This window comes from Pelodiscus sinensis, chromosome 27 (assembly GCF_052426305.1).
Source record: "Pelodiscus sinensis isolate ZL-2025 chromosome 27, ASM5242630v1, whole genome shotgun sequence".
Classification (NCBI taxonomy): Eukaryota; Metazoa; Chordata; order Testudines; family Trionychidae; genus Pelodiscus; species Pelodiscus sinensis.
Window position 1 is genome coordinate 15,398,236 of NC_143078.1, and position 280,521 is coordinate 15,678,756.

The 280,521-nt window shown below is 56.1% G+C and overlaps 4 protein-coding genes and 1 pseudogene across 15 annotated transcripts; 4 read left to right on the forward strand and 1 right to left on the reverse strand.

Annotated features, from left to right (window-relative positions):
- Window positions 1-46,649: 46,649 nt before the first annotated feature.
- On the forward strand, window positions 46,650-57,049 carry MYOG (myogenin). The gene is given in 3 exon segments (NM_001286919.1): window positions 46,650-47,129; window positions 53,835-53,916; window positions 56,928-57,049. Coding segments are annotated over 3 exon segments (684 nt in total).
- A 3,644-nt stretch (window positions 57,050-60,693) lies between these two features.
- On the reverse strand, window positions 60,694-209,510 carry PPFIA4 (PPFI scaffold protein A4). Of its 5 annotated transcripts, none has more exons than XM_075910022.2 (31): window positions 209,423-209,510; window positions 151,477-152,367; window positions 130,579-130,680; window positions 129,069-129,233; window positions 127,379-127,453; window positions 124,940-125,041; window positions 124,321-124,542; window positions 122,702-122,848; window positions 121,500-121,634; window positions 119,509-119,592; window positions 111,481-111,612; window positions 110,841-110,903; window positions 108,781-108,872; window positions 100,475-100,616; window positions 99,500-99,705; window positions 98,295-98,535; window positions 95,744-95,779; window positions 89,970-90,103; window positions 88,800-88,960; window positions 87,989-88,082; window positions 87,170-87,251; window positions 84,574-84,774; window positions 81,357-81,419; window positions 80,333-80,359; window positions 77,487-77,662; window positions 75,455-75,552; window positions 72,842-73,017; window positions 72,383-72,451; window positions 67,911-68,088; window positions 65,978-66,072; window positions 60,694-62,377 (listed from the first exon to the last, which is right to left on the reverse strand). In XM_075910022.2, the coding sequence occupies exons 2-30, from the start codon at window positions 151,711-151,713 to the stop codon at window positions 66,014-66,016; spliced, it is 3,699 nt and encodes a 1,232-aa protein (XP_075766137.2). In that variant the 5' UTR covers window positions 151,714-152,367; window positions 209,423-209,510; the 3' UTR covers window positions 60,694-62,377; window positions 65,978-66,013. The 5 variants fall into 5 exon arrangements, with proteins under 5 accessions (XP_075766137.2, XP_075766141.2, XP_075766139.2 ...); XM_075910024.2 differs by lacking the exon at window positions 60,694-62,377 and adding an exon at window positions 62,508-63,696; XM_075910026.2 differs by lacking the exon at window positions 80,333-80,359.
- Window positions 209,511-215,793: 6,283 nt separating this feature from the next.
- TMEM183A (transmembrane protein 183A) lies at window positions 215,794-236,021 on the forward strand. 2 transcript variants are annotated; one of them, XR_012897813.2, is made up of 9 exons: window positions 215,794-215,967; window positions 216,087-216,176; window positions 223,802-223,957; window positions 227,539-227,698; window positions 228,841-229,021; window positions 233,317-233,397; window positions 234,128-234,283; window positions 234,484-234,645; window positions 235,322-235,459. XR_012897813.2 is itself a non-coding variant. In XM_075909892.2 (8 exons), exons 1-8 carry the CDS (start codon window positions 215,853-215,855, stop codon window positions 235,505-235,507), a joined length of 1,125 nt encoding a protein of 374 aa, XP_075766007.2. In that variant the 5' UTR covers window positions 215,795-215,852; the 3' UTR covers window positions 235,508-236,021. The 2 variants fall into 2 exon arrangements, 1 of the variants encoding a protein (XP_075766007.2); XM_075909892.2 differs by lacking the exon at window positions 234,484-234,645 and having other exon boundaries at window positions 215,795-215,967; window positions 235,322-236,021.
- Window positions 236,022-244,314: 8,293 nt separating this feature from the next.
- On the forward strand, window positions 244,315-248,028 carry LOC142820904 (putative G protein-coupled receptor 139; annotated as a pseudogene).
- A 2,406-nt stretch (window positions 248,029-250,434) lies between these two features.
- LOC102462087 (alpha-1,6-mannosyl-glycoprotein 4-beta-N-acetylglucosaminyltransferase-like) lies at window positions 250,435-275,674 on the forward strand. Of its 7 annotated transcripts, none has more exons than XM_075909884.2 (5): window positions 252,842-252,978; window positions 258,114-258,291; window positions 265,919-266,079; window positions 266,598-266,745; window positions 273,711-275,674. In XM_075909884.2, the coding sequence occupies exons 3-5, from the start codon at window positions 265,939-265,941 to the stop codon at window positions 274,853-274,855; spliced, it is 1,434 nt and encodes a 477-aa protein (XP_075765999.2). In that variant the 5' UTR covers window positions 252,842-252,978; window positions 258,114-258,291; window positions 265,919-265,938; the 3' UTR covers window positions 274,856-275,674. The 7 variants fall into 7 exon arrangements, with proteins under 7 accessions (XP_075765998.2, XP_075765999.2, XP_075766001.2 ...); XM_075909886.2 differs by having other exon boundaries at window positions 265,926-266,079; XM_089773593.1 differs by lacking the exon at window positions 252,842-252,978 and adding an exon at window positions 253,004-253,853.
- The last annotated feature ends 4,847 nt before the right edge of the window (window positions 275,675-280,521 follow it).

Here is a 280,521-nt window from a genome sequence, read left to right on the forward strand (position 1 = left end):
TGAACCATTAATAACTACTCTCTGAGTACGGTTATCCAGCCAGTTATGCACCCACCTTATAGTAGTCCCATCTAAGTTGTATTTGCCTAGTTTATTGATAAGAATATCATGCGAGACCATATCATACGCCTTACTAAAGTCTAGGTATACCACATCCACCGCTTCTTCCTTATCCACAAGACTCGTTATCCTATCAAAGAAAGCTATCAGATTGGTTTGATATGATTTGATCTTTACAAATCCATGCTGGCTGTTCCCTATCACCTTGCCACCTTCCAAGTGTTTACAGATAATTTCCTTAATTACTTGCTCCATTATCTTCCCTGGTACAGAAGTTAAACAGACTGGTCTGTAATTTCCTGGGTTGATCTTATTTCCCTTTTTATAGATGGGCACTAGATTTGTCCTTTTCCAGTCTTCTGGAATCTTTCCTGTCTCCCATGATTTTCCAAAGATGATAGCTAGAGGCTCAGATACCTCCTCTATCAGCTCCGTGAGTAGTCTAGGATGCATTTCATCAGGCCCTGGTGACTTGCAGGCATCTAACTTTTCTAGGTGATTTTTAACTTGTTCTTTTTTTATTTTATCTTCTAAACCTACCCCCTTCCCACTAGCATTCACTATGTTAGGCATTCCTTCAGACTTCTCAGTGAAGACCGAAACAAAGAAGTCATTGAGCATCTCTGCCATTTCCAAGTTTCCTGTTACTGTTTCTCCTTCCTCACTGACCAGTGGGCCTACTCTGTCCTTGGTCTTCCTCTTGCTTCTAATGTATTTATTAAAGTCTTCTTGTTTCCCTTTATTCCTGTAGCTATTTTGAGCTCATTTTGTGCCTTTGCCTTTCTAATCTTGCCCCTGCATTTCTGTGTTGTTTGCCAGATCTCTTCCAGAAAAGCTTCTTCCAAAAGAAGCCTGCAGTCTAGACATAACCTGAGTGGCAGACCAGGGCTGTTGGATACAAACCTTGGCTGTGTCTAGACTGGCCAATTTTTCTGGAAAATCAGCCACTTTTCCGGAAAAACTTGCCAGCTGTCTACACTGGCCGCTTGAATTTCCGCAAAAGCACTAACGATCTCACGTAAGATTGTCAGCGTTCTTGCGGAAATACTACGCTGCTCCCGTTCGGGCAAAAGTTCCTTTTGCGCAAAACTTTTGCGCAAAAGGGCCAGTGTAGACAGCTCAGATTTGTTTTCCGCAAAAAAGCCCCGATCGCGAAAATGGCGATTGGGGCGTTTTTGCGGAAAAGTGCGTCTAGATTGGCATGGACACTTTTCCGCAAAAAAGTGCTTTTGTGGAAAAGCGTCCATGCCAATCTAGATGCTCTGTTCCGAAAATGCTTTTAACAGAAAACGTTTCCGTTAAAAGCATTTCCGGAAAATCATGCCAATGTAGATGCAGCCCTTGTGTTCAGCACGGCTTTGCTCCCTGGTTCCGAGGACAGTGGTTTATGGTAGGGAAGAGATGCGAGAGACCGCTTCCTTACACTTCCCTCCCCAGTGATTACACATGGCTAATTTGAAAGATGGTTGCAGTGTTGTAGCTATGTGGGCCCCAGGATATCAGATAAGGAGGGTGAGGGAGTATCTGTAATTGGGCCAACTTCTGCTGGTGAAAGAGAGACAAGCTTCTGAGACACACAGAGCTGCTGAAGAGCTTGGTCCTTTCCCCAGCAAAAGCTGGTCCAGTAGACGTCCCCTCACCGACCTTGTCTGTAGCTTGCAAACGACGGTACCCATCCTACAGCAAGCACAGACTCATGGACTCACAAAGATTTAAGCTCAGCTTGTAAAATCCAAGCCTCAGCCACCGTACCTGTGAGCCAGGAAAAACAGAAGGTGACGGGCACCTCCGAGGAGCTGTTCACGACGTACCCTGGAACGGCTGAAACATCACTCGATTGAATGGAAACTCCAGAAACGACATCTCTGCCAGCTTTGTCCTTGGCAGGCTCTGCAGCTGTACCAGGCACATTTTTACACCAGCTCATTTGCCTGACATAACAAATTCGTGACTCGCCCCAGAGCTGGGCACGTTCCATGTGAGTGGGGTACCCCCTCCAAAAAAACAGGCAAACATCAGCACTTTGTCATTAGGATCCAGCTATAGGGTTTGGGGGTAGGTTCCTTTTCATTCATGAACACTTTTCCCATGAACAGAGCTTACTTCAGTCCTCGGCCATTAATGTTATCAATCTGGGAACTAGTCCAAGAGCCATTTCTAATAACCATTTATAATGAAGTTCTGTTCAGAGCATTGCAAGAGCAGACCAAATGTTTCCATTGGGAAAAAAAATCAGCACCTTGGTAGTTCATAGAACAAATAAGTTTGGTTTCTCCCACTGCGTCCACTCTTTCAGAGGGAGTGAGCTACAGAAACACAGAACAACATAAAACCAGCTGCCCTTTGCGGCTGTTAGGTCTGTGGCATAAGACACAATGCCCCAGGGGAGGCAATTCTGTAAATGGAAGTACCGCGTGCGTGCGTGTCCGCTCTTAAAATGCTACAGCAGCACATGGAAACCGCTGCATTTGTACAGCTAGAAAGCATCAATGCAGATGCTTCCAGAGCGGTGTAGTTAAGCTGACCCATCCCCGAGGGAACAGGGCAGATCAGCTTAATTACGTCGATATTTCACACCTCCCGCCCCTCCAAGCAATGGCATTACCACCACTTAATTTTCTAGTGTAGCCCAAGCTGCTGAATCTTCTAGATTTTGACTTTCGAAAACAATGAATTTTCCTGGTGCACGCCACCCATGTGAGTCAATAACATCCAGAAAAATAAAACATGAAAAGAAAAAATAAAATCTCACCCAAGGCTTTGCATGAGAGCCAATGCGACGTGCTGCTTATTAGGAAAGATTCACAACATGGTAAAAACCTTTTTCCTTAATGGACCCAAGAGCCCGTTTAAGTGTTTTCAAGTAGGTCATTAAATAAGAGAGTGTGGAAAAGGAAGAAAGAGAGAAGCTAAATAGGAGCAAAACGCCAGTGGGAATTCCAGAGTGGGGAGGTTGCTTTGGGATGTGGGAGTGATGGAGGTGCGGATAAAACACAACCACTGCCTCCATGCATGGCAGTGTGGCCTAGTGGGCAGCGCGGCCCAGTGGGCAGCGCACTGGATTGAGGGTAGGTTTGCATTGGCTGAAAGGTGCAATGCCTGGCTTAGTTAGATGTGCCCAACGGCCAAGGGAACTAGCACAAGTAGTTTAGTTCCACTCGCCTCCAGTGTAAAAACACCCCGAGACTCCAGAGGGTGGGGCTCTGTTCCTTCCTTTGCCACTGCCCTGCAGTATGATCTTAGGGGCGTGAGCGCTGCCTCCCAACTCCCCTTTGCAGAGCGGCACAGGAGAAGTGCAAGGGAAGAGGAGAGTTTTGCTGGGCAAGGCGGAAAGCAGGGTGATGTGCAGAGGGGTTGCGGAAGGGAGGGAAGAGAACTGCAGCTGGAAACAGCAGAAGCAAAGGGAAGAAACCCTAAACAGTTAACACACAATCCAGACACAGGGCAGAATATTCAATCTATTGCAAGATTGTCTGGCATCTCGTGGGAGAGAGGCGCTCACATTTCCCAGAGATTAAGGGCAGGAGAGTACACCGAGAGTGTCTAGTTGGATCTCCTACATAACACAGGCCAGGGGGTGTCGAGTGACATACGCAGGACCCAGACAGACAGACTCATTTAAATCCCCCTGCTCGAGTGCCCTTTTCCAATTCCCATGCTGTGTTTTCAGAACTAACACACCAACCAGAACACCGGGGCTCCATGACCCCGCAGCGCTCAGATGAGCACGGCTATTGTCTAGAGAACAAAGGATCTTATAATATGGGTGACACCATTTTTTAGCTCATTGAAAGGACTGGTTGTGTTCCGGGCAATTGTCTAAGAGATGCGTGTGGGGTCAGGTAAAGCACTGGAGGCAGGATTCCTCCGTGAGCTGGTTTTCAAAGGGTCCGTTCTCCACTGGCACAGCCTCAGAGAGGACAAGGCCAGAAGGGACCGGGTGTGATCTCTTGTGTGCCACAGGCAACAAACCGCACCCAGCAAACCCAGCACTTGAAATAAGCCCCAAACATCACAACCTGAGATTATTATGTGCCATGAGCAGAGGGTAAAAGAAGCACCAGCGAGGATTTCGTGATGGTGGGGGAGAGATCCCAGATAATTCTAGCAAGTGACCCCCACACTGTACAGAAAAGCTAGAAAGACCCAATGCCCCTGTTAATTTGACCTGGAGGAAATTCCTTTCCAACCCCTCGCTCTGCCCACTAGCCCAGCTCAACCATGGCCATGTCTCAGGGTTCAGAGGACAGAGACCAAAAAACCCCCAAACAACCCAGAGTGCACAAGAGGGGGAAACACCCTGTCTGGCCCCTGCCAATGACCAGCTGAAACCCGGCAGCATAAACTTTTAGGAATGTATGAGACATAAACAGGAAGCAAACCCCACTCCCCACCATCACAAGCAGCCCTGGCCTACAGCCACACTCATAAATGTGTCCAGCAGCTTCCAGGGCAACTTGGTGTGGGGCCAGAGCTGTGAGTGGGGAAAATGGGTGCCCTCTTCAGGCTGAGAAATGTCTGTGTGGTCTTGTAATGGGGTGGCGCCTCACACAAACACGCCTGTCGGGTCGGGTGCGGGTTCCTGCACTGCCTGCTGCCGAAAGCCTCTTTGGCAACTCAGCCCTTCAGCCGAGTCACGCGCTGTGCAACCCAAACCCCTTTCAGGTACATCTCTAATGGGAGCCTATCCCAGTGCCCTCCGTTGATTGTCTCTCAGTTGGTTCCCCCGGTGCCTCCAGGGCCTCTCCTCCTTGAGACAAATTCTTGCCCCTAGCTCAGGGATTTGTCTCAGTTCAGCAGACTCTCACACTAGCCCCCCTGTAGTACTGGGGCTCCCTTAGCCAGCCACCCACTCCTCAGCTCTTTAGGGCTCCAGAGACACTGAACTGACTCTACTCCTGCAGCTCCTTTTATAAGGTCTTCCTGGCCCCTGATTGGCCAGTTCCTCCACAGCCACTCTAGCCTCCTGGAGTACTTGTCTATGGCCTTTTCTCTGGGGCAGGGTATAGCAGGACCACAGGGCCTCCAGCAGGGGGCTCCAGGGCCTGGTCCATCCCATCACAGCTCTATAGAGCTGGTCAGAGGGGAGTGCAGTGTAGTGAGAGTGGAAGCATGGTGCAGTGGGTAGGCACTAGCCTAGGACTTACAAGTCATGAGGTGAAGTCCCCATGCACCTACAGACTCCTTGGCTGTCTACATTGGCAAGATTTTGTGCAAAAACGGCTGCTTTTGTGCAAAATCTTGCTGCCTGTCTACACTGGCTGCGAGAATTTGCGCAAGAACACTGACTTTGTAATGTACAAAATGAGTGGTTCTTGCGCAAATACTCTGACGCTCCCGCTCAGGGATAAGCCCTCTTGCGCCCCCCGCTGGCTGCCCTGCGGAAGGTAGGCGCGAATAGGGAGAACGTGGGCAATTCCTTGTTACCATGGGAACCACCCCTTGCTCATCACCTCACTTCTCACATGATAGACATCCAGCTTCCGGTGCTTTTCACATCTAAAAATGTCCTGGAATCAAAGTTCCAAAAATAGTTGATTCCCGCCCCAAAAAGGGACTATCGCATTTCCCCTACAGAGGCAGCTTCTCCCGAGCTAGGGCTGAGGCCCCTGCTGCGGTGATGCAGCTTTGAGATTAGATCGATTCCAAGACGTGATATTTTTATGGCACAAAAGTCAGAGCCGCTCTCTGCTGAAGTTCCCACCGTACATTAACTCTGTCCCTTGCGCGGGTGCTCCTGGCTCCAGAACGTACCAGCAACGACATAAAACGCTACGTAGCGTAATGCGCTAGGGATGTGAAATATTGGTTCATTGAATAGGCCATTAACCTCATGAATTCTTATTGGTTACTCAACTATTCAATAGTCCCTGAGGGTGGGGCCGGCAGCCAGTGCGCTCTGGCCCCGCTCCCGAGGAGGCCCCTGTCATTCCATGCTGCTGCCTCTGATAAAGAGGCAGCAGTGTGGAGTGGCAGCAGCCCCGGTCCAGTGGGGCTCTGAGCTCTCAGACCCTGGAAGTGAGCTGGGCTGTCTGCCCATCCAGGTCCTAATACACTTCAAATGCAGAGCCACTGCAGGGGTAGGTCCCAGACCCGGCACAAGCCAGGACTGAGCCGGGCTGCTGGCCAACCTGCCTGTACTGGCAGGCGGGGGGGAATGCGTGTAGTCTATAGCTTTTGCTTATCAGTTCATGGGCTGTATTATTACATCCCTATAATGTGTCTGCTGGCTCCCGGCTGCGGCTAAGCTGCAGGGGAAGGATCTGGCCAGTAGAGGGGAGTGTACTGCCAAATTGGACATCTGCCTATAGCCCCTGGCGTATGGGAACAGGTGGTAGGATCGGAGGGGACCAGGCTGGGACAGAAGCTACATGAGCAGGAGCAGCAGGCTGGGGACTGGGAAGCAGCCCATTGCCTAGGGTAGCGACCTGCAGGCGGGATGGTTGTGGGGAGTTTCCCTTATGGCCCGGCATCGTTTTATGGAACAAAGCCTGCGAGTGGGGCATTCACAGCTGTTAGCGCCTGGTGCCCTGGAGAGGAGCCCTCTGTTACCCAGCATGCGGTGTCACTGCGGTGGCGCCTCCTGCTGGTAACGCCCGGGAATTTGTTTGCTCGTCAGCAGGGCACTTCCTCCTGGCTTGTTTCCCCATCCGCACTCCACGCTCGTATTCCGCATCCGGGTCGGTCTGAGACCGCAGCATCCTCTTCAGGATGTTGCCCTGCGGCAGTGCCCACGACAGTGGTCTCTTGTCTCCTTCCGGGGGGCGGCTGTATCAGCAGTCCCTGGTCTCTACTGCCTCTGTGGCCAGCCCCTCTGTCTCAGGGGCAAACCAGTCTGTAGGCCATGGCCTGGTGGAGGTGAGGAAGAACAGAGAGACCCAGGCCCACCCACTACTGTGGGTCCCAACCTGGTTGTAGCCTTGCCCTGCTCCCCTCTGTGACGTAGTGGGGGTACCTGGCTGGTTTCTATGCTGCTGGCTCTGGGGTAACCCCCACTGGCTGCCGTGGGTACCACGACCCAGCAAAACAGGATGAGTCACTGTGCAAACCAGTATGGCCAGACACCCCCCATGGAGAGGAACAAAGGAAGGTGGATGCTGCCCTGGCTGGGGGGCAGAGCTGGAAGAGAGTTAGTTAGTTGCTGGCTGGAAGCATGGAGGAGACAGCCTAGGGAAAGGGGCTGGAGTTTAGGGGCCCAGTCTCCCCCATCTCAAGGGGGCCTGAGGCATCCTAGCCCAGCTCTGTGACCAGATTCCATCTGTGCTGTGCTGTATCCTGGAGAGGCAATAAACTTCCTCTATTCCACCGGCTGGTGCAGTCTGTTTGTGCCATTTCGGGGTGCAGGAGACGGGGGACCCCCAACGCGCCGTCACACCCTCTGCTCCCCCTCACGGCCCCAGGACACTTCCCCTGGGACCCTGGCACCGACAGGGCCAACAGCCTGGCAGGTATCAAGCTGGAGCCTTTGTCTCTACTCCCCCTCCCAAGCCTGAGCTTCTTATGGAGCTGGTCCCACCCCCTCCCTGGTCAGGACCCAACTGTTCACGCGCTGCTGGGCAGTTCCTTATATACCAGGCTGCCTCAGCAAGCCATCCCCTGGTTGGCTCCTTAAAACCCCCTCCCTGATTGGCCATGGCTCTGTGCAGGCTCCCTCCAGCCTGCTTTGATCCCCTTCCCCGCCAGTGTGGGAGCAGCCACCCACCACAAGGCCCATGCACCCCAGTGATGGGAACACCTACTGCACTCTCCTCCAAGCACGTGGCCCAGAGCAGCTGCTGGATAGCCGGTGGGGACTGGTGTCCCCCTGCACCTCCTGCAGGGGCATCCGGAAGGATGAAAACTGGATCGCCTTTCTCCCAAAGCCGATCCCAGGAGAGCTGGCCCTAACGTCTGAACCTATTTCACAAGGGGGCAGCATTCAGCTGCTCTGGCTCCAACATGGGGAGCCAAGTCCTACCCCGTGTATCGGTGTTCTCAAGCCAGGCACTCAGGAGAGGCCAGAAAGGCAACTTAAAACTCCCTCTTCTCTCACAGCATTGCTACTCCCTGTGGCTCCAGCAGCCCCCGGCCACACAGCCAGCAGGAGTTTAGACAGCAGCTTCAGTTTGCTCTGTTTATTCCATTTCATCCCGTTGCCAGCACCCTGCACAGCCAGGTTCCCGGGGTGGAGTGGCTCTTTCACCCAGCTCAGCTCTGCCTCCCTTTCATGGGTGCTAGTAGTCTGGGCACACAACTCTCCTGTGCGAACTGTTCCTCTGCCTGGGCGTCCCTGAGTCAGGCACACAGACCTTGTGGGAGCCCCTGCGCTTAAGATCCCCACCCTCAGCCAATCGCAGTTTGAATTCATAGGCCAGACCGGGGATGGGGGGGGGGGGAGCGTCAGAAACCAGGCTCCGACCTAAGCAGGAACAGCTACAGGGCTTGTTTGGCCGCAGGAGCCTGAGTCAGTTAATTTGGGCTTCAAGACTTGCTGCCCTGGGAGTTTTTTTGCAATGTAGATGGGCCTTTAAGTGACTTGCCCATGGAGATGCAGCAGGGCAGTGGCAGAGTTACGAACTGAACAGAGTTCAGAGTTCATGCATCTGACGAAGTGGGTCTTTGCCCATGAAAGCTTATGCTCCTACACTTCAGTTAGTCTATGAGGTGCCACAGGACTCCTCGCCGCTTGAACTGAACAGAGGTTAGGGGAAAGCCAGGTCAATGCTTTAAGCAGAAGCCATCTTTCTTACAGTGCCCGTGGCCTAGCTGCTGCCCTGGGCTGCCGCCCCAGCATTGCTCTCTAGTTTAGCTTTGCAGTTAGCGCTGTGGATGAGGTAGGAAAGTGAAAGCTGAGAGGAAGGGATGTGGGTTGCCGTGCTCTGCAGGTGGAAGGCATCTTTGGGCTGTGTGGCCTGGGGCCAGGGCCATTGCACCAGGTTCTCAGTCTAAGGGGCAGTCACTCAACATGCATATTGGGAGGGTCTGAGGTGTACTTCAGAATGCTCCCTGTGTGTCTGCATGTACCACAACATGATCTGTGTGTATCTGCCTGCATGTACCACGACATGCTCCCTGTGTCTGCATGTACCACAACATGATCTGTGTGTATCTGCCTGCATGTACCATGACATGCTCCCTGTGTGTCTGCATGTACCACGACATGATCTGTGTGTATCTGCCTGCGTGTACCATGACATGCTCCCTGTGTGTCTGCATGTATCACAACATGATCTGTGTGTGTCCACTTGTAGCGCATGCTCTGTGTGTGTGTCTGCACATACCACGACATGCTCCCTGTGTGTCTGCATGTACCACAACATGATCTGTGTGTATCTGCCTGCATGTACCACGACATGCTCCCTGTGTGTCTGCATGTACCACGACATGATCTGTGTGTATCTGCCTGCATGTACCATGACATGATCTGTGTGTATCTGCCTGCATGTACCACGACATGCTCCCTGTGTGTCTGCATGTACCACAACATGATCTGTGTGTATCTGCCTGCATGTACCACGACATGCTCCCTGTGTGTCTGCATGTACCACAACATGATCTGTGTGTGTCCGCATGTATCGCATGCTCTGTGTGTGTGTCTGCACATACCACGACACGCTCCATGTGTGTCTGTGTACCACAACAAGCTTCGTGTACGTCTGCTTACATCTACCACAGCATGCTCTTGCCAGAGGAGGTGGTGAAGGCCAGGACTTTAACAGGGTTCAAAAAAGAGCGAGATAGTTGCATGCAGGTTCAGTCCATCAATGGCTGCTAGCTAGGATGGGCAGAGACTCATAGACTCATAGACTTTAAGGTCAGAAGGGACCATTATGATCATCTAGTCTGACCCCCTGCACAGTGCAGGCCACAGAATCTCGCCCACCCCTCTTAGAATAATCCTCTCACCTATGTCTCAGATATTGAAGCCTTCCAATACTTTGAAGGCCCCAACATGCAGAGAGTCCTTCAGCTGTGATCTGTGCCCAATGCTACAGAGGAAGGCGAAAAACCTCCAGGGCCTCTGCCAATCTACCCTGGAGGAAAATTCCTTCCTGACCCCAAATATGGCGATCAGCTAAACCCTGAGCATGTGGGCAAGACTCACCAGCCAGACACCCAGAAAGTTCCTCTGTGTCAGGGGCTGGGAATGGGCGACGGGAGGGATCATGTGACAATTCCCTGTTCTGTTCGCTTGCCCTGGGCATTGGCCGCTGTTGGCAGACAGGACACTGGGCTGACCCAGTCTGGCCCAGTGTTTGCTCTGCTGCTGACTACAGCCCAGGCGTGTTAGTCTCTACGGTGTCAATCCTGAACATCTCCCCACAGCCACGTTTGCTCAGAATAGCACCTGATCCCAAAGGACCAATAACAGAGCCACTCTCCTGCTTACCCCCGAGGTGCCTGTTTCATCCTGGCAGCTCTGAGGGACGGTCTCCACAGAATTAACATTGCTAAAAAAGGCAAAGCCAGATGCACTTTGGTGACTGCAGTAACGCCCAAGTCCTGTTTTATTCCAACAAAACAACCACCGGGGACTCAGATTCCCGGAGTTTGCTCTCCAAGGAACGATTCTCAATAGACCAGCTAATGAATCATGAGTTTCCGTCTTACTGGAAGAAGGTGGCTTGGAGGCCTTTACGGAAAGACACCCACGTTACTTACTTGTTTCCATTTGAATTGCTGCTTTGCAAAGGCTCCCGGTACATACTGAGCACAAGTTTCTGAACTCACCCAGAGATGTCTTGAGAGAGAGAGACTTTGGATGCCAAGAAATTCTGCCCCTCTCAGCAGTTTCTTCACACAAAACAATTAACTAAATGGCTCAAAAGTGACCAGCTGTGACACAGGCACTGGGCAAACATGTCTTGGGACTATACAGAGTTGACAAGGTTTCAGGAAACGAGCCCCTTCTATGCTCATGCTGAGAAACCGCCAGCTTGGAAGATAATTAGGGAAATTTTGGGCTGGAACAAAATCTTGGCACATTTCTGTGAGAAAGTCTCTGGCCTTTGTAACCAGGTGAAAACAGAAGTGCCCACAGGGGGAAGACGGGCACAGTACCCACTGTGATGCTCTTATCTTGACCACAGGAGGCTAAAGGCTCATATAATTGGGGGTAAGAATCTCTGTAGAATAGATTCATATCCCGCAGCTTGGGCTCCTGGAATACAGCAGTGCAAGGACGTAGGGGGCTGCTGTCCTTCTCATAAGCCATCTGACTGAGGCCCTGTCTCCAGGGCCCATCCAGCCTGAAAGTTCTCAGCCTCTTGGAGGACCGATGAGCAGAGAGGCTCAGTAATAGGACACATTGTCTATCATTTCTAGACCACTGGCTTCCATTCCATGGGATCTCAACCCACAATGACATTCACAGCAGGCAGGTTGAAGTTGGGTGGGCCATGGGTAGCCCCCACCCCCATGTGAGGAACTCAGGATGTTGACAGGTGGGATTGAACCTGGGGCCTTGGGGGCTAGAGCCACGTGCCTCTACCACCTCGGTCTCTTACCCACTTCTGCCTCCTTCCACATGTGTCTGCACTGGGCACGCCGTCCACGGCTCTCTTCCTAGCTGCCTGCTGACCACAGACGCTTCGCTATCCATCGCATGAGCAGAGCAGGATTTAGCAGAGATGAGCAGCATCTCAGGCTTCCTGTGCCTTCAGCAGCCTCTCTCCTCAGCTCTCCGCCCTCATCCTTCCTCTCATCCACTTTCTCTCTCCTCTGTCCTTTCTCTCTCCTTACTCTCCCTTCCACATCACAGGGGGAGCCGCGCTGGCTGGCTCTGGGCATCACGCCGGGGCTCCTGTTACACTCTGACCTGCCAGTGTTGGACAAGGAGCGGAGGTGGAGGCAGGGTCTGGAATGCCTTTCTCCCTGCCTCGTTTCCTGGTCCTCCCAAGGAACGTCTGACCAGGCAGCGGATGCTAAGCTAGTGCTGAGTCCCAACACCACACACGCGAGAGGGGGGGCCAGCTGCACGGAGGCTACTGGAGAGCCCAGTGCAGCCACTTACTCCAGGACCAAGAGGGGCTCCCTGAGATCTTGGTGAGAGAAGAGCCTGCTTCTCCCTGCCCTGCAGCTGGCGTGAGATGCCCCCAGTCCGGCAGAGTCTCACCTGCCTTGTCGCCAATGCCCTGGGACCAGCATGGACAGTCACAGCTACACCCTCTCCAGGAGGCAGGCTCTCCTGGGTGGTTGTACACTAGGCTGAAAGGTGGAGATACGGACCCATCGCTCTATACCTGGGCTGCTGGCGCTCTCTAGTGTTAGCACAGAATCACTGCCGGTGTTACCCATAGTCCAGGGCTGGCCCCTTTCTTGGGCCGAGGGCTGCTGACCCACAGAAAAATCAGCCGGGGGCCGCACAAAAGTGAGAAGGAAAAATCCACAAACCCTCTCTGAGGTGGCCCCCGACTGAGAAGCAGAAGGATGCTCCCCACGTTCCCTGCCCACGCCAGAGCCTACGGGGGCCCAGGCTTGTAGATTTCGTGTGCCCCAGTCCCGTGGGAGATGGTGGGGGAGGGGGGAGCTAGAGTGCCAGCGTGAGCTCCCCAGTGCTGGGGGGGAGGAGCCCCAAACCTCGGGGGCTGCATCCGGCCCCCAGGCCTGACGTTCCTCACCCCTGCCACAGTCCGAGGTTTTGGAGAAATCTGTTCCCAGAGCCTGGCAAAGACCTGATCCTATCCCTCTCCCCATACTGTGGCTCCCTTCCTGCACCCATCTGCCTCAGGCCCAGGAGGGGGAGATGGGGTAAGGGGGCAGGCAGGATCCATGCAGGAGGAGGGATCGGGGAAAACCAAACAGAGGAAGTGCAGAAGCCTTGGGCCTCCATGGGGTGGAGGGGCAGTGAGGGAGCCATGACTTAGCCCTTCCGTAAGCACCTCCCGCCTGTTGTCACATGGATTCGTGATGGGAAGGCCAGAAGGGACCAATGCGATCACCTGCTCTGATGGCCGGCGTATCACCGGCCAGCAGCCCTTCGCAGGAGTGTGACGTACCACACTGGGAACTATTCCTGAGGGGGATACCTGAGGAACACACCTTCGCCCCCTCCCCGCCTGAGGAACACACCCACCCTCGCCCCACCCCATCCCGCCTGAGGAACACACCTTCGCCCCCCCCACCTGAGGAACACACCCTCGTCCCACCCCCACCCCCCGAGGAACACACCTTTGCCCCACCCCACCCCATCTGAGGAACAGACACACCCTCACCCCACCCCATCCCACCTGAGGAACACACCCTCGCCCCACCCCACCCCGCCTGAAGAACACACCTTCGTCCCACCCCACCCCGCCTGAAGAACACACCCTCGTCCCACCCCACCCCGCCTGAGGAACAGACACACTCTTGCCCCACCCCGCCTGAGGAACAGACACACTCTCGCCCCGCCCCACCCCACCCCATTTGAGGAACAGACACATTCTCGCCCCACCCCACGCCACCCCACCTGAGGAACACCCTCGCCCCACCCTGCCTGAGGAACACACCCTCGCCCCACCCCACCCGAGGAACACACCCTCGCTCAACCACAACAATTGGCTAGGCCTTGCCCAGAGGTGCCAGGTTTCTGTAGCTAGCTCCTGCCCAACCGACCCAAACAAGACGGACCGCGGGGGCATGTCCAAACCACAGACACTCCAGGCTTGCCGTGCTGAGCAGGCCAGTGTCTCTGGCATAATGAGGCAGCCCGGCAGCCCTGAAAAGCCATTCTTCTGTCCCCTGGGATCCAGGCAGGAGCTGGTCTATTAGCCACTGGCTTCTTGGCAGCTCTGTCCCCTTCACTTCTGTTTCCCAGCAATGTGTGCTACCATCCTCCCGTTGTCCTCAGTCCTGTGGTGGCTGCTCCAGGGAGAGGAATGGGAGCGGGGGTACCGTGTGGCCACAGATGCAGGAGATAGGCCAAGTGGTGGCCAGGGAATGTGATGCCGTGGGCCCCGTGGCTGAGTCTGCCAGGGACCCACACCTGAAGGGAGGAAGGGGCACAAGCCCCGCCCTGGTGAAGGTGTGAAGACAGGGCTAGCGTGGGTGTGGAAGGGTGAGATGTGCAGGGGTGTGGTGCGAGGGGGGGAAAATGGCCGACTCTGAGGGAGCAGGGGTGGAGCCGGGAGTGACTGGGATTCCCCTGCACAGACACTGCCAAGGGGACCGGATTCTGCCCTGCACACACAGGCCACGGCACTGTCGCTATGACAGGGTCAGACACAGGTTGGCAGCCGCTTGACCGGGCCTGACACCACACGCCGAAACATGCAGCAGCTGAGCATTCAAACATGACTCAGTGTGTTGGCAACGCACTGTGCTGCGAGATACAGGGCCTGGCGCACGTCCAGGAGCTCTGCTCTCCCCGCGTGGACCCCGGGCTTGCAGCAAGGGCGGGGGACCTGGGGGAAGGAAGGAATTTCAACGTCTCAGGAAAGGGCGAAGCGGAGTGTGTGACTGCCATGCCCTGTGGGGAGAGGAGAGGGGGATAGAGGATGGGGCATGGCTGGTTGTGGGGAACACACTCTTAGCAGGTTCTCATGGCTACAGATGCTCAATGAGCCTCCACGGCTTTTCGTTCCCTCAGGGCTTGGGCCATGGAGATGTGGGCTCCAGTCAGGCTTGCTCAAGCTCCTGCTGATGTCCAAGGATGCTTGGCTGGGCTGCACACTTACCATGCCCCCTCCCCTACCCCGTTCCTTCACTAGCACCTCATGCCCTAGGGCAGCACTTCCATCTTAAACGCTTGCCGGCCACCTCTCTCCCAGTCCCCTGATGATAATCCCCAGGGTTCTTCCTTTAACCATAGCTCCCTGGCTCCCAGCTCTCTGGTGCCTGCTCCCATCTCCTCAGTCCCTCCAGAGAGCCCTGTGGGACACGTACGTCCCATCTCCCTCTTCTGGCCCTTATATTGGTGCCCAAACAGCTGTCTCCCCTCGGAATCTAACAGCCACCATGTGTCTGGGTTCATGAATCCCTCACATTCATGGCTCTTCCTCCCAACACCCACCTGTTGTCCTGTTCTGACAGCCAGACGCTCCAGATCCTCCCAACACTCGGAAAATGACCCATTGTTGACACTCAGAATCGCCGCGGCCTCCCTCTCCAACTGGCGTTGAAAAGGGTTTGGCTGTGAGTGGAGCTGGAGCTTTGGCTGTTTTCAACACCCATTTGGAGTGTTTGGGAGGGACGGGGTCCAGCCGTCTGTCGGCAAGAGGGGGCGTGGCCCAGAGAACACGGGCTCGTTTCTAACGGGCCGTTGCCACGTCTTGCTAGGTGGGGGGGTTTCTGCTGACAGGTGCATGTGGTTAGAATCATAGAACCATGGGATGGGGAGGGGCTACAAAGGTCAGCTCATCTAAATTCCTGCTGCCCGGCCCCTCAATACAGTGGCACTGGCCTAGAGAAGAAGAAACCCCAGCTGCTTCCACATCCACCGTTGCAGCAGCAGGAGCTCTGCTTCTAGCTCAAGGTCCCAGCACGGGTATGATTTGGGGAACCGTTACCCGGCTCTGCCAGGTTACCAGTGTGACATACCCAGGCACACTGGCCTACTTGCATCTTTGCTGAGATGCAATCTAAGTCTGCTCTGGTTTGAAGCCATCGCCTCTTGTCCTGCGCTCTGTGGCCAGAGAGAACCACTTTTCTTCATCTTTTTTATGGCAGCGTTTCAAGTATCTGAAGACCTCGGTCACGTCCCCCCCTTGATCTCTTCTTTTCCAAACTAAACGTAGCCAGCTCCTTCAGCCTTCACTCTGATGGCTTGCATCGCATCCCTGTGATCACCTTTGTAGCTTGCCTCTGGAGCCTTCGTACTCTCTCTACCTCCTGTCTATACGTTTGTGACCAGAACTGGACACAGTGCTTTAGCTGAGGGCTAACCAAAGCTGTGTTATGCCTCTGTCACGTTACCGAATTTGAGGGAAGCAGCCAGATCACTGCTGCACCCATAGGTGGGGATGTTGGCCCCAAAAATGGTATAAAAGGGGGCCATGTGGGGTGTTGACTAGAAGCTTACTGTCTGCTAATCCTATGGATGCTGTTCATGTGATTGTATAGTGCCTGTGTGTGAAATTATAAGCATGTACTTTATATGGATACTGAATATTTCCCTGCATGTGATTGAGCAATGGGCAGAGCCTGGCCTATCGACATGCTAATTAGCGAGGCCCTGTGGGACAATGGCCCTCAATGGGCCAAGGACACACCTAAAGAATGAGGCTGACACCTAAGGGCTGCCAGCAGGGAACACAGGGATAGGCCGCTGGCCAGGTGACCTGCTGCAGCCAAGAAGAGAGCAGGAAGGAGGGATAAAAGTCCATGTGGTCGACTCCATCTTGGTACTCAGCCCAGCACTTCATCCCAGAGGCAGCAGTGCAGGGATCGAAGAGCCAGAAAGAACTGTGGACCCATCCTGATCTAGGATGCGCAACAAGGACTCTTAAGCCAGCAGCTGTAACATCTCTGTTAGAGCCTGCACCGAGAACTGGGAGATTCGGTGCATGTAACGTATGATTCCTTAGCAACCTCACTCTCAGGCTTTTCTTTCTTGTGGTAATAAACCTTTAGTTATAGATTCTAAAGGATTGGCTCAGCGTGATTTGTGGGTAAGGTCCAGAGGGTAAATTGACCAGGGATCTGTGGCTGGTTTCTTGGAACCGGACAGAACTCATTCGGGGTAGGTGGGATTGGGTGCTAGTACCCCCCACCTGTGTATAGGCCCGGGGCCATCTGGGGCATGGCTATTGCTGGGGTGTCGGAGGGGTTTTGCTCGTGAGGCTTCAGGCAGGCTGCTGAAGCGCTCTCTGGGACTGGTTTGTGGCCTGTTTGGAGAGGTCACCAGTCTGGGGGCTGTAAGGAGCCCCGAAGTTGAGCAATTCGCCCTTAGCGGACGCCCTCAGCTGTGCCCAGACACGGCCCGGTCTGTCACAGCCTCTCTAGAGGTAACGTAGAATTGCATTTTTTTTAGGATCATCAATTTAAAACATTAATATCTATTAATCAGGTGATTAATCACACAATTATTTGCAGTTAATAATAGAAAACCATTTATTTAAAAAATTTTTTTTTTTTTACATTTTCAAATATTTTTATTTACAAACACAGAATTTGATGCGTACAGTGCTCACTTTATTTGTTACAACTATTTGCATGGCAAAAAACCCCAAAAGAAATAGTATTTCAATTCACCTAATGCAAGTACCACAGTACGATCTCTTTATCATGAAAGCGCAACTTACAATTGTAGAATTATGTACAAAAAATCCCTGCTTTCAAAAATAAATCAGTTCAACTCTAGAGCAGGAGTTGGGAACCCTTCTAGAGTCAGGGGCTACTGACCCACAGAAAAAAAAAATCGGTCTGGGGCCACACACAAGTGAGAAGCCCCCAACTGACAAGGAGAAAGACCCTCCCCATATTCCCCTTGGACACCAGAGTATTATGGTGCCCAGGCTAGGAGATTTTAACTGCTCCAGCTCTGCAGGTGAATGGCAGGGGTGGTAGGGCACCAGCACAGGCTCCCCAATACTGAGTCTCGGGGGCCAGATCCAGGCCTGAGGTTCCCCACCCTTACTCAAGAGCCTAGAAAATACACTCAGTCCTACTTCCTGTATCGCCAATTGCTCAGACAGACAAGCTTGTTTACATTTGCCTGCTCCTTGTTTACAATGTCACCTGAAAGCAACATGGTGCTGTTGCAGCTGGCATTGCATGATATTTCTGTGCCAGATGTGCTAAACATTTGCCTGTCCTTTCATCCTTCAACCACCATCCCAGAGGATATGCATCTGTGCTGATGGCAGGTTCTGCTAGATAGCACTCCAAAGCAGAGCAGATCTACGCATGTTTGTTTTCATCATCTGAGTCACATGCCAGCAGAAGGTTGATTTTCCTTTTGTGTTTCCACCTCAGAGTCCTGCACTTTTAAGACTTCTAAAGCCATGTCCCACATTTCATTCCTCTAAGATTTTGGAAGGCACTTTGGATTCTTAAACCTTGGATTGAGGGTTGTAGCTATCTATAGAAGCTCCACGTTGACACCTTCTTTGCATTTTATCACATCTGCTGTGAAAGTGTTCTTTAAATGAACATGTGGTGGGTCATCATCTGAGACTGCTGGAACCCAAAATAGATGGCAGAACGCCGGTAAAACAGCAGGAAACATACAGTTCTCCCAAAGAATTCAGTCATCAATTTAATTAATGCATTTTTTTAAACGAGCGTTGTCCTCTGGAATGGTGACCGAAGTATGAAGAGACATACAAATGTTTATCATATCTGGTATGCAAGTACCTTGCAATGCCAATTACAAAAGTGCCATAAAAAAGCCTTTCAGATTACATTGTAAATAAGAAGCCGGCAACATTATCTCCAGTAAATGAAAACAAACTTATTTCTCTTAGCGATTGGCTGGACAAGAAGTAGGACTGAGTGGATTTGTAGCCACTGAAGTTTTACATTGTTTCGTTTTCAAATGCAGTTATATAACAAAAATCTACAATTGTAAGCTGCATTTTCATGATAAAGAGATTGCACTACAGTACTTGTAGGAGGTGAACTGAAAAATGATATTTTTTTTCTGTTTACAGTGCATCTATTTATAATAAAAAATAACCAAGTGAGCGCTGAACACTTCATATTCTGTCATAACTGAAATTAACGTATTTGAAAATGTAGAGAAACATCCACACGTTTAATAAGTGTCCATTGGTATTCTATTGTTTAACATTGCAATTAAAACTGTGATTAATCACAATTAATTTTTTAAATCATGTTTCATTTTGAGGTAATTGTGAGAGTTAACTGCAATTCATTGACAGCCCTACGTTTTCCCCCGGAACAGCACTGCATTGCTGACTTATGTTGTGGTTGTGACTCTCCATAACTCCCAGATCCTTCATGTAGTGCTGCCTCCAGACCAGGTGTCCCCCTTCTGTATCGGTACATTTGGTTTTTCTGCTCTAAATGTAACACCTTACAACTGTCTTTGTTGAGTTTCGACAAGCTCAACTCTCCGGGTTTTCAAGCTCCCTCTGAATTTTAGCTGTATCTTCCAACGTGTTGGCAGCCATCCCACCAATCAATAAATCCCACAGTCACAATAGACATTATTGTCAGGCTAGTTTTTCTTACAGGCAGCCTACATCTCACATGGCAGGGTCAGCCCCCCTCCTGAGACCCTGACCCCCCTCAGCATAAAGGAGGGTGTATTGGGCTGAAGCCCTGGGCCAGTCACAGCTGACCAGGAAGCTCTCTTCTAGCCCTGTGGGGGTAGGGAGTCCTCCAACACTCCCTGCTCAACCCCTTACCTCCTCCTGTAGCCTTTAGCAGGGCTGGTGGTTCCTCCGCTCTGAGTCTCCTTATCACTGGGTCGTGGTCGTGGTCGTGGCCGTGGCCGTGGCCGTGGCCGTGGCCGTGGCCGTGGCCTCAGCCCCCTCTCTGTCCTAGGGAAGGCTTTTAAAGAGGCCCTGTGGCAGCCTGATTCAGCTCACCTGGCTCTTAATTAATTTGCAGCTGCCCTGTCTCAGCTGGCCCTTTTCCCTTTGAACAGGCCTTGTGACCTTCCCTGTCACACTCTCTTCATTACACTGCATCCCTATGTGACGGCACGTTGGGGGTTCCCCGTCTCCTGCACCCCGAAATGGCACAAACAGACTGCACCAGCCAGTGGAATTGAGGGTGGTTTATTGCTCCTCCAGCACAGCGCAGCACAGATGTAATCTGGTCACAGGAACTGGGCTAGGATGCCTCAGGCCCCCTTGAGATGGGGGAGACTGGGCCCCTAAACTCCAGCTCCTCTCCCTAGGCTGTCTCATCCATGCCCTCCGACAGCCAGCCACCAACTCCCTAACTTCCAGCCCTGCCCCCAAGCCAAGGCAGCATCCACCTTCCTTTGTTCCTCTCCATGGGGGGTGTCTGGCCACTGGTTTGCATAGTGACTCATCCTGTTTTGCTGGGTCGTGGTACCCACGGCAGCCAGTGGGGGTTCCCCCAGAGCCAGCAGCATAGAAACCAGCCAGGTACCCCCACTACGTCACAGTTCTCCCCCCTCCGAGAGCGAACTGAGCAGGGTCACTCCGCTCGTGACCTAGGGAAGTTCGGGTCCTCTGCGTGGGAACCCGCCCTGGGGACATGGGTGCTCCCCTTGACTCGGGCCGGCCGTGGCGAGGCCCCACATGAATTGGCTTCCCTCTGTCCACTCGCCGCCCCGCTCCAGGGCGACTGGCGCAGGCCTGTCCTCGGGGGTCACACCCACCCTTCCGCTGGCCTTGATCTCTGGCCGGGGTCTCTCGGGCCAGGGCCATGAGCCCAGCGAGCCTTCTCTGGACAGCCAGGGCGGCTTCCACCCCCGATGCTCCATCCAGGGAGGACTTCCCCTCCCATAACTCTCTCAGCAAGCCCAGAGGGTCCTCTATCTGGGGTAGAGACCCCCAAGCCGCTTTCCTCCTGTCTTGGGCCTTCCCGCCCCTCTGGCAGGAGTCACAGGACCGGCAGTACCGCTGCACGGCTGTAAAGATTCCCGGCCAATAGAAGTGCTGGAGCAGCTTCAGCCGGGTGCTCCGGATCCCCCGGTGGCCCCCAACGGGGACATCGTGGGCCAAATACAGCAGCTTGAGGCGATACTTTCGGGGGACGACCAGCTGCCGCTCTACCCTCCATGCCCTCACCTTCCTGGGGGGGAGCCACTCACGGAACAGGAGCCCACGCTCCCGCAGGAATCTCTCCTGGCCACCTCTCCCCCGGGGCTGAGCTGCACGGAGGCCAGCCTGGTCCCTCAGCCTCTGCAAGGAGGGGTCTGCCTGCACCTCAGCCTGGAATTCAGCTGCTGAGGCAGGGATCGGGGCCTGTCCCCCACCTCTGCCTAGGTCCGGAGTCCCAGCCTGGCTGGACCCCGTGTCCACTGGGATGGGACCCTGAGGACGCTGCCAGGAGTCCTTCCCTGGACCCACGTTGTCAGCCCCCCGCTGGCTCTGGCTCCGGGTAGTGACTAGAGCCCGCTGGGATTCATGGGGCCACTCCTCTAGGTCGTTCCCCATCAGCACCTCGGTGGGCAAGTGCGGGTGCACCCCCACTTCCTTGAGGCCTTCCTTCGCCCCCCATTTCAGATGCACCCTGGCTACAGGCACCTTAAACGGGGACCCGTCTATGCCCTTCAGGGTCAGCTGCGCGTGGGGTAGTATCCGCTCCGGGGCCACTATGTCGGATCGGGCCAGCGTCACCTCCGCCCCCGTGTCCCAGAAGCCCGTCACCTTCCTACCATCCACCTCCAGGGGTATGAGGCACTCGCTCCGCAGGGGCCGTCCTGCCCCCACCCGGTACACGGAGAAATCCGCCTCCTGAGAATCAGACCTCCCAGGGGAGGTGCACTGAGCATCCTTCCCCTCTCTCTGAGCTGAGGTTTGCCTGCCAGCCCCTGCCTCTGGGGCAGCCTGCCCTTCCTCCCGCCCCAGCCAGTTAACCCTGGAAAGTCCCCGGTCCTGGGACCTGGTGCACTGAGCCCTCTTGTGGCCTTTTTGCCCACAGCGATGGCAAGTTAGGCTTTGGGCTGTCTCTGTCCAGGCCCTGGCTGGTTCTCTGGGGCGCAGACGACCTGTTCCTTGGTCTCGCCCCGTAGTTGACTCCCTCCGTCGCTCAGCCGAGATCCGGTCTCTGCGCGGTTCCCTTTCTCTCCGGGACTCCCGTTCACACCCGGACCGGCTCTCCGTGAACTCATCCGCCAGTCTCCCGGCCTCCTGGGGGTTCTCTGGTCTCCGGTCCTTAAGCCACAGCCTCAGTTTGGGTGGGCACGCTTCATAGAACTGCTCCATCATGACCAGCTTGAGCAGCTCCTCTGCGGTCTGGGCTCCAACTCCAGACACCCACTTGCGGCAGTATTGCGCCAGGCGGGAGGCCAGGTCCACATAGGTCTCCCGTGGCCCTTTCTGTACCCCCCGGAACTTCTTCCTGTATATCTCGGGGGTCAGCCCGAACTTGTGCAGCAGGGCCTCCTTGACTCGGTTGTAATCCCCTGGCTGTAGGTCCTCCAGCTGACTGAGCACTCCGGCCGCCTCCTGGCTCAGTGCGGGGATGAGCTCCTGCAGCCAGTCAGCTGGGGGGACCCGTTGCAGTCCACAGGCCCTCTCAAAGGAGCTGAGGAACCCGTCTATGTCACCCATGTCCTTCAATTGGGCCACCACGAGCCTCTCCAAGTGGCTGGCAGCCCTGGGACCTTGGGGCCCATCCGCACTTGGCGCAGCCGGTGCCCCGCCGGTTCTCCGCTCTGCCATGGCCAGCTCATGCTGTCGCTGCCTCTCTCGATCTTGGCGCTCCCTCTCTCGATCTTGGCGCTCCCTCTCTCGATCTTGGCGCTCCTTCTCTCGGTCCTCTACTTCCAATTCCCTGATCCGCAGCTGGATCTCCAGCCGCCGCAGCTCCGCTGGGCTGGCCCCTGCCCTAGATGGGCTACGGCTTGCAGGCCTCCCGGGAGACGCTGTCTCATCTCTCCGTTGGGTTCCAGCGCTCCTCCCCCTCTCTGAGCCTGACACACTCTCAGGGGGGGTCTGGCTGCTTCCCCTGGGGACAAGATCCTGGCCCTGTGGCTGGTCATTCTCTTCCAGCTGGGTAATCAGCTGGGCCTTGGTTGCTTTCCGCACAGGCAAGCCCCTCTCTCTGCACAGCCCCACCAGCTCTGCCTTCAAGAGTCGGGCGTAGGCCATCTGCCCGCTGGGCCCCTCGGTGCAGACTCACCAGTCTAGTGCTGCAGCGCCCCACGATTCCCAGGAACCGCTTCGCTCTGTCTCCAGCACGCCTGGCTCCAGGGCTCTTGCTTCTACTGCGCCTTGTCGCTTGCCGCTGGGAGCTTCATCCACGGGGTGCAGTGCATCCCACTTCTGACACCAGTGTGACGGCACGTTGGGGGTTCCCCGTCTCCTGCACCCCGAAATGGCACAAACAGACTGCACCAGCCAGTGGAATTGAGGGTGGTTTATTGCTCCTCCAGCACAGCGCAGCACAGATGTAATCTGGTCACAGGAACTGGGCTAGGATGCCTCAGGCCCCCTTGAGATGGGGGAGACTGGGCCCCTAAACTCCAGCTCCTCTCCCTAGGCTGTCTCATCCATGCCCTCCGACAGCCAGCAACCAACTCCCTAACTTCCAGCCCTGCCCCCAAGCCAAGGCAGCATCCACCTTCCTTTGTTCCTCTCCATGGGGGGTGTCTGGCCACTGGTTTGCATAGTGACTCATCCTGTTTTGCTGGGTCGTGGTACCCACGGCAGCCAGTGGGGGTTCCCCCAGAGCCAGCAGCATAGAAACCAGCCAGGTACCCCCACTACGTCACAGTATCATGCCATCAGCATCTCCATTGGAGTCACTCCGGACTGGCTGTGGTGGAAACATTGTCTGAATGTGCATAGGCATCATTTGGTTTCTTGTACCAATATACAGGGACGCAAGGGCTGTGTCTAGACTGGCCAGTTTTTCCGGAAAATCAGCCGCTTTTCCGGAAAAACTTGCCAGCTGTCTACACTGGCCGCTTGAATTTCTGCAAAAGCACTGACGAACTCATGTAAGATCGTCAGTGCTTTTCCGGAAATACTATGCTGCTCCCGTTCGGGCAAAAGTCTTTTTCCGAAAGACTTTTGCGCAAAAGGGCCAGTGTAGACAGCACAGTACTGTGCTTTTGCGGAAAAGCATCCATGCCAATCTAGATGCACTTTTCCGAAAACGCTTTTAACGGAAAACTTTTCCGTTAAAAACATTTCCGGAAAATCATGCCAGTCTAGATGTAGCCGATGAGATTTGGTACCACACACGGTACAGGTGTTCTCATTTGCAGAGTCTCACTCCCGCATAGACTTGACTTCTGCATCCGGGACCGCCACTCGCTGTGTGACCTTGGGCATGTCCTTTTGCCTGGACGGCAATAACGGAGATAATACAATCCGCCATCAGCAGGACTTTGAGAGCCATGGTTGGTAATTACTATTTACATCCCAGTGTCTTTCTTACCCCGGCTGAGTATGCGTGAAGGGTCTCCTCTGCCCATGTTCTGGGGGACAGGTGCTGTTGGTTCCTCAGCTGTAGCTACTCATGGGGAAGGTCACTGGTTCAATACCCTTGTACAGCCATCCCAGCTGGACTCACTGCCGTGGGGTGTCACACCCCTACAGGCACAGCTGGAGTTTGTGGCACATTATTAGGATGGTCCTTTTTGACACAGTGTATGTGCTTTCCTGGCCTCTTCTGGCATCTCTGCTATCATTTTGGCCCTGCTGGGTGATTAATGGCAATGCTTTTGGCCGCCGTGGGAGGAGACACTGTTTGTATAATGGATGCATTCCCCAAGCCAGAACAACTCAAGTGGAATTGGTGTGTGGCGGATTTACAACAACGTGCCTCGCCTGTTGGCCCTGTGGAGTAGTGCGTTTCTGTTGGTTCGTCTGAGACAGAAATTGATGGTGACACACACACAACCAATTCTCCTTGGCCCAACAAGCTCAAGGAGGAATTGGCAAGGCCTTTACCCTACGGCTACCCTCGTCCATGCACGCGGGTGGGTCCCATGACTGGAACATGGCTGCTTAGCTGCCTGATGTTACTGACAGGCCCGTCAATGCGGGGGAAGGGGATTCAAAAGGGCCCAGAGTCTGGGGCCCTTTAAATCCCTGCTGGAGGCATTAGGGGCCGGGGGAGATGAGTACGCTGTGCTGTGGGCAGCGCTGAGGGTTGGCTGCCCCAGCCTGGCCCCTTCTGCGAGCATGGAGCCAGTCCCCCCATGGTGCCCAGGTGCCCGGCGAGGCTGTCGGCTCCCCTGCTTATGGACGTGTGTAAGGGGTTGGCAGCGTTGCTCCCCGGCTTGTTTGCTTCGAGCAGTGACCAGCAGAAGGCAACATGGCAGTTTCTTATTCCCTCTGCCCCACCCCCAAACCTTTCGAGCTCCAGTGGTGTCTGCCAGCCTCTCCCCCACAAAAACTAGGCTAAACCTAGTGATCATTGATACCCTGGACTCCCGAGCCACCGGCCTGGCAGGGGCCTCCTCACGTTTCCCAGCGGCCTCTCCGGTGGGTTGCGTGGGAGCCAGCGCTCCACAGGTTCCTTGTTGCCCTGACTACCCAGCAGCCCACCGGGCCGTCTCCTAGGCAGTCCGGCGCCTGCCAGCACCCCAAACCATTCTAGCCCCTCTTTCCAGGCCGGGAATGTTCTGGAAATCCCTTCCTAGCAGGAAGCCCGTCCCCTTTCTGACTGTCACAGTGCCGGACAAACACATTTCAAACCCACGGGCCCTGCTGCCGGGAGAGGTTTCCTGGCCAGCTCGCTGTTCCTGAGCCTCTGAATTCAGTGGTTTTCCGACCCTGCAGATGCTCCTTCTTATAAACCAGCTTCTTCCGCAGTGGCCAGTCAGCGTGTGGAGGTGGCTGCATCGCTTGGAGATTCTTCCTGCGCCGGTGTTTCAGGGCATCGTTGCTTCTCACTCCCGGCTCACAAATGCCACCAGTAGCATTGCGATCTGGCACCCTGCTGGGGTTTGCTTTGGTATCTCCTGGTGTGACTGGGATAGAAGCCCCTGGGGTGGAGATCAGACTGGCGGGTTGCTGGATTCGAACAGTCTCTCCCATTTGCAGGGCAGGGAGGGGGTAACTGCATGGCATCCTGGCCCATGCATTTCTTCTTGGTGCATAGTTCTCTGGTAACTCCCCTCCTGTCAGCCAGCAATTGTGTGGACCCCTTTGAGGGGCTGGTGAGACTTCTGCTGGAAGAGCCGGCAGTGCCTGGGGGAGGGACTTGGCCAGCATCGCAACTGACCACCTGTGACTGCCCATCCTGAGGAATCAGGTACCCAACTCGCGGCTGGTGGATCTGGAGGCACCTTTCAGCCTGAGGCTGTGTCTAGAATACATGGCTCCGTCGATGGAGCCATGTAGATTAGGGTTGTAGGCAAAGGGAAATGAAGCGGTGATTTAAATAATCGCGGCTTCATTTACATTTACATGGCTGCCGCGCTGAGCCGACAAACAGCTGATCAGCTGTTTGTCGGCTCAGCGCGCTAGTCTGGACGCTCCGCGGTCGACATCAAAGCCCTTTGTCGACCGCCCCGTTATTCCTTGTGGGATGAGGTTTACCGGCTTCATTTCCCTTTGCCCAGTAAACAAATCTACAAGGCTCCGTCGATGGAGCCATGTAGTGTAGACACACCCTGAGAGTGAGCAAGACGCAAAGCCACGGCCTTCAGGAGCGTGTCGAGCACATTAGCCACTTAGCCACCTCCCCTTCGTCCCCTGAGGTGGGCATTAGAGAAGAGGTAGGTTATTACCTCCCCCAGATCCTTCTGGGCTCCACAGGGCTTCTGGGATCCTCAATAGCCCCGGGAGTAAACACACCAACTTCCACCTGAGGATCACAGCCTGTCCCCATCTCCAACTCGGCGCCGGCAGGAGCTGCCAGACTGGAGCATCGTAACACACAGTACCCAGGACTGCTCCAACTCCAAACACAGCAACCCGCCCGCCCAGCAGCGCAGGCCACGGGGAGCACGTGACCCCAGTATCGGCTCCCTGCCCAGTTCTGAGGTCAGGGCAAGGCCTCTGCCCGGGTGTTCAAATTCCTGCAGAGGACAGGCCCTCACTTCATGAGACACCTCTCCCCTTACATCATCACCTCACATCAGCTACAGCCCTTGGAGCCAGGCCCCGGCCAACCCACTGGGGCGACGGGGGAGCGCCAGAGACAATTTCTGAGCGCCTGACAGCTACCTCCAGAACAACCCTGGGCCTTGCGCTCTGAGAAGTGTGGGCAACACGCACCTTCGGACACCAGCAGACAGACACACACGGACACATGACCATGAGCCACGCACAAAGCTCACGTATCAAGTCTCCTAGGCTGTGTCCAGACTCCATGCCTCCGTCGACGGAGGCATGTAGATTAGCGAGATCGGAAGAGGGAAATGAAGCCGCGATTAAAATAATCGCGGCTTCATTTAAATTTAAATGGCTGCCCCGATCTGCCGATCAGCTGTTTGTCGGCAGATCGGGGGAGTCTGGACGCGATGCCCCGACAAAGAAGCCTTTCTTCATCGACACAGGTAAACCTGGTTTCACGAGGCTTACCTGTGTCGATGAAGAAAGGCTTCTTTGTCGGGGCATCGCGTCCAGACTCTCCCGATCTGCCGACAAACAGCTGATCGGCAGATCGGGGCAGCCATTTAAATTTAAATGAAGCCGCGATTATTTTAATCGCGGCTTCATTTCCCTCTTCCGATCTCGCTAATCTACATGCCTCCGTCGACGGAGGCATGGAGTCTGGACACAGCCCTAGTGACACGCGGCTCCGAGCTGTGGGGAAGAACCCATGACAGCATCCCTGGTGCTGCCGTTTGGACAGGGGCCCGTGCAGTCCAAAAGCAGCACTGCACAAGAACCTGGCGAGAAAGACTGATCATTTCTGGTGGTGGGATTTTAACCAATGGCTCCCTGGGGCGCCCTCCAGCCCGGGTGCACACCAAGCCCCTGGGAGTCCTGGTTTCCAGTTCCTGCCTGCTTGGGCATTCCTTCTGTGGGGGGGCAAAGTGGTCTCAATGAGGGGCTCTGGTTCCTGCTGCAGCCCCCTCTCCACGGAGCAGCTGTTCCCATCACTACAGGCCGAAGCTCTATTGAGCTGGCATGTCGGAAATCCTGTTCCAGAGCTAGGGAGAGGGGCTGCTCCGCATTCCAGGGCAGGGGCGTGGGGGTGGGGGGAGCGGGCCAGGCATCTCGGCCCAAGGAGCAGCTGCTCCCAAATATGTTGCAACTTGTCATTGTCAGAGCAGCAGGAATAGATGCCGGGCAGCCTGGAAAGCAGAGGGGACTTGGGGGTTGGGGGCAGGCAGAGGCGTGGAGTCTCCGAAAGGAGTTAACTCTGGGGAGAAGGCCTGGGTCCCTGAGGGAAGCTGGAGAGAGCTGGTTATTGGGGGGGGGGGGGTTTACTGGGTCCCTGAGGAGTGTAGGAGGGGGCTGGTGTGTGAGGAGAGGGCTTGGGTCCCTGAGGGAAGCGGGAGAAAGCTGGTTATTGGGGGGGGGGTTACTGGTCCCTGAGGAGTGTAGGAGGGGGCTGGTGTCTGAGGAGAGGGCTTGGGTCCCTGAGGGAAGCGGGAGAAAGCTGGTTATTGGGGGGGGGGGGTTACTGGTCCCTGAGGAGTGTAGGAGGGGGCTGGTGTCTGAGGAGAGGGCTTGGGTCCCTGAGGGAAGCTGGAGGGGCCTGACTCCCTGGAGGGGCTGGATATCTGGAGAGGGGGCCTGGGTCCCTACACGGCAGTGGCTCCCTGCACTGTTCCTTAGAGCACCTTTCCTCGTGTCATTTTAACTGTCCCAAACTCACAGGCTTCTACTGAGGTGTTTCCCCCATTTAATTTGTCCCATGTCCAGAAGTTCATCCCCCACATTGCGTTTAACTGTCTCTTTTCATTAATCCCACCTTCCTCCTACTGGTTACAGCTCTAGTGCCACCTTCACCAACCCCCCTCCATGCACAGGGCTCACCCCCTTCAACTGCAACCCCCTTAGCCTCTAGACTCCTCACCCTGATGTGTGACGGTGTAGACAAGAGGCCCTTGCTGCACAGGAACAGTGTGCCAACATAACAGGTGCCAAGCTTACACCGGAAATGCTACAGCAGCACAGCGATGGTGCTGCAGCTGTGCGGCTGTGGCGTAGATGCTTACTGTAGTGAGGAAAGGGGTTCTTCCATCGGTGTAGGCAACTCACTGCGCTGAGAGGTAGTGACGGTGTCCACATGGTCAGCTTAACTCCATGGCACAGGGTGTGACATCGTCCCCAGCCCTAAGCAGCATAGTTAAGCTGATCTAAATGGGTGTAGACCAGCCCTTCAACATGGTTTTAGATGGATTTGTGTTAAAGTGTGCAAAGCCCCAAGTGGCACGTTGAGACCCGACACCACCGAAGGGGTGGGCTGGTTGGTACGCATCACACTGACACTCTGGACTGTTAGGCAAAGAGGAAAGGGTCTTTATTCTGCCTGTCCCCAGGCAGGAGGGAAAGGAGCACTACTACAAGAAACCTATAGCAGACAGCCATGTCGGCTCTTGTTGTTCTGTATTCGTACAGCGCCCGGCACAATGGGTCCTACGGCTTTTGCATGACACTGTAACACAAATACACACTAATAATGAGAGCTGCCCACAGTCGCAGCTAGGACAGGTGGGTCCCAGGCAGCAGTGACGAATTAGCCCTGCATCACCCCGTTTTCCCCAACACATACCAGTTTCCAGTTTTACCGCAGAGAGCAAATCTGCTGCATCTGAGGTTCCCCCAACCCCCTTTTGTAACTGGATCATGACAGTACCTTGTTCCCAAGCCTGCAGGCCCACAGTCCTGCTGGGAGACAGGAAAGGGCCAAATCGAAGCAGCTTCCAGAGCTTGGCACAGTGGCTTATTTTGGGTTAGTGTTGGCTGATTTCTAATTGCCTTACGCTGAATTGAAATAATCCTGGTGTTTCACATCCTGTGGGGTGCGCATACCTGGTGTCTGGCATCCTGTGGGATTGACGGGCTCAGCTGTCAAACCTTAGGTGACCTGCATCAGTCTGTCACCCTGACACAGTATGGCCCAACGGCCAGAGTCAGTAGAGTAGCGCTTGGGTTCAGGGCAGCAGATGGGGAAACTGAGGCACAGAAAAAGGGGGGGGTTGACTTCCCCAAGGTTACCCAGCAGGCCAGTGGCAGAGATGGGAATAGAATCCAGATCTCATGAGCCCTGGCCCGGTGTGCTGTCCATAGAGCCAGTGGCATAAGCAGTATTGGCAGGGAGTGTGGAGTTGGTGCACAACCAATCAGCCATGAATTTGCCATGTGATATAACTGCAGTGAATACACTGATAGAGGCCAGTGGCGTGCACCATGTGCACAGTGCTATCACATCACAGAGCAGAGAGCTGGCAGCTCTAGGTCACTCTGGACCCTATCCCTGCCCTCCAGGGTATCTACCTCTCTCCCTAGCTTAGTGTCATCTGCAAACTTGCTGAAGGACAATTCATCCCCTCATCCAGGTCATTCATAAAGGTTTTGAACTAAACCAGCCCTAGAGCTGATCTTTGGGGCACTTTGCTTGAAACCAGCCGCCAACCTGACATTGAGCCGTTGGACCCAACAGTCTAGCCAGCTTTCTACCCATCTTACAGTCCATTATCCAATCCGTACTCCCTTAACTTGCTGGCAGGAATACTGTGGGCGACCATATCAAAAGCTTTGCTAGAGCCAAGGTCTATTACATCCACTGCTGTCCCCATGTCCAGAGAGCCAGGTACCTTGTCTCAGAAGGCAATCCAGTTGGTCAGGCATGACTTGCCCTTGGTGAATCCATGTTGGCTGTCCCTGATCACTTTCCCCTCTTCCAAGCACTTCAGGAATTCCAAGCATTGTTACAGATTGAATGTCTAAGTAGCAGTTCAGCAGAAAAGGATTACAGTGGATGAGAAGCTGGATATGAATCAACAGGGTGCCCTTGTAGTCAAGAAGGCTAATGGCATATTACGGTGCATTAGGAGGAGCATTGCCAGCAGATCCAGAGATGTGATTATTCCCCTTTATTCGGCTCTGGTGAGGCCACATCTGTAGTATTGTGTCCAGTTCTGGGGCCCCCACTATAGAAAGGATGTGGACGCATTGGAGAGGGTCCAGCGGAAGGCGACCAAAATGATTAGGGGGCTGGAATGCATGACCTATGAGGAGAGGCTGAGGGACTTGGGTTTGTTTAGTCTGCAGAAGTGAAGAGTGAGGGGGGATTTGAGAGCAGCCTTCAACTTTGTGAAGGGAGGTTCCAAAGAGGATGGAGAGAGGCTGTTCTCAGTAGTGACAGATGCAGAACAAGGAGCAATGGGCTCAAGTTACAGTGGGGGAGGTCTAGGTTGGATATTAGGAAAAACTATTTCACTAGGCGGGTGGGAAGCCCTGGGCTGGGTTCCCTAGGGAGCGGGTGGAATCTCCATCCCTAGAGGTGTTTAAGTCTCAGCTTGACAAAGCCCTGGCTGGGTTGATTTAGTTGGGATTGGTCCTGCTTTGGGCTGGGGGCTGGACTTGATGACCTCCTGAGGTGTCTTCCAGCTCTATGAGTCTATGATTCTAAGACCGATCCCTTGAGGATCTACTCCATGATTTCCGGGGAAGCACTGGGGCCTGTGCTTTCCCATCAGTGGCCAGGTTGTCCCAGTGATTTTTGGTTATCAGCATAAGCAGCTGGAGATCTGACAGATGGGAGCCAATGGAACATCTGCACCTGCTCATGAAACAGATTGGAAACTGATTTTGTGATGCCAGCAATGCACCTCTGCCATGTATATTGGCCAAACTGGACAGTCTCTACGGGAAAGAATGAATGGACACAAATCAGAGATCCGAAAAGGCAACACACAGAAACCGGTTGGGGAACATTTTAACCTGCCAGACTAATGGATCTCAAATTCACTGTGTTGTTTCAGGCCAATTCCACAAGCCAACTCCACAGAGAGGCCTCAGAGCTCAACTTCATTTACAAGTTTGATTAGAATAATAGAATCCTAGAGCTGGAAGAGACCTCAGGGGTCATCGAGTCCAGCCCCCTGCCCAAGGCAGGACCAACCCCCACTAATCAACCCAACCAGGGCTTTGTCAAGCTGAGACTTAAACACCTCTAGGGATGGAGATTCCACTCCCTCCCTAGGGAACCCAGCCCAGGGAAATAGTTTTTCCTAATATCCAACCTAGACCCCTCCCACTGTAACTTGAGACCATTGCTCCTTGTTCTACCATCCATCACAACAGCCTCTCTCCATCCTCTTTGGAACCCCACTTCAGGTAGCTGAAGGCTGCTCTCAAAAGCTGAAGGCTGCCATTAAAGCCCTGATGGGCTGAATTGGATTTGGCTCAGGAATATCTCTCCTAGGCACAAGTTTGAGGTCTTTTTGGAAAATAATTCCCAGCAGAATTGGTCCCCGGCCATCAGAGGGAATGACTTGCACAGCAAGTGGGCAGGGGGCTGGATTTGACGCCTCCTGAGGTCTCGGCCAGCCCTGGGATTCTATGTTAACACAGCAGACTTTAGAAAATCTACTGCCCGCTTTGTCTTGCTCCATCGAAACGCAGACGCAACTTTGAATCCTGTTCTTGGAAGCAGCCTCAAAGGCTTGGGCCTCGGGTCCAGACCCTGGGGACCAAGGGCAAATGTTGATCTCTGTGGTTTTCTCAATGGACTGGTATTTTTAGACTGGGCTCAGCCCTGACTTGTCGCTAATTTTCCTCCCTGGCTGTGAAAGTGTGAGCCGCCCCTGCCAGGGCCTGCCAGCCTCCCTCTGCCTTTTAACACAGTAAGGTCACCCCGTGACAGATCAGAGCACGCTCGGCTCTTCCACAAGCACACAGCCTTGCCTTTGTGCTGCTCCCAGCAGTGACCATCCATCACATTCTAACCTGACAGCCAGCAGCCGAGCCCTAATCCCCCATCCAGCGCGGAACGACACCAACCGCTCCACACTCTCGCCCCGGCCTGCTGCCTGGCAGCCCAGCAGTGAGCCTCAACCCTCGTGTTGCAAAAGAGGCTACACAAGGAGTGCCGGGCGGGGAGGGGGCGGGCTTGTCCTGCTCAGATCTTGGCTTACCAGACACCAGAGTATCCTCATGACCACGTGGGCAAACCAGCCATAGTTAGAAAGCTGTGACCGCCCAGATGTGTGGCACTTCCCTGTCTTTGTGCCCCTCTGCTATGTCTCCTCTAATGGCAGCGTGTAGAGAGCAGGCGTCATGTGTAGCCACAAGCTGTCACGTTGCTGAATTGGAGGGAAGCAGCCAGATCGCTGCTGCACCCCTAGGTGGGGGTGTTGGCCCCAGAAATTGGTGTGGGGGGAGCCATGTGGGGTATTGAATGGGAGATTATTGTTTGTTGATCTTATGTACGCTATTTATGTGAGTGTATAATGTCTGTGTGTGTGTAGGTAGGAATCTGTAATCTGTGTGGAAGCTGAATATTTCTGTGAATGTGGTTAAGCATGGCTATGGACAGGCTGAGTAGCAAAGCCCTGTGGAACAATGGCTCTCAATAGGCTATGGACACACCCAAAGAATGGGATTTGTCACCTGAGGGCAGCCAGCAGGAAACATAGGGATTGGCCTCTGACCAGGTGACTTGCTGCACACAGGAAGAGGCCAGGAAGGAGTATAAAGAGGCCATGCGGTCGATGCCATTTGGTTCTCAGCTCAGCACTTCATCCCAGAGGCAGCATTGCAGGGATTGAAGAGCCCGGAAGACCTGTGAACCCATCCTGATTGCAGGATGTGCAATAAGAACTTTTAAACCAGCAGCTGCAACATCTCTGCTAGAGCCTGCATCGAGAACTGGGAGATTCGGTGCATGTAACGTATTGTACTTTAATAACCTTACTCTCATGCTTTTCTTTCCTGTAATAATAAACCTTTAGATATAGATTCTAAAGGATTGGCCCAGCGTGATTTGTGGGTAAGGTCCAGAGGGTAAATTGACCAGGGATCTGTGGCTGGTTTCTTGGAACCGGACAGAACTTGTTCGGGGTAGGTGGGATTGGGTGCTAGGACCCCCCACCTGTGTATAGGCCCGGGGCCATCTGGGGCACGGATATTGCTGGGGTGTCGGAGGGGTTTTGCTCGGGAGGCTTCAGGCAGGCTGCTGAAGCGCTCTGTGAGACTGGTTTGTGGCCTGTTTGGAGAGGTCGCCAGTCAGGGGGACTGTAAAGAGCCCCGGATTTGAGCAATTCGCCCTGAGCGGACGCCCTAAGCTGTGCCCAGACACGGCCCGGTTCGTCACAGTGGCGTAGTCGGCAGGATCCACAGATCTTGGTCAATTGAGCTTTGGGATCAGGACCCCACGCTGTCTAAATTTGATTTTTGGTGTTGAGAGTTTGGTTGATTAAAGAGCCGCTGCGATGATCCCGGAACTATATGAGAGTCTGAGCAAAAGTGCTCTGAAGGATTTGTGCTTGGGGAGAGGCATTGCCTTTAGGAAAAGGGCCTCTAAACTAGATCTGGTAGTTTTGTTACTAACCAGAGATGTGGATGAAAGGGATCAGAAGCAAGCCAAGGAGGCTGCTGAAAGAAGGCGGAAGGCAGATGAAGAAATTGCTAAGAGACAGAAGGAGATGGATCGGGAACTTGAGGAGAAAAAGGCAGAATATGCTGAGAGACAGAGGAGGGAAGAGGCAGAGCATGCAAAGAAGATGGCCCTAGCCAAGGAGGAAAATGCTAGACTTGACCTCCAGCTTAAGAGACTAAAAGAACAAGAGAGACTGTATCCTCCTGAAGGTTCAATGTATAACTCTGTGGGTATGGGGTATGCTTATGATATGGCAGACGTATTTTACCCAGCTGATGTGATGACCCAACCCCAAAGCATGTGTGAATGCAAACCTTCTGTGTTACCTGTAGCTAACAGGGAGGTTTGGGAAGGGGGTGCATGTGGGTATGGAAAGTTTCCTGGAGCTGGTCAGTCTCCCTGTAACCAAGGGGAAAGTGTCTCTATATGTGAGCCTGTGGGTGAGGGCCAGTCTGATGCCTCAGAGGTGAGGCTGGAATCAGAACCAGGGCAAGAAGAGCCCAGAAATCAGGGAAATGTTTCTCTGGGGCAGCCTGGAGTGGCTGGCCAGAGTGAAGTTTTAGTTGAGGAGCTGGTGGCTGGTGAGGTTTGTGGAATTGAACCTGCACAAGCTGAAAGTGATTTGTGTGAAGAAGCACAGTGTGTGCAAGCTGGCAACTTGGCTGGTGGAAGTAGCAGTGGGGCAGTAAAGGAAGCTGTCCCAGTGGCTAGCTGTATGACTGAGATTAGCCAGGGGTGTTGGGACAAGGGAGAAGCTGTCTCTGGTTGTCTGGCTGTGTGTGGGGAAGAGTTTCTTCCTTTGTCTGAGGAAGATGCCCCACAGCCTGTGTTGGCTGAGAGCAGTGTTGTTGTCCCAGAGTTAGGTCTGGATATGGCTAAGGCCCAGGAAGGGGGTGGCCCAAGGTTTGTGTCTGCTGGGGAGAGGGATGAGGTGACTCAGGTAGAGTCAGTCAGTGTTTTACCAGAACCCCAGAGACCGGACAGTGGTGACCCTGATATTGTGCCTGATGCTGCTGTGTTGCTGGCAGAGGGGGGAGACCCCTTAGCCCGGGCACAAGGAGAGAATGAGGGTGTGTTAACTCTGGTGCCTAATGATGGCGTGGACGTTTACAGCCATCTAGAGAGTTGCACAGGGAGTGAAGGTGCTTCCGACCCTGTCTCTTGTGGGTCTGTCTGTGTGCCTGAGAGGGGATTGTCTGTGAATCCACCAGAGGGGCCAGAGATAACTCAGGGAGTAAGGGAAGTGCAGGAGGAATTGGTTGGGGCTCAGCAGGGCAATGCTACTGCAGAGCCAGGGAAGGGTGAACTGCTGTTTAAGGGAGCTCATAGGGAGGAGAGTCCTGGCAGTGCTTGTAGCAAGCAGTTTGCAGTAACTGAGAGAGGTGACGATGCCTGGCTTGGAGAAGGCATTCAGGAGAAAGCTCTGCCTGTAAAAGGCAGCAGCTTGTTGTGTGAGGCACTTGTTGCAGTGCCTGGCAGACAGAACTTGTCTGTTGGCAGTGACTCCACTGACTTGGGTTTAGGGAAACCCAGGGTGGATGGTGGTGGAGAGGTCTCGGAGGGACTGAGGGTTGTTCCAGAGGAGGCAGGAACATCCAGAGAATTGGAGCAGGCGGTTAACCCAATGACTGTGTGTGACCAGCTTGCTGGGAAGTCAGTGTGTGTGGGACAGGATTGTTCCCAGGTGAAGGAGGAGAGTGGGAACTTAGTGTCTCAGATTCAGGAGAAGGGCTGGGTAGCTAAGTATGCAGAGCAGAACAGCTGTGTGGTCACTCTCCCTAGGATGCAGGAGATGGCAGTTACACTCCCATCTCTGGATACGGTGGACACTCATAGTCTATCAGGGAAGCTGATATCTGGTTCTATGGGAAAACAGAGGTTAGAGAGGGACAGAGGAGAGACTTGGGAGTCTACAGCTTACTGCTGTTACCCCACTGAGTGGGGGAAGGGGGAGAATTCCAGGGCCATTGTGAGCCAGGGAGTCACGCCCAGCCAGCCCTTTGTCTTGGTCAGGCCAGAGGTTTCAGGCCTGGAGCCCAGAGGACAAGGGGGAGGGGCAGGACTTGCTTTGGTCAAGAAGATTTGCAGTTTAAACCTGAGGGGCCAAAACTGCAATGGTGTGGGGCCAGAGAAGGGGCCTGACGAAGAATTTCAGTATACACCTGGTATAGGATTGTTCTTGTTACTGATGTTAATTCTTGTAACCAATGGATTATTGTTGCAGAGAATTGTAACGGTATACAGTGTGCATGAGTTTATGAAAATACCATGTAATCTGTCTGGAGATGTACCAAACGACAGACGGTATGTAAGGGGACATTGTGATGTTGCTATTTCGTGGTTAACACTTGTAACTGGTCTTGGAACTTCTTACAGGACAAAAAGGGTTCCAGCCAGAAGGTCCTATGTAAGAAGGGAAACTGAGGCACGCCACCATTTTGTTGGGGGAGGCCTGTGATGCCCTCAGTGATGTTACTGGCATCACTTCCTGCATCAATTTTGCGTTGGGGGTGTCACGTTGCTGAATTGGAGGGAAGCAGCCAGATCGCTGCTGCACCCCTAGGTGGGGGTGTTGGCCCCAGAAATTGGTGTGGGGGGAGCCATGTGGGGTATTGAATGGGAGATTATTGTTTGTTGATCTTATGTACGCTATTTATGTGAGTGTATAATGTCTGTGTGTGTGTAGGTAGGAATCTGTAATCTGTGTGGAAGCTGAATATTTCTGTGAATGTGGTTAAGCATGGCTATGGACAGGCTGAGTAGCAAAGCCCTGTGGAACAATGGCTCTCAATAGGCTATGGACACACCCAAAGAATGGGATTTGTCACCTGAGGGCAGCCAGCAGGAAACATAGGGATTGGCCTCTGACCAGGTGACTTGCTGCACACAGGAAGAGGCCAGGAAGGAGTATAAAGAGGCCATGCGGTCGATGCCATTTGGTTCTCAGCTCAGCACTTCATCCCAGAGGCAGCATTGCAGGGATTGAAGAGCCCGGAAGACCTGTGAACCCATCCTGATTGCAGGATGTGCAATAAGAACTTTTAAACCAGCAGCTGCAACATCTCTGCTAGAGCCTGCATCGAGAACTGGGAGATTCGGTGCATGTAACGTATTGTACTTTAATAACCTTACTCTCATGCTTTTCTTTCCTGTAATAATAAACCTTTAGATATAGATTCTAAAGGATTGGCCCAGCGTGATTTGTGGGTAAGGTCCAGAGGGTAAATTGACCAGGGATCTGTGGCTGGTTTCTTGGAACCGGACAGAACTTGTTCGGGGTAGGTGGGATTGGGTGCTAGGACCCCCCACCTGTGTATAGGCCCGGGGCCATCTGGGGCACGGATATTGCTGGGGTGTCGGAGGGGTTTTGCTCGGGAGGCTTCAGGCAGGCTGCTGAAGCGCTCTGTGAGACTGGTTTGTGGCCTGTTTGGAGAGGTCGCCAGTCAGGGGGACTGTAAAGAGCCCCGGATTTGAGCAATTCGACGCCCTAAGCTGTGCCCAGACACGGCCCGGTTCGTCACACAAGCCATGGCAGAAGGCTCTAGCAACAGGCCGGCAGCAAGACGGTGTAGGCGCGGGAAACACTGCTTGGGCCTGCAGAGAGCTGTGTAGGGTACATAACTGGGGGCTGCTTCCCTAAACTGCTCTGGATCCACCACGCTGCCCTGTATCCCCGCTAGCTGGGCGTGCCGTGTTTGCACTCTGTGCCACCACAAATGGAGACGGAGCTGATGACACACCAGTAAGTCGAGGGGCCAAACCGAAATATGCTGCTTCATTTGAACCCAAACAGATTGTTTTGGCTTGTTTTGCTCAAGCCTCTGAAAGACTGGGAAGTTTGGGATCACACAAAATATTTTGTTCAACCCCAAATGAATATGTTCTTGGTGTTTTCTGTTTTGGTTTCGGTTGTTTCCCGATGTGTGTGTGTCCGTGGCTATCTCTGAAGCTAGATTTCTAAATGAAACACCGTTCAAAAAAACTTCAAAATTGCCAAAACAAACCGTTTTGATTTTAGAAAAAAGTTTCCCCAGGATCACAGCTTTTCCTCCTGGACACAGGCATTTAAGGAGTCAGTTTTCCCTGTCGCTAGCATGATCGATGGTCTGTAGCAGACACCAACTAGTTCCTTGTCTTGGGCTTCAGTGGTTAGAACATTGATCCATAAGTATAACACTCACGTGTTTCAGTGACTTAGAAACAGATGATGCTGTTTTTCACAGAGCACCCTCCACTTTTGTGCACTCGACCCTTTCTAAAGGGGTTATAACCGTCGATTTTAACGCTCCCGTCGTGTCATCCCACCGCCTTCCAGTAACACCCGCCAGCCAACAAAGACGGACGTATGTCCACAAATAAATACGGTAATTCCAATTGCTCGTGTTTACTATTCAGGCTCCTAAAACTGGTGGCAATTCAAGAATTTCTGCTTTCTGTGTGCTTTTGTGTTCTTTGATTAATTTTGCTTCCAACATCTCAGCTTTGTGCTGAGTCACCCACGTTTTTCACCCTCCCCTTTTGAGGTTAGTTTAACACTGCCTCTCTCCCTCCATCAACTGCTCCAGCCAGCCTGGCCCTTCCCGAGTTTGGAGGCCATCCGCACTAGGCAGCTCCTTCCTTTCAGTGAAGGCAGACCAATGTTCCACAAAACCAAACCCCTCTTCCTTACCCTACGTAATTACCCAGTGGCTCATATCCAGACTCTTCTGCCCTCTGTTTTCCTTTGCTCCTGGGATCAAAGTGCTCTCTAAGAAGATCACTTGGACATATTCTCCTTCAGCTTCCTTTTGAGTTCCCCAAAGTAACCCACAGTCTGTGAGATGTCCCACAACACAGTGTAAATCTACATAATCACCAGTGGATCTTTGTGGACATCCAAAGCCTGTCCAGTCTTAGAGGGAAGCCGTCTGTCTAGGCTCTGGGAAAGCAGCACAATGTCAACTCGCAGAATGGCTTTTTTCCTATTCTTAGAGCAGACTCTCCGGTTCGGATCCTCCATCTTCCTTGGATGGCAAAATCTCTTTGTGGGAAAGCTTGACACAGGTCAGGCAGAAAAGCCAGCTGCAGGTGTGTCCCCAGGCACCTGTCCATTTCATCTGGCCACCTGGGTCTTCAAGATCTCTCTTGCAGTTTCCATACCAAGAAACTGGTACCGCCTGGAAATCTCCAGCTATGTGGAACACCCACCGGTCCTCTTCTCTCTGTTGGGCACAGGCTGTCCAGCCTCATCTCCTGCTAGCTGTGTAGAATGCCACCTCATCCCCTTCCCTCTTGCAGTTATGAACAACCACGCCTGCTCTCTGATCTCATCTCTCACAGATTCATAGACTCATAGACTTTAAGGACAGAAGGGACCATTATGATCATCTAGTCTGACCCCCTGCACAGTGCAGGCCACAGAATCTCATCCACCCCCTCCTAGAATAATCCTCTCACCTAGATCTCAGATATTGAAGCCTTCAAATACTTTGAAGATCTCAAAATGCAGAGAATCCTCCAGCAGTGATCTGTGCCCCATGCTACAGAGGAAGGCGAAAAACCTCCAGGGCCTCTGCCAATCTACCCTGGAGGAAAATTCCTTCCCGACCCCAAATATGGCGATCAGCTAAACCCTGAGCATGTGGGCAAGACTCACCAGCCAGACACCCAGAAAGTTCTCTATAGTAACTCCTATCATCCCTCCATTGACCTATTTCCCACTGATAATGAATGGCCAATTAGTTACCAAGATCATGTTATCTCATCAAACCATCCCCTTCATAAACCCATCTAGTTTAATCTTGAAGCCAGATAGGTCTTTTGCCCCCACTACTTCCCTTGGAAGGCCGTTCCAGAACCTCACTCCTCTAATGGTTAGAAGCCTTCGTCTAATCTCAAGTCTAAACTTCCTACTAGCCAGCTTATATCCATTTGTTCTTGTGTCCACATTGGTATTAAACTTAAATAATTCCTCTCCCTCCCTGGTATTTATCCCTCTAATATATTTAAAGAGAGCAATCATGCCCCCCCTCAGCCTTCTTTTGGTTAAGGTAAACAAGCCAAGCTCCTCGAGTCTCCTTTCATAAGACAGGTTTTCCATTCCTCGGATCATCCTAGTGGCACTTCTTTGTACCTGTTCCAGTTTGATTCCTTGTTGGCCCATTCAACTCTTGACTTGATGCTTCCCAAATCTGGTTGTCCAAGAAGTCTTCTCTGTTTTGTCATTGTCTGCTCTGGAAATCTTCTCCCTGTGTAAGCTCTTAGGATACGTCTACACTGCAATGCTATTTCGGGATACCGGAGTATCCCGAAATAGCTATCCCGCATCTTCACTGCAAGCCCGTTATTTCGGGCTCACTATTCTGATGTCCCTGTAACCCTCATTCTACTAGGAGTAAGGGACGTTTTGGAATAGCACTTTATTTCGAAATTTGGCGCCGCAAAGACAGCGCCAAATGATGAAATAAACTATTTCGGAACAGCGTCGAAATAAGCTACACAATTTGCTTAGCACAAATTGTGTAACTTATTTCATGTTATGGTGCAGTGGAGATACACCCTCAAGGAGCATAATCAAGTCACCTTTTAACCTTCCCTTTGATTGAGCTTCTTTAGTTTCTTATTAAAACCTCGAATCGTTCTTTCAAAATCTTTTCTGAAGCCTCTCCAATTTTTCACTATCCTTTTTAAAATGTGAACACCAGAACTGGACTGTGCTATATAACAGCCGCTGGAATACTGTATATAGTTAATACCATCTCTTTACTCCTGTTTCGTGTTCATCTGCTTATACACCCAAGGGTCACATTAGCTCGCTAAACCACAGCATCACCGTGGGAATTCATGTTCTGCTGGTTTCCACCTTGACCTTTTAAGTCTTTCTCAGAATCACTGCGTTCTAGGGAACAGAGTCCATCCTGATCTTAGGGGTGAAGCAGTTCCTAGATGTATAACCTTGCATTGGGCAGCATTTGGATGCATGCAGTTCAGATGAGCCCAAACTGCTCTGACTTGTCCTTGTCGTTATTTACTATGCCAGCTGTTTATCATTGGTTTTATATTTTCTTCCAGACCACTGATAGCGAATAGCATTGGGCCAAGAACAGATCCCACTGGAACACCTCTATTGACGGTTACTTTTTGCGGTCTATCAGTTAGCCAGTCAATTCAATATGCGCTACATTGATGGTGCATAGTGCTAATTCTTAAAATCAAAATGTTAGTAGGATGTTGTGTGGAACAAAGTCATCTGCCTTGCAGAAATCTAAGTATAGGAGGTCAGTGCAAATTTTCTTTATGAACAAAACTTGTAATCACATCAAAAAACCCAGGACCAAGCTAGACCTCGCTGCCACAAAACCATGCTGACTGGCATGAATTATGCTGCCATCCATTAATTCTTTTAGTGCTTGCATCTCACACCAGCCATTCCATGATTTGGCCTGGGCTCAGTGTCAGACTAACTTGGATGCTAATCCCCGGGAATTTCCCCAGTATTCCAAGATTTGTTAAAAATCCACCTCTGTGGTCCAAAGGGCTCTTGCCAACATCAAAGGCAGCGGTTCAGAGAACTCCAAGTTTGAAATCCCTCTCTGCATTTCCTTTGGCTGACTGCTACTTGGTTAGGTGCAGTTAACCCCTTAGTCCCCAGGCTGCTGCCCATCCCTCATGACCATGCCAGCAGGTACCTTGTCCACTGGAGGAGCCCTGCAGCCTTCCTGTAATTTGGGCCCCCCCTTGATTGCCAAGTCCATGTTGGTTGAGGGTAGAGCTTAAACCCTCGGCTTCAGGCTCTGGAAGCAGGTACCTTATCCACTGCACCACTGAAGGAGTCCCACATCTTTTTACACTCTGGGCTCTCCTTATCCATCTTATGTCCCAAGCGTGCCAGGTCTAGATTTGTCTATTAACTTGCACTCAAATGTATCTGGCCCTGCAGATTACAAATGTTTAACTTCAGTAGATACTGCTTGGTGGAGAATATTTCATTATCACTGTACGCTGTGAATATAGCACTAGCTTTTTTCCAAACATGGGACAGCAATATTTACAGAACATGTCTGCCTTTTCTTGTTTATTCCTGTCCATTGTATCATCCATATCCCATAAGGGACCTACCCAATGTTCCCTCTAAATTTTTTTTCACCCATGAGCGGAATAAATTTTGTTATGTGCACTGAGGCATTTGTGGGTGTGCACCAGCAATAGAAACACATGCTGATAGTTGTGGGCACTCTGCTAATCAGCTGGATGGCACTGAAATCTCTCCTGGACCTACATCAGAGCTAGGATCGCTTTTATTCCTCACATGTTTAAAGTGTTCCTGTCCTGAGCCTGAGCTGGCCGGTGATGCCGCCAGAGCTCATGGGGTATGAAGTCCATGCTTTGTGTCACTAGAGTTCTTCCAACAGTTTTATCATTTCTCTAAGTCTTCGCCATGAAATCTCAGATGCTGACCAAACCACGCTTCCTTCAGGCCGAGGGTTTGCCCTCACAGCAAGGGGGAATGGGTTATGAATTGCCCAGACATAGGGCCTGCAGTTTTTAGCACTTTATCTTTGGGCCTTTTTGTTTCTGCCAGTTCCCCAACCTGTTGTGAGCGAAGTTTTCAAGGTGCCCCCCAGGAGTCATGCTGACAGAGGACTTGGTCTGCTTCAGCCAGGACTCCAGTGGCCTGTCGCCACCATGGCAGGGGGCCTGCAAGAGGGAGAAATTGTTCAAGTCCTGCAGGCTGCTCGGAAGAGCCGGCACTTGGGATGGGTTGGGTAGGGGGCAAGTGGCAGCCAAAAGAAAACACTCATGGAGTTGGGAAAGTTGGACTTTACAGTCCAGGGGGGCCGTTGTACCCATCTGGTGATGGAAAAGCTCAGAGGCTGATGGGGAGTATCCGAATTGGGAAGAGCCCCAATCCCATGGGTATCTCGTCCTCCAGCTTGAGCCTCCTTTCAGAAGTTGGATGGGTGCCACTTTTCCAGTGGTCGCAGATCAGTGGGGGACGCTGGCAAGGGGCCAGTCCCTAGAGATTCGATTTCTGCCTCTCCCACCAGTATACTCGTGGTCTGCCTGGAGTCCTGAGTGTTAAGCATGGGGGTGAAGAAGTGAATGTTAAACTGGGGAGGCTGGGAGGGAGATGGGAGGAAGGAAAATATCACATTTTGCCCTTCCCTTTGCTGGCATTCCTTCCACTGACCAATCCCTCGGCTGGAATTTGGCCTGGAGCACGCGACTGGATCTCCCCAAATGGGAGGAGGAGGTTGGCAGTTACTTACGTTCCTAATGCAAGAATAATGAATTCTAAGCAGAAGACAAAGAGGGAGGGATGTGGCCTTGTGCCTGGGGCAGGTGGCTCGGAGCTAGGATAGAGGTTACAATCCCAGCACTGTTTGCACCCGGCGTAACCCTCCATGCCCCAGTGACGCAGCTGACCAATCTGCAAACTGGGGACACGTAAGGGCGTGGAGCAGCTCCACAAGGTGATGGCTGCCCTGTTTGAGATGGGAGAGGAGGGGAAGTGCTAGTCTCAAGAAGATGCTCGCCTCGGTGGGAGGCCATGGCTCATCCCACGGGGGATTATCCAGTGCATAATCTCTGACTTCCTTAGGCCAGCTTTCTGCTTTGCCTTTCATCCTTCCCAAGGGACACACGGAGCATCATGCCCGAGGTGTGGGGCAAGGCTTCCTCTAGTCTTTTCCATCCATGTGCGGAATAAATCGGTATGTGCACCAAGGCATGTCTGCATGTGCACCACCAGTAGAAACACAAAACCGAGCTGTGGGTGTTCTGTTAGTCAGCTGGGTGGCACTGGAATCTCATCTGAGTGGCCGCCCAAGTGCCCGGCTTACAGGGAACTCTGGTGTGGGGCCAGATTCCCAGAAGTCGTTTCTGGCCAGCATGCCAAGCTCTTTGGAAAACTGATCCGTAACGCTGGACTCCCGGCTGCTCTGCATGGGCACTGACCGGGACATGGCCATTGTTGATGATGGGTTTGGACAGCGCCTAGCACCGTAAGGCCCAGCTGGGTTGTGGCTTTTAGGTGCTACCACAATACAAATGATTGAGCTGCACAACGCTGAGTAAGCTACAGGCCTTTGGGGACTGGCCTGTTTCCTCGGGTTTCTGCTAGGAGCAATGTGGTGGAGAGTTTGGGGACCACGGGAGGAAGCACTGGGTGATTATGGGGATGAACGGATGGATGGGTGTGTATGGAAATGGAGAGATGGATGAGTATTGGCAGGGATGGGGTGTACAGAGGAAGCAGTATGGGCAGGGATGGATGTACGGAGCAAGGTGACAGAGAGGGGAGGAGAAGAAAGACGCCAGGGAGGGCAGCAGCCCGGCACCCTGAAAGGCAGTGCTCCGCGGGGGAGCCGGGACATAGGGAGCCCGGAGAGCGTGCAGTGTTTGGTACATGCCAAAGGCTTGATCCTACACACACATTCCTGCCACACCTCCGAGCGGCACTGGGTGCTCTGGGTGTGTGAGGAATGCAGGACCAGGCCCACAGTGAAGAGCCCAGCCAGGCCGCTGAGCGGGTGGGTGGAGTGTCAGAGAGAGAGCAGGCGAAAGGATGGGGTGACCGGAGGCGGGGGGAGACAGAGAGGTGGGACAGGCTGAGGGGCACAGGGACAGGCAGAGACCAGGGGCGCGCTGAGCAGTGTGTCAGTGTGGGCAATATGACAGCACACGGGCCAGGGCACGGGGAGAGTGCATGGGGGAGGGGGAGCAGAGCAGATGTGATGGGGGGGAGGATGGAGGGTGTGGTGGGGAGGTACAGAGCACAGAGAAGGGGCTGAGCAGGGTGTGAGGGCAGGCACAGGGTGTAGTGGGACCAGAGGGGTAGAGCAGGCAGGATGTGAGATGAAGGGCACAGAAGGGCGGGGGGGGGGGAAGGGGGCAGAGCAAGGCAGGCAGTGAGGGTCACAGCAGGGTGCGAGGGAAGGGGCAGAACGGGGCGGGCAGTGATGGGAGGGGCAGAGTGTGTGAGCCCCAGGCACGGCAGGGCAGGAGGAAAGGGAGAGAAGGGGTATGAACGGAGGGGGAGATTGGGGCAGGGTGTGGCAGGCAGTGAGGGAAGGGGCAGAGCACGGTGAGTGGGGCAGAGGGCTGGGTGGCTGGTGAGGGGAGGACAGTGTGGGAGGCTCCAGGCAGAGTGGGGCAGGGTCTGAGGGGAGGGGCAGGGCAGGCAGTGTGAGGGGGGACACTGAGGCAGAGCGGGTGCGAGGAATAGGGAGGGGTGGGGTAGGAAGGGAGGGGCAGGGCCTGTGAGGCCTGAGGCAGTGGGGCACGAGGGAAAGGGAGGGATGGTGTAGAATGGAGGGGCAGGGTGTGAGGGGAGGGGAGGGCGGGGCGGGGGGGGCAGTGAGAGGAAGGACACAGCGTGTGAGGCCCCAGGCAGAGCGGGGCGCGAGGGAAAGGGAGGGGAGGGCGGGGCGGGGGGGCAGTGTGAGGGAGGACACAGCGTGTGAGGCCCCAGGCAGAGCGGGGCGCGAGGGAAAGGGAGGGATGGCGTAGATGGAGGGGCAGAGGGTGAGGGGAGGGGAGGGCGGGGCGGGGCGGGGGGGGCAGTGAGAGGAAGGACACAGCGTGTGAGGCCCCAGGCAGAGCGGGGCGCGAGGGAAAGGGAGGGGAGGGCGGGGCGGGGGGGCAGTGTGAGGGAGGACACAGCGTGTGAGGCCCCAGGCAGAGCGGGGCGCGAGGGAAAGGAAGGGATGGCGTAGATGGAGGGGCAGTGTGAGGGAGGACACAGCGTGTGAGGCCCCAGGCAGAGCGGGGCGCGAGGGAAAGGAAGGGATGGCGTAGATGGAGGGGCAGGGGGTGAGGGGAGGGCGGGGCGGGGGGGCAGTGTGAGGGAGGACACAGCGTGTGAGGCCCCAGGCAGAGCGGGGCGCGAGGGAAAGGGAGGGATGGTGTAGATGGAGGGGCAGGGGGTGAGGGGAGGGGCAGAGGGGCTCCGGGCAGAGCACACGGGCTATTGGGGGCAGAGCAGGGCATGAGGGGAAGGGCAGCGTAAGGCACGTGGGGGGGGGGGGCAGTACAGGCAGGGCTCGCTGTGTGACGGGCACCCCAGGGGCCTGGCCCTGTCAGGCCTGGGAGCTGAGGTGGCCTTTCGCTCCTGCTCCTTCCTCGCCCTGGGCCCTGCTGTGAGGGCTGGCTGTAGCCGTGCCGCCCCGGGAGCAGTAACTGAAGGCAGCAGATGATGCAGGAATGCCAGCCCCGGGCGCAGCCGATCCTCAGTGTCGCTGCAAAGAGGAGCCGCGAGCCGGGCTCAAACAGGCCGTTGTTTGCGAGGTGGCCGAGCTGCTGTCCAACACATGCCAGCTCCCCCGTCCCCCCCAGACGCGGCGCAGCCCCGGGCCGCCTAATCCCCGCAGGGAGAGCACATCAAATCAGATGGACAAGTTTTGATGTGAGGCAGCAGCTTAGGGCCGGCTCAGGTTTCCTTTAAGTTTTTCTATATTTATCTCTGTGATTTAATGCCAGCGCCAGGGTTTAAATGCCACCACGCAGTTGGGGTTGGGAGACAGAGCAGCCGCTACTCCGCCGCACACGCCGAGGAGGCTGCTCCCGCCAGCCGCTTGCCCATGGAGCTCTTCGAGACCAACCCTTACTTCTTCCCAGACCAGAGGTTTTACGATGGCGAAAACTACTTGAGCTCCCGCTTGCAGGGCTACGAGCCGGGGGCATACCAGGAGCGGCCAGGCCTGGGGCTGTGTCCGGAGGGCAGGACGGGGCTGGAGGAGAAGGGCTCGCCCCTGCCTGAGCACTGTCCCGGACAGTGTCTGCCCTGGGCGTGCAAGATCTGCAAGAGGAAGACGGTCTCCATCGACCGGCGCCGCGCGGCCACCCTGCGAGAGAAGCGGAGGTTAAAAAAGGTGAACGAGGCCTTTGAGGCCCTGAAGCGGAGCACGCTGCTGAACCCCAACCAGCGGCTGCCCAAGGTGGAGATCCTGCGCAGCGCCATCCAGTACATCGAGCGCCTGCAGAGCCTGCTCAGCACCCTCAACCAGCAGGAGCGGGACCAGAGGGACATGCGTTACCGCAGCACCGCCTCCCAGCCGGGGGTAAGTGCCTGTCACCCCGCCCAGGCAGCTGCAGCTTTCAGAGCTGGCTCCCGCGCAGGGAGACCAAAACTGCCAGAGCCGGCCCCCACGCAGGGAGACCAAAACTGCCAGAGCCAGCTCCCCCGCCCAGGGAGACCAAAACTGCCAGAGCCGGCCCCCGCCCAGGGAGACCAAAACTGCCAGAGCCGGCCCCCGCGCAGGGAGACCAAAACTGCCACAGCCGGACCCCGCGCAGGGAGACCAAAACTGCCACAGCCGGCCCCCGCCCAGGGAGACCAAAACTGCCAGAGCCGGCCCCCACCCAGGGAGACCAAAACTGCCATAGCCGGCCCCCGCCCAGGGAGACCAAAACTGCCAGAGCCGGCCCCCACCCAGGGAGACCAAAACTGCCAGAGCCGGCCCCCACCCAGGGAGACCAAAACTGCCAGAGCCGGCCCCCGCCCAGGGAGACCAAAACTGCCACAGCCGGCCCCCGCCCAGGGAGACCAAAACTGCCAGAGCCAGCCCCCACCAGGGAGACCAAAACTGTCACAGCCGGCCCCCACCAGGGAGACCAAAACTGCCAGAGCCAGCCCCCACCAGGGAGACCAAAACTGCCACAGCCGGCCCCCGCGCAGGGAGACCAAAACTGCCACAGCCGGCCCCCCCGCAGGGAGACCAAAACTGCCAGAGCCGGCCCCCGCCCAGGGAGACCAAAACTGCCATAGCCGGCCCCCGCCCAGGGAGACCAAAACTGCCACAGCCGGCCCCCGCGCAGGGAGACCAAAACTGCCAGAGCCGGCCCCCGCCCAGGGAGACCAAAACTGCCACAGCCGGCCCCCGCCCAGGGAGACCAAAACTGTCACAGCCGGCCCCCGCCCAGGGAGACCAAAACTGCCACAGCCGGCCCCCGCCCAGGGAGACCAAAACTGTTACAGCCGGCCCCCGCCCAGGGAGACCAAAACTGCCATAGCCGGCCCCCGCCCAGGGAGACCAAAACTGCCACAGCCGGCCCCCGCCCAGGGAGACCAAAACTGCCACAGCCGGCCCCCGCCCAGGGAGACCAAAACTGCCATAGCCGGCCCCCGCCCAGGGAGACCAAAACTGCTATAGCCGGCCCCCGCCCAGGGAGACCAAAACTGTTATAGCCGGCCCCCGCCCAGGGAGACCAAAACTGCCACAGCCGGCCCCCGCCCAGGGAGACCAAAACTGCCACAGCCGGCCCCCGCCCAGGGAGACCAAAACTGCCATAGCCGGCCCCCGCCCAGGGAGACCAAAACTGCCACAGCCGGCCCCCGCCCAGGGAGACCAAAACTGCCACAGCCGGCCCCCGCCCAGGGAGACCAAAACTGCCATAGCCGGCCCCCGCCCAGGGAGACCAAAACTGCCAGAGCCGGCTCCCGCCCAGGGAGACCAAAACTGTCATAGCCGGCTCCCGCCCAGGGAGACCAAAACTGCCAGAGCCGGCCCCCGCGAAGGGAGACCAAAACTGTCACAGCCGGCCCCCGCCCAGGGAGACCAAAACTGTCACAGCCGGCCTCCACCCAGGGAGACCAAAACTGCTACAGCCGGCCCCCGCCCAGGGAGACCAAAACTGTTACAGCCGGCCTCCACCCAGGGAGACCAAAACTGCCACAGCCGGCCCCCACCCAGGGAGACCAAAACTGCCACAGCCGGCCCCCCCGCAGGGAGACCAAAACTGTCATAGCCGGCTCCCGCCCAGGGAGACCAAAACTGCCACAGCCGGCTCCCGCCCAGGGAGACCAAAACTGCCAGAGCCGGCCCCCCCGAAGGGAGACCAAAACTGTCACAGCCGGCCCCCGCCCAGGGAGACCAAAACTGTCACAGCCGGCCTCCACCCAGGGAGACCAAAACTGCCACAGCCGGCCCCCACCCAGGGAGACGAAAACTGCCAGAGCCGGCCCCCCCGCAGGGAGACCAAAACTGTCCCAGCCGGCCCCCCCGCAGGGAGACCAAAACTGTCACAGCCGGCCCCCGCGCAGGGAGACCAAAACTGTCACAGCCGGCCCCCGCCCAGGGAGACCAAAACTGCCACAGCCGGCCCCCGCCCAGGGAGACCAAAACTGTCTTAGCCGGCCCCCGCCCAGGGAGACCAAAACTGCCACAGCCGGCCCCCGCCCAGGGAGACCAAAACTGCCAGAGCCGGCCCCCGCCCAGGGAGACCGAAACTGCCAGAGCCAGCCCCCGCCCAGGGAGACCAAAACTGCCAGAGCCGGCCCCCGCCCAGGGAGACCAAAACTGTTATAGCCGGCCCCCGCCCAGGGAGACCAAAACTGTTATAGCCGGCCCCCGCCCAGGGAGACCAAAACTGTTACAGCCGGCCCCCGCCCAGGGAGACCAAAACTGTTATAGCCGGCCCCCACCCAGCCTCCACCTTAGGCCCTACTCGGGCACGACTCGCAGCTGCTGCTAATGCCAAGGAGCACAGCGAGGGGTGTGTGAAATGCCCCTCTCGGCACGGGCCTTCCTTCCGCCATGCACACAGGCCTAGCTGTAACAAGACTCACTGCCTGAAAATTAGCACTGCTCAGCAAAGAGCCAGCATATTGTGCAGGGGATGGCTCCTGCGGGTGGATGTGGCAGGGCAGATCTGCCCATACGTTCTCGCTGCTTCGCTCTGTTCTGGCAAAACAGCCTTGTGCCCAGACTGCCGGGTAATGGAGAACCCGGGACATGCTATATACACTGGATCATAACACTCAGGCAGCCAACGCGCTGGGCAATAAACAGAAAGTTAAACTCCCTGGGCTAGTTTCATAGAAAGGCCCCCGCGTCAGGCATGTGAAGAGCAGATGTCTGCCCATCGCGAGAGCAAGTGGGATGGGCACCTGTAATTAGCCGAGCATTAGATGGCACCTGAGCCACGCCCAGGCCGGTGCAAGGGAGAGGGCAAAAAGACGTGGGTGTGTTTGGGAGTAAGGCCGTCTGTTTAGCACATCCGTTTTATTCATTGTGCCCATCCAAGTGGTGCACATGGGCATCCGGGCCCAACCCAGAGTCTCAGAGCCAGACCTGCCAATCATACATGCTCAAAACGATTGAGCTGGGTCAGGTTTGTGTTTCACACTGGGGTTTTTTTGGTCTGTTTTTTTTATTCTCCTAAAAAAATGGTCTTAGATTCAACCAAGCCAGGGTTTTTATAATGTTTGGAATTGCCAGTCAGCTGAGAAATCTATTCTTTGCGCCGCTTTAGTCAGTACTCACTAAAGTTACAAGTCTGTCTTAAGAATGATGTGATTTTGGAAAGATAAATGTTGAGAGACATTGGGTTCTGGACATTTGCCCTCTGGATTCTCAGCCGTGAAGAGTTACACTCCAGTAAAACTTTTCCTCTGGAACACCCAGGGCTAGAAACTTACTTTAAAAAAAAAAAACAGCTGAGAAAACCATGTATCCTCCCTTCAGTTCAGGAGTTGCTGCTTTTCCGGAAAAACTTGCCAGCTGTCTACACTGGCCGCTTGAATTTCCACAAAAGCACTGACGATCTCATGTAAGATTGTCAGTGTTCTTGTGGAAATACTGTGCTACTCCCGTTCGGGCAAAAGTCCTTTTGTGCAAAACTTTTGCGCAAAAGGACCAGTGTAGACAGCTCAGCTTTGTTTTCTGCAAAAAAGCACCGATCACGAAAATGGTGATCAGGGCTTTTTTGCGGAAAAGCGTGTCTAGATTGTCACGGATGCTTTTCCGCAAAAATGCTTTTGTGGAAAAGCATCTGTGCCAATCTAGACGCTCTGTTCCGAAAATGCTTTTAACGGAAAACTTTTCTGTTAAAACCATTTCCGGAAAATCATGCCAGTCTAGAGGTAGCCACGGTGTCCAGGACTTCATTGGATGAGCTCTTTGTTTGCAATCTCTCGGTGCCATTGTCCTATGGGTCACAGTTCCCAAGGCGCAGATCTGGCTGTGAAATGTTTTCTTTCTTGTTTCATTACTTTTCTTTCATTATAATGGCCAGAACTGAGAAAAAGCTCCACACGGAAACAAAATGTAAAGCAAACAGTTTTGTGTTAATGTTATTTCCATTAATTTTTTCTAGTTTTGGAAAATTCAGTGTTTTGTTATGAATTGGCACTTTTCATTGTGTTTTGGGTTTTTCCTTTTTTCTCCCTTTTTCATGGGGATCAAACAAATGAAAAATGAGGACATGAAAAGCTCAAAACAGATATATTCTATGAATCACAAAACAGACCTGAGGAAAAGCTCTGTGTAGCTCAAAAGCTTCCCTTTTTTACCACCGTAAGTTGATCCAATAAAACCTATTACTTCACCCACCTTTTGTCTCTGAAATAAAACATTATAATTTCAATTCATATAGGGTATGTCTATACTAGCCCCCTAGTTTGAACTAGGGAAGCTAATGAGGGTGACCAAAATTGCTAATGAATTTAAATTTAAATATCCCGCGCTTCATTAGTATGTTCCCGGGCTACACGCGGCAGTGCAACGGGAGTTCAAAGTAACTTGAAGTAGCTATTATTCCTCCTGCAATGAGGTTTAACAGCTAATTCGAATTAAGGGCTTTACTTCAAACTCCCGTTTCACTGCCACATGTAGACGCGGGCAGTTAATCCGGGCTGGTCAATTTCCAAAATGGCGACTGCCCGGAACATGCTAATGAAATTTAATGATATTTAAATCCCGCGCTTCATTAGCAATTTCAGTCGTCCTCATTAGCCTCCCTAGTTCGAACTAGGGGGCTTGTGTAGACATACCCTAAAACATCCATGGAAAAGTTTGGATTTTTTCCTGGAAAATACTCAACCATTTTTCAACCAGATCATGGTTGTGCGTTACCTTACTGGATAATTGGAACATTGTAAATTGCTAGAGAAAAACAAAATGCAAGAGCAAGCGAATTCTGATTCATTTATCCCTTTAAACAACCATTTCTTTGCAAATGCAACAACGGTGACATCGTCACTGCAAAGAGTTGATGCATTTTAATTTCAAGATGGCTATGCTGATGTGTAACCATTGTGGAGTCAAGACAAAAGTAGCTTTAACCTCTCCCCTTCCTGGGGCTCACTACAACCTCCTTCCTCAAAGTTAGAACTCCTACGTACACCAGGATTTCACATCGAGATTGCGCTCTCACGTCCGTTGTCTTGACAGAAAGACACATCTTTTTGTAGCAAAGCCAGCATCTCACAATGCAGGAGGCCAGATCAGTAGGTATCAACCCCAGAGATTTTGCACACTTTAAGAGATGTCATGTCCTTGTTTAACGGCTGAGAAGAGACTGGGGTATGTCTTCACTAGCTATTTTTTACCTGAAGTTAAACAATTGCCGGTTAACTGAAGGCATGGGATCTATAAAGGGTGGTGTGGACACTTCCCGCATGTGTGCCAAGCTCCAGTTGACCTTCATCCTAGGCCAGTGTTTCTCCACCTTTCCAGGTAACCCCTTATTGGAAGTAAACTATTTGTGACCCCCTGAACATTTGCAGTGTGCGAGTAAACAATGCACCGATGCTATGCCCACGCCATGCATTTATGTGGGACTCTTCTGAGGGTGGCAGACCAGGCTTGACCTTGGAACAGCTGCGCCTGCTGGCAATGAGGGAGCAAGATTTCCTTTGCTTAGAGATTGTAATAGCACTTTCCAGCTCCCCCCCCTCCTGCCACCTGCTTGCCTTTTCTGACCCTCCCGGGGTCATGAGCCACCAGTTGGGAAACAGCTCCCGGCTGCTTCCTGTGGTCTTCGTAGCCTGGAGCGAACATGCATTCAGTCCCTAGCAGCCATTACCCCTGTTCCTTACTCCGAGTCAATTAGCACTCATGAACTCCCGGTAAAACACTCTAGGAACGGCAGCCCAAAGGGGGCTAAGGAACAGGGGTTGTAGTGCAACCTGACTGCAAGGTAGCTCCACACCAGTAGTCTCCAACCTTTCTGAGCACATCCTGCTCGTTCTGTGGAGAATAGGATGTAGGAGTGAGGAGGGGGACAGCCTGACGTCAGTGCTCCCCTCGTCTACAGCAAGCAGCTGGCTCCAGGGGGCAGAAGGCGCCAAGGCCAAGTGCAGGAGAAGCAGGGCAGTGGCAGGGGACAGCAGAAGTGCCGGCATTTGAGATCCTCCGCCTCGCTTCCCTCCATCTGCCGCCTCCCCAGGAGAGAAAGTCCCAGACCCAGGCTTGTTAGCATGTGACCCTACAGAGATGTGTAGAAAGACTCACTGGAGTCAAAGCCCCGGTTGTCCCTCACAGCCGATCCTGCCGGGGTCCAATGGATTGTCCCTTTCCTTCTGGAGCCCCAGGAATGGAGATTCTGCCCCAAGCACCTGGGGACACGAACAATCCCCAGGGCCGAGCTAGGCCGTCCTGGCACCTGGGAAGGTAGAACGACAAGACCCGAATCCTGCTCACGCACTCAGCTCCCATGAGCCCCAAACAGCCCCTGCTGGGAACTGGACGCACTCGCCAGGGCCTATGGGCCTGCACGGTGTTGGGAGCTCGGGGCTTGGATGTGTAGTCAGCCTGCAGGACGTCTCGCTCTGAGCAGGCTGGAGACAGTGGCAGGGCGCTTCCACGTGGCCGGAGCGTGGTTTGCTTTTCTCACTGGGATTGCGGCAGAGCAGAGCCTGGGCCAGCTGGGCCAACTGAAGGAGGATTTCAGAGCACACCTGGGGGAGGACCGGGGGCTGGCCCGGTGTGAGGGTAGAGCTCTCGGCATGAGTAACCCTCACGGTGACTGTCTCCTCATTACAGGTGGCCAGTGAGTGTGGGTCCAACAGCGCCTCCTGCAGCCCGGAGTGGAGCACCCAGCTGGCGTTCAGCAGTAACCCCCGGGGTAAGCAGAGCACATGTCCCACACTGGCCTCTTCGCCCCAGGGCTTCCGCTCAGAGAAGTATCCAGAGAACTGGGTGTTTATCCAAATTCTCTGAGCTCTGGGGACCCGGCTTCCTCCAAAAGGCCCTGCCCTCCCCCTTTCCTCTCCTCTCCTCCCCGCAGGCCCAGTCTCCCCTTTGCCTTGTCGTTGGGCGGCCCAGAGGCCTTCAGACCCGCTCTGGTGTTTTCAAGAGGTGTCCAGGTGGTCTTTCCAGATATCCAGGCAGAGGGCCGGCAGCTGCCCAGCCTACCCTACATCCCCAGTGCAGCATCTTCTGAGTCAGAGGCAGCAGGTGGCTACACCCCCTTTTGGCAGGCCCCAGACTGTCCCTTTAACAACCATTAGCTTGTGTGAGCCAACAGCTCATCTCCCCAGAGCCTCCTCCAGGTTCTACCACCCTGCCTGCCCCGGACTGTGGCACAGCCGGGGGCTGCCTGAAACCTCCCAGAACTGGTTGCTATGGGGACTGGAGGGAGGGATTGGGCCTGGCGCTGGACCACCTGCTGCAGAAGCCACAGCAGACAGGCAGGGAGGACCGGAGGAGAGTTGCGGGGAGAGGGGTGTCGAGGGGATGCAGCAACCAGGCGAGGCTGTTAGCCACGTTTTCCCAGAGCCCAGCAGAATTTTTCTGTAGACGAGGGTTTCTTGGCTCCTCTGTTCCCATCCTTCCTTATTCTGAGGGAAGGGACTCCACCCGCTCCGAAATGGACACGCTCCTTTCTCCGCGTTCAGGAGAGTCCAAGAGCTTTTCCCTGTTCTGGAGGGGTGTGGTCAGCCGGAGCGAGCCTGCTCCTCCGCTGTCTCTCCAGCTCTTGTAGAACCAGGGGCAGAGCCTTCCGCACGTGCCTCAGATGACGCCGGCCTTTCTTCTGCGCCACAGAAATTGCAAGCTCGTGTCAGTCCTGAGGCCTCCCCACCTCCCTAAGGCTTCGTTTACACACAAGCACAAACCCCCTGCGGGCGGCGGGGAGGCGCAGGGCCCAGGGCGACTCGGTCGAGCCTGCTCCCCCCTCGCTGGCTCTCAGCACCCAGGCCCCCCGCAGCCCAAATATCCACTCTGCTATTTTTAGCCCAGCAGCAGGAGCTGACGTCTAGCGAGCCAGGCTCTGAGGCGCGCTGCAGCAGGGGGTTTTTGCTGGGTGACCCTCTGCCTTGTTGGGCATCGCTGCGTCGCAGGGCACAGCAGGCTGTTTTCATCCCGGATGCGACACCTGCGCAGAGCCTCAGTCTTTCCCGGAAGGGGCTATAGCCTTCAAGGCCCACTCTGAGCTCCAACAGACGCAGCCCACGCCACTTCACCCAGACCCCTTTCCACTGAGACTCAACCCACGCGTGGCAGGTGTCATAGGCAAGGGGAGGCGTTGCCCTGTGGGGCGGGGCAGGAGATAGGGAGGTGGCTTGGCTCCTGTGGGAGCAGGACCTCAGCAGAAGGGAGGGGCTGGAGACAGGGCTAGCACTAGCCCTCATCCAGCCCTACCTCTACCCACTGCCCACGACTCAAGACTAGAACATTTCAGCAGTTAGGAGACTACAGGCAGCAAACAGGAGAGATCAGGCTGCCACCAGCACCTGAGGTCCTGGCATGGCCTAGAATTAATCAGATGGGAGATAGCCAGAGGATCCCTGTTCTGTGTCCATGGTGTTTCCTGTCTTGCCTTCACGCTGGGCTATTCTGGCTGCACTAATGCAGGGGGGAGAAGCAACACGGGCTTCAAACGCAGACTGGACAGTGGCGGATCCCACTTGCAGTCGACAAGGGAGAGAGCAGCTGCTCAGTTGTTTTTGATTCCTCCTCCTGTCCAGCTGCTAACTCAGATCATCTAAAAATACACCCAGTGCTGGAGCTGGCTGGGAAATGCGGGTGTCATTCCTGGGGAAACTTGGACTTTTTGTTAGGAAAAAAACCCCAACATTTCAAAAACTGAAGGAAGTTCAGCTAAAAACACGTGTTTTGTTGCTGCGACTGTTGGGCTTGGGATTTGGGTTTTGGTTTCTGGTTTTCCAACAAGAAATGGTAAAATTTCCACCTAAACCAGACACTGTCATTTAATCAAACCCACCATTTTCTGTAGGAGTTTTGAGGGGAAATTTTCAACCAGCCACGTTCCGGCTTCCCCAAGGGCATTTTCCCACGTCAGCAAATGCTGGTATTGCCACGGCATTGAGTGGGAAGAGAGATGGGGTGGAGTATTTGCTAATAAGAGGGAAGGAGTTCATGAGACAACGGGAGCTGCCGGTTTGAGCAGACCAGTTTCCAACTGCTCAGTGCCAGCTGTTTCAGAGCGATAACCCACCTTCATGGCCAGCTTCCTCCTGGTTATCCCATAGTTACAGGTCAGCTTCTGCTAGCCGTGTCCACTGTGTCAATGACTTATTCTCGTCTGAGTCCTGCCACTCTTTCGGAATCAAGAATCTGGTGGCGGGGAGTTCCGCAGGACACTCAGTGAGTGAGAGAAGGATTTCCATTTAGCAGTTTTGAATCTGCTGCCTTTTAGTTTCACTGAACACCTCCTTGTGTTCTCTCCCGCTACTGTGTCATTTTGGGAGGAGACGAATACGAGGGGACTGGAGGAAACAGCCCCAGTCTTTCCAGGTCTCTAAGCAGTCTCAGGACCCAGCTCTGTTAAGATGGGAAGCATGTGACCCACTGAGCGTTTTTTCCCATCTCTACCATCAACTGCCGGGCCCGTGCATGAAGGAACAGAAAGTGCTTGAAGTGCCCACAGAGTAGCACGTCTCTTTCCCTTCTGAACTGGTCAGGGCTCAGGCAGGGAACAGTTGTCACCTTTTCCCAGGCCCACGTGTCTGATGAGAGAGCCACATGCTAAGCATTGATCTTCCATGACCTGCCAGTGGTAGAACGGGGAGACTGGGCAGCCCTGCAGAGATTAGCACCTTCCCTTGCAGCTGCCAGTGGCAGGTCAGTCCCCGCAAGTCACCTTCATACGGTTTCCTCTCTTGCTCCCCATAGATCACCTGTTAACTGATGAGTCCTCTGAAGACCGCACCCTCCACTCCCTGTCTTCCATTGTTGAAAGCATCGCTGTGGAGGACGTGGCTGTCACGTTCCAAGAAGAGAGAGGTCAAAACTGAGCCTCCGGGGCTTTTCAGAGTCTTCCCTGGCTGGTAATGAGATGGGAATAAGGCACCAGGGCTCTTCAGTCCGAAGTCATAGACTATAACCAGCCAAGCCACTTACCCAATTTCCTAATCACTGCAGAGTGTTTCCACTGGGTTAGCTAAGAGACAAAGGAGAAACAGGCTTTTTGCAATGTACCCGACATTAATACGCAACCTAGGGACCTGATTTCCAGGAATGCTGAGTCCCCCCTTCAATAGGGTGCTCAGCCGCTCCCAAAAAACGGCTAGAAGCAACTGATCAAAGCATTTTGACATGATCTGTTGTAGCTGGTACTTAAGGGGAGAGGCAGAAGCGAGACAGCGTCCAGGTGAGCAGGAAGGATCCGGCGCGGGCTCAGTGTTCCGTTCCCTGCCAGTGGAAGTTTGTTTCTTTGGGGGCCAATGTTTGCGTGTGTGTGTGTTTTTTTTAAAAAGATGCTGTTTGACCAACTTCCTTTGCCAGCTGGCGTTCTGCAGGCGCGGGAGCCATGTAAATGCTGCCATCGGGGTCTTTTCTACTGAGCGCTGGGGGGAGTTGTCGGGGTGGTTTTTTAATTGTTATTTTTGCTAACTTATTTGGAATTTTTTAAAAATAAAGGCATTCTCGTTTGAAATGGTTGCTGGGTCTCTGTGTTACCTGCGGGCGGCTGTCCCTGTCTTAGGCATGGCGCTTCATGCCAGCCTTGTGGATCTGTAGAACCCTGCGTGGATACAGAATTGGTATCCACATCTGCAAAACTGATCTGCAGAGATCCACACCCACGCACTCAGAGAGCAAGTGGACTGCAGGGCTCTAGATACCACACAGGAGATGAGGATGCAAGTCAGCAGGAGTCCCAGTGCTAATTGCAATGAGAAATGGACGGGACACTACACAGAATATTCCCCTTATGGTCACTCACATAGTTCCCAGCATGTTCATATCATGAGCTTCCCTTACAACCAATTTTTCCATCCATGTGTGGAATAAATTTTGTTACATGTACTGAGACATGTAGATGTGCACCACCAGTAGAAATACATGCTGCTGGCTGTGGGAGACTGTGGGCACTCTGCTGATCAGCTGGGCAACATTTGAATCCCTCTTGGGTGGTTGCCCAAGAACTCATCTTACAGGGAACGCTGCACAACTGATCGTCACAAAACATCTGCAACGTGCTTTCCTAGTGTAAGCTCTTTGGGGCAGGGAATGGCTTTCTGTGCTGTGTTTGTACAGCTCCCAGCATGCAGTGGGGGCAAGGCCCATGGCTGGGGCAGGAGCTAGCGCAATACAAAAAGTAATAATAAAGTAACACTCCTGTGAGTTAGGTATGGTGCCGAGGGCCAGAGCTCAGCTTGGGGTTTGTAAGGAGAAATCCCTGGAGCCTCGTCCCATGCTCAGACAAATGGACCACACCCCTCCTTTGCTCTGCTTGGGCTTCATGCAGCTTGCCTGCAAGACCTCAGCTGCCAGATTCCCTGTGGTGGAAGAAAGATGAATGCCCCTTCTCCCAGCCCTTAGTACATGCATCTCGCTCCAGATGTGTCATCTGCACCAGTTCAAAGATTCCTACATCTGTAAGGCTAGAAAGGACTGGGATCTCCAGTCTGTCCTCTGGTATAGCGCAGGGCAGGGCATTTCACTCAGTGATTCCTGCTAGGAGACCCATAGGCTACGTTTACACTGGCGCATTCTCACGCCAAAACTCTTTTATGGAAGAGTTCTTGTGCAAAAACTCTTCCAGAAGAGAAGAGTGTGCTTCTGGCATGTGCTTTTGCGCAAGAGCATCCGTGCCAGTGTAGTCGCTCTCTTGTGCAAGAAAGCTCTGATGGCCATTTTAACCATCGGGCTTTCTTGCGCAAGAAATTCATGTTGCCTGTCTACACTGGCCTCTTGCACAAGAACGGTTGCACAAAAGGGCTTGTTCCTGAGCGGGAGCATCAGAATTCTGGTGCAAGAAGCCCTGATTTCATACAGTAGAACATCAGTTTACTTGCGCAAGAACACGCAGCCAGTGTAGACAGGCAGCAAGTTTTTGCGCAAGAGCGGCCGCTTTTGCGCGAGATCGCACCAGTGTAGACACAGCCATAGTGTTTGAACAAGAGCAAATCATTGCCAAGGTGGGAAAACCATCAGTCTCCACCCATCAGTAACTTGTTCCAACAGTTAGTTACTCTTGTTGCTAAAACATTGCACCTTATTCCTAAAGCCCTGCACGGGTATAAAATCTGTATCCATATCTACCTCGTATCCACAAAAACGAGCAGCAGATATCCACATCGATGCAGCTATAAGGCAGATATCCGGGGATTGGCAGGGCTCTACTTATTTCTAGTCTGAATTTATCTAGCTTCAATTGCCAGCTGTGGAATCGCAGCATAAACAAGCTCGGTCTGCTTTTTAAAAAGCGGTTTCTAGGCGCAGCCGTCTCCCCATGTGGGTACTTTGGGAAGCTGATCAGAGCATCTAAGAAGCCTCCTCTGGGAGGAATGTGTGCCAAGCTGTGAACTGGTACGTCGCTCTCTTCTGAACCCGCGCCTTGGCTCCCGTCCCACGGCACTCGAACCAGGCAACTCGGAAAGGAGAGTTCCCACGTTCCTTCTCGCACAGCCCTGCCTCAGCTCCGCCCCGGCTGGGACACAACGGGACCTGGTCCTTCCCTAACAAAAACAGCCTTTTCCTCTGTTTCTGCTGCCATACCAAATCCGGACTCCGCCTCACCCAGTCGTGCATCAATAGGAGCTGTCACTGTTGTTGGTTGACATAGCATGCTGTGCTGCCTTTTACCATTTGTCCAATCACAGTTCTTAGAATCCCAGGGCCGGCAGAGACCTCAGGGGGTCACCGAGTCCAGCCCCTTGCCCAAAGCAGGCCCAGCCGCAACTCAACCATCAATTAAATTGGCTAACCATGCATTGGAGGTGTTCCTACAGCAAGGCTCCAGCGGGTCCCTCTCGTACTGCCCACTCCCAAAAGCGCTCTACAATACGGAGTTGGCACCCGAAAGGGGACACCGTTGCTGTCTTGTGAGTGACGCTCTATGACCACAGCCCTGCAAAATGTCCAGGTTTATGGATTGTTGGATCTTGTCCCCCTAATACGTCTTGCGGGAGAGGCGGCTTGGCTCTACATTTCCTGGTTTGCTAATGTCCAAGTCTGGGGCTGTGAAGCCGCAAGTCCCAGAAGGGCATACAGAAACAGGGGACCCTGTCACGTAGCAATGACCAATCATTTTGGGGAGTTGTTTCCCGAGGGTGACATCAGCATGGCAGAGAACCAAGAACAGGGCAGAGAAGATGCTGGTGAGGACGAGGTATGAAGCCACCCTGCAGAACAAGGGACAACGACACAAGGGAGCTCGTCTCTTGCAAGCAGAACAAGCTCTATGCGCCCAAGAGCCCCGCTGGGATGTTTTCAGTCCAAGACATACCCGTCAGCCTCCAATTGCCCAAAGACACCTACCAATGGCGTTCGAGCCCCCGCCTTTATTTAGTGGCGCTGCTCAACGGCACCCGGGGAAGCTGAGGTTGAGCTTGGGCGCGGGTCCAGAGGAGAAGAAAGCACAAGCCGGCGTTGCTTTAAAATCCTGTTTATTGGAACACACGTACATCCTTCCCCAGCCCGGGAGGGCGTGGAATCCATGCAGTACCAATAACATGACCAAAAAAAGAGGGCATCGATATAAAGGGGTCACTGACTCTTCAAATTAAAAAAATATTTAATACTGTAGTAGAGAAGTAATACACCAAAAGACGTTGCGACTGTACAGTCTCTCTGATATTGCACTTCCAGACAGCACATTAGAGTATAGGGCATTTCAGCCATCTATAAATACCACACCAGAAACAGGGGCCACACAAGGCAAAAGTGGCGGGAGGAGACACAGAGATCCTAGCCTACGAGGAAGAAACGGAAAGAGTGGAGCCTCCTGCATCCATCGCTCCCTACCTTCAAGAGGGGCGGGTGGGGGGGGGGGGGCTCCCAGGGCACCCACCCACGGGGCAGGAGGGGTCAGTTCCTGGGCACCCAAGGGAGGGGGGGGATCATCCACTGTTTGAACTTCTAACGTGTCAAGTTCAGCTGTATTTCTAGAGCTTACGTGGCTGGAGGGGGAGGCGTGGGAGGGGCAGCTCCTGGCCTCCTCCTCACAGCCTGTTGGGGAGGGGCTGGGTGCCTCGAAATCTCAGGGTGCTCTTAGTCCTGGCTCAGGTCACACACACACAGACACTGCTCAGTGCACATGAGGCGCCCGAAAACACTCACTTTTCCGCAGGGCAGCCCCCTCCTTGTGCCAACACGGCCCCCCTCAATCCCTGAGGGGCAGCCCCCTCCTGGCGCCAACACGGCCCCCCTCAGCCCCTGAGGAGCAGCCCCCTCCTGGCACCAACACGGCCCCCCATAGCCCCTGAGGGGCAGCTCCCTCCTGGCGCCAACACGGCCCCCCATAGCCCCTGAGGGGCAGCTCCCTCCTGATGCCAACATGGCCCCCCATAGCCCCTGAGGGGCAGCCCCCTCCTGGCGCCAACATGGCCCCCCTCAGCCCCTGAGGGGCAGCCCCCTCCTGGCGCCAACACGGCCCCCCTCAGCACTGGAGGGGCAGCCCCCTCTATAGCAGCACAAATCCCTCCCTATCCCCCTTAGAAGCCCCCACCTCTGTCCCTTCACAGACCCCTCTGGCCCCTCATGGGGCAGCCTCCTTTGGCATCACGGCTGATCGCCTGCCCTCCAGGCAGCACGATGGCTTGGTGCTGTGCTCCTCCCCAGCCACAGCCTGTCCTGGCAGAAGCTCGCAGCCACGAGGCCCGGCACCACGGCTCGTGTTTCACAGAAAAGGGAGATTCGCGGTCGTCCTCTGGGCGGAGGCCTCCTTGGCTCCCCGGTGCCTGTGGCGAGGAGACGGAGGCGCAGGTCCCTCGGACAGATCGGCAAAACGAACCAGACACGGAAACAAAGTGGACGAATCTTGTCGACCAGCCTCACGGCGTCTCCGCCCTGCGCACCGGGCCAGGCCCTGCTGTCAGAAACGTGGCGTGGCCGACTGACCGTGCCTGCAGCACACTGGTGCCCTGTACGGCTCCTGAAGGAGTCTGTGTCCGTGCAGAGGGAGGGTGGCTGCAAAGCCAGTGAGGTTACTGGACGGAGGGGCACCCAGGAGGCGGGGGAGAGGGTGGGGCTGTGTACAAGCAGAAGGGGAGAACACCCTTCTCGGTCCACGTGGCCTGTAGCGCCTGGTCTTTGGAGCAGAGGGGCAGGCGTGGTCTGGATTCCGGCCTAGTCCCGGAAGGCAGCCAGCGTGTAGCCGTACAGGTAGTGGGAATGTGCTGCAAGAGAAAGGACGAGAGGCCGTGTGAGCATGATGGGATGTGACAGGGGGCTGCGGCAGCCTCTGGATGCCTTCCTCCAGCGACTCGAGCAGCCGTGGCTGGCCTTGGAGCAGGTGTAAGCAACCCCGCCGGCTTATCCAGCTCAGGGAGCTCCCGTTGCCATACGGTCTGAGCGGCTCTACCATTGCTGCCGGGGGCAGGGCAGGGCTATTGCCCCATTGCACAGATGGACCCGAGGCCCAGAGAGACTAAGTAACTTGCCCAAGATCACACAGGGAGCCTGTGGCAGAGTGAGGAATCAAACCTGGGTCTCTGGCTATTGCTCTAATCACTAGGCTGCTCATCCTCCATTCCAGTGCCACCCTCCCAAATCAGGAGGCGGTGGCAGCTCCAGGAGAGAGACCAGGCCAGGTGTTTGTGCAGCATCAAAGGGTTGGGCTTGTCAGGGAGTGTCCAGGGGACAGGGACTGGATCTGCCTGGGTCTCCGGACAGCGCCAGGCAGAGAAGGCCCCTGGTCTGTATGCCCCACTGCAGTACGGACAGTGACAAGGCTTATGGGAGATGCTCTAGAGGCTCAGCATTTCATCAGTCGGCGCTTGGAGCATGCTCCGGGAGAGTCCAGTTCCTGACAGAAAGCATGTTCTGTTCAGAAAGCAGCAACACATTAAAACTGACCGCAAAGTACTGGTTCCTCCTCATAGCCAGTGTCCTCCCTTTTTGTCTATTTATTCCTTGTTGCACACTGTCTAACCACTAGGCTAGGACAAGATGGGCGAGGGAATATCTTCTCTCGGATCACCTTCTGTAGGTAGAAGGAAAAAGCTTCCCTGAGCTCTCTCTCAGGTCTGGAGTTATCCAGTGAGGAATGTCGAAGGGAGGCCAGGTCAGGAAACCTGCCACATGCAACCTCACTAATAAGCAAGAGACAGCACTTTGTGATACAGTGACAGTCTGTACCCTCTCACCCTTTTTGTAAGTCTATAATCCATTTTGTACAAAATATGCCTTGTGAGGTTTTACCTGAAAACTCATAATCTGCTGAACATCAGTGTCCTGGTAAAATCTATGTGGTGCCATTGTATAGCGAGTTATAAAACTCTACTGTATAAAGCATGTTCCAAGTTTGGGGAAACAGCCTCAGGCCAGTTCCGCAAAGACAAAAAGCTAGCCAATACTTCAGCCAGGTGTCAACATAATCAAATGAACTATCACCTGGTTAAATGGCCTCTTGTTGACAAGAAGGCGGCAAGCAAAAAAATTACATCTTGGCAAAGGAACAGACTTGCTGTTGCCTGAACCCCAACTGGAAAGGATTCTGAGAGGAAAAGACAAAAATGAGGATCAGAAACCCCAAATAATTTCTTTCCCCTCATCTGATCCTCTCGTGGCATCAACCGTGTTTGAAAGACAAAGGAAACATCACTGAACTGGGGGAGTGGTCTTGCTGAAGGAATCCAGTCAGACTGCTCTGAGCATGTGCTGAGAAAACTTTTTGTTTTGAGAATACACTTAGCTTGTTATTGGTTTGTATTTTAGCTTTTATGTCATTGTAATCAAATCTGCCTCCTCACGCGAAATTACTTGGAATCTATCCTTCTGCACTTAAGACACTTGCTTTATTGCATTACGTAAAACCGCGTGAGTTTGGATTGAAGTGTTTGGGAATCTCCACTTGAGTGCATGCAAATTGTTTTCTCTTACCAAGTGACAGCCTTTCTGTGAGCTTGCCTTGGCCAGAAGGAAAAAGCTGGCAATAGAAGACACACATTTCTGGGGGTAAGTCTGCGACTAGGAATTTGCTTCTGCAACATAATGCAGGGCTGCCTAGAAGTGCCGGTATCAGTCACTGGGAACAACCTTGCAGGCTGGGGGAGCAGACCAAGAGCGACAGCTCTCACAGACTACATCTAGACTGCAGGCTTCTTGCGCAAGAAGCTTTTATCAGAAGAGATCTTCCATAAACACTTCTTGTGCAAGAGCATGTGCACACTGCCAAAGCACATCGGAAAAGCGATGCGTTTTTGCAAAAGAGAGCGTCCAGACTGCATGGATGCTCTCTCGAAAGTAAGCTCTGATTGGTATGCACAGAATGGCCGCCAGGGCATCTGTGCTTTTTCCTCTTCTTGAGCAAAAAACGCCTCTTCCCCGTCCACACACAATTCTTCCTCGTAGAATGAGGAATACCTACGCCGGAAAACCCCCTCTGTTCTTTCCATCTTTTTGCGCAAAAATGCGCTTGAGGTGTAGATGCTCTGCGAGTCTTTTTGGAAAAACTCTGTAGTGTAGACTGAGCCACAGTGAAGCCGTGCACAAGGAAACGCGGTTGGAGAGCGAAGGGGACGCAGCTGTACAACAGCCCAGACTGTACCCTGGGAATGTCACAGCGCTGCTCTCCGACGGGCACTGGCAACCGAACCGACAGACCTCCTGACCCGGAGACGCGCTTGTGTCACTCACACACGTGGGTCCAAGGAAAGGTACTTTCTCGCCCACCCTGTCTGTGCTCTGTGAACACTCAACTCCCGGCTCTCTGCCTTTGCAGCATTTTGTTATAGGAGGCCTAGTGCAGCGAGGCGGCCCCAACCAGGGTCTCTACGTCCTGCAGTAATAATGAGAATCTGTTTACTTCTGCCACGCCAAAGGAAAGTCCTCAGGAAACGCTAATGACCTGGTCCCGCCTGGAACCTCGGCAGGGGAGCTGACTCCAAGCTCCTTCACAGGAGAAAGGGCAGAGGCAGAGAGGAGTCAGGGAGAGGAGACCAGCCATAGCAGACTGAAATGGGTCCTTCCTTGGGCTCGTCTACGAGCTCTCCCCGGCCACTGCTTGCAGCTTTTGCCATTTCAGCTACTATACCTCTAGGCTACATCTAGATTGCATCCCTTTTTCGTAAAAGGGATGCAAATTAGACATATCGCTTTTTTTCGGATTGGAGCTTTGCCGGAAAAAAGCGCCAGTCTAGACGCGGATCTTTCGGAAAATAAAGCCTTATTTTAAGAGGAATAAGGGATCTTTCAGAAAAGGCTTTATTTTCCGAAAGATCCGCGTCTAGACTGGCGCTTTTTTCCGGCAAAGCTCCGAGCCAAAACAAAGCGGCAGCCATGTTTATGCTAATGAAGCGGGGGAGATTTAACTCCCCGCTTCATTAGCAATTGCAATACGGAATTTACGAAAAAGGGATGAAATCTAGACAGAGCCTAAGGGTTGCCAGGTGTCCAGTATTGAACCGGACAGCCCATTATTTTCACCTCCTGTTCAGTAAAAATTTCAGAAAATACTGGACACCTAAAATGTTCAGAATTTTCTGATTTTTTCCCGGCCAGGAGGCGAAAATCCAGGCTGTCCGGTTCAATACGGCAGCAGCCTGGTAACCCTAGTGCTTACCAGGGAGCTGTCCAGCCCAGCACAGGGAAGCCACCAGTAGTCTGTTAGGGCTAAAAAGCCTCACCGCATGGTTTTTAAAGGGGCCACGGTGAAGGGTTTTTTTTTTTGGTTTTTGCTCAACAAACCTTTTCCCGGTGTGCTTTGCTGTCGTTGTTCGCTATTTTTTCTGAAACCATCTAACAACCCTATATACCTTGGTCTTGCTTAAACTTACCCCCAGCTAGGGCTGATTCCCCTTCAAGACTGGTCCTCAGCAGGAATACGTTCGGACTGTGGAGGTCTCCAGTCTCTGTGGCCCAGACGTGGCAACTGCAAGCCGGTCGGAGTAAAACACAAAGCATGCGATTAGCGCCCTCGCTCCACGTTAGCCTTTAGCTGCCCACGGAGTGGGCTCCGGCTGGGCGGTTACTTGGAAGGGCCAGGAGTTAGCGAGTCGGACTGCAAAGGGCTGCCCCATTCCGGTTAATAAGTCTGGATGAGTGGCTGGGATGGTAAAGCGGGTCTGCGCATTGCTGTCTCAGGGAGGCCAGGCTAACTTGGTGTAACCTGTATTTGGAAGGGGGTTCGGGGAAGGATCCCCACAAATTCCACTAGGCTTATTTAGACTCTTCCCTGAATCTGACCCAAGATGTCTGAAATATTCCACTTCCTGGAACGTCTCCTACTGCTCTCCTTTGTGCGGCCTGCCCCTGCAGGCCTCTTCTCCTGGGCTTCATTGCCCCTGCCGTGTGCACCCCCATGTCACCAACTCCCTCGATCTTATTCAGAGTCTCCCACAATGAGGAGACTTTCTGAAAGTCCCAGCTCCTGTGAATGTGTGTGTGTGTGTGTGTGAGAGAGAGAGAGCTAGAGTGTGTGTGTGTGTGTGAGAGTGAGTGTGAGAGAGAGAGCGAGAGAGAGAGAGAGAGAGAGTGTGTGTGTGTGTGTGTGTGTGTGTGAGAGAGAGAGAATGTGTGTGTGTGTGTGTGTGTGTGCGCGCGCGCACACACACTTTGAATGGCCCTTTCTATGGCCCGAGGAAACCCTGCGGATGCGGGCTGTGGGAACCGCTGCTGCCTACAGCCCATGGCCCTTGATGCCATCCAGTGCGGGAGCGTGCGCAGCAGGAAGGTGGGTCTGAACGGCAAGCTAGTAAAGAGCAGCAGAGTGGCAACGCATGAAGGAGAGGAGCCGCACCGTCTCCCTCTGCCCTGGGACAGCAGCTCGGCTGCTCCAGCTGTACCTCTTTACTTTGCTCTGTAGCTCGCCCAGGCTCCCTGGGACGCTGCAGCCCTGGGGACTTACGTTGGGACATTAACGGAGAGAGGCCTGTGACAGACACGCAGCCAAGGAGCTCGCTGTCCCACCACCTCGCTGCCCTTTCCGCAAGGGGCTCAGGGAGGACCCCCAGGCACTGCCCGGGAGGTGTCCCACGGCGGGTCCAGGTGGGGCAGTCATTTAGCTTCTCTGCAATTTCCTCCTCGACTGCCCCCTTCCTCCCAATAGGTGCCGCAGGCCCCTGGCTTCTCACAGGCCTGAATCTTTCTGCATCTCAATCCCCGGATGCAGCCCTACGGCCTCCCGCTCCCTCTCCAGGCCCCTCTCTCAGGCTCCTGGGGGCTAGATGTCCCGTTGGCGGAGGGCTGCGTTCACCCAGGGGAATCGCTGGGCCTATCACTTCCAGCTGACTGCGTTCCTCCCTTGCCTGTCTTGGGCGCAGGACCCCTGTGCACCTCAGCAGGCCGCGGAGACGCCGTGGCGCCGGCGGATCCCAATGCCCTCACCGCTGCTCCAGACGCTTGCACTCGGCTTCTGTCTTTGCCGCCTAAGACCCCCCCCCCCTCCCAACTCCTCCTGCGACAAAGGAATCAGGGGACCAGTTTGGTCTCAGGGCTTCTGCTCCTGGCAGCTCACAGACTAAAGGACCAATGGGAACTCGCTTTGTCTGCCCAGGAGAGAACCCGACGCCCTTGGGCCAGAGACCGGAGGGACAGGATGGCCGGACTCAATGTCCCCTGTAGATAGATTTTGAAAATGCTTCAATAATTCATCTCTAGCTGGGACTCTGCCCCTTCCTCTCCTTGGGCTCAAGGGGGCGGGGCGCTGCACACGCTGCCCTGGAGAGAAGCCCCTGGCACGCCGGGACTGGAGGCTAACCCGTGTCCTACCTTCCGGGGGTATTTTCTTCAGCGGGGCCGAGGGGGGTGGCAAGGGCACCAGGGCGGTCGCGCGGAACCCAGCGGGGAGCGTCTCGGCGGAGCTGCTGAGCATGTTGATGCTGTGCACGTCCCGAGGGCGGAAGCGCTTTCTCCAGGACGGGGTGCGCCGGAAGGCCTTGTCCTCGCCCTGCAAGGGAAGGGCGCTGGTTACGCCTTTCGCAGCCAGATGTGCAGCGCCGTGCGCAGCCTGCTGCATGGGTGGGGTAGGGAGAGCGAACCTGCCTGCCACACAGTACAGGTGTGGGGAAGAGGCTCAGATGCCTGCAGTACAGTGCAGGGGCAGGGCTGGGCTCAGCCACACGGCTAGCGGTGTCCTTCCCCCCCCCCCCCCGCTGGGAGGTTCTCTGGCCGCTCGCACTCCTGGCCCTTCCTTGGTTATCTCACTCTGAACGGCAGCTGAACCATCGCTGTGGGCTGAGCCACGCAGGAGGGAAGGGATACAAACAGCCCCAGGGCAGCGTTCCACATCAACACGGCCCAGCTCTCCGAAAGTGGCTTTCAGGCTTGTCCATGCAAACAGGGCCTCTCAGGAACCCTAGTCCCAATGAACTTTTAGAAGTGCATTTGTTAAACCTCGGTGTGGCCTTGGGCCTGAATTAAACTAAAAGCACTTTAACCCTTATGCCGATATGCTCATTCAGAATTAATGTGATTTAACTAATCCAGTTTAAAAATGAAATCACATTCGTTTTCCATGTAGACAAGCCTTTAATTCACTTTGATTCAATGTACTTCCGCAGTGGGATAATTATTCTGCAATAAAATCCCTTTTATTCCAAACCAGAGCATCTGGAATTCTGGCGCTGTTCCAGAATGACTCTTTTAGCCAATTTTCCCATGTAGACACTCTTACTCCGTAGCACACTAGAGTTTGACTTTCACCACACACTTAGCTTTTTCTCTCAGGTCTCGTTGCTCTAGGAGGTTTGTCCAGCCTATGCTGGGATTGTCACCAAGATTTAAGGAGCTTGGAATAGCTGAGATTTAGGCGGGATCAGAACTTTGACGCGAGAAGTGTTTTTTATGGGAAAACGGAGTGGTTGGTTTTTTTGCAACAAGTGTTTGCTTTCCACGGAAACATTCGATTTTTAATTGAGACACCGAACGCCCCCAAATTGAAACAATTCCTCTGAAAATGGAAATATTTTTATTTGGCACTGGTGCTGCAATGCCTTATGGGAACTGTAGTTCAGTAGCCTCATGTCTCCATTCGGCTCTATGGTGCCAGGCTGTCCGGCAGACTACATCTCCCGAAATGCACCGCAGCCAGGGACTCCCATAATGCACCACTTCTTGCTAGGAGACGAGACCATGGTGCACCATATCCGACACAGCTACACGCCATGACTTTGAGGAGAATGCAGGAAGTCCCCAAGCTCTAACTCTCAGGGGCATGACGGCATTTCCAATCCAAATATGCCGTGAGGGCAGGGGGCTGGCTTTGGTGCCCTCTCGAGGTCCCTTCCAGTTCTAGTGTTCTAGGATTCCATTTCAATATTCTAATTTTCACCAAAAACCTGAAATTTTCCAGGGGAGGGGGGGAAATCATTTTCTGGCTGGCTCTGATTTAATTATCCTAACCGCCGGTTGACCTGTTTGTATCATGTTGGTCCCTTGCACGCTCCCACCGGCGGTCATGCTTGGTGTAGAAAGGGGGCTGGGATACGGCTGCAAAGGACTCTGGGAAATGGGATGGCGCCATGAGGTGTGAGGGGAAAGCTGAGGAACCCTGTTTTAGAGGGGTTGCTCAGGCCCCTGGCACCACCGAACTGTTGGAGGGCGTCCTGACATACGGGGCAGGCTGGTCCCTCCCAGCTTAGCGAGGTAGAACATGGGACCTACGTGTCTGAAATCAGACCCACCTCTGGTCTGTCAGGGCAGTGGTGGCCGAAAGCCCAGACAGGCCCATGCCCATCGCTAGGCAGGGCTGTGCAGGCGAGTTCCCAGAATGAACCAAGTCCCCTGAGCATGGGGCACCATCCCGGCCTGCATGCCTTGGTGCGAACGTCAATCGCGGCTTGGGGAACGGAGCACAGCAGGCCTGAGCCGGTGCCTTTTCCCGAGCATGGGAAACGGAGGGGCGTGTGCGGGTGGCGAGTTGCTGGAGAGGGAGGCTTGTTCCAAGTCTCAGTGTGCCGGTGGCAGGGTGGAACGGCTGCCGTTTATTTACCACAGAGCGGGCTTTTCTGCCAGGTGTTTTTAGCCACATCCTGGTCACCTGGGGGTTGATTTTCAAAAGCACAAATTGCACCCGACTCCCCTCGACTTGAAGAGTTAAGCACGTAACTGCCCCCTAGGCCTCTGGAAATCTTCCCTGGTCGGGGGCCTGGCTGCTCTTTTTATTCTGTATCAAGTGACATAAATGCACGGAATTATCTCCCTTTGTCCCTTGGCTGCCTCTCAGCCTGGCCGCCTTGGAAGTCATCTGACAAACAGGAGCAGTGCAAAACGGCTTTGACTTATTCGACTGCCAGCTCTGTGGGGCAGAGACTGCCTTTTGTTCAGTGTCTGTGCAGCGCCTAGCACAAAGGAGCCCTGGCTCCCAGGTGCCACCATAATACACATTAAAGATGCTACATTCTGGGTGACTGACTAATCGAACAGTCGATGCATTTTGGAGGTGCAGAGATCTTTGGAAAATCAGGCCCTGAGTGCCAAGGCGAGCCAGGGCTGCCTACCTGCCATAGAAAAAGTGATTCGCCCGCCCCGCTCAAAGGCTCTGAGCCGCAATGAACGTCCGTTCTGTGCCTGGGATATCTAAAGTGCCGGTGGCTTGCAAAGCGTTAATACACATCACCCTCCCTCCACCCCCCCGCCCACAGTGGGCTGGTGGCTGCCACGCTTCGTGGGATTCAGTCTTACTGACGTAACATTCTCCGCTCAGGAATGCCCCACACGGTCACCAGGCTCAGGTCCCAGCCCGGCCTGGAGAACGCAGTCAGCTCGGTAAAGGCACCCACTAGCCCGGAGAGCAGCTGGCACAGCAGGAAGGAAAATCCCTGGCACTGGGCTGCTGATGTCCACGTAGCTCTTGTCCATCCCTCCCCCCAGGAGAAACGGGGGGCAGGTTTTATCTTCTGCATTAGAAACATCTTCAGGGCAGCTGCCGCCCACCTGGACCATCACCAGAGTTACAGTGTGGAGAGACCCTGCACACCCCTCGCACACAGGCTGGTGTTTGCGGATACTGACTGTGGTACATGAACCCAGTGGGAGAGAGACCCACCACATGTACAAAGTTACACGGCAGGGAGCAAACTGGCAGACTCAGCATGGAAACCCGTTCAAATTACAGGCACAGGAGAACACCCAACACACACGCATAGCTGTGTGTTAGCCAGCCTCCACAACACACACACACACAGCTGTGTGTTAGCCAGCCACTACAACACACACACACACACGCATAGCTGTATGTTAGCCAGCTTCCATGACACACACACATGCACGCACAGCTGTGTGTTAGCCATCCGCCACAACACACACACATGCACGCACAGCTGTGTGTTAGCCATCCGCCACAACACACACACACACACACAGAGCTGTGTGTTAGCCATCCGCCACAACACACACACACACACACACACAGCTGTGTGTTAGCCATCCGCCACAACACACACACACGCACAGCTGTGTGTTAGCCAGCCACCACAACACACACAGACAGACAGAGCTGTGTGTTAGCCAGCCTCCACGACACACACACGCACAGCTGAAGTGGCCCGAGTCTCCTGTTCGCCAGCCTTTGCAGCCTCTGTTCCCATGACCCTCAGATGGCTGTAAAAGATAACCCCAAAGCGAGCTCTAAAATCAGAGGCGAGCCAGCGCAGTCACCGGGAGCCGCCCAGTCCCCCTGTGGGATCAGGCCCACAAAAAATGAGGGTAGAAAAGACCCATTAGATTCCACCAAGTCCATTCCCGAAGGCAGGACGGTCCCCGAGGGCTCATTCCACAGGGCTCTGGCTAGTCCAGGGTGACACCGGCTCCCACCCCTTCCCTAGGGGTTGACACGACAACCGGTACGCTCGCGAGCCTCTTCCCGCTAACAACGAGGAAAATGGAGAACCAAGGACTGGCACTGACACCCGCACCCACAGGAACAATACGAGGGCCTCTGTAGCTTGAAAATCGAGCCCTTTTTCCTCTCTCAGACTCTGCTTGTCAATGCCCATGGCTCGGAACAGCCATTCCTCAACCAGCAACCCGCCCCGAGCACAACCAGGGCGATTCGGGCTCGGCAGGGCTTTCTGAGCCTCGTGAGCCTCTTCCAAAGGGGGAGACAAAACTCAGTATTTACTACAAGGCCACCCTGGCGGCCGTGTCCCCTCCAGCCCTCCGTCTGGTTCTCCTCTGATAGACTGAAGCCCCGTCCCTTCACTGGCCCAGCGAGACAGCACGAGACAGCACTTGGCACTCACATCGTCCAGCCGCCGGTCCGTGCCCAGGGCGAGCAGATTGTTGAATTCTCTCTCCATCACCTGCCGTGCCTGGAAAGAGTCAGGAATGAGTGACAGGAGCCGGCCGGCCCCGGGGAACGACTGACGCTACCCCAGGATGCCCAGGTGCTCGGACAGACCGAGGAGTCCGACTGTCAGTGCCGACAGCTGCAAGGACAGGACAGGTCCCTCCAGAAGCCGCTGTGCTGCCGTAGGACACGGAGTTGAAGGAGGCTCTAAAGGAGATTCCTGGCACCAAGCCCTGCAGCAGTGAGGAGCGATCGCTGCCTTGTTCAGCCGACTCTCCCTTCGTGTTCTGTGACACCCCACAGAGCACACCCTGAGGTGACGGGTGCCTCAAAGACGCGAGCAGGCGAGAGGACGGAGAGGCAGACAGGCGGACGGATAACCAGCAGTGAGCTCTGGCAGGCCTTTCCTTACCTGGGTGTTCTGAGTGGGTATCTGCAGGACAAGTGACAGACTGTTATGGTCAAAGTTTTCATCCAAAGCAAGGAGAGCTCCATGGACTCCACTCTCGCCGAGGTTATTTGCATACTCCCGAAGCCCAATGGACTGGATCCAGTGGATGACCTGATCGTTGGTCCAGACCAGAACATCTGCAAGACAGCAGGGCCAGACGTTCAGCACCCTCCAAGCCTCCAGCGAGCTCGGTTTTCACCTGTCAGAGGGGCAGCCTCACTCTGTATCCCCCAAAACCAACAGGGAGGCCTGTGGCACCAGGGACACTAGCAGATTTACTGGGGCGTGAGCTTTCGTGGGCAAAACTCACCTGGTCAGATGCTTCGGACACTTCCTGATCCCTGCTGAGCCTTGAGCCCTGCCTGGCCCTGTGGCAGGTGACCATAGGACAGAGCAATTAAGGGGTTTGGCTAGGCGTGGCAGTGCGGCCATTGTCCCTCCGGCTCTTTGAGGAGCAGCAGCAGTAACTGCTCAGGTGCTGGCACGGTATCCGCCAGCACCTCCCACCCGCTGGCGGCCACGCCAATCAACTCTTCCGCCTGCCTCCCGCCCACTGCTATCAGCTGCTCCATGGTGTGCAGTGAGGGGCGAGACGGGAGGTCTCGGGGGAAGGGGTGCAGTAGGGGTGAGGCCTGGGGAGGAGCTGGGGTTCAGCACCCACATAGAAAGGAGGAAGCTGGTGCCCATGTGTGACGGCGCATTGGGGTTTTCCCGTCTCCTGCACCCCCGTAATGGCACGGACACTCCACCAGCCAGTAGACTAGAGGGAGTTTGTTGCTTCTCCAGGATACAGCACAGAACAGATGTAATCTGGTTCCAGGGCAGGCCTAGGATGCCTCAGCCCCCCTTGAGATGGGGGAGCCTGGGCCCCTAAATTCCAGCCCCTTTCCCTAGGCTGTCTCCTCCATGCTCCCAGACAGAAACTAACTCCCTCACTTCCAGCCCTGCCCCCAGCCAGGGCTCCACTCCCCTTCTTCCCATTGTTCCACTCCCTGGGAGATAACTGGTCAGACAGGTTTGAAGCCCCCTTGCATAATGACTCATCCGCTGCCCTGCTGGGCTGTGCTGCATCCAGCAGCCAGTGGAGGTCACTCACAAGCCCCTGCCCAGCATCCAACCAGCAAGGAACCCCCACTACGTCACACCATGGCAACAGAGAAATCTGCCCACCCTGTAGGTTTGGTTGCCAACCCTCCAGAATTGCCCTGGGAGTCGCCAGGAATTCAAGAGTAATGAAAGAGGATGTCATGTGATGAAACCTCCAGGAAAACTGTGACGTAGTGGGGGTACTTGCTGGGCTGTGGTGACCTCTGCTGTCTGGAGCAAGACCCAGCAGGGAAAACCTCACTAGGCCAAGGTGATGCCAAACTTGTTGAACCAGACACCCCCCATGGAGAGGAACAAAGGAAGGTGGAGGCTGCCCTGGCTGGGGGGCAGGGCTGGAAGAGGGTTAGTTAGTGGCTGTCTGTGAGCATGGAGGAGACAGCCTAGGTAGAGGGGCTGGAGTTTAGGGGCCCAGTCTCCCCCCAACTCAAGGGGGCCTGAGGCATCCTAGCCCAGCTCTGTGACCAGATTCCATCTGTGCTGTGCTGTATCCTGGAGAGGCAATAAACTTCCTCAATTCCACCGGCTGGTGCAGTCTGTTTGTGCCATTTCGGGGTGCAGGAGACAGGGGACCCCCAACGCGCCATCACAAAAACGTCCAACCAAACCGGCAGCCCTATGTGAAGGGACTGCCCCGATCTCACTCCGTGCCCCCTGGAGGAGTGGCCCGGACACTGTCTCTCTGCATCTTGCCCATTTCCTGACCCCCTTGACTCCCCATACACTTGTGCTAGGCGCACAAGCAGGCTGAGTGTGTCTGTGGGCCCCTCGCCACGATCCGACGGGCAGGCCGGCTGCTGACACCAAAAGGCTGCTTCTGACATTTCAAGCAGAGAGGTGCAGATGCTTGGGGAGGAACTGGGACCCTGCCGTGGTTTAGAAACAATTGTACTCAGAGAGACGAGGTCTCTGGTTGAAATCTTCCCTCCTCCCCAGCAAGGCCAGACCTCCTCTCTTTTTTTATTTCCTGGTTTCAATGGTTCCCGCCCCTTGCCAAGCGAGGCTAGCAATCTGTATGCCTGCATATCCCCGCTAATGCAGGGAGGAATACAGGTGCCACAGACTGTCCTTGTACATTATCTGCTTGAGCACTCAGAATAGTGATCACAAATAGTTTAGTTCCCCCAGTTCTGTTCAAGAGGGTTGAAAATCCCAACCCACTTGACAGAGAAAACTCCCATTCCCCGTGGAAACTAAACTGGGGCAGAAATTCTTGATTCCTCCAGAGGGCTCGCCAGTCAAGTCCGACCGATTTGTCATCTGAGCGGCTGGCAGAGGCTCTTTTAATCCTCAAGGCTTTTAATCCTCTGTTCTTGCCATTCATCTCCCACCTAAAGTTGGACTTCCGGGTTTGTTCCAACGAATGCGATTGGACAAACAGCCTTCGCAATGCAAAACAGGAAAGGAGCCAGAAAAAGGCGGGATCACTTCCGCTGTCACTTCCTGTGGGACACAGGCAAAAGGACTGACCTTTGATTTCGTGCTGGCTCTCTTCTCGCCGCCGCTGCAGCTCCTTGCGGTCATAGCTTAACCTCTTGAGGCACATGATGCCGTACTGCAGGCTGGTGCTGGGGAAACACAACGCATCGCTCAATGTAGTGATTAGCAGTTCACAGTCATGCTGGAAGGGCAGGACAAGTGGGGCTCTGCAGGGGTCTGTTTTGGGGCCACTTCTGTTCACTGTCTTCATCCACAATTTAGATATTGCATAGAGAGGACGCTTATTAAGTTTGCAGATGATACCAAGCAGGGAGGGGCTGCAACTAAGAGTACGTCTACACTAGCCCCCTAGATCGATCCAGGGAAGCTAATGAGGGTGACCGGAATTGCAAATCAAACCTAGGATTTAAATATCCCGCGCTTGATTTGCATGTTCCCGGCCTGTTGCCATTTTAGAAATTGACTAGCCAGAAGTAACTACACGCGGCAGTGAAATGGGCCTCCGATTTAAAGCCCCTAATTCGAATTAGGTGGTAAACCTCATTGCAGGAGGAATACCACCTAATTCGATTTAGGGCTTTAAATTGGAAGCCCGCTTCACTGCAGTGTGTAGACACGGGCAGTTACTTCAGGCTAGTCAATTTCTAAAATGGCGACCGGCCGGGAACTTGCAAATCAAGTGCAGAATATTTAAATCCCGGGCTTGATTTGGAATTCCGGTCATCCTCATTAGCCTCCCTAGATTGATCTACGGGGCTAGTGTAGACGTACCCTAAGGCTGCCAGGTGTCCGGTTTTGAACCAGACAGTCCAGTATTTGAGCTTTCTGTTCGGGAAACAAATTGAGAAAAAATGAATGAGAAAATATAAATGTTCGGTATTTTCTAAATAAGATGTAATGTTGATTGTGATGTAATGTCAAGTGTGTCTGGTATTTTTGTTGAAATCATCTGGCAATCCTAGTTGCAAGTGCTTTGGAGGATGGGTCAAAATTCAAAATAATTTGGACAAGCTAGAGAAAAGGTCTGAGGTAAATAGGACAAAGTTTAATAAGGACAAATGCAAAGTGCTCCATTTAGGAAGGAACAATCAGTTTCACACATATAGAATGGGAAGTGGTTGTCTAGGAAGGAGTACGGCAGAAAGGGATCTAGAGGCCATAGTGGATCACAAGCTAAATATGAGTCAATAGTGTGACACTGTTGCAAAAAAAGCACAGTGGGCTGCATTAGCAGGTGTGTTGTGAGCAAGACACGAGGAGTCATTCTTCCGCTCTACTCTGTGCTGATTAGGCCTCAGTTGGAGGATTGTGTCCAGTTCTGGGCACCACATTTCAGGAAAGATGTGGAGAAATTGGAGAAGGTCCAGAAGAAGAGCAACAAGAATGATTAAAGGTCTAGAAAACGTGACTGATGAGGGAAGACTGAAAGAATTGGGCTTGTTAAGTTTGGAAAGAAGACTGAGAGGGGACAGGATAGAAGTTTTCAAGTATTTAATAGGGTGTCACACAGAAGAGGGAGACAAATTGTTCTCCTTGGCCTCCAAGGACAGGACAAGAAGCAATGGGCTTCAACTGCAGCAAGGGAGGCTGAGGTTGGACTTTAGGAAAAACTTCCTACCTGCCCGGGTGTTTAAACACTGGAATAAGTTGCCTAGGGAGGTTGTGGAATCTCCATCACTGGGATATTTAAGAGCAGATTGGACAGACACCTGTCAGGGATGGTCTATATGGTGCTGGGTCCTGCCGTGGAGGCAAAGGACTGGACTATGATGACCTCTCAAGGTTCCTTCTAGTTCTATGATTTTGGGTCAGAAATTGGTTGACCTGGACTGAGTGGTTCTGTGCCACACAACCACCCACACTGGAGGTCTGCACGGGGAATTTCATGAAGGAGAACATCAGCTTTTCTACGTTGTTCCAGACTAAGAACAACCCTTCCTCCAAAGCCTGTGTGTGAGAAAGTTCAGCCACACCAACTGCATCTGGCTAAACCCCCCCAGGCCTCCTCCTTCACTGCTCAGGAAGGGACGCTCTAGAGACCTTCCCAGGAAGACCAGCTCACCGGTGGAAGCTGTCAACCATCTTCAGGTGCACTCTGAGATCTTTCTTACTCAGGTGGTCCAGCATCCGAGCATCCACGAGACACTCCATGAAGTAGCTGCGATACTGTGGGAGCCCAAGACTTGGCAGCCATTCATTCCCAATCCACTCATGGTTCATGTCCCCGTAGGCCAGCGTCTGCGAAAGCAAAGGGAAACACATGGCTCCAGACAGTGCTCCAGACACAACCTTCCAGGGGTACTACAGTACGTTTGGTGCAAGATGTTTTTTCAGAGCTTCTGCATTTAGAAGCGGCCTGATTTTTAGCTGAATAGGTTTGACTTTCGGGAATTTCGCTTTTGGAAATGTCTGTCCAATTATTAAGAAAATGCATTTGGATAAGTTAATAACTTGTGTCAGTGCTTCTCTCTCGGCGTGGACATCTTGAAAAGCCTATATAAAAGGCGAGGTGTTCTTTTTGTAATGCTCTGACACTGATGGAAGACAGGTCCCTAGGCACCTGAAACCTGACGCTTCTCAGTCTAAGCCAAGGGACCTAGTTCTGTTAGTCAAGGCTGCAGCTAGAGATGGGCAAGAAATGGTTTGCCCATGAGACTGAAAATTCTCCCTCTCAAATCGGGACAACAAAAGTCTTGAAAATTTTCACAAACGTAGAAATCAAAACCTGTTTTCAGATCAAGTCAACTTGATGTTTTGTTCTGATAAGCTCAAAACATTTTGTTTCAGTTTTGACCTGCTGATTTTTTTAAATAACTGATGATTTTTAAATAAACCTAAATGTCTGAAAAAAACGTCATTTGAAACAAAATGTTTTGAGCTTATCAGAACAAAATATCCAGTTGACTTGGTCTGAAAATAGGTTTTGATTTCTCAGCTTGTGAAAATTTTCAAGACTTTTGTTGTCCCGATTTGGGAGGGAGAATTTTCAGTCTCACGGGCAAACCATTTCTTGCCCATCTCTAGCTGCAGCCTTGACTAACAGAACTAGGTCTCTTGGCTTAGAAAAAAAAAAGTGCTACATAGTCCTGTTTTTTGTTTCAGCTACACCAGACTAACACGGCTACATTTCTATCACAAAAACCCCCCCAAAAAAACGGTTCTTGTTTATCTCAAAACGAGAGTAACCGCCATTTCCAAACTTTTTTTGTCGAAAAATGTTCCAAAGCAGGAAAGACCTTGACCTCCCCCCTTTCTTGCAAACACTTAATGGTATTTTTGGTTACAAAAAAAAGCTGAAAAATTCTTGACTAATTCTAGCTGCAGCAACCTCTTCAGCCCCTATATATGTCCCAGCCACCACTAGAGAAGGACAGAGCACCATGCTGCGGAGGCATGGCCTATATTGTTGTTCTGAAGTGTAACAAGTTTAATAATTGCTGCAGTAGCAGAGAGATGTTCTGAGGTTTAATTCGTTGTGAATTGCGCACAGGGAAGTGTAAATCAGGCAGGAGGAGAGACAGGGCCTCGCACGCCACCGCCTGCCCGTGCGGTTCTGACACCAGTCTCACGTGAGTTCAAAATGCCACCCCATTCACAGGGCAGTTCGGCGCTCGCTTTGCATCAGGGGCGGGGCAGTCGAGGATCAGGCCCAAACGATGCCATCGTTAACTCACGCGGGCCTTGGGAGGGCTCCCTGTGGCACATCAGCCCCCATTACTCTAGCCCTGGCAGGAAACTCTGTCCCACCTCTGTGCAGCCCTAAAGCAGCCCGTTCCGATACCGGGAGTGGGGGGCCATGTGGGTTCCCATCCGGGAAGGCAACTGGCTGGGTGTCACTTCAAGGTTTCTGTATGCTCCCCCCTCTATAAAAGGCGACTTCCTCCCCTCCCGGGGAAGGCGGCGGCTAGCCAGCGCGCCAGATGTGCAGCACAGCAGCTGTGCGCAGGATCTAAATGACTGTTGCTAATGGAGGGCTTTCGCCTCTTCTCATGGACAGGACAGTCACGCGCCCAACAGAACAGAGGCATCTTGTCTCTGGCTACAAAGCCCGTGAAGCAGGTGACAGGCAATGGCTGATCAAATGGAACAGGGGAGGGGCTGAGGCTACAACGGCTGGGGGGGGGGGGGACGTTGCATCCTTGTTTTTACAGAATCCGTGGATGGAAAGTCCTGGCTAATACGCTCTAGAGGCGGCCAATCAGAATCAGGATCTAGATCTGAGCTCAAATCAAAGCAGCCGCTGGGGGAGGGGGAAATGGCTTGGGACCAACCAGCTCATTCTATCGTCCAGCTGTTTGCCAGCTTTATTACCCGCCCTCCCCGTGGAAGGGCTGGATCAGGACCGGTGAGCCAGGACAGGCTACACATGGGGAGATGAGATCACAAGCCTTTTTACGAGAAACGGGCCCCCAATTTTACACAGCAGGGAACCCGGGACTGAGAGTTACCAAAACCACACGGGGCTTTTAGCCATGTATCTTCCAGGCCTCCGAAATGGCTAAGTCCCCTGGACATCTAAAACAGGAGTCAAAAGAACCATGGAACTCCACCCCAGCCCACAGCGAAAGAGCCATGTTCCTGGTGCGGGAGTGGACCGGCTAATCCATGTGATGGGCGGGCGAGAGAGGACGCGCCAGCTGTGTGAAAATTATCCCGGCTATCCAATGCGACAAAGGGGGAGCCTTCCCCGACCTTCCAGGGACGTGCCTTTGGGGGCAGGGCTTAAAGGAACACCCGGTGAAAAGAGCAGGGCCAAATGCGGAGTGGCCGGCGTGGAAATGGAGCGATGCGATCGGACACAGGCAGTGTCACTGGGATCGGTCTGCAAGAGGGCTGTGAGACTGGCTGGGTGCTGGCCCCGGCTCGCCTACCTGGCAGACATGGAAAGAGAGGACATGGAGGTCTCACCTGTGCCCAGCTGCCCTCCTCTGTGTCCTGATTGTAACATGTGTAGCATGTCAACAAAAACAACAGGGAAAGTCAGTACCTCTGCAACCGGGGGCTGGCCCTTGGAGCACAAACAGAGCAGAAGACACATTGGAAAGACGATACGGTGCGGTCCGAGGAAAGGCACTAGCCCGGCAGGGAGCGGGAACACCCACTTCACATGCAAGTCAGGCGCCTGCGTCTCTCAGCGCGAGTGAGCCCTGGCGCATGCCGATCCCCGGGCGTTTTGCCTTGGACGGGGCCAGGTTTCCACCCCAGGCGGCATGCACGAGGCTGCGATGACACTGGACAGTCCTGCTCTCCCCAGCACACGGAGCGTCTGGCGTGGAGTCTGGCACAGACCCCCCAGAGCACATGCCTGCTGGGTAAGCAAGCGCTGCACGGGGCAGAGATGCCTGTGCCCGAAGAACAGACACAAGTGGGGAAAGGGCAGTGCAAGTTTCCCCTGCATTGCCCTACCAGTGTGCTCCACCCCAGACTGGACGCCAGGCCAGTGACCCACACTCAACGGCTGCAGGGCCAACGTGGGCTGACTGCACGAGGGCAGCTTGGGGTCCACTAAAAGAGACGGACCCCTCAGATCCAGAAATGGATGTTGGGTCAGCGACTCCAGGAGTGGAGTCGGGCTTTCACGTTCTGGGTTAGTTTCTCTGCATCAATGGGTCTTTTCCTGTATTTATTTTACTAGAGGTGGACAGAGGCACAGTCCTCATGGGCTCAGCAAAACCAACAAGCTTTTGAAAAAGGAAAACTCGCTTGGGGGAGTGGAAAAACAGCTGTAGAAACGGCCCAGCTATTAAAGGCTGAGAAGCAGCTCTTCAGCATGCCCAACCCACTGGGCACGGCGTCTCCCTCCGACTGCATGAGCCCCCTTCCCATCCAATGGGTCGCCGTGGGCTGAATTTCAGCACTAGCAGCCCACAGGGCTACGCCTGCGAACTGGCATGCTCTCCAGATGGGAGACGGGGTTAGACAGGAGACTGACCGTTTTCGTGGAAGTTGCCATGTTCTCCATCTCCTCGTGCGTGACCCAGACATTTCCCGAGGACTACAGGGAAAAGGGGAGACAAAGATCAAGCACACGTTACAACCAGAGCACAACTATCTGCTCAAAAGTCCAAGCGACGCAAGCTCCATTACAGACAGGACGTCAGGTTCTACTGCGGATCGCAAGGAGACATATACAGACTTAACGGTTGGCCTCTTCTCTTCCATTGGACTCACACCAGGAATTACTGCTCCCTCCTACCAGGCGGAGATGAGAATCGGGTTCTGTTTATCAAACTCTAAAGAACACTGGAGGATTTCTCACATGCTTGTAGAGAAACCCACTTCCAGCTTCCATGAAACTTACCGGGGGCTCCTTTCCTTGGTGAAAGAGACAAGACATGTGACAGGGGAGAATGCTGAGAAGGGTTTTCTGAGCTACCCCGTTCCAAGAACAAAGCACGTTTAAAATGGATACCATGCAGCGATAGTTCCCACAAATACTCAGTTAGTGAAAGTTGCTCTGGAATTCCGACGAGGAGGAAAAACGGTTATCTTCATAGAATCATAAACGGAAGGGAGCTCGAGAGGGCATCAAGTCCAGTTCCCTGCCCTCATGGACCGTCTAGATCATCCCTGACAGGTGTTTGTCCAACCTGATCTTAAAAATCTCTAATGATGGAGATTCCACAACCCCTCTATGCAATTTATTCCAGTGCTTAACCACCCTGACATTGCTTTTCTTCTCCTATCATTAGAGGTTACGGAAAATCATTTTTCTCCCTCCACCTTGTAACAGCCTTTTAGATACCTGAAAGCTGTAATCATGTCCCCTCTCAGTCTTCTCCTTTCTAGACTAAACACTTCCCTCAGAGCTCCTGTTTTCTAGACCTTTCATCATTTTTGTTGCTCATCTCTGGGCCTTCTCCAGATTGTCCACATCTCTCCTGGAATGTGGTACCCAGAACGGGACACGGTACTCCAGCTGAGGCCTGATCAGTATGGAAGAATGACTTCGTTCTTACAGCACTCCCGCTAATGCGTCCGAGAATGGATGTTTGCGTGTTCTAACGGTTGGTGGTGCAGAGGTGTGCGCTAGATGCATGCATGCTCAGGGCACCCGTGGGACACCGTTCAGCCCCTCCCCTGGCACACAAAGCCCAGGGCAAAGGGGTCAGAGGGTGAGCCGTAGAAGAACAGCAGGAACAGGAAAGTGACTGCATTTACATGTCGGAGTTGATGACATTTTTATGGGACGTTCCTATGTTGGACATTTGCAGGGCTACCACTTGGGTCTCCATGCATGCTTCTGCCCCTCCCCGCACCATCTCCACATTGATCAGACACAGACTTTGGAAAGGCCCTTGTTTAAATAGCTCCAAGCTCCACCATCCATGCATGCCCTGGAGAGTCGCTTGGGAACATGTGGCAGCTGCAGCTCCTGACTCCTTCCGCGGCATTTCCTCATGGCGGAGCACACACTCCCATAGCAGGTAAAGTGTGCAGGAGGTTAAAAGAGCGCAGGGTTTTGTCTGAAAATAAAACCTGCCCTTTGGACAGCAGCACGTGTGCATTCTCCTGAAGGAAGACTGCCTGGACGCCCGGGGTAGCACCCATATCTCTGCCTCTAGAGCAGGGGTTCCCAACCTTTTTTATACCGGGGACCGGCAAACCCATTGACAAACTTTTGGTGGACCGGTAGCATTTTATTTGCATGTTTGCATATTCATTATGCAGATAATGAATATGCAAATGCAATATTACTGGTCCACCAAAAGTCCCGGCCCCCAGAGCCCCCAGCCCTAACCCCTAGAGACCCCCACCCCTCCACTACACCCCTGCTGCCACTGACCCAGCATCCCCTGTACCCAACCCCCCAGTGACAGCCCCCCCTTAGAGCCTCCCACAACCAGACCCCCAGTGTGAGCCTGCTGTTTCCAGAGCCTCACTGCACCCAACCCCCTCAGAGGCTTCCCCAGCGCCAGCCCCTAGTCCCCAATATTAGCCCCATCCTCAGAGCCTCCCAGTGCCAGTCCTGCCCCCAGAGCCTCCTCACTACTAGCCCCAGTGCCCCCCCACATCAGCCGTCTGCCTCTTAGTGCCCCACCCCCACAGTCCCGCCCTGCCCCACCTCACCTAGCCCTGCGCTGCTTCCCAGCCACCAGCTGAGCACCACTGCTCAGGTCGCAGCTGCTCTAAGGCTGCCGTGCCCGGCGCCGCGTGTCCCTCCCGTTTTGCAGCAAAGCGCTCGCCTGTGTCCGGGAAGAGACCCGCCCCTGCCTGGTGCTGGTTGGCTGAGAGGCGGGACAGGATACGCCTCTCCCAACAGCCATGGTGGGAGCACAGTACCCCAGCCCCGCCCCCAGAGCTGCCGTGGCCCAGTGGCCGGACGTCTGCGGTGCGGCCCGGCGGGTGGGAACTGCTGTTCTCGAGGTCCTGATACATCTTAGAGTCCTCACGGATGAAGGAGGGGAAGACTCCAGCAGGCAGAGTCATCCGGGGGGGGGCAGTTTACTGCTTCAGTGACAGGCTCTGCTCTTGCACCCCAGGATCTGGTCAGAATAACCTCAGTGCTGAGGTCAGCATTCACCTGCTCTTAAGTATCCCTTGGGACCTGACTGGTGCCGAAACAGAGAATTTTCCAGACCACGGGAGGTCAAGATTGTCTAGCAGCATCACCCACGGCTTACTGGGCTCTTAGAAGACATGGAGGGGTAAATTAGAACTAAATAACAGCACAGAGCACTGAGAGCCAGGACTGGGGGCTGTAAAACTTTATGGGACAGCAGGAAACTTGGCCACACCCATGACAAGTGGACATCCGGCTCACTGAAATCATGCCGGACTATGGAGGTTGCTGGATCAGAGAATTCTGGACTAGAGAGGTTCAAACTTTAGTCCTTTATCTTTCCAGAAGCTGGATGAAATCCAAGCAGTTAGGACCAGTTCGAAGGTGACACTCACTCAAACCACTTTCTCGGTAGCTGTGAGGAAGCAAGCTGCTATCCCCACCGCCACCGTCAGCCTCAAGGCAAATGAAACTCTGGCCCCTTCCCAGCCAGCTCCACTGGACAATCGCTGGTATCAAGTAGGACTGAAAAGCTGTCAGGGAGTCCCGTGGTGCCCGGCCCCCCAAGTCTCCTCTCTCTGACCCCCCCAAACAGGGTCAGGGTCTGTGCCACGTTGCGCACCAGCTGCGGCTGTGAGGCACTTACCGTCCTGGAGGTGGGTGGGGCCGAAGGACTCGTGAGCGACACCATTTCCTGAATGGCCAGGCGCAATTTCAGCCGGTGCAGGGGGTTGCTGATGCCGATCTCGCGCTGGATCTCTGTATCGGACAAGGCAGACATGATGGCGCCGCTCTTCACATTGGCTCTGCAGGCTGCAACATACCAGGCGGGCATGCCCACCCACAGCTGGCAACACAGGAAAGCAGAGGGTTTCAGGTGCCCGTCTCCACCCAGACAAGGGGAACAACCGCCATTCCCGAGGCCGAGAGCTCAGACAGTTCCAGGGTGCGTGGCTCCGTCAGCAAAGAGCTCGAGTTGTTCTATGCACTGGCTACTCTAGGGCAGGGGTCTCAGTCACAGGTCCACATGCCCCTGGATGCAGAGGTCTTCCAGGGGCTATATCAACTTATCTAGTCACTTAGCAAGCAGGTGCTAAGTGAGGTGAAATTTAGGGGTGCACAAGACAAATCAGGCTCCGGAGAGGGGTCCATTAAGAGACACTGGTCACAGGTCGGGGATGCGGGTGGGGCTGAGACACAAGGACAGCCCCTTGGATGCTCCACTTTCAAATGGGGGGTGGTAGTTTCCAGGGAAGCTCGCCAGTTTGCTAAATGGGAGGCGTTTCGGTTCCTAACTCACTTACATGCATCTGAGAACTCTGCCCTGTGTGTACAACGAATGAATGATTTCGTTTCCCACTAGCGGAGTCCTAGACTCCCCGGCCAGAGGAGCCTCTGTGATCACAATCCAATCCCCAGTGCAGAGCTCTTAGAGAAACACCCCCGCTGGATCTTAACAGATGGTTGGCGCTAGAGCATCCCCCTGGACCCGTGGACAGCTGTTCTAACGGTTAATTACCCTCCTTGCTAACAATTTACACCGTCTGAATTTAGCTTCATCTTCCACCACTGGATCGTGTTCGACTTTTCCCTGCTAGATCGAGGAGCCTGTCACCAAATTTCTCTCTCGTCACGTACATCTTCTAGACGGTAGGCAACTCATCCCTTAAGCCGCCTCTACATAGTCAACTCACCCTTCTAACTGTCTCTCCTCCAGTCCAGCATTATCAAGCCTGATTTCTAATCATGGGTCATCAGTGAAGGCAGCAAGCCCTGAGCCCCATCCCCAGCTCTGTCCCTTCTGCTGAGGCCCTGCCCCACACGGTAGGCAAGCCGCCTCTCCCCTTCCTCCCCCACAAGCAGGCAGAGCAGTGCAACACACACACGCCCTCCCACCCAACCCCAGCACATGTGTGGCCCCAGCCTCCTCAGCCCCAGAGCATGGAGTAGGGAGGAATGACAGCACCCCACAATCCTAGAGCAAAGGAAGGGAAGGCAGTGAGTGCGTGTCCACAGCCTCCCCGGCCCCGGAGTACGGGGAGGGTAGGCACTGGGGCGCAACACCACTGTATGGGCAGGCCCAGGCTGGCGGTTTGGGAAGGCAAAACCTTCCCCCACCTAGGATACTGGCCGCCCATGTTTCTAACCCTTCACTCCATCTCATGGCTCTTCTATGATCCCTCTTCATGCAATTTTAAACCCCAGCAGAGGACAAAGAACTTGCAGGTGTCATTCCAACAGCTGGAATCCACGTGCTTTCTCCTTACACGCCTTACTACCCACCTGAGTACACAAAGGAACTGACCGGTGTGCACAGAACAGGGAGCCCCACAGTACAAATACAAGACCCTGCCCGAGTCACACATGTGACGTAGTGGGGGTACTTGCTGGGCTGTGGTGACCCCTGCTGTCTGGAGCAAGACCCAGCAGGGAAAACCTCACGAGGCAGAGGTAATGCCAAACTTGTTGAACCAGTGGCCAGACACCCCCCATGGAGAGGAACAAAGGAAGGTGGATGCTGCCCTGACTGGGGGGCAGGGCTGCAAGGGAATTTAGTTAGTTACTGTGGGAGAGCATGGAGGAGAGCCTAGGAGAAGGGGCTGGAGTTTAGGGGCCCAGTCTCCCCCATCTCAAGGGGGCCTGAGGCATCCTAGCCCAGCTCTGGGACCAGACTACATCTGTGCTGTGCTGTATCCTGGAGAGGCAATAAACTTCCTCTATTCCACTGGCTGGTGAAGTCTGTTTGTGCCATTTTGGGGTGCAGGAGACGGGGGACCCCCAACGCGCCGTCACAACACACAACGGCTGTGTTCCTGTCTCACGCTGAGCGCATAAACGGGGTTTCAGGTTGCGAAGAAATGACAAACAAAAACCAAACCGAAAAAATCATCTGGGGTCAAACAAAACATTTGCTTCAGCCTGGAATGAATTTGTGGGTGGGTTGTTTTGTTTTCAGGGTTGGCTTTGGGGTTGTTGGGGGGTTTTTTTACCCCTTTTTAGGTTATTTTCAACAAATCTAGAGACATTTCTAAACAAAATGAAGCTGTTCCTGTAGACAGCATCAAAACAAAAGGTTTCAATGTTTTCATGTCAAAACTATTCATCAAATGCAACCCACATTTGCAAATTTTTTTTGGTTGACTGAAAACTGCCCTTTTCAGCAAGTAAATGATACCTCCCAACACTTTCACCCGGCTCTATTCATGTCAGTGTTAATTTCTCCACCGACTGCCCAGCCTCACCTCCAGCCAAGAGACCACGGTCGGGCCGTCCCACTGAGCAAAGGGCATGCCTTTCCTCCGCGCATCTTCCAAAAGCTCATGTCTGGAAGGAAAAGAGAGAGAGGAGTCAGGCCAGGCTCTCCCCACGCACACCGTATCCACAAAGTCCTGCCGGATCGCTACCCCCCACACCTGCAGGCAGCATGGTGGGAGCCAAGAATGGGACGCTGAAGACAGAGTTATCTGTAAGGCTCAGGTACATGCAGGCAAGCCCAACAGGAGTAAAATGAGCACAGTAGGGACCTGTACTTAGCAAAGCAAAACAGCATCTACCACCCTCAACGGGACTCTCTGGTCCAGCAACATCCATAGTCTGGCAGGATCACACATGTCCCTGGAGCAGAGAGCCCTGGAGCAAGACTAGGGGGCAGTGGGCAGCGCCAGCAGTGTGCCCGCAGCAGCAGGGTCGGGCATCTGCGGCAGCCCCAACTGAGCTGGCAGTAGGAGTCCAGGGTCTGGCCTGGCCAGCCGTTCAGGGGTGCCTGGCCTGGAGCGGAGCCAGCAGCAGGAAAGGGCAGCGGTCTGACGGGCTGGTGACAGGGGACCTCCCCAGTCTGGCAATTTCCCTTGTTCGTGACAGTTCAGTTCCCGAGGGTGCCGGACCAGGGAGGTCCAACCGGAGTAGAGGGAAGGATGGCTCAGGAAAGGAAGTGGCCAGACAGCTCAGCTCAGCAGGAAGCGGGTGGAGAGGGAGACACTTGGCATTCAGCGGCCGTGAAGGATTTCTAGCAGCCTTAGCCAAGCTGCCATCTTGTAGGGCGCCCTGTCCCCGCCACTTACTTCTTCCGCAGCCGTCGGTCCTTCTCCGCCTGGGCGCCCAGCTTGCCAAGCCCTAGCACGTCCTGTAGGCTGAGCTCAGGATCGGTCAGCAGAACTGGGAAAAGAGCACACACGTTTCCAAGTGTGGACCGGCCCTCCTCTGGGCCCCCGCGCCTGCCCCCGAGCGCTCACGGCCACCTGCCCGGTGCTGCGTTGCATGGGCATGCAGCAGAGACGGCAGGTCCCCCGCCCGCGGGGGGGGACTCCAGACGCTAGCGCCCCGTGGGCTCTGGACCCTGCAGTGAGGCCAGCAAAGGGCTTTTCTCATCACGTCACACTGAACTCACGCGGCGCGGAGCACTCCCGGCCCGCTCTGCATTTCAGAGGCCGGTCACAGTGAAACTAGCCCAGCAGCAGTGGAAGGCTTCAGGAAAGCAAGTCCCAGGGCACGAGGGGATCGAATGAGTGGGAGCGGTGGGGGGCAGCATTAAGCTCGCACCTACCCACAACTCGTGCCCCCCCCCGGTTAGACCTGCACACACGGGGACTGCAAGCCCCCCCCACCCCCGGTTAGACCTGCACACACGGGGATTGCAAGGCCCCCCCTCCCCCGGTTAGACCTGCACACACGGGGACTGCAAGGGCCCGTCCATCTTCAGAGCAGGGTGAGCCATTTAACAGAGCCCTGACCCCGCCCAGAATCAGGCTCAGTCCCCCCCCTTCTTGCCATGGCAGCACCTCCCCACCTCTCTCGTGCCAGACACAGCTGCTCAGACGGCACCCCCCAGGCCTGGCACCCTGCCCTTCCGTAAGCGGGAGGAGGGCCACGCACCGTGCCCGGTGGCTCCGTCTCGGCTCAGCTCAATCAGCCGGCCTTTCTCTTTCTTGCCAAACAGGCGCCCGATGGACGATTTGATTCCTTTTCTCTTGGCGCCTTTGTGCAGGGAGTCCTGGCTGCTGCTGCTCAGGTTGCTTGTCTGCTCCTCCAAAGAGCTAGGAAAGGGGAAGGGAGAACCGGTAAAACCTTCCCATTGGTCGGTATTTGGAGCAGCACCATGCAGCAGCGCCCGGGACATTGAGCAGGGAAACCCAGAGGCCTCCCTGTAGTAAAAACTAAGTGTGCTTCTTCCTCTCCATTGCTTAAGCTAGAAACAGCCTGTATCATTTAGCTGATTGCGCATGTCTTAGAAGCTGCTAAACTTTCTGCCAGGGAACTGAGTAAACTTGCAGTGACCAACCACGTTGCGACACGCTGACCAGAAGGAATGTGAAATCTATAAAAGTTTCAGCTCAGGCGATGCTCAAGGTCGACCCTGCTTTGAGCACTGAGCTCCTCGGCCGAACTTGTTTGCAAACAATAAAATAGAGTTGGACCCAGCCTGAAAGTGTGACTCTCTTCTTGAGGCAAATTGAACTAGCCTCCAGGGGATGAAACTAGCAATTTATGCAACATCCCAGAGCCCAGACTGCCCCCAGGGAGCAGCCAACCCCCTTTGTGTTCACACCCCACACACTCCAGACCACATGCAGAGCTGGGCAGTGCCCCCGTGCTGGACGAGCAGCATGGCACTGCTGGGGCGTGGGGGGATGCACACAGCATGGGACCCGGGGGCTGCCCTGAGGGAAGGCAAAGGGTCTTTGGTTCCCCTTGAGTCATGCCTAGCACTCGGCCACTGACCATGCGCCCACATCCTCGCAGTTCACCTCTGTTCTGGGCTAACTCTATGGAGGCGGTGGACTGACAGCCCTGCTCCGAGCCCCATAGGCCATGCACCGCAGCCCTAGCCGGGCAGAGCCCTGCCCACCTACGGCACCACGTCTGGCGTTTAAAGCAGCCGGTGCCTTTATTACTCCCATCCCCCGAGCGCAAGGCGAGGCAAAGGGCCCGTCTGCTGCTCTACGCCCGGCCCTCTCTCGCCCCCATGGCTTGTGGGAGAGCTTCCCGGCTCCAGCACACGCCATGCACCGAGTCTCCGACCGCCCGCCAGGCCTCGCCGGGTACCTCTTGCCATCCTCCAGACTGAGCGCAGGGTGCCCCAGCTTCTCCAGCCGCAGCGTCCTGGGTGAGGAAGGGGGGGAAGTCTCACATTTTATGGTGGTTTTATCTTCTCGGTTCTCATCCCGAGCAGCTGGTGACTGGACAAACAGCGGAGCAGTGAGCGTCAATGGCAAAGATTCCTGCCTCCAGCGCTAGCCCACCACCACCCAGGGCCTTCCCAAGCGACGTGAGAACAGGCGTCTGTGGGTCTTATGCCCCGTACTGGTATCTTCTCACAGCCAGAGTCCCAGGCCAGCATGGAGCGATGCGGCCACACAGGCAGCGAAAGGGGATGCCCCTTGGGGTCTCACCATGCTGGCTGGGATCAGCCGTCTCCCTACCTCCAAAGGAAACATGCCCAGGGTTCAGCAGGGAGTTAGGGGGTGGGCCAGATTTCGGGGTGTCGGCCCCACCTTTTCGCAGCTCCCCACGGGGCTCAGGCAGTACCTCGCGTTGGCACAGCCGCCTTCCCGGCCCTAATCCACAAGCGGTTTGGGCTCCCAACTTGCACTGAAATCAGTGGAGCCCAGATACCGGCTTGGTGCCTGTCCTCCCGGGGGAGTCAGGGTGTTGTGCGGGAGGGGAGCTCACGCCCTCCTTGACTGGCTGACCCACCTGCACGGCCCCTGGCCAGCGCTTGCGAAATTCTCCTGCAGCCGCTTCTAAGAGGCATTTGCAAGGACTCGGCCTTGCCCGCCCCATGTTCCCGGGGCACGTCAAGAGGAAAACGTGGCGTCCGGAGCCCCCCAGGCATGCCAGGAGCAGTGCCCTCCCTGGCTCAGTTTCCTGACATGACTGAGCCTGACACGAGTCACCTCACGTGCCAGGGCAGAGACACAAACACGCTTCCATGCCAAACACAAAAGATTCGGGTCTGGAGCAGAGAGCTGGCCGTGGTAATGGCTCATATGGGAGCCCCAGGCGGGCACACAGAGCGCAGGCGGCTGCAGCCTCCCAGACGAAGCAGGCAGGTCTGGCGGGCATACGCGCAGCCTGCACAAACAGCAGCAGGGCTGTCCTGGGTGTGCGCTGCCACAGCAGGACAGGGCAGGCAGGCAGGGACGCTGCCGGGACGAATGCAGGAGCAGCCGCAGGGCCGTAGATGCCAGGGCTAGGAAAGAATTCCTGTGCCTTGCTCCCATTCCCCGCCCCGGGGCAGGACTGTTCTCGGATGGGCTTTTTCCGTCTTCTCTCCAGTGACACTAGTCCTGGCTGGGGGCCTCACTTCCCTCAGCAAGACGATGCACTGTCCAGGTGTCCAAGTTGCCGAGCATGTCTGTCAGAGCTGCTGGCTGCGTGTCACATTACTGAATTTTAGGGAAGTAGCCAGGTCCCTGCTACACCCATGGGGGGGGGATGTTGGCCCCAAAAGTGGTACAAAGGGGGCCACGTGAGGGGTCAAACAAAAGCCGACTTTCTTCTGATTCTGTATCTGCTCTTCATAGATCTGTAGAATGTCTGTGTGTGGAGTTAGGGATCTGTTCTCGGTATGGAGACTAGTAGTCTCTCTGAATGTGCTTGAGTATTGGGCGAGGAATGTGTGCCCATGGACATGCTAATGAGCAAAGCTCCAGGGAACAATGGGCCTCTGGAGGCCAAAGACACACCTGGCCACTGGCCATGTGACTCCCTCCAGCTTGGAAGAAGCCAGGAGGGGGTATAAATAGGCCATGTGGCCGACTCCATCTTGGTACTCAGATCTGCTCCTAACCGCAGATGCGGCCTCGCAGGGAATCACGAGCCAGGAAGAACTGTGGACCCATCCTGATCTAGGATGTGCAATACGGACCTTTAAGCCAGCAGCTGTCACATCTCTGCTGGAGCCGGCGTCGAGAACTGGGAGATTCGATGCATGGAATGTATGATTCTTTAACAATCTCACTCTCATGCTTTTCTTTCTTGCCGTAATAAACCTTTAGATGTTAGATGTTGAAGGATTGGCCCAGCGTGGTTTGTGGGTAAGGTCCGGAGGGTAAATTGACCAGGGATCTGTGGCTGGTTTCTTGGAACCGGACAGAACTTGTTCAAGGTAGGTGAGATTGGGTTCTAAAACCCCCCACCTGTGTATGAGGCCCGGGGCCATCTGGGGTTTTGGAGGGGTTTTGCTCGTGAGACTTCAGGCAGGTGGGACCGGATGTGGCCTATTTGGGAAGGTCTCCAGTCTGGGGGCTGTAAGGATCCCCAAAGTTGAGCAATTCGTCCTGAGCGGACGCCCTCAGCTGTGCCCAGACATGGCCTGGTCCGTCACACTGCTCCTCGGCACTCTCTGTAACTAACACCTTCCCGTCTCGTGGCGAACCGCCCCCCCTCCGTGGGTCTCCATGCCCTGAGCCATGCGTGGCCTCCTCGGCCAGGCTCTCCCCACAAGTCAGGCCTGCTCTGGCTCTTCCCAGGCCAGATCTGGTGGCTTGATGGGCCGAACTGCGCCCACTCCTGCTCTACACAGAGCCAGGGGATTTGCGGCACGCGGGGTCCAGCAGTTATGTCCGTGCACAGTAGCCAGGTGTCTGTCCAGAGAGCAGGACGGGGTGGCACAGCAAGCACAGGCTAGAAGTGGCAGGGCAGCGCGATTCTGCACAGCATGTAGACAGAGGAAGCTCTGCCTTAGAATCATAGAACCATAGAGCTGGAAGAGACCTCCAGAGGTCATCAAGTCCAGCCCCCTGCTCTAGGCAGGACCAATCCCAACTAAATCAACCCAGCCAGGGCTTTGTCAAGCACGCCTGGGCCTCGCCTCTGCTGGCCACGCTCCTGCTGTTCTTCGGGGCAGGGGGCCTTGTCCCTAGGGGGGTGTGTTCTCTGCAGATCACGGGCATACTGGTCGAGCCAGCCCTGGTACAGGAGCAGCGGCCTGGGCTAGCCCGTGGGTTCCAGGCAGGCCCCTGGCTCTCGCACGCTCAGAGTTCCCCCGAGCTGCCTGCACCCAGATCCAGTGCCCTCGTCCTCCACGCTGCCCTCTGGGGAACCTGCGGGGCAGCTGGCAGCACAAGGCCCATCAGCAAAGCCAGCGAGGGAGGGTCTGAGACAGGCAGGTGCCCCGGTCCATGTACGAGGGGAACTCGAACACAGCGCCAGCCTGGGCCGTACACGCTGTTTTGTGCACAGCAGCAGAGCTGTTAGCGGAGTACCCGCACTGCTGTGCTTTGCCCCGCAAGCCCTACCCTAGGGATGCGCTGGGAAGGGCGGGTCATCGCCACACTGCTATGTTTGACCACAGCCTGGAGCTGGCTCTACGCCTGCAGCGCCCAGCCACGTCCCACACACGCCAGCCGGCTCCTGAGGGGAGTCCCTGCGACCGAAGAGCTGCTGCTCGTTATGCCAGCTGCCAGCCTTCCAGGACTGGCCGGGAGTCCCCAGGTGCCGATGGAGAGCGATCCGGGAGATGGTCATCCGTGGTTTTCAGACCATGCCATGACGTCATGTTGGAAGGGCATCACCGGGAACAGCTTCCAGGAGAGTTGGCAGCCCTGTCCCAGACCAGCCAAGCACACAGACCCCCCAACTCAGCAGGACTGGGTGTGGCTGCAAGTGAGCCCAGGGAGATGGTCTGTCACGTTACTGGATTTTAAAGGGAGCAGCCAGATCACTGCTGCGCCCACGGGGGGTGTTTGCCCCAAAGTCTGTACAAAGGGGGCCGTGTGAGGTGTCAAATGAACGCTTATACTCTACTGATTCCATGTGTGATACTCATGTACTTCTATGATGTTTGTATGTGAAGTTATGAATACGGGCTCTGTTCTTGTCCTGGGAATGTTCTCGTCTGGGAATGTTCTCTCTTGTGAGGAAGGATTGCTCAGTGAATGGCTGCGCTCACTAGCACGGCTGATGGACAACCGCTCTCGGAGTGGCCAATACACCCCTGAGGAATGCGTCTGGAAACTGCAGACGGGCCAGTGCATAATGACTACTGGCATGTGAACAGAGACAAGTCACTTGAGCATGTGACCAGCTCCCGTTTGGGAGACACCAGAGATATAAAGGTGCCATGAGCCGGTCTCCATTTTGTCTTCAATCGTGCTACTGATCCCAGATGCAGCCTTGCAAGGGACGGGGAGCTGGGAAGGATTGCTGACCCATCCTGACATAGGATGTACTCCCGAGACTTCTAAGCTAGCAGTTTGTATTCTCCTTAACAATCTCACTCTCAACCTTTTCTTTCTTTTATTAATACACCTTGGCTACGTCTACACTGGCATGATTTTCCGAAAATGCTTTTAACGGAAAAGTTTTCCGTTAAAAGCATTTTTGGAAAAATCGCATCTAGATTGGCAGGATGCTTTTCTGCAAAAAAGCTTTTTGCAGAAAAGCGTCCGTGGCCAATCTAGACGCGGTTTTCCGCAAAAAAGCCCCGATTGCCATTTTCGCGATCGGGGCTTTTTTACGGAAAACAGTACTATGCTGTCTATACTGGCCCTTTTGCGCAAAAGTCTTTCGGAAAAAGACTTTTGCCCAAACGGGAGCAGCATAGTATTTCCGGAAAAGCACTGATGATTTTACAGGAGATTGTCAGTGCTTTTCCGGAAATTCAAGTGGCTAGTGTAGACAGCTGGCAAGTTTTTCCGCAAAATCATCAGCCACAGTCCTTTAGATTTTAGATTCTAAAGGATGGCTCAGCGTGCTCTTGTGGGTGAGATCTAAAGTATAAATTGACCGGGGACTGTGGCTGGTTCTTTGGGATCGGGAGAACCCGTTCAGAGTAGGTGGGATTGGGGTCTAGAACCCCTCACCTGTGTTAAGCCTGTGGCTGATTATGGCACAGGGAGAGCTGGGGTGTCTGAGGGGTTTTGCTCGTGAGGCTTCCTGCTGGCTGGATTGGCAGCTGAAGTGCTCGCTGTGACTGGTGTGTGGCCTGTGTGGGAAGGTCTCCAGTCGGGGGCTGTAAGCAGCCCTGGTTTTGAGCAATTCACCCTGAGCGGATGCCCTGAGCAGTGCCCAGACCTGGCCCGGTCCGTCACAGAGCCTGGGGAGACGGCCCCGGGGAGACAGCCCACTCCTCGGTGTAGCACGAGAGCTGCACGCACGTGGTGAAAATTGGTGCAGAAACCTATCTGAGGCCAGTTGCCACCAGTCTTGGGAGGGCCTGAGACAGCAACCTAGACCCCCTGTGGGGATTTCTGCTGGGAAAGCGGGAAGGCCTGGGACTCATGCACCTTCCCCCTCTTCCTGCCCTGTCTCTGTGCATGATGAGCGACACTGCCCTCTGCTCACCTCCCAGGCAGCTCCTGCCCCCTTTCTCTCCACGCACCTGGGCTGCCCACAGGAGACTACGTTTCTGTGCCGCAGCGACATGCGGCGTGAAAGGGGAAGCGCGCTCGGAGCTGCAGGGAAGCCGCGCTGCTGTCCCGTCGGACGTGCCTGAGAACAGCAGCGTGTCCCTCAGACCGGCCCTGGCCCCGGCCTGACGGGGTTTGGGCCGTTCCGTCAGCTGCTGCGGGCTGGAACCCCTGGGGAGGTGGAGAGGGGGCTCCACACACACCTCTGGACGCTGCACAGACCCTGCAGCAGCACCCAGGGCTCCCCGCCAGGGTCAGAGCCCGTTGCGCCAGATGCTGCATGGACACGGTTCTCCCCCAGACCGCTCACAGGCCAAGCCTCCTTCAGCAGCCGAGCTCTCGCTCCTCGGGGTACGACAGCACAGGAGCCTGGAGCACTTCAACAAGTCTACGGGCACGGCAGCAGGGCCCGGGCCAGGGACCGGAGAGCAAGGCAAAGAGCAGGGGGACTGACCAGTCACTCACCAGCAGTTTCCTCCGGTGCTTCCGCAAGTCACTGGGCTGGCGGCAAGAGGAAAACAGAAAGGGACAAAACGGAGAGTTAGCTGAGAGGTCCCAAGCGGCAAGCCAGAGCCACAGAGAGCTGGCGGCTGCAGAGCGCTCACCCCACACAGCCGCCCCATGCCCAGCTTCCCTAGGGCCGCGCATCAACGCAGGGCAAGGCAACAAACCTACTTTTCAACCCGCGCAGCCCTGTCCTCATACCCACCCACCCAGCTCATACACCCTCCCGTCCACACACAGCTCGCACGCCCACCCGGCTCCAACACCCCCATACGCCCCGTCGTCCACACACAGCTCGCACACCCACCCGGCTCCAACACCCCCATACGCCCCGTCGTCCACACACAGCTCGCACGCCCACCCGGCTCCAACACCCCCATACGCCCCCTCGTCCACACACAGCTCGCACGCCCACCCGGCTCCAACACCCCCATACGCCCCATCGTCCACACACAGCTCGCACGCCCACCCGGCTCCAACACCCCCATACTCCCCGTCATCCACACACAGCTCGCACGCCCACCCGGCTCCAACACCCCCATACTCCCCGTCGTCCACATACAGCTCGCACGCCCACCCGGCTCCAACACCTCCATACGCCCCATCGTCCACACACAGCTCGCACGCCCACCCGGCTCCAACACCCCCATACGCCCCATCGTCCACACACAGCTCGCACGCCCACCCGGCTCCTACACCCCCATACGCCCCGTCGTCCACACAGCTCGCACGCCCACCCGGCTCCAACACCCCCATACGCCCCGTCGTCCACACACAGCTCGCACGCCCACCCGGCTCCAACACCCCCATACGCCCCATCGTCCACACACAGCTTGCACGCCCACCCGGCTCCTACACCCCCATACGCTCCGTCGTCCACACACAGCTCACACACCCACCCGGCTCCTACACCCCCATACTCCCCGTCGTCCACACACAGCTCACACACCCACCTGGCTCCTACACCCCCATACGCCCCGTCGTCCACACACAGCTCACACACCCACCCGGCTCCTACACCCCCATATGCCCCCTCGTCCACACACAGCTCGCACGCCCACCCGGCTCCAACACCCCCATACGCCCCATCGTCCACACACAGCTCGCACGCCCACCCGGCTCCAACACCCCCATACTCCCCGTCATCCACACACAGCTCGCACGCCCACCCGGCTCCAACACCCCCATACTCCCCGTCGTCCACATACAGCTCGCACGCCCACCCGGCTCCAACACCTCCATACGCCCCATCGTCCACACACAGCTCGCACGCCCACCCGGCTCCAACACCCCCATACGCCCCATCGTCCACACACAGCTCGCACGCCCACCCGGCTCCTACACCCCCATACGCCCCGTCGTCCACACAGCTCGCACGCCCACCCGGCTCCAACACCCCCATACGCCCCATCGTCCACACACAGCTCGCACGCCCACCCGGCTCCAACACCCCCATACGCCCCATCGTCCACACACAGCTCGCACGCCCACCCGGCTCCTACACCCCCATACGCTCCGTCGTCCACACACAGCTCACACACCCACCCGGCTCCTACACCCCCATACTCCCCGTCGTCCACACACAGCTCACACACCCACCTGGCTCCTACACCCCCATACGCCCCGTCGTCCACACACAGCTCACACACCCACCCGGCTCCTACACCCCCATATGCCCCCTCGTCCACACACAGCTCGCACGCCCACCCGGCTCCAACACCCCCATATGCCCCCTTGTCCACACACAGCTCACACACCCACCCGGCTCCAACACCCCCATATGCCCCGTCGTCCACACACAGCTCTCACACCCACCCGGCTCCAACACCCCCATACGCCCCGTCGTCCACACACAGCTCGCACGCCCACCCGGCTCCTACACCCTCCATACACCCCCTCGTCCACACACGGCTCACACACACACCCAGCTCCTACACCCTCCGTACAACCCCTCATCCCCACACAGCTCGCACATCCACACCCTCCCTTGCATACCCACACCCTCCTCCACACCCCTGCCTGGTTCTACACACAACTCGACTCACCCACCCACCACCTGCACGCACCCCCCCGGGTACTTACCTATCCACCCGCCCTCAGATCCCTCAATCCACACCCCTCACACATCCCCCCATCCACACGCCCACGCTTGGTACAGCCATCTCCCCCCCACACCTCCACCCCACCCCACTTCATTCAGATGCTAGTTTCAGGCCCCCCTACCCACCCTGCATTCGCCCGTCTCAGCCCCTGCCTCCCTCTGTCCTCACAAACACCCTCGTGCCCTCTTCCCCAGGCAACGGGACAGCAGGGTCGCGCTGGCGGGAGCAGGCGTGCCAATGAGCATGCCGCAAGTCGTGAATATCTAGTGAGCAGCACCCAGCGGTGCCATCTCTGCACGGCCCCGGTGCTGCTGCAGGGTCAGTCTGCGATGCCCTCCCCCGGGCGGGCGCTGCGGGGGGCCCAGAGCAGCACCCTCGGAGCCCGTCAGCTCTGCGGCCCCCCGGCTCACCAGCGTCATGATCCCCATGCGGTCCAGGTCCTGCGCAGCGCTGCGGGAGGACAGCTTCGGGGTGGAGCGCCCGCTGACCGGGGGCGAGGAGCTGGCCAGGGACAGGGCTGTCAGGGAGGTGGGGATGGATGCCCGCTTGCGCAGCTGCATCAGATTGAGGCCCTCCATGCTGCCGCTCGTGACGCGGGTCTCCAGCTCCTCGGCGCGCAGCTCCGTGGATTCCTTCTCCTCCTGAATCATCCTGAGCGATTGCAGGCGGGGTGAGGCAGGGCACAACTCCTGCTTCCCGCTGGGGGGCCTGGCTCCCAGGGATCCCCCGGCCCACCTTCCGCCTCTCCAGCGGCCAGGCACCACAGGGCTCCCCCCTCATCATGGGCTTCTCCCTCTTGCAATGCCAGGAGGCCCTGTCCCCTCTTAGGGAGACAACAGCACGGGGCCCCTCCTCCACTCCGGCTGGGCCCCATCGCTTAGAGGCAAGAGGGGTGGCACCAGGGACCTCCCCACGCCTGGGTGGAGCGAAGGTTATTTGGGGTCCCCCTAAGTCTGCGTACCTCAGCACGGCTGGGGTTCGCTCCCCGCTCCCCTCGCTAGCCTGGTGTGAAAGGGGCAGGCAGGCCTGCGGGGCATTTCGACTTCACCCCCTCCCCCCAAAGCTCCAGGCACGGAGCCTCACCTGGGCTTTTCCTAGTCGCCTGGTCCCAGCACATGGCCACTGACCAAGGAGCCCCGAGAGAGAGGGGTTCTCAACCTGCCGCCCAATCAGCACACGGCTGTAGCCCCCGGGACGTCCTCTGGGCCACGCCGGTTGCAGACAGATTGTGTGGGTGCAGCCCACGTAACACACGCCAGCCGCAGGGGCAGCCCACAATGCCCACCGCCCTACAGGACGCTGCCCCGCAAGGCTCCCGCTCTGCAAACCTTGCCCGATCTCTGCCTTCCATCCTTCCCCCAGGCCCCAGTGCACGTCCCTGAGCTGAGCGACCCCCTCCACTGCATCGGCAGCTGCTCCCTCCCCACCGGAGTGCAGGGTACAGCCAACGTCCTACCCCAACCTCCAAATTCCTCCTCTCCTCATTCCCTTGCAGGTCCCCCCAATCTCCCTTCCCTTCCAACACCCCCCCAGTTTCCCCCTCCCCATCTGCCCCTGCCCCCCTGCCCCACACAGAACCAGACTCTCCACACAGCGGCCCAGGCGTGCCCGTTACCTGATCTCCTCGTTGATGGCGTCCAGCTGCTCCTGCAGCATGATGGCCAGGGTCTGGGCGTCGGAGTGCCCGCTGGGGGACAGCACGTCCATGGAGCTGAAGAGCGCCTCGCCGTCGTCCTCCTCCACGTCCGAGATGTCCGGGTCGCTGTCGAAGGCGTGCGACACGGTGGCCAGCACGCCGCCGGGCGGGGCCGGCTCCCAGTCCTGAGGGACCGCAAGCCCCACGCAAGTCACGGAAGGCAGGGTAGAGCCTCCCCAACCGCCGGCAGACGCCAGGGCCCAGCCGGGAGCGGGGACCAAGTCCCCAAGGTGAAGCAGCCAGCGCCAGCTCCCCGTAAGCAAGGCCTGCTCCCTGGCGAGGCGCTGCCAAGCGACAGCTCGCTCCTGTGTGAAGCCCCAGGCCTCATCCTCTGTCCTGGGGCCGGGGTCCCCACTCCCAAATCCCAGGTCGAGGGGCCCCCACACATCCGAGCCAAAGGGGAGCCCTGCCCCAGGGAATGGAGCCTCGGCGTGCCTCAGGACGGAGCGGCGCTCGGGCTCCCCGGAGAGGCAACCCCTGAGCAGCGCGTCCCCCCCAGACTGCTCAGAGCACCGCTCTCTATTCACGCAGGCCGGCTCCGCTGCCGCTCAAGCCACCCGCCAGCCCCGGGCCACGTGCCGGCAGCGTGGTCTAATCGCACCGTGAACCCACTTCACCCCGCCCGGCAAACCAGGCCTGGCCACGCTCCAGTCCCTTCCCCACACAACAAGGAACCTCTTGACTGAGGAGGGGGTGTAGGGCCAAGGCCCTGCAGCTGTCTCTGCCCACTGAGCCCGCAAAGCCCCCTGGTTCGAAAGGACGCAGGCAGCTGCCGCAGCTGTTCCGGTTCCAACCGATCTGTAACACGCTCCAAGCCGCAGGCGTAACCGGAGCCCACACGCAGGCCGGGCGCGGCTGGAATCCAGCCACGAGCTGCATTGGGGGCACTTTTACCTTGGGGGGCTCTTCCCGCAGAGCCGCAAACCGACTCTTCTGCGGCCGGTGCAGTCCAGGAGGCGTCCCGAAGGCCTCAGCTGGGGCATGAACCACCGCGCTCAGGGGGTACCTCAGATCCGTGGCACTGCCCATGTGGGATCTGGGAGAGCCAGAGAGAAGAGCCACAGAAGGAAACGTCGCCGTTATGACAGCGCTGGCGCATCCCCGTCCTGCCCGGGGTGAGCAGGCTCCTGCGGCAGGCTGCTCACCCCGTCTCCCCCCACAGCCCGAGCCAGCGCACTCCAGGTCCTGTCCGGACTTGAACTGAGGGGAAAGAGATGGAGCCGGGGAAGCCTGAGCTTCTGGCGCTGCAGCCGCCTGACCTGAGAGCACCAGAGGAAGATGAAACCCCTGCTCACGGTCTAGATCCCAGGGGAACTGGTCCCGACCCCGGGCTCTGGAGAGGCAGGTCCAGCGGGTGGTGTGTGAGCAAGAATGGCTGCGAGTAACCGGCCTGTCCCATCCATACCTGAGACACAAGTGTCACTCAAGGCCCTGCTCCCCAAAGATATTTGGGTGTCTAACTCCCACCCCGCTCCAGATCTAGTAGCCGCCCCTGTGCTCTCGCTAGTCAGTGCACTGGTGCCTGCCTCCTGCCTCAGAGCTCTCGACCGAATGAGACAACACTGAGGTGCACTTACCCATTTCTCCCCAACCCCCCGATCCTCCTGACTCCCCAGATCCCCTGCAGCCTTCCCTTCTCCATCGTCCGCCTCTCCCAAAGATCTGCCACTAGAGCTGGCCAGGAAGTGACCCGCCCCGCCCGCAACACAACCCAGAAGCGAGGGCTACACGCACACAGCACTTTAAGGGGAGAGTTCCTGCAGGGCAGGTGCGCTGGGGAAGCCGCCAGCCATGTTCATCTGGGGAGGCGGCTGGACCGGCTGCTTGTGGCCCATGCTTCCCAGGCTGACGCACAGAGAATCTGGAAAGTGCCACTTGGATGAAGACGGGGGAGCTTGGGGGCTGGAAGGGGGATTTGCCATGGAAGCTTGAATCTGGGAGGCTTTAATGCAGCCACTGCCCCTCTTCCCCGCCCAGCTGCCCTGTGTGGAGGATGCTGCTCATGGGACGGGCAGCGGGGTGGAGACATCTCTCGTTGGGCTGGATGTTGATGAAGGCTGGTCGGCTTTGATGGACAATCGGGCTTTGCCCCACAAATCGTATCTGTTGTCCACGTTTTGTCAAAGAAAACAAACGTTTTGTCTGTTGGCCTCTGAGCAGCTGCACTAGGGCAGCGTGTCAGTGCCAAAATCTTAAGCACATCAAGGCTGGGTCAGACCAACGGTCCATCCCGCCCAGTGCCCTGTCTGCCTACAGTGGCTGATGCCAGGTGCCCCAGAGGGAGTGAATAGACCAGGGACTCACCACGTGATCCCTCCTCTGTCGCCCGTTCCCAATCAAAGCCCTTGTCTCCATCCCATCTCGGTGCTGCAAACAGGACCCGAGTAAGACGGTTCGGTGCCAAAGTCAACTTTCATCACAAAGCAAAACCAGCAGCAAGGCTCCAGCTGCACAGATGTAATCTGGTTCCAGGGCAGGCCTAGGATGCCTCAGCCCCCCTTGAGATGAGGGAGACTGGGCCCCTAAATCCCAGCCCCTTGCTTAAGCTGCTTCCTCCATGATACCAGACAGAAACTAAACCCCTCTTCCAACCCTGCCCCCCAGCCAGGTGCTGGTCTCCGCCCCCCTCCCTTTGTCTCTCTCCCTGGGGGGCTGAGCCGGGGTGTCTGGGTTAATCCACATTTGGGAGAGTCCATGAGAATCTCCCATCCCAGCGCAGGGGGACCCCGGGTCACAGAGCAGACAGCCCCCCACTGCGCCACACCTAGGGAGGTAAGCGACTAGGCGAGAGGTTACTTGACACCTGCCCCTCCTCCCCCGCTGCCTCAGCATCAGAGGCAGCAATGGGAGCTGGTGCTGGAAAGAGAAACCCACTGCATTTGGGACACCCCATGAGGACGCCCACCTCCTGGGAGAGACCCTCACAGACAGGGCAAGGAGAATTTTCAGCAAGCCAGGCGCAGGAAGTCCTGCCTGAAGAGGAAGCTGCGTGCGCCAGTAACACCGCTCTCCGGAGACACGGCATCAGGCAGGAGCGCTGCTGCCAGTGCCGGGCAGGCAGGAGCCAGGGTCCCCGCGGCGCCAGTGCTGGCACTCAAAGCGGCTGGGCTTTCTGCACTGTCCTACTCGCTCCACGACAGGGCCAGACATGGGGGGCGGGCTGAGGCCCGGGCTCGGTTGCCTTGCCATTGGTTTCCAACAGTTCTAGGCATTTACGGTGTCTGGACATCGGGGCCGATGCGCCAGCTGTCCCGGTCCAGCAGAGCAATGGCCAGCGGCCTCCTTGGGTAAGCCACTAGCAGTGTCACGGCGTGGCACTGGCCCTGTCACTCCTCAGCTGCCTCCCTGGGGTGGAAAGAAAAGCACCTGGGCCATAGACATGGGGCAGAGAGGGTCAGCCAGGAGAGAGCTGCTGGAGACCCGGAGACAGTCCCTGAGAGAAGCTGAAAGAGGGGCCTAGGAGAAGCCTGAAGGCAGGAGAAGTTTGTTGGCTGGCGTCCCTGTGCCAGGGCTAAAGGAACCCCCAGCAACAGCGACCCGCCCGCCCACGGTCCCAACCCCCAGCAGCAACAGCGACCCGCCCGCCCACGGTCCCAACCCCCAGCAACAACAGCGACCCGCCCGCCCACGGTCCCAACCCCCAGCAACAGCGACCCGCCCGCCCACGGTCCCAACCCCCAGCAGCAACAGCGACCCGCCCGCCCACGGTCCCAACCCCCAGCAGCAACAGCGACCCGCCCGCCCACGGTCCCAACCCCCAGCAGCAACAGCGACCCGCCCGCCCACGGTCCCAACCCCCAGCAGCAACAGCGACCCGCCCGCCCACGGTCCCAACCCCCAGCAACAACAGCGACCCGCCCGCCCACGGTCCCAACCCCCAGCAGCAACAGCGACCCGCCCGCCCACGGTCCCAACCCCCAGCAGCAACAGCGACCCGCCCGCCCACGGTCCCAACCCCCAGCAGCAACAGCGACCCACCTGCCCACGGTCCCAACCCCCAGCAGCAACAGCGACCCGCCCGCCCACGGTCCCAACCCCCAGCAGCAACAGCGACCCACCCGCCCACGGTCCCAACCCCCAGCAGCAACAGCGACCCGCCCGCCCACGGTCCCAACCCCCAGCAGCAACAGCGACCCGCCCGCCCACGGTCCCAACCCCCAGCAGCAACAGCGACCCGCCCGCCCACGGTCCCAACCCCCAGCAGCAACAGCGACCCGCCCGCCCACGGTCCCAACCCCCAGCAGCAACAGCGACCCGCCCGCCCACGGTCCCAACCCCCAGCAGCAACAGCGACCCACCCGCCCACGGTCCCAACCCCCAGCAGCAACAGCGACCCGCCCGCCCACGGTCCCAACCCCCAGCAGCAACAGCGACCCGCCCGCCCACGGTCCCAACCCCCAGCAACAACAGCGACCCACCCACCCACAGCAGCAACCCTCTGGCCCCGGCTGGCTGGAGCAGCCACCTGCCCACCACATGGCTCCTTGGGCCCCAGCTGGCTGGAGCAGCCGTCTGCCTCCCCCCACGCTGCTGCATGGCTCTGCTTAGGAGGTGGGCAGAGTAGACATTTTCTCTCTGCGTGCGCACAAGCACACACCTTAGAGGAAACCATGGTCACAAATAACTCCGGGCTGCATTCACAGGAGTGTGGTGAGCAAGACACGAGGAGTCATTCTTCCGCTCTACTCTGCACTGATGAGGCCTCAGCTGGAGTCTTGTGTCCAGTTCTGGGCGCCACATTTCAGGAAAGATGTGGAGACATTGGAGAGGGTCCAGAGAAGAGCAACAAGAATGATGAAGTATCAGAGGGGTCGCCGTGTTAGCCTGAATCTGCAAAAGCGGCGAGGAGTCCTGAGGCACCTCATAGACTAACTGAAGTGTTGGAGCATAAGCTTTCGTGGGCAAAGACCCACTTCGTCAGATGCACGTGATGAAGGGTCTAGAGAACATGAGCTAGGAGGGAAGGCTGAAGGAATTGGGCTTGTTTAGTTTGGAAAGGAGAAGACTGAGAGGGGACATGAGAGCAGTTTTCAAGTATCTAAAAGGGTGTCACAAGGAGGAGGGAGAAAACTTGCTCTCCTTTGCTTCTTGTCCTATCATCAGAGGCCATGGGCTTAAATTGCAGCAGGGGAGGTTTCGGTTGGACATTAGGAAAAACTTCCTGCCTGTCCGGGTGGTGAAACACTGGGATAAGTTGCCTAGAGGGGTTGTGGAATCTCCATCCCTGGAGATATTTAAGAGCATCTATCTGGGATGGCGAAGACGGTGCTTGGTCCTGCCATGAGGGCAGGGGACTGGATTCGATGACCTCTCGAGGTCCCATCCAGTTCTAATAGTCTACGATTCTAGCTGGAAGGGCTGTAGTGACTCTCCTGGCAAAATGACAGGAGAGGACGGACGAAGAGGCCAGACACGGGGATTTTCAAGGGACTCTCTCCTGGAATGTTAAGGCCTAGTTGTGCTGGGGGTAACTCTATGTTGCGACTTGCTTTGGACTCTGCCCTATGGTTTGGTAATAAACCAGCCCAAGGAGGGTACTATTGAGAGAGCGCGAGCCTGGTGCAGTTATTGGGGACTCAGAAGAAGGGAAACTGAGGCAGGCACTCTCGTCATGCGGCAGCCTGTCATGGGAGAGGCTGCCGGTGGGGAGGTTGCCACTACTGAGAGGCAGCCCTGGGCAGCAGGTGTTGCTAGGCTGTCCCGCGCTCTTTTTCCAAGGCATCCGGTGGCGTCACGCTGCCCTCTACTGCACAGATGCTTTAGTGGAACATAAAGCTGCAGGCCACCAAGGCCTCATTTAGCCAAGGCCACTTTGGGTGCAGAGCACCCCGGGGCCTGGGCAGTGACCTGGCTGGCCTCCTCCCTACCAATAGGAAGCTGCACAAGAGGCTTTAAAATCCACGTGCCTGGTGTCTGCCTGGTCACATTGGTACAAAAATGGGCGTGGCCAGGAAAGGCCCCGTGATTCGGGGAAACGGGACAAGTCCCGGCGGAGACCCTCCATCAGTGAGTCTGCCATTCCAAATGCAGCACCGAAGCCCCCGCCACCGCTGTGCACCTGGCAAATCCAGGGCATGGAGGAAGCGGCTGGTGCAGCAAATAGTCCAGCACCGTCCTGCACCAGGGGAGTCGGGAGCAGGCCCTGTCCTGTCTCTCTGCCGCCCTTTGCTGTGAGCACAAGTGCAGTCCCTAAGGGCAGGACACAATTTGCAGAGCAGCAGATGCAGTACCGGCTCCAGCAGCCACACGGCCCACACGCCTGGGCCTAGCCCCGGAGGCTAACCTGCTGGCAAGGGATGGGTAAAGGGGGCAGAGGGAGCAGTGGCAGGGTCTAGGACTAGGCCGTGAGACACCTTTAGCTCTGCTCTGCCTGCTAGGGTGGCCAGGTGTTTGCTTTTTGCCCGTTGTGACCACAGAAAATAAAGACGCAGCGATTCTTTTTTTTTTTTTTGCTCAACAACTTTGCTCCCCTGTTTCTTTTTTTGCTCAACCAATTTTTTTCCCCGCCATGTTCGGGATTTGTTGCGAGAGCATCTGGCAGCCCTACTGTCTGCGCTGCCCAGCAGTGGATTCTAAGGGCCCAAGGTGGCCTGGAGAGGACAGAGGAGTTCTCCAAGCCCCCAGGCGGCTCGCAGGAGGATGCAGGGCCTGGGGTGACAGGCCCCAGAGGGGACACAAGTGCCCTTCACCCCCCACCGCAAGCAACGAGCTGCCCCTCTCAGGCGGGCTGGGCTGCCCCTGCAAAGCCCTGGGGGAGCAGGAGGAAGGGGCGTGCTCAGAACCGACGGCCTGGCAGCCTCTGGCCCGCCGCTCTCCAGTTGCGGGCTGGGGGCAGAAGCGACGGAGCCAGGGCCTCAGGCTCTGGATGCCACAGAACATGGGAAGGGGCCGCCCGCTGGAGGGGGAACAGCAGCACTGGGCAGTTGCCGCCTCAGGGAGGCCAGTGGCCCAGGCCGGGCGCAGTCTGAGCCATGGCCGAAAGGCAGGCAGGGCTCTGGCGCCAGGTGCTCAGACTACCTGGTGGGGCGAATGCCCTGACTGTCCCTGGACCCCCATCGGCCAGAGCAGCGGACTGGGCCCTAGGCCCGCCATGCCACACCGGGAGCAGGAAAGGAGAGCAGCCCCCAGCGTGGGGAAGGGAGCATGCCCACTAGGAACCAAGAGGCTGGTGCTGCCAGCTCCCCCTCTCCTGGGTCTGTGGGCGAGGAAGGGCAGGAGCAGGGCTCTGGCCAGCAGATGGGTCCTGGGCACCGGGGCGCCTGGCAGCACCCTGCAAACGGTGGCACAGCAGCAGAGCTCCAGGCCAGCAGGAGCAGGGGACTCAGCCCGGCCGTTGGGCGCGGTGGGATGCCCAGCAGCTCCGGTTCTGGGCTTGGGATGTGCTGGGAGTGGGGGGCGGGCGGGGAGCAATGATTATTGCAAACTCCACTCCTCCCCGCCCATTCCTCCTACCCCTCCGCCTGCTCAGTGCCTCTGTCCGCTGCTCCGGCCTGCTGGAGTTCTGTGACCAAAGACCTATCCTGCAGGGGCCCAGGAGCACTCGGGCACCCCACTGGCTCCTCACCAACTGGGCCAAGACGCTGAGGTGCAGGGGCCAGGAAGCTCAGTGGGTCTGAGAAAAGGCTCCAGACAGAAGCCCCGCATGGCTCCTCCTCCATCCCCCGTCTGCCCTGCTGCAAAAGCCTGGAGGACACGCTGGCAAAGGCCTGGGTGGCCACCCTTGGAGGATGGAGGCCTGCAGGGTGACACCATCTTTCGTATCGACCTCCGAGTGCCTGGAGACGGACACACCCACGGTGGTCAGCTCCCCCAAAAGGCAGGCACAATCTGCCCCTCCATCAGCCTCTCACCAGGCACCGCTGCCCCTCCCCGCACCTCCATTTCCTGCCTGCAAGTCACAGGTTCTCCAGCCCAGGTTGAACCGGGGAGGGAGCGGGCAAGTGGGCCTTAGAAGGAGAAATAAAAGGAGGTGGAAATTTCCGATTCCTCTGCCTGGGCATTGCCTACATGAGCCAACCAAGCCAAGGTCTTGCATGAGATGGCGTGTGGCTGGCTCAGGGCCAGGAAGCGGCTCTACTGAATAAAACCCCAGCCTGCCCCACACAGGGGTACGTTTCGGAAACGCCCGCCTGCCACTGCAGTCCCCCCCTTACTGCTACTGCCACGGAAAGGGAATCAAAATCCCATTGGTCCTGCTCAGAACAGCAACACCCCGGCTTCCCTGCTCCCCCGGCCCAGTGCTCATCCCGCCCCGGACCACCCCAGTACGGCTCCTGGGCCGGCGCTCCCGGTGCGGGACGAGAACCGGAGGGAACAGCCCTTGGTCCCAGGGCTACGGCCCAGCGTGGCAGGTGAGGCTGCTCTGCAGTGCCCCCTAGGGGACCACGCTGGGATCGCAGGTGTTCCGCCCACCCGCGTGGAGCAGCGTGTCCCGTGGCCTAAGCGCCGCATGGCTCTCTCAACAGTTAAACCAGCAGACAAACTCAGAGTGTGGCTGCCTGTGGAAGTGCAGGGGAACCGCCTCCCAAATGCAAGCACCTGGCCCGGCCTTGGGGTTCTAGGCCAGCACTCCGGAGACCCTCTTCTTCCCAGTCCTCCCCAGCTCTGCCCCCGAGAAGAAACCAGCAAGCCTGGCTGGCTCATAGGCAACCTGGCCTGGGCGGGTTTTCCACAGATGCCTCCTGCCAGGGCAGAGAAGGCCTGGTAGGGCCCACCGCCCCTAGGGAGCTGGCATGTGTGACGTAGTGGGGGTACTTGCTGGGCTGTGGTGACCTCTGCTGTCTGGAGCAAGACCCAGCAGGGAAAACCTTATTATGCAAAGGTACCATACCGGTTGAACCAGCCAACCCCGCATGGGGAGAAACAAAGGAAGGTGGATGCTGCCCTGGCTGGGGGCATGGCTGGGAGAGGGGGAGTTAGTTCCTGGCTGGAAAGCAGGGAAGAAGGAACTGGGGAGGGGGCTGGGATCCCCCCATCTCAAGGGGGCGCTGAGGCCTCTTAGCTCCAGTTCCTGTAACCAGATGACATCTGTGCTGTGCGGTATCCTGGAGGAGCAATAAACCACCCTCAATTCTACTGGCTGGTGGAGTCTGTTTGTGCCATTTCGGGGTGCAGGAGACGGGGGACCCCCAACGCGCCGTCACAGCTTGCAATGCACACGGGGCAGCAATACAGTCCGTGGCCAAGCCCGCGGTCCATACCTTGGGTGTAGGCCGTCCACAAACGTCCCACTTCTGGTCCGCAGCTGGTCCACCTCCGACCGCAGCTTGTCAATCTCGTCGGACAACCTCCTCTGCTCAACAGGGACCAGAGAGAGGAGGGGAGGTTAGCGTGTCTGGAGAGGACCCTAGTTTCAGGTTGATTCTACTTATTTAAAAAAGTAACACCTATCCCACACCTTTGCGGGGCCTGTGAAGCCCCGGAGGAGCAGGCAGTGGTAAATGAGGATGCTCGGGCCCGTGCAGGGAGAGTTAGGAGCCTTGTAGTGGGGACAGACAGACACAAGCACGGGGCAGGGCTGGACACAAAGGAGAATAGGTCGCACTTGGATCCCTTGCCGTGTCAATGTTTGCACCTCGCCAGCAAAAGGGCTGACAGCCAGGAATCCCCTCTGCCCCAGCCAAAGCTGTCTCTAGCACAGCTCCTCCTACGGCCAGCTGGCCAGCAGCTCTCTCCTAACCAGAGACTTGCCTCCGCGCTGTTCACGCCTCCCTCCCCTGCCCGTTATAATTCAGGAGCTGCCAAGGGAGAGGCCACCGCCCCCACGGAGGCAGCACGGCCTGGATGGGAGCCAGGGAGCCATCCTCCCCGCATGGCACACTCCTGCCTTCCCAGACGGTTGCAGCCACATCCCATCGAGTCACGGCTAAGGAGGCCAGATGCAGCTGCAAGGCCTAGACGGGGGGCTGGTGTAACTGGAGGGGGACCAATGACCCAGTCGCACCAGGCTCTGGTGCTGTGGGCAAACGGATCAAAACATGGTAAGGCCACGGCAGTGCCCGGCCCGGAGCAGCCGCAGCCCTTCGGGGTGAATTGCTGCCTGCACGAGACAGCGACAGGCAGGTGCAGCCCGCGGGGAAGGGCACAGCAGACAGCACAAGAGAGGAAGAGCCGCGAGCGAGGCCAGAGCACGAGAGCAGGGCTGCTTAGCTGGCCCCCGGCTTCTCATCCCACCGCAGGGCAGAGGCAAACTGCTCCCGATCTTCCAGGCCTGCAGGTGGGAGCGAGATCCATTCTCACGGAGACAGAGCGAGCTCCTCGGGACGAGACAAGCCGCCGGGGAACAGGGGTGTGGCAGGCAGCCCTGGGCTTCGGAGCCCCCTTCGCAAGTGCCAAGATAGTCCAGGGACCTCACCCTGTGGAAAGCAGGGCTTTCCCCGGAGCCGGCAAGTCACTCTGGAAACCAGGGGTGGGGAACCTAAGGGCCAGGGGCTGGATGCGGCTCCCAGCTTGCCTAGATCCGGCCCCTGAGGCGCAAGGCTCCTCGCCCTGCGTTGGGAGCCTGCTCTGGTGCTGCAACACCCCCTCCCCCACTGCCTCCCCCAGGCTCTGGTGTGCAGGGGGATGTGGGGAGGGTTTTCTCCTCAGTCGGGGGCCCCGCCAGTGAGGGTGGTTGGTTTGCTTTTGCTTTTGCTTCTCACTTGCGTGCCGCCCTCGACTGATTTTTCTCTGGGTCAGCGGCCCCTGAACCAAAAAAGGTTCCCCGGCCCTTAAACTCACCCCTCTATAAACCAGGGCCCAACCCGCGCCACTAGCCATAGGGGGCTGTGTGGCCGGTTGAGGGTGGCTAGCTGGCTCTCAGAATGATTTACAGTGTCAGAATCACGCGGCCAGATGGCTGGAGCAGCAGCCACCATCATGGCTTCTGCGTCAGAAGCGGTGGGACAGCGCGGCACTAGGGCTACGGGCAGAGAGCCAAGCTGGCCAACTGTGTGCTGCCTTTGGGAGGGGCTCGGCTACGCCTGGGAGGAGGGCAGGGCCGCCCTTTAGATAGCTCAGCCTGGAGACCACGTGCCTGGAAAGCAGTGGGGTAGGTCCCTGCATGGCCTAGGGGATAGGGCACTTACCTGGGGAAGGCAGCATTGTGGGTTCAAGTCCCACGACAGCCGAAAGCCAGGTAGGAGGCCAGCTAGTCAGGTTGCAGCTTTCATGCAAGCCACAGCCTTGCTGGGCAGTGGGGACCCCAGCGTGTGCCCCCTCCTGAGGGCACTGTGGCGGCACCAGCCTGGGAGCAAGGCACAGCTGCCCCGAGCGCATATACCTTGTCGTGTTGCTGCTCCTCGATCTGCTTTTGGGTGCCCTCCAGCTCTTGCAACAAGGCGTTCTTGAAAAGAACAATAAGAGAGAGGGTGGGCATGAGCCATGCAGCGGGCACGTGCCCCAGCACGGAGGCTGAGTCTGGGAGGGGGCTGGGCTGACGGACGCCCGCCAGAAGAGGAGGTGACGTTTTCAGCACCGACAGAGCCACCTTGTCACCCCCAATCTGCTTTGAAATCTCTCCCCCGGGGACCCATGGCTGATCCAAAGGGGAGCGTGAATAAAGCGCATCTGCAACTTGGCACCCGACCCAGGCCTGCCCGGGGCCTGTCCTGGGCATACCCCGTGTCTCATCCCCGCCCCCACGCTGGGGGAGTCTCACTCGCCGGCCTGGGAGCAGCGTGGGGCAGGGACCTTCTGCTCCCTGGCAGGGTGCAGCACAGGAGCCTCCGAGGGTCACCGCGATACCGAGAAAAGCGAACCCCACCGAGCCGGATTTGCCGAGCTGCCTGATCCCCAGGAGAAAGGGGCGACCAATCCCGGAGGAGGTTTGCAAACCCCAGGTCCTCCCTGCATCCCTGCCCTGTGCAGCGGCTACAAGCTGTGCCCTCCGCAGAGAAGTCCCCCGGCCCGCCGCCTGGTACCTTCTCCTCCAAGGCTGCCATCCGCTCCTTCAGGTGAAGCTGCAGCCGCTCGTTGGACTCGCTCAGCAGCCGATCCACCGTGTCAGAGAGCCGCTTGTTGTGCTCCTCATTCATCTTCTCCCGCTGCCGGGCCTGCAACGGCAAACGGCAATCAGCCGCCCGAGCCCCAGAGCGGGCGCGCTGGGGGATGCGTTTCACGGCGTTCGGTCAGTTACTCTCATCGGGGTCGGGACGGGCCCAGCCCGTGTCCGGGCCCACACAGACCCCGCCCCAGCTCCGGGGCAGCGCTGCGGTGCCTGGAGGAGATAGCGAAGAAAACTGTCGCAACAGGAACCTGGCCAAAGCTGCTCCCCGAGCTGGCTGGGAACCTGCCCAGGTGTGAGCTGCCCTGCTGCTTCCAGTGGGCGCTGACTCTGAAACCTACTGATGGCGAGTCACACGGCACGTCAACGCCGCCAGCACTTCCGGCACGCGCCCAGCCTCCCCACTGGTCCTGGATGCAAAGGTGGATATAGGGGCAGCTGGCTGCTGCTAAGCAGTGCTGAGGTGGGGAACGAGGTGCTCAAGACACCCCCAAAATGTGTAATGACCCCCAGCCTTACTCATGAGGGAATGAAAGAGGAGATGCAGGGAGAGCCCCCTTAGCTCCTGCCTCCAGAACGCCCCGGCTGCCTTCTGCCCAAACCGCCTGCCTCTCCCGAGCAGCAGTGAAAACAGAAGGGGAAGTCCTCAGGCCCCAGACAACAAGACTGCTCCCCCATGCCGTGGCTTGCAGGGGAACCTCTCCCTCTGCTGTTTGCTGCCCCGATGGTAACCCCAGCCCCCTGCCACGCCGGCAGCGCACACCATCCGCACAGAGCCCTCCAGCACACGGGCAGGAGGAACAGAAACCGCAGCCTAGGGCAGGGGCGAGGCGGGCACTGCGGTGGCCAGGCGCAAGGCAAGAAGAGCAGGTGGGGGGACATCCAGCCCGCTCTGGCTCAGAAGACAGCAGCAAGTGCCCGGCGCCCCATGCTCCCGCCACGCCCCTGCCTCTGGGGCCAGCTCCCCTCCCAGAGAGCGCTGTGGGAAGCCGGGTTAGAGTGCGGGGCACTGCTCAGCTGGGGCACATTCACATGGTCATTCCGAGCCTCTATGGTCAGACTAGGCATGTAAAACCCCCTTAATGTAATCAGTTAACTAATTAAAGGGGGAGAGCAAGGAGTTAACCGAACATATGGGGGCTGCTCTGGCCAGACTGGAGCGCCCCTACCCACGGTGGGCCCCATGGAGTGGGAGCAGCCCCTACCCATGGTTAACCCATTAAATGTAGAATCATAGAATCACAGAATCCTAGATTTGGAAGGGACTCGCGAGGTCATCAAGTCCAGTCCCCTGCCCTCACGGCAGGACCAAGCACCATCTAGATCAGGGCTACTCAATTTTGGAAGCCCCGGGGGCCAAAATGATCCTCACAGCACATGCAACTGGGTTGCATCTACATGCAAATATATGCAAATATATGCAAATAGCTTCCTCCATACTGATGGGCATGAATACAAAGATTAAGGCAAGACTCCACAATATGCGGGCCCCATTTAAGTTAGTTCTGCTGATATTAATAAAATGCAGTATTTCCCCAATTTCTACCCATATGACAGCACTTTTAATGAGAAATGACAGTCCAGGAATTTAATTACTAAAACACACAGCAACAGAAGAGTATTATATTGACTCCTCTTTTGTTTTGGCTTCAAAATTTTTACAAATCAAACAAAAACTGCCAATACAGTACTGGAATTTACTGGAGTAGAAGTACAATCAATGTGAAGATTGTGTCTACAAACTTTTCACCAGCTGTTTCACATCAGGGTTGTATTCCATTGTAGCAGCACAGAGACAGTCGGTCAGATGTCTGTCAGCAAGGGTGTGTCTACACTACAGAGTTTTTTTGTAAAAAATGGCCGTTTTTTCAAAAAAACGTCAATTCCGTCCACATTGCAATCACATTCTTCTGAAAGAAAATTGAAAGAACAGAGGGGTTTTTCCAACACTGGTAATCCTCATTCTACGAGGAAGAAGCTTTTTTTCCAAAAGAGCTCTTATTGGAAAAAGGCATGTGTGGACGAGGTAGAGGGAGTTCTTTCAATAGAAGTTAAAAGAGTTTGCACGGGCACCCTGGTGGCCACTCTGTCCATAGTAATCGAGACAGCGTCCATTCAGTGTGGATGCTATCTTTCGAAAAAGCAGATCGCTTTTTCAATGCACTTTTGCAGTGTGAACACTCTCTTTTGGAAGAAGTTTTTCTGGAAGATCTCTCCCAGAAAAGCTTCTTCTGAAAGAAGCCTGCAGTCTAGACGTAGGCTAGCCGCAGTTTTGACTTGACGATTCCCATGGAGGAGAATGAACTTTCACAGACATATGTAGATCCCAAGCAAGTTAGCACTTTTTTGGCACATTTCAGTAATGCAGGATACATGTCTTTCTGTACATAGGTCATCCAAAATGTTTCAGTGTCCTCTTCCTTATGCGGAGTTTTTCGAAAACTATTGTTTTGCAGTTCTATCATCTCTTCTCCCTCTCAACACCAAATCTCATGGCTGAAGATGACACTGCCTTCACCTCTACTGAAAATAGATTTTCAGTAAATTCAAGAACTGTCTTCAGGGATTTGACATCTAGAAACCGAGAAGAAAAATTGGTTTTCAGCTCTGAGATGTACTCCATAAAAAAATCAGGCAAAAAAGACGCATGTTCACTCCGCTGTGTCACGTGCGAGTTGAGGATGGGAAAATAAGTTAAGTCCTTCTCACAAAGCTGATTTGCAAAAAGGGCCAGTCTTGTTTCAAATGCAGAAACATCGCACATCAGAGAAGGCAGGTTTTTTTCTTTGCCTTGAAGTTTAAAATTGAGTGCATTTAAGTAGCGTGTCATTTAAAGTGCAGCAGGGGAGGTTTTAGATTGGACATTAGGAAAAAATTCCTAACTGTCAGGGTGGTCAAATATTGGAATAAATTGCCAAGGGAGGTGGTGGAATCTCCCTCTCTGGAGATATTTAAGAACAGGTTAGATAGACATCTGTCAGGGATGGTGTAGACGGAGCTTGGTCCTGCCTTGAGGGCGGGGGGCTGGACTCGATGACCTCTCGAGGTCCCTTCCAGTCCTATTAGTCTATGATTCTATGATATCAGCGAGAAAAGCCACGTTTAGCAGGAACGTCTCTCTGTCTAAACACAACAGTAAATCCTGAGATCCTTTGCCTTCAAAAACACGTGTGCAGCAGGCAGTAGATCCATAAACCGATCTAACACTTTGCCTTGACTCAGCCATCTAACTTCTGTGAGCATTGCCAACTCCCCATACTGTGTTTCGTACTCCTCCACGAAAGCTCGAAATTGTCTGTTTCAAGGCATTTGCAACAATGAAGTTGACAAATTTTGTGACACTTTCCATTGTGCTCTTGAGAAATCCTCTCTTCAGTTTGCTGCATAACTGTTCTTGGTGTGGAATGCAATGGGATGAAAAGAAATCTGGAAACTGTGGATTTTTCTTCAGCAAAGAAATTAGCTCTGGGTACGTCTACACTACAGCGCTAATTCGAACTAACTTAGTTCGAATTAGTTAATTCGAACTAAGCTAATTCGAACTAACGCGTCTAGAACTAAAAACTAGTTCGAATTAGTGTTTTGCTAATTCGAACTAGCGCGTCCACATTAAGTGGACCCTGAACCAGGCTTAAGGATGGCCGGAAGCAGTGCCAGCAGGGAATCAGAGGAGGACTTAGAGCGTGGAGCTGCTGTCTCAGGCTAGCCGAGGGCTGTGCTTAAAGGGTCCTGACCCCCACCCCAGACAGACAGTTCTCAGGGTGCCCCGCTTGCAAAGCAGTCCTGGCTTGGATTGCCCGGAGTGCCCACACTGGGCACATCACAGCACTCAGCCATCAGCCCAGCTGCACTTGCCGCAGGCTGCCATCTGGGGAGAGGGGGCAATTGGGGGGCTGCAAGAGAGCTTCCACCCCCAGAAGCCCGCAGAGCCAGCCCAGTCCTCCCCATCGGGGGCGCGTACCCCATTCCTCCCTCACCTCCTTCCACTTACCCTTCCCTAGCCCCTTTTCTTGATGTACAAAATAAAGGACAATTGTGTTCAAAAATGGAATCTGTCTTTATTGAACAAAACTGGGGGAGACAGGGAAAAGGAGGTGGGAGAGGGGAAGAGAGAGGCTGGGAGAGGGGAGGGTAACTAAAATGATCAGGGGTTGGGAACAGGTCCAATATGAAGAGAGACTAAAGAGACTGGGACTTTTCAGCTTAGAAAAGAGGAGACGGAGGGGGGACAGGATAGAGGTCTCTAAAAGCAGGAGTTGGGTGGAGAGGGTGCATACAGAAAAGTTCTTCCTGAGTTCCCATAAAGAAGGACTAGAGAACACCAAAGGAAAGGAATGGGTAGCAGGCTTCAAACTAGTAACAGAAAGTTGTTCTTCACAAAGCAAAGAGTCAACCTGTGGAACTCCTTGCTGCAGGAGGCTGTGAAGGCTAGAACTAGAACAGAATTTAAAGGGACGTGAGATCAAGTCATGGAGGTTGGGTCCATGGAGTGGTCTTAGCCAGGGGGTAGGAGTGGTGTCCCTGCCCAAGGTTTGTGGAAGGCTGGAGAGGGATGGCACGAGACAAATGGCTTGGTCACTGTCTTCGCTCCATCCCCTCCAGGGTCCCTAGGGTTGGCCGCTGTCGGCAGACAGGCTACTGGGCTAGATGGACCTTTGGTCTGACCCAGTACAGCCATTGTAAGCTCAGGGCTCAGGGTCGGGGGTCTCAGTGGACCACCTTGATTTTCATGCACACCTGCTCCTGGGTGGCCAGGCTGGCAGCTCTCCTGCCCTAGCCGGCCACTTTCCTGTGCCTAGTGTGGAGATCATGGACGAGGTCCACGATGTCCGCACTAGCCCAGGCAGGTGCCCGCCTCTTGCGGTCCCGGGCAAGCTCCTGGGAGCCGCCAGCCTGGTCCCGGGAAGAGGAGAGGGCTGGGGGGCATCGGGTGGGTGGCTCGATCCATGCCAGGTGCAGGGTCTGCTGGCTGGGTGCTGGCAGGCTTGCACCTGGCACGGGCACCGTAGCCAGCCCGTGCCCCTTTAAGGGGTCCGGGGCCGGGAGGGGGGCAGACGAGTTTCCCTGGTGTTGGCCAGAGTGGCCACCAGGGAAACCTGGGGAGGGCTAGCCTCCCACTAGTTCGAATTAAGGGGCTACACAGCCCTTAATTCGAACTAGTAAGTTCGAACTAGGCTTAATCCTCGTGGAATGAGGATTACCTAGTTCGAACTAAGTGCTCCGTTAGTTCGAATTAAATTCGAACTAGCGGAGCGCTAGTGTAGCGCCTATGAAAGTTAGTACGAACTAACGTCTGTTAGTTCGAACTAACTTTGTAGTGTAGACATACCCTCCTTCTCTTTTCCAACTATCTGGGGGGGGGGGCGGGGGAGAAGCACCATCTGTTGTTACCAAAGTAAGCTTCTTCAAATCAATGCATTTTCCTGGTCCTTCAAAAATTTCCACCAGCTCAGAATAGACATCCTCTCCCCTAGTTTGACCGCTCAAAGTTAGCAGTGTAAGCATTTCTTCAACATACTTTTTGACATTGAAAAAACACACCCAGATTATGAGCCAAGATACGTCTGAATGATCAGTAGATTCGTCCATTGCCAGACTGAAATACTCAGTGCTTTCAATGTCTTTTAGCAATTTAGAAAACAGATCGCCTGAAATGCTTTCAATTCGTGTTACTGCAGTTGAATCAGACACTTGCAGTTTTGATATTTGTTTAACTATATCCTCATTGTTTTTTAATACTGCAAAAAGTGATTCGCTGCAGTCCAAGAAGCACTGCTTCATCAATTCACCTTAGCTAAATCAAAAAGACCTTTTACCTATGTGCCAAGACATTTTGAAGGAGGCTTCTTTAACGGCATCGCTGTCTTTAACTTACGAACAGAACAGATCTTGTTGAGTACGGTAACCTTTCAGTAAGGAATGTATCTTAGTTTTTCTTAAATTGCTGTCAGGTTGACACATCTTTGAACTCGAGGTGACAAGATTCACAGTGTCGTTGCAGGTTTGTTTTCTTTAATGCAGCGATAGTCTTTTGACAAAGAAGATACATTGGTTTTCCATTTCTCTCTGCAAAAGCCAATTCCATCTCCCAAACAGGGTTGAAAACCCTGTATTCATCCCACAAGCGCCCCTTCTTTGTTGCCATTTTTAATGCTTCTTATTAAACAGAAAATTGTAGACCAGTGTTTTCGGTGTTTAGCTTGAAGTTTCAGGTTGTGCGTTTCTTGGAGTGATTTCACTGTAAAAAGGAAAGTTTCCAAGCCAGACAGCTCCAACCTGGGCGGGGTGGAGGTGCACGAGACAGGCCGGACACGAGAGGCAAAACGGGACAGGTGTCCGGGAGCCCCATCCTGGATTCCCAGCAGGGCTGACGTCCCCATGCGGGAGTCTGTTGCTCCCTGCGGGACGGAGGCAGGGCCGCCCGGCCACGGCGCTGGACCCAAACGTGGCCAGTGTGAGCCGGTCAGCACCTCTCAGGCGCTGCCCGCAAGGCTAAGCAGCCAGCACATCCCACAAAGCCCCAGTGCTCCCGGCACCTCCTCCCTGGGGGCTAGAAACGCCAACACCCTGAACCCGTCTATTCCCGCCAGCCCGTCCGCTTGCGTCTTTCAGTGCTCACCCCGCCTGGGAGACACCTCGCCGGTGTGGAGCCTATTCCCAGTCAGAGCCGGATGGAGGCATGGGCGAGCCAGCAGGTGCCCAAGGCGCCAACCAATGGGGGGCGCCTGATGGCAGCTGTAAGGGCTGCCCGCCGGCCCCAGATCACTGTGTGCATAGCACAAGTTCGCTTCTGGGGCTGGATCCCGGGAAGCAGAGCCCATGTACTAGCTTAGTGCCTGACCCTGTCCGGTCCGTACAAGCTCCACTCAAGGAGCTTTGTAGGCCAGTGAGGGGGGATTTGAGAGCAGCCTTCAACTTCCTGAAGGGGGGTTCCAAAGAGGCTGGCGAGAGGCTGTTCTCAGTGGTGACGGATGCAGAACAAGGAGCAATGGGCTCAAGTTGCAGTGGGGAAGGTCTAAGTTGGAGATTAGGAAAAACTCTTTCCCTAGGAGGGTGGGGAAGCCCTGGGCTGGGTTCCCTAGGGAGGAGTGGAATCTCCAGCCCTAGAGGTGTTTAAGTCCCGGCTTGCCCAAGGCCTGGCTGGGCTGATTGCGTTGGGATTGGTCCTGCCTTGGGCAGGGGGCTGGATTCAATGACTCCGGAGGTCTCTTCCAGCCTTAATCTTCTATGATTCTCGGGATTATCTATTATTATGGGAGGCATCTCCTTCTGAGTGCTCAAGCACAGGAGATCTGGGTCATATTCCCAGTTGTCCAAGTGGCCCAGTGCTGGCCCTCGGGCAAACCGTTTCCTCTCGGCCGGCTCCGGTTTTCTCTCGGAATTCCTCCCGACCTCACAGGGCTGCGGGGAGGGCGACGTGTCCATGCAGGAAGGACGCTGGCTAGAGCTGTGCCAAGGCACGGAGAATATGGCAGCGCCCACCCCCTTTCAGTCCTCCAGGAGCACGGGTCAGAGCTCGTCGCGCACCCGGCCCCTGGCCCAGGCAGGGGAAACTCATGATCCAACCAGCCGACCGAATTCCGGCTGGTCACGGCATGTGCCACCTACGACGTGTCGCACACGCTACAAGGAGGACAGTCCTCCGGAGAGAGGCCTTGTGCAGACTCGGAAAAAAGGGGTGTGGGGGGAGAGAGGGCTCCAGAGTCTCTGAAATCCTGAGCACCAGGGGTAGGTGCAGGCCCATGCAGGTGAGTAACCCCCGTGGGGACCCAGAGAAAGCCAGAGCTAAGGCAAACAAGACAATGGAGACCTGCCCCCTCCCCTTGCTCAGACCTCCAGGAGCAGCTCCTGCCCCGGCCTGGCCCACAGCCTCTGTCGCTGCGCAGGCCCAGGCAGAGATGTCACAGTAGAAGTGGAGGAGCCGCCATGGGGGGGGGGGGCTTACCCTGGCCAGCTCCTGGTTCTTCTCCTCCAGCTGACTCTCCAGCTGCCGCAGATGCTCCTCGATGCTCCCGTGCCGCTCCTCTGCCTAGGAAAACCCAAGCAAGCGTCTAGGAGAAGCCAGCACACGAGGCTTCAGAGAGCCGGCTCCCGGCCCGAGAACCGCACCCTGCTGCACCCGGGCGCCGCGGTGGCTGGGAGGCCGGGGGTGTCCCCAGGCGCATCCGCGGGGCCTGCTCACTCAGCAGCTCTCCACCGGGCTTGGGGGCTGGGGGGCCCTCGCCGGGGGTCCGATGGGCCTTGTGCACTGGGCCTGGCTCTCGGGTGCTGAGAGACTTGTTCAAACACACGACAGGCGTTCGTGGCTCACTCACAGTGTGATGAGGCTGGGCAGCGAACTGCCTATCTTGGTGTCCCCCGGCCCCTGCCCCCGCCCCTCACATTTCCACTTAACTGCGCTGCAACCAGCAGGGGAATCCTTCTCCCCGCTTGGCAGGGGCTTCCCCTCTTGGGGGTCAATCCCTTCTGCAGGAGCCGGCAGACACCCACACACGGCGCCCCCAGCCTCTGTCACCCTTCGCGGGCAGGATCCTGGGAGGCAAGGGGTAGCCATGGCTGGGCACAGCCTACTGAGCACCCAGCAAAGGCCAGCAGGAGCAGGGCCACGGAGGAGGCTGATGCCAAAGGCCCCAGCAGCTGCTGCACCGCCCCTGTCCCCGGGGCTCTCGTGGGCTGTCAGAGACGCTCCTCGGCCGAGGTGCCGGCTGGGTGTCTGGGCTCCCTGGCGGGCAGCAGATGGCAGAATTACTCCGGGGTGGGGCACTGGAATGGAGGCGCCAATGAGGGACCCAGACGCCTCCACCTCCCAGAGCCGCAGACAGCAGGAAGGGTGGGCGTGGCCTTGGCTGCCTAAGCCACGCCTCCTCGCCGCCTGCACTCCTCTCTCCCATCCCCAACAACCCCCATTGGTTCAGGCCACCGCGCTGCTGGCAACCGCCTGCCCCGCTTGCGAGGGCACGCCCAGCTCTCTCCCCATGCCCCCTCTTCCTACAGCCTCTCCACGGAGCAAGCCCCCAGCCAGGGGCCTCTGCTCCTCTCCCTAAGGCAGGGAAGTGGGAGGCAGGTCAGGCGAGGACACGGGGGGCAGGGAAGGGAAATGGTCCCCAGAAGCCGGCGCCGGTGCAGGGGGGGGCGGCAGCCATAAAAAGGGAAGACGAGGAGGACAAAGGGGGGGGAGGCAGGGATCGTGGAGGGAGGATCGAGGATAAACGGGCAGAAGGCGCGGCGGACGGAGAACTGCCTGTGGGCTGACGCGTTGAGGCGGTTAGCCCCGTCAGCCAGGTGGGTGGCGTCCTGAGGGAGCACCCCCACCTGAGGGCCCTGAGCTGGGGCCTGGAGAGAGGGTGGGCCCAGGCCCCCTCAACTCCCGAGTGGGGTATTTGTGCAAAAAAAAAAAAAAAAAAAGCATTCCCGGCCATGCAGACGGAGGGAGCGCGGTCGGGAGGTCTGAGACAAGGACCGAGAAGGAAGGGGGCCCCCACGGACCCTTTCACACCCACCCAGCGACGGCTCTGGGTGAGGTGCCCTCTGCCCATCCGTGCCGACACGGGGAAGGCGCGTGTGGCACCCCCAGGCGCAGGCTCACCCAGCCCCGGGGCTGCAAGCTGAAGCGAGGTGGAGTCAGACTAGGGAACAGCTCTCACCGGGATGGGGGGGGTCACCGACCCCAGGCACAACTTACCAAGGGCGGGGGGTGGACTCTCCAGCACCGGCCGTTTGAAACCCGGAGGGAGGGGCTGTTTCCCTTGACAAGCTGCTCCAGCTGAGAGAGGAATTAACTCGGGGCGGTTCTGGGGGCCGTGCTATGCAAACCGGGGGGTTCCAGGGCCTCAGAATGGCTGAGCAACGGGGATGGGGTGGGGTGGGGGGTGTTCTCTGGGGAAGGTCTCCCCAGGGCCTGGGTAGGAGGTCACCCCGTCTCCCCAGCCCACGTACCTTGGTAAGGGCTGCTATCCGCTGGGCGAGCTCTGCCTCCACCTCCGGCAGCGTCTCCGCCTTCCTCATCGTCTGCTGCAGCTTCTGCTCCGCCAGCTCCAGCAGCTCCTGGAGGTGCCGAGCCTTCTCCTCGCACTGCCGGGCAAGGCAGAGGAGACGCTCTTAGCTGCGAGTCGCTGGGCCCTGCGTCCCCCCATCTGACAAGCAAAGAGGGAGGGCCAGGGAACCCTGCCCCCATGGGTGGGGTGAATTCCAGGGCCCCTCCCAGAGACTGGGGTCCAATGAAAGCCCCACGCTTGGCTAATCTCCCCTGACAGATATTGCCAGCAAGAAAGTTTTGACTCCTTATTAATTGTTTGTTTCCCCTCTTAACACGGCTGTGAATGTTCTCACTAGGCATAGAGGGGACAAGTCATTCCGGAATCCTGCTAACTTCTTCACATCAGTCATGTCTTGTGGCGGTGAGTTCCACAGGTTAATTGTGCAGGATGGAAAAAAGCACCCCCCCCCCACACAGTAACTTTTGGCTGGCTCTAGGGCTGGCAGTTGGATCTAGGCCTGCAACTCTGCCGGGACACTCCTGCTGAGATTCAGTGGAGGTGTCTACCAGGGGTTGAGTCCAGCCCAGCACCCGCACCTGCCGAGGGACGGCAGGACAGGTGTGGGGACGCCTGTGCTGGTTTAGGAATATTACAGATTCCGTCTCTTTGGCCTGTGTTGCGTGTGACGTGGTTACCAGCGGTTCGCTGACGCAGGGGTCACTCAGAAGCAAGACAAGCACTGTAGACGGCCAAAGCTTTGGAAACCGCAGCTCTAACCATGGGATCTAGGCAGGAAAAATGGGAGCAAAGACCTTTGGGGGGATACGAGGCAAGTCCATGAAGGACGGAGCAGAGAGCTGCAGCCCCCCAAGGCTGGAGAGTCTGGGAGCAGTGAGGTCCAGCGGAGCGACCCAGGCAGGTTCCCAAGGTGCAGCGCGCTGGCCGGGGAGCAGAACTGTGGCCTTGCACCCCGAGAGAGGGGAAACGCAGCTGGCCCTGGAGCCGGGACAAGGGGCTGCTGATGGGCAGGGGCGGGGGGATCTCCCCGGGGCAGGATGGCAGCTCCAGACAGGACGCTGGGCGGCCGGGACGGCCGGGGGCCCCTGCCGAGCCTTTCCCCCTGCCCAGGCTGCTGCTGCCACGCCCGGCAGGGCCCAGCACCTGGCGATGCAGAGACTCCTTGTTGGCCAGCTCGCTCTCCAGCTTGTCGTTGAGGTCGTGGATGGAGGTGGCTTCCCTCTGGGCTGCCAGGTAGCGCTTCTCCAGCGTGGTGATCCTCTCCTCCATGTCGTCCTTCTGGGCCAGAGCCTGCCGGGACAGGGCGCGAGCGTCACCCCCCGAGCCTGGCCCTGCCCGAGGGGGGCGCGGAGCAGCAGGCGCCCATGGGACACGGCTGGACAGCCAGCGGGGCCCCGGCATGGCCCAGACGCGCCCGAAAGCCCCGATCCAAGTGTCAGGCCCTGCAGAGGGGCCACCCCACTGCCAGCAGTAACGCCCCGGCCCCGCCCCCCACGTCACACGGCCGTGGGCCAGCGGCAGCGTGGGGGCTGCACGTGCAAGGGGGCAGCGCAGACCATCAGCGGGCGTGGCAGCAGCTCGGCACCTCGCGCTGGCCCTCCCGGCTGCCCAAAGCAGTGGCCTCTTTCCAAAACAAGGGGGGGGCCTTTAACAGCGACGTCGCCTTTCCCCCGGCGTAAAACAGGGGCGGGAGGGCGAGAGACGCGTCCCCCAGGGGAGCCCTGCACCCTTCGCGCCTCTCCTGCCCGCGGCGCCGCCCTGCCCCGCCCCCGCTCTGCCCTGGCCCCGCTGCTGCTCGGTTTCCCCCACCACTGCGCCCCATGGACTTCTCTCCCCGTGGCCCTTCCCTCCTCCCCCCACCTCTCCCCGCGGCCCTTCCCTCCTCCCCCCGCCTCTCCCCGCGGCCCTTCCCTCCTCCCCCCGCCTCTCCCCGTGGCCCTTCCCTCCTCCCCCCACCTCTCCCCGCGGCCCTTCCCTCCTCCCCCCACCTCTCCCCGCGGCCCTTCCCTCCTCCCCCCGCCGCTCCCCATGGCCCTTCCCTCCTCCCCCCACCTCTCCCCGTGGCCCTTCCCGCCTCCCCCCGACTCTCCCCGTGGCCCTTCCCTCCTCCCCCCGCCGCTCCCCGTGGCCCTTCCCTCCTCCCCCCGCCGCTCCCCGTGGCCCTTCCCTCCTCCCCTCCACCTCTCCCCGTGGCCCTTCCCTCCTCCCCTCCACCTCTCCCCGTGGCCCTTCCCGCCTCCCCCCGACTCTCCCCGTGGCCCTTCCCGCCTCCCCCCGACTCTCCCCGTGCTCCTTCCCGCCTCCCCCCGACTCTCCCCGTGCCCCTTCCCTCCCCCTGCCTCTCCCCGTGGCCCTTGCCGCCTCCCCCCGCCTCTCCCCGTGGCCCTTGCTGCCTCCCCCCGCCTCTCCCCGTGGCCCTTGCCGCCTCATCTTTCCCCACAAGGGCCCCACCTCCTGCCACCTCCCTCCCCCACCTCAGGGATGCACGGGTGGCGGGGGCCTCGCGGGGGGCAGGAGAGCAGGGCTCAGCCAGGCAGCGGGGGCCTCCTCGGGGAAGGGGCTCAGGGAGGGCAAGAGGAGGCCCCCAGAGTCTGGCAGCGGGTCAGTGGCGGCTTAGCCAGTGATTCCTGCCGCCCGTGCAACAAGGATGCTGCCTGCAGGCCTGGAGGCCAGATGGGCCTGTCTCCGCCCGGCGGCCGGACGCTGCCCGTGCTGCTCAGCGCGCAGGGACTGGGCGCGCGGCCGGAGCCCCCGCCCCTGACCTCGCGCAGATCCCGCTGGCACTTGGTGCTCATCTCTTCCGATTTGATGAGATCCTTCCGGGCCGTGCCTAGATCCTCCTCCAGCTCGGCCACGCTGGCCACCAGCGCCGCCAGCCGCTCCTTGGCCTGCGCCAGCTCCGAGTTCTGCTTCTCCAGCAGCTCCTGCAGCTCCACCACCAGGCTGGCCTCGTCGCCGGGGTGCATGGACCCGTTGGGCAGCCTCTGCAAAGCCCAAGGCAGAAGGCTGCAGCGCCAAGGGGCAGCCGCAGCTCCGGGAGCTCGGGCGTGTCCCCGACCTCCCGGCTGGCGCCTTACGGAGGGCCCAGAGGAGGGATATGGAGCCTTCCGTGTGTGTGGGGCGGGAGCGGGCCCAAGCCTCGGCTCTCACCACGGCCTCACGCCACTTCCCTCCCCCAGAAGCGGGGCACCCTGACTGGCATGTCCTGAGAGCAGGAGGCGAGGAGAAGGATCGCGGCGCGTCAGGGAACCAGCTCTGTGCCCAGGCACGGGGGGAAAGAGGAAAACAAGCCACCCCGGAAGCCCCCACGCCGCCGGGTTCCCGCCCCGCTGCAGGCCTGGGACAGCGCAGGCCACCCCGCTCCCCTGAAAAGCCCCTCACCTTCCGCAGACTCTTCTGCCCTGGCTCCTTGTCCTCCACCCTTTTCTCATCCTCTCCGACCGGGGCCTCCCTCTGCGCCGGGCCCTGCTGCAGGGTCGTCACCTGCGAAAGCCGCCACGGTCAGGCTGGCGCCCCCAGCCCTAACTCGAATGCCCCACCCCTCTCCCAGCCGGGGCTGTGGGCACGAACCGACATCGCGGTTCACAGCCATCGACTTGAGGGACCCTTGGCCTGGGTGGCACCGGCCAGAGAACCGTCCCAGGGACTCCAGCCCCTCGCTTCTGGCCGAGCTAGAGCCAAGCCGGGCCCGGGGCCTGCAACGCCCAGCCTTAGCCGCACACAAGGGACTAGCCACCCGGGCCCTGGAGAACGCACTAAGTCGGTACCACGGAGCAGATCCTGCGCCAGTGGAAACTGGGGCTCTCATGCCACCCCAATGCAGCGACGCCCGGTCACGGCGAGGCGCTGGCCTGGGTCCCTACCCACCCCGCCCCCAACGTGCAGACGCCCAGGAGGGGGCGGAATCGGGCACCCCGGGGCCTGGCTCGGAGAAACGGGATGGAACCGAGGCAAGAAAATCAGGCTGAAGAGGAGGAAAACTCCTGGAAAGCGAGGTCGGCCGTGCCCCCAGCTGTGCCCTGCCACGGACATGCACCGTCGCCCTGCCCTGGCATAGGGCCCCCAGCAGGGCCAGGCTGCTGCATAGGGAGGGAGGACAGGCAGTGGGGCGAGAGGCCAAAGAGAGGAAAATCAGAACCCGCCGGTCCCTGGCCTCGGCTCCCATTCGCCTCCCCACGCTGCAGCCCAGCCAGCTCCAGGTGCCCCACGCAGCTCAGCCGCCTTGTCAAAAGCTGCCCCATTGATGGGAGGAGTCAGCAGCCCAGCAGCTGCCCACAGCATTGCCCCATGGCTGTGAGAACTCCTGCTCCTGCCCCGCCCCACTTTGCCTCCCTCCATCTGCTCTGACCCGCTGACTGTGGCTCTAACCACTGGGCACAACGCCCCACATCCCGCTCGGCCCCGCCCCAGGCAGGACCCCCGCAGACTCTGCCTTTCTGCTTGCACGCGGTTCAGGAGCCTGGGCTGTGCTGCCCACGCCCCCTGGTGCGCGCCCGGCGTGCGATGCACAAGAAGGCTGGTGCACATGGTTCTAGCCAGAGCCCAAGCCGGCCCCGCGCAGCAGCAGCCCTGCTCATACGCCAGCAGGGCACACACGGCAGAGGCCTGCTCCTGTCGGGGGTGGGGGGGCGGCTGGACACCAGTCCTGGGAATGGCTCTTCCCCCAGGGCCAGTGGGCAAGGGGGGGGCGTCCACAGGGCTGGGAGCAGCAAGTCCGGAGGCGGGGGGTTCAAGGATCAAACGGGCTTAAGGCAGGAGCCGCCCAATCAGGTGCCTGCTGCTCCGGGCCATACAAAGGGGGGCGGGATGCAGCATTTCTTTCAGCTGCAACCTAAGTTCCCTCCGCGCTGCGCCGCCGCCTATGGGCCCCATGCAGGGGCTTAGGCCTCCGCATGCATGTGATGCAGTGGGGGGGCGCCTTTCCCCACAGGCCCGGCACAGATCTCCCCCCGACTTTCTGCAGCCAGTGGAGAGACACCCCTCCCTCCCCCGCCCAGCCCTGGCGCGGACTCCTCGACTAGCCAATCAGCAGAAGCTTATCGGACAGTCCAGTCCAGTCGTGACTCGGCTAGTCGCTGCCCCCCACCCCCGTCGCTGCCGTGGGGAGCTTAAGCCGGTTCCCCCCCAGCACCGTCTGCGCAGGGGGCAAGGGGACCACGTACGAGTCGGGAATCAGCCGATTCCCAGCTCGCACCTGGTCCCCCCGCGGCGCTTCACCCTTTTAAATGCAGGAAGAGCCTGCTGGCTCTTCGTACGTTTAAAGGGCAGAGCCGCAGCGGGGTCAGCGGTGGAGCCAGGAGCTTATCAACTAGTCGGTGGAAATTCCCTCGACTAGTCAGTGAGTTGATGAAACCCAATTTAACATCCCTAATGCCACGGCCAGGGGAGAGGTACCTCCCCCCCCAGCCCAGGAGCTGCTGCAGGCAGAGAGAGTGGGGGGGGGGGCCCTGTCTCTTGGCTGTAGCTCCCAGGTAGCCTGTACCCCTCATCTCCAGGCCCACCCAAAGCCCACACCTGCAGCCAGTCTCCCCCCGCCCCATGCGCTCCAACTCCCAGCCCTGAAAGCCCCTCGGTACCTCCCCGACCAAATGCATTTTGTCATGAGCAACAGCAAGGGTGTGACGGATGTGTGACCCTTCACCGCCATACGGGTGCACATAATAAAATTCATTCCGCACATGCGTGGGGGAAAACTAGAGGCTGCCCAGGCTGCACCAAGGGGTTCCAGCTCCTCAGGAAGCCCGTGGCTGCCCAGCTCAATGTCAGTAGCAGACGAGTCCCCCCCAGACTCCGAGGTGGGATCCCAAAGCCCCCTCTTACCTGCTGACGGGCGCTTGCCAGCTGCTCTTCTAGGGTCGTCACGCGCTCTAAGGCCGCTCGCAAGCGCTCTCTCACCTGCGGGCATTGGAAACAAGGGGACAGGCTGGTCCTAGTGTCGGCAGGGCCCCAGCACGTTCTCCTACCGGGAGGGGCAGGGACTCGGGAGCAAACGTGTGTACGTTCCCCGCATCCCGGCCGGGGGAAGCTGTCCCTTCGCTAGCAGCAAGGCCAGGGGAAGGGCCGGTAGAAGAGATTTCCAAGGAGCGTTTGCTGTGCTAAGAGCCTAGCTGGCTTGGGACGGGGCAGAGTTCCTGCCCAGCCTGCAAAGAGCCGACAATCGCTAGGCCGGCCGGCCTGCCGAGCTCCCAGCAGAGAAGCCGGGACAGCGGATGGTGACAGTCAGCAGCTAAGCGAGTGGCTGCCCAGGCTGGGGGCTGTGGGGCCGGGCGGCTGGCAGGGGGCCAGAGGGACGTGAGACTGGCAGGGCGACCAGGCTGCAAGCAATCGCTGCTGGCGGAGGAGCCAGCCACAGCACGTCTCACGTGGCCGAGCAAGCCTGGGGCCCTCGTCCCCCGCAGGGAGGTGAACCCGCAGAGGCACCTCTGAACCCTGGCTCCTCTGGGCCCAGGGACAGCGCCTGGGGTGCGGGGTGGTGAGGGAGCAGAGGGGGGCCACAGAACAGGATCACTGGGCTGCCCCTGCGCTCCGGGCTGGGGGCCCTGCTCACGGCTTTATGTTCCCGTTTTCTCCTCCTTCACGTGGCCGGAGGGGCTTCCCTCCCGCCGTTCTCTGCTGCACTCGGACGCTGGGCTCGCGAGCGGGGAAGCATTGCCTCTCCGAGCCGAGCCGCCCGGCCTGGCCAAGAGGCCACCTGGGCGGCAGCGTGCCTCTCGGACAGGTGAGGTGGCACAGGAGGGGGCAGGGGGTCGGGTAGGACACCAGAGACACAGTCAGGAGAAACAGGCCGATACCGAGAAACAGACCCGGGCCCAGCTGCTGTGGATGGGCCTCCCATGGGGCAGGGCGCATGGGTGGTAGGTGAAGGTAGGGCTGGGAAGGCAAACCCCGAATCCCACCCCTTCTGCTCAGGCCCCGCCCCCACACACCACGGGGAGGGAGGGTGGCGTGCGGCCCCCCAGCACCAAGGGAAGGGAGGAGAGCACATGGCCCCAACTTCCCAGAACCTGAAGCACCCGTGGGTGGGCGCTAGGGCAGCAACACTCCGTCCCCCGTACTCCTGCCGTCGGTGTGCTGGGGGCGGGGCCATGCCTGGCGGATAGGGAAGGCAAGGCCTTCCCCTGCCTATGACACCGGCCGCCCCGACAGGGTGGAAGCCCCAGGGCCCCGGAGGTTTGAAGCTAGACAGGACAGAGCCCCGCAGGGAGGCTCTGCCGGCCCGTCCGCCCCTCGCGCCAGCAGCCGGCAGGGGAGACGGGAGCCGGCGGCACAGAGCAAGCGGCTCTGAAGCGCGGTGTCGACCAGCCAGCACTCCCTCCCGGAGAGGTCTCGCGAGGGGGGTGATCGCCTGCGGGTTCCCTCTGGGAGCTGCCTGCCCCTAGGCCCTCACAAAGACGGAGGGGGCTGGGCGCCAGCCAGAGCCAGCCCGGGGGGCCATGTCCCAGGTGCGGGGCAGCTGGCGATGGCCGGGGGCCGCCCCAGCTGGCTCCAGCCCCGCTGCGGCCCAGCTCACCTTTTCATCCAGCGCCTTGTGATGTTCGAACAGCGACTTGAGCGCTTTGAGGACTTCCACCTCGCTGGAGACGCCGGACGGGGACTGGGCCTGTCGCTTCACCACCGTCATCCTGAGCGAGCGCTCGTGCCGCGACACCAGGCACTCCAGGTGCTCCAGCAAGAGCTGCGAGAGGGAGGGAGAGGCCGTCGCCGCCTGCCGGGCCCTGCTCTCTGGCATCCGGACAGGCCGTTTCTTTCCTTTCCAGTTCCAGAACAGGCTCACGGCAGCCCCCCATGCGGGCGACGGAGCAGGGCACGTGCTCCACCTCCTGCCCACTGCGCTGTGTGCGGGGGGATCCGGAGACCCCTCCTCACCCAGCTGCAAAGCCCAAAGCGATGCCCGGAGTAGCCACCCTACCCTACGCCCAGCCCCGGGGAAAGCGGACAATGAGCAGCCTGCAAACCCAGCCCCCAGCCCCGTCGCTCGCGGGCCTCGCCTGGCCCTGAGCACAAACACCCTGCGGTGACACGGACAGGCCAAGCTACACCGATCCCTGCTGAGCCGCCTCGCGGCTCCCCCGACCGGCACACCGCCCAGGCTGGCAGTGGGGGGAGGGGAAGGGCAGTTTGGCCTAGGGGTTGCTGCGGGTGAGGTTCTTTAGCAAAGCTGGGGGCAGGGCGGGGCCAGGAGGGGTTTCTATAGAGTAGGACTGAGGCGTCCACAGACTGTGACGGAGCGAGTGTGATCTCCAGGGGCTCTGGAGAGGGGGGCTCAGTTCCCAAGCAGACAGGACTCGGGGCAGAACGAGACCCCGCCTCAGCCTGCCAACGCTGCACACGCAAAACCAAACCCCTTTGCCCTACCCCCGCCCCTCCTCTAAGGCACTGTCCCTGCCCCCACTCACTCCATCTTCCTCCCCCCCGCCCCCCGCTTCCCTCAGCAGACTCAGAGGCTAGGTGGGGGAGGGGGAGGACTGGCTGGGGGTGCAGGCGCTGGGCCGGAGCCGGAAACGGCAAGTTCAGGGTATGCAGGAGGGGGCTCCGGGCTGGGGCAGAGGGTTGGGGTGCAGGAGGGGATGAGGGCTCTGGCTGGGGGTGCAGACTCGGGGAGGGCTGGGTTGCAGGAGCATGCACCAGGCTGGGAATGAGGGATTTGGAGGGCAGGAGGGGGCTCCGGGCTGGGGCAGAGGGTTGGGGTGCAGGAGGGGATGAGGGCTCTGGCTGGGGGTGTGGGCTCTAGGGGGCCAGGAATGAGGCATGTGGGGTGCAGGAGGTTGCTCTGGGATGGGGGGGTGGAGCCCAAGAGTTCAGGGTGCGGAAGGGGAATCTGGTTCTGAGGCAGGTTGGGGGTGCAGGCACTGGGGGGGGGGGTAGGATGAGGGGGCTGGGGTGCAGGATGGTGCTCAGGGCTGGGGCCGAGGGAAGCTCCAGGCGGTTCTTTTTCTCTGTGGCCCGGCAGGGAGGGAACGTGCCAGTCCCGAAGGTGGGTGCCTTAAGCAGCCAGGGCGCAGGGCCAGGCCGGGACTCACCCTCGTGTTGTTCCGCTCGGCTTTCAGCTCCGAAATCTCCTCTTCCCTCTCCAGCAGCTGCTCGCGACAGGTACCGAGCTCTCTCGTGAGGGTGGCAAACTCCTGCAAAAGGCCACAATGCTCCAGCCTGCGGACAGGGCAGAGCGGCTGGGCGCGGCCCTGAGAGCTGGATTCGCCTCACCCTGCAGCTTCCTCCTCTCCCCACACCCTTCTCCTGAGCCAGCGTGGCCCCGCCGGCCGCCCGGGGCAGGGAGCTGGCCCGGCCTGCTCAGCAGAGCCAAGGGGAGGGGGCCACCCCAGAGGGACCTGCAGCCAGAGCGGTGCTGGCTGGAAAACCGGCCTTGGCAGCAATTTCAGGGGGCTGTTACTGCCCCCACCTCCATCAAACCCAGGGACCCCCAGAACTCCACCCCGCTCATCACGGCTGCAGCAGGACAACTCAGGGAAGGAGGACAGCTATCGACCCCGACCAAGTGCTGCTTTTTAAGCTGAAGCCCCCACCTTCAATAAGACCTACTGACCAGCCACACCCGTGTCAGGCAGAATGACTTTGCCATCACATAAGAACGGTGTGATGGGGTGGACAACGCCTGACATTCCAGCTGGAGGCCTTTCAGCACCCTGGCCAGCAACAGGAGGAGTAGAGAGGTCCTCCAAGCAGAACAGAGGGGCAGCTTCCACTGCAGCCAATCAGGGTGCAGCAGGCTGCTATAAAAGGAGCTGTTAGGCCAAGCCTGTCACTTTCTTCCTGGAGCTTGATCCAGGTAGATCTCAGGGCTGAGTGGGGAATACCAGCACTCTGGACCGCTCCGGGTGAGAGCCGGGCATCCTATCTGGTGGGAGCCAGGTCCTGTGGCTGAAGGCTAGCCAAGAAACCAGACAACCCTGGAGAAGGGGAAGGCAACCACAAAGCCCTAGAGAAGGGCTGCATGGAACAGCATCCCGGGGAAGTGGCCCAGGGATGTGACAGCAACTAATTACTTGAAACTCAGCAGGTAACTGCTACTTGCAGGGTCTCTGGGCTGGGACTCAGAGGAGTGGGTGGGCCTGGGTCCCTCCTCTACCCCCAAACTCTCCTACAAACTGTACCCAGGGGTTGTAAAAGAAGATGCCTGACCTCAGACCACTTATTGGATGCTATCTTGCCCACAGACAGGTGAGTAGAGACTGAAAGACTCCCCTCAGCCACCAAGGGCCACCCACACGAAGGGCAGAACCCTTTGCAAATGGCCATAGTGGGTCAGACCAAAGGTCCATCTAGTCCAATATCCCGTCTGCTGACAGTGGCCAATGCCAGGTGCCCCAGAGGGAGGGAACACAACAGGTAATCCTCACATGGTCCCTCTCCTGTCATCCATTTCCAGACACACAGAGGTAGGGGACATCATCCCTGCCACCTTGGCTAATAACCACTGATGGACTTAGCCTCCATGAATCTATCTAGCTGTCTTTTGAATCCTGTTTAAGTCGTGGTCGTCACCACATCCTCTGGCAAGGAGTTCCGCAGGTTCACTGTGCGCTGAGTGAAGAAAAAACTTCCTTTTGTTTGTTTTAAAATCTGCTGCCTGTTCATTTCATTTGGTGACCCCTAGTTCTTGTATTGTGGGAATAAGTAAATAACTTTTCCTTATTCACTTTTCCTATACCAGTCAGGATTTTAGAGACCTCTATCCTATCCCCCCTTAGTCTCCTCTCTTCTAAGCTGAAAAGTCCAAGTCTTTTTAAAACAGCCACTCAGTGTGCAGCAGACAGAATGGAAATCAAGAAAGGGATAGAGACTAGAACAGAGAATATCTTATCCCCTCTGTATAAAGCCATGCGAGACCCCCAGCTCGAATACTCTGTAGAGATGTTGTCACCTTATGCCAAAAAAGATCTCTTGGCATTGGAAAAGGTTCAGAAAAGGGCAACAAAAATGATGAGGCATATGGAACAGCTGCCGTATGAGGAGAGATTAAGACTGGGATTTTTCAGCTTGGATAAGAAATGACGGAGGGGGAATGATCGAGGTCTATAAAATCATGACTGATTGGGAGAAAGCAAATAAAGAAGCGTTATTTTCTCCTTCCCATCACATAAGAACTAAGTCACCAAATGAAACAAATAGGTAGCAGGTTGAAAACAAACAAAAGGAAGTATTCCTTCATGCAGAACAGTTAACCTGTGGAACTCCTTGCCAGAGGAAGTTGTGAAGTCCAAAGACTACAATAGATTTTAAAAAAGAACTAGCTAAATTCATGGGGAAGTGCATTGATAGCTATTGGCCAGGATAAGCCGGGACGGTGGCCTTGGACTCTGTTTGTCAGAAGCTGGGAACCGGCAAGAGGATGATCACAGGATTCTCCGTTCTGTTCACTCCCTCTGGGGCACCTGGCATTGGCCACTGTCAAAGACAAGACACTGGGCTGGGTGGTCCTATCGTCTAACCCAGCTTGGCTGTTCTGATGATCTTATGTCCCTCCCCCGACCCCACTCCCCACCCAGGACACTGCAGAAGCCACCGTCCAATTCTTAGTCCTTATTTGCAGCAGTAACGTGCTCCCCGGAGCTGCGCAGCTGAAAAGGCCAGCACAGCCGGCGCGCCCCGCCGAGGGGCAGCAAGGGCTGATGTCAGCTCTCCAGAGACAGCACTGCTCCCCAGGCTGGGAAAGGATAACCCCCCTTCGGAGGTTTAATCCGGGCCTGTCGCAGCACTTGCTGGCTCCCAGTTTGGGCGCTGCTCCTCACCAGAGCGGGCCTAGGAACCAGCCAGAGCAGGAATGGGCTGCAGTCTTCACATCCGCTGTTCAGCTGGAGGCGGGTCTATTCCCAGCATCTCCCCTACCGCCCCATCCCGTCCGTCAGCCCTTGGCCTCCCCTACCCAGCACGTTCACCCATGCTCTCTTCTCCCACCCACCCCCCGCTGGAGTGGCCTCTTCTGCAGAGAGAGGCTGACCCCACCTGCTGGGTCCCTCTGTCACTCCCCTGGCATGGAGGCTGTTGGAAACGCACCCCGCAGCATCTCCCCAGAGACAGGTGCATCTTTGGAAAGCCGTGGGCCAGACTCAGTGGCGGGACTAAACTAGAGTCACTCACAGCTTCCTCCAGAGTGTAAAGGGCACCAGTGAGACACTTGTCGCCTCTGGGGCAGGGACTGCCTCAGTTTACCTGTGCTCACTGGAGTCCCTTGCCAACGCCGGCACCCCTTACTAGCAGGGCCGCCGACAGTGTGAGAAGTGGGAAATCAGAATAGCATAGGGGCTACTTTACCTCACCCCCATTTACACCTTCCCACCAGCCCTTTACTTGCTGTGGTCCTCTCCTGGCACCTTGGCAGGCGAGTTACACCCATGGAGACTCGGGGGGAAAAATTCAGAGGGGACTGGCAAGGGGGGCCACCAGCATTACGGACGGGACCTTCTCGGAGCCAGAGTCCGCTGTGATCTTGACCCTTAGTGCCCAGCCTGTGACTTGACTCTTGGGAGCAGCGACAAGGGGGCCAAGTGGCAGTATAGATTCCCGGCATCGTTCCTTTCTCATTGGCTTTCCTTGAGGCGGGAGCAAAGGGAAAGTGTCTCCTCCCTCTGTCACCCACCGGGAGCCCTTGCAGAACCGCGCCCCACGTCCTGCTCCGACTGTAGATCTTTGCTCGGGCAGCGACGGCTGCATGTCATAAGCTCCCCACTCTAAACAGGGATACTTGTAAGTGGATTAGAAAGTGAAAGAGGGAGGCCTAATTGTGGCTCAAATTAAGAACACTTAACAACACAGCTTGGAAATTGACCAAAAGGGCCCACGGAGACCTGCCGGAGACCCCCCAAAAAAGCAGCCCAGGGCATTCCAGATCCTCATGGCTCGTAGTCAAACCCAGAGTTCAGCTAAGTTTAACCAATCAGCCAGACACACGCTACCTGCTCCGTGGCTCATTGTTTGCCCCTCTGCCGGGCAGGACTGAAGCTAAAGGGCAGCATTGGCACAGAACAAATGGAGGTAAACCAAAGACGAATCTAGAACTCAGAAGAGGATTTCTAACCTGCAGTGCAGGGAGGCTCTGGAACACAAGCAGCGTGGGCAAAACAGAACCGGTTATAAAAGATGGCGCTCGATGTGTTTCTGAATAGGGTGATATGATGGGATCACCTGAAAAACGTCCCTTCCAGCTCTATGGCCTTAACGTTCCATCTAGAAGAGCATTACCAAAGCACAGCGAAGGTACTCCCAAGTCAAGGAACGGCAACGTTGAGGCTGCCCGCATAACCTTAACTCTGCCCTGCTGGGCATGCACTGTCTGAGAGATCCGCAGCTGGAGATGCTGTAAATCTCTATACTTCTGCTGCAGTTACTGGGGAGGGTCTGGCCCAACAGTACTTAGCTACACAAGCATCGTCCATCTTTCCCACCGCTCCCTTGCCTCATCCCGGGGCTCGCAGTGGCTGAATTAGCCTACTCCAGCTCAGTTCCCTGCATTCCCAGTGAGCACAGCCCTGGCTCTGCTACACGCCTACCACAGTAACTCCCAGGGGTGCAAAGGTCCAACACTCCCACACCGTCTGTCACTAGCACCCGTGCAAAGTGCACCCACGCTGCCCAAGCATCAGTAACCAGGCACAGGGCCAGCTGCGAATCCCCCAGGCACCAGTTCTCCAGCCAGCCCCCAAACACTGCAGCACAGACCCGTCCTCGTGGCAATCATCTCGTGGACACTTTCCACCTACGGTCCTGTTACGTTATTGGAGTGTGAGGAGAGCAGCGGGGTCACTGCTGCACCCATGGGGGGGTGTTTGCCCCAAAAGTGGTACAAAGGGGGCTGTGTGAGGGGTCAAACAAAAGCTGACTTCTTCTGATTCTGTATCTGCTCTTCATAGATCTGTAGAATGGCTGGGTGTGGAGTTAGGGATCTGTTCTCGCTATGGAGACTGGAAGTCTCTCTGAATGTGATTGAGCATTGGGCAGAGCCCGGCCTATAGACATGCTAATTAGCGAGGTCCTGTGGGACAATGGCACTCAGTAGGCCAAGGACACACCGAAGGGCTACAAGCAGGGAACACAGCGATAGGCCGCTGGCCAGGTGACCTGCTGCAGCCAAGAAGAGAGCAGGAAGGAGGTATAAAGATGCCATGTGGCTGACTCCATCTTGGTACTCAGCTCAGCACTTCATCCCAGAGGCAGCAGTGCAGGGATCGAAGAGCCGGAAAGACCTGTGGACCCATCCTGATCTAGGATGCGCAACAAGAACTTTTAAACCAGCAGCTGTAACATCTCTGCTAGAGCCTGCATCGAGAACTGGGAGATTCGATGCATGTAATGTATGATTCCTTAGCAACCTCACTCTCATGCTTTTCTTTATTGTAATAATAAACCTTTAGTTGTTAGATGCTAAAGGATTGGCCCAGCGTGATTTGTGGGTAAGGTCCAGAGGGTAAATTGACCAGGGATCTGTGGCTGGTTTCTTGGAACCGGACAGAACTTGTTCGGGGTAGGTGGGATTGGGTGCTAGGACCCCTCACCCGTGCATGAGGCCCGGGGCCATCTGGGGCACAGATATTGCTGAGGTGTCGGAGGGGTTTTGCCCGTGAGGCTTCAGGCAGGCAGCTGAAGCGCTCTGTGGGACTGGTTTGTGGCCTGTTTGGAGAGGTCACCAGTCTGGGGGCTGTAAGGAGCCCCGAAGTTGAGCAATTCGCCCTGAGCGGACGCCCTCAGCTGTGCCCAGACACGGCCCGGTCTGTCACAGGTCCCAACTGGTGGCACCCTCGGCAAGCGATGGGGCAGGGACGTGATGGTGGGCAAGCCCCGGGGGTCTTGCTTGCTGCCTCCAAAGCAGTATCTGTGTTGTCCCTTTGAATAAAATGAATTGCATTCCCCTCGCACCCAGCTCCTCTGCATAAACTCCCAGAGTTTCCTCCCCCCTCGCGGCCTATGCTCCCTCCTGCATGCTCCTTCTCATCCCTTTCTCCAGACACCAGGTCTCCACGGGTCCTCTGTCACTGGGCAGCAGCCAGCTGGTGTCCGGCCCCTCCAGGCCTCCTGCTGGCTCCATTCCTGTTGTCTCCAGTCCCCGAAGGCAGCTTTTCTCAGAGGCCAGGGGGCCAGCAGCGCTCCTCTGGCCCCCCCAAGATCTTCGTTTGCAAGGCCAGGGCCCAGAGAAAGGGGGTTCGTCCCTCAGCGGCCGGTGCCCGCGGGTGTGGAAAGCTGGGGCTGAGGGTTTGCCGGTCTCAGGGGAGGCCTTGCACAGAGAACACAGGAGCGGGTACGGCGCGCCCATTCGGAAGACACAAGGCAGGAGGCCTCGTCGCCGTCTCCGGGCGCCGCCCGCGGGCTGGTGCGTGGGAAGCAACGCTAGACCCCGTCACGGCTTCGTGGCAGGGCGCCCCAGCGGCGTGGTTCATCTCATTTCCAGCCCCTAATCGGCATGATTGGGGCTGACAGGCCTGCTCTGTGGAGAGGAGGAGAGCGGGGGCTGGATGCGCCGGGAAATCAGTGCTATTGCCTTGACGTTACAGAGGAGAATGGAGCGTTTACAAAGGGCATCTGTCCAAAGCCGCCTGTCCCGGGGCCTGCAAGCCCCCCTCATTCCTCCACTGTCACCCTGAGGGCAACACATTCACCCTCCCATGAGGCAGGGCGGAGGAGCAGGGAGGGGACCCCAGAGCCAGGCTTTAGCAAAGGAGAGGCTGTCTCTGGTGCTCTCTATCATCATGGATGTCTAACCCCGACAAATGCTGAGACAACTCCACATTCAGGGACAGCACCACCTTAGGCTACGTGCAAACAGGGGATTCCGAAGAGTCAATATTGCCAGATGAGCCAGGAGAGCAGAGCTCTCTTTCTGGCTCTGCCACTGACTTGAGCAGAGCCTTCCGCTGTGCCTCAGTTTCCCCTCCCACCACTATGTGTCTTTTTGAGCACACACAGCGGTATAGGACAGGCACTGTCTTTTGCTCTGCCTAGCACAGTGGGGGTCTGCTCCCAGCTGGCGCTGCCGCCCTACAAGAGTGGCAGCAATAGCGACAGCTGAAGGAGGTGTGGGAGACACAGAAGATGTATTGCCGGTGCCCAGAGCACCAGCCATGCCAGCTCCCGACAGACCCAGGACATAGTCCCCGGCCGCCAGGCACTGCCCCATCCAGAGAACAGGACAGGTCGGTATTGTCCGGCTCAAGGACGGGAGCCGGTCCATCTCCTGGGCTGGAAGGGGCCTTCTGCCGTGCTCAGATGAGAGGCCACACCCTGCAGCCCCAGCTCCTCGCGAGGAGTGGGTGGCACCGCTGTGTGGGTGCCAGTGTCCTGGCCTCTAGGGAGCTGCTGTTTCCTCGTGCCCTTGGCTGAGTCCTGGGCAGCAACCCGGCCGGACCTGTGTCCTTCAAGCCCAACCCTCTGCTGCCACAGCCGGAGCCTCGGCCTGTACATGGCCCAGCCACCACTGGAGGCAGCCTGAGGGGGCCGGCTACACTCCCACGCTGGGCCGCAGCAAGGCCCCAGGTCTCTCCTCCCCCCGCTGTCCCGCAGGCCCCTCGCTGCCCCACGCGCTCAAGGGGCCCGGCTGCCGGCAGAGGCAAGGCGGTGCTTGCGCTCCCCGCTGGCACGGGGAGCACGACTGAGCCCATCCCGGCGTGCCCAGAATCCCGCCTTGCTTGAGGCAGCCGTGCTGGGACAGCGGCCAGGAGCACAGCTGGGCTGGGCGTGGCCCCCAGTTCCTCGTGTCTCCGAGGTGGCAGTGAGGAGTGGCCACTGGTGGAGAGGGCATGGCTCTGAGCCATCGGCTCCCTGCCCATGGGGCTCTCCGGAGCCAGAGCTTCCCCACATACTCGGCTGAGTGGGGCCAGCCATGGGTCAGGCCTGCTATGACTGTTCACTGGGGCCAAGGGACGGGGCAGGGCTGGGGAACCGTTTTTGGGTCGGGGGCCGCACAGAAGGCTCCCAACTGAGGAGAAAGACATGCCAGAGCCTGGGGGGGGCAGCCTAGTAGATTTTGTGTGCTCCAGTCCTGCCATGGGGCAGTGGGGAGGCTGGAGAGCCAGCGTTGCCTCCCCAATCCTGGGGGGGGGGGGCTGGATCCAGGCAAGCTAGGGACTGCAGCCGGCCCCCCCCCCCCCCCCCCTCCCAGACTGGAGGCTCAGGCCCATGCCCCCAAAGGTTTTTAGGCACCTAACCCTCACCAAAATCAATAGGCTGTTAAAGAGATTTAGGCACCGGAGGCCCAGTGCCTCAGGGCTTGGGTGGCTTGCTCCTAGTTCTCGGAGAGCCAGACCAAGGGGAGCTGCGCTTTTGTACAGGGCTGTAGGTTCCTTCTGCAGGCTGGCAGGAGCTGAAATCCAGCAGGCCAGAGACGAGGCCCGAGACGAGGCCGTCTCCCACCACGCAGCGGACCCTCGGAGAGCGGAACACCCATTACGCACGGGCCGGCCAACCACACACGGCATTTGGAACCAAGGTGCTCAATCAGCCGAGAACCCCCCTACAAATACAGGGCAGTGCTGTGTCAGACGCAAACTCCGACAGAGACACAGGCAAAGCACAGAAAAAGATTTGACAAGGTAGGGAAACGTTCTGTGATGGCTGCATGGACACTAAGATGGTTCAAACAGCATTTTTCTTCTGCATGATAAAGTTTCAACGCTGTCTTAAGTCAATGTCCAACTTCAAAGCTTTGAAACCAGTTTTGAAACCTAATATTTTGTTCAGCGTTAGGGACGGTCTCTGCTCCCCAGCTGTTCCTACGGCTGAGGTTCTGCTGTTTGGTATTTTTAATTCAAGCCCCAACTCTTGCAGTCAGGGTGGACACGAATGTCTTCGCGTCGTTCTTTCCAGCTCTGATGACAGAGAAAAGCTTGAAACGTGACCTGAACGCGCCCTGGACGCTCACAAGCCGGATGGCAAAGAAAGAGAGCAAAAGTGGGGATTTTTTTTTTTAATGGCAGGCTTTGCGAGCCAATCGCATGATCGATCGGTGGGGTCTGACTCATGATGTCCGAACGCTTGAGGCTGGGGATGTTGCAACCGGGCAGCAACATGAAAAGTCGGGAGGAAACGAGGAAGAAGTTTGGATTTGGGTTCACGGCCTGTAGGACGCTGGAAAGTTTAAAACATTCCCAAGCTCCCCTGCTCAGGTGACACTCGGACACAGGAGAAATACCCCGCAACTTCAGCTCGGTAACGCAACCCGGCTTGAAACGAGCCTGAGCAGCATCCCGGAAATGCACCAACACCAGAACAAGCTTCATACCCAACTAAGGATGTTAACTAGCGGTTAATCGAGTAGTCGATGGAATTTCCATTGACTTCTCGACTAGTCGATAGGCACTTCCGCCTTCCTCCTTTGAAATGTACAAGAGCCCCCGCTGGACTCCACACACACAGCGCTGCACAGCTGAGCCCGGGTTCAGCTGAGTGGTGCTCCCACTTTCAAGTACCTCCTCTTCCCCCTTCCCCACCTCTGTCTGATGGAGGCAGCAAGCGGAGGAAGGGGAGGAGGGGAAATCGACTAGTCCCCATACCCAACCTCCAAACTTCTCCCAGTGGCTTTAAAAACAAGCAGAGACGACACACTGCATTTTACACCAGCTCCCAGCCCTTAGAAGGGGAGATCGTGAGCCATTTCACGCACTTGCATAAAATCCTAGGCGTATGGGGCTGAAAGGGAAGCCATCAAGTCCAGCCCCTGTGCTGAGACACGCCCGAGAAATGCCCGCCCAGCCCTGGGAGCCGTCTGACAATCCCCCCCATGATGAGATCCCACAGCCTCCCTTGGACTCGAGAAGTTAGAAAGTTTCCCCTGCTGCCTAACCTCAGTCTCCCTGGCCGCACACGCAGCCCATTGCATCGTGTCCAACCTTCAGTGGACACCAAGAACTGCCCCCGTCCTGTTTCTAACAGCCTTGAGCATACTGGGAGCTTCCCTCCCCCCCCCCCCCCCCCCCCCCGCCCGTCTTCTCAGCACTCAGCGGGTTTTAATTAACCTTTATCCGTAGGTCACGTTTTCTTCAACCTTTGGCCGTTTTTGTGGCTCTCCACTGGACGCCAGCGTGTCCACATCTTCCCTAGCATGCAACCCCAGAACTGGACACGGGACCCCTGGCGAGGCCTCAGCAGAGCCAAGCCGATCAAGCCAAGCGCCTCCTGCGTCTTACATCCAACGCGGCGCGCGACCGAGCTTTCAGCCAGCCCTAATGAAGCGTTTTCAGGGCACTGGGAATCTACCACAAAACACCTGCAGCCTGAGACGCGTCACTGATCAGGGTTCTGGGGCCTTTGAACTGAGCAGCCCAGGTCTAGACACGGGCCTCGCTGCGCATGGGGCTGTACAAACACAGAACAGAGCGACAGCCGACGCAGGTTTTTCACCAAGGCTGGGGGCTGTGTGGGGTCTTTGTGGGAGCACAGGCCCCTTCCAGATGGCAGATCTGCCCCAGGAATAAACTCGAGACCCAACCAGGGTCCAGGTACAGCACCAGAGCTAGCGGGGGAGCAGGCTCAGCTCGGGCAGCACCTCCCACGTGGTGCCCAGATGTCACTGCTTGCGGGGAGGAGACTCTGGCTGGAAGCTGAAAGTGTATGCAGCAACCGGGCTCGACCGGCGGCCCACGGGGCAAGCGGGCTCGACCGGCGGCCCACGGGGCAAGCAGGCTCGACCGGCGGCCACTAATATGTGCTGGGCCCTGCTGCAGACGCGGGCCTGGAGCCAGTCTCCCAGTGCAAAGGTCAGCAGGGGACACCTCCGGCAGGAAGCCAGGGGCTGGGAGCAGCCCGATGCCGGGCGAGGGCCTTGGGCAGAGGCGGACAGAGAGCAGAGCTGCCTGGGAGCCAGAGGGGCGGCTGCCGGGGAAAGCCGCTGGGCAGAGCCATGCACGGGAAGGCAGGCCAGGATGGAGATTGCAAACCAGCCTTTTCAGCCCTCCCCTGTGCATAAGTCAGTCGTGTGAGACGCATTAGGGCAGCTTAATCTCCCCGCCCGGCAACTCTGCCTTGGGGGCCCGGCGTGCCAGCCGGGATTAGCAGAACGGCTCCAGCGCTCCGGCGGCGGAGCTCCCCGCCTGGGCGCCGACACGTGGCATCTGGGAGCTCCGTGCCCCGGAGCCCAGCAAGGGGGGAGGCGCTCAGTCAGGGACAACTGCAGACACCCTGCTGCAGCGCAGGGGGACCCAGCCATTGACATGGGGCCCCACAACCTCTAATGCAGGCCTCTCACTCCCCATCCCAACCCTGTGTGCACCAGGTGCATCCTCCTCCCTTAACCCCCATGCACCGAGCACAGCTCCCCCCGCGTGCAAAGAACACCCCCGGCCCCAAACAAGCAGTCCAGCCCCAGGGATGAATGCCCAGCGCCTGGGTTCCTGCACGGGAAGGCAGGGGGCTCGCTCCTTGCCGAGCAGGCAGAAAGGCCAGCTGTGTCCCCAGCCCGCCCTGCACCCCCTGCTGCTGGAGGAGCAGCCCGGCAGGTCGGCATCTCCGACGTGACTGCTGCAGCCCCGGGGCAGGCGAGCGCCTGACGCTGTTTGTTGGCTGCCTGCAGCTGAGCCCCAGAGCTGCTGCTGGGGGCAGCGGGTCCCAGATCAGCAGTCCCTGGCGGGAGGATCGCCCTTATTTTCCACCCCTGCGGTGTGGCACGTGGGCAGCCGGGGCAGCGCGCCCGCCTGTAGAGAGTCCGGGGGTTTGGCGTATCTGGGATCCTCCTGACTTGGCCACAGCCTTCATGAGCCCCCACAAATGCAGACTCCCCGGCCCCATGGGTCAGTTCAAACAGCCACCCTGCCCCTCTCCGACCCCCGCCTGGCCACAGAGCAGGACAGAGCCACCCCCGCGTCAAGCCACGGCCACCCCCTCCCACCCTGCATGAGCCACGAGCTCCCACTCCTCCGCCCCATGCAGGACAGAGCCTCCCCTCTCCGGACTGCACCTTGAGCTGCATGTGCCCCCAGCTGCATGGGGCAAGAGCCAAGGGGCCCCCGACCTACACGCAGAGCCAGACGAGGGCGCCACCCCCAAACATGGCACCAGCCAAGGGCGCTGTAAGCCTGCCAGGAGTCAAGGCCTCACTCCGGCGCTCTCCGGGGGTGGGGGGTCTGTTGCAGCCTGGCAGAGGGGGCACTCGGCTTCCCCAGTAGAACTGATGCCCGCGGATGGGGCACAGATGGGGCATCAGCCTCAAAAGCCCAGCTGGGGAGGAAGCTCTCGAGGCACCTTTCCCGGGGGGAGCCCTCTTACCTGGTACATGTACATGCTGAAATTAGTCCCATTGGGCGGAGGAAGCGGGGTGGATTTGCTCCCTGTATTCATGCCGGGGCATCATCTCGTCCGGGAGCTGGAAATGGGCGGCGCTGCAGCCGGGCGCCGGCCCCCAGGGGCGAAGGCCAGCGAGACCCGGGGCGCTGGGATTCCAGCCGGGAGGAAGCGCTCCGCTGCCGGCGAGCCCGCCTGCCTGCGCAGGGTTGGAGCGCCGAGAAGGGATCAGCCACGCACTCGGCAGGAGGCGGCATTTGGAGCGCACAGAAACTCCCCATCTGCTGCCTGCGCTAATCAGCGCCCTTGCCGGGGTGCGCGGGAGCCAGCCCCATGCCTGGCCGGGGAGCCGGGAGCGGACGGACCCAGAGGAGCGCACAGATGCACGGAGGCCCTTTGCGGTGACCTAGTTTGCTCTGCTTCGCTTGCATGTTCCCTGTGCAGAGACCCGGCGGAGTCGCAATTGGAGCAAGAACGGCGAGGAAATCCGCACAGCCCCTTAATCCGCCCGCGGGGTGGGCAGCCCTCGCCAGCAGGGCGACCCGGGGCTCCGGCTCCCGCTGCCCACGCTGGACGGGCCCCTGGCCCAGCTGGGGGAGAGGGCCTGGAGCCCAGGAGGCGTTTGCAGGCAGCATTTTGTTCAGTGGAGGAGGGGGATGCGGCCGAGTGGGCATATCTGGGATGGGCCCTGCAGGCCTGACGGGTGAGGGCACCAAGGACCGGGAGTCTGTGGGGCTGTGGGCAGCTAGTCCTGCTCTCGCCCCCTGGCCAGGCCCCGGGGGGGGCCAGGAGCAGTGCATGGAGCATGTCCCTGTTTCTTCTGGGCATGCAGTGCCCCCTGACGGGTGAGGTCCCTCTGCTCCCATATGCTGGGAGCCAGCTGCCAGCCCCCCGCCCAGCCTGGGGGCCAGCATGGCCCTGCCGTTAGCACACCGGGCTCAGCCGAGTCGCCGCCCCAGGAGCTCAGGCCTTTGCCAAATTCTGGGCGCCAGGATGTGAGGGGCAGGAGGGGGAGGTCAGCGAGGGGCCAGAATGTCTCAAGGCCTCCATGCTCCCTGGCAGAGCCCTGTTCTCCCTGCCCTGGGGCTACAGGGTGGGAAAGGTCCCCAGGCCCCGAGCACTGATGGAGCAGGACCCACGGGCGCCGCCCAGGGGAGATTCGGGGCCAAAGCCTGCCCCCCCGACAGGCTGGCAGCCCTGCTCTGTGCACTAGGATCCCTGGGAGCATCAACATCTCTCCCGGCAGGCGGGTCAGAGCCAGCCCGCCACCCCCAGACCTTCATAAGTGGGGCTGCTCCCGCACCCTACAGAGAGCAAGTCCCCTACCCAACAGTGCAGCAAGCCCAGATTCTCCGCTGCACCCGCCACTGACCCGTGGGCTGGAGCCGGTCCCAGGCCGCCAGCCCCGTCCCTGCGCTGCCCGGCTGCTCCAGCCCAGACAGCAGACGGGCCCAGGACAACACCCTGCTCCGTAACCCAGACAGCCCAGCCCTCGGGGCAGGAGGGAACAGCGCACGGAGTCAAAGGGGAGGCTCCACCCGACAGACGGCTCTGAGATCTCACAGCGGCGGGCAGACCCCTCCCTCACCTGGGCATGGCTGGGCAGGGTGCAGCCAGTGCTCCTGAGAGCACGGCCCCACAGCCCCAAGGCACCCACCTTGCAGCACCCCCCTGGGGCTTTCAGTGCCATGCACGTCCCTGGGGCTGAGCACACACAGGGCTGGGCTGGCCGGGGCGCGGGAGGGAGGCGGAGAGCCATGAGCTATCAGGCCTGCGTCGCACACAGCAGGCTGGACCGTTGTTCACGCCTGGCCTGGCCTGTGCATAAGGCTGGAGGAACAGGGGCCTTGGGCACCTCCGGGGGTAACTCGGCAGGTGGCTCAGTCCCCTCACGCCTCTGGAAACACCTGAACTCCGCCCCGCCATGGGTGGGAAGTGACACACGGTCCCCTGGAATCCTAGGGCGGGAAGAGACCTCAGGAGACATCGAGTCCAGCCCCCTGCCCAAAGCAGGACCAACCCAACTCAATCAACCCAGCCAGGGCTTGGTCAAGCTGGGACTTAAACACCTCTAGGGATGGAGATTCTCCCCCCCTCCCCGCCCCCGGGAACCCAGCCCAGGGCTTCCCCACCCTCCTAGGGAAATTACTTTTCCTAATATCCAACCTAGATCTCCCCCGCTGCAACTTGAGCCCATTGCTCCTTGTTCTGCATCTGCCCCCACTGAGAACAGCCTCTCTCCAGCCTCTTTGGAACCCCCCTCAGGTAGCTGAAGGCTGCTCTCCCCTCCCCCCCCCCGACTTCTCTTCTGCAGACTAAGCCCAAATCCCAGCTCCGCCCAGGCTCCCCCAGCCTGCGAGCTGTGTACCAGGCGCATGCCAGGAGCCCTTGCCAGCTGTGCCCCCCAGTCTCACACCAACAGCGCTTGCTTGGGGGGTTCCCCAGCCCCCACCAGTAACTCTCGTCCTGCCCTGGGACTCTGGCATGTCCCATGTGGCTCCCCGCTCTGCCTGAGGCATGTTCCAATCCCAGGCTGTCTGTGGCCCAAGATGCCCCATGCCCGGCCCAATAGCGCCCTCCCGGTTTGCTGGCAGAGCGTGGCCAGCATGAGAGCCACTCTGCCGAGGCTCTGCAGGGTCACCTGCCTCAACGCATCCCGCAGCAACCAGCCCTGGGTGCTGTCCTACGCCCAGCACCTCCCAGCAGAGCCAGCCTGCCACACAGCGCCCAGCACCTCCCAGCAGAGCCGGCCTGCCACACGGCGCCCAGCACCTCCCAGCAGAGCCGGCCTGCCACACGGCGCCCAGCACCTCCCAGCAGAGCCGGCCTGCCACACGGCGCAGGGCAGCAGCTGATCTTGGGCACAGCTCTAAGCACATGCAGCTCGCCCACATGTACCAGGGGTCTGGGCACGAGCCTTCTCGGCGTTCATGTCAGTGAAATAACAGTGGGCAAGGGCAGCCCAGCTGGGACGTGGGCAGCAGGAGGGGCCTGGCTCAGAGGGGGGAGCAGCCGGCCCACAGCCAGCCAAGGGGTGAGCTGGGACGTGGGCAGCAGGGGGGGCCCGGCTCGGAGGGGGGAGCAGCCGGCCCACAGCCAGCCAAGGGGTGAGCTGGGACGTGGGCAGCAGGGGGGGCCCGGCTCGGAGGGGGGAGCAGCCGGCCCACAGCCAGCCAAGGGGTCAGCTGGGACGTGGGCAGCGGGGGGGGCCCGGCTCGGAGGGGGGAGCAGCCGACCCACAGCCAGCGAAGGGGTCAGCTGGGACGTGGGCAGCGGGGGGGGCCCGGCTCGGAGGGGGGAGCAGCCGGCCCACAGCCAGCCAAGGGGTCAGCTGGGACGTGGGCAGCGGGGGGGCCCAGCGGGGGGGGCCCGGCTCGGAGGGGGGAGCAGCCGACCCACAGCCAGCCAAGGGGTCAGCTGGGACGTGGGCAGCGGGGGGCCCGGCTCGGAGGGGGGAGCAGCCGACCCACAGCCAGCGAAGGGGTCAGCTGGGACGTGGGCAGCGGGGGGGGCCCGGCTCAGAGGGGGGAGCAGCCGGCCCACAGCCAGCGAAGGGGTCAGCTGGGACGTGGGCAGCGGGGGGGGCCCGGCTCGGAGGGGGAGCAGCCGGCCCACAGCCAGCCAAGGGGTGAGCTGGGACGTGGGCAGCAGGGGGGGCCCGGCTCGGAGGGGGGAGCAGCCGGCCCACAGCCAGCCAAGGGGTCAGCTGGGACGTGGGCAGCGGGGGGGGGGCCCAGGGGCAGCGGGGGGGGCCCGGCTCGGAGGGGGGAGCAGCCGACCCACAGCCAGCGAAGGGGTCAGCTGGGACGTGGGCAGCGGGGGGCCCGGCTCGGAGGGGGAGCAGCCGACCCACAGCCAGCGAAGGGGTCAGCTGGGACGTGGGCAGCGGGGGGCCCGGCTCGGAGGGGGGAGCAGCCGGCCCACAGCCAGCGAAGGGGTCAGCTGGGACGTGGGCAGCGGGGGGGGCCCGGCTCGGAGGGGGGAGCAGCCGGCCCACAGCCAGCGAAGGGGTCAGCTGGGACGTGGGCAGCGGGGGGCCCGGCTCGGAGGGGGGAGCAGCCGGCCCACAGCCAGCGAAGGGGTCAGCTGGGACGTGGGCAGCGGGGGGCCCGGCTCGGAGGGGGGAGCAGCCGGCCCACAGCCAGCGAAGGGGTCAGCTGGGACGTGGGCAGCGGGGGGCCCGGCTCGGAGGGGGAGCAGCCGACCCACAGCCAGCGAAGGGGTCAGCTGGGATGTGGGCAGCGGGGGGGGGCCGGCTCGGCGGGGGGAGCAGCCGGCCCACAGCCAGCCAAGGGGTCAGCTGGGACGTGGGCAGCGGGGGGGGCCGGCTCGGAGGGGGAGCAGCCGGCCCACAGCCAGCCAAGGGGTCAGCTGGGACGTGGGCAGCGGGGGGGGCCCGGCTCGGAGGGGGAGCAGCCGACCCACAGCCAGCGAAGGGGTCAGCTGGGATGTGGGCAGCGGGGGGGGCCGGCTCGGAGGGGGAGCAGCCGACCCACAGCCAGCCAAGGGGTCAGCTGGGACGTGGGCAGCGGGGGGGCCCGGCTCGGAGGGGGAGCAGCCGGCCCACAGCCAGCCAAGGGGTCAGCTGGGACGTGGGCAGCGGGGGGGGCCGGCTCGGAGGGGGAGCAGCCGGCCCACAGCCAGCCAAGGGGTCAGCTGGGACGTGGGCAGCGGGGGGGGCCGGCTCGGAGGGGGAGCAGCCGGCCCACAGCCAGCCAAGGGGTCAGCTGGGACGTGGGCAGCGGGGGGGGCCGGCTCGGAGGCGGAGCAGCCGGCCCACAGCCAGCCAAGGGGTCAGACAAACTGAGCAGCTCGGACTCCGGCGAGGCCGAGCGCCTGCCACACCTGGGGACCTGCACAAGCCTGGGGCGCCACCTACTGGCATCAACCCCCCACTGCAGTGACCCCCTCCAGCCACGGCCACGTGGCTTTTCCAGGCACTCCAAGACCATCCTCACCTCCGTGCCTGAGCAGCGGCCACCACGCCTCAGAGATGGAGCCTGGGCAGCCAGTGCCCAGCCCCCCAGGAAGGGCAGAGCCCCGAGATCGGGACAGGCCGGCCTTTCCATGAGGCAAACTGAGGCGGCCGCCTCAGGTGCCAGACTGTGGGGGGCACCCCTAGGACCCAGCGTGTGGATGTGTCTGCGCTGGTGCGGATGGATTCTCTCTGCTCTAGATGCACAGAGACGGGGGGGGGGGGGTGCAGTGCTGGAGGAAGGAGGGCACAGGAGACACAACGCCTTAGGTGCCAAAACGTTGTGGGCCGGCCCGGGGTCAGGGGTCAGAGCGGGATGCTTTGGAGGGGTGGGGGAGCCCTGCTAGGCTGGGGGGGCAGTTTCCAGCGTATGCACTGGGCCTTGCTGCTTCAGGGCCAGCTCTGCAAGGAAGGAAGGAGGCTTGAGGTGGTTAAAATGGCGTTGGCCGGTAATCAGCAAGGCTCTCCTTCCCTCCCAGGCCTCTGTGGGTTCATGCAGTGATCCAGGGTGCAGGAGGGGCCACTGGGGGGCAGGGGATTGAGGTGTGGGAGGGAGTACAAGCTCTGGACTGGGGATATGCGCTGGGGGTAGACCCAGAAGTGAGGGGTTCAGGGTGCTGGAGGGGGCTCTCAGCTGGGGTAGGGGTTTGGGGTGTGGAGGGGTATGGGCTCTGTGGCTGGGGATACAGGCTCAAGGGTGGGACCAGAAATGAGGGGTTCAGGGGGCTGGGGTAGGGGGTGGGGTGTGGAGGGGTATGGGCTCTGTGGCTGGGGATACAGGCTCAAGGGTGGGACCAGAAATGAGGGGGTCAGGGGGCTGGGGTAAGGGGTGGGGTGTGGAGGGGTATGGGCTCTGTGGCTGGGGATACAGGCTCAAGGGTGGGACCAGAAATGAGGGGTTCAGGGGGCTGGGGTAGGGGGTGGGGTGTGGAGGGGTATGGGCTCTGTGGCTGGGGATACAGGCTCAAGGGTGGGACCAGAAATGAGGGGGTCAGGGGGCTGGGGTAAGGGGTGGGGTGTGGAGGGGTATGGGCTCTGTGGCTGGGGATGCAGGCTCAAGGGTGGGACCAGAAATGAGGGGGTCAGGGGGCTGGGGTAAGGGGTGGGGTGTGGAGGGGTATGGGCTCTGTGGCTGGGGATACAGGCTCAAGGGTGGGACCAGAAATGAGGGGTTCAGGGGGCTGGGGTAGAGGGTGGGGGGTGGAGGGGTATGGGCTCTGTGGCTGGGGCTACAGGCTCAAGGGTGGGACCAGAAATGAGGGGTTCAGGGGGCTGGGGTAGAGGGTGGGGGGTGGAGGGGTATGGGCTCTGGGGCTGGGGCTACAGGCTCAAGGGTGGGACCAGAAATGAGGGGTTCAGGGGGCTGGAGGGAGCTCCGGGGCAGGACAGGGATTGTGGGCTCTGGGAGGGATTTTGGGTGCAGAAGGGGGTGCACAGCTGGAGCAAAGAGTTGCGGGCCATGCTCTGGCATCAAAACCCACTGCCTCGGAGGCCAGTCCTGCACCCAGGGCCAGGAGAGGGGCCTGGCCCCACAGGCCATGCAGCGTTCTCCAAACTGCGCTCCCCGGAGCACCCTAAGCATCCCCAGCTGTTCCCCGTCAAGGGCGCCATGTTCCTCGCCCAGCCCAAAGGCCCCGGTTCGCCCCCTGCCAGACGCGCCGTCCGACAGCAGCGCGCCGGCCAGCACCACCCCAGCAGCCTGGGAGAAGGGCGAGCAAAGACGCAAGCTTCTTTCCTCCTCCTCAGACCTGCAGGGAACCCCCCTTCTCCCCTGCTCACATTTTGCTTCCTCCGCTCATTTCTCCAGCCCCGGCTCTGCAGCAGGACTCTGCACCACACACCTCCCGACGCGCCCGTCTCCAGTCAGTGGTGGCAAGCGGCCAATTTCTGTCACCTCCAGCAGCCGCCTCCCGGTCGTAAGGCTGGGGGCTGAACTGGGAAACAGGAGACCCGGGTTCTCTTCCTAGCCGTGTCCTGGGCTCGCCGGGTGGCCTTGGGCAAGTCACGTCACTACTCCGTGACTCGGTTTCCCCCACTTGCAGAATGGAGATAATAAAGTGCTTGGATAGCCCCTCAGGGAGAGGGCTAGCACAGTGCTGGGCGTTGGTACTCACTTCATCTTTGGGGCCTGCGAAAATATCCACTAACCAGATTTTGACCCTGGCCCCACCCTGCTTTTTAGTGAGATGCTTGCCTTTTAACCAGCCCTGTTAACGAACGAAGTGGCACCAGCCAGGAGGAAATCTGTCCGAGGCTCGGGGGGAATTTGGTTAGAACCCTTTGAATTAGGCACTTAGATCCCATCACCTTGGAGGCAGCATGGCCTAGTGGATAGAGCACCGGGCTAGAATTCAGAAAACTGGTTCTCTCCCTGGCTTGGCTTGCTGGGTGACCCTGGACAAGTCACCGTCCTGTGTGGTGCCTCAGTTTCCCCATCGGTACAAAGGACATAATGGCCCTGGCCAAGCCCTGCAACACCGGACCCCTTCTGGCCGTGCTCAGTGCCCGCCAGCCCATAGGCTGTTTTACATCCATCTGGAACAATTGATTCAAACAGGGAAAACTGCCAAATGGCAAAACCTTCCCCAACGGGAAGGGCAAAGCTGGATATTACAGCAGCCAAGTGTTCAGGTTTGGGAGCTCAGCTGCCCGCCCTCCGCACCCCACCCGGCCCTGTCCTGAGAGCCCGGCTGGGTGATGGCCCACGCGCCCCACATGCACCAGCTACCAATGTGCTTCTATGGAGACCATGACTGTAGTATATGAGCACTCACAATCTCTACCGTATTTACCGTCACACGCCCTCTGCGGAAGGCAGGGCATTTATCCCCATTGTACAGATGGGAACTCAGGCCAGAGAGACTAAGGCAGTGGTCCTCAACGTGGTGCCCGTGGGCGCCATGGCACCTGCTGGGGCATTTCTCTGCCCCATTCTTGCACCTTGGGCGCGCGGTGCGTGCATGGCCCCCGGCGCATGTGCGGGCTGTGCCCCGAGCATGCGGCACACGCGCGGTCCCCGCCCCCGGGTGCCCAGCAGCCCCAAAAGGTTGGGGACCACTGGACTAAGGGATTCACCCAAGGGCACATAGGGAGTCGGTGGCAGAGGAGGGATTTCAACCCAGTTCTGCCACGTAGCGCCCTAATCACCGGGCCATCCTGCCTGGGGACAGGAAAGGCTGTGAGCAGGGAGAGCATGAATGTTTGCTCTCCAGACCTCAGTAGCTCCAATTCAGGGGGACATGACCCACCCTGGGTATCTGACCTTCCCACCCACGGAGTCTCCAAGCAGGCAGCTGGCCTTCAAGGCTGCCTCCTGGCCTCCCTTAAGACTTGCACTTCCAAAAGAGGCCTGGATGCCCATCCTCACCCCCGCCCCCAACACTTGCTTTGCAGGGGTGTTGAGCTGCCATCGCTGCAACTGCAGCCAGAGGGGGCGGCAGGCGCTCGGCCCCTCAGAAGTACCAGGCCCAAGGCGCGGGAAGCCAGGCACCCAAAGCGAGAGGCCGCGTCTGGGAATGCTGCCCACGGGCCGTGCCCCGTTCCCAACGCACCACGGCAACGCTGCATCTCCGGGCTCCGTCCCGGCCCTCCGGTTTGCAGCAGCCCACCTTGGCTAGCTGGGATGCTCTCTGCAAAGCCGGGCGAGCAAGGATCCTGGAGAAACCCCCCGTTCCCACGGCTCTGCCTCCGCCCACGGCCTGGCCGGGCGCCGGAGCCGCTCTCTTACCTGCGGAAGGGCCGAGCTGAGCTGCCTCTGCAGCTGGTCTCGCTCGTGCAGCGTCTCCTGTAGCCGGCCCTGGGTCAGGGCCAGCGTCTCCCGCGTCTCCCGCAGCGTCTCCAGCAGCTTGTCTCGCTCGTCCAGCATGTTCACCATGAGCTGCTCGAAGTTGGCCTCCGCATCGGGGCCCTGCTGGGACCCCAGGGGGTCGCCCTCAGTGATGGTGGGCATCACCTCGCACATCATGCCGGTGGCCTGGCCCAGCCACGTGCCGGGCTCCAGAGAGGCCAACGAGCCTCGCCGAGGGGTTTGCTCTGGCGGCCTTCCCGCGGGCTCTCTCGGGCCGTAGCTCCGTGGGCCGGCAGATCACATCCCTACAGCCGCCCGCGGCCCATCGGGGCAAGCGCCAGAGACAGGCAGCGTGGGACAGGCTGCGGCTCCCCCATGCTGCTCTACGCTCCCAGGCGCTGGTTACACTGAAGCTGGCCTGGCTGAGGTCTGCCTTCCCCGCTCCATGGGCTACACGGTGTCCTCAAGCCAATACAGGCCCCCGAGAGACCCCCGCCTCTGGCTGGCTGCGGTTCATGGCGTAGGGCCGTGGCTCCGTAGCCCACAGGTGAGCAGATCCCTTGCAAAGCAGCACCAGGGGGCCAGAGAGCAGCAAAGCCATGGGCTCAGAGAGGATCGCGCTGCCCTTCCAGCGCACGCCCCGTCAGGGACTGGATGCGGCCAGCCACGCGCGGGGGCCCTGAGGACGGCTTCCCAGCCTGGACATTGTGAACGAGAATCAGTCCGTTGGAATAAAGGAGCCACCTTCCACGAGGCCGAGCGATGCACTTTGCAGTGAGCGAGTTACTGCCCCGGCCCGGACAGGCCTCTGCCCCACGATCCAAGTCGGACCTAGGGGAAGGAGACGGAGACACAGTGAAACACGCCCCACCTGCTCCTGCCCCACCCCGGCCAGCCCCCAGCCAGCAGGGCAGCCAAATTCCATTCCCACATATTACTGGAGCACCTCAGTGCCCCAGCCCCAGATCAAAGCCCCAGCGCGCTCGGTGCTGTACATTTAGCTCCTCCACTTCCCTGGGCGGCTGCTAGTGAACCGCCCTCCCCACAGCTTCCCTCCCAGGCCCCTCACCTGCGTCCTTATCTACCGCGGGATCTCGGCATGTGCCTTGCGGGGCAGAGCAGGACCCAGGAACCTGCTGGCTCGACGCTCTCCCGTGCCGGCCCCAGGCAGGATCACCTGCCCGCTGGGCCCCACAGCAGCCGTATTCGGCAGCAAGTCTATGCACACAGGCATCCCAGGGTCACCCAGCATGCTGCCCCCCCCCCCCTGCAGCACTCCCCAAAGTAACAGGCGGAGGGGTGAGACCAGGCCACAAAGGGAGAAAATCTCCCCAGAGAAACGCCCCCCAGACGACGCCCAGCAGAGGAAAATGGATCCCAGGGAGGAGTGGGCAGGCAGGTGCTGCAGACCCCACCTTCACACTGCAGCACGGACCTTTCCCGTCTCTGCCTGCGCTCCAGGGCGCTGGCCAGCCCTTCGGGTCAGCGAGGGCTCTGGGCAGGGCCAGCTCGCTGCCCGGGCCGCTCCAATGCGGCTGTGTCTGGCTCCCGCGGCAGGCCCTGCTCACGCTCCGTGCCACCGGGAAGCCCAGGCTCCTGGCCCAGCCATCAGCCGGATAATTCCCTCTATTATCAGGACTCTCCCCATCCTCGCCTGCCCCCGCCTCTCCCAGCCGCTGTCAGAAGTGCCCTGGCCGGGGCTCGCAGCCACATGGCGGCCAGGCCAAATATAGCACGGCTTCACGACGGGCCGCTGCGAGCGGCATCCCCCGCCCTGCTCCGCGCAGGTGCCTCCCACAGCTGGACACGAGCCTGGCAGCTCCAGGGGAGCCCACGGGAGCAGCAGGCCTGCTGTCAGGCTCCCGGGAGAGCTGGGGCAGGGCACACGCCCGGGGACTCCTGGGAGCTGCAGATCTGAGACCTGACTCCCCGCTTCTCTGTAAAGCAGGGTGCAGGGGGCCCTGTGGCCACCCTCTCTGAAGCGACCCCCAGGCATTGCTGACACCACCCTGGTTCCTGGCTCGCCGGCCACGTTACAGCCAGGGCTGTTAGATCTCGGTTAACGGAACAGTCGACTAACCTCGTGAGTTCCTATCGGTTGCTCGACTATTCGATAGTCCCCAGGGGCAGGGCTGGCAGCCAGTGCGCTCCGGCCCCACTCCCAGGGAGCCCCCTGCCACCCCACACTGCTGCCTCTATTGGAGGATGCCAGGCGGGAGCTGGTCCACGAGAGGAGTCAGTTTAAAAACCTGCTCCCTTTGCGCACCGGCTGCCTGTCACCCTGCACAGAGGCAGCAGTGTGGAGGGGCCCTGTCTGCCCCTGTCTGGGGCGGTCTGAGCTCCCGGACCTGGCGCAAGCTGGAACTGAGCCGGGCTGCCTGTCCGCCTGGCTTCTAATACACTTTAAATGCAGAGCCGCAGCAGGGGTAGGTCCCGGACCCTGCGTGAGCCAGGACTGAGCCAGCCTGCTAAAAAATGCACTGGCAGGGGTGGGGAGGGAAATGCGGGCAGTCGATAGCATTAACCAATAAGCTTTTCTTACGGGTTAATCGGTTAATCGGGGGCTGGACTCGATGATTCCTGAGGTCTCTTCCGGCCCTAGGATTCTGATTCTAGGATTCACTATTCCATCCCTAGGTACAGCCAGGGCTTTGCTACTGAGACCTGGGGACTGCCCGGAGGGGGAGCTCAGGGTCCGGCCTGGCTCAAAGAGAAGTCGGAGCCGCTCCTTCCTTACAGCCCTTGGAGCCAGGGCAGAGCAGTCAGCGGAGGAGAGAGCTGCACCTGCCAGCTGATGCCACCATGTGTCACCTGGCTCACACCGGTGGCATTTTCCCGGCCCCTGCCGATGGCTGCAGGGTGCTGGGGAAGACGAACACCCCCCCCCCCCCGCCCCGGGGCGTCTGCACTTGCTCCATGTGCAGTAGGTCACGGAGCCAGGGGGGCTGTGGACTGGCCAGTGGGAAGCAGCGGCCCAGCTGCCTGCTTGTAACCACCCTGCAATCTGACCGGGCGTGCTTCCATCCAGACCCAGGGCCGCACCGCGGTGAGTGCTTTGCGACCCCCTCCTGAGAGCTGGCCAGAGGGACAGGCAGGCCGAAAGGCGCGGCCAGCCAGCGCACCGTGAATCTCCTCCTGGATCCGCTGTCGGCCAAGACCTCGACGCCCGGCAGCATGGTCTTGTGCTCTGGGGGACTCTCGGAAGAGCTGAGCAGGGACCAGAAGAGGGTCCTGGTTGGAGTTGTAGGGGGCAGAACTTACCCCCGCTCCCAAGAAATGTCTTAACTGACAGGCTGACTCAGAGCTTGCAGAAAGCCTCTCACGCTGCTATAAAGTTACCTCCACTGCTGTGTGCTGCAGCGCAGGGCTCAAATTCCCTGCTGGCCCCCAGGACCACCCAAAGCCTGGATTTTCAGTCACTCGGCTCCTGCACAGTGGTCCTCCGCTTTCAGCCAAGAGAAATCAACAGGACACGAGAGCGGCCTGGCAGGGTGAGCGCAGAGCTGAGGCCTGCTGCTTTGTCTCTGAGCACGGCCAAGGGAAAGGGGCGTGGAACCCCCTCCCGGAGAACGATGGAATAACCTGCCTCTAGGGAGAATTTCTAGCAGTTCACAGACGGCTCGTGCCCTCATGCAGGAGGGTTATAATCCTTCTGACGCGTGTACCCGGCCTAGCACAGCTTGGGCGTTCTCGTTCCCCACAGAGACATCAAATCTCCTCGCTGGACCTCGTGAAGCTCTTTGCTTCTGCGATACCTTGTGGCCAGGAGTTCCACAGCTTAGCAACGTGCTCCGTGAAAAAGGGCTTCCCTTGATCTTGTCTGAAGAGAGGGTGCAAAGCCACTGCACTCAGCCCCCCGCTGCACTGGGCCCTGTGCTAACCAAAGGCCGTTTGGTGCCCTGACCTTGCCGTGGCTGTGCAGCGCCTGATACCGCTCGCTGCTCTGCCGTGTCAGTTTCCTCCAGGGCGCCCGTTCGCAACAAACTGATTGCAAGGGAAAAAGAAAGTTCATAATCCTGGCCCAGCCTCACTCTCTCTGCAGAGCCCGGGGGCTTCAATGAGGCAGGGTGCCTGAAACGCCCTGTGACAGCAGGTGTTCGGCACGTCTCGGCGCTTAGCCCCGAGGAATATCTGGGCTGGGTCCTGGAGCCCAAATCGACAGCTCCCGCGCCTTAGCCAACAGGGGAGGCAGCTGGAGACAGGAGGCCCTGCCTGTTGCAATCAACAGTGACTCTCCCTCTGGCTTTGCTCTCCGCCTCCTCCATCTACAGCAGGGCTGGGCATGATGCAGCCCAGGGGCCGGATCCGGCCCACCTCCCTGCATCTGGCCACCTTCTGGTTATAGCCTGCTGCCCAGGCCACCGAATTTCCAGGCAGTAGCTCAGGCAGCAAGATCCCATTGAAATGGGTCCCGGTTGTGGTGCTACCCCGACAGGGGCCGGAGCCGTGCGCCCTTTCAATAGCAGCCATTTAACGGACTCGGCTCGCAGCCCTGCCACTACCACGTTGCCTGGGGTTGCTGTGGCTAGTTAAAGGGCTGCCAGTCGCGGCGCTAGCCTAGAGGGGCCAGAGCTGTGGACCTTGTAAATAGCCGCAGCCACCCCGGGGGGCAGCCAGGCAATGCAACGGCAGTGGGGCCAGGAGCTGCGAGCCCTTTGCTGTCTTTTTAATTCAAAGCCTCCAGTCCCGGAGAACTCGGGGGGGAGGCTAGTCCCCAGCCCCGCCCCTTCCTCCGCAGGCCCCGCCCATTCCAGGGGTTGGTGCCAACCTGCGACCATGTCCCAAAGTTCATTAAGTGGCCCCCCTGCAAAAATTATTGTCCATCCCTGATCTACAGCCTCCCTCCCTGTTCTACCCACTGGCCTCTTCCACGCTGAACCTACAACGGCATCCCTACACCCTCTGCCAGCAGCACAGTCCGCAGCCTGACGGGTGTCAGGAGCAAAGAGGCTGTTAGGTTGACTGACCAGTGTCCCCCACAAACTAACCTGGCTTGTGGAAAGACACGTGACTCTTGTCTTTTCACATCCTATCGAAACACTTCAAACGAGAAACCAAGGCAACCCAGCACCAAAGTGAAGCTGCAATTAATACCTAGAGCCCTGCAAAGCCGCGGAGAATGATGCAGATAGCTTGTGACGGCGCGTTGGGGTTCCCCCGACTCCTGCACCCCCGTAATAGCACGAACAGACTCCACCAGCCAGTAGAACAGAGGGAGTTTATTGCTTCTCCAGGATACAGCACAGCACAGATGTCATCTGGTTCCAGGGCAGGCCTAGGATGCCTCAGCCCCCCTTGAGATGAGAGAGACTGGGCCCCTAAATCCCAGCCCCTTTCCCTAGGCTGCTTCCTCCATGATACCAACCAGAAACTGCCCCATTTCTAGCCCTGCCCCCCAGACAGGGGTTGGTCTTCGCCTTCCTCCCTTTGTCTCTCTCCCTGGGAGGCGACCTGTCGGACAGGTTGTGAGCCCCTTGCCTAGTGACTCATCCGCTGTCCTACAAATAGCCGCCAGTGGAGGTCACCCACTACCCAAGCCCAGCAACCAGCAAGGCCCCACCATAGCACACTGGGTTATAGAGCAGACAGCACCCCCCCACTACATCCCATAGCTGCAGCTCATTTTTGTGGACACTGATCTGGGGACACATTTTATACCGAGGGCCCTGCAAATTTGTGACGATCTGCTCTCTCTGCGAGGATCCGCATCTGCAGATGTGCTTGCAGCTAGCATTTTTGCCAATGCGGGGCTCTATTAATAATGTTCAACCAAACTGCCAGTCAGCAATACAACCAGCAAACCAAGGGCAAGTCAACAAGCCCGTCTCAGCGCTGGATGGGCGTTAATTCATCAAATTAGTGAAATCAAACGAAGACTAAAAATAGCCAACCCTTGAAAACCCCAAAGCAGATTCGAAGAGGGTGGCTTTCCATTTAATTTTAATTCCAGCTAAAGAACTCCATCCCTTCTATCGCGTGAATCCAGCTCCGTAGTTTAATACAGAAACCACATTTTGATCAAGTGCCTGGTGCCAGTTATAAAGCTTCCGTCACAGATTTCAGCTCCAAAGGCAGCTAACCTTTTCCTCCTCCAACAGAGAGATTGCAATACAGGCAGGAAAAGAACGCCTGTCATAAGCAGAAATGCGACCGCTTTTGTGAAGCAGGAACGGCAGGTGACAATTTCAAATCTCTCAGAATGTGCAAACACAGAACTCAGTGATTCATGCACAGTATAGCCTGCAAACCGATATACTTTCCGATCTTATCCCTTGCATTATATTTTGGCAGTACTGCAAGGCCTGCGGGAATATCGGCCAGGATGACGTTGGCTTTAGCAGTAGCGTAGCATGGTAGGAAAGGGTTAATATCTTTTTAGAAATTAAACTGAATGTCCTTAATCTCTCTTTCGAAATTGCGAAAGGCTTTTGTGGCAAATTTTTCAGTTGGGTCAGAACACAGATAGGTAAGAGACGTGACTCCGCGAGACCTAAAAGAGGCCTTGCACCTAACCACAGGTTCCTGCTTTTCCCACGTCAAGGGGAAATCATAGAATCATAGAATCATAGAACTGAAGAGACCTCAGAAGGTCATCAAGTCCAGCCCCCTGCTCTAGGCAGGACCAATTCCAACCTCTAGGCAGGTCCAAGAGGGGCATCAAACGATCTTATTCATGCATAGTCAACAGATGTCCCGATCTCACCACTCAATCGGGTACGTGTTCCATGCCCGGGTCTTCTGGGAGAGGGTGTGTAAGTACGGTACTATACTAGGTAACTAACTCTGCATTCTTAGATAAGCACAATTATAACCAAACTTCGTTAATGTTGCCCTCCGGGGTGATAGACTCAGTCTGCGTGACCAGTGCTGTGTGCTTTGTATTGTTTGCCATCTTAATACCAGTCATAATACAAAATGTTTTAATTTGGTCCTATCCTCACCGAGAGCGTGGCCGCTGTGGTGGCTCCACCTCCAGAAACAGAGCTTTACAGCCGTCAACCTTTGTGACCTGGGGAAGGAGGACGAACCTGGAACCTTCTAGTCAGATCTGGCGAGCCGTATAACCCCCCATAAATGATACTATTCTTCAACCCCAGGCTTCAGCAACACACGCCCAGAGAAATCCGATTCTAAAACAAATACCGTTGCTGGAAGACCACAAGGGAGCACGGCTTTAATAAAGAATAAAAGAAAGTTCTTCTTCACACAGCGTGTAGTCAACCTGTGGAACTCCTTGCCAGAGGAGGCTGTGAAGGCTAGGACTATAACAGAGTTTAAAGAGAAGCTAGATAATTTCATGGAGGTTAGGACCATAAAAGGCTATTAGCCAGGGGATAAAATGGTGTCCGTGGCCTCTGTTTGTCAGAGGCTGGAGAGGGATGGCAGGAGACAAATCGCTTGATCATTGTCTTCGGTCCACCCTCTCTGGGGCACCTGGTGTTGGCCGCTGTCGGCAGACAGGACACTTGGCTAGATGGACCTTTGGTCTGACCCAGTACGGCCGTTCTTATGTTCATAGGCTACGTCCCCATTTGAAACATTAAACGTGGCCGCAGCAGCGCTGTGAAGGTCAAGTACGGCCCGGCACTGTGTAAGCCATCGAAAGAAGGGGGATGGGAGCCCGTTTACGTGGGCGCTTTGCAGCACGGTGACTTCCTACACGCCGGAGGGGGTTTTTTCACACCCCTGTAGACACGGCTTTCGGCTCCAGCGCCCCAACACACAAGAACCTCACAACAGAGCGAGGCAAAGCAGGCTGCTCCCTCAGTTCTCCCTTTCTAGACTGGCTGCTGAGCTCAGAGGCAATTTCCCTACAGCGCCCCCTAGTGTGAGCTGACATTTCAAGTGACAACGATTGCACAGCTTTAACCGTTTCCGATGCAGCACACGCAGAACACACTCGGAGTAGTTTGATGGGGCAGTATTTAGGGCTTTTTAAACATCTTCGCTGGAGAGCCTTAATTAAGGCAGACTAAAGAGGCGGTTTAACTTTCAGCTTCCCCGTGTAGGCAGAAATGACTTGTCAGACTGACAGTCAAACAGGGCAAACTGCCTGTTACCCAAAACGTCCGAAACCACTTTGCCTTCTCCCCAAATTGTAGATCTGTTTGCCTGGGGACTCTGACTCACACCTCTCTCTATGTGAAGCGTGTCTTTGGTTGCACTGTAAGCCCTAAATAACGTGACATCCTCATACCCTGCCAAAGAATGAACAGAACCTGTCATTAGACATGGAAAATGACAAAGGATTTTGCTGTTTTCACTGTAAATAACTGTTACATTCTAGAACTAATAGGAAGGAGTTTGGAAAGTTATAAACCAGGGTGCATCTTTGAATTATGAAAAGGAAATGCTTTAAAGGTCTGGGGGGGAGGGGGGATCCTAATTAATAAAGGGAGTTGACACTGCAATGAATCAAACATAAAAAGCCTCTGACACCCGGACCAGCCATGTGGAAAGGAATCGCCCTTAGACCAGAGTTAACCGAATAAGAAGTGGTGAGGTTTCTTTTCAAAAAGCGTATTTCCTTAGGGTTGCCGGATGGTTTCAACAAAAATACCGGACGCACTTGACATGACATGACATCACATCACATCACCAGGACTCGACAAATCGCTGTATCTACTCACCCGTCATGAGTAGATTTCAGCCGGTCGCCCCGTGCACCGGCGCTGCGCGCATGCACAGTGCCGGTCTGGCGCATGCGCGGTGCGGGGCTGGCGAGTAGATCTCGCCGCGGTTCGTCGAGCCCTGTACATTCCATCTTATTTAGAAAATACTGGACATTTCTAGTTTCTCAATTTGTTTCCCAAACAGAAAGCTCAAATACTGGACTGTTCGGTTCAAAACCGGACACCTGGGAACCCTACCTTTTGTTCCTTAACAAAAATAACTGATAGTTACCATGCTGTGTCTGCACCCAGTAGGGAGACCTCCAGTAACCACACTTCAGATTCTACCTAACGATATACACATGCTCTCCTTTATAAGCCAAGCAAATTGGCCTCCGCGCGATTTAAAAAAACAACAACTGAAGCAGTAACTTCTTATAGTCTAATCTTAACCCTTCCACACCCAACTATTCACATAGTAAGGACGACACTCTCAAAGGCTCCTTACAATCTAATGCTTCCTACCTGAAGAAACATTGGAAGTGTGATATATACGCTGGGTACTAAAGAACTGACCCATAAATCCCAAGGCTAGCAGGCACTGTGTGGTCCTGCTTAGCACAGGCCAGAAACCTGCCCCAGAACCATTCCTACAGCAGAGTTTTTAGAAAAACATCCAGCCTCGATTTAGAAATTGTCAGTGATGGAGAACCCACCATGACCCTTGGTGAATTGTTCCAGTGATTCATTACCCTAACTATTAAGCTGTACGCTCATTTCCAGTCTGAGTGTGTCTAGTTTCAACTTCCAGTCACTGGATCACGTGAGACCTTCCTCCGCTAGGCTGAATTGCTCATTATCTTACTATACATTTTAGAAACGCGTGTCTGTCTGTTGGTGAGTCTGTCTGATCGAGAGCTCCTAAACAGTAAGAGCCAGGACAACCTTTGATCACAACTTAAAGCAAGGTCAGAGTTAAGGATATACGCTCATCGGGCAGTCGAGTCAACTGCTCGCTTCCCTCTGTGACGTAGTGGGGGTACTTGCTGGGCTGTGGTGACCCCTGCTGTCTGGAACAAGACCCAGCATGGAAAACCTCACTAGGCAGAGGTAAGGCCAAACCTGTTGAACCAGTGGCCAGACACCCCCCATGGAGAGGAACAAAGGAAGGTGGAATGCGGCCCTGACTGGGGGGGCAGGGCTGCAAGGGAATGGGGTTAGTTACTGTGGGAGAGCATGGAGGAGAGCCTAGGAGAAGGGGCTGGAGTTTAGGGGCCCAGTCTCCCCCATCTCAAGGGGGCCTGAGGCATCCTAGCCCAGCTCTGTGGCCAGACTACATCTGTGCTGTGCTGTATCCTGGAGAGGCAATAAACTCCCTCTATTCCACCGGCTGGTGCAGTCTGTTTGTGCCATTTCGGGGTGCAGGAGACGGGGAACCCCCAACGCGCCGTCACACTGGTGTCAGGAGTGGGATGCACTGCACCCCGTGGATGAAGCTCCCAGCGGCAAGCGACAAGGCGCAGTAGAAGCAAGAGCCCTGGAGCCAGGCGTGCTGGAGACAGAGCGAAGCGGTTCCTGGGAATCGTGGGGCGCTGCAGCACTAGACTGGTGAGTCTGCACCGAGGGGCCCAGCGGGCAGATGGCCTACGCCCGACTCTTGAAGGCAGAGCTGGTGGAGCTGTGCAGAGAGAGGGGCTTGCCTGTGCGGAAAGCAACCAAGGCCCAGCTGATTACCCAGCTGGAAGAGAATGACCAGCCACAGGGCCAGGATCTTGTCCCCAGGGGAAGCAGCCAGACCCCCCCCTGAGAGTGTGTCAGGCTCAGAGAGGGGGAGGAGCGCTGGAACCCACCGGAGAGATGAGACAGCGTCTCCCGGGAGGCCTGCAAGCCGTAGCCCATCTAGGGCAGGGGCCAGCCCAGCGGAGCTGCGGCGGCTGGAGATCCAGCTGCGGATCAGGGAATTGGAAGTAGAGGACCGAGAGAAGGACCGCCAGGACCGAGAGAGGGAGCGCCAAGATCGAGAGAAGGAGCGCCAAAATCGAGAGAGGCAGCGACAGCATGAGCTGGCCATGGCAGAGCGGAGAACCGGCGGGGCACCGGCTGCGCCAAGTGCGGATGGGCCCCAGGGTCCCAGGACTGCCAGACGCTTGGAGAGGCTCGTGGTGGCCCAACTGAAGGACATGGGTGACATAGACGGGTTCCTCAGTGCCTTTGAGAGGGCCTGTGGACTGCAACGGGTCCCCCCAGCTGACTGGCTGCAGGAGCTCATCCCCGCACTGAACCAGGAGGCGGCCGGAGTGCTCAGTCAGCTGGAGGACCTACAGCCAGGGGATTACAACCGAGTCAAGGAGGCCCTGCTGCACAAGTTCGGGCTGACCCCCGAGATGTACAGGAAGAAGTTCCGGGGGGTACAGAAAGGGCCACGGGAGACCTATGTGGACCTGGCCTCCCGCCTGGCGCAATACTGCCGCAAGTGGGTGTCTGGAGTCGGAGCCCAGACCGCAGAGGAGCTGCTCAAGCTGGTCATGATGGAGCAGTTCTATGAAGCGTGCCCACCCAAACTGAGGCTGTGGCTCAAGGACCGGAGACCAGAGAACCCCCAGGAGGCCGGGAGACTGGCGGATGAGTTCACGGAGAGCCGGTCCGGGTGTGAACGGGAGTCCCGGAGAGAGAGGGAACCGCGCAGAGACCGGATCTCGGCTGAGCGACGGAGGGAGTCAACTACGGGGCGAGACCAAGGAACAGGTCGTCTGCGCCCCAGAGAACCAGCCAGGGCCTGGACAGAGACAGCCCAAAGCCTAACTTGCCATCGCTGTGGGCAAAAAGGCCACAAGAGGGCTCAGTGCACCAGGTCCCAGGACCGGGGACTTTCCAGGGTTAACTGGCTGGGGCGGGAGGAAGGGCAGGCTGCCCCAGAGGCAGGGGCTGGCAGGCAAACCTCAGCTCAGAGAGAGGGGAAGGATGCTCAGTGCACCTCCCCTGGGAGGTCTGATTCTCAGGAGGCGGATTTCTCCGTGTACCGGGTGGGGGCAGGACGGCCCCTGCGGAGCGAGTGCCTCATACCCCTGGAGGTGGATGGTAGGAAGGTGACGGGCTTCTGGGACACGGGGGCGGAGGTGACTCTGGCCCGATCCGACATAGTGGCCCCGGAGCGGATACTACCCCACGCGCAGCTGACCCTGAAGGGCATAGACGGGTCCCCGTTTAAGGTGCCTGTAGCCAGGGTGCATCTGAAATGGGGGGCCAAGGAGGGCCTCAAGGAAGTGGGGGTGCACCCACACTTGCCCACCGAGGTGCTGATGGGGAATGACCTAGAGGAGTGGCCCCATGAATCCCAGCGGGCTCTAGTCACTACCCGGAGCCAGAGCCAGCGGGGGGCTGACAACGTGGGTCCAGGGAAGGACTCCTGGCAGCGTCCTCAGGGTCCCATCCCAGTGGACACGGGGTCCAGCCAGGCTGGGACTCCGGACCTAGGCAGAGGTGGGGAACAGGTCCCGATCCCTGCCTCAGCAGCTGAATTCCAGGCTGAGGTGCAGGCAGACCCCTCCTTGCAGAGGCTGAGGGACCAGGCTGGCCTCCATGCAGCTCAGCCCCGGGGGAGAGGTGGCCAGGAGAGATTCCTGCGGGAGCGTGGGCTCCTGTTCCGTGAGTGGCTCCCCCCCAGGAAGGCGAGGGCATGGGGGGTCCAGCGGCAGCTGGTCGTCCCCCGAAAGTATCGCCTCAAGCTGCTGTATTTGGCCCACGATTCCCCCGTTGGGGGCCACCGGGGGATCCGGAGCACCCGGCTGAAGCTGCTCCAGCACTTCTATTGGCCGGGAATCTTTACAGCCGTGCAGCGGTACTGCCGGTCCTGTGACTCCTGCCAGAGGGGCGGGAAGGCCCAAGACAGGAGGAAAGCGGCTTGGGGGTCTCTACCCCAGATAGACCCTCTGGGCTTGCTGAGAGAGTTATGGGAGGGGAAGACCTCCCTGGATGGAGCTTCGGGGGTGGAAGCCGCCCTGGTTATCCAGAGAAGGCTCGCTGGGCTCATGGCCCCAGCCCGAGAGACCCTGGCCAGAGATCAAGGCCAGCGGAAGGGTGGGTGTGACCCCCGAGGACAGGCCTGCGCCAGTCGCCCTGGAGCGGGGCGGCGAGTGGACAGAGGGAAGCCAGCTCATGTGGGGCTTTGCCACGGCCGGCCTGAGTCAAGGGGAGCACCCATGTCCCCAGGGCGGGTTCCCACGCAGAGGACCCGAACTTCCCTAGGTCACGAGCGGAGTGACCCTGCTCAGTTCGCTCTCGGAGGGGGGAGAACTGTGACGTAGTGGGGGTACCTGGCTGGTTTCTATGCTGCTGGCTCTGGGGTAACCCCCACTGGCTGCCGTGGGTACCACGACCCAGCAAAACAGGATGAGTCACTATGCAAACCAGTGGCCAGACACCCCCCATGGAGAGGAACAAAGGAAGGTGGAATGCGGCCCTGACTGGGGGGGCAGGGCTGCAAGGGAATGGGGTTAGTTACTGTGGGAGAGCATGGAGGAGAGCCTAGGAGAAGGGGCTGGAGTTTAGGGGCCCAGTCTCCCCCATCTCAAGGGGGCCTGAGGCATCCTAGCCCAGCTCTGTGGCCAGACTACATCTGTGCTGTGCTGTATCCTGGAGAGGCAATAAACTCCCTCTATTCCACCGGCTGGTGCAGTCTGTTTGTGCCATTTCGGGGTGCAGGAGACGGGGAACCCCCAACGCGCCGTCACACCCTCCCCCTCGCTGCCTCTGTATCGGGGCAGCAAGGGGGGTACAAAAGCCAGTCTCTGCAGTGACACCTTCCCTCTCCCTTCCCCTCAACACTGCTGCCATCATGTCAGTACAGCCTGCAGTCTCTTTCTTGGTGAGACATTTACCGGGAGCTGTATTAAAACACAGTTTGCTTGCACATGGTTTACCAAGCAATCCAGATCCCTCTGAATCAGTAACCCGGCCTCTTCATTATTTACCACTCCCCCAATTTGTGTCCGCTGCAAACTTCAGCAGTGATGATTTTATGTTTTCTTCCAGATCACCGATAAAAAGAAATTAATAGCATAGGGCCAAGAACGGATCCGGCAGGCGGGCTGGCGAGTAAAAGACTGAGCCTGCTTACAATTGCATGTTGAGACCCATCCGTTGGCCGGTTTTTAATCAAGTGACGATTGAGGTTACAAGTAAACGTAACGAGAAATCTCGGTGATTTGCATTGTTCCTTGGTGTAACTGCTGAGCCTCACCCATACCGCATGCCAAATGCTTGCAGGACTGTAGTGGTGTATTCAGTACATGCCTAGAAGTGTCTTGGCTCTGTCTACACATGACTGATGAACTGCTGATTGAATACTGACTTGGCCCTGGGTGATTGGTTGAGAAGCTTGAGAAATACTGTCCAAGATCGTTGTAAAAACTGACGGGAAATGAATGTCGCATTCACTTGGCAAGCAAACGCTCCCGCAAAGAGGGGGTCTCCTATTCCGTTCCATTCTAATATTGGTGAGAACACTTCTCCAGTCGCAAATCTAGTTTGTCAGATTTCAGCTTGAAAATGTATCTTGTCCCAGGGAGAATTAATTAAACTGACCCCTCCCTGCCTTTCACACTTACAAAGTTTGACGCAAAAAGCCGACAGAAATAGCTGGTTGGGAAAAACCAGCCACTCCACATTCAGGAGCAAAATTAAAAATAAACCTGGGTTCAGTTCCACCGTGTGCACTTCCTGCTGAGAAATGAGGCATGTTACAGTCGCTTTCCTATTTTGGAACTAGCTCACTGGTCACACAGCTTAGTTCCTGTCATCTTCGTCTTCCCAGAGAAAAGGGACTTCAGCGCTTAGGGAGATGAAACCCACTTAAGAAACAGACTCAAAGACTTTAAGATCAGAAGAGACCATTCGATCGTCTACTCCAGGGGTAGGCAATCACTTTGGATGAGGGGCCCCTCCAAGATATGGTAAGTGGTCAAGGACCACACTTATCTATGGAGGAGGTGCGGGATCTGGGGCAAAGGGTGGGTGCAGAAGGGAGCTTGGGGTAGGGGACTGGAGCAAGCCCCACCCCAAGCCTCGCCCATGCAGAAAGGAGGTGGGGTGGTGCAGGGCCGGAGCCTTCCTGGCCCCAGACAACAGGGAGGGAAGTGGGAGGGTGGCTTGAGGGGCAGGGCGGATGCTTGGGGGCAGCGACACGCAGCCCCCAGTACACCTTGAGCAGGTGTTTTGGGGGCGGAGTGTGGGCGGGGCCAGGCTGGCGGTTTGGGAAGGCATCGAGGCTGACCGACCAGCACAGCCGTGGAAAGAGGGTACATCTGGCCTAGCAAGTGAGCATTTCGGGGGTGGCTCTGGCCTTTGTGTGTGCACCCTGGCTCATACAGTGCACTGCACACATCACAGTGTGTTCTGCATCACTCGAGGGAAGGGGGTGAAAAAAATCCACCGCTACCCCCTGGGGTGTTGTCAAGCCCCCCACCCGGTTGATGGAAGAATTCTCCTGCCAACCCAGCTACCATGTTTTGGGGAGGTGGATTAACTTCAGAGCCAGGAGAACCCTCCTGCTGGCGTAGGTAGCATCAATACCAACTCCATGAGCACCAACTCAGGGCTGGAGCACCCATGGGAAAAAATCAGTGTGCTTAGCGCCCACTGGCAGCTGGCTTCCCCCCCCCCCCCAGCGCCTCCCACCCACCAACAACCCTGCCGATCAACTCCTCCCCCCCTCCCAGTGCCTCCCATCAGCCGCAAACAGCTGTCCCCGCCTGCAGGTGGTGCTGGGGGGAGGAGGAGGACGAGAGGTGGGGCACAGGAGGTGTGGGGGACAGAACTGTGCAGGAAGAGGAGGGGTGGGGGGGTTAAGTGAGGGCCTGGAAGACAAGGAAGCTGGTGCCTGTGGTGAGTGGGCTCTGCCCGGAGGTGCTACAGCTGTGCCGTGGGAACACTGAGCATGCAGGCAAGCCCCAAATCACACTCCCGTTGACAGAAAGGAAGCAAAGGGCTGGATCCCTGCCTATGACTCAGCCTGCGCTGGGCCTTGCTGCCCTATTCCAGCTGGCTTGACTCTCAAACAGTTGTGATGTGCTTTGATTCTGTAACGTGACCTTTGCAAATGGCAAATCGCACCGTTAGCGCCAAGTGCAGGTTGCCTGGTGACTGCTCGTGGCCTTTCCCTTGAGCTCTGCCCACTCCAGCTTCCGAATCGCAGAGAGCGCAGCGTGAAGGCAAACGCCCACATCACCTTAACTCTGCCCCCTGGACCTGGCAACAGCCACTGGGAATTAGCCCCATGCAGCCAGCTGCATTCAGTGGGCTAGGTGTCGCTGTACTGGATGGTGGAGGAACAGGTGGGGGCCACCGTTGTGATTGCGGGGTGAAGAGCTCCAGGGATTAGCCAGAGCCACATCAGATCTCTGGTACCAAGAGAAGGGTGTGGCTCTGGGTCGGAGCAGAGGACAGAGGCGCAAGAGGACTTTGAACTTCCAATCGGCATCATTTCAATGGCCACTTGTGGGGGCCGAGCCCGGGCCCTGGGGGTATCTTGCCCTGGGCATGGGCAGTGGCTATGCTAGCAGGCTGTGGCTTTAAAGATGGGGAAGGGAGACTTGCTTCCAGACCCCCCTGCCCTTCCGTTTCTGCCCCGGCTGGGTTTGCAATTGCAAAGATGCCAGGATCTGAGTGTAGGGAGGCCATGGTTTGTCATGGGCGCTGTCCCTTTAACGCCCCTTGCTCCAGTGACCCCATATGGATCTGGTCTACGCGCCAATGAACGCCAGCGAAGTTCAAGACAATGTGGCGGCTGGAGAGCCCTTAGACGAGCTGGAGCAGACAACAGGGTATGAAATTGGGGAGGGGGGAGGTCTCTACACATCAACCAGCAGCATGGTGGTCTCACAGAAGGGTGAGTGGCCCATTTGTCACCAGGACATGCAACACAGGCGGAATCAACGGCTCCGAGACCTGGGATCAGCTCCATTCATGTCAGTGGTGGTCTCCTCTGCTCCCCGCTGCGGGACTTTCTGCGGTGGGGGGTGCGTGCCCGCTCTCCGCGCCTCACCCCAGGCTCTGTAAAGGCAGGGGACTGGACTCAATGACCTTTCAAGGTCCGTTCCAGCTCTAGGAGATAGGCATCTCCATTCGTATCCTATCTCTTTCCCTAGGAGACAAAGTCTCTGTCCTTTCAACAGGAATGCACATTTTCTAGGGGTGACTATACAAGGGAGGAGCAAAAACACCCTGGTTATCAAATCATCTCTCCCAGCCCCTTCACCCCAAGGCTACGTCTAGACTGCAAGCCTTTTTCGAAAGATACTTTCGAAAAAACCTCTTTCGAAAAAGAGCATCTAGACTGCAAGCAGTACTTTCAAAAAAGCAAGCCGCTTTTTCCAAAGAAAGCACCCAAGCAGTCTGGATGCTCTCTTCCGAAAAAGCCCTGCTTGCATTCAAGAACGCCTTTTTTCGAAAGAGCACTTTCGAAAAAAGGCATTCTTCCTCGTGAAATGAGGAGTACCGCCGTCGAAAGAAAAGCTGCATTCTTTCGATTTAATTTCGAAAGAACGTGGCTGTAGTCTAGACGCAGGTGAAGTTATTTCGAAAAAAACAGCAGTCTAGACACAGCCCAAGACAAAGGAACCAGGCCCTTGACTTCGGGGGGATCCTGACCAGCAAATCAGACAGAGAATCAGCGATGTTGCTGGGAACATGTGCTAAGGATTTTACCTTGAACCAAGACTTGCTTGTTATTTTTAGCTACTAGAGTTTTATCTGTCTCTTTAACCATTCCTGACTTTAATACCTTGTACTTAAATTCGTTTGATTTTTAATGGATGGATTGCACCCTCAGGGTGTGTCCTGCATGCTGGCAGGCTGTGACCAGCCTCGGTTGGGAGCCATGTGCGAAAGCATTGTGAGGCACACAGGCAGCGACCCAGCCCCACGCTGGTCTGGATTGCACCCCACAACTCCAAAGACGTTTGCCTCAAGATATCAGACTCTTCCAAGTTAACAAGACACTTGCTGACTTTACTGAGAGCTGCCTCAGACCCTAAATCAGTCAACTCCATTAGGTGGTGAAGACACGCCAGTCGGCCTCTCTCATAATTAACAGGCTTCATTTTGTTGCCTACTCTGGCCCTTACAATGTGATATGGTAGCACTGCGTAAAGGATCATGCCTGGCTTTAAAGGGCCTTACTGATCCGATAATAGCTGGGTAGGGGAGTTAGAATGCAAGGAAACAGCTGGTAATCAGGGAAAACAGACATCATGCGGCTCTAACCCTTCGCAGGGTATTTTTAGTTCTGCAGGGCTGCGAGGAGCAGCGTTGGGGAAGCAGGTTTGTTTCTGGAGAAAAAGCTTCCCCGTTTTACTATTTCAAAAATAAAATGAAAACTCTCCCCCACGGGAGACGAAAACTCCTGACGCTGCCCCAGGGTGTCGAGAGGGCAGTGTGCAGCCGGTAGCTCCCCTTGCAGCCCGGGTCTGAGCAGCTGGTTCACACCAGATTTGCTTTGGATCCCTGAAGAGCAGCATAGCTCTGGAGCTGAATGATCAGAGAACGCTGCTCCTGGGCCGGATGGCAGAGGCTGAATCCATCTTTTCCTGAGAATCAGCCTCTTCCCAAAACCTACCCCCCAAACCAGGACACAAGCTGTTCTTACTTCCCAGAACCTGTTCTAAGGGTACCGCCGCCTGCCATTATGGCTCGCCCTGCCTTCCACGGTCTCCCCGCTTCCTACAAGCTTCTTGTCCTCTCAACTTTAAGGTCCTTCATGAGGTAGGCCCGGTCTTCTCCCCCCCCACGCCCCTTGAGCCCTCAAACACGTCAGCCCCAGCCCAGAACATCCTCCGACATCACACTTTGAGACCAAAAGCTCCAGCCCACTCCTCCGGTCCGACCCGTACGTCGCAGGCCACCATCATCACCTGGGTCCCAAGCCCAACAGTGTCAACCCACAAAGCCACCACCCTGTCCTCCCGAAGGCCCGTTTCCACCACAATGGCCCTGGCTACTCTGCTCACATCCCACCAGGTGTTTGGACCGGTCATCAGGGCCTGAACCGGAAAGCGGGGGAGCACCCAGCGCCATCGGCATCCTGGCCCCACAGTTCACAGGTACGAGGGCACTGGACAGACCACTGCACACCACAAACCAGATCAAAATACACCCCCAGCTCCATGGGTAGTGTGGCTAGTCACTGGCCTCTCCCTGTCGGAGGACATCCTCAACAGAAAGAGTAAGGGCACACCGGGCAATAGAAACCAAAGAGTCCTGGGGCTTCTCTCTCTGCTTGATAACGACCATAAACTCATCACACTAATCGCAGCATTTAAATCAAGTGCCAGCACTAGAATTTCACCCCAATCTATATATAGCTATGTTTAGAATGCATCTGGCTGTGGGTCCAGCCGGCTGTCTGTGAGTCTGTTTGTTGAAGAATTCCTAGGACCATCAAATTCGGTAGGCTGCTTTCTCTTATCCTAACTTAAAGCAAGATCAGGGTTTGGTTGTACCAGGAAAATGGGACGTAGCTAGAATGGGACTGTTTTCCATACCATGGAAAAGAAGGAGGCTGATTGGAGGGGAGTGATCCTGCACAGTTACCACTAGGGGCAGCGAGCGCAGGGGAGAGCTATATTGCAGAGTGATCTAGGACCACCAAATTCGGTAGGAGGCTTCCTCTTCACCTAACTAAAAGCAAGGTCAGGGCTTGGCTGTGCCAGGGAAACTGGAAGCCTTAGGAAACGGACTGTTTTCCATAACAGGCAACAGGAGGGCCTGCTGTTCCGAGGGACGCAGTTTGAGTGTGGCCACTAGGGGGCAGCGAGCGCACAGGAGAGAGCTATCCTGCGGAGTGACCCCCAGGGGAGGGGCCAGCAGGGTTGGGGCTCCACCATCTTGTCTCCCTGCCCCAACTGCCCTCCCCCCGTCCCTTGGCCATAGCACTGGGAGGTGAGGGGGAAAGGCCCCGGCAGTTGGGGGGGAAGGTCCCTGATGGATGGGGGGGGACAGAGAAAAAGTCTGTGCCAGATAGGGACCCCCCCAAATCACTCCTCACCCCCCAGCCTCCTACACTCGCCCCCACATATCCCCAAGGCCCTACTCTGTGTCCTGCACCCCCCACGCTGCCAGCCCCCTGCCCTGAAGGACCCGGGCAACACCCGATACGTCTGCTAGTATTTCTATAACATTATAAACCAACTAGAGTGCCGAGGAATGGGAGATCATGGTGTTCCCTGCACAGCTCCAATCTGCAAGGTCCTTCCTCACCTTAAGAGTCTGCATCCGCCCACAATGAATTCACGGCTCCTGCCGGGAGCTCATGACCAAGGCAGGCAGCTGGCAAAGAGGGTTTCATACATACACCAGCGACAAGGGGTAACAGATCTATTGTATGAAAATGCCCGTGTCATTTTCTCCGCTCAGAGATTTTCCTTTTCAAAGGCTCAGCACGGCGCCGAGAGGGAAACTGACAGGCTATGATTCATCCTAAGCCTCTCCGGCAGATACCGCTGCCAACACAGACATGATAGTTACCAGCATTAGCCTCTGTCCCAACTCCACGATCGCCACATGGCCCCGCTGCGGGCTCAGAGGATAGCATCCCTAGCATCCTTGCTGCCCAAGTGACCTTGAACAAGCTGCAGAAATAGGAGACTTCATGCCAGACCAAAGCAAAGCCCCTTCACTGTGCTGCATTGGCAAATGAAATTGAATGTTGGTAAATGTAAAGTAATGCACATTGGAAAAAATAATCCCAACTATATATACAATAAGACGGGACTAATTTAGCTACAACTACTCAAGAGAGACCTTGGAGTCATTGTGGAGAGTTCTCTGAAAACATCCACTCAGTGTGTAGTGGCAGTGTGTAGTGGCAGTCAAAAAAGCAACAGAAAATGAGGAATCATTAAAAAAGAGATAGAGGATAAGACAGAGAATATTTTATTGCCTTTATATAAAACTATGGTACGCCCACATCTTGAATACGGAGTACAGATGGGGTCGCCTCATCTCAAAATGATATATTGGCATTGGAAAAGGTTTAGAAAAGGGCAACAAAAATGACTGGGGGTTTGGAACGGGTCCCATAGGAAGAGAGATTAAAAAGACTTGGACTTTTCAGCTTGGAAAAGAGGAGACTAAGAGGGAATATGATTGAGGTCTATAAAATCCTGACTGGTGTAGGAAAAATGAATAAGGAAAAGTTATTTACTTATTCCCACAATATAAGAACTAGGGGTCACCAAAAGAAATGACTAAGTAGCAGGTTTAAAACAAACACAAGGACGTTTTTCTTCACACAGCGCACAGTTAACCTGTGGAACTCCTTGCCAGAGTATGTGGTGAAGGCTAGGACTTTAACGGGGTTCAAAAAAGAGCTAGATAGATTCATGGAGGTTAGGTCTGTCATGGCTCCTTCCCCACTCTGGCATGATAAATGCAGAAGTGGGGGCCAGCAGGTGTATCCTAAAGCCTTATCTACCAGGCTTTGGTATAAAACTTCCCCCAAAATCTTAAAAACCTAGATCTTGGGAATAAAACTTCCGCTGCCACCACCCAAATGTTGATAAAGAAATCAGGGGAAAGATCATTTGGGAAATCTCACCCCTAAAATAAAAATCAGGGCACACAATTAACCAATGCCAGGTTAATAAAAACAAAAGAAAGAACTTTTATTATTACAACAATATTCCTGTTGCAAGCATAATGACTAGATAGGGAGGTAACAAAATATACTCCTGGAGAAACTCCATGGGCCTAGAACTTAGTTACAAAGAAAAGCCAAAACATCTTTTAAACCGTGCCAGATCTCAGATCCCATACCCAACCCTTAAAACAATAAAGCCTAATGAAACTACCTAAACTTTACCCTACTTACAGAAAATGAAGAATGGTGTCTTGGAGAGAGAGAGACATGCTTGTCCCTCTCTGTAGCTGCAGAGAACTCACCCAGAGAGACAAAAGGGAGAAAGGAAAAAACCCAAATTCCTTTGTCCCAGTTTAAAAGTCCCACCTACATTCCTATTGGTCACTCCACCTGGCGAGGTGTAGTTAACCCCTTAATCCCCAGGCTGCTGGCTAACCCTCATCATCATGACAAGGTCCATCAATGGCTATTAGCCAGGATGGGTAGGAATGGTGTCCCTAGCCTCTGTGTGTCTGGAAATGGGTGACAGTGGAGGGATCCCGTGAGGATTCCCTGTTGTGTTCCCCTCTCTGGACAAGTGGCGTCGGCCACTGTGGGCAGACAGGACGCTGAGCTAGATGGACCATGGGTCTGACCCAGGCTGGCCGTTGGTATGTTCCTTCTCAGCTCTGACTCACGCACTGTGCTTGCCCCGTGCTGCCTGCTCTGGGAGTATTGCTGGGCCCATGGTCAGAGCCTCCTGCCCGGCTAGGGGCACTGAGCACAGGCGGCCCGGCTGGACCCAGAGCTGGGGGAAGGGGCAGGGAAGCCACCCGCTTGGGCTCCAGGCTTTCTTCCTCACTCACTGGGGATGTTCCCCTGGGCTCTTCCTCCTTTCTACAGGGCCCTTCACGTGGGCTACCTCTGGCTGCCCAACACAGCCATTCCACCACCCCCACCCCCTCACACAGCCCCCCAGCTGCCGCCTGATCCTGACAGCCACTGTGGCTGCCCCCGAGTTGGCCTGATAGGCTGGGAGAGGGGAGAAAGTTCCCTGCCGCATCCCCTCAGCTGCAGGAGGTCTGAGCGAGCCAGGACTCACCCCCCAGCCCTCCTGGCTTCTCTCAAACCCACCCCCAGCTCCTGAGAGGCCAGGACCTGGCTCGCCCTCCTGCAGTTGGACATGGAGCTGAGCCACCTGCCCCCAGGCTGTTTCCTCCTGAACCTCACATGGCAGAGGTCAGCTCGTGGCCTGAGCACGGGGGTTCATACCCCTTCCTGACTCTCAGGCTTTTGTGGGGAGCAGGGCCCCATCCTTTTCAAAACCCACTGGACTCTGGGCCTCAGCAATACTGGGTGGCAGTGAGGTCCCCAGGCTAATCCAGCCCAGGCTTTGAATGACCCCGTGGTCTGCGTTACGAGGTGGCCCGAACAGACGTCCCTCTCTCCCTTCTCCAGCTCCGCTATTCCATGCGCTTTCATCGGGGTTCCTCGCACCTCCCCCCACTCTGCACAAAGCACACCCATAATCCGTTCGGTGTCTCTTCCTCAGGCATTCCCACCACGCCTCCCATTTTCCCACTCCGCGCTGGTTAGGCCTCTGTTGGAGGATTGTGTCCAGTTCTGGGCACCATATTTCAGGAAGGATGTGGAGAAATCGGAGAGGGTCCAGAGAAGAGCAACAGGAATGATGCAAGGTCTAGAGAACATGAGCTATGAGGGAAGGCTGAAAGAATTGGGTTTGTTTAGTTTGGAAAGGAGAACACTGAGATGGAACATGTCAGCAGCTTTCAAGCATCTAAAAGGGTATCTGTCACGTTACCGGATTTTGAGGGGAGCAGCCAGATCACTGCTGCACCCATGGGGGGGGGCGTGTGTTGGCCCCAAAAATGGTATAAAAGGGGGCCATGTGAGGTGTTGAATAGAAGCTCACTGTCTGCTAATCCTATGTACACTACTCATGTGATTGTATAAGTCTGTGTGTGGAGTTAGGAATCTGTAATCTGTGTGGATACTGAATATTTCTCTGCATGTGGTTGAGCATTGGGCAGAGCCCGGCCTATGGACGTGCTAATCAGCGAGGCCCTGTGGGACAATGGCACTCAATGGGCCAAGGACACACCTCAAGAATGAGGGTGACTCATACCTAAGGGCTACCAGCAGGGAACACAGGAATAGGCCGTGGGCCAGGTGACCTGCTGTAGCCAAGAAGAGACCAGGAAGGAGGAATAAATAGGCCATGTGGTGGACTCCATCTTGGTCTTCAGCTCAGTACTTCACCCTAGAGGCAGCAGTGCAGGGATCGAAGAGCCCAGAAGACCTGTGAACCCATCCTGATCTAGGATGCGCAACAAGGACTTTTAAGCCAGCAGCTGTAACATCTCTGCTAGAGCCTGCATCGAGGACAGGGAGATTCGATGCATGTAATGTACTATCCTTTAACAACCTTACTCTCAGGCTTTTCTTTCTTGTAGTAAACAACCTTTAGATGTTAGATGCTAAAGGATTGGCTCAGCGTGATTTGTGGGTAAGGTCCAGAGGGTAAATTGACCAGGGATCTGTGGCTGGTTTCTTGGAACCGGACAGAACTTGTTCGGGGTAGGTGGGATTGGGTGCTAGGACCCCCCACCTGTGTATGAGGCCCGGGGCCATCTGGGGCACGGATACTGCTGGGGTGTCGGAGGGGTTTTGCTCGTGAGGCTTCAGGCAGGCAGCTGAAGTGCTCTGTGGGACTGGTTTGTGGCCTGTTTGGAGAGGTCACCAGTCTGGGGACTGTAAGGAGCCCCGAAGTTGAGCAATTTGCCCTGAGCGGATGCCCTCAGCTGTGCCCAGACACGGCCTCGTCCGTCACAGTATCACAGGGAGGAAAATTGTTCTTCTTAGCCTCTGAGGATAGGACAAGAAGCAATGGGCCTCAATCGCAGCAAGGGAGGTTTCGGTTGGACATTAGGAAAAAGTTCCTAACTGTCAGGGTGGTGAAACACTGGAATAAATTGCCTGGAGAGGTTGTGGAACCTCCATCACTGGAGATATTTAAGAGCAGGTTAGACAGACACCTGTTTGGGACGGTCTGGATGGTGTTTGGTCCTGCCGTGAGGGCAGGGGACTCTGAAGAGCTCTTCCAGGTCTAGGAATCGATGATTCTGACGATGGCCAGAACTGGACACAGGATTCCAGGCGAGGGTCCCACATCTATTGATAGAACAGCTGGTTTTCCATATTAATCCCCTTCCCGGCCCTAATGCATCCTAACAGTTTGTTGGCTTTCCCTGACCACGGAGCAGAGGTCTTCACGGACACCATCCATTTAGAACCCGGGAGGGTGCATTTATCTCTGGCATTATTCACTGCATCATGCAGGTCTCTGACCCACGCGGAGTTCTATTTGCCATAACGTTGTCGGTTATCCGGCTTGCTCACGTCACTCTGACTAAGCCAAAGACTTTCGTGCCATCTGCAAATTTTGCCACTTTCCTTAGCCCCCACTTTAACAGGTTTGTTAATGATTTGGGGAAAAGTGGTACAGACGGAATCTCTCTAGTCCGGCACCCTCAGGACCTAACCAGTGCGGAACCAGAGAATTTGCCAAACCACGGATGCTCTAGCAGCATCGCCAACACTTTCACTTCTTCCTGAGCTTTTGGAAGATATTTAGGCATGAACTAGAGCTAAGTAACAGTGAGAGCCAGGACAGGTGGTTGTAAAACTTTATGGGACCACAGGAAACTTGGCCACACCCAAGATGTGCGGACATCCAGCTAACTAAAATCACGCCAGACCCCGGATGTTGCCAGCCCAGAAAGTGCCGAAATAGAGGGGTCTGGCCTGTATTCATATGGATCTTTGCCATGCACTTTCAGCATGAGCTCAAGTTGCCACATATTCCTGCTCTTTGTTGGGTTGGGTCTGTGACGTAGTGGGGGTACCTGGCTGGTTTCTATGCTGCTGGATCTGGGGTAACCCCCACTGGCTGCCGTGGATACCACGACCCCGCAAAACAGGATGAGTCATTATGCAAAGGGACCTCTCAACCGGTATGGCCAGACACCCCCCATGGAGAGGGACAAAGGAAGGTGGATGCTGCCCTGGCTGGGGGGCAGGGCTGGAGGAGAGTTAGGTTAGTTTCTGGCTGGGAGCATGGAGGAGGCAGCCTCAGCAACAGGCTGGGGGGTTTAGAAGCCGAGACCCCCCCCCCATATCAAGGGGGGGCTGAGGCATCCTAGGCCTGCCCTGTAACCTGATAACATCTGTGCTGTATCCTGGAGAAGCAATAAACCACCTCTATTCTACCGGCTGGTGGAGTCTGTTCGTGCCATTTCGGGGGTGCAGGAGACGGGGACCCCAACGCGTCATCACACGTCTCAGCCAGTTTCTGGTCCTGACAGGGGATACTGCATCTCACTCCAAGACGGATTCGTTTCCTTAGTAATTTCGTCTGAGGGACTGTGTGCAAAGGGCTATTGGGAAAATCCAAATGCACGACTCCAGAGAGGTCTCCGTTAGCCATTACTTTACCGGCACAGTCCACGCATTCCACTCGATTAGCGCGTCACGATTTCCCTTTGCAGAAGCCATGCCGGTAAGACACTCGTCTCCTAATCCTCCGAGCAGCTAATTTGTAAGCAGAAATCCTACCAATTCACCAGCAAGGCGTGCAGATCAGTCTCACACCAGCTCCACCGCCAGGGGTCTTCCAGGGTGGGAGGGCAGCGCGGGGAACCGCTAGCCTGCAGGCAGATCTCCAAGTGCAGCCGAGACGCCCAAGCCTTGGCCCCTTGCCACTGGACTCGCAAGGGTTGACTCGCTCCACTGCTGGGGGCGCTCCGGTGCCAGGCCAGCCGGCTGTCCCCTGGCCCTAGGCACAGCGACAGGCAACGAGAGAACTCGGGGTCCGTGAGAGCCTGCCGCCACGGAACTGTGGCCAGTGGGAGCTCGGGGCAGCACCTACGGGCAGGGGCAGCCTGCGCCATGTTGCGCTACCTGGCCACATCATGGCAGCTTCTGAAAGTGGTGGGGGACGGGGGGAACCTTAGCCCCGCTGCCCGCTGCTGACCGGGAGACAGCTAGAGACTGAACCCTCACCCCCAAACCCTGTGCAAGGTCAGAGCCCCTCACCACACCCTAACTCCCTCCCAGCCCCCACAGCCCACCTGTACTCCAACCCTCTACCCCAGGTCAGAACCCCTCCTGTACCCCAACCCCATCCCCACACTCCCTGCCACAGCCCCCACACCCCTCCTGTACCCCAACCCCGTCCCCACATTCCCTGCCCCAGCCGAGCCTGCTCCCAGACTCCAAACCCTTCAGCCCCAAGCTGGGCTTCCGAACTCCACATTTCCGACTCCAGCCCAGAGCCTAGGAGAAGCCCGGCGCCCCCACACCCCTCAGCGGGCCTCGGTGTAAGCCTCGCCAGACGGTTCCCCAGCCCCGCTATAGAGGCAAGAGTCAGGCTCTGTCCTTCCCGCCTAGGCACTGCTCCCAGGGACGTCCAGAAGAGGCTGGGGGGCGGGAGGGAAGCAGGGTTGGCCTCAGCGTGACGTGGCTTGGTTCTTCGCCCAGCCAGCCCCTCCCACTGGGGCTGCCCCCCTGGAGGTCAGGGTGCTACTAGCCTCCATGCAAAATCAGGCCTCTAGTCTCCCTCTCCTGGGTAGATGCAGCGTCTGTTTTGAGTAGCAGGTTTGGGGACTGTTCTTACGGACTGTGCTGTTACTAGGGGAACTGGTCAGAAAATGGACGGCATGTAGCAGGGACCACCCGGAATCTCCCCTCTCCCAGAATTTTCCTGCGGGCACTGTTCTCATGTTGCTCGGCAGGGCACAGCAGTGGGGGCAAGAGCTGCCAGGCGCGGATTCTGCACCGACCCTGCGCAAGACGAAGGGGACGCTGAATTCAAAGGCTGATGCCTCTGCTTGCCTCCGGCTGCGCTTGATCAGCCAAGCGGCGCCCCTGGCCCTGGACAGGTTTTCCCGACGTTTCTAGTGGAAACACGTTTTATTTGAAGAGCCAGTTTGCAAAACGATTCTGGCTTTGAAAACACACGGCCAGGGACCTGGCTTGGATATTTCAGTGGTTCATTTATCCTGATGTTTGCGGGGACGGGGGGGGGGGGCTAGATTTCAAGGATGCAAAATGAAATGCTACACACAAAAAAGGCACGTGCACACGCGCCCTGTTCAGAGTACGGGCACAATAACGCTGCATGGCGGTGCTGGCTGGCACGGCCACTCAGCATACACACATCCTCAGAAACTGCAAGCCACCCAGCACCGCCCAGCACCAGTCACTGGGCAGCCAGAAGCAATGTGGCTGCTTGGGACAGTGGGGAGAGGCAGTGCATATCAGCCCCCATTTCCTCTCTTAAGCGGAGCTGGGGGAGACACAAACCCCTTCTCCTTTCTGGAGAGAGCATCCCTGAAGCCCTGGATGCGAATGCCCAGCCGTCCGGTGTTTTAATCCCAGCATCCCCCTTGCAGCGTACATCAGACTGCGCAGCAACCCCAGCACCTCCCGTCCTATCCCACGCACGGAGGTCCACGGGCCCCTTGCAACTTTGGCCTAGTCTCCTCTTCTAAAGTCCGCCCGCCCCAAGCCGCTGCAGGCCCGGGAGCCGGTGTAACATTGGCATGCTCTGCCGTGCCAATAGGCAGAAGCGGAAAGGCAGAGCGAGCCGAACGCACCTCGCTACAAAGACCTAGCCGGGGTCCAGGAACCCTTTCCCGTTGCTGTGGTTACCCGCGGGGAAGTGCACAAAAAGTCCGGAAATTGGAATACGCAGCTGGAGCGCTGCTCTGCAGATGGCGCTAAGCGAACAAAGCCCATGTAGCAGCCTGGCTAGAAATTGTCTCCTACCACTGCCCGTTTCTCGCGTACTATACAGACTCTAGTCACTTCACGGGCTACATGGCATTGCATCACCTCAGAGAGTAACGGCCTGGCTGCACCGCTCCTCCGGCCCGGGATCGGAGCAGCTCACCCATCGGACTTCTCCGCCTTGCAGGGGGGTGGGAGGAGAGCTAACGGGCAACAGCCCCAGCCAGAGTGGAGACCTGCCGGCAAACCCGCCCCCCAGAGCAGGACTTGGGACAGAGCCAGGAGGAATAGGGCCATGCGGCATAAGCCTTTGTATGTACAGCAGACGCCTGGTTGGCAGGAAAAGCCCTCAGGCCCATGCCGCAAAGCCAAGCCCTGCTCTGTGTAGACAGATCCGGGCCCCTCGATGGCACCTGACCCTTGACCGCCACGTTCCCTTCTACCGGCACAGGAGAGAGTCTCGGATCTTTAAATAACCACAACATGCGGATGCCCCTGGATGTGCCGAAGGCCACGGGCACGTTACGATCCCGCTCGCCGCCGTAGGAAGCGGGGGGCTGTTCCAGTGCCACCAATTCCACAAGAGGGGAGCGAGGCCCGGCCTGCTGGCTACTCCCCCCTGTAAAGTCCGCCCTCCCCAGGCCGCTGCAGGCCTGCGAGCCGGTGCTCTTACACAGGGTTAACAGCTTGGAAAGGAGCCGAGCGCGGCGGGGTGGCAGGGGGAAGATGGGCTCCTGAGCTGCGGCTGCTGCCTGAAGTGGTTTGCTCGGCTCTCAATGTGCCAAGGGCAGACAGGCCAGGAACCCCCCAGGCCAGTCTGCACCCAGCCCACAGCCCACACTGCCAAGGTCATTCAAGATTAGAGGTGGCAGAGACCTCAGGAGGCATCGAGTCCAGCCCCCTGCCCAAAGCAGGACCAACCCAACTCAATCAACCCAGCCAGGGCTTTGTCAAGACTTAACCACCTCTAGAAAATGGAGTTTCCACCCCCTCCCTAGGGAACCCAGCCCAGCGCTTCACCGCCCCCATAGGGAAATCGTTTTTCCTAATATCCAACCTGGACCTCCCCCACTGCAACTTGAGCCCATTGCTCCTCGTTCTGCCCCCACTGAGAACGGCCTCTCTCCATCCTCTCTGGAACCCCCTTCAGGTCTCTGGACGGCTTCCAGCAAGACAAGTGCCCGGAGAACACTGCACACAACAGGGCCCGGGCTGCTCCTGTCCCGGGCCGTTCGGCGCGGACACTCCTCCGAGCAGCCAGCGCCCGAACGATGCAAAGGGCCTGCAGGGGACTTCACAGCTCCCCCGCGCGGCAGAGAAACGGGGCTGGGCAGAGAGCTCCAGGAGCAGCTGAAGGGACGCCGGTCCCGGCAAGCCGGTTAGTGCCTGCCCAGAGCTCCCGCAGAACAGCTGCTTCTCCGCAGCTTGCAGTGCGGGAGCCGGGATCCGCCGTCACGTGGGGTTCCACACGAGAGACCCCCGAGGCAGCGCACTGGGCACGACAGGCTCTGCAAACAGAGCTCGGGGCCGGGGCGCACCCACCGGAGCCTGGGCACACCAAGCTCTCCGCACTCACCCGTGGGGCCCACGCACCCTCCCTTCCATCCCAGGAGCTTCCTGAATGAACCTCCCCGCGATTTCAGGGGCTCTCTGCGACCCCTCCCCCACGTGAGGCTCTGTAACCCCCCAATTCCTCCTCCACCACATGCCAGTGGCTCTGTAAGGCCCTTCCTTCGCCTCCTCCATGGGTGGGGCTCTATACCCCCCTTCCCACCTCCCCACACTAGAGTCCCACCCGGGGCTGTGCGCCCCCCATTCCCTATAGCAAGACCCCCATCCTGCCTGGGAGACCCCCATCCCCCGTTCCTGCCTGGGAGATCATTCCATTGGGATGATGGGCACAGCTCAGCTAGGGGGTGTTAATGGCACCATCAGCCGGTTCTTTGATCTGCAGACACCCTCTGCTGACCAAAGAATCCCCATGCTTTCCTTTCCCGATTTCCATTTGTAGCCAAACCCGCGGAGTCGCGGTCCCAGCGGAGTCGCGGTCCCAGGGAGCCCCCCCCCCCGGAAACGGAATCGGTCGGACGCAGCATTCGTAATGATCATGTTACACGCCCCCCGAGAAACGCCAGCAAGCGGAGAGCAGGGCTGTGCAAACACAGCCAACGAGTGACTCACTCGGCTTCCGCAGGCCTGGCTCCCCCAGCCTTCACGCACCGCAGAGGAACGGATCGCCGTGTACCCGGGCCAGGCTGCACGAAGGATGGACACTACAGGCCCACGCCTAGACAGCCAGCTCGTGGAGTACGTGTTCGCTATCGCCACTGCAACCTACAGAAAAGCGGAGGAGGGCAGCCAGCCTGGCTGTGTGGTGGCTCCACTCATCTCAGCCGGGTCTCAGGATGAACTCCCAGCATCCTGAGCGGAGCCCTGCGTGCAGGAAGAGAAGCCTGCAGCAAGTTACTAGCCTTGCCCCGGAGTACTTACCCGGACCCTTGCGATGCGCGCTACCATCCCGCTGGGGGAAGATGGCCCCTGCTCACGTTCCTAGAAGGCTAGTACTGCTACTGCATGTGGGACCAGGGTAAAGGCTGGAGCCATGGGGCCCTCGAGCCAAGGTGTAGCTAGAGCCTTACGCCACCGGGCCTGGAAAGTCGGCTTACGTACGCAACTCCAGCGACACACCATGCAAGCTTACCTTAAGCTCAGCTTGGCGGTGTCCCCACAGCGGGAGGCCTGCGAGGAGCACAGCCGCCAGCCGGAGCGGCCCTCAGCGTTCGACTTGCTCAACCCGCGAACGCCAGCACGTCGCTCTCCGGCGCGGCGAGGGAAGACGCGTCCTTAGGCGCCTGCTTCAAGAGAGGTGAGGAGGGTGTGGAAGCCAACCCCTGTACGGCTCTGGTCCAGCACCCATTCCTGAGGGTCTGTACACCTGCTCGTTAATACAACACTAACGAAGACAGCTCTAGGAGCCAGAGCTGCTGCTGTCCTCTCGTTCCTCTGAAACGGGGGGCGAGCGACGGACGTTCGGTCTCGGAAGGAGGCAGCTAGAGCCCAGTGGCTACCGCGCGTCTCTGCAGGAGTCTAGCTAGATGATCTGGCCATTCGCCTGCCAGTCACAGGGGGCCTCTCCCACCGTCCCTTGTCCTGCCAGGGCCTGGTCCAAAGCCATCCGGGTCAGCCTCAGCCCCAGTCAGGGAGCCGTGCCAGCTCGGCAGCCCCCGCTGTTGCCACTTGCGCTGACACGGACCGTTTCTGCTCTGCCTCAGTCAGACGCCGACAAGCCGGCGCATCTGCTCGTTTATTCCGTGACGCTGGACGAGAGGCCGCTGGAATCTGTGCCAGTGACACGCAAAGGCCTCGACAAGAGAAATAATGACGCCTCCCCCCAAGCGCTCGCTAGTTCCCTGCCTCACTTCCATGCCTGGGCACCGAGGCACAACGAGCTACGATCTCACGCAGAGACACAAGGAGGAAGGAATTGGCTGTGACGGGTTGGAGCACGGGGACCCCCTGGGGGTGTCACTCGTGTGCTGGTCCCACCGCTGAGCCCGCCTGCCATACCCACCCCCCGTCCTGCTGCGCCAGCAGCTCTGGTCCCCCCCAGCCAAGGCACAGAGCTGGAGTCTTAAGGGGACTCCTGCGATCGAACCCAGCCCCTCAGGCAGCCAACCGTTCTGGAAGGAGGGGAGCAAAGGACCCCGCCCCAGGCGCTGCCCCTGCACGGCCCCACGGCGCTGCCCCTCAGACCCACATCAGAGTGCGCGATTCCCAGTCGCACAGGCAATGGGTTACAAGGGGCACAGCCCCGGTCCACAACCAGCACCCTCCCACACAAGCCGTTCTCCCTCACCAGGCTCTCTGCCCCCCCTTCTCCGCCACCCGCCCCTCAGCACCCCCATCTCCCAGCACCCTCCCACAAAACCGCTCTCCCTCACCAGGCTCTCTGCCCCCCCTTCTCCGCCACCCGCCCCTCAGCACCCTCATCTCCCAGCACCCTCCCACAAAACCGCTCTCCCTCACCAGGCTCTCTGCCCCCCCCTTCTCCGCCACCCGCCCCTCAGCACCCCCATCTCCCAGCACCCTCCCACAAAACCGCTCTCCCTCACCAGGCTCTCTGCCCCCCTCTCCGCCACCCGCCCCTCAGCACCCCCATCTCCCAGCACCCTCCCACACAAGCCGCTCTCCCTCACCAGGCTCTCTGCCCCCCCCCTCTCCGCCACCCGCCCCTCAGCACCCCCATCTCCCAGCACCCTCCCACACAAGCCGCTCTCCCTCACCAGGCTCTCTGCCCCCCCACTCTCCGCCACCCGCCCCTCAGCACCCCCATCTCCCAGCACCCTCCCACACAAGCCGTTCTCCCTCACCAGGCTCTCTGCCCCCCCCTTCTCCGCCACCCGCCCCTCAGCACCCCCATCTCCCAGCACCCTCCCACACAAGCCGCTCTCCCTCGCCTCCCACACCAGCTACAGCCCAATCCCTTGTGCCCTCCCCCTCCCCAGCCATCCGCCCCTCCATCTCCCAGCCGCAGGGCCAGGACTCCTCCGCAGCTCGGCGCTCATTACTGCCCCAGCACGTCAAGGGGAGCAGGGCTGTCCTCACGCCCCGGAGGGGAGCCCAGCTCAGAGACACGGGCTCTGGCGGGCAGAGGAGGCCACAGGCGGGAAGAGAACATCTCTGCAGGGTGCATGCTGGCCATGAGGCACAACAAGCCTGCGTGGCGAAGTGACTGTCCACCGCAGGGCTCCTACCCCGATTCCTGCCTCCTCTCCCACCATCCCCCTCCTGAGGTCGCCTCATCTACCCCGTGCCACCCTCCCCGTGGAGACGAGACCTGCAGGCAATCCCTCCTCAGCACGCATAACCGGCAGACTCGGCGGCACGGCGCCTGCCTCCGTTGCAGAAGTGCTGATGCTCTAGGCCCACGGGCCCTGTGGCAAGCTGCACAGGAGGGAGGCAGCGCGGCCTAGTCGATACAGCACTGGCCAGCAAGGCAGCAGACTCGTGGTTTACTCCTGGCTCTGTCATTGGCTGGCCAGGGGTGCTCAGGTACATGACATGGCCACCCTGGAGCTAGCTAGGTGGCCTGGGTTTGGGGGACTGGAAACCCCTCAGCGGCCTCATTGACATTCAGAACTGGAAAGCCTTAAATGGCAAGTTAAGTCACAGCAGGTGCAGCCTCCCTGCCGGGGGCTCGGTTTTGCTCACTAACTCCATTTAGCTGGCCCTGGGCGAGATATTGCAGTCACGGTACAGTCCCCAAAGACACTGCGGGGCTGGATTGAGGGATGCTTCCTGCTCTATGCAGGGAGGTTAGCACAGCTCCTCCGGGCACGACACACCGTGGCCGGCGCTGGGCCGGGCCAGGCTTTCCGCAGACGAGCCAAAGGAAGCTGTTGGTCCAAGAGATGGGCTCAAACGGAGACAAGACCTTCTGTCTAAGGCAGCTTTTGGACAGGCCCTCCTGTCCAGGAAGGGATGGGAAAGCTAAGCTCTGGGGCTCGGCTCCCGGTTTGTCATGTGTGGGTCACTCTCCTTGATCTGTTTTCTCTGGACTGCTGCTGCTTTAGGAATAAAGGTGCTTGCTGAGACAGAGCTAGCGGTAACTAGGAACCGCTGGCAAGACACTGTTCATCGCCCTTGCAGAGAAAGCAATCCAGGGCACCGGCCATTAGGCAGACGGGCTTGCTGGGGATAAAACCCCCGTGAGAAGGCAGTGGGACAGTCCCTTCCCAGACAGAGGGATGTCAGGAGACCTGTGGACCCTGGGGAAGGGGATACAGGGGCAGATGCAGTTTTTCAGGTAACACCTCCACACTTGCAGGGAGCCCCAGATTTTCACAGTGACAGTGTGTAACTGCACCGGAGAAGAGCCCCGTGGGGGTGGGAAGTGGGGGCCAAGTTAAATGGGGCACCAAATGGGGCTATATCATTGAGGGGTTTGGAGGTAGGGGTGCCGATTGCATGGTTTGCCTGGGGTGCCAGTTGATAGCAGCTAATCTAGGGCCGCCCCTGGTGGTGAACAATGTTGATGTGTACAGTGCCATCATTAGGTTTCTGAGTCAACACCCCGTGAGCTAATGGGGGCATTCACACCTCTCAGAGGTGTCGTTTCAAGCCGTGTGCCGATTCCGGAAGATATTCCTGCCTGTTTAAGGGCTTTGGTTCACAATCACGAAGACCAACAGCCAGGAAACTCGCGAGCACAATTCCACGCCTGTGGACTCCACCGGGCTGTGCCCCTCAATGAGAGAGCGTCCCTTACAATCTATGCCCCCCCCAGGGGAACCGCTACTGAAGGAGCAGTCAGTCAGTTTCCATGCTGGGAGCAGGAAGCCCTGCTGCCTCCCGAGGAGCGTTTATTCAGAGACACAAAGAATTTACCGTGTCAATGTCATCGAAGGGTTTCTCAGCCGAGACAGCTGGAGTCCCCTGGCAACAGAGCAGCGAGCATCTGAGCAGCAGCGACAGGAGGGGGAAGACGTTTGTGGCCGCCAGCACTCACTCTACCCTCAGTACAAGGCCAGGCCAGCTCGGGGACTCCAGTTCCCACAGCTCTTCCTGCCAAAGCACCACGCCTGGCCAGATATGTACTGAGCAGTGCACAGAAGGCAAGTTCATACCGGCCAGAGGAAACCGGGGAGGAAGCTAACTCGGGAAAGGGGAGACCACTTGCCCCAAAGAGGTGTAGGCTTCAGAAGGGGAATTGGCAGCCAAAATGGCAACAGCATCAGGAAATATCCCCGCCCGGGCGAGGTCACCTCTTGGCTGCCAAAAGCCTTCCAGCTGGTCCCAGAGTCCTCCTGCCCTGCCTGCTAAGAGCAGATCATTTCGTGGGGTGCAGGAGATTGGGTTGTGAGATAGGGCAGGAGATTGGGGTGCCAGATCTGGGAGGGGGTTTGGGTACAGGAGGGGGGCAGGAGATTGGGGTGCCAGATCTGGGAAGGGTTTTGGGTATGTGGCGTGAGGGGCAGAGGGTTGGGGAAGGGAGGGGCTGGGATGCCAGAGGCAGGCTCTGCCAGGAGACTTACCAACCAGCAGCTGTTCCTGAATCAGCCTCCCTGCCTGCCCCGCCCCCACACAGGCTGCAGCCATGTGCTCTGGTGGCTGCCTGTTATTGAAACAGGCAGTTCCCATTGGCTGGTTTCTGGCCAGAAGCTGGCCAATGAGATCGTATTGGGGGTGGGAGCAACTCCTAAAGTTTTTCCCTGCCCCCCGGGCTCTCAGTTTTTAAAGAAAAACCGCCCCGCAGCCACGTTTCTGAGCAGCGTGCAGGTGGGGCGAGGCAACCAGGGAGCCTGCCCGGGGCTCCCTGCAGGATCTGGTTGGTTGGTGGGCCGGATCTGGCCCATGGGCTGTATTTTTCCCAGGCCCGGTCTAGGAGGTGTTTCGAGATCCTTGGCCAAGCACTGGACATGCTGAATTAGTCTCAAATACCTTTATGAAGCCCGAATATAATTCGATCTACTGTATTTCCCTTAGCTACACAGAGGAGGAAATCAGGGTAGCGTGACACCATCTGCTTTTGGTACAATAAGGGTCCGTGGAACATTCATAAGTGGCCTGGAAAAGGAGGGGAGCAGAATTTGCTGATTATACAAAATTACACAAGATATTTAAGTCCGAAGCTGACTGCAAGAGCCCCACTAAACTGAGTGGGTGACAAAGTGGCAGATGAAATTCAACGTTGCTAAGTAGCACACATTGGAGAAAGTCATTCTATGCCGGGGTCTAACTGAGCTGTTCACACTCAAGAGATCTTGGAGTCCTCGTGGACAGTTCTCTGAAGGCGTCTGCTCCATGAGCAGCCCAAAAAACCGAACAGGACGTTAGGAACCAAACAGAACATGGTCCTGCTTTGGGCAGGGGGCTGGACTCGGTGACTCCAAGGTCTCTGCCAGCCCTGGGATTCTAGGATTAGGAAAGACAGAAAACGGTCATAACCGCTACAGAAATCCACAGCCCACCCGGATCTTGAATACCGTGTGCAGTTCAGGTCACCCCATTGCAAACCATATATTAACAATAAAACTGGAAAAGGTGCAGAGAAGGGCAACGAGAATTGGGGTCTGGAACAGCTCTCCATCTGAGCAACAATGCAACACACTGGGACAACTCAGCTTGGAAAAGTGGTGCCGAGGCGGGGATAGGGTCCAGGCCTATAATACCCGGGATGGTGCGGAGAGAGTGCCCAGGGAGGGTAACACAAAAAATCAGGGGTTACCCAATGAACAGGCAGTAAGTTTTAAACAAACTTACGGAAGAACTTCACACAGCACATGCTTAGCCGGGGAAAACTCATTGCTGGGCATGTTGTGCAGGCCTCATGTACATAAGCGCGGCCGGACTGGGTCACCAAAGGTCCCACCAACCCAGTGTCCTGTCTGCCCACAGTGGCCAGTGCCAGGTGGCCCAGAGGGAGGGAACACAACAGGGAATCATCAAGCAGTCCCTCCCGTGTCGCCCATTCCAGCCTCTGACAACAGAGCCTCGGACACCCTCCCTACTCTATGCTCAGAAATGAATTAGGTAGGTTCATGACGATCATGCTATTAGTCAAGATGCTCAGGGATACAACCCCATGCGCCAAGTGCCTCGAACTTCTGACAGCCGGAAGCTGGATGACGGGATGGATCACGCCAGCTGCCCTGTTCTATTCACCCCCTTCGAAGCGCCCGGCCCTGGCCGCTCTTACGTTCCAAGAACGCGTGTTACTGTGGGCCAGGAGAGCATGGGACCCCTCCGGGGGAGACGAGGCGTGAGGTCAGGGAATTAAAGGACTCTGCAGAACGCGTGCTGGACAGGAACGGGCGTGGGGGGCGGCAGGCATGGTGTGGAGAGCTTTGTGGCTTGCCTGTCGGCCATCTCGCGGCTTTTAGTAAGTTTCTGCATTAAGAGCACAGGTTCGCTTGGAAAGAGCCGTGCGGTGACGTAGCGCTGCTGGCAGCACGCTGAGCAGAGCGGCCGGAGAGAAAGCAAAGGGCCGTCTGACTTGCTTGGGAGATCAAGGGACTCTGCAGCACCCCAGGCAGGAGGGAAAGGAGACGTGGGTCTCTGCCCAGGAGAAGTGATGGCCAAGAAGCCTGTAGAGATCACAGGGAATACAGGTGCTATTGCCCTGACCTGCGGGCCTCCATGCTCTGCTGGAGGCCAGGGAGCGAGGCCAGTGTCGCCTCTTGCTCGTCTAAGGAACTCAGCCCGGCGGGCCGAGAGAAACACCCTGTACGACCCCAACCGCCCCGACACCCAGGCAGGAGCATTTCTGCGCTGTCACTTCCCACCGCCGGCCAGGGATGCCGGCAGGCTGCTCCGGCAGGGAGGAGATCCCAGTCAGCTGGTGCCAGGTCAAGTTATCCCAGCCCAGAAGCTGATGGACAGTGACAGAGGGAACGAGCAGCCATAAAGGGACTTCTGAGGAATGTGACGTTGCCAGAGGTAGCAGGGCCAGGAGCAGATGCCAGCTCTCCACGCCCATCGGGCCGTTCCTGCTCCACTCCACCGCCACCACCCGGCCGGGTCGCTCCGCTTCACGGCAGCGACCGGAAGCAGAGCGCCCCAGCCCGGGCCCACTCTGCTCCGGCCCCCCGAGCGACACAGGGTTTGGGGGAGCAATCTGGCTGGGAGGTGGCAGCAGAGCGGAGCAGGCTGCTGTGTGACTCCACTTCCTGCTGCTCCATCTGCTGTGGGGAGCGTGTGGGGGGGGAAGAGGAAATCCTGCTGCTGCCTAGCGCCAGACCCCCCAGTAATCCCTCAGTTCACACCGATGGGCAGGAGGGGGTCGGGGTGGGGGAGCAGGAGGAATTGCCCCAGACGCCACGCTGGGGCACTTGGAGGTGCCTGGCTCCCACAGCCTCCTAGGGACGGCCCTTTGCCAGTCATCCCACACGGCTCTACCACACTCAGCCTCCCGCCCAGCGGCCTGCCCCCCAGGTGTACCAGCTTAGACGCTGCTTTCAAGAGGCAGCCGGGCGAGCCAGGAGGTCACCCTGGCCTGGAGGAGAACGGCCCCTCGCCGACTGGAGAGCAGCGAGCTTGGTAGCCCGGCTCCCCGCTTTGCCAAGCCAATTCCCCACGTGAAGGTGGTTTGCGGCCAGTTGGCAGAATCGCTAGATGCCCAGGCTAGAGGGGCCAAGCTCATCTAGTCCGAGTCATCTGGCACCAGCAAGAGACCAGCCCCGAGGAATCCTGAGAGCAGATCTGAGGGCAAACGTCCCATCTGGATTTTAAAAAGCCAATGGTGGAAAATCCACCACCCGCCCGTGGTGTCCCACTGGCTGAGCACGCTCCCTAGTAGACAGGGAAGGCCACGTTCCTAGTCTGCACGAGTCTGGCTTCAGCTTCCAGCCCTTGGAACACATTCGCCCTTTGTCTGCCCAGCTGAAGAGCCCAGTGGTTCCTCCTGTCAGTACCCACCGACTGATCCAGTCACCCCTCGGCCTTCGTTCTGTCAGGCTACGCAGACTCCTGGAGTCCTTCACCAGAAGGCAGGTGTTTTGACAGCCAGGGACTCAAGGAGCTGGCCTCAGATTGGCACAGGATGGAGCTCAGGTACAGTCGAGGCCTGCTGGCGTGGTTTTAAGAGCTTCTATAAAGAGGCGTCAAAGGGTTTGGCGAAGAAAAATGCGGCCCACGACAACACCCAAACCCGTGACAATCGGATTCAGGGCCTGCAGCTGAGAGACCAGCGAGTCCATAGCTCAGAGACCGGAAAGAACAGGCATCGGCTCCAGCTCCTTGTCCTTTCCATGAAAACAGACCCTGGACATGGACGACAGGCGTTCCCCAGGAGGTGGAAATAAAGCTGTTCGTACCAATATGCAAACTATACGTGCTGTGTATGGGGCAGCACCAGCTCTGGTGACCAGCTGCATCCCCTCTGGGGTGCACCCCTGTCCCCGGGGGCTGCACCATTCCTAGGAGGGTGTGGGGTTCGGGACATTCCCTCCCTGCTCCGCGCCCTCCCCCCCACATCACCCCTTCTCCTAAGCCCCCGCCCCTGCCCTGTCCCACCCTTGCTCTTCCCCCTCCCCCATTCTGCTTCCATTCCCAGAGCCCTGCAAGTCCACGGATAGCTGTGGGTATCCAGATGCAGATCTCCGCGGCTTATTGCGGATACAGCTGCAAATACAAAATGTTGTATCCGCGCAGGACTCTACCCAGTCCGCCCCCTTCCTTCCCCACGCCCCTCCCTCAAGTGATGTGGGCCGGGGTACTCACGGGGGGCCTGGTGCTGGGCCCACCCCTGCACTCAGCGTTGCCAGTGGGAAGCGGAGCAACCTGACCCCTGCCTGCCTCCATTTCCCACTGGTGATGAACAATGGGGACGGTCCCACCCCTCTCCCCAAGCCGTGTGACTGGGAGCCAGGGGAACAGTGCGGGTGAGGACTAGATCTAACCACTTTCCACCACTACCAGTGACTCCACCAGCGGCAGACCTGCCCCCTGCTGCCCTGCTCCTGCCCCCCACAGCTCCGAGTGCCCCCCATGGAGGGGCTGCACAGGGCACAAAACCTTTTAGGGGCGGCCTTGGGTGGAACAGCGTTCTACTGGCCAGTCAAATCAGCCGTGTGTTTTTGAGAAGTGAAGTGCACAGTGTTTACCCCTTCTGCCTGGAATTTGACACACGATCCAGCTTCCCAGAATGGAAGCTTCTACTAAGGAGAGTTCTAGGACGCGGGCTGCAGGAGAAGCCTTTTAATACAAACTACGGGCAGCACACGCGCAGCTGGCTGGAGACGGCTCCCAGAGGCGTGAACGGTCCCATTCGGCTCCGGGAGGCGAGAGAGGATATACACTTTAGCACCGACATTGGCAATTGTTTCGCTGCTGATCATTTTAGCATCCAGCTCACACGCTGATCCCACATGCCCAGCCTGCCGCCCACGCTTCTGCGGACAGTAGGAACCGCAACTGTCCCCTTCCCGCTTGCCAGGACTCCAGCTTCCCTCCACCCCCACCAGCTGCTGCAAACTGAATCAGGCATGGGCAGTTCAAGATCCTGAAGGAGGCTCAAAGACTGAGGTGCAGGCACCGCGTTAGACCAGGGAAGGCGTAACTGAAGCCACCGCATTATTCATAACGCCAGGCGATGCATTAGAAACCACCCCGAAGCTCTGCTGTGACCAGTGTTCCCGCTAATCTTTTCCATGCACGTGTGAATTTTTTCCATGTGCGAAATAAATTTTACATGCACCATGGTATGTGCGGATGTGCACCACCAATAGAAAAAAATAGCTGTGGGTGCTCTGCTAATCAACTGGGTGGTATCGGATTCTCTCCTGAGCGGCTGCATGGGCACACAGGGACTACACACTGCTTACAGGGCACGCTGGCTATGACACTCCAGGGCAAACTGCAAGCAGCTTGGGAGAGTCCACAGCGATCGTTCTCAGGAACTTGGGACAGTCACCTTGGACCCTCCTCCTCCCCCCACTTGCAAAGAGAGCCTTGCTCTGCTTCCCTGGGTGTCAGCCCATTAGCCACTCACATTCCTCCTGCAGGCAGTGCCAACCTGCAAAGCAAAGCCGGGGCTAACAGCTCACCTCTGTCGCGAGCCCCTTTGGAGCGATCCCCTGTAGCACCCAGCCTCTTATCCACTGAGCACTCACAGAAACCCCAGGCCTCAGTGCACATTGAAAGTTCATTCCACATCCGCATGGAAAAGCTTAGAAGGAAAATTTGGCCAAGGGTGTTGTGATCAGGGCAGAGGACTGCCTGTCACGTTACTGAATTTGAGGGAAGCAGCCAGATCACGACTGCACCCACAGGTGGGGGTGTTGGCCCCAAAAATGGTATATGTGAGGTGTTGAATAGAAGCTCACTGTCTGCTAATCCTATGTACGCTAGTCATGTGCTTGTATAATGTCTGTGTGTGTAGTTAGGGATCTGTAATCTGTGTGGACACTGAATATTTCCCTGCATGTGGTTGAGCATTGGGCAGAGCCCGGCCTATGGACGTGCTAATTAGCGGGGCCCTGTGGGACAATGGCACTCAATGGGCCAAGGACACACCTAAAGAATGAGTGGTGACACCTGAGAGCTGCCAGCAGGGAACACAGGGATAGGTCGCTGGCCAGGTGACATGCTGAAGCCAAGAAGAGAGCAGGAAGGAGGGATAAAGGTCCATGTGGTGGACTCCATCTTGGTTCTCAGCTCAGCATTTCATCCCAGAGGCAGCAGCGCAGGGATCGAAGAGCCAGGAAGAACTGTGGACCCATCCTGATCCTAGGATGCGCAACAAGGACTTTTAAGCCAGCAGCTGTAACATCTCTGCTACAGCCTGCATCGAGACCTGGGAGATTCGATGCATGTAACGTATGATTCCTTAGCAACCTCACTCTCATGCTTTTCTTTATTGTAATAATAAACCTTTGGATGTTAGATGCTAAAGGACTGGCTCAGCGTGATTTGTGGGTAAGATCCAGAGGGTAAATTGACCAGGGATCTGTGGCTGGTTTCTTGGAACCAGACAGAACTTGTTCGGGGTAGGTGGGATTGGGTGCTAAGACCCCCCTGCCTGTGTATGGGGTCCGGGGACATCTGGGGCACGGATATTGCTGGGGTGTCGGAGGGGTTTTGCTCGTGAGGCTTCAGGCAGGCAGCTGAAGTGCTCTGTGGACTGGTTTGTGGCCTGTTTGGGAAGTTCACCAGTCTGGGGGCTGTAAAGAGCCCCGAAGTTGAGCAATTCACTCTGAGCAGACATCCTCAGCTGTGCCCAGACACGGCCCAGTCCGTCACACTGCCACTAAGGCAGAAGACAGCTGAAGAAATGTCCGTGTTCATCTGCAGCCATGTGACACAAACGCTTCATTCACAAACGCTTAGAAGCTGCTGCTGTAGGTAGCAGGTTTAAAACAAACAATAGGAAGTTTTTCTTCACACTGCCAACCTGTGGAACTCTTTGCCACAGGATGTTGTGAAGCTCAGGACTTTAACAAGATTCAAAAAAGAACTAGGTAAACTCATGGCGGTGAGGTCCATCAATGGCTATTAGCCAGGGTGGGTAGGAATGGTGTCTCTAGCCTCGATCAGAGGCTGGAAAGGGATGACAGGAAAGGAATCACTCGATTCCCTGTTCTGTTCACTTCCTCTGGGGCCTCTGGCATTGGCCACTGTGGGCAGACAGGACACCGGGCTGAATAGACCTTTGGTCTGACCCCGTCTGGCCGCTCTTAGATCCACCCTCCTGGAAAACACCTGCTTGCCATCAAAAGGAATTTAACTTAGATTTCTGGAGCAAGCATCCTCTCCCTACTGCCATGCCGAGCAACAGGCATTACTTGCTGGCTATGAAGGCATCAAGGCCTGGAGGCGAACTGGAGATCCAGTAGAGCAGGGGTAGGAAACCTTTTTTGGGTCAGGGGGCCACAGGAAAAAAAAAAATCAGCCGGGGGCCACAAAAGTGAGAAGCAAAAAAAGCCCCCAAAACCAAACAAAAAGCCCCTCCCTCATGTGGTGGCTGATTCCTGCGCTCCCCTCACACAGCATAGCCTAGTGGAGCCTGGGCTAGCAGACTTTGTGGGCCCCCTAGGCTGTGGGGTGTGGCCAAAACCGAGGGGCTCAGTGTGTGGGAGGGAGCTGCCGGAAAGTGGGCTTAGGGTCAGGCCCGGCTAAAGAGTTCATGGGGCCCAAGGCAGCGCTGTGGTTGGCCGAGCCACACAGCCCCCAGTCAGGGCAGCGAGTGAGTGGCCGGGCGGGTGGGGCTGGGAGCTGGGCACCGCGGGGCCCTGAATGCGCCGGACACAAGGCAACCGCCTCGCTCGCCTTGCCCAAAGGCCGGGCCTTGCTTAGAGTCGGGGGAGGGGGGTAACGGCACGTCGGGGTTCCCCCACCTCCTGCACCCCCATAGTGGCACAAACAGACTCCACCAGCTGGTAGAACAGAGGGAGTTTATTGCTTCTCCAGGATACAGCACAGCACAGATGTCATCTGGTTCCAGGGCAGGCCTACGATGCCTCAGCCCCCCTTGAGATGGGGGAGACTGGGCCCCTAAATCCCAGCCCCTTTCCCTAGGCTGTCTCCTCCATGATTCCAGACAGAAACTGCCCAACTTCCAGCCCTGCCCCCCAGCCAGGTGCTGGTCTCTGCCCCCCCCCCCTTTGTCTCTCCCTGGGAGGCTGAGCCGGGGTGTCCGGGTTAATCCACATTTGGGAGAGTCAGTGAGAATCTCCCATCCCAGCGCAGGGGGACCCCGGGTCACAGAGCAGACAGCCCCCCACTGCGTCACAGGGAGGGGGGGGCTGGTGGATCTGGGAGGGTGCAGGAGCGGGCTGGGGGTGGGAGGGTGGCGTGGGAGGCAGGGTGAAGGAGCAGAGAGGGGGTGCAGAAGCTGGCTGGGGATGAGGAGCGCCACAGGGTTGGACTACAAGCACCAACTCCCTGATGCCAAGGGAGGGAGACCCGGGACCCTCCACTGTAGTAGGGGAAGGGAGGCAGCTACCAGAGAGTGGGACCATACAGTGGCTTCATCAGAGAAGCAGCAACCAGAGCCGCACTGCAACATACAGGAAGCCCCTGTGCACTAGAGATGCAGCCGATGAAAGCACAGCGTGCCTGTCCTCTCACTGGCCGCCTCGGAGCCTGTCTGGCGTGCAGACGACTGTGAGACACAGAGCGTCCAAGGCTGCAGGGAAAACTCCCATCGTCAGTTGAGAAGTTGGGACCCTACTGTTAAAGGCTGCAGGGTAACGCACAGTGCACAGGGCAGAGTTAAGGGTGCCGGTGCGACTCCGGCTTCATTGCTTCCCAGCGCAAGTGGTTGGCCGGCAAGTGGAACGTTGCTTCTTCCTGGCGCGTCATGCGGTTTCCCTTGAACACGCACTTGCAGCCAGCCAGCGCGCGGCAGAGGAGGAGGGAGGCGGTGAGAGCAGCTACCGAGAATGCTGCGATTTGGCATCGTTTCCCTATTTTTAGGCACCGAGATTTGAAGAGCAGCGCTGCCCCTCGGCGAGAGGAAAGGCGACCACTTGAAAATGCGCCACTGCCGAGGTTCAAAGGAGACCCCTGCTCTTTTCCGAGAGACGCGCGAGTCTGAGCTTTCAGCGCCATCCAAGGCAGCGCTGGCTTTTAGTTCCGCTCAGTTTCCAGTCCGTTTCACAGAGCTCAATCAATTCAGTGCCTTCTGCAGCCTGGCTGGGATCTGCCGAGCCCCGGGCAGATCCTCTGGCCAGTACTCCAGAGTCCACAGCTCTCCCCAGCTAAAACGCCCTTGGAGGCCAGCTCTCCGGAGGCATCGCCCTAGTCCCTGCTGCCCGTCGCTCTGCCTGCGGAGGCCAGCTCAGAATAGCTTCTGCCTCACCATGCCCCGCCCTGCCATCTCAGCCAACGGGTAGGGACCCCATCGCCCCAGCATCGGCGGCAGCGGTCCTGCTCTTCCACTAACAGCCATCCCCGACTCCCCCTGCCACGGGCTCCGTCAGGCAATTACAAGTAGCACTGGGAGGGTCGGCTCGTACTTGGAGGCTTCCTTTGACACTCACAGAATCCGAGGAACACAAGTGTCGGGCTGGAAGTTGGAAAGCCCCAGGACTGGACACAAGATCCCCAGGAGGGATCTGTCCAGGGAAGAACTGAGCCTAACCTCCAGCCACGGTCCCTCCCTGTGGCCTGACTTGCAGAGGCAGGGAGCCTCAGAGCTCGGTCTGCCAGAGCCCTGCTGATGTGGGGACATCAGGCCTGGCCCTCCCACACCGGAGGGGCGAGTTCTCGCAGACAGACCACCCCTGTTCCAGCCCCTTCCCCACACGCAACTCACTGACACGGACGTCACTAACCCCAGTCCAACGCCCACTCCCCATTTCCAGCATCCTGCCAGCAAACCCCCGTTTTTCTGAATCTGCTGCCCCTCTGCCCCACCCGCACTGCAAAACCCGTCTACATGCAGAAGCAGCTTAGATCCCCCACTGCCAGCTGGGCTCCCCCCCATGGCTTCCCCAGATGCTCACAAGCTACAATTCTCAGCCGGGAGACCTGAAGGGATTTCAGAAACATGCTGACACTCCCTCCCTCCCCTCCCATCAGCTCCGTGCCAGAGGCAGACAGCCGTGGGGGCTGCCTCATCGCTCACCCACACGGAGTACGCCCAAGGCTCAGCCCAGCTCGCTCCGGATCTGACAACACCAGCATTATTGTGTACAGACCCTCGCGCATGCAATGGAGATAAGGTAGGCAGACGCCCGGAGACTAGAGCCGCAGCTGCACAGTGGCAGGGCTCTTCACAACCCACGGCGCTGGCTTCGCACCTTCCAACGTGCAACGGGAAACAAGTCACCGTGGCGCCCAGAGCCACGGCCTGGCCACGGGACCTGGCTAGGCACGGCTCGGCTGAACGGGCAGCTTCCGGGGGCGCACAGGACGTCCCCCTCAGCCGAGGCAGGCGAAGACGCAGGCAGGTGCCCATGCGGCCCTGCAGTCCGTCCCTCAGGCAGGAGGAGCGCTCCGCACAATCCCGAGCGGCGGCTCAGACGTGCCCTTTGACACCTAGGCTATGTCGACACCGGCGCAATGCTGCGCCAGAGCTATGCGAATGAGGCTAAGCATGGACTATCACCGAGCCTCATTTGCATACCTAATGAGCTGCCATTTTTACGGCAGAGGCTCGTGCGCCAGAAGGAGCGCCGATTATTTTCAGGAATAGCGGCATTGCGCAAGAAGGGGCAGTGTAGACAGCTCCTTCTTGCGCAAAAATGGCAGCTCATTAGGTATGCAAATGAGGCTCGGCGATATTCCACGCATTTGCATACTTCTGGTGCAACAACCCGCCAGTGTAGACATAGCCCTAGCATGGATGGGGTCCCAGGGAGCCATAGCCGCCTGCAGAGACGTGCCCCCTTGCTCTCCACCCCACTCTCTCAGCCCTCTCCTCTGTCCACGCTAGGACTCATTGCCAGCCAGAAACTGCAGCTAGCAAATCCACCCCCTCCACACACCCAGCACCTGCTGACAGGGGACCACACAGCTCCTCAGGGCTGGCTGCCAGACGCTCTCCCCTCGCCCGCCTCCCTGAAGGAGGGCCCAGCGTCCATCCAAAGCACAGAGGCTCTGGAGGAGCGGAGGGTTTCACTAACCTCTCCCCTACGATATCCTCGGAGGGGTCCCACGCCGGGCCCCAAGGCGAACGGGGTCAAACAGGCCACTCAGTGCCCTTTAGGGAGCCAGTCACAGAGGTCCTGACCCCCAGGCAGACCCCCACTTGGGACAAGCCAGGCCAAGGGAGCTGGCAGGGGGTGACAGTGTAGTCCAAGAGGTCTCTGAGGGGCCAGGTGGGGCAGGACCCTGGCAGGAAGAGCTGGCTGGGGAGCCCTCCAGGGACAGGGGGGGGAGCCATCGGAGGCTGCCTGTGGCGCTTAGTCTAGTCCCACTGCCGTGCAAATAAGGAGAGAGGCAGCAGGAAATGGTTGGGCAGAGCCACCCCAGAGACCAGGCAGGAGCCATCCCAGCGCCAACAGTTAAACACTGCTGGGACGAACGCGCCACGTGCCCAAGCCGGAGGGCGAGCCGCACAGGGAGGCCGGGGGGTGGGCGCTCCTGGAGAGCAAGTTGCTGGCTGAGACAGCCCCCGGGGGTAGCAGCAATGGGGAAGGTGTCCAAAGCGCAGCAGTAAGCCTGTGCCATGTCCACCCAGGAGAGGAACACTGACAGCTAGCCGTCCACCAGGCCAAGGAGAGGGGCTGGCCCCACAGCAGGGAAGGCTGGGACAGGTGAGAAGGGTCTGAGGTACCGAGTAGCAGCAAGAAGCAATTGAGCACGGTTGGGGGAAGCAGCCAGAGACTTGTGAGGGGGCCGCAGGAGAGACTGGGGGAAACCGTCTCAGCCTTGCTACTAAGCTACGGGTACCACCAAAGAAATTCGGGCCTCCAGTCCAACCTTTTAAAGGAAGCCTTATCCAAACCAATGCAGGACAACATCCGCTTCAGGGGTGCTCAGAGTAGAGTGAATAGGGCCTAGAGCCATGCTAGTCTGTGCCCTGCCAGGCGAAAGGATAGCCTAGTGGCTAGGGTGCTTGTCTAGGATTTGAGACCCAGTCTGCTCTGCCACTGACTTCCCATGTGACCTTGGGCGAGTCACTTACTTTCTGTGGCTCATCTCCGCTTTACAAGTGGGGAACTAATACCACAGCCCTACCGCACGATGTGCTGGGAGAATAAATACAGTCAAGGCCGCAGCCACTCAGATACTATGGTAACAAGGGGCAGATAAGCAGCAAAGTGAGATAAAAGCAAAGGGTTACACAGTTGTCAGCTCATGCTGTAGCGTCAAGGAGAGAAATTGCATGGTACAATTATCGCCGTTAGCCTCACCTTCCCCGTCACACGCACTTCCTCCACCAGAGCTATTTTTGGTGGCCGAGCTCGTTAGCATTCCAGAGAGCAGCCGGCAGGAGTTGGATGCAAACCGTCACCCAAGGAAACACTCAGACAGGTTTCCCACTCCTCTCCGCAGCAGCACTGTGACCCAAAGCCGGCAGGATGAGAGCCCTGTACCTAGGCAGGCTTTCACAGTCCCCAGGCCGCTACGCTCCACCAAGGCCAACGAACCCCAGAAGAGGCCAGGGAGGGGACACAGGTTCATTATTTCAGGCAAGCCCGTCTCTCTGCCAACATTGGACAGCTCTAAATTAAGGCCAGAAGAGACATTAGGACCATCTTGTCCGGCCACTGGCATAACAAAGACGCCCCCTTCCCCCCCCTTTGATTCCTGCCTCAAGCTGTACATCGCGGCTGAGCGAGAACAGAGCTTTGGGGATTCGTCCCATCTCAGTGCCAGGCGCCCGAGGCGTGGAGAATCCGTGGTCACTTGCGCTAACGGTTTGTCCCACGCTGCCCTTGTATCCAGTCTGAGCATGGCTCGCTTCAAAGCCCAGCCATCGGTCTTGGCCTTTGCCCTCCCAGGAGAGCGGCTCCCAGGTCCCAGCATGCTAAGGACCTGCACCTAGCGTCTCTGCCAGCAGCGCTTTGTTAAAGGCTGACAGGTGAAGATGTGCCCAGGAATTCCCTTCATCCCCATGGCCCCAAGATCACGTTGGTCAGTGTTTGGCTGTGTGTTGCCAGCACCGATGAGCCTAGGCTCCCTCCCCCCCATGCTGGGCACCTTCCCACAGTAAGCCCGCTAGGGCTGCGACTCACTCTTCACGTTCAGATGAACAACCCAATTTTAACCCCCTGCGAATTTATCACCATGGAAATGAGCAGACACTGCCAGATACCCTCCTGGGCCATACAACCTCTCAGGTAACCGAGCCCAGGCACAATCGCACAGGTCTGGCATCTTCATTCCTAGCTTTTACCATTGTCCGGAGACACTGACGCCAGCCATCACATGGAGCCTCGAGGGACTCCCCACCATACCCGGCCCAGAGAGCATCCTCCGGTCACGGGCACTTGTCACACGCCAGACACTCCGCCCGCCGTCACCCCAACGAGCAGCTATGGTCAAGAGCCCAGAACGTACCACATCCAGGTCTCCATGCACGGTGCAGGAACAACGTCCTCCCACGCATCCTCCATATGCTGATCTACCCATCCCCCCTCCATATGCCAACTGGAACCCTCAGTACCCCGTCCCTATTCGCCTCCCATCGAGACCGGCCATCCAGGTACCCACCGCCAGCCAGTCCACAGACCTCCAGCCAGGCTAGCACGTGACTTACTTCCTATGGCGTGAAGGGCTCAGACTACAACGGCATCCCGCACGGTGGACCTGCCCAGCTAGTCTCACATGCTAGACACTTCCAGTGTGCAGCTTCCAAACCTCCCACAGGCAAACCCTCATTCAACAGGTGCAGGCAGGGCAGAGGCGAGCTCAGAGCCAAGACTGCAGGTGTGGTTGGAGGAGCTGTTCATTTACCGTCTCCGCTCCTCGTGTACATGGCTTACACCAAGGCCGGGCAGGAAAAAAGCAGCAGCCTGCCAGAGACTCACCCTGGCCGCTATATTTACATGCGCCTCCCCGGGTATTGGGTAATCGCAGCTCATTGGCCACAGATTGCCACGTGCAGCCAATGGGAGCAGTGGGAAGTAGCGAGGTCCGGGACACCACTTCCCGCTGCGCCCATTGGTTGGCCAGGAACAGCGATCCACAACCAACAGAGGATGCCGGGGTGCAGACGACTGGGCTTACTCGTTAACTGATCCGTCTGGGGTTAACCCTAATCCTGCTACACACACGCCCCCGCCTTGCTGTCTCTGAACCAGAGGAAGCAAGGGGAAGTGGGGTGGGAGCCAGCTTTTGAACCAGCTCCCCACAAGCACCGGATCCCTGCCTCTCTCACCCCCCGTGCTACTGCCTCTGATAGAGGGGCAGCAGCGGGGAAGGTGAGGGGGGCAGGTGGGAGCCGATATGCACGAGGAGCTGGCGCTCTGCACGTGCCAGCTCCACAAACCTGCCTGCCCCCCTTGCTGCCTCCCTCAGAGGCAACGGGGTGGGGGAGACAGGCAGGACCAGGGGCTGGAGGAAGCTGGCTTAATAGCCGGTTGCCCCCCAGCACGGGCTCCGCAGTGCTGCCTGCACCCCTCCCCATTCTGCTGCTTCCATCAGAAGCAGGGGCAGGGGAGGCTGCCACGAAGCAGCCTCCGTCCCTGACAGCCCCAGGCTCGCCGTGGACAGGGGCTGCTGCCGCCCCTCGCTGGCAAGGAGCTGGCTCCCCTCGTGGCCCACCTGCAGCCCTGCGCTGCCGCCCCAATACAGAGAAGAAGAATTTTGCCGTTGCCGTAACTACCGCCTCCCCGGGAAATGGAGCCCCGAGACCCTGCACCGGCGTGCTGCAGCTGTCCCGCTGCCGTGTTGTAAGCTCCCCCCAGCTAACGAAATTCCAAGGCAGGCAGCTAGCAGCTGCCACTTGGCTGCACCATGCTCGGCCGTGGCAGGAGAGGAGCCCGACTGGCTGCTAGGCCACCCTCGTAGGGGGCAGGGAACGTCACGGACGTGCCCTGGGCACAGAGCCAAGAACTGCACTGCAGGGACGGCATCCAGGGAAGGGGAGGTGGACTGCCCCAAGCTGCAGCACCCGGGCAGCTCCAGGAAGCGTGCACCCCAGCACGGGGCTGAATTCAGCCTCCAAGTGCTGCCCAGGCCTTATCCCCACTAGATATTTCCTCTGCCCCCTCCCGCCTCGCCACAAAGAGCCAACCCCATTGCTATTCACCCCACGGCAGGCAGGACGCCGGCGGCCGCTCCCCACTGGCCTCCCAGCCATGCAACGGACCCCTGGTGGCAACCGTGGGAAGCTCGGGGGCAGGCGTTCGAGCGGCACCACAGCCGGAGAGCAGAGGAAGACACAGCCGCGTGACTCGAACGCTTCGCGCCTCCCCTCCCCGCAGGGGCCGAGCGCGGGGAAGCAGCGGAGGCAGCTCCCTGGAGATGGTCCCAAATCCGACTTCACAGCCTCGCACGCTGAGGGGGGGGTATCAAAATCCAGCAAGGCGCCAAGATATTCAGCATCGCCACGGCTACCTCACCCTGCAAGGCGCACGCCCACACCCAGCAGCGCGTGCAGGGGCGGGAAGAGAGCACAGGAGCCGTTGCAAGAGGCATAAAGGCAGATGCCCCAGGAAGAAGGCAGGGAGGGGCCCAACTGCAGCAGCGAGGTGAAGGGAGGGTGACGAGCCAAGCGCCCCCAGCCACACCCTTTGCAATCGACAGCGCTAGGACTGGAGGGGAAGAGGCGCACGGAGGCAGCTCTTGCAACGCGCATTGGAGCTGGAAGGGGGTGAGCGATACCCTGTGCATCCCTCCCTCCTTGCTAACGGAAGTTGCAGGCCCTGCGAGGTTCACTCTTTGGGACGTGGAGGGGCTGGCTGCTCTCCCCACTGAAGGGCGAGCTCCCCAAGCACTGACGCTTTCCTGAAGCCTCATGCCCCCACAGTGCCCCACAGCCAGGCTGCCAGATCCCACCTCTCTATTGCACAGGGACCCCTCCAGGGGATCCCTCACCCAGGCAGAGAGGGATGTGGGGCTAAACTAGGACCATGCTAGGAGTGCCCCACATCAGGCAGGGGCGCAGAGGGAGTGGGATCCATGCCACTAGATGTGTTGAAGGGATTTACCCCTCTCCATTGGCTTTCTGCAACCTCTCCAGGCCACTGTACCCCTCACAAGAGTCCGATTCGTCTAGGTAGCCCAAGTTAAACCTCTCGGAAAAGCTACTTGCTTACAAAATCAGACACAAACACACAAGAGCGTCGCAGCCTGCCCTCACTGAAAAATTGCTACTTTCTCTTTTTTGCTATAGAATTATAAAATAAATCAACTGGAACAAATATTGTTAATACTGAAATGTCAGGACAAGGCTCTATCAGGACAGACTCGAGTTTCCTAGCGGCTTCGCTAGCACCTTTCACGCGGCCTGCTGCAAATCCCAAGGAGCTGCTGTAGCTTTGGAAGACCTCTGCATCCCCCCAGGGGTACGCAAACCCCTGGCTGAGAACCATTGACTTAGGACAGCTCAGGACACGCAAGTTGTTCCCTCTGAGACCTGAATCAGCAGGCAGCTGAACCCGCCACATCGCAGAAAATCCAAGTGCGGATGCTTTGCTGGGGAAGAGATGCGGCAGGACGCACTAAACACCGTGACTATGTCTACACGACGAGTTTTCTCGGCAAAAAATATGCTAATGAGGAACTCATTTGCATGAGCCGTGATCTCATTTGCATGTTTTCTGCCGATCTTGCGGCATAAGGATCTTGCGGGAAAAGGGGCTTTTGCGCAAAAAGAAAACAGCCCCATTACTTGTTTTTGCGCAAAAACCCCTAGCGCAAAAACGGATCGGCAGAAATATGCAAATCAGATTTGTATGCGTTGTGATGAGTCCTGCATTAGCATATTTTTTGCCAAGAAAACTCGGAGTGTAGACGTAGCCCGAGTTCTTACAGATGCCGAGTCCTGGGTTAAAGAGAGGACTGAGGGATTACTTAGCTCGCCAGCTCTTTGGAGCAGGGGAAAGCTTTGACTTGCATCTGTACAGGGCCTGGTCCGTACCCAGGGCTGATGGGCATTATGGCAACAGGAACTTTCGGAATAGTGCCTGGCGTGGCAACTCAGGGGAGCTCTCGCTCCACCCCGTCCTCACAGCAGAGCCCTGCAGATGCCCATGGCTCATTTTTGTGGCTACAAAATGTGGCATCAGCACGGGGCTCTCCCCAGTGATGCTCCAAGCCCTTTCCCTGATTTCCGAAGGACGAGCCACAGCCAGGGGGCGCTGTTCCACGACGCAGAAAACTAACAAACAGGTAGGAACCTGGTTCCTTGCCCATGCAGCAGATGGGATCCTACCAGCAACCTGCGGACAGGAAAAGCCACTGGCTGCCAAGACTCGCTGATGGGGCAGAGGGGGCTTAAAGCAGGAGCTAGGGCTCGAAGCATCTGGTGCCCAGGCCTGTCCCCCTTGGCACAAAGAGTCCTCCTCTTTGAGGGAGAGCATCTCTGGCGTGTTAGACACACACAAATCCCGGGGATTCAACGGGCCTCAGCAGATCAGATTTTCTCCCTACAGGCGAGGAGGCAAGCAGAGCTCTCCCTCAGGCCAGGAGCAGGCTGGCTGGCGGCGCCTTGGAGGGGAGGTCGGCTTCTTTTACAGAGCTGCCACGACGTCAGCCCCTTTCACGCATGGGGAGCAGACGCACAGGATCCCAGCAGGTCTTTGGTGCTAGGTCAGGACATTAGACACAGGCAGCTAAGTGCTCAGGCCACACGATCCCCTCCCCTAGCGAGCTGGGTGTACCGTTTGGCGTTTCCTACCCTGAACTGGCACTCATCCGGGGGCAGCCGCTACACGTCACGCATGGGAAAGCCACTTCCCAACCAGCTTTACACAGCACCTCTGGCCTAGCATCGCTGCCAGTCAGCTCCATGCTTTGGCAGCACCCCAGAACCTGCCAACGGGAGCACACATGAGCCAGCTCCACTCTCGCACAGTCCCAGACGTGTCCGACTGGTCCACGTGGAGCATGTCTGACTTGGGCCCATCCAGTTACACATGCTGCTCAAAGCGCCCCCTGCTGGAGCTGGTCGGTGCGCAGCAGGATTCATAACAGCACCGCCCGGCCTCCCTGGGCTATACAGTAAGGCTGTGTCTAGACTGGCAAGTTTTTCCATAAAAGCTTTTGCGAAAAAGCTTGCCAGCTGTCTACACTGGCCGCCTGAATTTCTGCAAGAACACTGACGATCTCATGTAAGAAATCAGTGCTTCTTGAGGAAATACTGTGCTGCTCCCATTCGGGCAAAAGTCCTTTTGTGCAAAAGGGCCAGTGTAGACAGCCCAGATTTGTTTTGCGCAAAAGCACGTCTAGATTGGCCACGGATACTTTTGCAGAAAAGCATCCGTGCCAATCTAGACGCTCTTTTCCGCAAATGCTTTTAACAGAAAACTTTTCCGTTAAAAGCATTTGCGGAAAATCATGCCAGTCTAGACGTAGCCAGTCTGAATCATAGAACACAAGAACTGGAAGGGACCTCGAGAGGTCATCGAGTCCAGTCCCCTGCCCTCACGGCAGGACCAAGCACAGACTAGACCATCCCTGACAGATGTCTGTCTAACCTGCTCATAAATATCTCCAGAGATGGAGACTCCACAACCTCCCTGGGCAATTTATTCCAGTGTTTCACCACCCTGACAGTTAGGAAGTTTTTCCTAATGTCCAACCTAAATTTCCCTTGCTGCAATTTAAGCCCATTGTTTCTTGTCCTATCCTCAGAGGCCAAGGAGAACAATTTTTCTCTCTCCTCCTGGTGACACCCTTTTAGATACCTGAAGACCACTATCATGTCCCCTCTCAATCTTCTCTTTTCCAAACTAAACAAGCCCGATTCTTTTAGGCTACGTCTACATTGGCATGATCTTGCGCAAATACTCTTTAACGCAAGAGTGCTTGTGTTAAAGTATTTGCGCAAGACAGCGTCTACACTGGCATGTGCCTTTGCGCAAGAGATGTGCTTTTGCGCAAGAGCATCCGTGCCAGTGTAGACGCTCTCTTGCGCAAGAAAGCTCCAAAGGCCATTTTAACCATCGGGCTTTCTTGAGCAAGAAATTCATGTTGCCTGTCTACACTGGCCTCTTGCGCAAGAACAGTTGTGCAAGAGGGCTTATTCCTGAGTGGGAGCATCATAGTTCTTGTGCAAGAAGCCCTGATTTCACACATTAGAACGTCAGTGTTCTTGCGCAAGAACTCCCCGCCAGTGTAGACAGGCAGCATGTTTTTGCGCAAAAGCGGCCGCTTTGGCACAAGATCGCGCCAATGTAGACACAGTCTTTCTTCATAGGTCATGTTCTCTAGACCTAGGATGTGGATCATGAGGTGCTACGTCCCCCATCACCATAAACACTCTGGATTGGTCAGCAAGATAGGGGCGTGGCTGGGTGGACAAACTGAACTGGTTTACACACAACATTGCACTGAAATAGCAAGCGTGAATGAAAACCCATTTAGTTACGACTGTGTATAGCCGCACAGGCATGAGTTACGCCAAATTAGAGAGTCCCGACACGGGTTGGCACTGTGGCCTCAGACTAGATTTTAAACCAGGTTTTGTTCATTTTCGGCGTTCAGAGAAGGCCTAAATTTGCTGTCGCTGTTTATTCCACAAATACCCACACAGCTTGCACCAAAATAACGACGCCAGATTTAACCCACGCTGCTAGGCATTTCAGCATGAGCCTGCATGAGCAGCAGCCCCAGCCCATTCTGTTAACACATTTCGCGCTCACACTCGGAAGAAAAGGTCCACTAAGAGTTCCTCTCACTGCCCCTAAGTTAATGGCTCAGAGATTTCCCAATCCATGTTTGCAAGTCACCTAAGGAGATGGCAGGGGAGAGAAGATCAGATATTCCCAAGCAGAAAACACCTTTTATTTTAGAAGACAAGAGTTGAGGCTTCTGTTGGGGGTGAATCTAATATTTCTTCCTTGGAGAAGGTTAGACTGGGACTTTACTCCAGGAAAAGGTGCCAGACTTTTGTTCGTTATACTTTTTTTAAGCGCATCTTTCCACCCCATCCCTGTTAGCTTCAGTTCCCACGTCAACGTCTCCACGTCCTCCCTGCCACCAAATCTTACCCCTGCACCTGGGTTAAGTGGCCTTTAAAGCAGGCTCCAGGGCTGTCTCTATTCCTCTCCTCCCGAAATCCCCACCTCTTCTGCTGGATTCTGGCAAGCAAATCTCTACTCCACGCACCTCCAGAGTGCTGGGCCTGCCAGGAGGTTCATAAAAAAAAAAAATAAAAAAAAAAAAAAAAAACCAGCAAGCAAATGGTCTGGTAGTACTTTATAGACTAACAAAACATGTAGATGGGATCATGAGCTTCGTGGGCACAGCCCACTTCTTCAGATGATTGGAGTGCCCCACGAAAGCTCATGATGCCATCTACATGTTTTGTTAGTCTATAAAGTGCTACCGGACCATCTGCTTGCTGTTTTTTTCTGTAACAGACTAACTCGGCTACCCCCTAAAGGTCTTGAACATGCAAGGAGGTTCATAGAAACCCAGGCGTCTGGCAGACTGCTGAAGGACAAAGCCTGAGAGCGGACACACCAAGCCACCCCCGCCCCCACAGCAGATAGAGGCCCAAGGGCAGACACTTTCTGGGGACCCTTGCTGAGCCTGCTCAGTGTGATCCCTGGGAAAACAGCTTGGCTGTCAGGAACAAGCAAAGCGAGACAAGTTCAGTCACCTTCAGTGAGATCACAGAGGAAAAACCCAGCTTAGCCGGACTAGCACTGAAACCTGGCTGGGCAATGCTACCAGCACAGGCCCAGAGCAGCTCAGGTCAGGGGCTACTCCATGGACAAGGAGATATGGCAGCCACAGGCTTCGTCTGACATGGAGGGTAAAGCCACTTGAGCCCACCCGCCTGCTAAGCACGTGGTTGTCGGACCACCCCATGCGACACCCCCATTTCTCGGGCTGGGGGCCACGGATTGTGGACCAACTGGTCAGTGATTTCTTTAAAATCATATTTAAACATTCATATCATGTCTCTTGATTTCTCAGCCCCCCTTCCCTGCCAGGCAGCAGGCTGTGGGGGATGGCAGTCCCACGGAGAGGGACAAAGTCCAGAGCAGAAGTTGCCACCTAACTCCCCTCAGAAGGCCCAGAGAGGGGGGCCGAGAAGTTTGCTGGTTCCCTTAGCAGAACTGCAAGAGCTGCTGTCCAGCCTGACACTCGACTCTCTGAAATTCATCTGCTCGACAAGCTCCAGTAACACCCGTGTGGGTGACCAGATCCCACATCAGTCATGAAAACCTTACAGGTCTCTCCTGTGGTCTTTGGTGCCACCTTAGAGCCCCTGTTGAGTCTGGGCAGACTCAGAGGCCCAGCAACCTTGATACTCACATCTCCACCCCTTCGATTTCTCCCATCTGATAAGTGGGGCAACTGGGATGGTCTTCACTAAAGATGTCCTGGGCTTAGTACGTTCACAGGACACAAACCAACTGAGGAGCCCATGCATATGAACCCTTAGCAAATTTCAGCCAACGCCCATCCAAACCTTGATAAACTAGCCCCAAAAAGCACTAATGGCACCGAATCCAACTGACACAGAGTGTTCCTATAACCCTGTCACAGTGAAACCTTCACCGCCACTGGGTGCATCTGACAGTCATTCCAGCCCGCGCTGCACAAACCACAACCCGAATCAAGCTTTTGGCACAGACTTTGCCAGCTGCCTTTGTCCTCAAGAGACCCGTTTTAGGAGTTGAGAGAGGCAGCCACAGTAAATCCGCCTGTTTCCTAGCCTCACCGTCACTATGGGACACTGAGGACTTTGGGGGCAGGTCACTCCTCACTACCATGGAATTCTTACACCTTCCTGGGAAGCGTCTGGTGTGGGACAGCAGACAAGCTAGACTAGCCCCAAGCACTCTTGGAAAAGCGGGGACAAGAGCTGAACACTGCTGGATCTGATGCAGCCTGGCAAAGCCTGAGCTCCTGCTCAGATGACATCAGTTCTCGGTTTTATTTCCAACAAATGCCGACACGACAGCATCCCGATGCCTGAGGGACAAAGCACCCAAAATCAAAGTGCCAAGTCAGAGCGCTGTCGGAAACCAGTTCACACTGTATGTAACACCATCTGGGAAGAGAGTGGAGGATCATTTTTTCCTTTCTATTCTTGTCTTATTGTGTGCCTTCACCAGCACCGTGCAGTCTAGTCAGTGTCATCCTAATGACTGTGCCACCAGCCTGGATCCCTGTTTGCCTCTGGAGGCCTTTCACACATGGGAGAGAACTGGCCTTCACTCCGAACCGGGAAAATCAGGTGGAAAACCCCACTGAAATTGGCAGGAAAATTCAGGGCCAGCTGGAGACCCAGACAACAGTGCTCACACAGCAGAGGAGCTGCCTTCCCCAAGGATCTGGGCAGGGCAGGAGTAACAGGGCAGCCCCGCGCAGCACCCCCTAGGCAGTGTGCCCCCCAGAGGGAAAGGGCCCTCCGGGAGCAGTGTACCCCAATAAAACCCCCAAGAGAAAGGGCATCCTGGGGCCAGGCATCCCTCAATACAAAGGTCCACCCGGTTCATAGCCCCTCCCCCGGCAGTGCACCCACCCAGACAAAAAGACCCAGAAACCTCCAGAGCAGCACCCCCCAGACCCCTCCAAAGCGCCCTGCCATGAGAGGGGGGGCCCAGCTCAGCGCCCCCCAGCGCAGCGTGCACCCCCCAGGCAGCGCCCTCCCCCGGCTCAGAGACCCCCCGCTCCAGAGCAGCACCCCCCAGACCCCTCCAAAGCGCCCTGCCATGAGAGGGGGGCCCCAGCTCAGCGCTCCCCAGCGCAGCGTGCACCCCCCAGGCAGCGCCCTCCCCCGGCTCAGAGACCCCCCCCTCCAGAGCAGGGGCCCCCGCTCGCGGCCACTCACCGGCCGCAGCAGATGCGGCGAAGGCAGGAGCCAGCTGAGCAGCTCCCCGCCTGTCTCTGCACCGCCGCAGCGCCGGCCGAGCCCCGCCCACCCCCGGCGCCTAGCCACGCCCCCGCCTGACTCCACTCCTTGCTTATTGCACCGCGCCCTGCTCCCTAAGCCCCGCCCCCTGCATCTCATCAACGCATAACCCCGCCCCTTCACTCCTCGCCCCGCCCCCGCCCTTCTGCTTCTGGTTCCCATTGCCCCTGCTTGCAAAAAAACCACCCTCTCCCTGCAGCGCCCCAGCCAATGGGCCCCGTCTGGGGGGCTCCTTCCCAGCCTACAAACCCCAGCAGGACTGCACCTCGATCAGTGGGCAGGGCAGATATCTCCCTTTGGGACACCCCCCTCAATCTGGGGGCTATGGATTGTGGACCCAACCTGTCAGTGATTTAAAAAAAATCATTTCAACATTCATATTGCGTCTCCTGATTGCTCAACCCCACCCTCTACCTGACAGCCAGCAGGCTGTGGGGAATGCAAGCCCCATGGAGAGGGACAAAATCCAGAGCAAAAGTTGTCACCTAGCTCTTTGGAAGTAAATGCTTTCATGGAGGGGCAAGACTCAAGCTCCTATTTAGGCTTCTGGTGGGGTCCCTGCTTACCCCCTTTATGAGGGCCAGAGTGGGAGGGGGTAGGCAGGGACCCCACCAGAAGCCTAAATAGGAGCTTGAGTCTTGCCCCTCCATGAAAGCAGTTCCTATCTGTTCCCTTCCAAAGGAAGGAAGCAAGAAGCCCAGAGACCACCTTAGGGGCAGAGGCCATCAGCCACAGTTGAAATTTCCATCTCTGAGCCTAGATCTAGGGATGTGGGTTGTGACCATCCCAAATTATGATACCCCAAGCTGACACCCCACTCTTACAGGCTTCTCTCAAAGTATCTGCCAGGGTTGAAATGTCAATTGCAAACACTCAGACACATCCTTTCCCTGCACATTCATATTCATATACAGTGTGTCAAGTAAATACCCAAACCAATCCCATAATGTGCTACCTTTTGCCATGGGACCAAACACAAAGGACACTGAATTCCCAGGTACTTACCTAGCCTCTGTAACTATAATATCGGAGCATTTCATAAACTTTACTGCATTAAAGTATGTGCAGGGATCTGTGATTATCCCTTAGTGTATGCACTGTTGTAGTACCTGTGTCAATCCTAGGATACTAGAAAGATAAGGGCGGGGAGTGAAATAAAACCTTTTATTGGACCAACGTCTGTTGATGAGAGTGACAAGTTTTCAAGCAACACAGAGCTCTGCTTCAGGAAGAGCATCTTGCCTCTCATCACCAGAAACTGGTCCAATAAAAGATATTACTCTTCCCACCTTGTCTATTATTCCCATAGTACAGATGGGAAACACAGGGAGGCTAAACTGCTTACTCAAGGTCACACAGAAAATCTGTGGCCCTAAAGGGAACCAAATTCAAGTCTCTCAGGTTTTAGGTTAGTGACTTAACCACTGGACCATACTACTTCTCTAAGCATAGTGACTCCTTTTTCTCCAGTTCTAATGCTCCTGTTGTATCTTTCTCTGCTTTGGAAGTAACAGCATTTTAGACAAGCATCTACACACACACACACACACACACACACACACACTTTTTTAAACATACATATCAGGATTGTCACATCTTCTGTTCCCTGCTTGCTAGAGGCCTCCTTGGAGTGTCTGAGGATATGTATCATGTGTTCCCACACTTCAGCTGGGATGGGAAAGAGGTGTTGAGTCAACTATAGCCTTTCTCCAAAATGGCCGCTGGACACTGGAATGAACAAAACCATACAAGATAGGATTTTTACAGTATGACTAAAATACGCCACCCCCTTGCAGTTGCATAGACGTCAGCCTTTGGTCTTTTCCAATGCCATGCTTTCACCAGTTCTCCACTTGTCAGAGTATTTCAGGGGACACAAGACTTGAATTTCATATGTAAGAAAAACAGAAACACCAACCAGTCACATCTTATTATTGCTGTCTATTATTAGTATTACCATAGCATTAGGAGCCCTTGTCATGGGCTAGAACCCCACTGTGCAGACCCCTACTACAAGGAGATCCTGAACCTGAGAATGGTTCTATACCACTGCACTATAATAATCATCATCATTACAAATAATAGCAAAGTCCTAAAGCAAGTGACGTAGGCAGGTAGGAGTATAAGTATCTCTGAAAGTCAGTGAGGCTTAGGCTATTTTGGTCCTTTTGAAAATGTGATCCCTAATCTTTTTTTTTTCCTTTGTCAGTCACCTTTAAAATAAACAGGACGATGTAGCACTTTAAAGACTAAAAAGATGGTTTATTAGGTGATGAGCTTTCGTGGGCCAGACCCACTTTCTGAACCCACGAAAGCTCATCACCTAATAAACCATCTTGTTAGTCTTTAAAGTGCTACATAGTCCTGTTTTTTGTTTCAGCTAGACTAGACTAACACGGCTACATCTCTATTACCTTTAAAATAGTTTTAATAATTTGCTCACCACAAGGTGGCACCATTTATTTGAGCATCACATTAAGGGCCCTGCATTTGACCCAGTCCTAAACCAAGGGATATTTTACAATGAGCTTAGCGTGAACAATTTAAACCAATATAAAGCTATGTCCACACTTGAAACACTACAAGAAGCAATGTTGTAGTGGAGACCCTACATCAACAGAAAGGGTTCTTCTGTCACAATAAGAAATCTTAGATTATGGCTACCCTAGAGTTTAGGTTGATACAACTTATGCCGGTCAGGGGTGCTAAGGCACCCCCTGACTAATTTAAGTTACGCCGACCTAAACGTTGGTGCTCTCGCACCAACCTAGTGACCACCACTCATTTGGGATTGATTAACTCAACAGGAGAGTTCTCTCCCACTGGCTTAGAGCCTCTGGACTAGCAGTGCTACTGCTGTGCCACTGTAAGCTTTCGGGTGTAGTCATAGCTGTAGAAATACAGGCCTGGATAGAGCATCTTGTCCAGTCCCCTGCACTGAGGTAAAAGTAATTGTAGCTAAACTGGGGGTTTTCAACAGCGTTCCCTGTAAGTTGAGTGCTCAGGAGAAATGCAAATGCCTAGCAGCTGATTAGCAGAGTGCCTACAGCTAGGTTTGTGTTTCTATTGGTAGCAATGCACATTCACACATACCTCGGTGCACAGTAAAATTTTATTCCACACATGGATGGAAAAAACTCTGCACATGGGTGGAAAAGATTAGAGGGAACATTGATTCTCAACCTTTTTCTTTCTGAGGCCCACTCAACATGCTATAAAAATTCCATGGTCCACCTGTGCCACAATTGGTTTTCTGCATATTCAGCAGATTACAAGCCAGGGCCAGCAATAGCAAGCAGAGCAAATGCCCGGGACCCCATGCCAGAAAGTGCCTGTGAAACTAAGTTGTTTGGGCTTCAGCTTCAGCCTTAAGTAGCCAGGCCCAGGCTTTGGCTTCAACCCTGGGACTTCAGCTTTCTCCACTGGGCTCCAGGGAGTCTCATGTCAGCTCTAGGGATGTTAAATTTAGATTAATTAACTAATTAAGTAGTCAATGGGATTTCCATCGACTATTCAATTAGTCAATAAGGACTTCCGCGTTCTGCCTTTGAAATGTACAAGAGCCCCAGGTGACCCTCAGTCTCCACCTGATCCCACACTCCATGCGGCACTCCCGCCCCTCCCCACCCCCTTGCTGCCTTGTAGACTAACAAAAATATCTTCACACGATTTGGCGTCTGATTGTCCACTTCCTGTTTGCTTGCCATGAACATCCCACAGTGCATCTTTCCTGATGACCATGGTGAGTCCAAGCAGCAAACACTCTCCTGCTTGGAGCACACCTGAGTTGTTAGATCTGCTGGCACCTTGGGAATTGTGCAGTCTCAGCTCCACTCCAGCCATAGGAACTTCCGTACCTACAGGCAGATTTCTCATGGTATGTTGGATAAGGGCTATGAATGGGATATGCATCGGTGCCATGCAAAAATAAAGGAGCTAAGGCATTTATACTAGGAGGCAAGGGAGTCACACTATCACTCTGAATGCTGCACCAAAGACCTCCTGCTTCTGTAAGCAGCTGGACTCTATATTCAGGAGAGGACCTCCACAGCCAAAAGCCCCATAGATACTTCATTGGGGCTGGGAACTGCAGACAATAGACACAGCAGAGGACAAAGTCATGGACAAGGAGGTTGATTTGGAGGATGACGTGGAGACATGACAGGATTGTCTGATGATGCCCCAAGCCAGGATCTTTTTTTCCACTTTGGAGCAGTATAGCCAGTTCATCTCTGGCACACATGACACAGGAGACAGGAGTTCTGGCAAGTGATCTTGTTGAGTTGATGCTGCTAGGTTATAAGAGGTACAGCTGTCCTTTGCTTTGGATATTCTAGGAGTAGGTGAAGGGATCAAAATGTACAAGAACAAAACTAGCTGTGTTTGTGTGTGCTTTGCTTTCCCCTGTGCAGCAAAACAGTGTTAATGTACACCAAAATTTCACAGGAATCCTCTAGAAAGATCTCTGAGAACTTTCCTGTAGGTACTCCCTAATCCTCTGCCAAAGGTTCATAGGCAGAACTGCTCTGTACTCTTCCCCGGTTGTAGGAAATTCCCTGCGTCAATCAACAATTATGGGTGCAAGGACCAAAGCAGCACATAGGCAAGCAGCATAGGAAACAGATCTGCAGCCACACATCTGGGGGAGGTGCACCCTTGCTTACCTCAGGAGTGAGATATTAGTTTCAATAATTCCTGTTGATGGGAAATGGCAGCAAAATGTACAATATTGTCCCTAGTCACCGATAGTGATCTTTTTAGAAAAACAATATACCTCGGCCCTTTGTCCCACCTTGAGCATCACTCTAATTCAAACCCACCAGCTACGTCTAGACTGGCATGATTTTCTGGAAATGCTTTTAACGGAAAAGTTTTCCGTTAAAAGCATTTGCAGAAATGAGCGTCTAGATTGGCACGGATGCTTTTCCGCAAAAGCACTTTTTGTGGAAAAGCATCCGTGCCAATCTAGACGCGCTTTTGTGCAAAAAAGCCCCGATTGCCATTTTCGCCATCGGGGCTTTTTTGCGCAAAACAAATCTGAGCTGTCTACACTGGCCCTTTTTCACAAAAGCTTTTGCGCAAAAGGACTTTTGCCTGAATGGGAGCAGCACAGTATTTCCGCAAGAAGCACTGATTTCTTACATGAGATCGTCAGTGTTCTTGCGGAAATTCAAGTGGCCAGTGTAGACAGCTGGCAAGTATTGCTGCAAAATCAGCTGCTTTTGCGGCAAAACTTGCCAGCTGTCTACACTGGCCACTTGACTTTCCGCAAGAACACTGACGATCTCATGTAAGATTCTCAGTGTTCTTGCGGAAATACTATGCTGCTCCCGTTCGTGCAAAAACCCTCTTGCGCAAAAGCTTTTGGGCAAAAGGGCCAGTGTAGACAACGCGGTATTGTATTGCACAAAAAAGCCCAGATGGCGAAAATGGCGATTGGGGCTTTCTTGCGCAAAACCGCGTCTAGATTGGCACGGACACTTTTCCGCAAAAAGTGCTTTTGCGGAAAAGCGTCCGTGCCAATCTAGACGCTCGTTTCTGCAAATGCTTTTAACGGAAAACTTTTCCGTTAAAAGCATTTCCGGAAAATCATGCCAGTCGAGACGTAGCCCTTGATGTGGCGCTGTCCCTAACGCAACACCAGGCTCTGTGCAATGTTTCTTCTGCATCTACAGCTGTGGCCTTCGGGGGCACGACCCCAGCACGCTGGGGGGGGGGGCTGCCTCCCCCAGAGGAGAACTCGACAGAGGACATGCTCTTGTTTCTGGGCCTTGCTGCTGGGGCTCTGCGCACTCCCGACCCCCCCTCCCGGGTCTCTGCGCGCTCCCGACCCCCCCTCCCGGGTATCTGCGCGCTCCCGGCCCCCCCCCTCCCGGGTCTCTGCGCGCTCCCGACCCCCCCCCCCGGGGCTCTGCGCGCTCCCAGGGTTCTGCGCGCTCCCGACCCCCCCCTCCCGGGTCTCTGCGCGCTCCCGACCCTCCCTCCCGGGGTTCTGCGCGCTCCCGACCCCCCCCTCCCGGGTCTCTGCGCGCTCCCGCGCCCCCCCCCCCCTCCCGGTGTTCTGCGCGCTCCCGATCCCCCCTCCCGGGGTTCTGCGCGCTCCCGACCCCCTCCCGGGGTTCTGCGCGCTCCCGACCCCCCTGCAGGGCAGGAGCGATGACGGGGCGGCGCTCCGGCCCAGCGGAGCTCCCGAGGCAGAGCCCGCAGCAGGAAGGAGCCCCGCCCCTCCCCTCCCCTCCCCCGCGAGGGTGATGACGTCAGCGCGCCCGGCCCGCGCTCTCGCGAGACGGGGGCCGGCGCGAGACGGGCCGAGTGCCGGGCGCTGGGAGGTGCGCGCGGCCCTGCGGACATGGCCCCGAGCAGCCGGCCCGCCGCGAGCCCCGCGCCTCGCGCCGCCGACATGCGCAGAAGGGGGGCCCGCAAGCGCCTCAAGTTCCGGGCCGATGACGTCTGCTCCGAGCGGGGTGAGCCCCCCCCGCCGGGTTCCCCCCCCCCCGCTTCCCCTGACTGCGGCCCTGCCGGCCCCGTAGCGCCGTGTCCGGTGCCCCCCGCCCCGCGCCTCACGCGCCTTTCTCTCGGCTAGTGACGGTGGCGGACTTCGCCAACTCCGACCCCGCCGTGGTCAAGTCCGGGCGCGTGAAGAAGGCGGCGGCCAACGCCCTGCAGCAGGAGGGTGAGTGCGGGCCCGGAGCGCGGGCAGGCCGGGGCCGGGGGGGGGGCGGGCCCGGAGCGCGGGGGGGGGGGGCCGGGGGGGGGGGGGGGGGGCGGGCGGGGGGGGGGGGGGGGGCTGCGGGGGCAGGGCCGGGGGGGGGGCTCCGGCCCGGGGGGGGGGGCGGGCCGCGGGGGGGGGGGGCCGCCGGGGGGGGGGGGGGGGCGCCCGGGGGGGGGGAGAAAGGGGGGGGGGGGGGGGCTGCGGGCTGGGCCGGGGGGGGGGGGCGCTGGGCCGGGGAGGGGGGCTGGGCCGGGCAGGGGGGCTGGGCCCCCGGGGGGGGGCGGGCCGGCGGGGGGGGCTGGGCCGGGGGGGGGCTACGGCCAGCCCGAGGAGAAACCCTGCCCGCTGCCTTCTGCACCGGGGGGGGGGCCGGCGTCCCGCTCTGCCCGCTGCCTTCTGCACCGGGGGCAGGCCGGCGTCCCGCTCTGCCCGCTGCCTTCTGCACCGGGGGCAGGCCGGCTTCCCGCTCTGCCCGCTGCCTTCTGCACCGGGGGCAGGCCGGCGTCCCGCTCTGCCCGCTGCCTTCTGCACCGGGGGCAGGCCGGCGTCCCGCTCTGCCCGCTGCCTTCTGCACCGGGGGCAGGCCGGCGTCCCGCTCTGCCCGCTGCCTTCTGCACCGGGGGCAGGCCGGCGTCCCGCTCTGCCCGCTGCCTTCTGCACCGGGGGGGGGCCGGCGTCCCGCTCTGCCCGCTGCCTTCTGCACCGGGGGGGGGCCGGCGTCCCGCTCTGCCCGCTGCCTTCTGCACCGGGGGCGGGCCGGCGTCCCGCTCTGCCCGCTGCCTTCTGCACCGGGGGCGGGCCGGCGTCCCGCTCTGCCCGCTGCCTTCTGCACCGGGGGCGGGCCGGCGTCCCGCTCTGCCCGCTGCCTTCTGCACCGGGGGCGGGCCGGCGTCCCGCTCTGCCCGCTGCCTTCTGCACCGGGGGCGGGCCGGCGTCCCGCTCTGCCCGCTGCCTTCTGCACCGGGGGCAGGCCGGCGTCCCGCTCTGCCCGCTGCCTTCTGCACCGGGGGCAGGCCGGCGTCCCGCTCTGCCCGCTGCCTTCTGCACCGGGGGCGGGCCGGCGTCCCGCTCTGCCCGCTGCCTTCTGCACCGGGGGCGGGCCGGCGTCCCGCTCTGCCCGCTGCCTTCTGCACCGGGGGCGGGCCGGCGTCCCGCTCTGCCCGCTGCCTTCTGCACCGGGGGCGGGCCGGCGTCCCGCTCTGCCCGCTGCCTTCTGCACCGGGGGCGGGCCGGCGTCCCGCTCTGCCCGCTGCCTTCTGCACCGGGGGGGGGGCCGGCGTCCCGCTCTGCCCGCTGCCTTCTGCACCGGGGGCGGGCCGGCGTCCCGCTCTGCCCGCTGCCTTCTGCACCGGGGGCGGGCCGGCGTCCCGCTCTGCCCGCTGCCTTCTGCACCGGGGGCGGGCCGGCGTCCCGCTCTGCCCGCTGCCTTCTGCACCGGGGGGGGGCCGGCGTCCCGCTCTGCCCGCTGCCTTCTGCACCGGGGGGGGGGGCTGGCTTCCCGCTCTGCCCGCTGCCTTCTGCACCGGGGGAGGGCCGGCTTCCCGCTCTGCCCGCTGCCTTCTGCTCCGGGGGGCCGGCTTCCCGCTCTGCCCGCTGCCTTCTGCACCGGGGGCAGGTTGGTTTCACTGTGCCGCTCGGGGGTGGGTTTTTCAAGTCCTTCAGCCTTGTAGTTGTCAGCTTAATTTTCTAGTGTAGAGCAGGCCTAAGTCACTTACCCAAGAGGTTGCACAGGTACTCTGTGACAGAGTTGGAAATAAAACCTGCATCTACAGATTATTTAGACAGGAAGGAACATCTTGTCTCTGGTGTTGCAAGACTCTGCTTCCCTCTTGACTAAAGCTGAGAATACTGTAGTAAGAATTCTCTAATGCTTTGCTAGTTTACATACGACTGTATACAGTTTTCCTAGTGGGAAAAACTAAGGAGAAGAGGGTGTTTAATGTTGCTGAAATTACTTTCCCAGATTGCAGATGGTATCTTACTCTCTTGAGGGTGTCCCTGCTGTCATTTTGATTGTAGAATCTGTCTAGCTAGGCAGTTTCTTAATAGACTATGCTGTCAATAACTGCTCTTAGGCTTTCAGCTACTCAGGACAAAGAAAACAATCTGAGCTACCTTTCCATTCTTAATGTTAGCAGTTAAAAGACAGATGATTTATCAACACTAACAACAAAAACTAAGGACTTGTCCATGTGGGAAAATTTACCTATCTACTATATATTTTAGAAATGTTGTCATTCTGAGAGTCGATTTGTTCAAGAACTCCTCCTAAACAGTAAGCGTTAGGACCACCAAATTTGCTATGCAACTTCCTCTTGTCATAACTTAAAGCAAGGTCAGGGTTTTGTTGTTCTAGGACATTGGGGTGGTTTCTGGAATTTGATTGTATCTCATAAAATGGAAAGGGAAGGGTCTGGTATGAGGGACAGTTCTACTGTAGAATGACCACAGGAGGGCAGCAGGACAGCTGGAACCGCATTGGGGTAGCAGGGTGCAGAAATGGAGAAAGGGACAGCTATCTACTTTATATTTCAGAGAGTATATTTGTTTGTGTGTCTGTCGTGCACCCCTCACCCAGAGCTTCTCACTTGGTCCCAAGCTCCTGTAGCAAGAGGGGGCTGGGGTAGTCCTCTCTCACCAGGACAGCCTACAGAATGAACCCATCCTCCCCAGCCGCATTCTAGAAATGAAGAAAAACAAAACTGATTTGAAGTTAAGGACCCAAGCAATGCTGGGTGAATCTTCTAGTCTGCCTGTATATTTGAGAGAGTTTGTGTCTGTTCAAGAACTCCTGAATGGTAAGAGCTAGGACTGCCAAATACTGTATACAGCTACCTCTTCCCATAACTTCCCATAGCAAGGTAAGGATTTTGTTGTGCCAGGAAAATGGGATGTGCCCAGAATGGGATTACTTCTCATAAAACCATACATTCCTTCCATTTGTTTCCTATCTTGTAGTCAGGTTACAAATCCACGAGAGGACCTTCCTTCTTATCCCATGACAGCTTGCTTTGCTTCAGTCTTTAGTGAGGGACCTTGTGAAAGGCTTTCTGAAAATCTAAGTACACTATATCCACTGGATCCCCATTATTGTTAGAGTAACTTTATATGCTTTTTTTAAAGTTATTGATGCCCTCCTAAAGAGACTGTTTTTACAATTATCGCTATTTCAGGGTGACAGCAAGGAACAACCAGTTAGTTTTCAGGCCACTAGCCTTCACTTGTCTCTGGACCCGCATCCCTCTCTGTTCTGATGGTGGGGAGGGGAGGGATGTAAGCGAGTAGTCGACTATTTGCTTTCCCCTTCCCCTTGCTGCCTCTGTTGATTCCCTCCAGCACCATCTCCACGGTGCTACCTGACGTGCCCTTCTCTCTTCCCCCAGTTGTGAAGGCTGTTCCAGCAGCAGCCCCTCCCTCTGCCCCCTTCCTGTGAACAAGGGCTGCTGCCGGAGCAGCCTCTATTTGCAGCCGCCGGGGCTGGCTGCGAACAGGGAATGCTGCAGGTCACAGTGAACTGGAGCAGGTCACAGGTCACTGGAGCAGCCCAGGTCACAGTGAATAGGGGCTGCTAGACCCACTGTGAGCCGGGACCAAGCAGTCCCAGCTCATACTGGTCCGGGGTCACTGCGCCTCTGCATTTTAAATGTAGTAAGAGCTACCAGTCTCTTATTACATTTAAAATGCAGAGCTGCAGTGGTCCAGAGCTGGCGTGAGCTGGGCCTGTTCGGTCCTGGCTCAAGCTGGCTCCAGGAGCTACCCCTGCAGCAGCTCTGCAGAGAAGCTCCCTTATCGTGTCGTCATCCTTCACGCCCATTGGCATATAGGGCAGCAACAAAGGTCCTCCACTTCTGTCTGTCTCTGGCTAGCCTCTCAATAGTGCCCCAAGTGTAAATCATGCTCTTCGTTTCTACTTCAGCAGTCTGGTGCCATGTTGTCTTGGGATAGAAATGTAGCCGTGTTAGTCTGGTGTAGCTGAAACAAAATACAGGACTATGTTGCACTTTAAAGACTAACAAGATGGTTTATTAGATGATGAGCTTTCGTGGGCCAGACCCACTTCCTCAGATCAAATAGTGGAAGAAAATAGTCACAACCATATATAGCAAAGGATACAATTTAAAAAAAATGAACACACATGAAAAGGACAAATCACCTTACAGAACAGAAGGGGGATGTGGGGGGGGGGGAAGGAAGGTGAATGCCAGTGAGTTAATGATATTAGATGTCTGTGAGTTAATAGTATTAGAGGTGATAATTGGGGAAGCTATCTTTGTAATGGGTAAGATAGTTGGAGTCTTTGTTAATTCCTCTGCGGAGAGTGTCGAATTTTAGCATGAATGCCAGTTCAGAGGATTCCCTTTCAAGTGCAGATTTGAATGTCTTCTGAAGTAGGATGCAGGTTAGCAGGTCATTCAGACAGTGTCCTTTCTGGTTGAAATGACAAGCAACTGTTTTTTCTTTGTGATCCTGTCTAATGTCTGTTTTGTGGGCATTGATTCTTTGGCGAAGTGTCTGAGACGTTTGTCCAATGTACATAGCAGACGGACACTTTCGGCACATGATGGCATAGATTATATTTCTGGAGACGCAGGAATATGTGTTCTTGATCTTATAACTCACTTGGTTAGGCCCAATAATGGTGTCAGCAGAGTGAATATGTGGACAAAGCTGGCAGCGGGGTTTGTTGCAAGGGAAAGTACCAGGGTTGGCATTAGTGTGGTATGTCCTGTGGTTGTTGGTAAGAATCATCTCGAGGTTAGGTGGCTGTCTATAGGAGACTATGGGTCTGTCTCCCAGAGCTTCTTGTAGTTTAGTGTCCTGTTCCAGTATAGGCTGTAATCTATTGATAATGTGTTGGACAGGTTTAAGTTGGGAGCTGTAGGTGATGACAAGTGGTGTTCTATTGTTGGTTTTCTTGGGTCTGTCTTGTAGTAGATGGTTTCTAGGTATTCGTTTGGCTCTTTCAATTTGCTTTTTTATTTCTCCGGGTGGGTAGTTGAGGTTTATAAATGCTTGGTAGAGATCCTGAAGTTTCTGGTCTCTGTCTGTGGGATTAGAGCAGATGCGGTTGTATCGAAGGGCTTGGCTATAGATGATGGATCGTATGGTGTGTGCTGGATGGGAGCTGGAAGCATGTAGGTAACTGTATGAGTCAGTGGGTTTTCTGTAGAGGGTGGTGTCTAATTTTCCATTGTTGATTTGTACTGTGGTGTCCAGGAAATGGATCTCTGGTGTGGAATGGTCCAGGCTGAGGTTAATGGTGGGGTGTAGGTTGTTGAAATCTCTGTGGAATGTCTCCAGTGTTTCTTGGCCATGTGTCCAGATCATAAAGATGTCATCGATGTAGCGTAAGTAGAGAAGGGGTAAAAGGGGACGGGATCTGAGGAAACGTTGTTCTAAGTCAGCCATAAAGATATTAGCATACTGTGGGGCCATGCGTGTACCCATGGCTGTGCCGCTGATCTGGAGGTATAAGTTGTTCTCAAACTGGAAATAATTGTGGGTGAGAACGAAGTTACATAGGTCTGCTACCAGGTTGGCAGTGGTGTCCTCTGGGATAGTGTTTCTAATAGCTTGTAATCTGTCTTCATGTGGGATGTTGGTGTATAGAGCTTCTACATCCATGGTGGCAAGGATGGTGTTATTGGGGAGGTTATCGATGTTTTGTAGTTTCCTTAGGAAGTCAGTAGTGTCTCGGAGATAGCTGGGGGTGTTGGTTGCGTAGGGTTTGAGGAGAGAGTCTACATAGCTGGATAGACCAGTAGTGAGTGTGCCAATACCAGAGATGATGGGGCGTCTGGGGTGTCCAGGTTTATGGATCTTGGGAAGCAGATAGAGAACTTTGTTCTCACCCACAATTATTTCCAGTTTGAGAACAACTTATACCTCCAGAATTTTTGAAGTGGCACCGGGCTGCATAGGAAGGGGCAGGGCTAAGATGCTTTCTTGTTCCCCACCTCCAGACAATGACTGGTCTGGGGGTGAGGGAGTGCCTTTGCCCCTCCCCCCCCACATGTTCCCCCGAGGTGCCCAGACCCCTGGCGTGGGAGGAGACTTCCCACGATCCTCTGCCCCTAGGCCAGTTAGGACCTGGGGGTGAGGGAGTGCACAAAGCTTCCTCCGCTGTTCCCCTGTCTTGCAAGCAGCTCATGGTGCTTCAAAGCACTACATGTTCCTGGCAGGGCCGGAGGAGGCGTCACATGCTCCCCTGGCCCCAGGTCCTAATTGGCCTGGGGGTGGGGGAGCACCAGGGCCTCTGCAGGTCGGATCCACCCTTTTGCCCACCCCTGTTCTAGAGACTCAATTATCTCTCATGAATTTGGTGTTTGGAATGTTTTCAGTTAAAACAAACAAACAAACTGATATTTCATTGAAGGGTTTAGCATCTGGAGTGTGGCATTCAGTTCTGAACACCTCAGAACTTGAAGGATATTGACACATTGGTGGAAAATTGAACTAAGATTAGGAACCTTGGAGATATTTTCTTAAACTATTGGGGTATGGCAACACTGTGGAGGGGGCGGGGTGTTCAGAGAAGATATGCAAATTGCACTCGCATTTGCATATCTTCTTCTAATTCTTTTTCCAAAAGAGGATTTTTCCGATATTTGGCCCATCTACATGGGGGCCAAATGTCAGAAAAAAACCCTTTTTCAGAAGCCCCCTTATTCCTCGTAAAACGAGGTGTATCTGGCCTTCTGAAAGGGTTTTTTTCCGACATTTGGCCCAGTATAGACGGGCCAAATATTGGAAAATCCTTTTCCAGAAAAAGAATCGGAAGAAGATATGCAAATGCGAGTGCAATTTGCATACCTTCTTTGGACCTCCTCCCTCCCCCCCCTTCCCCAGTGTATCCTTGGAAAGGTGTTACCCAAAGGAAGGAGAGGATTTATGTGGTGTGATATTTGGGGGTATAGCTAGAATTAATAAGATAAAATTTAAAAAAGAAAGCTCCCAACAGTAAGATGCCTGACCTGGTAGTTGTGGGGAAAGCAATAATGAATACTCTGTAGGGGACCATCTTGCATTTGTCTTCTGAAAATGGAATAGTTGTGACCACCTAAATCTTTCCCTTCTCAAACTCCTATGATAAATTGGATTTCTGTACTTAAATGAAATAAACCTGGTGGGATTAAACTGCTGATAAATACCAGAGCTCTAATACAGTTTATGCCATCACAATCTCTTCTTCATCTTTAGCAATGCACCCTCCTTTGTCTTCCCTTAGTGGCAGTACGTCCAGTGTGTGGTCATGAATTCAGGCCTTGTAGAGATGATACATGATCCTTGCAAAGCTGAAAGTGGCAGGAAGAGCTCCTCAGGGCAAGGAAGTCTGACATGTGCAGAAGATCAGTTAGTTCTGTCAGAGGTGTGGGGAGCTTCATTCAGAACTCCCTGTCAGCTTGGAACCATTAGTAAGCATCCACTCTTAAAATGTTAGAAAATGTTTTTACTGGGTATTAGCAATGATTGCTCATGTGGATGTTTCAAAAAATGGCAGCCAGCCCCCTCACAGATCCTAACCAACTCATGCTGCTTCTTGTATTGTACTTGGGATGTGTGTAATCTGTTTGTTCTGGTTCTAGTAAAATCTCTCTGTGGTTTGGAAGCCTCTCGTGTTCCTTCTGAGGAAGTACTCTCATGTACTGGGGAATCCTGTGACAGTAGTGATGAAATGGATGCTAAGGAAAACATCAATGAAAGAACCACCTCTAGAAAAAAGAAAAGCAAGAGGCACAAAGGTATGACTCCATCATTCATCCAGGAAGCTCTGCGGGGTCCTTGCTGGGATCATCATCTGCATTTGCCAAGCTCTAGTAATTGATACTTACCGATCAGCGGTATATTTCTTCCAGGAGTTCAGTGAAGTGTGTGTATTTGTGTGTGCGCGCATAAAAGCTTAACCAAAGGAATGCCAATGCTCATGCTTTGCTAGTGGCAGATTTAGTTCCCCAATCCTGAGTTAATGGTCATCTCCCCTTTCCTGTTGAAGGCAGATTGCTGTAGTTAATTAAATCATGCTTAACTGGTTCAGCCACCTATGTGCTGCAGATACAAACTTTCCTGAAACACGATATAAAATCCTACAGTTGTGAATCATTAAAGGAGATGTTCAGAGAGAAAAACATTGGGCCTCATTTCTTTCTTCAGTGTCTAAGGCGAGCACTTTCCCCTTTTTTTTAAAAAGAAGAAAAATAAAGGAAGGCGATTGTTGAATAGTTTGTATAAAATAGGTATTACCTGTTCTTGTGGGAAGATTCCTTGATTGATTGATTTTCCCAGATTCTGCATAGAATTTGGTGTTGGTCATCTTCCTTTCCAAGTGCAAACTAATGGTTCTTATCAGACTCTTGTAACTATTTAGTCTTTTAAGGTGCTACTAGACCAATGGTTCCCAAAGTTTTCGGCATCACGCCCCCTCTTTGATTTTTGAGAAACCCTCCGGGCCCCTCCCCCCTCAATAGCAGCAAAACTTGTTGGGGGGGGGGAGAGAAAAAAAGGAACTGACCGGGGCTGAAAAACAAAAATAGCAGCAAAACTTTGGGGGGGGGGGGGTTGGGTTGCCTTGCACCCCCCTGGAATTTCTTCATGACACCCCAGGGGGGTATGCCCTCTCCCTGCCCCTTGTTTGGGAACCCATGTACTAGACTATCTACTCACTGTCTCTTTTTTTTTTTTCTTCCTCCCCTCTATTCCCCCCCCCTTATTTATTCTTGGATCTGGACTTCCAACACTCCTGTCATCTGAAGAAGTGGGTTGTGCCCACGAAAGCTCATACCATCTACATGTTTTGTTAGTCTTTAAGGTGCTACTAGACTATTTATTGTTTAAGTTTTCCTGTTACAGACTAAGTCGGCTACCCCTCTGAGGCTAGAGAACAGCAGTGAGAGCTCTGATAGTTCAAGGCATAGAGTGTTAAGCTCTGTGTGAAAAATACATCTCCCACTTGGTTATTAGGAATGTGAATTAAATAGTCTGTTAGCAAAAACATACTTAAACAGTCAGGATAAAAATTGCTGCCCTTGTCTCTTGCATAGATTCCTTCTAATATCTCTTGGGATATTCTTCTAGCTCTGAGATATTCCAGCAAAACAAGAAGCCCAGACTGTGTACTTCTAATATTAAAAACACAATATAACTACATTTCCCTTGGTGGAAGAATTGGGCACTGTTACATCATGAAGCACAAATCCAATTTCTTCCATGTCTGGTATCACTTGTCCTGTTGCTAACATTAAAGCATTCAAGAAACACAAAAGATAGGGACCCCATTAGGAACATTTACTCTGCAACTTTTGCGGTTGAGTTACACATTTAGCCGTTTAAGCAGTTATTGATATTCTATATTGTGGTGAGATTAATCAGATATTAACTAAGATACTAGAATCTGAAAGTGCAGTTATAACCAGAAAAGTTACTGTAAACTGACACTACTTTCCAGTAGAGGTGAGGCCCACGTGTATTGGAATTAGTGCTGTTTATTGGCTGCTAACGTTAAAATTGAGTTGCTGTTAGCCATACAGAATTAACATAGCTCAGGTTTTTTGTTCATCTTCAGCATAGCTGTTAACTAACTTTGATTGTCATGTCCAATCTCATTGTTTTCAATGTACGACTTTAATTACTTCTGTGCTTCCCCATGGAAGACACCCAATTGTACATCTATAATTGAGAGCAGCATTTGCTCTACATAATCCTTATTGCTGGCACCAATGCATGAGCTTGGAAGAGCTGGATTGACTCTCAGTTCTTAAGCTGTGTTTGTGGGGCTGGCAGTTTGTAAAAATAGGTGCCTATTTTGGGTCAGCTGAGCAAATATGGAGCAAAGGGCTCCTGTAATTTTTTTTTTTTTAAACAGTAATTTCTGAGTAAAGCGGTGATTCAGCAAGTCTGTTCTGTGCAACTTAGGGTATAAGTTGTATCACAGGGTAAATAAGCTACATAGCTGCAATGCAGTAGATAAAGGTGTTATGTAACATCACAGTACAATGAGTAATATCCCAGCTGAAACACAAACAGAATTTAATTGCATGTATGTGAGAGGAAAATTGTGATCTTGTACATATGAAATTGACTTGTGACCCTTTTCCTCTGAGAACCTGAAAGCGTTTTACAAATAATAATGGATTTAGCTTCACAACACTGGGGAGATGAGAACAATTCCCCATTTTACAGATAATAATTGAAGCCTAGGGAGCTTCCAGGAGAAGAGGAGTGGTCCAATGGTGAGAGTTTTTCCTCACGACTTGGGAAACCAGGATCCAGTTTTTGCTCTGCCTCAGGCTTTCTGTGTGACCTTGGGCAAGTCACTTTTTAGAGACTCTTCCTCAGCCCAATGTCTGTACAATGGGTAAGGTTGTAAGAAATCCTGTGCTGTAGTCTGTTGCAGAAACCACAACTTTTACATTTTCTTCTAGTAGCTATACATTTGACAGGCATTGCTACCCATGCTCCAGGTCACACCACCACTCAAATCTGGCCCAGCCACTCCTCATGCTTGCCTTTGGGAACCAAGCAGGACAACCGGTGTGTCTTCTGTGCTGCTGCCCTGCTTTGGTATGCAGTCAGGTTGCCTTGGTAAATGGTGCTGATAGATGATAGTCATTTTAACAAAGTGTGGCTGCAACTTTTCAACCAAAAAAACTTATTACTTTTATATCCTTAACATTGGGAATAGTAGCACCTCCCTATGTTTGAGGTGAGTGAGGATAAATAGCTTAAAGATTGCGAGGCACTCAGTATTTTAGCTTACAGAGGACCTGAACATATAAGGTGTAAAAAGCAGTGTGTTTTACAATGCTCCTCTATCGTCATAAGGACACACAAATGTGCTGAAGCCCAAACTGGCATAAGTCAGTGGGTGAGCCAAGATCACCTGGACGTTCAGACGTGAGTTTTAATCTCAACACTATCGTTCCTCCCCAATATCTGTCCCTCCTTGAGGATTAGCCACAGGTTAGGTTTGAAATCTTTGGGCTCCAGACAGGCCTAACTTAATGGGGTGTGCATTGCACCCAAGGTGGATTACATTAAATTATGATTTAAAGCAGCCCTTGTCCGCGGTGGGTCCGAGCTCCCTGCAGACACTGTCTGGCTAATGTGGCATATGTGCTGTCCCGCAGCCACCTCCTTCAGCCACCTCGTTTACTGTGTGCATGCATGCGTGTGTGCGCGCTTGCTGCTTGCTAACAAGTGCACTTGGCAGGTCATGGAGCACTTGTCACAATAGTACCAAACAGAGGACTGGATCAGTCTAATTTGCTTGCCTTAAAGTTTATAATGCAGGAGCTATATTACACTAATGTGTGTTTGTTACACTTAGAAAACCCTGATGAGGCTGTTGGAGGGGATTATCCCATTGACATCTGGCTGTTGCTAGCCTCCTACATACGTCCAGAAGATATAGTGAAATTTTCTCTGATTTGCAAGAAAGCCTGGACTGTCACTTGCACTGCTGCCTTTTGGACCAGACTCTACAGAAGGTGCGACCACAGAGAGTTTGTAAATAGGCTCTTTAGTAGTTCTAGGTGTCTGCAGTGGGGTCTGACCAGCATTTGCTCCAGAACTGTCGGTAGAGTTCTGTCTCCTGAGTGAGTCAGTCATGCTAAATGTTGGGACATAGTTCTTTTTGAACGTGATTGTAGCATGTTTACTTCAGTTTGACCACTGAAATCTTTGACATTCTATAACTGACAGTGATTAGCATTCTGTCTCCTATCCGGGACTAGTTCTAATGAATATTGCTGAATAGAGAACTTAAATATTTCTTAAGAAATCTTCTGTCTCGCTAGTCTGTTTGTCTGTAAAGAGCCACTATTTTGTGATCTTCCCATATGACCAATCCAAGATTTAAAAATGGAGTGAGCTCTAAATGTCAAGGCCCAGTCTGAGGAATGTTGTACCCATAAGATTGCATCTTCCCTGCAAAGCTCTCTCAAAATGTCCACAGGAAATTTGCCTCATTTGAAATGGTTAATTTTTTGAAGGATGAACTTGGGCAGTAGAGTTGTAGTGATCTGCCTATAAATTATCGAGGGGTAGGACTTAATGAAAATAAAGGCATTGTTTCTGAATGTGTGCTTTTCAGTGGCAACCAGGAAGGTAGTAGAAGTGTGGGGTAGGAAGAGGAGGAGGAAATTGATGGAGACGACGTGGATGTCCGCTCATTAAGCAGAAGTTTAAATTTTTCCTTTGTTCACATCCTTGACTCCTTTTTCACTGGTGACAATTGACATTTATTCTATTATATATCAGACAAAATCAGCATTCTTTCCCTGTTTGTACTCTTGCCTATTTTCTGTGCTCTTTGTACTCTGTGCCACACACTAAAGATCCTAGAAACCTTGGTAAGTCCCAGTCTGCAGTCTTGACACATGGTGGTGTGAAGACCTCTTGAGACTGGCAGGTGATCTTACAGGTTCTGAAGGTGCCCTGGACCCCAGCTGTATGCAGAGGGGTAATGTGACAGCCAAGTGATGTCAGTGGTTAATGTGGTGTAAAAGCAGAGCGGACCTATTTGATCAGTAATCTTTAACACTTATGTTGTAGCTCCCTGAGATGTACCTGAAATCCAGCAGAGTTACAGTTTTTCATGGGGTATTGGATTTGTCCCTGTTTTCTTTAGGCACTACACTCTTGATGCATACCTGCCTCTCCGTTTACGGCCGGAATCGATGGAAAGGTTGCGCTGCCTTCGTGCATGTGTCATCCGTTCATTATACCACATGTATGAACCTTTTGCTTCTCGCGTCTCCAAGAATCCAGCCATTCCAGAGACTACCCCTAGCACTTTAAAGAATTCCAAAGTAAGTGGCAGTGTTTGGGGAAGCAAAGTTAATTGAGTTCAGCTGGTACACTCTCTGCTTTTTGTTATTCCCTTTCAGAGAAAGAAATCTGAGTCAGGACCCTAGTGAAATACATGCACTGGGTCAGTGATATTTATAGGAAGCTAGGGAGAGTCTGAACTTCTGAAGTTTTACCAGTTCCAGTGTTTGTGCAGCTCCTAGCACAATGGGGTCTTGGCCTGTTACTAGGTCTCCTAAGATCTCCAGTAATACAAATTAGGAAAATGTCATTTTACATTGACAGAAGCCCTGTCAGTGATACAATCCACAGTTGTCCCCTGCCCTCCTCTGCACAACCCAGGCTCCAAAGGAAGTTTGAGCTAGATTAGGCATTTTGTCTACTACTTTCACTCTTGTAGCTATATTATTTTGGAACGTTTCTTCGGGAGAATGGGAGAGCTTCACAAGTGCTAATGACAGCCTCTAAAAAGAGAGTCTTTTCACCCTGCCTTCCTGCAGACCATCGTCTTGGGTAGCGTAGTGCGGCGGGGCTCTAATGCGAGAAGCAAGTGCCTGCTTTGGAATGTGGCTGTGCAGTTGGGAAGGGAAGCTGTGCTATGTCATTGGACAAAACCACACTGCAGTCCTTGCTTGGAGCATTTGTGTCTCTGGCTTACGCTAGTCACTATCATTAACCCCTTGTTCTGTTTCTAGCCTGGCTTTAACTTGCTATTGGCTGACACATGGCAAGCCAGCTTGGTTTTCAGCCTTAAAGGGAGTGGTTTGACACACATTCTATGCAAAAGACAAATCTATTTCTTTGCTGTGTGACATCCCTGCTGCTTCTGTCCCTCCCCACATGAAGACACTGCTAATGTGACAAGTTGCCCTGAGATCAGACTGAGAACAGTCAGTAGCAACAGGCAGGATATACTGCAGGACAGGGTTAAGATGTGTTCGCCACTTATATTCACAAGTCCTCTGCATCTGTTTGCTCCCTGAACTATTAGTTCTTTGCCTGAACATCACATTCATGCAGTGCCTTTCTTAAAAGGAAGGGCAAAACTGCAGTTCCAGTATCCTCCTGTTATGTTCTGAGTCCCTGTAACTCTTAACAATCTGTAACTCCATCCATCCATCTTTTGGTCTTATAGTAGACATCCCCCTCCCCCACCACACACACGTATACACACATTGTAAGGGTCAGTGTCTGGCATTCGTTCACATCATAACGGCTTTGGTGCCCACTGCTGGTGCTTCTACCATACTCCTGGTTTTGTAAAAACATCTGGCACGTAATACTTTTTTACTTCTGTTCACTTAAAAAAGGAAATTAAATGACGCTAAGCCTTTGTTAGCGTAACAGTAGAGGTCTGACTTCAACCCATCAAAGCGCACAAGTGCCCTTATACGTCTGGTCCCACTGTGCTTCCATGTGTCAGGACTCCAGACTGTCCTTTTGGTTCCATGGGCTGCATTGCTTAGGCACAGTGATGTACATTGAGTGGGACCTTACGTTTCTCTGATTCCTTGCTTTCATGGGTTTTGGTTAGACCCTTAGGGGTCTGTTAACATGGATGGGAGATGCTCGTGTAAACTGCATGTAGCAAAGGGCACCACAGACCCCTATGATACTGAATCCAGCTTTTCCTCTTTAATTTCCTTTTTTCTTTCCCTAGCGTAGCTTGTGTGGGACACTGGAGCCATTGTGGTGTCAGCAGAAGTGTTTGCCCTTTAAAGAGACCCCCCTTTTTTTGGTGGAGCAGCAGGCCACACGATGCACGTCTGAAGGGCAGGACGGCTGACACGTGGATGACATCCTCTGCCCCTTAGGAGGTACTTTCCGTTTTGTGCTTAACTACTTGCCATGGTCACAGGGGCAGATAGATGAAGATGTGTCCATGAGGGTATGTGCTGGCTCTGGGTCTCTAGACGTACATGTATTGTCTCTGATCAAACTAGCATGCTAAAAAATAGCCAAGTGGCTGTATCATGACACATGAGGGCAGGGCTAACTGCCCAAGTGTAACCCTGTCAGAAGCATGCTAGCTTGATTTGAGCGAGCGCATGTAGCTCTTCCTACCCTGAGAATTACATTTCCAGCTGCCATGCAGATGTTCTCCAAAGGTGAACTACAAACTCAGCTGCCAGTGGAGTTAAGCCCAGCAGTATCTGCTGCATGCCCCCTACTCAACACGATGCAGGGAGCAGTTGGGATTTTAATCTCTTAGAACTATTTATTGCCATTGCTTCCTGCTTGGGGAGACCATTCGGCCCATGATCCTGAGCTTACCTGCCCTTTGGCGACGTGCTTCACCTCTAGGGGATTCCCCACGGCAGAGATCCTTCCAGGACTCCTGCCTGCAAATATGAGTCAGAAGCGAAAGGAAAGGTTGCACCACTGCACAGCAGCTTAGTAGGCACGACCCAGCCTTGGTACCAAGAGTGGTCATGTGGGTCCTCACCCAGCTAGAATTAAATTGCATTAAAATGGTGCAGATTGAAGCAGCCCGTGGGGTTTTTGTTTTTGTTTTGTTGTTTTGTTTTTTTTAAATCCATGAAAGCAATTAGTGCGGGTCTGGCATCTCTGATTTGAGAGCCTCTGTGACGGAAACTAGCCCATACACTGCCCCAGGAAAGGCCTCAACCCTTGTCCAGAGACACCATCTGTGGGTGAGGGGATCATGCCATTCTTTCCCTTGGTGCTGAAGCTGTTAACAGGCCTGCTGAAGGCCAGTTGTGATGGAAGGTATCTTTTGTGATGTGGACACTTACTTTCTACTGGCTACTGGATGGCTGTCAGATGACTGCAGCTTCCAGTAGTTGACACTTTATAGATGTTGGGCTCTATTTAACCTCCCCTCACTTTAATAGAGTAGTTCTGCCAAGACTCTATTTCCTGGAGCATTGCATGCTGGGACATAGAATCCCACAGGTTATAAAGCTGTAGAAAGGTGCGGTAGTCACAGGTTACACCTAGGGATGTAAAATCGTGGTTAATCAGTTAACAGCTTAAATGTTAGGGTAACTAAATGGGGCAGGTCTCTCGCCTCCAGCCCCGCACTGGGGCTGCCACTGCCATAAGAACATAACATAAGAACATAACGGCCGTACTGGGTCAGACCAAAGGTCCATCTTGCCCAGTATCCTGTCTGCCGACAGTGGCCAGCACCAGGTGCCCCAGAAAGGGTGGACCGAAGACAACGATCAAGCGATTTGTCTCCTGCCATCCCTCTCCAGCCTCTGACAAACAGAGGCCAAGGACACCATTTTATCCCCTGGCTAATAGCCTTTTATGGACCTAACCTCCATGAATTTATCCAGCTTCTCATAGGGGGCCCACTGCCGCCAGCTTCCAACTCTCAGCCCCCGCTGGAGCAGCCCCGACCGTGTCGGGGCCCAGGCTCCCTGTGGACAGAGAGCTGTTCTGTCCGCAGTGGGCCCCCTATGGGGGTGGAGCAGCCCCCTGCCCATGGGGGCATTCACATCCCTAGTTACACTATAGAATACGTGAGATGTTGACCCAGAGAGCTGTGCTTTGGTCGTCTCTAGCATAGAGGCTGTGAGGCATTGTATCCATGAATTCATCCTCCTTTAGAAAGAAGCAGTGGTGTGGGCCATCAGTTGAACTGTGCTGCCAAAACTTTGCTTTGTGCTTTAGAAATACTAGCACGTTGGCCTAATGGACAGCAGTATGACCTCTGGGTGCCACAGACGCACATGTCAGTACTGAAGTTCTCCGTCACTCCTTTCCCAGCTTTGTCAGCTCTGTCCACTTGCTTTTAACATTTGTGTCTCTGCTCTCTTTGTTTTCTCCTCCCCCTTCTCCTGATCTGCTGCTTGCTCTTCCACTCTTGCTTTCTTCGGAGTGTGAGCTGAATGCATAAACTGACTGAGAAGTTGTCGATTTCATTTGACCGCTCCATGTTGTGTGTTGTGGAGCAAAGTCCATTTTGTGCTCCAATCTCCCATTCCATACAGAAGAGGAACAGAGGGCACGCTGCTTATCTGGCCAGAGCCCAAAAGCTGTGTCGCCTCGGGGGAAGCGAGATTGTCACCTTCTGGCTGGCAAATATAAACTGCCACATATGCATTAACATATACAGTGTATATAGCTGGGTTGGCCCCAGGATATTAGCGAGACAGTGGGCAGTCTCAGGTTTGCATTAATGTAACTAATGGGATCCGACTGCTGCCATCTCTTCAGCTGCTCCCATGTAGTTTGAGCTCTCTATGCCTGTGTTGAAATTCACTAACAAAGGAATAATTTGCTCTAACAGTCTCATAACCTACTGTATTTTTTTTTCTTATATCAGTGTTTGCTTTTCTGGTGCAGAAAGATTGAAGGGAACAGACGAGAACCAATGTGGGAATTTAACTTCAAGTTCAAAAAGCAGGTATGAAAGCTAACCACTTGCCACTGAATGTCAGGGCCAGGCAGCAGGATTTTGAAGCAGTAATGATTTTTCTTCTGGAGTTACTATTGCCGAGTGCAGGAAATCAATGGAAATCCCATCTCATGGTAAAAAATGCTACCAAATGCAATGGTGGTCAGATAAGGCACTTGTGGAGCTGTTGTTCAGGAGACAATTCCTACTGCTTCAAAACAAGCCAACATTTTCAGTTTCAAGTGTCTAAGGGTAAGATTCTTACATGCGTATTTAGGCACCTCGTAGACATTCTGCACCTTGGGCTGGGAGAAGGCAGTCACCCAAGTACCTTCGGGGGTTTGTGGAAATTCAGCTCCTCTAAAAAGCCAGCCAAATTGATTTAGTGTCTAAATGTAAGGACCTGCATTTGAAATGTTTTGCCTTGATGACTTTTGTCTCTTCACATGGAAAGCTGTTCTGAAGCTAACAAAACCAACCCTTTTATCAGGAAGTGACAGTAATCCTTGTGAAAACCCTCTTTAAACAGACGGATCAACCGATAATCCCAAGCACCTTGTTAGGACATCTGAAATCTGTCTTCAAACAGAGTCTTCCAAACTCTCCACCCCAGGGTTTTCATTGGACATGTAACCTTTTTGCCCTCACAGTTGGATGTCAGGCAGGAATCCGCAGCTAAACCAGGATGGTCCTTTTCTATAGTTTACTTGACAGAACCTGTCTGTCTCTTTCTGTCAAGCCTTCCCGATTGAAGAGTAAACGTTGCAGAGAACTTCAGCCGCCTGTTCAGTATGAGGATGTTCTCACAAACCCTGATCAGGACTGCTGTCTGCTGCAGATCACCACCCTCAATTTCATCTTCTTGCCAGTAGTCATGGGTATGATATTTACTTTGGTAAGTGTTGAGAAATCTGCTAGCTAACACTGCACCTAAGCCCCATAGAAATGTGCTTAGAAAATGGTCCGGTCATTACTGCTTGTCTGCAAATCTTGCTGCATCAGCAGACTAATTAATATGCATTACCTTGGTGCATTGGGGCCATCACTCAAGGGTCTCTTCAGTTCAGTTACTGTAAGTCTCTAAATTCTCTCGAGGTTGGTGGAGACTCATGGCAGTGACCCTGAGGCCCAGCCAGAAGGGACCAGTTGACAGCTCTGTTCAGCGAAATGTGCTCCATTCCTGAAGAGAGTGACAATGAGGTTTTGTGTCGTCATAGTGCCTAGGAGTCCTAGTCTGCAGCACCTAAAATACCCTAGGTGACTTATGGTTCTCAACCCCCAGGGTGGAATTGGAGAAAATTGTCCCTCTTGCCTTTGTATTTCCAGAAGATCTGAGCTCTAGATAATGCTGATTTTAGCTATGGAAAAGAGTTGGTTGATCTTTAAAATTCTGATATCTTACTGGTATTTTTCCATGAAAAGCATACATTTTGGAGTCTGCTCTGCTTTATAAGCTTTTTACTGAATTAAAAAAGAAGTATTTGAAAATACAAAGTTGAAATGCATAAATACACAAGGGAAAATATTTGTCCAGTAAGAATTGAGGATCAGCATTCACAATTAGGGATAGGAACAGGTAGCCTGTTACCTAGTAAACATCGCCCTTACCGGGTAACAGTTTACTGGCACCCGTGGCCTGCAGAGGGCTACTCCAGCCCCACTGGGCCCACCACACTATGGGCCGGTGCAGGAGGTAGCAGCCCTGCATGGAGCCTGCAAAGCTGACTGACCCCAGTCAGGCTGGAGTGGTCCCCCACCTGGGATCCCACTTTATTGGTTTACCGTTAAACCTGGTGTTTAACCAGCTACCCGAGTAAACAGAATTTTACATCCCTATTTGCAATAGTAGGTGGTATTTGAAGGAAAATTGGGCATTTTCTGGAAGCAGTACCTGAATGCATATTGAGGTGATTGCTCGTTTTCTTCCCCACAGTTCACAATAAACGTGAGCACTGACATGAGACATCATAGAGTGAGGCTGGTGTTCCAGGATTCTCCAATTCAGAATGGCAAGAAGCCCCGACTTGACCAAGGAGTCCAAGTTGTCCTGGACCCTGTGCACAGTGTGCGCCTCTTGGATTGGTGGCACCCTCAGTACCCCTTTTCTCTGAGAGCTTAATGTGCTTCTGCTGCGTCTGTGAGCAGCCATGTCAGGCAGAAGTGAAGGTGCAGGACCTGGGAAATCTTGTTTTTATTTCCTGAATAAGTTCTCCAATCTCCTTACAAATGAGTGAAGCTGGAACGCCAGTCCCTGTATATAATTTCCAGCAGAATCAAGTGTAAAATGGAAATGTTTATAAACACATTTTTATGTACAGTTCACATATTATGATTTGAAAGGAGCACCATGAAACTGTTGATTTAAAACCTTTTTGGCGTTACCGTAAGTCGTCCTGTGTTCTGTTTTGCAAAGGAAGCAGAACGTCTGCCTCCAGATCTAATGTGGTCAGATTTTCACAGACCAAATAACGAAATTAATGTCTGTCTTACTGTAGCATGGTCAGACTTAAATGCAGCAGTATTACCCTGATGCAGCAAGTGAAACAGCCATGACAATCTCTAGTCATGCTTCACTATCTAATCTGCATGAGCAAAATAAAGGCATAAAGCAACGAGATTGCTTTTACAGCTGACGTTTCAATTAAATGTGTGTGTTTATAAGGCAAAGAAGCACTTAAAAAATTCATGTCCCGATGCTCTCTCTAAGAAAGAATCTACAACATACATAATGAAAGGCTCTTGTGGCATGAGGGAACTAAATAACCACATCAGTAAGTAAGCACTCAGACTTCAGCCATTAGTGGAGTAAGATTGTCTGTGAGCTAAGCAAACAGTGTTTGAAGCTAGTGACTGGGAAAGCTATTTGCAGCAAGGAGAAAGTGTCGAGTTCCCAGCAGACAAATTAGCTACCTGGGAAAGAGAAGCCCTGCTCTTCCCCAGTCCTCCTGGCTCTACTTGCTGGTGTGAGAGGGCTAAGCAGGCTCCTGTCTGCGTCAACATGTCAGGAGTCGCAGCACCACAATAACAGAACGGATCGGGGTGTGAGTTTTATGCAGGAGAGCTTCAGAATTCCACCTAAAACCCTCTGATTTTGAGCCTGAAGGGATTTGAGATCATAGATACCCTGGCACTGCAGACACGGAAAGTTCAGTCTCAGTGCAAAGTACAGCTGCGTGAGGGGGAGAGGCTGGGGCTGAATGCAGAGTGAGTTGATGTCCTGAAGTAACCTCCGAGACCCAGATATTCTGCTTTACAACTTACCAGGTAAGGTGAACCCTGTTAACTTATCCGTCCTGTTCCAAACTGAATCTTGTGTTCTGCAGGGTAGAGGCAACAGCACTTCTCTGTGATCCCCAGGGAATGTGGCAGCCTGGCCTTGCTGGAGGCTGCTGGGATAGAGCAGCTGCTGGGAAAAGTTGGAAAAAATGGGGCTTTTCATTCCTAACTTGAGTCTAGTATGTAAGTGCCCAAGCGGGTGTTCATGTCTTATGTAGCAATATCAGTGAGGGGGGGTTGCAGTCACTTAAAAGCCACCACAGATAGTTTATCTGACCCAAGCACATTGCTGTGCTATACTCTGGTTTTACATCTCTCATTAGATTCCCTTTGTGGCAAAACTTCAGTGCTCGCTCCACCTTTCCTGTGTGTCTATATTAAGAAGATAAGCGGCAAGTTGTTTCAAAACCAAAACGCTCTTCTGAACAGCTCCCAGCCAGGGGCGGCCCTTGTGCTCTCTGTCTGAGCGAGCGAGCAGGGTGTGACAGTACAGCTTCAGGGCCAGTGACACCGGATCTCTACAGGCATTGGGTGCGGGGTAGACAGTGTTTGCCAGCTGTTATTAATGGATTTTTTTCATCAGTTTCTGTATGTCAGTGAAATTAAGGATTACCAGTTACTAAACATTTCAATGGAATCCTGCCAAGTCACATGTACTCGCCCTGAATCCTCTCCTAAGATGAGTGTCCGTTGTATCACTCTGAGAGCTCTCTGGCTAATGTTCCCTGCTACTTTATTAATGCTTCCCAGAGACATGAGAATTGTCCAGGATGTTACTCTTCTAAAAGCCTATTAGCTGTAGCCCCTTCACTGATAGATGGCGCTGAACCAACACTGTACACATGGCAGCCTCCCAGGCTTAAGAGCCCTGCTTGCCATAGGTATGCACTGATTGATGAGACGTTTCCCACTGGCTGAAGCGCTGCACTCAGAATATAGAAAGCTCTCTCTGTATGTGGAGATGCATCTCCATATGACACAGGCTGCTATCTGTTGCACCTGAGTTTTATGGACAAGTTCCCATTGCAAGAAGAATATAGGTTACAAACCTGCAGTGCCCTGCTGGCTAATTGAAGACAGGTTTTTGAAGAGCTGGGCAAATAATTTATTTTTTGGTTCAGTTATTGAACCAAAATCTGGAGTTTCAAGTTCAATCTGTCAAACTTTCCCCAGCCCCTGGTTTATTTTTGGATCCTTAGATGTCTTGTTGGGCGAGACTGTTGTGATGGGGAGTGGTGCAGGGAAAGGTATTGGTCTGTCCAGTGCCTATTGTCCTTCAGACAGTTACCAGAGGAGGGTGCATGATGGATAGCCCGTGGTTTCAATGTATGAACAGAGCCAAGTTGGTGGATGCGGCAGGTTCTTTTGGAGGGGAAGCGGGGCTGAGATGGACGTAGAACTCCACAGCACAGTCAAGTTCCCTCTCCCTGGGAGTTGATGAGGATTGTGAAGGACACTGAATTATCAGCAGTGGGTGCAGCTGCCCTGGGTTTCAAGCTCAGGTGCTAGAGTAGAACACCAGGGGGTGGAGTGTGGAGTCCAGCCTGCCCCTCCCATCAGCCAGGACTACCCTGCTGTGGCTATCCAGAGTTTTAGTGTCTTCCAGATAGCAGCTTTTGGGGCTCCATTCTCTGCCCTCATCCACCCACAATGGCCTTTGGGACAGGCAAGAGACCAGCAGCAGCATGAGGCAGAGGAAGGTGCATAAAAGCATTTCAGTGTAGAATGCGAAGTTCAGAAGACCTGATGAGGAGTGCAGAACAGCAGAATAGCACTAAGGCTTCATGCATCCCCTGGTCTGGCCTATTGCACTCCGAGGAATGAAAGATAGGAGATGGATGGGTTTGCCCAGCTCCTAGAAGGGAAGGACTTGATTTAGTCCTAAGTGGAGCGCAGGTTCTGGTCCAAGAGGTAAATATAACTGGAGCGCATGGAAATAGTGACCATAATGTAACAAAATGTAACTTCCCTGTGGTGGGAAGAACATCTTTTAGCAGCCCATCACTGTGGCATTTAATTTCAGAAGGGAACTACATAAAAATGAGGAAATTAGTTAAACAAATTAAAAGGCACAGTGACAAAAGTGAAAAGTTTCCATGCAGCTTGCAGAGATTTTAAAGACACCATAATAGAGGCCCAACTTAAATGTATACCCCAAATTAAAAAATACAGTAAGAGAACCAAAAAAGTGCTACCGTGGCTTAATAGCCAAGTAAAAGAAGCAGTGACAGATGAAAAAGATACCTTTTAAAAAGTGGAAGCCAAATCTTAGTGAGGAAAATAGAAAGGAGCATAAGCTTTGTCAAATTAAGTAACTATAAGAAAAGCCAAAAAATCTGAAGAGCAGCTAGCTGAAACCTCAAAAAGTAATAGCAAAATGTTTAAGTACATGAGAAGCAGGAGGCTGGCTAAACAACCAGTGGGACCCTTGAATGATCAAGATGCTAAAGGAGCACTCAAAGATGATAAAGTCATAGTGGAGAAGCTAAATGAATTCTTTGCTTCAGTCTTCACTGGTGAGGATATTGGAGAGATTTCCAAGCTTGAGCCATGCTTTTTAGGTGACTAATCTGAAGATTTGTCCCAGAGTGAGGTGTCATTAGAGGAGGTTTTGGAACAAATTGATAAACTTAACAGTAACAAGTCACTGGGATCAGATGACATTCACCCGGCTTGTAACCTATCCTTTAAATCAGCTTCCGTATCTAATGACTGAAAGATTGCTAATGTGATGTCAATATTTAAAAAGGGCTTTAGTGGTGATCCTGGCAATTACAGACCAGTAAGTCTGACATCAGTACTGGGCAAATTAGTTGAAACTGTAGTAAAGAATAAAATTGTCAGACACATAGATGAACATATTTTGTTGAGGGTAAGTCAACATGGTTTCTGCAAGGGGAGATCATGCCTTTCTAATCTGCTAGAGTTCTTTGAGGGAGTCAACGAACATGCAGACAAGAGGGATCCAGTGGATATTGTGTACTTAGATTTGCAGAAAGCCTTCAACAAGGTCCCTCACCAAAGGCTCTGAAGTAAAGTAAGTTGTCAAGGTATCAGAGGGCAGGTTCTTTCGTGGATTGATAACTGGTTAAAAGACGGGAAACAAAGGGTAGGAATAAATGGTAAGTTTTCAGAGTAGAGAGAGGTAACTAATGGGGTCCCCCAAGAGTCTGTCCTGGGACCAACCCTATTCAACTTATTTATAAATGATCTAGAGAAAGAGGTAAACAGTGAGGTGGCAAAATTTTCAGATGATACCAAACTGCTCAAGATAGTTAAGACCAAAGCAGACTGTGAAGAGCTTCAAAAAGATCTCACCAAACTAAGTGATTGGGCAGCAAAATGGCAAATGAAATTTAATGTTGATAAATGTAAATAATGCATATTGGAAAAAATCTCAACTATACATATAATATGATGGGGACTAATTTAGCTACAACTACTCGAGAGAGATCTTGGAGTCATTGTGGATAGTTCTCTGAAAACATCTACGCAGTGTGCAGCGGCAGTCAAAAAAGCAAATAGAATGTTAGGAATCATTAAAAACGGGATAGAGAATAAGACAGAGAACACCTTATTACCGCTATATAAAACCATGGTACGCCCACATCTTGAATACTGGGTACAGATGTGGTCGCCTCATCTCAAAAAAGAGATATTGGCATTGGAAAAGGTTCAAAAAAGGGCAACAAAATGATTAGGGGTTTAGAACGAGTCCCATATGAAGAGAGATTAAGAAAACTGGGACTTTTCAGCTTAGAAAAGAGAAGAGTAAGGGGGATATGATAGAGGTCTATAAAATCATGACTGGTGTAGTAAAAGTGAATAAGGAAAAGTGATTTACTTATTCCCACAATATAAGAACTAGGGGTCACCAAATGAAATTAATAGGCAGCAGGTTTAAAACAAAAGTTTTTCTTCACTCAGTGCACAGTCAACCTGTGGAACTCCTTGTCAGAGGATTTTGTGAAGACTAGGACTTTAACAGAGTTCAAAAAAGAGCTAAATAGTTTCATGGAGGTTAGGTCCATCAATGGCTATTAGCCAGGATGGGTAGGAATGGTGTCTCTAGCCTCTGTTTGTCTGGAAATAGGTGACAGGAGAGGGATCAGGTGAGGATTACCTGTTGTGTTCCCTCCCTCTGGGGCATCTGGTATTGGCCACTGTTGGCAGACAGGACACTGGGCTAGATGGATGGTTGGTCCGACCCAGTATGGCTGTTCTTACGAAGCAGCAGTCATCCTTCTCTCCCCTGGTATGTATCAGTACGGGGAAGGTACAGGATCCCCTATGCCAGAGACTATGTTGAGCCTCTAGTAGGGAACAATAACCTGCCTGTGGGTCCCTAAACCTTCTTTCTTTGCTAGAAGCGGCCCTCAGCTGGGCCCTCAAAGTCCTGCAATGTCTTCCTCCCTCTGCTCCCTCTTGTGCTGGTACTTTCTCTTAGAACACAGTGCACTCATTAGGCAAACTTCAGCCATTTGCTGCTGCAGAGAGTAGATTCCTCTGTGTTGGGATGGGAGAGATGTTGCCCTTCTACTGTTCCCCGGGGGAAAAAACAGCCCATGCTGCCGGGACTGAATGGCTTTGAGACCCAAAAGGCAGTCTCAGTGGTGGCTTGCAGAGGTCACACCCTGTCGGAGAGCAGGCTGCAGCGGAGGAGGAGGCCTGGGCAAGCTGGTGCTCACAGTTTCTTGAAGCAGAATTGGTGTCTTGGATTGTGAGATCTCAGACAGCTGGTTTTGTTTCAGTATCCGCCAGGGCACAAAGGGGATTGTTTGTCTCCGGATCAGATGACTGGCCTGCCTACTTCCTGCTCTGCTGCTGTTCAAGGCAGAAGCTCCTATCTTGCTTTGGACCCCAACTGTTACTTGTTTCTGGTTCTGTCATGGGTCCTGTTTAATTTGTACTGAACTAACAGTTCCATCTGCCTCTTCGGGTTCCCCTTGCTGCGGCCAGGCAATCATTAACGTGGGGTTTCTAGACATCAGCAGTAAATTAAAAGACAGTCATTTTGTTTAAAGAGGACTTATGAGAAAGATAAGCTGAGAACAAAACTGTCACAGATAGCTTGCGCCTTGTCCTGGAGCTGTTGGACTCAGTAGCAGTTTCAGACCTGGGGAAAGCACAGCTGTCCTCTAAAATGACTCCGGATCGTTGGATGATAACTCTACAGAAAGTGTTTTACTTCTGGCCATAATTTGGATCCCATGTGAGTATGTGGGGTAGGAGGGGCGTGGCTGAAGTCATCTTCATAGATTTTAAGGCTAGAAGGAAGCAGTGTGCTGATCTAGTCTGGCCTCCTGAATATCACAGGCTAGAGAATTTTATCTACTGAGTCCTGCATCCATCTCATGGCTTCTGGCTGCCTAGAGCTACATGCCCAGTCTTGACATAAAGACTTCTAGGGATGGAGAATCCATCAGATCCCTCGGTCAGTTCCCCTCGCTGTGAAAAAGCTGCATTTTGCAATAAAAATCTCTTCCCCTCTGTTACTCAGCTTGCTTTCTCCTGTCTCTTGTAATGCCATCACCTCATCTGTTTTCCATTTGCCTACAGGGATCCAGGGTGCACAAACAAGCAGCCTCTCAGATTCATTCTTAAAGAAGCAAAGGAGGGAAGGAAAGTCCATTTCCCCATTTGCAAGTCACCTATAATTAGGCCATAAGGAAGCACCGTTCCCCAACCCTGTTTGCCTCAGGGCTTGTCTGCATGTGAAACTGAGCAGAATAGCAGCTGTGAAACAGGCAGTTCGGCAGTAGTGAGTCGCGGATGAGTGCCCATGTGAGGGGCTATTCCAGAATGGGTGGAGACGAGCTCACTCAGCTGTGCCTGTCAGTCAGTGTCTCCGTGGGAGTGGGGTCTGAAGGGGCTGGGACTCCCAAGTGGCTGTGCTATTGGGGAGTGGGAGCTGTTAGCTGGATTCAGCGTGTGTGTGATGGTTTTCCAGGTGCCCAGGACTGAATTACATTGGCATCCTTAGCCTCTCGTGCAGGGGTGAGGAGCTTTTCTGGCTCGGAGGCCTCTGACCCACAGAAAAATCAGTCAGCAGCCATGCAGCACCGAGAAAACAAAACAAAAACGCCCCAAACAACCCTCACTGACCTGGCCCCCAAGTAAGGAGGAGGAAAACCCCCTCTCACATGTGGCCCCCAACCGAAAAGCAGGAAGAAAAAGACACATCACCTAAAATCCAGCCCCCGGACAGGGCTGGATTAACTCTCCTGAGGACTCACAGCTAGTAGATTTTGTGGGGCCCCCTAGGCTCTGAGGATGCTGTGGGAGTGAGGGGAGGGCTGGATCAAAGCAAGCTGTGGGCTCTCTCCTCTAGTGGTTGTGTGGAGTGAGAGCTCCCTGATACCACCAGTCTGTCAGACACTCAGGAACCAGCCCTTAGTTTGCCTTGCAGCTTAACGATAGGTGCAGCTCAATTCCTAGTCCCCTTTGAAGTGTTTCTTTGTGCTGTCCAGCCCCTGCCACTGGCTACTTGGGGAAGTACCAGCTCTGCTATCCTCAAAGGAACAGTGTCGACACCAGCTGGTAAGATTCAGCTCTAATCCAGCACTTTGCTCCGTCCCACAGCACTTAAGGATGGTCAGTATGGATGCTGGAAACAAATGGCTACACAGCAAACAGAACCACAACATGCTTTCTAGACCCTAAACTTAAGTTAGGTTTGCCTGAAGAAATTTTTCATCCAACATCATTTGCAGTTTTTCATCCCGCGCTGGCCGAGTTCCCATTTTCATGAATGTAAACATGCTGTCTATTTACTTCCAAGGTGCAGGATCACCGGGTGTATCTTTGCCTCCCATTTACACCCCAGTTTGATTGCCTGTGCTCTGAGACAGAATAACCAGCGGTGGTTTGTTTTACCTGTGTGCTGTGTCCCTAGTGATTTTTCATCTTTGTTGACTTCCTAGCTTCTATTGTGTTAGCTTCCAATGCTTCATTTACATCCCACAGAGAGACTGGTGAATAAACATCTAGCTGACAGAGAACCTGGTTCTCTTCTGCTGGGACTCATGCCTTGACAAAGATCCTACAAATATAATTGCAGTAGACATACATAATTCTGTACATAGCATTCATGCACCGAGCCCAGTGCAGATGCTAATGTGTATCCGTGGATGCAGATAGAAATCGGGATCCACTGATCTGCAGGGATCTACTCCCAGGAGATGCTTGGCCAAAGGAGATGAACATGGTGCTGCTGCTCCCAGGAGCCAGCGTCCTGTGCTGGCAGCACCCCCCAGCCATGTGGTTGCACCGCCCCCATGAACAGCTCCAGACAAGAGAGGTAGCTAGGGGTGGTACAGCCACATGTCTGAGAGGAGCTGCCAGCACTGGACACTGGCTCCTAGGAGCAGCAACATCATGCTCATTTCCTTTGGCCAGAGTGTCTCCTAGGATCAGGGGATAACGATTTCTCTCTCTGGATGCACTGGTAGACGTTTAGCTCTGTGCAGGGCTCTTGTTCATACCCACATCTCACAGCACTGTTAATGACCAGGGTGACCATCTGATGAGCCAGGCTGTAGGTACTGGAATCGGAGCATCCCTGTAACCCACTGCCCAGTTGGCACTGAGGGGGGGGTGTCTTTGATCACACCCTAGGTTTGTGCTGGACTGTTCCCCCGTTGGCCCTAAGACTCAGCAGTAGCAGCAGCAGCAGCATGCGGGGCAACAGAGTTGCTTCCGACTCAAACATCTGCATCAATGTCTCTTTCTGCAAACATCCTGACTTTTGTGATCTTCTGGCAAAGGCACTGCTTGATCTCTGCCTCCAGCCGCTACCACCTAATGGTGATGTCCCTCGCTGACTCCCTGGTTCTCCTTCTCATCGTTCTCCTCGAGATGATCCCAAAAAGCTACTGCACAGAGCCATTCTGGTACCGGGGCCCTCGGTGCACCCTCCGGGATGTCTTCAGTTATGGTGCAATCAACGCCTCTGGCTGGCTGGTGGTCTCCTTCACCACTGAGCGCTTCATTGCGATCAACTTTTTCAAACTGAGGGCAAAGATGTGCTCCCCAAGACGCACGCTCTACGCTATCGCCTTGGTTCAGGTCTGCAGCTACCTAGTGGCTCTCCCATATTATTGGTCCAACAGATCAGAAAGGGTGGATGGGACAGAGCAGGTGGTGTGCAAGTTTAACTCTGACCTTTCCAGCTATTACGTTGAGGGGCTGGTTTGGTTTCAGACCTCGCTGGTCAATGTTATCCCTTATATCATCATCTTCACCTTGAACGGCCTGAGCCTGAGGCAGATCCTGAGGCCTTGGAGGTTTTTCGCTTTCCTCTGTAGCATGGGGCACGGGTCACTTGCTGGAGGATTCTTTGCATCTTGGGGTCTTTAAACCAATGTTTGAGGACTTCAGTATCTGAGATCTAGGTGAGAGGATTATTCCAGGAGTGGATGGGTGAGATTCTGTGGCCTGCATTGTGCAGGGGGTCAGACTAGATGATCATAATGGTCCCTTCTGACCTTTAAAGTCTATGAGATCTGCAGCAATGAAGTGCACTGTGTGATGGACAGGAGCAGCCACTGTGTGACCTCTGGGAGCCATTTCAGGCACCAAAAAAAAAATCCATCCTCCTCGTTATGGTCTCGATGACGTTTGCTTATCTGGGCACCACCAGGTTCGTCACGCAGATTATTCTCAAAACCTGCCATTACGACATCGAGAGACGGGACTACTCTAAGGCCATGAATATTGAGGTGGACCCTGGCACTATGCTGGAACTGACCAGCGCAGCTGTGAACAAGCATCTCTATGCCTGCACCCAGACTGCCTTTCATAGGAAGCTAGTCCACTACCTCAAGACTCTCCTCTCTCCCTGCAAAGCACAGAGCAAGCACCTGTCAGCCATTTCCCAGGTATAACGCACCTGTGCGCGCACCTAGCCTGACAGGGCTGTCACACTGTATGTCCTCCCAGGGGCAGGTACATCCCCAGGTCTTTAATGAGAGGATGTGCCTTATCCCAGTCAGGAATGAGGAGAAGAGAAGACCTAGCACCATGTATGTAAAACAAACACGGTTCATATGAACATTTTTAGCAGCTCGTGGCTGACTGAAGTTTTCAGGATAACAGGCCATGCATTCCAGTTTTGTCAGACTCGCTTGGGGGAGGGGTAGTTTGGATGCTAAGCAGCATGAAGGTATCTCAGCGCCTCCGAGGGACCCTTCAGTGCTCTGAGGAAAACTGGCTGTGATTGGTCAGTGTTACAGGGGCCTAGAATTAGAGCTGGTCAAAAGTCAGGATTTCTGGGTTGTGGGAAACCATCTGTATTTTAAATCTGTCTTCTTCTGAGTTGGAACCAAACCACGTTTAAAAAAAAAAATGCCCCGCAAGTCAGAACTTCTTGGGAAAATAATTCCAGATCGAGACGCTCAATCTTCTCCTGGGGACCCAGCAGCTGCCGAGTGAAACATTCTACTCACTTTCAGGCAGCGACCGCCAGGGCTTTTAGGGTGTGTGACTCTGGGGCAGCCTGCCATGTGGGACCCCAGGCTGCCAGACTCCTGGCCCACTGGCTCCCAGGGCTGCCAGCTCAGAGCTGGGGCTTTCAGAGCGTCCAGGCTCCTTGGTGATTAGAGATGGAGGTGGAGCGCTCTAGGTTTACAGGCTCTTAGTCTGCAGGTGGGATCCTGGCTGTGCTGCCCTGACGTTACAGACGTTGGAAGCGTGGGGTCTCTAGCAGCTTGCCAGGAACGGCCATTTTGACAAAACACTTTGGATTCAATGAATCAGCATGTTCCAGCAAAGTTTTCTTGGCAGTTATTCCATCCAGCTCTGCTTCGACTGTGTGTGCACAGTGGACTTCTTAGTGCAACCTCCGGCAGTCTCCTAACATCCTACTGGTTCTGAGCAGGCTCACATAACGCAGGAAATGCCATAGGGAAGGAGAACAAGCTACTGGTACGCCAGCCTTATCCCAGTAGAACTAGCGGTTGTACCCGTGTACTTTTTTTAATCACATCCCTAATTGAATAGTTATATCAATGCAAAATCTGGCTGTAGACCAGGCCTAAGTGACAAGAAATAAAGGCTTCAAGTCAGTCAGTGTTCTGACTTTGCCTTTCCGGGGCGGTTTTGTGCCTTGGTTAAGAATGGAGCATCATGCTAGGTGGGTCAGGTCTAGCTCTCGGAGGAGAGAGCGCACACGTCTGCCGCGGTGCCAAGTAATTGGAGATTGCTGCAAACTCCTCTCAAAGGCCTTGGCCCCAGTAAGGCCCTGAGTGTTCAGGGCCCCTTACAGCAGAGCACGCAGAGGGCTGGCTTAGTTTTGGGCCATGTAGACCATGACTGTGACCTTCCAAAAGGAGGCATGGTTACGGCCTCTGTGCAGCCATTCAGAGTCACAGGCATTAAGGGCAGAAGGGACAGGTGTGTGCGTCCACTGTGACCTTCGGCCCAGGCTAGAGACCTGCCTCCAGGCCAGAGCTGCAGGTTGAGCCAGAGCCAAGCTTTCCGGAAGGCACTCAATCTCGATGCAGAGACTTAATGTGGTAGATAATCCACCAGCTCGAAGTGAGCAGGCTCCACTGGCTAATTCTCTGTTCCAAATCCCCATCTGAATGTGTCTGTTTCCAGTCATTGGACTCAGTTCTGCCTTAGATTGCTGGCTGGGAGAGTTCTCTGCTAGCCGAAGTCTCCTACTTGAGTAGGTAGCTGGAGCATGTCACCTCTGGCCCTTCCCTTGAATAAGAGAGAGAGATCAATCTGCTTAAGCCTCTTACTGTCCCAGACCCAAGAGCTCGGCCACCTCAGCGCTCACACACTGCCCTGTGCTGGCTATGAAGCACATTTAGACAAGGCAGCTTAGAAGCAGAGCCCTGTTTAGCCAATGTAATGGGATCTGGACCAGGCCAGATAATCAAAACTTTGGATAATCCAGAGAATAGGAAAGGCTGAGGCTGCTTCGCCATCTAATGGCCCAGGAGAAATCACCCACTTCAGGGTGTGAGTGTGAGGGTTGTTGGGTAAATACAGAGAGCCAATGGGTGGTCTGCTAACCAGGGTTTGACTGTGTGCCTGTCACAGCCAGCTGAGCATTTCTTCTTGTACACCTCTGAATTTTAACAGCAGCTTGGACAAACGTGGGGCCACAGAGGGCAGCTGCTGGAGCACAGAGCACCCCCCCCCCCGTAACTTGCACTGGGCCCCACAGAGGGTGTCCGCTCCCCTGAGGATGGTCTAGACCAGTGTTTCCCAATTTTATTTGGCCATGGAACCCTTTTAAACTCAAAAGAATTTCGCAGAACCTCTAAGGCTACGTCTAGACTGGCATGATTTTCCGGAAATGCTTTTAACGGAAAAGTTTTCCGTTAAAAGTATTTTCGGTAAAGCACGTCTAGATTGGCACGGACGCTTTTCCGCAAAAGTACTTTTTACAGAAAAGCGTCCATGGCCAATCTAGACACGCTTTTCCGCAAAAAAGCCCCATCGCCATTTTCGCAATCGGGGCTTTTTTGCGGAAAACAAATCTCTGCTGTCTACACTGGCCCTTTTGCGCAAAAGTTTTTCAGAAAAAGACTTTTACCCGAACGGGAGCAGCATAGTATTTCCGCAAAAGCACTGACAATCTTACATGAGATCGTCGGTGCTTTTGCGGAAATTCAAGCGGCCAGTGTAGACACAGCCCAACAGTCTAATATATGGAGCTGAAAAAGTAGACACAAATAAGTAAGGGTGGTAATAAACACACGCTAAACAGGGTCCTGAGATCAACATTTAGTTTAATTGCACGTATTTAAAAACAAAAATCACAATTTTTTTTAAATCATAAAATGGAATTTTCTCGCGGAAACCTTATTTTCAATTTGCGGAACCCCGGGGTTCTGTGGAACCCCGTTTGGGGAACACTGATCTAGATAAAACTTAGTCCTGCCGTGAGGGCAGAGATGGGACTAGATGACCTCTCAAGGCCCCTTCCAGTCATCCGATTCTACGACCTACCTTATCACTCTGGGCACAGCCTCTCATGGGCATACTCCCAGCGGGCAGTGGGTGGTGACTGGTCTGGTGGAGGTTTCTGGGCTGTGTCCTAGGACGTGCTGCTGAGAGCATGAGGTCAGTATTGAATGCAATGCGATACACTGCAGATTTGCACAGAGAGGGGGCTGTTCGCACGGTGTCATTCCTGGGCTGCTCTTGTTCGGTTCATGCTGCTGTCAGCGGGCTCCTTCCAAGGCAGCAGCCTGGCCACCCTGCGACGTCTGGGTGACATTTGATCCTGTCCCGTGGGTCTAGCTGGCCTGAATGACAGAGGGCAGTGGCTGCTTCGGCAGGCTGCATCCAGGAAGGCGTGAGGCGAAGCAGCGAAGAGACTCAGTTGGCAGCTGGCGTAAAAGATCTGACCTAGTTGGGTTTGTTTCAGCTGAACCCATGTCTGGGTCTTTGCTCCTACCGAAGCAGCCCTGCCTTGCTACTGGGCCTGCCTGTCAGGAAGCGGTGCTGAGGTAATGAGCTATGCTTTTCGGAGTCAAGGCGAAGCCCTCCAGCGACGCCGCTCTCCCTTGCTTTGCTCGCCAGCTTTCCTGCCTGGCAGCAGTCGCCCATGTTTAACCCTTTAACTGATTAAAGGGCGGGCGGGCGGGGCTGGTCTCCCCCCCCCCCCCCCCAGGCACAGGTAGGGACTGCTCCAGAGCAGCCCATGCCTGTGGCATGCCTGGGCTCGCTGCGACAGGAGCTGCTCTGGGGGGCTAGGCTGGAACAGCCCCCTGCCTGTGGGGGGGGGGGGAGCTGCTCCAGCCCCCACTGGTTAACTGGAAGCAGTAACCATTCACCCGTTAAGGTAAGCCTGCCAGTTAACGTGTTAACCTTTCCCATCCCTACTCCCTCCCTGATCCAAGGCTCCAGCCCTGCCCTGTGCTACTGAGCCGGAGCAGCAGGCAGGAGGGGATAAAGGGCTGTAGAGGCGGGCCCCATCCCTCGGGAGGCTGGGGCAGGGCTGGTCTCATTAGCCTCTGGTTGTGCCAGCCCTGAGGTGCCCCCATATTCCAGCCATTGGCCTTGCCGGAGCTCCACCCCACGCCTGCTGGCCGTGCCCCGGGGGCTGCCCGCCATTCATCCTCTGCACCCCCAAGGCCAACCCCCCCGGGTGTAGCTACCTCCTAACAAGTCTCCTCCCTCGCTGCGCGCTCACAGCTCTCTATGCCCGCCCACGGGGCTGGCAGCCCCCGATGCTGAAAGCCCAAGGCTAGCAGAGGGGTGTCCTGCGGACGGGGCGAGAGCCAGAGGAACCAGCTTCTGCCCAGCAGCCCCGTGGTCTGCCCTACTCCCCTTAGGGCTGCCCCTGTGGAAACCTCCGTGGCAGCCAGGGTGAGATAAAGGCTGTTGCAAAATTGCATTGGTGCTTCACCAGCAACTGTTTCCTGGGAGTGTGAAAGTCCAAAGGCAGCGAAGTCTGGTGGCTGGGGAGCAGGGTGGAGTGGAGGGGGAGATGGAGGAGGGAAGGAGGGGCAGAGGTGGAGGTGAGGCAAGCAGGGTTCTTTGGGGAGGAGAGGACAGATGAGGCTGGAAGGGGGGATGAGGGGCTCCTGGGAATTCCTATACTATAGGAGACTGTGGTGATTTGGGGGTGCAGTGGGTGGGGGAGCTGTGCAGTGAGAAGGGGTCAATGGGCATGGGCCCTGCAGTGATTTGTGGGTGCAGCGGGGGGCTGTGCAGTGGGCGGGGGCCATGCAGTAAGATGGGGATGCAGCAGGTGGTGGTGCTGTGCAGTGAGAGGGTGCAGCAAGCAGGGGCTATGGGTGAGATGGGGCTACAGTGGGGGGCTGTGCAGTGAGATGGAGTGCAGCGGGGGGCGAGTCGAGTGGACTGTCTGATAAGCAGTTGCTGATTGGCTAGTCGCCTAGTTGCGTACATCCCCGGCAACTAGGGCGATGTTCCCCAGGCTCTCGGCCCACCCACATGCCCTTGGTACCTGAGCGCCGTGCCTGGCACCGCGGTGTTTGCACACAAACAGAGCGTTGCCGTCGGCGATAAGAAACAATTGTGTAAGAGCTGGCCTGGCCGGCTGTGCCCACAATGCCAGCTACGCCCCTTCATGGCCTGAGCCGAGCATCATCTTCCACTCCTCAGGCTGCGCCCTTCTGCCGCGCTCCTCCTTTGGCCAGCCCCGCCGGCAGGCAGCTTTGGTCGCTGGCCCGGGGCCCGCCGGATCCAGCGACTCTCCGAGCCAGGTGTTCGGTCTCCTTGTCGCTGTGTAGACACGAATTCTGTTCTATCTGCTGCTCCCTCTGCTACCTTGTCCACCTGCCCCCCCAGCCACTTTCCCAAGGCCTGTTCAGCCAGCTCCTCCAAAAGTATTTAGGCTCCTAATTTCCACATAACCGATGGGAGCTAGGCACCTAAATCCCTTGGAGGACCCAGGCCTTTGTTCTTTCGTTCTCGTTGTCTCTCGACCTTCCTTCGGAGTTTAAAAGGACGGTGCCTTCTAGCGGTGGGCACTCTGCCTGAACACTGCGTTATTGACGGATTAGCGCAGGGTGTGGGAAGGACTCCCCGCTCCTTCGGAGCACGGGATGAGCTGTCGAGAGAAATGGGAATCTCTAACGGCAGGTTCAGCGCAGAAGAAATAGGAAGCAGAGTGGTAGGAGGGGATAACATCAAACAGCAGCGAGGGAAAATCAGACTTGCCCCTGTGGGGTGACTCTCCCTCTCTGGCCAAAAGCTGAATTGGGGCTCTGAGCAGGGTTCCCTGTAAGCTGAGCGCTTGGGTGGCCACACAGGAGAGATTCATGTGCTACCCAGCTGATTAGCAGAGTGCCCACAACCAGCAGCATGTTTCTACTGGTGGTGCACATGCCGTGGTGCATGTAACAAAATTTATTCTACACATGGATGTAAAAATTATAGGAACCCCTGGATGCTCCCCCCCGCCTCTCCCCCATGCCACCAGGGGACCTCTCTCATTCCCAAAAGCTCTGCCCAGGGTCCGGACTTTGCACTGTTGCCAGCACCGGAGCAGTGCCAGCTCCATCTGTCCCAGGGACTCTTCACCTGCCCTTTTAGGACAGGCCTTAAGGCAGGTCACCCGGAGGCAGGGGATCCAGGCAGGCGCTCAGTGATGGGACTGGGACTGGCGGGTGCAGAGACTAAGAGCAGCTGGATTCTGGCTCAGGATATAGCATACCCAAGGCATGCCCACGCGGAGTAGCAGCGCTGCAGGCCAGATTCGGCTCTGGCACAGCAGTGGGACGCCTCAGTGAAGTGAAATGATTCTGCCCCACTGAGAGCAGGAGCGGCCTCCCAGCTCTTTGGTAAGGCAGCGCGTTGTCCCTTTAAAGCGGAGACAGCCCCAGGAAACACCCCTCCCCACACCTCCTGTCCCTCCTGTAACCCGAGAGGGTGCCACATTGCAAAGGCCAAATGAGTTTGTTTAAACGCACCTGCCCGCAGGCTGCTTGGGGGAGAGACCTGGACTGGAGGTTTAATGGCCTCAGCGGCCCAGTTAGCTTCGCTCTCCAGCCTGCCAGGGCTGGGGCATTTTAGAGCTGCCGGGGAGACGTGACGCCCGTCTTCCTGCAGCTTTGGGCGATGTCAAGAGATGCTTCTGTGCCCTGCGGGGAGGGTCCCAAATCCAAGGAAAGGCAAAGCAGCACCGGTGCGGCGGGAGGGGATTGTGGGAACCACCTTTGGGTTTGGTTGGGAACTCGGAGCCGCGGCGGTTCCGTCAGATTCCGGTGACGCACATCACGCCCTGGCTTCGGGCCTCGCCCAGAGTGGGGATCTGTCCCTCTTCAACCCTGGGTAGCTGCTCCTGGGCAGACCTGTGCTTCCAGGGACCCTGCCTCCAGCTGCACTTCGCCCTGCCCTTACTGATAGATCATGACCCAGGCTTAGGGTTAGCTGTGGCCAGCCCGGGGGATGCTGCTAGCCGCGTGGAAGGCAGGTGCCCCATGCAGAGACCCGCCTGGGGGCTCTTCTGAGACCAGTGGGCCCCCGCCGCCCACAGAGTCCCATGTTTAGGACATGCGGGGGGGGGGGGTATGTCTGTGGCATGACCCGCCGGCCCGTGGGGGAGCAGCGGCCGGGCTCCTGTGGAGAGATGTGCAAGGCCCGCGCTGCCGGGGGCTGTCCAGGCACTGGGGAGTAGATGCAGCGCTGCGCAGGCTATGGCAGGCACACGAGCCGTGCGTTCGGCTTCCATCCGGCACTGAATGCAGAATGCCTCCCTCCCCCTCCCCGGGAGACTGCATTCAGGAAGTTCCAACCCACCCAACGGCAGGACAGGCGACTGCTCCGGAGCTGAGCGCAGTTTAAAGCTGGACGAGCCCGAGAGCGGCAGCAGAAAATTTCCGGGTGAGTCAAAATTTCCAGCAGTGGCAGAGCGAGGCCCCTGCCGGGCGGTGACCAGGTGCCACTAGGGGCTGGCACGGGTGGGTGTGAGCAGCCAGCCCCCTTGCACTTTGATTTCTGGCCTTGGCGGAGCCCGGGCAGGTCACAGCTGAGCAGCAGCAGAGTGGGCGCCTGCACGGCCCCCAGGAAAGGCGCTGCCGGGAGCCGAGTGGGGAGGAGCGCTGGCAGCACGGCCCCCTCCACGTGCTCTGGCACTGGGTGGGTGAGGCGGGGGGAGATTGCCCCGGCTCCTGTCTGAAGTGAGCCTGGCTCGGTAGCAGAGGATGCGGTCTTAGTTCCAGTTTGGCCTGGTAGGGCAGAGTTTTTAAGCGCACTCAGTGCCCTGAACTCAGAGGGCAGCTTGTCCAGGGAGCGCAGAGCCTGGTGGGAGCTCGTGGGGCAATTTGGCCCCAGTTGCAGTGCAGCTGAGCTGCCTGGAAAGCCTGTCTTGGCAGGGCAGGACATGCCCTGCCCTCCTGACATGCTGCTCCCGGCAGCCTGCCGACCGCTCCGCTCACCGGGCGCTGTCTGGTCCTTCCCCAGGCCTGGTGGCTGCTGCCCTCGTTGGGCTGGGGACAGGGGAGCCTGCGTGGCGGAAGCCCTAGCCCGACAGTTGTAGCTCTGAGGCTGGCCTCCTTTCACCAGCGGGGGCTGGAATAACCCGCCCCACGCGCAGCTCGCTGCGGTAGGCTGTGCCTGCAGGAAGAGCGTGCCAGCGAAGTGCCCTAGGCTACAGCTGGCCTGGGCGTCTCACCACAGCGCCCCACGGGCGAGAGTCGGCTGCCGTCGCTGGCCGATTGCAGGGAGCACCACCATCCCTCCCAGGCCCGTGTTTTCAGGTACGGGGCCCATCGGGGTGTCTGCCCCCGCCCTGGGAGAATCGCTCGCTGGTGCCTCTGGGATTGCCCCCGGCGCAGGGAGCGTAGCTGCTAACGCCAGGCCCACCCTGCCGCTTACTGCGGTGACAGCTGCCCCCGAGCGAGGGAAGTGACCCCGCCCAGGTGCAGGCAGCACTGTCGGCAGGAGAGCTGTCAATGGCAGAGCTCTGCCCCGCGGCGCTCGCAGGGGCCAGAGCCAAAGAACTGGGCTAAGGAGCCAAGACTTGGGTATGGGGGGGCTAGGAGACGGCTGTAGCTGGGCCTGTGCTCTGCAGGTCAGCACTGAGGGGCAGCGAGCGGGTGACCCTTTCCCCTACCGGTGGCTGCGAGCACAGAGCCTGATCCTGCCGGGGCTGATACTCTCTTGGCCTCCCCCCGGGTCCCTCTGCTGAGCTGCCCATGGCCTTTTCTGGAGCAAGGCTTGGCCAGCCCAGCCCCCACCCTTGCATACAAAGCTCTCGCTCCCCCAGGGCTAGCCCAGCGCCTGGATCTGTGCCCAGCACTCAGACGCTCCAGTGCGAGCCGGGAGCCAGGCTCTGGGTGGGCGTGTGCTGCATGGAAGCAGAGGCACTGGGCCTGGGAAAGCAAAGGGGCAGAGGAGCTCCGGCATTCAGCGCTTCCCTGCCCTGGGCGAGCTGGCTCAGCCAGACCACGTAAGTCCTTCCCGGCAGCCTCTCACGGGGCCCTAGCTAGGGGCGACGTGCTGCCAGGCTGTGAACCCCTTGCCGAGGGACCGGGCACGGTAGCATCGACTGGCCGCTAGGCCGGCAGGCCCAGCACCGGCTCTGCAGCCGGGCCTTGGCCGTGCTTTCCCCACGGATCCACGTCTGGCCGGATCCTGGGGCAGCCACGCCCTTGTTTGCTGGGGGAGGCGCAGGCTGCAGCAGCAGAGAGATGCTGAGCGTGCAAGGCACATGCTCCTTCGGTTGCCTTCTGGGGCAATGCCTGTGCTGAGCTCTCCGGCTTTCTCAGGCGGGATCTGGTAGATGGATGAGGAAGCCCGGGACAGAGAAGTTAAGTGACTTGCCCAAGGCTCCAAAGGGAGTCAGTGCCAATGCTGGGGTAAGCCTGCAGCCGTTCCCCTGCTCACCCCACTAACTCGCTCCTACACTCATCTCAGAAACCTCATCTGGGTGAAGGGAAGCCCTGCTTGCCAGAAACTGGTTCCCGCCTGGCCTGGCTTCCTTCCTGCAGCACAGCAGGTGCTGCTGCTCCGTTTCAAAGGCAGTAAGGAAATGGGAGGGAGCAGAGTTTGTGTCATTTCCTCCTGCTCTGGGGTGCGGGGGGGCAGCAGCCAGCTCTGGTGCCTTAGTGGCTGGGGGCCCTGGCAAATACCCACCTGCAATTCCCCCCAAACGCTGCTGCCCCACATCCCCTCCCCCCGCAGCCGGGCTCACTCCTGGTCCTGGCAGTCAAGGCCCCAAGCAGCCCCGCGTCTGCCTTTCTCTAGCTCCCCCACCCACCCACCTGCCACGTTTTCCCTGGTTTGCACTTCTATGCAACCTGGGCACTAGACTGCCCAGCACCACCTCCGGCGCCTTCCTCCTCTCGGGAGGCTCTTCTCCCGTGAGCCCTTCCTGTCCCTTGCCCCCTGCCAAGAGGCAGGAAATGATCCTCCCAGCCAGCCTTCAGATTGCATCCCTGCGTATTATCTCGCGGCCCAACCCCCTTTCCATGCCTTGCCTGTTACAAAGCATCGAGCAGGCCCGCAGCAGCCTGGCGGCTCACACCGAGATCTCGCGCTCCTTGTGGTGGGCAGCCCACTTCCTCAGATGAGTCAGGACCACTCGTCGCTTTAGAGGTGGAGACTAACGCGGCTGCCCCCGGGACTTCTGCCTGTTCCAATGTAAGTTCCTCCTCGTGGCAGGGTCCTCGTCTCCAACCCTGTCCGCCCGTGCCCAGGCCTCCATTGATGCTCCCTCCACAATACTCAACCCAGCAGCCTTTGCTTACTGGCCGTCTGCTAGCAGGGCCCCGCACAAGGGAGCTGTCGGGGCTGGCCCACGCCCCTGCTGACGGCTGGTGAGCAGGTCTTTTCCTGGCCCATATCCTCACAGGTGTTGTGCCCAACTGTGACGGCGCGTTGGGGTTTTCCCTTCTCCTGCACCCCCGTAGTGGCACGGACAGACTCCCCCAGCCAGTAGAATAGAGGGAGTTTATTGCTTCTCCGGGATACAGCACAGCACAGATGTCATCTGGTTACAGGAACTGGGGCTAGGAGGCCTCAGTGCCCCCCCCTTGAGATGGGGGGTGGCTGGGCCCTACAATCCCAGCCCCCTCCCTAGCTCCTTCTCCCCTGCTTCCCAGACAGAAACTCACTCACTCCCTTCCAGCCCTGCCCCCAGCCAGGGGCGGCATTCCCCCTTCCTTTGTTCCTCTCCCTGGGGGGTAGCTGGTAGAACTGGTACCTCCCTGTCCCATCAGCTACTCGGCTGGGCCGTGCTGCAGACAGCAGCCAATGGGGGTCACCCACAGCCCACTGCCCAGCATAGCAACCAGCAAGGTACCCCCACTACGTCACACCAACACCTATTGGTTTCAATGGGATTTAGGGGCCTAAATAGCACTGAGCATGTGGGTTGAAAGCGCCAGCCTCCCGCTGTGGTGTGCAGCGTGGGCCTTCTGTGGAACAGGCCCGACAACTCCCTCCCCACCACACCAGGAAAACCTCCCCTCAGGATTTCGAAATGGTCAGCGATAGGGACTCCCCTGGGGAATTGCTCCCGTGGCTGAATACTCTCCCCGGTGAAATGCCACGCCGACGCCAGCGCCAGCATGCAGCCCTGGGGTCCTGCCAGCCCGTCCGCTGCCAGCCCGAAGAGTCCCCTTAAATAATCAGTCCCCCAAGAAACCGCAGAGCTGAGGAGAGCTGGCCAGGGCCGTGCTCCAGTTCCCAGCTTGCCGCTGCATCTCAGAGACCACGGCTGGGCTGTCAGACAACCCTCCACCCACCCCGCCCTGGGCAGGGCAAGCGTCACTTAGCCAGACGGGGTCTGCCCACACCGGGGCCCAGCATCTCGTCTGTGTGTGGTGGTGGCACACAGGGTCAGAGTCGTGGTGACAAGTGCCGTGGATATGGGGGCTTTCGAATGGGGTTCCTTTGCCTGCTGGTTTTGGCCCAGCGGTTCCTGTGGGCTACGGCTCGGGTGACACCCTGGAACCTTTACCCGGTCTGAACACTTGGCTCTGGCCGTGCTACCTGTCCGCTTCCCGGGTGCGAGCGAGGTGCGACCGACCCCTGGTTGGCTGTCGGAGCCAGGCCCTCCCTGGGGTTGCGCAGCAGTAGCAGGCCTCCTGCAGGCTGTTTACGTAACCAGGCAGGTGGGTCCTGGCTGTCCTCGGTGTGGCTGTCTGTCCCAGAGTGCACTGCCCTGTATGCCGCTCCAGGTGCACGGCCGCCAGGTGCTCTTTGCCCAGCTGAGCCGCAGTGGGAGAGCTGCCCGCATTGCCTCACAGTGCCTGGCTCTGAACGCCGCCAGGCAGCGTTCAAGGTGCACAGACGCAACCCACGCGAGGGGGAGCTGTGGAAAGCCACCGGGCTCCTGGCCCAGGCCGGCTGACAGCGCCGTGGCTCGGTTACAAAACCATGGTGGGGCGGAGTGCTTGCCCGCCAGGGGATACGGACTGGCAGAGAATTGGTCTTCTGTGGCCAGGTGGATCACTTTCCCTGTGTCCTCCAGCCCTTTTAGCGTTCAAGTGCCATATGCACAAAAACACCATTGTGGAGCCAGCGAGCCGGCAACGCTCCTTAGCTACTGTGCGTATTTAAGCACCTTAAAGCACAGAAACATCCGCTCACTCAGAGGCTGCATGCTGGGCTGTGTCCACAGTGGGAGGATCCCCCGGGGTGGGTTCGTGCTTAGAGTTCAATCCATCCGCACAAAGTGTTCTTACAGGGGAGTTACGGTTGCTTAGCAGCACTTTGTATCCTTCCAGCGCAGGCGAGGAAAGTTGGCAGCCAAAGTCGCTCTGAAGAGCAAGAAAAATACTTGGCCGCCCGAGATAAAACCCAGGCCCTTATCACTCAGCGGTTTGTGCTGTGGCTTGCGCTGGCTCAGGCTGTTCTCAGCCCCCACGCTACCCCCACCGCGGCGTCTGCAGTAGGCACCAGGACATCTGGGGCAGCTGTTAATCAAATGACCCCAGGTTGGCCCCGCCGAGTTGACCCGGCCTCTGGCATGTGAGCGTTCCAGCTCAGCTGATTCTTCCTTTGAATTTCAGGGCACTTTGAGATGGCGCCTTTACAAAGAGATGCTGCCCCAGCCTGTGTCCCGAAGCCGGCTCCTGCTGGCTCGCCGTCACTGTCGCCTCGCTCCTGGTTTCGAGCTGCGCAGTGATCGGGGCTGAAGCGGGACGATGCTAGATGAGCTGAGGGACAGCCCCCTGCTATAAGCTGTGTGTGAGTACTGCCTCTGGTTTATCTCCCCTCGCCTGGGCACCAACGTGTGGCTGAAAGCACGTCGTCAAACCGGTGTGCGGGTGGTATCTTGGGAACCCCGTGGCCAGAGTACTACCCTAGCCTGGGTTCTCCACTGGCCTAGCGCTTTTCCAGCCAATCAGACGATGCATGTGGGTTTCAGTGCACTTTTACAAAATGGTTTCGGAGCAGAAAGCTCGGAGCAGACTGAACCGTGGCCCTGCCAGGGTGGCTCCATAAGAACATTCCTCCTTTTGCCCAAGCAAGTACCCCATGGCTCAGCTTCTCATGGGAAAATTCAGCCAGAGCTTTTTATTTTAAATCCACAACGTAACTAAAAAGGCAAGAGTGAACTTTCTCACACAACCCTGCCCCCTCCCTCCAGGACTCGAGAATCCCAGGGCTGGTAGAGACCTCAGGAGGCATCGAGTCCAGCCCCTGCCCAAAGCAGGACCAACCCAACTCAATCAACCCAGCCAGGGCTTGGTCAAGCCGGGACCTAAACACCTCTAGGGATGCAGATTCCACCCCTCCCTAGGGCGTTCCCAGGGCTTCCCCACCCGCCTAGGGAAATTCCATCCCCTCCCTAGGGGGTTCCCAGGGCTCCCCCACCCTCTTAGGGAGGCCCTAGGGGGTTCCCAGGGCTTCCCACCCTCCCAGGGAAATTCCATCCCCTCCCTAGGGGGTTCCCAGTGCTTCCCCACCCTCCCAGGGAAATAGTTTATCCTAATATCCAGCCTAGATCTCCCAGTCACTTGTGATTTTGACATGCTTTACCAAAGACTGTTTGGTCGTAGAAGGGACGGAGTCCCCTTCCTGCTGGGTGCTCCTGGAGGTTGTTTTCTTTGTTTCAACTATTTATTTCGGAAGCCTTCCCAATGTGATTTACAAACCCTTGCCTTGTAACTATCAGGAAGTCGGGCGCTTGGGCAGCTGCTCAGGAGAGATTCCAGCGCTGCCCTGCTGGTTGGCAGAGCACCCACTGGCGGGTTCTTTGTGTCTATTGGTGGTGCACATTGACACCTGCCTCAGTGCACATGCAAGTTTATTCCACATATGGATGAAAACAATTAGAGGGAACATTGGTCTCGACAGCTGTTAGCTTTTGTGTAAAGAGATGGCACAGGAATAGTCGGCGGAGCTTTGCAGAGACGGTTTTTCCACAACACACGCACTAAAACGCAGTGGCAGCAATGTGAAAATTGGGAAGCAGTGCGCGGCTAGGAAAAGGGAGCGGAAAGGTAGACGGGCGCCTGTGCCCCGTGGGGGCAGGGCTTGTGTTGCAGGTTTCCATTGTGTGTTTTTATTGCTCTGCCACCCACACTGCATCACCGTGCCAGCGGGGTGGTGGCATGGCCGGGTGTGGCCGGGGACCCGTCGGCGGGTGCTGTGAGTTTGTGCGCTCAGCAGGGGAGGCGAATTCCGCCTGTTGTTCACGTTTCACGTACTCTGGTTTTTCCATCCGTTGAGCCTGACACTCAGCCTAGGGGCGTTTTGCCATTGCCCTGTGGGCCAGGCATGGAATTCCCGATACTGGGTGGGTTTTATTCAAGGAAAAGTCCCTGAGCGAAAGCCTGGCCCCACTAACATTAATGGGGCTTTAGCTTGGCCCAGGATTCTGTGGGTGTGGGTAAAATGCATCCCTTGCTGCACGGAGCCGGAGTGCTCGCAGGAATCAGTGGCAACGAAGAGGAGCCATTTGAGTGGCTGTCACTAGGGACTGCTGCCGCCGCCTGTGCACATCCGTTCTCCCAAAGACCCCAGTGGGACTGGCGGTGCCGGCTGCCGTCGGGAGCCATCGCTGGGCCGGTAACGGGAGCATCTAAGGTGTGACTGTTCCATGGGCAAACCCAGATACCCAGAGGAACTGGTCCCTGGGCACCCTAAAGCTCCTGCTTTTGCAGAAGCACCTTCCCTCGGGGGCCGGAGAGGCAGATTCTGATCCCTGGGGGTGGCAGGCAGAGGCCGACCCACCCACGCCGGCTTTGCCCTCGCGAGTTCCAATAGCAATAGCAGTGAGGCTACGGCCGCATGCACCATACCAACTTGCCCAGACCCTGGGTGTGTACTGGAGGGACTGGCCCATGCTGCTGCGGTTTCACCGCGGTTGTACCCTGCTAGCTGGAGCAAAGCCAGCTCGGGCTCGCCGGCACACGGGACAGACCCTTGCTGGATTGGAAGCTTTGTCAGGCTTCTGTGGAAGGAATGGGAGCACTGGGGGAGTTTCCCTTGCCCGTGTGTATTAAGTAACAACCATCACAAGCTCTTTCCCTCCGCAGATTCCAAACCCCTCCAGAAATGCTACCCATTTTACAGGGGTGGGAACTGAGGCATGGCACTGTGATTTGTCAGGATCACCCAGCAGCAGAGCTGAGAATAAAACTCACATCTTCTAAGCCTCAGGCCAGTGCGCTAGCCATTAGGCAAAACTGCTGACACAAACAAACAGCAACTTTAAACAGTCTGGATATAAATCCCTTCCATTCCTGTCTAAGCAGACTCCACTTCCTTGGCACCTGTGATACCGCAGCCCCACTAGTTCCCCACTCGCCTAGAGCAATGTTTCTCAACTTTTTTTTTTTTTATAAAGTACCCCTTTAAAAAAATTATAAGTATCCCCAGTACCTACAGTTTTCAGACACACCATTTTTTTCTACCATTGCAACACGTTTGTTCAAACAACTTAATCATAGCCAGGCGGGCAATGAAATTTTGGGTGTAAAAAGTACCAAAATAAGAAAGTGCTGTAAAACTTAAAACAAAAATTCCGTTTTCTCCCAATTTCAGTGGTGCTGACGAACCCCCCCCGACTTCTCTTGAGTACCCCTAAGGGGGCTCGTACCACTGGTTGAGCACACTGGCCTAGAGGGTCTTCCAGGGTAGATGAGCCAAAATTCCTAACGGAAACCCCACCCCCTCACTCCATCAAAGTCATCCCCTCACTCCTTCCTGTGCCTTGGTTTCTCATCCCCTAATGCTCCTTGCCCTGCACAGCACGACGAGCGTAACGCAAGGAGCCTTTCCTGCCCAGCCTTTCAATAATACATGAGCCCTGTGAAACATCACACGCCTTTCGGCAGTCCGGAGAGCGGCAGCTGCGACGGGGTAGAGTCACGGACCCCAGCGGGCAGGAAGAGCCCTGGTTCCCCGGCAGACCCCCGAGGGCAGCGAGGGTTTGGGGACGCAGGGGATTCCTGGCGTGGTGGGTCAAGAGGACTCTGGTTAGGCGCTGCTGTCTGTGGCTCACCCCTGGCTGCCAGCCCTTGCTTAGCACTAAACAAGAAGTTCAGGAGTGATTATAAATGGGGCTAACTTGTTAGCTGAACCTGAAATTCAGGTTCCTGCCCTCCTGGCTGCCTGCAGGTTCCTGCCTGCCACTGGAGGGGAACAAGGTAAGTTGGATGCTTCTTCCTCTTGCGTGCCGATGTCCGGGTGCAGTGTTATTCACAGCGGTGGCAGACGGCAGAATGAGGAGCAATGGCCTCAAGTTGCAGTGGGGGAGGTCTAGGTTGGAGATTAGGAAAAACTATTTCCCTAGAGGGTGGGGAAGTGCTGGGATGGGTTCCCTAGGGAGGGGGTGGACTCTCCATCCCTCAAGGTTAAGTCCTGGCTTGACCAAGCCCTGGCTGGGATGATGGAGTTGGGGTTGGACTCCATGCCCCTGAGGTCTCTGCGGGTCCTCGTCTTGTATGACTCGAACGTCTAGGCTCTGTGACCAGAGGAGACCCTTTGGCTCTAGGGAATTGCAACCTGCCCTCCAGACATGGAGCTGGACATGCTTCCGCCACAGACATTCCCCCCTGCAAGGCTGCCCCATGGTCCTGGCGTGCAGAGGGGGTGCGGAGCCTGGCCTAGGGCCTTTCATTGAGCGGACAAAGGGGCAGGGGCAGCAGCTGGCTTAGCGCTGGGAAAGAGCGGCCAAGGGCGGTCAGCGTTCGTGGCCAGGGGTGCGGGAGAGCAGAGCTGGGTGTCCCGCCTCGGCCCCCGGAGCGGGATCCCCGCCCTGACGACGGGCAGGCCTTTGCGCTGGCCCGGCGGGTCTGGCACGGCTCCCCAGGCAGGCTTGGCAGGCTTAGCATCTTGCCAAAGAGCTCGGCTGGTCTCCAAGCTCCAGCTGAACGTGGCAAACCGGGGCAGCGTGTGGGCGCCAGCCCTGGGCCTGATTCCGGGGAGCTGAGCACCCGCAGGGCACTCCCTTGCACGTCCGCTGGGAGGGGGAGGCCAGGCCCAGCGTGTTCTGCCGGCGACGCAGGGCTGCAACAGAGCTGCCCTCACGTTGCAGGGTCCTGAGCTGGTGCTGGTGAGCCAGCCACATCTCCCACGCTTGCGCCCCCAGCTCAGCGGCCACGCAGCAGGGCCCCTCGCCCGCCCGCCCTGTGCCGTGGATCCGGAGAGACCCATTGGGAGGACGGGTCATTCTGTGCCCGGGAGTCACCTCAGCCGAGGCTGGCACAGGGAATCGTCTCCCACGGAGAAGCCCCCACCGAACTGCCCTTTGCCCAATAGCAGCTCACTCCCCGCCAGGCCAGCCCCTGTGTGGGGCCATCTTAGCAAGTTTCTCTGAGGACATGGGAAGAAATTGTCGGGGACGGGGGATCCACCGCAGCCTGTGGCAGAAGGTTCCAGGGTTAATCGCTCTCAGGCGCGATTCCAGACTGAAATCCCACCTGGCTCTTTTCACTAGCTGCCCTCTGCACCAGGGCTCTCAACGTTCATCTCCTGCCTCGTTCCCTCTGAGCTGCGGGCTGCAGAGCCGTCTAGTAAGCGCTGAACGGGGGCTCAGGGCTGCGGTAGGGAGAGGCACCTCTCCTCCATCATGCAACGGTGGGGGGAGACGCCTCTCTCTGCCACTCCAAGCTGGACCTGTCCCGGACCTGCCAGCGCCCGTCTCAGCCCAGCCCTCACAGACCCTCTGTGGCTGGGGGCCAGATGCCCCTTCCCACAGCAACCACCCAGTGTAGCCCGGACCTGCCACAGACATAGAGAGGCGCCCAGCCCTGCTGGAGCTGCCCTGGCCGTGGCGAGGCCCCTCTCAGCTGGTTTTCTAAAGGCCAGCGACTGCTCCCTGGAGCTGGAGAGTGGCTGGTGGCCTGCCGCCTTGTGCTGGAAGTGCTGTGCTCAGAGCAGATGGGTCTCTGGGGATGCCCCGGGACGCAGGGCAGGGGAGGGAGCTGCAGGAAGGTGAAAGGGTCGTATGGGAGTCCCTGGGGCTGCGCACTGGGCTGGGGAGGGAGGTTGTGGGAGCTGTATCCCTTGCCAGGCAGAGGAACAGGATTTTGCCGGAGTTCCTGGGTAATCCAGAAATAGTGCCCTGAAGGGAGGGCCTGAAACAGGCTTGGGGCCAGCCCAGTGCCTCCGAGGGGCTGTCCACGGCGCCGGAGAAACAACAGCCCCTGCAGCCACAGGCGAGGGAGCTCCAGGCCTCTGCTACTGCTTTCAAGCCAGAGAGAGCAACGGTCGCTGGGTGTGGGGCTGCAGGTGCAGCGCTACCGGCAAGCCAGGGCTGAGGGTGACTGCACCAGTCCTGCCAGGCTGTGTGCGGAGACACACCTCACGCGGTGGTACCGGCGGAGGCAGTTCCCTTCGTCCCACCAGGCAGGCGGGTGTCGGAAAGAGGGCAGGCTGAGGGGGGTAGGGTGTTTGCCTGAGCCGTTCCGTGTTGCCTACAAGGGGTGGGTTAGCGGGTGTAGCCTGGGGCCAGGCCATGCTCCAAGGGTAAAAGGAAAGCGAGAGAGGATCCAGAACCCCTCCTGCTACCCACCAGCACCTGACTGGGGGCAGGTTGGTCGGGAACTGCCCTAGCGGATTTCTTGCACCTTTCTCCACCGCTGCTGGTGCTGGGTGTTAGTGGAGCCAGGAGCTGGGCTGTTTGGAGCCTGGCACTGGGCAGCTTGGCAGTGCCTAGATCCTGGCTGCTGTCAGGCCCTGCCATTCACACCCGGTAGCCCCCGGAGCCTGGGGCTGGCGACCAGTGTTTGGTGTCCAAGGGCTTGCAGGCTGGGTTGGGCTCCTCATCAGCACCAGTGGCCAGAGAGGAGCTGAAACGCCCAGGGCTGACTCGGGCCCTGGACTCTGTGTGGGTGTGACAAGGAACAACACGCAGCCGCCACCCCGCTCCTCGCCCCAACCCTGGCAGCAGGCGCTTCAATGGCCTCTCCTGCTGCAGGCGCCACGGTGTCTGTGGCAGGGGCCCAGAGCCCTTCCCGAGGTGCACAGGAGCCACCAAAGACCAAACGTCTCGCCCAGCACCCAGGAAGCCGGGGGAGGTCAGAGCCACCCGGGCGGGGCACGCTCCTTTCACCGGAGCCTGCAGGCGCCACATTCCCACATGACACAGCCCCGGATTAGCAGCTCTGCCTTCCTGGCGGAGCCGTGAGCGGCCACGGTGCACTGCACACGCGGGGCTCTGCCGGCGCTCAGAGCTCTCCAGGCTACTGGCTGTTGTGACCATCTCCCACTCGGAGGTGGGGGTAGCAGGAGAACCAGAGATCCCCCCCAACCCGCTACAGAAGAGCGGATGGTGCCCCCTGCACCCCGGGCTAAGTGCTGTGTGCACCCTGGTGCTTATCATAGAACCATAGAGCTGGAAGAGACCTCAGGAGGCATCAAGTCCAGCCCCCTGCTCTAGGCAGGACCAATCCCAACTAAATCAACCCACCCAGGGCTGTGTCAAGCCGAGACTTAATCCCCTCTAGGGATGGAGGTGCAGCCCCAGCACAAGAAGGCCCGACAGTCTTTGCCCGTCCATATTACAAAGAAGCCAAGGGCGACCACGTCATGTGGCAGGCCGCACGATGGCAGAGCCGATGGTTAGCCCCCCAGCTACACGGCCTTTCTGGGGGGAGTACAGGGCAGACGCCCACAAGCTGGCTGCAACCAGCTAGTGCTAGTAACACCCCAGTGAAGACAGCCCCGTGCTGGTATCCGCACTGGGGACAGGAGCCCAGCGCAGGTCCAGGGTGGGCGCTTGGCCTGCTGGCCCATGCTGCACTGTTTGTGGCTCTTCCCTGCCCAGGCTGGATTCACAGCAGCCCAGCAAGCCAGCCGTTTGCTTCTTTGCTGTAGGCCCCCAGCTACCTGCGCCAGATCGGTGTGCTTCCTTAGCCTCTCTCCGACCGGCCCCTCACTGCCCGTGCCAGGCCTAGAACCCACGGCTCCGCATCCCCAGCAGCCTCTGCCTAGCCCAAGATCACGCAGACAGCTGGTCTCCCAAGTGCCAGCCCTAGCCACTGGGCCATCCCACCGTCACTGCCTGGGCTTAGCCACAGGGTCTGTCCTCCGCTCCTGCTCAGGGGCTGCTCTCTGGCTAGCTCAGCCTGTCCGTGGTGGTTTCCTCGCCGCCCCTGTAGATCCAGCAAACACCCCCTGCTCCCCTCCTGTGCAGCCCCAGCCGAGCGCTGTGCCGGTCCCGCCCCGTTGGGGCTGCCTGTCCTGGGACTGGGTGGGAGCCGCTCGGGAGCCCAGCTCTCTGCGCTGTGAGAGCCGAGGGGCTGGCTGGAGTCCTGCACGGCTCCCTGGGGCAGGCTGCCTCTGCATGGCCGGGCACGCCCCGCAGGGTGGGCAGCTCTGCTCCACACTGGGCCCCGACACGCTCGCCTCTCCTTCCAAGGAGCCAGGTGCCGCCCAGTGATGCCGCCTGGAGCTGGCTGCTGCCCACGGAGCCTGGCTGCCAAGAGATACTCCGCCAAGCGCTTTGTCTTCGCTGCCGTCACGCTCGGGCTTCTGCGGCTCCTCTGCCTCTGCCTGCAGCACCCCAAAGACCCGCAGGAGGTGAGTAGCAGGCTGGGCCGGGGGGCTCCGCTCCCCTGGGCTGGGCCGAGACCCCACCTGCCCCTCGGCCCCCTAGCTGCTGAGTCTGCCCCTGTCTCCAGCTCTCACTGGGGTCTGTGCCCCCTGGCCCTGCCCCAGGGCTACCCTGCATCCCTCCCCCGGCCCTGCCCCAGGGCTGCCCTGCATCCCTCCCCCGGCCCTGCCCCAGGGCTGCCCTGCATCCCTCCCCCGGCCCTGCCTCATGGCCTGGACACAGCCCCTTCCTCCGCAGTCCATGCTCCCCTCTTGTAAACCACCTCCCCCTGATTGGGGGCTCTCCTCCCTTGGCACCCGCGGGTGGGTCCGTCTGAGCAGGAGGGGATGGAGCTGCTCTCCCAGGGGAGTCTGTTCTCCAGCCAGTCCCTCCTGGGCGGGAGCTGACGCCTCGGGGGCTCCCCGGGCAGACACGGTGCACCGGCAGCCAGAGCCCGGGCGTGGGACACAGCCTGGCAGCTAACCTGGCTCTGCTCTGGCCCTAGGAGGAGGTGAGGCGCTGGGCTCAGGAAATGGTGCTGCAGCAGCTCCAGTCCAACAGGAGCCTGCGCGGCTTCCAGGCGCCGTGGAACTCCACCGCCACCCGGAACGTCTCCTATCGCTGCCTCGCCGGCTTCCCCCCAGCCAGGAAGAGTGAGTACCCCGGGGCCAGCCCGCTGGATCTGAAGAGAGATGGGCTGAGACCAGGGACCGGCTTGCTCCATTCAGGGAGCTGTCAGGGCCTGGGGCCGGTCCACAGGCCTGCTGTGCAGACACACTGGCCCGGAGACACCAGCCGTAGCAGGGCGGCTTTGGGAAGCAGGCTGGCCTGTTTGTGCCACTGCTCTATGGCACCCATACCAAACGGGGGCAGGGTGACTGGTTGGGCAGCAGGATCTGGAAGCGGGTCAAACTGCAGCGGAGCAGAGTCAGAGACAGTCTTCGGAAGCACTTCCTGCCTGGCGGCCCAGCAGCGCGCTGGGACAGAGGCCTAGGGAGGTGGGGAAGCTCCTTGCATGGAGGCTTTTGAAAGGAGGCTGGAGAGCGGCCGTCTGGGACGGGTCAGACACAACAAACTGGGCATCTTGGCAGGGGCTGGACCAGCTGGGACCTGTGGTCCTGCCTAGCTCTGTGCTTCTATGATGCATAGAATCCTAGACTCCTAGGGCGGGAAGAGACCTCAGGGGGCATCGAGTCCAGCCCCTGCCCAAAGCAGGACCAACCCAACTCAATCATCCCAGCCAGGGCTTGGTTAAGCTGGGACCCAAAAACCTCTAGGGATGGAGATTCCACCCCCTCCCCAGGGAACCCATCCCAGGGCTTCCCCACCCGCCTAGGGAAATAGTTTTTCCTAATATCCAACCTAGACCTCCCTCACTGCAACTTGAGCCCATTGCTCCTTGTTCTGCCATCTGTCACCACTGAGAACAGCCTCTCTCCCGCCTCTTTGGAACCCCCTTCAGGGTTATCTAAGCTGCTATCTAATCCCCCCCCCCTCACTCTTCTCTTCTGCAGACTAAATAAGCTCAAAGCCCCCTGCCTCTCCTCATAGGTCAAGTGCTCCAGCCCCCGAATCATTTTTGTTGCCCGACTTTTTCTAATGCATCCATATCCTTTCCGTAATGGGGTGCCCAGAACTGGACACAATACCCCAGATGTGGCCTCACCAGAGCCGAATAAAGAGGAATAATCACTTCTCTGGATCTGCTGGCAATGCTCCTCCTAATGCACCTAATATGCCATTAGCCTTCTTGGCTACAAGGGCCCACTGTTGACTCATATCCAGCTTCTCATCCACTGTAACCCCCAGGGCCTTTTCTGCAGAACTGCTGCTTAGCCAGTCGGTCCCCAGGCTGTAACAATGCTTGGGATTCTTCCGTCCCAAGGGCAGGACTCTGCACTTGTCCTTGTTGAACCTCATCAGATTTCTTTTGGCCCAGTCCTCCAATTTGTCTAAGTCACTCTGGACCCTATCCCTGCCCTCCAACGGATCAATAGAGCCCTGCATGGATGCCACATTTATATCCGCACCCTCATCAATATCTGCAAAAACGAGCTACAGATATCTGCATCCATATCCGCAGACGCGGATTCCCACGGCTACAAAGCAGCTATCTGGGGATTTGCAGGGCTCTGTGTACCTACCTCTCCCCCCGCCTTAGTGTCACCCACGATTCTATGCCCGTGTCCCTGCAAGAGTCTCGCTGGGTCCCACAGGCCTTGCCCAGGCGCTGCTCAAGTTCATGGCCTAGTGCAGACCTGGCAGTGGGCGTGGCCTTCCCCATGCTGCATATGGGAGGATGTGACCCCCACTTCTGGGTTTAAGGCAAACCACAGGGCAGACTCATGTAGGCATCGCCCCACCCCTCCCATTTAGGGGTTCCCTGCAACAGTTTCACTGGGCCCCCCAGAGCTCACCCAGGCAGCTGCGAATCACTGCATGGCTTTGCTGCAGAAGGGTCCCGAGTACACTGTCCACCGTGCCGTGCCAGGCCCACCTCCCCCTCGAGCTCTGGCAGCCAGCCGGCCGTCTGCACAGGCTCTGAGCCTTTCTCCAGAGCAGAGCTTAAGGGCTCTGCTCTCCTTGTCCTCTTCCCTTTGTAACTGCCACAGGTGCAGTGGGGCAGGGCCGAGAGGGCCCACCGGAGCGCCGTAACCCGTAACCCTGGCCCGCCCGGTTTGGGTTGGCTGCTCCAGCACAGCTGCCTTTGGCATGGCTGGCGTGATACTGCCACCCAGAGGGCAAAATATCCGGCACAAGGCCTGCAGGTCTGTGATTTGGAGAGGGCAATTCTTGCCGCTCCCCTGCCAAAGGGAGGCAGATCTTTCTCCATGCTCCTACTTAGGGAAGGGGCCAGTGGGAGAAGAGAGAGGAGACCCTGTTCTGTCTTGTGGGTTTGTGGAGAGATTTCTTTGAAGGCGGTACAATTCTCAGGGACAGCAATTTGGAGCTGCTGTGGGTGGGGTTGGGCCATCTGGAACCAAGAGCGATGGGAGCAATTTCACCCTGCTTAGCTAACATGCGGGTGGAGCCTTGCAGCGCCAGAGACCGGGTGGGACCCAGAAGGGGAATTAACAAGAAAACACAATAAATACGCCAGGGCTGGTAGACACACACACACGTTTCTCCCGAGATTACCAGCAAAAGTAAACAATTCGGCTGTGTCTAGACTGGCAAGTTTTTCCAGAAAATCATCTGCTTTTCCAGAAAAACTTGCCAGCTGTCTACACTGGCCGCTTGAATTTCCGCAAAAGCACTGACGATCTCATGTAAAATCATCAGTGCTTTTGCGGAAAAACTATGCTGCTCCCGTTTGGGCAAAAGTCTTTTTCCGGAAGACTTTTGCACAAAAGGGCCAGTGATCGGGGCTTTTTTGCGGAAAACCGCGTCTAGATTGGCCACGGACGCTTTTCCACAAAAAGTGCTTTTGCAGAAAAGCATCCTGCCAATCTAGACGCACTTTTCCGAAAATGCTTTTAACGGAAAACTTTTCTGTTAAAAGCATTTTTGGAAATTCATGCCAGTGTAGACGTAGCCTTCACGTTTACCAGTGTGCTAACTGTGAGACACACAGGCCGTAAGATATGTTCCCTGACTCCCAGCGCCTACAGGACAGAAAAGAGACACAAAGTTGGGGAAGGAAGTGTCCCCCCCTCCTCCCTTTTACAGTTGGGGAACTGAAGTCTGGAGAAATTAAGGGTCAGATTTTCAAGACATTGCCACATGCTGGGCACTGAGCATTCTATGAAGTTTTGGCTCTTCCGTAGGTACCTAAATAGAAGCTGCGTTTTGTTGAGAACTTGCTCCTACGTGGCATATCTCAGATTGAGGTGCCAGTAGAGGCGTTTTTTCAACAAATCGATAAATTAAACAGTGCTCACCCTCAAGTTCTGAAGGCACTCGGATATAATATTGCAGAACACTGACGGGCTGTGTAACCTGTCACATCAGCCTCTCCATCACATGGTAAGAAGAGAGGTAATGTCAAGCCAATTTTTTTTTAAAGCTGCTGAGGCAGTCCTGCCAACTCCAGATCAGTAACACTAACTTCAGTACCAGGCAAATTGGTTGAAATGATGGTAACGACAGAATTACCAGAGATATCGGTGAACACAAATGTTTGGTAAGAGTCATCCAAAGGGAGATCATGCCTCACCAGGCTATTAGAATTCTTTGAGGGGGTCACAATGACGATCCTGTACTTAGATTTCCAGAAAGCCTTTGACAAGGTCCCTCCCCAAAGGTTCTTAAGTGAGCTGACCTGGGATAAGAAGGAAGGCCTCTCATGGATGGATAATTGGTTAAAAGATGGGAAACAAAGGGAAGGAATAAATGGTCAGTTTTCAGAATGGAGAGAGGTAACTGGTAGTGTCTCGCAGGGGTCTATATGGGGACCAGTTCTGTTACCCGCACAAATTTCTCTCTCCCTTCCACACTGTAGGGACACACACCCTCACCCAGTTCCTAGGGCAACCCTGTTAATTTACACACCCACCGTACCCAATTCCTAGGGCTCAGGGCGCATCTTCCTGCGGGTTTTGCAGGATCTTTAGCCACTGAAAGAGCCTCACGCAGTAATATCCTTATCCTCTATGTATTGACAATTCCCAAACAAGCAGAATACACACGCTAAGCACACAGTGTCACACTCACCAGTCCGGATGCAGGTAGACTTCCCCTCTTGGCCAGGCAATAGCAGTCTCTCTGGTCTTAGGCTGTATCTCAGAAGTGATAGAAATGTAGCTGTGTTAGTCTGGTGTAGCTGAAGCAAAATACAGGACTATGTATCACTTTAAAGACTAACAAGATGGTTTATTAGGTGATGCGCTTTCGTGGGCCAGACCCACTTCCTCAGATCAAATAGTGGAAGAAAATAGTCACAACCATATATACCAAAGGATACAATTAAAAAAAATGAACACACATGAAAAGGACAAATCACATTTCAGAACAGAAGGGGGATGCGGGGGGGGGGGGGGGAGGAAGGAAGGTAAGTGTCTGTGAGTTAATGATATTAGAGGTGGGGAAAGTTAGATGTCTGTGAGCTAATGGTATTAGAGGTGATAATTGGGGAAGCTATCTTGGTAATGGGTAAGGTAGTTGGGGTCTTTGTTCAATCCCCCCGGAGAGTGTCGAATTTTAGCATGAATGCCAGTTCAGAGGATTCCCTTTCAAGTGCAGATGTAAAAGGTCTTTGTAGCAGAATGCAGATAGTTAAGTCGTTGAGACAGTGTCCTTTCTGGTTGAAATGGCAAGAAATAGTTTTTTCTTTGTGATCTTGTCTGATATCTGTTTTGTGGGCATTGATCCTTTGGCGAAGTGTCTGAGACGTTTGTCCAATGTACATAGCAGACGGACACTTTCGGCACATGATAGCATAGATTATATTTCTGGATGTGCAGGAATATGTGTTCTTGATCTTATAACTCACTTGGTTAGGTCCAATAATGGTATCAGCAGAATGAATATGTGGACAAAGCTGGCAACAGGGTTTGATCTGAGGAAGTGAGTCTGGCCCACGAAAGCTCATCATCTAATAAACCATCTTGTTAGTCTTTAAAGTGCTACATTGTCCTGCATTTTGTCTCAGAAGTGAGTTCTTCTTTTCAGGTCTTCCCCTTCCCCTGGTCTTCTTCCAGCCTTTTCTTCCTTCTGTTACTTCTAATCTTCTTCTTCTTGGACCCCAGTTTATATAATGAAACCTGAGTCTTGCTTAGCTAAAACCAATTAGTTTAGTATAATTTGACTAACCAATCATAACAAAATTACCTAAACAATCACACCCCACCACCTTCCTTGATTTACACCTAGCAAAATGAATTATACAGCAGACAGAAACAGTTACAAACCAGACAGAGATCGCACAGTAATGACAATGATCGTAGAATGAGGATTCCACAACATTCTCTGCTGAGAAGCAGTTTCTTGCCAGACAGAACGGTGTGACTTACGTTTTCTTTACCCCTCTTGAGATCTGTTTCTTTATCTGGTGACAGTGGGGGAGCGATCAGGGCAAAGTCACAGCCTGGTGTGACGCTTTTTAATACAATTGAGATGGAACTGTGAGGATGTGACTCCAGGCCTTGCAGCAATGGCTGCTGCTCTTCAGTCTAGCTGCAGAAGGCGGCTTTGGTTCAGGCCTAGCACAGGCCTTCCAACATGCCTCCAGAAAAGCCAGATTGTTACAGTTCTGGTCAACATATTCATACACAATCTGAAAAAGGGGGAAACAATGAGGAGGGAAAGTTTGCAAATGATACAAAATTACTCAAAAGAGTTAAACCCAAATAAAAAATGGGATCTAACTTAGCTGTTGCCACTCGAGAGAGAGAGATCTTGGAGTCACTATGCATAGCTTTCTGAAACAGCTGCTCGACATGCAGTGACAGTCAAAAATGCCACGATAGAAAATATCATGCCAGTCCTTAAATGCTGCATGCATTTCTGGGCGCTCCATCTCCAAAGAGATATATTAGAATGGAAAAAGTGCAGAGAAGGGCAACCAAATGATTAGGGTAGGGAACAGCTTCTGAACAATTAAACTGATGGAGAAGGGTTAGCTTAGAAAAGAGATGACCAAGGGAGGATACACTAAAGGTATGACTAGTATGGAGAAAGCAAGTGAAGAAGTGTAATGTCCCCTGCTTCAAATAACACAAGATCACCCAGTGAAATTAACAGGCGGCAGGATTAAAACAAACAAAAGGAAATATTTCTTCATTCCACACACAGCCAACCTGTGGAACTCCTTGCCAAGGGATGTTGTGAAGGCCAAAAGTATAACTGGGACCAAAAAAAGTTAGGCAAGTCCCATGGACGATAGGTTCTTCGGTGGCTATTAGCATGCTTTGGGTGTCCCCAGTGCAACCCATGCTCTGGGTATCCCGTGACCTCTGCCTGTCAGAACCTGGAACTGCATCACTCAATAATTTCACTCCCTCTGAAGCATGTGGCACCAGCTGTTGTTGGAAGACTGGATGCTGGGCTAGGTGGATCGTCAGTCTGACCCAGTCTGGCTGTTCCCATGTCCTTAAGACCTTCTACAGGCCACTTTCAAGCAGGGCGGATCCCACCCTGAGAGTAGGCAGGCCCTTTTCTCGGGGCTTCAGGCTTTATTTTTACCACACAGTGTTAATGGAGCACATCAGCCATCCCTGTCCCCTAACCTGGGATCTCCTGCAGGGACCTGCCCATTCCTTACAGAATGCCAACCTGGGGTCAGACCCGGCACCAGCACCTACCCAGGAGCCAGCCTGCTTCCCTGGAACCCAGGGCCTTCCTAGAAGTTCTCTTCAGCTGAGCCTCTTGCTGGCTTTGATAATTACTGGGTCCCTGGTGGAACGGTCTTGAGTGGGATAAAGTCGATCCATCAGACGTGAGCCCAGCCACCTTCTGAGACCTTCCTAGAGACAGTACAGGCTGTGAACCTGAGCTCATACACGTGGGCCTGCTATTGGCTTCTTAGGATAGCAGTCAGGCATGCACCCTCACCGGTATTCAGGTGCCCAACTCTCCTGGGTTCCAAAGGGAGTTAGGCACCTACATGCCACAAGGGGCTGGGCCTTACAGAGGTGTCAGTGGTGCTCACAGTCTGTCCTTTCCTCCCTCCCTGTTTCAGAGTTCCTCACGGTGGGGCTGTCGTCGGTCAAGCGGAAGCGAGGCAACTACCTCCTGTCCACACTGGGATCCATCTTCAAGCAGTCAACCCGCAAGGAGCTGAAGGAGATGGTGGTGGTGGTGCACCTGGCAGACCCGGACTTGGAGTGGAACGCCAGGATGGTGGGGGACATTACTGCGCAATTCGCTCCGCAGCTCCTTCGGGGCCAGCTGCTGGTTATCCATGCCCCTGAGGAGTTCTACCCGCCCCTGGAAGGCCTGAAGAGGAACTACAACGATGCCGAGGACCGAGTGCACTTCAGATCCAAGCAGAACGTGGACTACGCTTATCTCCTCAGCTTCGCGGCCAACCTCTCCTCCTACTACCTCATGATCGAGGACGACGTGCAGTGCTCCAAGTCCTTCTTCACCTCCATCCGGAAGGCTGTGGCGTCCCGGGAGGGCTCCTACTGGGTCATGCTGGAGTTCTCCAAGCTGGGCTACATTGGCAAGCTCTACCACTCCAGTGACCTGCCTCAGCTGGCCCAGTTCCTGCTGCTGTTCTACCAGGAAATGCCTTGTGACTGGCTGCTGGGGCACTTCCGCCTGCTGCTCACCCAGAAGGAGGTGATTCGCTTCAAGCCGTCCCTCTTCCAGCACATCGGCCTCTACTCCTCGTTCCAGGGGATGGCCAACCACCTGAAAGACGATGACTTTGAGGTAGACTCCTTGGACCTGCCTGACAACCCCCCGGCGTCGATGTTCACAGACATGGACGTCTTTGAGGACTACCTGCCCAGCAAGGCCTACAGCACGATGCCGGAGTACTTCTGGGGCAAAGCCCCGTCTGCCGGGAGACACTTCACCATCGTGTTCCACCAGCCGGCCCGTATTGCGCGGCTCCAGGTCCACACTGGCTCTGAGGCACGTCGCACCGACTACCTCCGCGCGGGGGCTGTCGAGCTGGGCAGCCGGCGTCTGGAGAGCGGCAAGGGCTGCTCTGCGTACACCCGCATCGGCACCTTTGAGAAGGGACAGTTTGAGCAGAGGGGCTTGGAGAGGAGCGTGGCCTCCGCTCCGGAGTGCGTGCGGATCCTCGTGACGGAGAGTCAGAGCGAATGGCTGATCATCCGCAGCATCAGCATCTGGACCCAACCAAGCAACTAAGCGAGGCACGGGGACAGAGGCGTGGCTGGTGACTCGCACGGCAGGGAGCTCACCTCTTCTCAGGGGCAGCCACGCCCGCGTAGAACCTGTGCGCACAGTGCGGAGGGCAGCTCCGTCCGTGGCAGCCCTTCTGCGGGGCTGGCCAATGGCTCGGCCCGTCTGGCCTGCCTTTCTCTCCAGGGGCCCGGACACCAGGCAGCTGGTGCTGTTCAAGTGTGAGCAGTTAGGGGGTGCCTGGGGCAATGGCAGTGAGGCCTAGCGGGGAAGGCAGGTGGGGCCGTGGCTGAGCAGTGGCGGGTTGGTGCCTTAGGGCAGGTAATGGGAGCTCAAGCAGCTATCTTGGAAATCTTGACTCAGGCGCCTACCGGCTCCCAGTGGAGCTGCGCTACCCACGACGGTTTAGAGCTGAACCACCGTCTCCCCCAGCCCAATAGCCAAACTCAGTATCCTGAATGCCGGGGGGGGTCCCACTCATGGGTTGAGGGGCAGGTTCTTGTCACTCACATTATTACAGCAGCACCTAGGGCCCCGGGCCCCGTTGTGCTCGGTGCTGTACAAACACAGAGCAGCAGACAGGACCTGACACACTAGACAAGCCCCCTCCTTGCTCCTGACTTCTTCAGAAACCAAATCAAGGCCCTAGAAGCAGGGCCCTGGGTGACCCCTGGCACCATGGAGCCAAATCTAGGGGCCAGAACTCCTCTCTTCTGCAGCAGTGTTAAGCTACTGTATCCAGCGATAGAGGGAAGCTGTAGCCTTCACAAGATTGGCTTAAATGCCACAAGATGTCTGCAAAATAATAAATATTTGTCACTTGTCTTCTGGCTGAGTTTTTAGGGTCACACAGGGGTCACATTTTAAAACTTTTCTCCCCCACCGGAAGGGTAAAAACCCTCTTAATGTCTGTTGTAAAAGCGAGCAGTGTCTCCTGTGTTCACGTGACTCCGGGAGCTGGAGCTTTCTGCAGGATATCAGCTGTCTCCACACAATAACACTGGGGGAACTGGCAACATAGGGTGTGTCTAGACGACATGGCTGCGTCAACGGAGCCATGTAGTCTAGACACACCCACAGGCTACGTCTACACTGGATGCAGATTAGCCAAGTCGGAATTGCAAATGCAGCGGGGATTTAAATTTTCCCCGCTGCATTTGCATGAACATGGCTGCCGCTTTTTTCCGGCTCGGGGCTTTGCCGGAAAAAAGCGCCAGTCTAGATGGGATCTTTCTGAAAATAAAGCCTTTCCCAAAAGATCCCTTATTCCTGATTTTAAGAGGAAAGGCTTTATTTTCCGAAAGATCCCATCTAGACTGGCGCTTTATTCCGGCAAAGCCCCGAGCCGGAAAAAAGCGGCAGCCATGTTCATGCAAATGCAGCGGGGAAAATTTAAATCCCCGCTGCATTTGCAATTCCGACTTGGCTCATCTGCATCCCTTTTCCGGAAAAGGGTGCCAGTGTAGACGTAGCCACAGTGTATCCCCACGACATGTTCTCCATGGCCAGTCCCAAGTGCGCACGCTGTTGGGAGCCGAGCGGCTGGCCTGCGTGTCTGACTGCAACGTAAGCCCCCCATTCGTGGGACTCAGCTCCAGGCACTTGTGACGTCCATGCCCTGGGCGTACAAGACACAGGCCCCAAAGCCAGGGCTCAAACCCGAGTCAGACCACCAGGTCCCAGGCTTCCTCGTACCCTCCCCAGCTGTGGCTGCTCTAGCCCCTGGTTCCTGGTGCTGGGGGAGGGGGAACCCTGAATTGTTAGGGCCCACTGAGTTCCCGACATCCTGCCAGCCTGTCTTTCGGGCCTGCATGTTCCCAGCAACCAGAGCCAGCCTCAGTTCCCATTTGAAGAGCTTCCCTTGCGTGGACATTCGCTGCTGCGTCAGTCCTTGGGCAGAGCACCATGAGGTGCTGGTGAGCAAGGGCACGCCCAGAGACTTGATGTGTGCAGGGATCCGTTAAACAGTCACACACTGTACACATGATACCCCATCAATACATGCACAGACGCTGTCTGCATAGACATAAACAGCAGCACGCTCACCATTGCAATGAAAATCCATGCACCGGGCAGCCAACGGAATAAATGGGTCCACAGCCTCTCCTTAACAGAATCACAGAATCCCAGGGCTGGCAGAGACCTCCGGAGTCATCGAATCCAGCCCCCTGCCCAAAGCAGGACCAGCCCCAACTCAATCATCCCAGCCAGGGCTTGGTCAAGCCGGGACCTAAAAACCTCTAGGGATGGAGATTCCACCCCCTCCCTAGGGAGCCCATCCCAGGGCTTCCCCACCCTCCTAGGGAAATAGTTTTTCCTAATATCCCACCTAGACCTCCCCCGCTGCAACTTGAGACCATCGCTCCTTGTTCTGCTCTTTGGAGCCTCTCTCCATCCTCTTCAGGAAGTTGAAGGCTGCTACTAAATCCCCCCTCGCTCTTCTCTTCTGCAGACTAAACAAACCCAAATCCCTCAGCCTCTCCTCATAGGTCATGTGCTCCCGCCCCATCACCATGTTGTTGCCCTCCGCTGGACTTTCTTCAATGCGGCCACATCCTTTCTGTAATGAGGGCCCCAGAACGGGACACAATACTCCAGATGTGGCCTCACCAGTGCTGAATAAAGGGGAATAATCACTTCCCTGGATCCACTGGCAATACTCCTATTAATGCACCCCACTATGCCATTAGCCTTCTTGGCTACAAGGGCCCACTGTTGACTCATATCCAGCTCCTCATCCACTGGAATCCTCAGGTCCTTTTCTGCCAAACTGCTGCTTAGCCAGTCGGTCCCCGGGCTGTACCAATGCTTGGGATTCTTCCATTTCAAGGGCAGGACTTTTCCCTGGTCCTTGTTGAACTTCATTAAATTTCTTTTGGCCCAATCTGTCTAAGTTACTCTGGATCCTACCCTACCCCCAACATGTCTACCTCGCCCTCTAGTTTAGTGTCATCCGCAAACTTGCTGAGGGTGTAATCCATCCCTTCATCCAGGTCATTATTAAAGATGTTGAAAAAATAGCCCTAGAACCCATCCTTAGGGCACTCCACTTGAAACCGATCACCACCCAGACATCGAGCTATTGATCACTACCCATTGGGCTCAACAATCTAGCCAGCTTTCTATCCACCTTACAGACCATTTATCCAATCCATTAACACATCCACTGACTTTCCCACGTCCACAGAGCCAGTTACCTCATCATAGAAGCTAATCAGGCACAACTTGCCCTTGGTGAATCTATATTGACTCTTCCTGATCACTTTCCCCGCTTCCAAGAGCCTCAGAATGGATTCCTTGAGGATCTCTCCATGATTTTTCCAGGGACTGAGATAAGGTTGACCAGTCTGTAGTTCCCTGGATTGTCCTTCCCTTTTTTAAAGATGGGCGCTTCTAGGTTAACACTGTTCGGCAAGTCGGTCTCTGCTGCAAGAATTAACAGTTGCTGAAGGTGAGCAGCGGTCAGGCTGCTGTGAAGGCTCCTGCAGATTTGCTTTTCATGTCTGCAAGCCTGATGAAATATATCGTAGAATACTCAAGGAGCTGATAGAGGAGGCCTTTAGCTATCATCTTTGAAAATTCATGGAAGTCGGGAAAGATTCCAGAAGACTGGAAAAGGGCAAATCTAGTGCCCATCTATACCAAGGGAAATAAGAACAACCCAGAAAATTACAGACCAGTCTGTTTAACTTCTGTGCCAGAAAAGATAATGAAGCAAATAATTAAGGAATTCATCGGCAAACACCTGGAAGATAGTAAGGTGATAGGTAACAGCCAGCATGGATTTGTAAAGAACAAATCATGTCAAACCAATCTGATAGCTTTCTTTGATAGGATATCAAGTCTTGTGGATAAAGGAGAAGCAGTGGACGTGGTATACCTAGACTTTAGTAAGGCATTTGATACAGTCTCACATGATCTTCTTATCAATAAACTAGGTAAATACAACTTAGATGGGACTACTATAGTAGAGTAAATACAACTATAAGGTGGGTGCATAACTGGCTGGATAATCATTCTCAGAGAGACGTTATTAACAGTTCACAATCCTGCTGGAAGGGCAGAACAGGAGTCTGTTCTGGGACCGGTTCTGTTCAATATCTTCATCAATTATTTAGATATTGGCATAGAGAAGACGCTTCTTAAGTTTGCAGATGATAGGAAGCTGGGTGGGGTTGCAAGTGCTTTGGAGGATGGGTCATAATTCAAAATGATCTGGACAAACTGGAGAAATGGTCTGAGGTCAATAGGATGAACTTTAATAAGGACAAATGCAAAGTGCTCCACTTAGGAAGGAACAATCCGTTTCACACATGCAGAATGGGAAGCGACTGTCTAGGAAGGAGTACGGCAGAAAGGGATCTAGGGGTCATAGTGGACCATGAGCTAAATATGAGTCAACAGTGTGATGCTGTTGCAAAACATGATTCTGGTCTGCATACAGGAGTGTGTTGAGCAAGACATGAGAAGTCATTCTCCCGCTCTACTCTGCGCTGATTAGGCCTCAGTTGGGGTACGTCTAGACTACGCTGTATTTTCGAAAGAGGATATACAAATTCCATGGGAATTTGCATATCTTCTTCCGATCTCACTTTCAAAAGCGGGTCTTTTGAAAGTGAAAGTGGTCTGGACATGTTTAAAAAAACAACAACCCTTTTTTAAAAAAACCATGTAAACCTCATTTTTTTAAGGAAGAGGGGTTTTTCGAAAAAGGGGTTTTTTTTTCCTGAAAAAAATGCGTCCAGACTACTTTCACTTTAGAAAGTGAGACTGGAAAAATACAGCATAGTCTAGATGTACCCTTGGAGAGCTGTGTCCAGTTCTGGGCACCACATTTCTAGAAAGATGTGGAGAAAATGGAGACGGTCCAGAGAAGAGCAACAAGAATGATGAAAGATCTAGACAGCATGAGCTTGAAAGAAGACTGAAAGAATTGGGCTTGTTTAGTTTGGAAAGGAGAAGACCGAGAGGGAACATGATAGAGGTTTTCAGGTGTCTAAAAGGGTGTCAAAAGGAGGAGGAAGAAAATTGTTCTCCATGGCTTCTGAGGATAGGACAAAATGCAATGGGCTTAAACTGCAGTGAGGGAGATTTAGGTTGGACATTAGGAAAAACTTCCTAGCTGTCAGGGTGGTCAAACATTGGAATAAGTTGCCCAGGGAGGTTGTGGAATCTCCATCCCTGGAGATATTGAAGAGCTGGTTAGATAGGGATGGTCTATAGTACGGGGTCCTGCCGGGAGGGCAGGGACTGGACTCGATGCCTCTCGAGGTCCGTTCTGGTGTTCTACGATTGTGTGACTCCCCCGTAGGGGTTGGGGCTGAGAGCTCCGAATGCCACAGTCCACCGAGATTCTGCCGAGCGGTCTCAGCTTCCAAGGGGAGTCTGCCACTCGGTGGGTGGACTGAAGCCTGGTGCCACTCGGAGCTGGCACGGAGTTTGCCTGCTGTCTGAGCCGGTGTGGTGACTTTCCGGTGGCAATTTGGGGCTTACTTAAAGCCTGCAAACTCCCGGGCCACCACCAGGCACCTGCAGCTCCAGCTCCATGAGGATCCCCTGGTACCGCTCAGGACGATCTTGTGTCTCCTGGGGCAGGCATTTCCCTACCAGGGGCAGAGCTGGGGCCTTTGAATTTGTCATCTTGACTTGAGATTTTGTGGCCTTAGGACCCC

Bases quoted from the DNA above. Each gene is read 5' to 3' on its own strand.
- PPFIA4 (XM_075910022.2), bottom strand. From the start codon at position 151,713: ATGATGTGCGAGGTGATGCCCACCATCACTGAGGGCGACCCCCTGGGG. The intron at 119,593-121,499 runs GTACGTGGGCTG...GGGTTTTCCTAG, and splicing joins GGATAGCAGCCCTTACCAAG to GCAGAGGAGCGGCACGGGAG. The intron at 87,252-87,988 runs GTAAGTGGCGGG...TTTTCCTTCCAG, and splicing joins GACCGACGGCTGCGGAAGAA to ACATGAGCTTTTGGAAGATG.
- TMEM183A (XM_075909892.2), top strand. From the start codon at position 215,853: ATGGCCCCGAGCAGCCGGCCCGCCGCGAGCCCCGCGCCTCGCGCCGCC. The intron at 223,958-227,538 runs GTATGACTCCAT...TGTTACACTTAG, and splicing joins GAAAAGCAAGAGGCACAAAG to AAAACCCTGATGAGGCTGTT. The intron at 227,699-228,840 runs GTGCGACCACAG...TGTTTTCTTTAG, and splicing joins TGGACCAGACTCTACAGAAG to GCACTACACTCTTGATGCAT.
- LOC102462087 (XM_075909883.2), top strand. From the start codon at position 252,837: ATGCAGAATGCCTCCCTCCCCCTCCCCGGGAGACTGCATTCAGGAAGT. The intron at 266,080-266,597 runs GTGAGTAGCAGG...CTCTGGCCCTAG, and splicing joins ACCCCAAAGACCCGCAGGAG to GAGGAGGTGAGGCGCTGGGC. The intron at 266,746-273,710 runs GTGAGTACCCCG...TCCCTGTTTCAG, and splicing joins CTTCCCCCCAGCCAGGAAGA to AGTTCCTCACGGTGGGGCTG.